The 268,507-nt window shown below is 52.9% G+C and overlaps 3 protein-coding genes and 1 non-coding gene across 9 annotated transcripts; 1 reads left to right on the top strand and 3 right to left on the bottom strand.

The window, feature by feature from the left end:
* Positions 1 to 41,775: 41,775 nt before the first annotated feature.
* Positions 41,776 to 156,526, bottom strand: RXRA (retinoid X receptor alpha). Of its 2 annotated transcripts, none has more exons than XM_075054680.1 (10): positions 156,359 to 156,526; positions 79,007 to 79,272; positions 73,766 to 73,916; positions 72,637 to 72,816; positions 59,930 to 60,099; positions 54,145 to 54,274; positions 49,195 to 49,327; positions 47,986 to 48,077; positions 46,186 to 46,291; positions 41,776 to 42,476 (listed from the first exon to the last, which is right to left on the bottom strand). In XM_075054680.1, exons 1-10 carry the CDS (start codon positions 156,384 to 156,386, stop codon positions 42,329 to 42,331), a joined length of 1,404 nt encoding a protein of 467 aa, XP_074910781.1. In that variant the 5' UTR covers positions 156,387 to 156,526; the 3' UTR covers positions 41,776 to 42,328. The 2 variants fall into 2 exon arrangements, with proteins under 2 accessions (XP_074910781.1, XP_074910782.1); XM_075054681.1 differs by lacking the exon at positions 156,359 to 156,526 and adding an exon at positions 79,449 to 79,466.
* Positions 156,527 to 242,519: 85,993 nt separating this feature from the next.
* Positions 242,520 to 248,329, bottom strand: LOC142043578 (ly6/PLAUR domain-containing protein 1-like). Of its 5 annotated transcripts, none has more exons than XM_075054908.1 (4): positions 248,257 to 248,329; positions 244,410 to 244,595; positions 243,048 to 243,188; positions 242,520 to 242,859 (listed from the first exon to the last, which is right to left on the bottom strand). In XM_075054908.1, the coding sequence occupies exons 2-4, from the start codon at positions 244,483 to 244,485 to the stop codon at positions 242,663 to 242,665; spliced, it is 414 nt and encodes a 137-aa protein (XP_074911009.1). In that variant the 5' UTR covers positions 244,486 to 244,595; positions 248,257 to 248,329; the 3' UTR covers positions 242,520 to 242,662. The 5 variants fall into 5 exon arrangements, with proteins under 5 accessions (XP_074911009.1, XP_074911006.1, XP_074911005.1 ...); XM_075054905.1 differs by lacking the exon at positions 248,257 to 248,329 and adding an exon at positions 246,773 to 246,863 and having other exon boundaries at positions 244,410 to 245,031; XM_075054904.1 differs by lacking the exon at positions 248,257 to 248,329 and adding an exon at positions 246,773 to 246,842 and having other exon boundaries at positions 244,410 to 245,153.
* LOC142044104 (U6atac minor spliceosomal RNA) lies at positions 247,217 to 247,344 on the top strand. The gene has a single exon (XR_012654206.1). It is a non-coding gene; the product is annotated as a U6atac minor spliceosomal RNA (small nuclear RNA).
* A 496-nt stretch (positions 248,330 to 248,825) lies between the features above and the next one.
* WDR5 (WD repeat domain 5) lies at positions 248,826 to 263,672 on the bottom strand. Its single transcript, XM_075055138.1, has 14 exons — positions 263,534 to 263,672; positions 261,680 to 261,869; positions 260,673 to 260,781; positions 259,236 to 259,309; positions 258,203 to 258,292; positions 257,430 to 257,519; positions 256,119 to 256,202; positions 254,951 to 255,006; positions 254,756 to 254,802; positions 253,865 to 253,940; positions 252,488 to 252,521; positions 251,640 to 251,714; positions 250,936 to 251,023; positions 248,826 to 249,916 (listed from the first exon to the last, which is right to left on the bottom strand). Exons 2-14 carry the CDS (start codon positions 261,758 to 261,760, stop codon positions 249,816 to 249,818), a joined length of 1,005 nt encoding a protein of 334 aa, XP_074911239.1. The 5' UTR covers positions 261,761 to 261,869; positions 263,534 to 263,672; the 3' UTR covers positions 248,826 to 249,815.
* Positions 263,673 to 268,507: the final 4,835 nt, after the last annotated feature.

The following is a 268,507-nucleotide window of genomic DNA, read 5'->3' as shown; positions in this document are numbered from 1 at the left end:
ATTCACTTGGCAATTTCCCTGCTGGTTTATGGGGCAGTTCCTCCCAGATCTGGGAGCTGGTACTCAGCTTACAGCAGCAATATCACAGCCCAACCTCATCGCAGCTTGTATCCACACAGGACCCGTTTCTATCCTGGCCAGCAAGCAGCCAGGACCACAGAAGGATGTCTAGAAGGGAAGGATTTGCTTGGGCAGAGGGTAAGGGGCAGGAAAGGCTCATCCCAGAAGTGAGAACCCATGCAGATCCTCACTCCAGGGGATGTTTGCAGAGCAAAGAGCTGGATGCTGGATGGTCCTGGCTCCCAGCCCAGCAGCGTGCCCCTGCCCACGGGGGGGACAAGCCGATGAGACATCTGCAGCTTGGCTAAGATGTCTTAGCTCTTCCACTGTTAGTTTTGTAAGCATCCTCCTGATGGTGTGTGGCATGATCACAAAAGGAACTTTGCTCTCTCTTAGCTCACAATTTTCCTAAGAAAATAAGTTTGGGTCTTTGCCGAAAAGCCAAAAGTGAAAAAACTTATCTTTTGAAGTTAAAATCTTCACTATTTTTGGTGTTTGGAAACTTTATAGAGGAAAAACTCAAATTGAGAATAACTCTACAAAAATTCTAAAGTAGTATTTTGACAGAAAACTTGGTGTTACTGAAATTTCTCATGGATAAAAAAAAAAAAAGAAGAATGATTTCAGCAGCGATGCTGATCCTGGAGCGTGTGGCAGTCTCAACTGATACTCGTGGGGCTTGATCAGATGCTCAGCATTTATTTGGAGAGAGGGACTATCCACTTACAAGAAGAAGGACTAAAACAAATACAAGAAGAAGGTATGGTACTCCTGTTTTAGCATACTAGCCTCTAATGGATGGGAACTTCTCATAGGCAATGGAAGGTCACTGCTGGGGTAGGATATTGGGTAGTGTGGACCATTGGTTTGATGTCTGATCTGCTCAGCAATTGTACTGGTCCTAAATTCCTAAAATTTCACGGTGGAAGTAGTTTTAGGTTAACATTCAAATGGAGAGCGACTGGCTCCATATTCTGGTAATCTGTGGGATAAGGAGTGTGGAGCACCGTCTCATCCCACCGGGTTAGTGGAGCCAACGCCGGGCTCTCCACTGCTCTTTGGGAGCTATTTAGAAATCATGGAAGTCAATAAATCTTTGAAGTTATTTTGGGCTGGAACCCAATGATGTTTAATAGGAAGCAGATGCTGATGGCGGTCTTGCATGGAAGGCTGGTGTGGGGGTAGGCACATGGGCTCTAAAATATAGAGAATTTTTATTATTGTTATTATATGTTAATGTCCGTGCTTTAAAAAATACTTCATATGTGCCTGGATGTGTCATTGGGTGCCTTGCACCAGCAGCAAGCAACAGCTACATATTTCAGAGCAGTTCAAAGCCAAATGAGAACTCAGCTCTGATGAAAACTCCCAAATCATTTAATTTACTTAGGCTAAATGTTCCTGCAAAGCCTGCTACATTGGATGGACTTTGTGGATGGACACCTGGGTGACAGGCAGTGGGCTTCTCCATCCCTAGTGCCCTTGGGCTGTTTTGCCTTGGGAGAAAACCACCATGCTTTTTGGGATGCCTCCAAATCTGCAAAACTGACTTAGATATTTCTAAAACCGCTGCTTTCTGGTGGGGAACAGCCTGCCAAGGCCAGGAGCTGGGATGCTGCCTTAGAGATGAGGTCTGCTGCCAGCATCCCGGCCCATCCAGCGAGGCGTCCCCGGCCGCAGCCCTGCCCAAGGCTCAGATGATGCCCTGGGCTTCCCTCGCCGGCGTGAGCCAAACACCACCTTTTATCTACAGCCCTTAAAATCACCTTGAAACGAAGAGGTGGGATACACAAGGCTATTATCTTTCCTACCCCATAACAACCAGGTGAGACAAGTCTGCTACCACTCTGCAGCCAAACACTTTGCTGTAAGGAGCCACAAGAGGGCATTAGCTTTATATTTTTCCCTACCCAAAGAAATCCAAAACAATTTCTGGCTAATGTTCCATTTTCCTATGCCCAAGTAGAACTGTGGGAATATTAGCTTGTGAATCCCAAAGCCATAAGAAGATGGGTTGGCTAATAATGGTGAGCCTGACTTTCTTTTCATCTTGCAATTTGGATTTTTAGTCGCCTCCATGGAATAAAAGGAAGGCGGAGATTATTCCCTCTATGAGGGAAAAGAAGAACATTTTGAAAATTAAAAAAAAATAAAACAACAAACAAACCCAAGCCAAAACATTGCCAGTGCCTGAAGAAACTGAGTAAGAATTAAAAGCAACATTTTTTAGAAAGTTGCAAAACACCGTACTGATTACACCTCATGTGTCAACACTTCTTTAGGTAACGAAAGTAGGTTCAGCATGCCTGCTGGCATCCAGCGCTTCCTTCTGAGTTTGATTTTGAAGGAGATATTTCCTACCCCGACAGCATCTGTGCTCATGCGTGTCTGGTGTCACTCCAAGGCGTCCCACTGTCCTTAGCTGAGTTCACTGCCTTGAGTATACTTACGCTTGCTGGATTAGGGCTGTATGCTGTAAGTACCCTGCAAGCGTGCAGAGATATTTTTCAACCGTAAAGTGCCATTAGGCCTAGCCCTCTTAATGAAAACATCATGCAAACCAAATGAATGTCATCAGGCTGAAGCAGAAAACAAATCGGCAGCAGAGTGCCCCTTCGCCTTCAAAGTAGTTTAAGTTTTTCAGCAATATCAGCACTGAAACAGAAACAGGTAAAGAAGTCAACAGAGACCAACGCCTTGTAGAGTGGTGTTTAGAAGAGGAAGGTGCTATTAAAGATGTTACAGCTGCTATGTCCATCCAGAAGTGAAAGATAACACTTGGTCTGCAAGGACTGGTGCAGCAGAACCTGAAAAAAAAAGTAAAACCTTGAAGCAATTTTACGAAGATTTATTTCCTTTTTGTTTTGTCCTCTCCTGGGCTGCCTGACACATTTGGAAGAAAGTCCAGAGAGACGCATGGTCCAGAGAGAAGCTTTCCAGGACACGAGGCCAGGTAACTGCAGACAGAGTCAGCCCAAACTTTGCTTTCCCGGCGCGGGGCAGCCGGCAGCGGCTCAGGCAGCACCGTGTCCTTGGCGAGAGGCAGTGTCAGGGCTGGAGTACGAGTGCGAGCCTTGAAGCCCACTGCCATTTCTGGTGTCCCCACGTAAGAGGCAACACAACGGAGTCGCTCAAAAAACATTCCTCGAACAGCTTTCTTGAGTTCAAACAATGCACCTTTAGCTGAAACCATGGCTTGGGGGAAAATGCATCCACTCTGTGTAGGAGGCATCATCCTGGAGGTAAGAACAGCCAGCAAACATATGGGAATGAGTGGTGAAGGGACACAACGGTGGACAGGGAATGCAAGAAAAGGAATAACAAGGGGAGCGGCACATCCTCAGTCAGTTCCCACGGGGATGGGGCTGCTCGCCGCTGGTCTGGTTCTCAAGAAGTGTTTGCTCCAGACATCTTCCCCAACTCAGATCCGGAATGGACTTTGTAATTCCCTGTGCTCTCTCTCTTCCCTCTGCCTGCCTTTCCAGGGGTCTCCTGGCCTCCTACGATTCCCTGCCTTCCTTCTTTTCCTCTCACCACATGCCAAATTTGATTAAAACGTCGCTGGTCTCTGCCAGCTCATGAGACAGAAGGAGAAGAGAGGAGAGGAGGGAAAACAAAAAACAACCTTTCTCCCCTGCCTGCCCAGACTTTGCACAGGCTGCATGAGGTCTTGTCTAGGATGCTGCCATTCGTGTTTCTGGGGCGGTCAGGGCCCGTGCCAGGGAGCAGCAGACACTCGTCCCTCCTGACGGCAACACTTGGCTCGAGCACGATGCTCATGAGCTGGCTGGTGGTTTCCTTCCCTTTGCTTCTCCTCTCCAGCCTCGGCAGCAAACACGCAGCATCCCAGGATGGTGCAGGGGTCCTGTATCCACCTGCATCACTGAGTGCCTCTCAGTGACATCCCCGAGGGGAAAAAAAAGCCATTGAGCAAAAAATGGAGGAGACAGCATAATCCCGTCCAGCTCCATGGGGTGCTATGGCCCTGCAATGCCAGAGCTCTGCCAGCGTTCAGCAGCAGATCCCCACCTCCTGTGCAAGGGAAAAAAAAAAAAAAGATACAACCGGAAGGCTCTCATTCTCTCTACTGACCCCATGAAATGAGGGGATGAAAATATTGGCAAATCTGTCCTTAAAGTAATTAAAGATTGATGAATGAGGCAGCATGGACACAGGCCCATGACAGTCATGAGTGATTTTCCCCACATTTCCACTCTGCAATTTAATATTCATGAAAGGCCAAAAAAAGCCTATCTCGCCTCTTATTTGAAGGCTAACTATGAAATAAAAGCCACAGAAGAGGCTTAGAGGATCAAGCCAGCCACAATGAGCCCCAGCTCAGCCGGGGGGACTGCATCCATTCGGCTATGCATCCGCATGAGACCCCGGGACCGACGTCTGTGCCATCAGCTGAACTTTCAGATCTCTCTACAAGGACTTCTCTAGAGGAGGTGTACAGGGAAAAGGGGTCTCTGGACAGGGCATTCCCCTGCCACATCTTCCCCTGCTGTCACGAATGGCCAAGTTGAACTGTGAGCAGCTGAGGATAGTCAGAGCCATCCTACAACTGCTCAGACTTCATCGAAACTGAGCAAATCTCTTAATCCTCAGACCCAGAGAGGCAGAAAGGTGGAACATGCAGCCTGTCGGCCACAAGGAATTCGGCTGCCAGCACCGCACCTATGTGCACATGCCTGAGTGTGTCTGCAGGTGTCTGGGAGATGAACTGCTCTGAATCCTCTCCACGAAGAGCCCTGAAGTCGTGGGGGGAGGGCTGGAAACTCTGTCTCTCTTCCTTGGGGGATTTGATGTACTTCCAAACCATTTGGAGGCTGCCAGGTTCTCCAGCTCAAGGGGAAACAACAACAACGCGCATTAATCAAATGAATTTCAGGTTCCCGCTGCCAGCACGTGGCTGCAGCACATTCACTTCCCGAGCTGACATCTGCCATCATGCAAAGACGTGTGGATGCCAGCCCTCGTGTAGCAGCAAAAATACCTACTGCAACTAACCCACCCCAGGCGAAGCCAGGATGGAGCTGATTGCACATACCGAAGATGAAAAATAAACCTCACCTCTGCGGGAAGCAAATCCCAGAAGGGAGGGCACATCTCCGGTCTGCCCGGGCACCTCTCCTGGTCCAGGGTCCTTTCCCACCGCTGCCCTCCATCCCTTGGTGACCAAGCCAATACTGAGCTAAAACATATTAAACATCCCAACAGCCTTGCAGTCATATCGTCCAGGGCAGTGGCATCCCCGGTGTCTTCTGTATTCTTCAGAGCTACCTTCTCCTCTTTAATATGATCTATTTTGAAGGCCAGATAATAAGGCCATTAATTTTTTGCCTCATGCTGTGAACTAGTTAATGGAACATGACAAGAAAACAGTGTTTCTTTCCTGGGAGTAATTATTGTTTGACTTTAAGTCTTTACCTACGGCAATAGCTGTAAGGAGAATAGTCCCATTAAAGGCAGGTGGGGACTCTAAATCCTTAGAAATGATGACCGTTTTTTAACCTGAAAGACATCATAAATGACCACAGCCAGGCCAGTTAATTTATACCTAAGTTCAGAACATTTAATGGTGCTTCTTTTCATCGCTGAACCAGGCACTCGGAGACACTAATAGCCAGTGTTTTCCCACATTGCACCTCTTCCCGCGCCTGGAGGCAGCCCGGCCACGGGGCTGAACGAGCAGGAGGCAACAAACTATTCCTCTGTACAGGGACCTTCCGGAGAGCTGCCCTCTTTCTCTTTCCAAGAATCAGTCTTTTCCAACAGCAAAGACAACGTGTTTCAAGATGAAATATTTTCCCCAGGTGAGAGTCACTGCCCCTTTCCTCGGCCGTGGCAGAGGGATGCATCCTGAGCTGAAGGTGGTGTTCAAGCATGTGTTTATATTTCAAGGAGGAGCTTAGTTAAAGCCAACCACATGTGAAAGCACCATCCAGACAAGATGCACGGAGCAGTCAAGGCCTGATTCAGAGCCTGCTGCAGTCCCTGGAGAAGATCACGCTGCCGTTTGGCAACACGTGGACCTGGCGTCTGGCCGTGGCCAGCAGCTCTGACTGATATCAGCTGGGCTCTGGGGGCATTGCACAGCCGGGGGGGGGCTGGGGGGGTTCCACGTGGCAGTTTGCAACGGCTGCCGGCAGTGTAAGGCCAGCAAGCAACACCCCAGTGACAGGGATTTGGAAAAAAAAGCTTTAATAGAGAGAGATGGATGGGGGAAAATGGGGAAGAAGAAAAAGGATGGAGGAGGCGTGAGAGCAGCAGGCAGACACAGAGCCCTGACCTCGAAGCTGCATCTGACAAATACTTTGCCTTGACTTTCCCTCCTCGCGATCACAGCTGCCTGCTGGAAAATCCTCATCAAACAGAATTAATTTATATGGGTTTGCTGTATAGGGTTATGAGCGCTTCTCCCTCTGGTTTATTATTGTAGGGTTGCTCCCGATTGCTAGGCTACGCCGTGTTGCTGTTGGCGCTGAGGGAAGTTGGCTGCGCCGGAGCCCACATGTGCGGTGGTAGGTGACTCATGAGATCTGGACCGAGCTTTTCAGGCTGCCTTTAAAATTTCTCAAGAAGAACATTCCCTTCTGCTGAGGCACGGCCCCGGCCGCTGCGGCTCTCCGACAGCCCGCACCGGCAGCCCGGGCAGGAGGGATTCTCGGGCAGCCCCACTCGGGATCCGAGCACCCACACGACTCGCAGATCTGTGGGTGAAAAGCCCTGGAAGGACTGCCCTGCTCCCACGCATCCCATGCCAGGGGATGCTGCCGGACAGGGTGCGGGGGGGGGCAAGACCCTGCAGCACTGGGGCAGCCCCGCTCCTCACCCAAAGCCCCTGGGGTTTTTTCTCATCACAACCCCTTTCCCAAGGAATGCTCAAAAAACGGTTGCAGCACCGGCAGATTTCCCTTTTCAGAGCAAGCCCCTGGGGGATCTCTCACTAAATATTGCTTTCTGGACAGACCATGCTCCTCCATGAATCAGCTGCTCTTTGTGTGCACAACCCAAACGCATGCTTTTACCATTTTTGTTGATTATTTGGATGTCGCTTCCTCTGGCTCTTAGCACCCGAAATGGTGTGGTCCGAGCGCCTGCTTTGAACTAGCAAGTGCCAAGAGTGATGGAGTCTCCACGGGTGAAAAAGCCACCCCTGGGGACCCATGTGCCCCAATGTCCCGGGGGGCCGTGGGGAAGATGGTTTTCCCTGGATCCAGGGCCAACCCTGGGGCTGGGCTGCAGCTCTGGGAAGTGTGTAGGAGTTCAGGAGTTCAGCCACGGCTGATGTGAAACGTCTCCAATCTGCAAAATTGGCCCAGAGAAAGCCATGTCCCAGCCATTGGCTTCTCTTTAAAGTCAAAATCCCAAGAGTGGATAACAAACTCGGAGTCGACCAGCCCCTCTCTGGACAGGGTTTACACTGAACTGAGCTTGCAGTCGAGAACCAGCTCAGCACACCTCCCATCTCCTCTGTTTTAACAACGTTTTGCTCCAGAAATCGAGGAGATACAGGGAACCACAGCTCACTGACAGCTTTGCATATTTACTGGCAAACACTGACCTAAAGCCCAGACCTCTGCATCTTGCTTCCCTGCTTTGCTCCCCAATTTTCTGCAGCTCCCCAGCCTGCAGCTCCCAGCAGCCTTCAGAGACACCGAGTGGCCACAAACTACATTACAGGCAGACGAAAGCCTTGTAACTCCAAGTGTCGTGCTGGAAGATGGTCTTACCTCTTGTCCCTGACCTTAGAAGTCCTGGCATGTCTTTAATCAGCCCCTCATGTGCCTGCTGGATCCCTGGATAGTAATAAATCTGGGATTCCAGCTTGCACAGATTTAATAAAAGGAGAAAGGAAAAGCTGTTCCTTGGAAGTCACCCTTTAATAGTGACTGTTTCTGGGACAGAAACCCCGTTTTGTCCCAGTTTGTGTGGCGCCTTACACAGGGTGCTCTGCTCTGCACCTGGGTGCTGCACAGCAAACAAGGCTCATGAGAACGGCTGGATAGCATCTGGCAGGGGCTGCATTTTGGGGTGCATTGCCCTCTGCTCTGGGGATGCGAGGTCCTGCTCCGATCCCACGTGTGTGGCTCTTTCCAGCTTATGTTGAGGAGCTCAGAAGTGTCTGGGGTTGCAGTGGTGAGCAGAGGCAGCACCTGCGTGAAGGGGCACAGAGGTTACAGAGCAAGACTGAAATGATCTAGGTTTCTAGTTTTCAGCCTAGCTTTCTGCAAATACAGTGTTCAGACCATCCCCTTGCCTGTATACCTGTCAACCCTCCTCTCAAACCTCCTTGCCAACTTCTGCCAAATTTGGATGAGGCCCAGAGGGCCAAGGGGAAGAGTTTTGAAGAAGTTTCACGAAAACGTGCAGCTGGATAAAGCCAGAAGGATCCTGCACCCACCCCATCTTGGAGAGCCAGCCGGCAGGGCCAGCACAACCCTACGAGCCATCAGCGATCCCACACCGCCCTGTTCTGGGGCTGGGCTGGCAGCCAGGTGCTCAGACATGGCCTCAACCTGCCATCTAGTGTTTTCCTCCCGGCTCCGGCTGCCAGAGCCTGCAGCAAGCAGAGAGGCACAGCCCACGGTTCGGTTCGGTTGGAGGCAGGAGGAGCTGTAGCAACACCTCCAGTGGGACCCCCTGAGACCAGCAGGACAGGAGGGTGCTGCCCAGCTCCCATCATCAAAACCAGATGCAACACCCTGGGCTAGACCCTATAAACCCACCGGTGTAGCACCTGCAGGCAGTGGTCCCCTCCTGGTTGCTACCGAGGCTGCCCTGTGCCTTTCCCAGGTGTGCAGGCAGCTGCTGGGGATGCTATCTACGTCCACCTCCTCCCAGTTGCTCTCTGGCCAGGACTGGGTGCTCGCTACGTGTCTCGCACAGTTGCAGCTGCTGGAGCTCAGCCTGGGAATGTCTCACACCCATGTCCGGAGAGAGCGGACAGCCTGCCAGCACCCCGATTTGCTTTGCAACCTGCAGCACTTTAGGACTGGGTTTGCAAACTGGGCTAGGGCCAAGCCTGAAGGTAAGCCTGGCTTTGCCCTGGCACTTGCAAAATGCAGGCAAGGCACTGTCCCGCCAGTCAGCCCCCCCCCGTCCGGGCAGCCCCCGTCGCGGAGGGCCGAGTCCCCGGCTGACCTCATTCCAGCATCTGGAGCTGCTCGAGGCCGCCCAGTGCTGCAGCTCTGACAGCAGGACCCACATCGACACGCTCCTCCTTGCTGGGCTTCTGCTCTGGTTCGTCAGCAGCAGAACGAGCGGACAGTGGGGTCAGCAGGGAGATTAAGGACATTTCAAGGCTGCGAGGAGGTTTTGCTGTTCTTTTTTTCCTTCTTTTTTCCAAAACTGTTTTTTTTCCCACAGCATAGCTCATCTTTATCAGCAACAAGAGCTTGACCGTCACTGCTGGTTACCCCCCCCACACCTCACAGCTCTCCATTGCCTTCTGCTGTCTATGTCCCCAAAAGCCAGCAGCGAGACGGGAACCCTGATGTGATGCATATGTGATGGGGACATCTCTGAGAGACATCCCCTGCCACAGACAAGGCTGTCACCCATCCCGGGTTGCTCTGGTTCCACCAAGCACGTATGAAGACATCACACTAATGCAAAGTGCTGATGGGATAAACCAGGAAATGGCAAAAATTGGAGCTGATCTGTGAAGTTTGGTGGGTCTGGGCATCAGATGTTAGAAAACCAGAACTTGCTGCTGCTCCCGTTTCAGGCTTGACCCAATGTTTCTACCACATGCACAGCAGGAAAGCTCCTAGGAAAGCCTCTGGCAAAGCCACAGCATGTTTTCCCCTGCTGCCAGGGAATAAATCCTGGCTCCCAAGTCATTCTGATGGCTTATGAGCTTGTCAGTGTGTGTATCAGATACTTGTCCTTTTCCTTAAACTTTGTTCCCAGGAATCTCGGACACAAATTGCTTATGGTTACGAAATTGTCCAGATAGGATTTTCACATAGCACTGCTGGGCAAGTGCCATACTCCAAGAAAACAGAGCATCCAGCTCAGCCTCTGGCTTAAAACTGTTTATAAAAATCAGCAATTTTGAAAATGGAAAGATTAAATTAGTCCAAACAAAAAGGCCCGCTCTAACCACTGCAGGCTGAGCTGGAATGATGCCATGCAAACAGGGAAGGGGTGGCCACAGCTATTGTCAAGAGTCAGATGGAGCTACCAAAGAAAATAACCAGGTTATTTCACCCTTTGAGGATTTCAGGGTTTGACCCCCAAGCAGATCCAGGTGGACATCATGGGATGCAGCCCTCGTGCCCTCGCACCGGGGTTCCTGCCAGGGCCGGCAGAAAGGTGACCCGGAGGCATTGGGGCGAGTGGTGCTGCGGCATCCCCAGCCCATGGGATGGGGTGGGCAAGGTCAGGACGGTGGCACCCCCAGCCCTTCTGCAGACCTGCTGCTTGGTCTTGGGGACAAGCTGTGGCCACATTCACTCCTGTCCCCAGAGGCAGGGTAAAGCGTTGGGCTTAAACAGCTTGGGTTAAGGGAGTTAAAAAACAAAGCAGCTTTGGGAAAACAGCCTTTCCTCCTCTCTGTCTCAGCTTCCAGTTGTTAACTTCGCTTTCAAAATGTAGAGGAGTTTGACATCAGGTGGTAAATTATCCCTGGACTCTTTAGAATAACAGATTACTCGTGCTTATAAGCCACAGTGGTTTATTTGTTTTGTAAACCAGGGCCTCTCCTGCTGCTCCAGCACACACTCTCTCCCCGAGCTGAAATCCAAGCCCTTTGCACCGAACAGAAGCACTATTCATTCCCCTGCTCCATCAGCTCAACCCCCTTTGAGAATCCCCCTCTAGTCCCCTCGTGACCACCGCTCACACAGACACCGAGGTTGGCTGTTGGGCAGCCCCAGGGCATGCAGAGAGGACAATTTCGGAGGCTCACAGATGAGGCTTGGCACAGGTCTTTTTGGATGTGATGCTTTTCCCCTGCCCTCCATCCTAGAATGACGTTTTGTCCGTGGAATGCCTGTGGGCTTCCCACTGCTGCCTGGGACCGGAGCCATGCAACCCTCCGTGGGCTTGGGTGCTGCACCCTGAGCTTGGTGCCAGCGGCTGGTGGCTGGTTGGGGACAGAAATGACACGGCAGACACTTGTATGTCTCCAAATTCTCTACAAAATGAACAGGCACAAGGACGCATCTCTCTGGCTGATAACCATGATACAGAGAGGAGAGCTTAGGTGACAAAGCCATGGGCATGGGCAAGGACATGGACTCTTGGTGTGTCCCAGGGCCAAAGGGCTTTGGGACAGCAAGGACAAGATCTTGGGGGGACAGGGAAGCTGAACATCTACAGCACACAGGCAGAGGGAACGCAGCCCGGCCAGCCACACTCGTGCTCCAGTGCTCTTAAAATGCAGAAGGGGTGTTTCATGCCAAGTCCACAAGGCCAAGGGTTTTGAATACCCCATTTTAAGCACGACAGCTAGCACTGCCTTGGTCCTCCGTGGAAAAGGCAGCTGGACAAAGCCCCCTTGTCACCATGCTCTCCCTTGAGAAACAGATGGCAGGACATAAAGGAGGAATAGCAGCTTGGCAGGAGATAGAAATCAAAACCAAATGGAAAGCAGCCTTGAGAGGTGTTGCCCTCCTCAAATTCCAATAGGAAAACGTGCAGGCAGGCTCTGAGGTGGGCTGTGGGACACAACACAGACTGAGGCAGGGAGGACATCCCTGTCCTAGAGGCAATGCCCAGGGCAACAGCCTGGTGACCTCAGTTCAGCAAGCGCTGCCGTTGTTTCCCTTCTCCTCCTTTGCCTGCACTCAGGACCTGACGTAACCCGCCCAAAGAGCATAAATATATAAAAATCATGATCTTATTTGCCTATTATCTCCAGTTCACTCTTCAACTTTCCATTGCCTCCATAAAAGTTTCCTCCAGAGGCCAGCAGGTTTGATGGAATACTTTGCCTGGCCCTTCCCACCCATTGCATCAACGCCTTGGGGCTGCACAGCATCACGACATGGCACAGAGTTTCTGTGCGATTAACTGAGAGCCCGGCTGGGCTCAAGATGCACGGCTGAGCCACACGCTATCCCAAATGCGTTCCAGATGATAGCAGAGCGGCGTGCGGCAGGGTCCAGCTTTGCAAGGCTGCTAGAGCAACACCTCGTAATAACTCTTCACTGGCCAGAAAAGTTTGAATTTGGGGGACATTTCTATTTGGGGGCCAGACGCTTACTCATTGTGGGGCCTGCTGGAGACCTCTCTACCAATTTTTTGGTTTATTCTGCTGCTTGGGAAGGGGCAACGCCGCTTCCCAAAGGGTTAGACAGTCTTGATTATATCACATGGATTACAGGAATGACAAGAAGCCCCGATCATGGACAAGGCTGCAAATTCAGGAGATGTCAAGCTGAACAGAAAATACCAGTAAAGGTGGTGCCTGCACCCGCGGGGCTCTCCAGGGTTTCCTGATGCTCTGCCAGCTCAGGGCAGGGATTTCTTTTCCCCACCTGCCAGCCGGTAGAAATGAACTCAGAGCTGACAAGGTGCCAGGACCGGGCCTGCAGCTAAGCAGAATTCAGCTTGGCAGTGTCAGCTGAGACAGCAGCTGAACCAGCCCTGAGAGTCCACATTAGCACGGTCTTGGAGACCCCCAAAGACCCAGCCCCCAGACCCAAAAGAGATCTTCTCCCTTGGACTTCTGTGTCCCGGTAGGGCTGTACAAGGCACCCATTCACCCAAAACCTCCTTATTTCTGTGTTCAACAACACCCACATTTCCCCACTTCTTTGCAGGCACGTATTTGAGGGCCATAACTGTGTTTTATGGTCTCCCCTGAGATCCCATTCACACTAACGAAGTCCTGCCATCAAGAATGGATCAGGCCTCATACTCACCCACGTACTTTCTTTCTCCCCAGTGATACTGGGGAGGGGGGGTGTAAAAGGGTGCGCAGCCCCTGGCAGAGCTGCCGTCCTGCCTCTTCCTCCCCACCATGAGCTGATGGCTATGCTGGCCCCACACAACGACTCTCCATCCCTTTCAGCTGCTCGGCTGGAAGGAGTAATCCATACTTCAGCAGAGAAAGCGGGTTTCAAAGCCACGAGGCAGACGTCCTAGCAGCAAGGTGTTTGGCGATAAATGAGCTGATCTCGCTGGAACAGCAATGAGTGAAGAAATGGGTGAAAGAGGATTAACATTAATGCCACATAAATGTCAGCCCCAGTAACCCTGCTTTGTCAAGGATATACTGAGAAACTTCTGCTGCCTGGTCAGATAATCACTTTCTCTACTAACAAAAATAATAGGTCAATGTCCACCTTCCTTCTCACTTTCTAGTGCACTCAGTGCTGCAGGTCTATGGAGGTTTTACTCTCCCAGCACCCCACAATCTTCCTCTAAATGCCGTCTGTCGCTTCCCACTCAGCCTGCCACAACAGGGCTTGATAGCTTCCCACGATGGAGTGCCACGTATCCACACTGCTTCCAGGGAAGGGGATCACCGGGAAGCAGCAAGAGATGAGGCACGACCTGTGAGGAGCCTTTTCTCCTGGAGGAGGGGAACGCTTGGCATTGAAGTTCCCCAGAGGCGTTTCAATCTCTCGACAAGGAAGGTCAGCAGGAGTGGGTGCAGAAGATGGGGCTGTATCTTTGCCCCACTGCAGATTTCCTGAAGACTCTGACAAGTCCCCTGAATTTCCCGTGCCTTTAGTCCCCTCTAGCAAATGATGCTCTTTAGGGAACATATGAACTATCGTTCCTGTGCGGCAGAGATTTCCTTGCCCAATGTTTGCAAAGAGCAAGTCCCATTCCCAGACTGTCTGACTGGCCCTAACGATGCCCATGAATTAGCCCTGCCTTGGCTGTGTAATCTTCCAGCAAGTGCTCCTTTAGGCCCAGCAGTGCATGACTAAACCCCAAACTGCATCTGCAAGGCTGAGGCGAGGCATCCTGCAGAGCCTACCTTCCCGAAGGCACCCTCTTCCCTGCAAACCCAAACCATCCCAGAAACGGCGTTTCCTCCCCGCTTTGCAGCTCCGGTTACAGCCCAGGATCCGCAGTCATGATGCACCGTCGTGGTCTCCAGGGCCACAAGCCACAGCTGAATTTGCAATCTGAGCAGGAGAAAGTGGGGAAGAAAGGAGGATTTTGTTCCCTGTGCAGCTTGAATGAAACCTGTACCGTTGAGGAAAACCACACAAAAATGCGATGATTGCGCTGAACGCAAAGCCATGTGAAAAGCTCATTCCATTTCTACAGCTCATCAGCCAAGCAGCCGAGACATTTCGAACGCTTGTGCCTCCTCGGAGGTTTTGATCTATGTCGCATTATCATGCAGTCAAAACCAAAACTCTTGGGTAGGCTCTTTGCAAAAAAAAGGAAGGAACTGGCTTAAATTAAATGGCCCATCTCGCTCTGTGAAACTCAACTGCAAGAAACCATGTGAGTTCAGCAAAAAATCTGCTATCCACACGAAGCAAATACAAATAACCCACAGAGCAGATGGGAGCAGCTGTCTAGGAAAATTTGTGCTAATTGTTACTTTGCTGGAGAATTCACAGCCTCAGCTGTGCAGTCTGAACCGCTACTAAAGCATGGGCGCTGTGCAAGCGCTGAGAAACACGGTGATCAGCTCTGGTTTGCTTTTGGGAAAGGAAGAGGGGCAGGAATGCTGGGGGTAAAGCTGGGTAAAGTTCTAAACCCTAAAATTAGCCATGCCAAAGTACAAGGGAGCAGAATGAGCCTTAAGACACCCAGGCATGGAGAACAGCGTGCACGCCATCCTGACAGTGCCATCACCACCATACCCAGATGCCACTTGTTGGTAAGATTTGACGTGATTTATTCCAGTGACACTTGGAACCATGTATTTGCTGGCAGATATCGGACATCTTCAAACATTTCCTCTCCTGCTTTACCCCAGATGGAGAATGGAGACAACCTCTTTTCATTTAGCTTAGAGGAGTGTTCAGTACAGGGTTTGGTGGTTCGGGTCATCTTTAAACAGGATTAAAGGGTAATTACAAAGTTTGTCTCTGCTTCACAGAGACTATCAACCGTATCGGGCTGTAAGTGCTGCAGCATGGATGTGACTGAGCTCAGGCTCGGACTGAAGACTGCCGATGCGGAGGCCAGCAACCCCCTGCGTTTGCAGGGAGGCTCTGCACAAAGCTGCCCTTTCAAAACCAGTCTTCACTTTTTAACACCTCGAAATCTCTGCCCAATTTGCTATATTATCCTCCATCACATTTACTGTCACTGCGGAGGCAGGAACTTCAGCACAGCCGTGGTGGGAATCCCATGTGAAAGAGGCAATGAAATTGCCCTGGCTTCTTTCATTCTCCAGGCTGAGCCAAGAGCTGAAAGCCGGCAAACCTGGGGAGCTTCAACCTCTCCACCAGCATTTTCATGCTTAAGTGGAGTCACTGACTCTGTTGGGGTTCACTGGAGCTCAGGAGAGGGAGATATTATGGCCTAACGCAAACAGCACAAAGAAGACTGAACATAATTAAGGCCCTAATGACAAATGTTGGACTTGGGTTTAATCTGCCAAAAAAATCTCCTTCATAACATCCCCGCAGAGGTATAAAATGCTGAGCAAACCTGGAAAAAAGAGGATAGTGCTTTTCATTTCCTAGACTGATTTATGCTCTACAAACAGTATCACATGCTGTCGCTGACAATTTCATGCTGAGTTACTTACGCCGCCTTCCCGACATAACGATACCTACAGATGGGAAGGAGATTTGGTATGCCTCGAAAAGAAGCAAGGGAATATTTCTATTTGACAGCTTGTTTTCTTTGGTCAACGCATTGAAAGATTTTAGTTCATTATTTCATGTCTAGGCTCAGTTTCCAGCCACCAAAGGGACAGCTGAAGTCGTGAGGTTAGATAGAAACTGAAATACTTTTCCTGATTTCGCCTGAGCAAGTGAGCAAGATGTGCCTGGGGACATGGAAATGAATTAATTGCTGTAATCTGAGTCCTGAAGTCCTTGAATGAACATTTTAATTGGGTTAAAAAGGGGGGAATTCAGTGCTTTACAGCACTTTTTGAGCCAAATGCCCTAAGCTACAAGGCACCCGTGGGTGCTCTGCTGGGGCTGCAGCCCCGAGGGACCATCTGGGGAGGAGATGCTGGTGGGAGTGGGTGGAGGAGGAGGAGGAGGAGGAGGAAGAGGCAGTAGCAGCACAGAGGTAGCAGTGGGGATGTGGCTGACAGGGACCAGTGGCTCTGGCTCCCAGCCCTGCCAGGGCTCCTCCATGTACTCAGGGAGTTTAGCCAGGCATGTTGTGCAGTGCCCTCGCCTTCACCCTACCTGCCTAATATCCATTCATGATTTAGGATTAGTCTTGGCTTCAAACAGTGAGGCTAGAGCTGTAACATGAGCTGAAATAGCACAGGGTAATAGCCTGTGTGAAGAATAGCAGTAAAGTAATAATATTTTCTTCATATGGCGATTAGGACAGCAAAGGCGGGTGTTGGGAGAGGGTTTGAGGGGGTCGGGTATCTCCGGTTCAACACCCAACTGATGGAAACTAGTGTGACTCAGGTCCCTAAATATCTTTTCAGGGCCGTGTCTGTGTGTCTGTGACACAAAGGACATTTGGACAGCAGAATCCCTTGCAAATAGGGGCTGGAGGAGGCTGGCTGTGAGGCCCCATAAGCTGTAAACACTTGAATTCTCATTTGCACTCCTGGCTCCCCCTAAGGATTTGCAAAAAGCCAGCAAACCCTTTCAGGATGCCGAGAGCATCATGTGCCGGGTGTTTACGGTGTATTATTGAAAAGCCTAACCTGCAGCTCTGCAAACATTTCAGGACATGCTATTTACTGCCACCGCCGAAAAATCTTGTAAAGGGTTCAAGACGTCATCCCATGGACAGTGTTAACAGCTTGAAAAGGTCAGGCTAGTAAAAACATATATACACAGGACAGCTGAGGTGTAAATTGGCTGTGCGGATTGCATGTATAAATGGGGCGTTCAACGAGCACGGCCACCTTGAAAGCACAAAGCAGACACAAGAGCCACGTTGTGCTGCAAGGCGAGGTCACGTCCCGGGACCTGCAGACCTGATTTCTTCTCCTTCTGCTGAGGGCTCTGCAGAATGAGTCTTGGCAGAGTTAAAATTGGCCAGTCCCAGCTGCTGCGCTCATCCTGCCCTTCTGTAGATGTTATTGCTCCTGGAGCAGGAGGGACCCAGAGCTTGAACAGGGCTTGGTTCAGCATCCCAAGGATGCCCCTCGCCCCCCTCCCTCTGAGAGGCTTTTGCGTGTGCCTTTGCTTAAATCCAACTACAACTGTTAATGCGTCTATATTTGCAGTCCTGATGGATTTGCTTTCCAGGAACATTTGTGTTTCGTTGTTTCCAGTGTGCGTGGAAATTAGCTTTTGGCTTTGATAACCCATAAAAGCAGCAAAAATCCCATTCCCTCGGAACAAGCCTCACCAAAGCTGCTGGAGCGAGTGGAAGATTTGCATTGGCTTGAGTGAGCTTTTAATGCAGGCCTGGCTCTCGTCTGCAATCATGGCACACTTCAGGGCTTAGGGAAAGCAGCTCCAGCCAGGCTGGCTGGACTTGGGCTGCTTTGCTTCACTGTGGGCTGTGTGTGCCACGACACAGAGCGGCCGGCGGCAGCCTGAGAGCGGTGCCAGGGAAGAGCTGGGCTCTGTAGAAGTTCATGCTCCATTTCGAGTGATTGCATTGAGAAGGATGTGTTAAAGCCTTGCACAACTCACTAGATAAATGATGAAATGTGAGGCGAATTGCTCAGGCCCAGAGTCAGGACAGAGAAAAAGGAAAATCAGGTCTTTAGCATTCCCCAGAAAAGTTGCTTCTTCTTCCCATGCCTCCCCTTTACTTTCTGCTTCTCTTGAAAAAGTGGCAAGAACTTTGAGGTCAGCGATTCCAGAAACTCAGTGTCCATCCTAAAGGGACTTTGACCTTTTCTTAGTGTAATAGCAGAAAACTGAGCAAATAATATTCATTGCTGCAATCACCATTCTAATTAAGATTTAGCTAGGTGTAAGACGAAGATGCAGTGTGGAGGTTTCCACAGGACCCTGGCTGAGGCTTAACTCCAGCGGGCTCCCCTTGGTCTTTTGATCTGCATCTTGATGGGAGGGGAACTCAAAGCAAGAGTTCAGCCCAAGAGCTACATTTTGCCAAGTTAAAAAAAGAAAAATGTCTCAGGAAGCAGCTGAACCTGAAGTTGTTACTGTGGAAAAGCCCAAGGCAGGGTTTGGGGCTGCCCCACACAATAAATGCATCTTTCAGCTCCTCGAGCAGGACGACAGCCACGCGAGCCGAACGGCTGGGGGCTGCAATGCCCAGGACTCAAAAGGAACAGCTTCCAAAATGAGGTGAGAGGCTTCCAACTCACCTGCTCGAGCGAAGTTTTTCCCTTCAGCTCTTCCCAAAGCAGCTGCGCAACTGCAGCAGAGCTGACCCCCTGGTCCCCCTCGACTCCAGTCACGTACAGACCCATTCCCAGGGGACAACCAGCCATGCCTGGACCCGTGTCTGCTTGCCCACGGGCCCGTGCTTAATGCAGGAGGATTGCCTGGGACCTGGGCAGGGAGCATTCAGCCTCTCTGAGTTTTGTTCAGGTTCCAATGAGAGGAAAGGCTGCATAGTTTAAATGCCTGCAGATTAAAGGCTGCTATTTGATTACCTGCAGAAAAGCTGTGTTGTTGGGATGTCTTTCACAGCAGTGGAGAACAGGGGGATGTCGGGGACGGGGCAGGCACTGCTGGCTCCCCTCGCACATCCTTCCCCTGCTTCCCTGCGCTCAGCTGGCTGCCTGTGAGCTGCAGGTGGGCCCTGAGCCGAAAGCCAAGTCCAAGGTTTGCAGCGGACTCCAGTCTCCATAAGGGGCTGAAGCAAAGTCCCAGTTCTCCAAACACAGCTTGTGATGGGAACGTGGGGATGCATTTTGGTGTCTGGCCATTTGCCAGGCAAGAGGGACATCCAAGGGTGGAAAACAGTCTTTCACTTGTGTGATCCAGCCCTCCAGCTGTTCCAGCTGCCTGGAGATTGCCCACAGCCTCCTTTCCTGCCGGCCACCAGCATGCACACACAGGTACTGGGGTATCTCAGGTGCTGCTGTGGGTACACTGGCTCCCTCCCCTTATGGAAAGGTTGAGGACAGGATGAGCTTTCCTCCTCCCTTCACCTCCAAGGCAGTGGTTCCCCAGTTTGTGACTGTGAAATAAAATCCCCATTGCTGCAAGAAAACCAGGAAGGTTTCCCAGCAACACCCAGAGGGACGTCCCCTCCTACAACCTTCCTACAATTCTCCCACCATCTTGTACACTTGCGCTGTTTGTTCATGCAGACCTGGGGAAGCTTTAATCTGCAAAGATCTTTCCCTAGTAAACAGGGAGCTGTAAAAAGTCTCCCGCAGGACAAATCCCTGAAGGATGGTGCTTTGGGAAGCTGGGGAAGCAGCATCTTTAAGCTCTGGGGAAATCAGGCTAGAGCTGATCCTTGCACAGAGCACCACGGTTGGGTTCGCTTTGCATTGATCTCCCCCATCTTTGGCTACTCCAGGTTTTACTGGGAAATGACTCTCAGAGAGAAACCCAAGAGCTCGGTGTGCATCTGCTCAGGAAGCTCTTAATCAAGCTGGGAGCTTTCCCAGGCGCTGAGCCACCCCCACGAGCCGGGAGAAAACTCTCGCAGCCCGGCGTGGGCGCTGGCCGCAGGCAGCCGAGGCCAGAGGCTGGATCACGGTGGTACCAACCCCCCTGCAAGCACAGACGGCAGAAACCAGAGGGTCGAGTCCCACCTTGGGATGGTCCCCATCACTGCCTCCTTTCTTTGCACCCAGAGGCATCCTGCAGCCCGCACAGCCCCGGCACCCAGCAAGACACGGCTGTGAGAGCTGCGGGAGCTGGGCAGAACTGGGCAGGGGTAAGGGCTCTGATCTCATGGGAAGCTGGAGGGAACGGGGAGCACTGGGTACTGCTTCACCTCCTGCAGTCGAACAGGGCCAGGGGATGGGCTGAAATACTTCTGCACAGCCCCTGGCGCAGGGCATGCTCCCCCCGACAGCGCCGGGTACCAGGCTGCGTGGAGGCTGCACCCTGCGGCGGGGCAGGGAGAGATCTGCTCGCCGGGCACAAGTCATGCTGTGCCACTTGCCCACAGGGCCAGAGAGCAAACTTCAGCCCAGTTTACAGCACGGTCATCGTCACGGGGTCCTCAGGGTGTCCCTTCCCCGAGGAGGCAAGAGGAGCCCAGCCTCGCCGCTCCCAGTGCCCGGGACGTGCCTCGGGCACATCTCGAGCACTTGAGAAGCTCAGAAAATCTGGCCCCTTTCCCAGAATCACTGACAGTTTCCCTGACTGACCTTGGGCGAGTCATTTAATTCTTCCACTCTCGTTCTCTGTCCAAAAAAACTAAGGTAATAACACTTCCTTCTTCCTGTCTATTTGCACCATAAGCTCTTTATGGGATCGCTCTGGCGGCGTGCAATTGAGAGGTGTGTGCCTGTGGCTTTGCTGGTAAGGAAGGGCAAGGTGATGTCTGCCACGAGCCCTCCTGGCCTCAATGAAAACCCACCCACAGCCTCCCAGTGTCCCTGGGGATGCTCATGACCCACAGGATGGAGCAGACTCTGCAGGACCTGGTCCCTCAGGGGGGGCTGGCATCCCCCCACGTGCTCGGGGCTACATCAAGGCAGGAAAGAACTGGCCTCTGGGTTGGGTGGCCAGGAATTTTGGGGATGGAGCTGGGGAAGAGGGCTGCCTCTCCGTGGCCCCCATGACTCCCTCTGATCCCTGGGTTTTAGGAACTCCCTGGATTTATCACCAATTCCCTCCCTACAGCCAAAGCTCTGCCAGGATCTCTCTGTTGTTTTAAACTGCAAAGCAAAAAAAGGTTGCAAGCTGATGGAGAGATGCCAGGAAAACCCCAGGAGGGCTAATCTGCAGCAAAACCTTCCTGTACGTGAGCTGATGGGCTGTTTCTGACTCCAGCCTGGGGGGAGACACAGAGGGGGAAGCGCTGGACAGGCAAGGAGCCCCCAGGCACTGCAGGCTGGGGGTCTCCAGGCAGGACAGGCAGGCACCAGGCAGGTTGCAGACAAGGCAGACCTATGAGGAGGTTTTACTCAAGTTGGATGATTTTTTCCATCCCTCCAGCATCAGGAAGGAGAAGGGAAGGGAGCACAGATGGGGGTGTTTCACCACCATGCACCATGCAGCACTTCAGCATGGGAGATCTGCGATAAAGAGAGGCTGTAGAGCATCCCCCATCAGTCCTGCCCTGCTCAGGGCTCCTCCTAAAAAACCCCAGCCACACAGACCAGCAGCCTGGGCCAGGCCTGACTGGGACGTGGGGATGCTGGGGACCATCTCTGGAGCCACCACAGCCACCCACTGCCCTGTTCGGTGCCCGCAAGGCCACGCTCTGTCCCACTGGTGTGATCAGGAGTTCACTCACGTCGGTGTTCCCACCCAGGCAGGGCAGGGCTTCCTCCGCATTTGATTTTAGGGGTTTATTACTTCTCCTGACAAACTGGTGAAACTCAATTTTTTTCATTGGATATTTTCCTTCAAACAGTCCTGCGTTTGTACTGAAATAATCAGGGTGTCTGTCTTCAGCAATGGTGAGATAGGAAATTCCAGCTGAGCACCGTTTGCTGAGGTTCAGCAGCCAAAAGATTAGGAAATAATCCTTTTCTTCAGCCAAAACTCCTGGAGAATCTCCTCTGCCCTCATTTCTGATGAGCAAACACACACACACTCCCCATCTTTAAAAAGAGATTTTTACGTGGAAGCTCCAGCAGTGCCAGTTTCCTCCTCGGTGTTAAATGCAGAGATGTCTACCTAAGTCGTGCCATTTCCCTGCCACTGTCCCCTGCCCTGTGGGGAGAAGGGACACCCACACCACCCCGGAGGCTGACGGGCACCTTGCACGGGGGTAACCACCCCGGTCCTGCCCTGCGAACGATGCCTGGGGTTGGCTTTCTCCAAAACTACTGCTCCAGGAAACCCCGAATCACTCAAACTTTCATTAACAAAAGCAAGTCACTGACAAGTCCTCACATCAGCTGCTTAATCGGACATGCTGGGATCAGGAGCTGTTCATTAAAAGAAAAAAAAAGGAAAACCCAAATTGCTTCTTTATTCACAGCCAAGGAGCAACCTGCATATTTTTCTAATACCTCCGCTCAGTTGCTGGCTTCCCCAGCATCAGCAATGGTGGCTCTGGGCAACTTATTTTGGCACAGGATTTCCCCTCCCCATTCACACACCTGATTTCTTCCCATGGGAACTGGGACAGGGGGAAATTTTTTCACTATTCCCATGCCTATTTTATGACAGTTTAACCCCTGTCAGCTGAAAGCCCAGCTCTCCTGCAGCCTCCTGCTTTTTCAAATGGAAAGCCCATTAAATCTGACAGCAACATCTTTATCCTTTCAAGTGGCTCTGTCCCAGTGCCGAGCTCCAGGCTCCACACAGAGACACCACATCCAAACCTCCCAAAACTGGCCCAGGAACCAGGGTCAAATAGGCAAGGTTAGCTGGAAGTTGCTTGAAAACAGGAGTCCTCGTGGTTGCTAAACTGGGATCAACAGCTCCTGCTTACCCCATTCACCAGCTGGGCTTCCAAAAAGTAAATAGTCCCTTGTCAGTGTGAGCAAGAAGAGCCCAGCCTGGGACATGTCTCGGCTGGGAGCAATCCAGCCCCAGCTCTGTCCATGGGGATTTCGGGGCTCATGGCAGAAGCAGACTGCTCAGGACGGAGGAGGTTCATTTGGATAGATACAGGAGGCATTTCCCCCTCTCCCAAGGGACCAGCAAGGCACAACCAAGGCTAGGAAAGCAATAAAGAAAAAGCCCATCTGGACGGCGCCCTTCTTCTGATTCATAATGTTAAATAAAATGCCAGAAACTGATCTCTTTTTTTTTTTTTTTTTTAAGCAGCCAGTAGGTCCTTCATATTTTCCCACTTACATCATCCAACATGGTTTGAATCTACAGTGACTGGTAAAGCCTCAAAGGCATAATTGCAGTTGTCTTAGGAAAGTGAAATCATATGGTGTTCCCAAGATCCCCTCCCCCTTGCTTTTTTTCTTTTCTTTTCTTTTTTTTTTCTTTTTTCCCCCCCTTTTAATGTTTCTCACTCGGCTTCCAGATGTTTCCTGAGGAAAAAAGAAAAAAAGCAAGAAGCAAAGCGAGGCGGAGCCGAGGGTGCTGTAGTGGAAAAGGCCACGTGGCAACGAGAGCTCCCCGGCCAAAGGAGGGGAGCGGTGAAAGCCGCAGCCTTCGTTCAGAGCAGCCCGGCAGCTCCTCAGCTGCTGGGGCACAGCGACCTTGTGGCTGTGAGCCTGGCACTGGACCACGCTCTCCCATCCCATCCCAGTCCCGCTGGGAGCTGGCTCAGCCCCTCCATCACCAGGCTGGGAACTCCATAAAGGTCCTGAGCTGAGCAAGGGGTGCTGAGCATCAACATAGACCCCGGGCACAGTCTGCCTCTGGATTTGGGACATCCCAGAGCCACATAGGACTTCTTGCAGCCCTACAACTCAGACCAGGCTCCTCACCTACCTGTCGCCCTGTATCGAAGTGGTGACTCCCAGCTGGCCTTTGCCAGCCCCTTCCTGAGCTCTGAGCACTTTCAGGACTTTGATAAACCACAATTTCTATGGGTTTCCAATGCCTTTGTGGTGGTACTTCCCCCCACCCATAGACCTTCAGCTTAAGGGGTGAGTTTGCACCTAGAGACCCTCACATGAGGCACTTGGATCAGTTTTTTAAAGATGCCAAGAGCTGCAGGCATCCAGACCCCACTGACCCTCACGTATGATGGAGTGTAAAAATTTATGATTGTGCTGGAGTGCCAAATGGACTTTTAGAGACAGTGCCCTGCACGCTGACAAAGGAGGAGCAGCTCTGTCGCTGCAAACAGCCTCACTACAAGCAGAAACGCTCACGCCACGATTTAGGCAAGCACAGCCTAGGCATGGTTTCAATTAGGGCTGTAATTTACTGAGCTGGCTTGGAGGAGGGTAACACAAACTCCAAAGGAGGTGCCTGAAACCCTGCCTTCTCTCCGCCGAGCTCCCTTTCCTTGGGGAAAGGGAAGAAGGAGTCACACCCTGCTGAAAATGCCTCTTTCTTCCTGCACAACCCCTGCCGCGCTGGGACCAGAAAAGCTGTGGTCCCAGAGGATCAGGGATAAAGCCCACCAGCGGGTCGGGCTGTGCTAACCCCACCTCATGCCTCTCCCTGCCCCGTGATGGGAGGAGAAGCCACAGTGCCCACAGAAGGAGGTGGCGAGGGGGGAGCTCAGACCCCGAGGAGGGGAGGGCAGGGAGCACCGTCTGCGGTAGCCAGACCAGCCTTGCCTCCCTCCCCAGCCAGCAGAGAAATCGCGTCTGCAAGTGCTTTCCTGCAGCTTTGTAGTGGCTGTAAGAAAGCGGCGGTGGCCCTGTGCTGCAGGAATGACCTTTCCTTTGAGCTGACAGAGCAAAGGATGCAGCAGCATTCTTGGCAGTATTCTCCTGCAGCACGCAGGGGGCTGCAGCCCCAGGAGACCACCAAAATGACACCACTTGACCAGCGGGCCTGGCACAGTTGTTAGGGGACAAGGCAGGTACAGTTTACCAGAAAAGAATCAAGCACTTCCTAGGGACTAGAGAGCTCACCAAACTAGTAGCATGAGGGGGTGGGAAGGGATGCAACCCAGCCAAGAATTGTTGAGAGTCTGGGTCAAACACATCTCTGAATCAACTTAAAGACCTCAAAATTAAGTCATATCCAGTGTCTTCAGAGTATCAGACTCCTAATAGTGAGGGGGTGGTTTCCAGCCTCCTGTTGGAAGTGCAAATACAGCTCATCCAAACCCGTTCCAGATGTTCTGCCCTTGCTGGAGAGGAGGAAGGTACCACAGCCGCAGCCCTCTGAGTCTATTGGTGAGTTGTTTTAGAAACAACAGTGAGGGCAACGCATCCCGCCTCCCTGCTCAGAACAGGTAGTAGGCTGTAGGGGTGTTTAGTTGTGCAAGATTGTTGGTTTGTGCTTCCCCAGTGCAGGCCCAAAAAGGGTTAAATGTAATCTGCATGGGAACACATCTCATTAGTACAGAGCCAAGGTCTGGGAGGGCTGGTGCTTCGTCCCACAGGCAGCGTTTGAAGGGCCTTCTCTACCCTCAGCACACAGTTTACCATTCCCGGCGGAATAGAAATCTAGCTCCACCCAGGGCAAGAATGAGACCCGGCTGGAGGAGCTGGAGTAAGAAGAGGAAATTTGGCCTCTAAAAGATTGTCTTGAGTTTCTAGATAGTCTGTACTTCGGCTTCTTAGCCTAGGCCAACCAGATGTTACTCTCGCGGGCCGCTGCCCAGCTCCACGCCGAGACCTGCCTGCGCCACTCTCCACCTTCTCCCGCAGAGAATTCCGCGCCACTGACCCTCGGAACGGGCAACACCCACCAGCTCGGGGGTTCGGACGGTGGAAAAAGGAAAGAAAAAGGGGCAGAGGGAGAAGGAGAGGAGGGAACACGTCTGGTATTCAGGCCTGGGAGCGGCGGAGTGACAGAGGCGGCATCAGCGAAGGGGTCAGCCCTGCACAACCCGCCCTCTGCTGCAGCCGGACTTGGGTTTGGCCCCAGTCTCACCCCCTTTTCCCCCCCTGCTGTCCTCCTGCTCGGGTCCCGCCTTCACACAGACACGCGTGGGTGCCTCCCCGCCGCTGCTGACCCCCCCCCCCCCGCCCCCGGGGGAGCAGAGACCGGGGAGAACCGAGAAGGGGAACGGGAGAGTTCGGGGGGGGAGATGGCGGGAGGGGCGGAGGGATGGAGGGGGAGGGACTTGTTGCCAGCGCGTTGCCAGGGCGACGCGCGGGCGCAGCCAATGGGAGGGCGCGGCGGCGGTGGATGCGCGGTGCTATGGCGCCACCTGGTGGGCGCGAAGGGACGCGGCAGCGCCGGAGCCCGCCCGAGGGACGGACCCGGACACCCCCGGCCGGGTCGGACCCCCCCGGGCCCGGTAAAAGAGCCGAAACCCCCGGGGGATTACCCACAGGCCCACGCTGAGGCCTCCCCACCTAATCCTGGGCCCCCTCCGGTTTGCGAGCTAAAGTTCCATCGCGGCTGGTTTGCATCTGTGCGATGCAGGAGCGGAGAATGAGAGTTATGGGAGCACTTTCGTCTTTTTGGTCTTGATGATCCCAGTGGGAACCTGAGGTCCCAAGCTGAAAAGTTTTGCTTCCTCGCGTAAACTTGCCGTCACATTAGCAAGCCATGGGCTTCCTCCGGTCCTCCCCAAAACTGCTTTGCAATGGGTGCAAGCTCTGACTTGTTCACACCAGGAAACAAAGCTGGTCAGTGACAACTTCCCGAGAAACCTGTCCGTAGCTCTGACTTCTTATTCTGGTTCCTAACACTGGTTTCCATAATCTTATCCTCTTCAGATCATGCAAATCATGTAAACACAACAGGTCCAGGGAGGTTCCCTTCCCTTATGACACCAAGTTGATGTGATGGATTTTCCTTTCAGGTTGAATTTTTCCCATGGGAAAAAGAAAAACGCTGTTTATTCAGCATTGTCAGGAGTGGAAATAGCTTCCCCCACACCCCATCCCCTGTCCCCAGCTTTACAGGTGCTAGAACCAAAGCTCTGTGGGAGAGGATTTAAACTCTGCAGCACCAGGCATCAAAAAGTTTGGCCTTTCAGCAGAGAACATTAGTGTAGTTCAGAGCTGTTGCAGGCAAAGAAAACACACCTTAAATTGTGAAATCTTACAGGTGGGAGATAATTGGATGTGTATCTATGGGGAGGTGAATGGCAAACGAGAACTTTTGAGCTCTCAACCAGAAACCTCCTATGCACAATCTGCAACCAGTGCAGGCTGGTTGTAAATTTTGATAGAAGAAAGTGGAATATCCTGCATGTTCCAACCAATAAAGAGACAAGAGACAGAACCACTGATTAGGAGGCTAATCACACATTGTGCTCCTGCACATAGACTATTTCGATCAGGAAAAAACAGGGACTTACATTTCTGGAGAGAAGACGAGGCCAGAAAGGATTCTGAACTGAAAAGGTGGTTTTGTAGAGAAGTAGGGGGCCTGGAAAGAAAGGAATTTCCTCATAGCTGGAGGAAACATCCCGGGATTGGTAAAACCCTGGAGATCAGGGTGAGGCGTGGATGCAAAGGCAGGGGATGCTCAGGGAACTTGCCCGCCAGGCCAAGCCGGGGAACAGAGCACTGGGGGGAGCAAGTGTGTCTGTGTGAGGGAACCGAGGCAGGGAAAAGCTCAGGTCTGGCTGATAGATGAACCCCACAGCATCCAGAGCCACTCTGGACTGTCCTTTACTCTGGCTTGCCCGTGACAAGGGCATTTGGCGTTGCCATCCCCCCCCTGGTTTTCTCCCTCTGTGCTCAGGATCAGTGCTCCAAAGACCTTGTGCTGTTTCCTACTCAGGTGGGGAGGCAAAAGGCTCCTCTCTTTGCTCTAGTTTCTCCTCAGACCCTTTGTCCTGGCTCTCTGTCCAGCTCTTCCACCAAGTCCTCATCCTTCAGGTCACTGCCCAAGTACCCTGTCTGTCCCCAGGGTCTCTCTGCCTTCCAGGCCAAGCGCTATGATGGAGCGATGCTCCGGTGGGACAGATGTAGCAGGTACCACCACCAAAATCCTTTCAGCAGGGTCTGCCCCTGAGCCCCACACACCTCCCTGTGCTGTGACAGAGGACATGTGTTTATGGGCCAGCTCTCTGAACCAGGGCTTATTATGGAGATACACAGGCTGAGGCTGCAGAATTAGTCTTCAGCCTTTTTAGCTCCTTAGGACCCGGATTTTGACTTTTAAAACACTTCTATAACACTCTATAAATAAATCACATTCTGTGCGCTTGAGTCAACATTAGCCTAAAAACCACCCTCCTTATAGCTCATGTCAGGCAAATAAGACAGGCTTGATAACTGGAGAGAGTGATTTATAAAGGCACCATATGGGAGCTTGTCTAAGGATTATAATTGATTAGTGAGCGGCAGAAATATTGCCGTGGTATGGAGCATGAATGTCTCAAAGGTTTAGCTCCTTCAAGGGGCCTGGTGCTACAGTGATTCTGGCGTTCGTTCCATCCTGAACCCTGTAAAAATCACTCTCCATCCACACCCTAGTGGCAGGCAATTACCTAAGGGTTTTCTCACCCAGGAGCAGTGGTGCTGTATCTGGAAACATGCTGATAACTCGAGCACACGATTCATCCAAGGATAGCAGAGGTGGGCATGTAAGTGCATCTACCATACCCTTTTTATTTTCTTAGTGCTCCAGGAAAAAACTTCTGGCCTGGGATCTGTCTAGACATTGCAGGCAGGTATCAGGCAGCGGTTATTTTCGTGGCGATACCTCCAAGTGCCGACAGACAGTCCCAGGTAAGCAGGGAAGGGAGCAAGTACCGTGGCTTCCCTCTTAATCAGGGATTTGGGGCTCAGGGAAAGCGAGCAAGACCCCACGGCACATTGAGCACTTAGTACGTGTCAGATTTGTTCCCTACTGTATTGCAGCTCACGCAGCTTGCCCAGGGCCATCCTGAGTCTCAGCGTGAAGCTGGAGGTCTCTCGGTGCTGTCTATGCATAAAAAGTGCTCCTTACAGACCTGTGGCCTGAACCGCCTCGGTAGGCAAGAAGAGAGAAATAAAAGACTCCATTTAGAGTGCGTGACAAAAATGCGTATTTCTAGCAGTAGGTAGCATCCAGTGCGCATTAGACAAGAGTTGTTGAGTTAATTAGAAATGTATATTTGATACCCAGTCTGAACAGGGCCCTGTGCGCTGCTAAGGTTTAATAATTGATTTGTAATTTATTTGCCCATTAATTCTTCCTCTTTCAGAGCGAAGCCAAGAGCTCGTGCACACTCGTCCATCATCCTGGCCAGCAGCGCCACAGCCCCTTCTCCCACAGAGCTGTCGGGGGTGACAGACTGGAGCCTCGTGCAGGCTGTAATTAGTTACTTACTTCAGAAGCTTTTTATAGGAGACTGCGTGCCTCTCGAGAAAGATTAACAAAGGGTTTATTTCCTGCAGGCTCGGGCCGCATGTCAGCAAAACCCAGGCTCCAGAAATTATTGATTCGCTTTCCATAAGGTTTGCATTTTCAAGGTAAGTGATTTGGCTGTTACAGGCATCACGTCCCAGGGCTCCATTCATCACGGCGCAGAAACGGGGCTGACTGAACCACTGGGAGCAGGTTCACGTTTAAACAGAGGCTGCAACACTTTCTCTCACTGTCACCATGTGTTACAACAGGAAAAAGGGTTTCCAGGGTGCCCATTCCCAGCTAATCAGAGAGAAAACATAATAGCGATCCCCAGGTGAACTGCAAGACCCCTGCTCCTTTCGGCTGTCACAGGATCAGGGGGTTTACAGGCTCATTCCTAAATGTTCTTTTATTTGCCACATGTTTTCTGAACCTCCAGGACTGTATTTGAGTTGTAGTTTTCAAGCCTTCTGCTGCAAAGTGGATTCATTACCTTCCAGAGAAAAACCAAGTTTCCCAGATGACTGGGAGATCCTGGGGTCCTGGAAACCAGCAGCAGCCCACATGGACCAGCGAACACTGAGACGTCCCAGAGCAGCAGGACAAACAAGCAAAAATACCAGCAGGATGGAAAAGGGCCCAAACAACAACAGTTGGCAAGCAAGAATAGTCAAGATGGATGTTTCGCAGAGGTGAAGATCGCATTTTTAGTAAAGAAACATGCAGCTCATGTTCTTGCCAGGAAGGAGAGCCCTCTGTTTCTGCCAGTGCTGTAGGGCAGAAGCGACCGTCTCCCCTCCTATCTCAGCATTCCTCATCCTTTTTCCACTGGCCTGAAAAACTCTGGCTGTGACAAAGTGCTCTAATGATAGAGGCAATAAGGAGGAAAAAAGCGGGTAGGAATGGGGTAGGAACAGCACCCCCCCAACAAGGGCATGGCAGGGGCACAGCAAAGCCCCCCAGGAAGGTCGGGAGGCCCAGAGACAATTTTGGCAGGAGCAAGGCCATAGAACAAGCCAATCTTCATGTGTGAAATCTCACATAGGGCTGCTGCTATAAATAAGGATGATGGATTGATTGCCATAAATCATAACCCTGCTGACATCCCAGAGCTCTCGCAAGCAGCAGGGATGCTCGTGTGGCTGGTTGTTCTCCCTTGGCAGAGGCAGGAGAGAGATTAGTCATTCGTTGTGTTTCCTGAAACCACCTCCGCCCTCCCCCACAAGACGGTGGCTTGAAGAGAAGGAAGGATTTGAAGCTCCTTGTGAAAAAGGCTACAACAGGTCTTAATCACTGTGTTCCCCAGATTCATAGGATCAAGCCCTCATACTCCTGAGGGAAGCGTTGCTGTCAGCAAGGTTACTGCTTATTTTGAGCGGAAGAAAACGAGAATCCAAATCCTTTTCCTTTGAGGTTAAAAACCTCATTTCTGCTGTGTTTACTGGGATGGCACAGAGACCGTACAGTTGCCCTGCCCTCTGGACCAGATCAAAGGGGACGCGTTTGCTCCCACCGCGGCCGGGTTCGTCCTCGGCCGCGGGCTGACCTGGTCCAGCAAACGCTACAGAGCGGCGGCAGGCGCGAGCTGCGGAGCAGGATTAGCTGTGTGCTCTGCTCACACACAGCAATGGTACCTGCCTGGAGGATGATCCTCCTCATCAGCACAGAAACCCAACCCAGGGCTCTCTGAAGAGGCACAGCCGGGTGTAGCGGTTACAACCCGGGGCTGCACAAAAGCGCCCGGTTCCTTTGTTTGAGCTGTCCATAACTCCCCTGACTTCACCGGTGTCATTCCTGATTTACATCCTCGTGATGACGCGACAGGCTCACGCTGGACAAGGTCCCTCAGCAAAGCACCAGCGGTCCAAACCCAACAGCCCCAGCGACACCCCCGGCCAGCAGCAGCCCGGGGACTGCTCCCCTCCTGTGACCCCTTTAAAACCTTTTCTACAAACGTACTTTTCTTAAAGTTCAAAATGTTCTGGGCATAAATCCTTCTCCTTCCTTCCATGCTGCTGGAAGTTTGCTACTGGCTGTATATTTTTAGATTTTAAAAATGTCACCCTCAATTGCTCTGAGCACACGTAAGTACTGTAAGAAACAAACCATATAGACTTCCTGTCAATAACACCAGTCTCAGATAGACTCCCTGCAGCCCTGGCAGAGTAAATTATAGCCTTTCCCCCCCAAATGATGGCTGGGTGCTTATTATTGGCTTTCATCTTTATTGCCTCTTAAGGTAAAATGGTTGGAGTGACAACAGCAAATAGCTAGCCACAAATTGTCTCTCCTGCCGGCCTTCCTCCCACTTGTCAGCAGGCTGAAATGGGCTGCGTGCCCCCCCAGCAAGCCATCCAGGGGCCTTTTCTAAATCCCAGCCAGCCCTTCTGCCACAGTCCCTGCAGGGACCAAGCGACACGGGAGGGACACACACCAGAGAAAGCATTGGGCAGTGGGCCTTATTTCACCCTCTCACTTACACCACTGCAAATTTTTTATTGTGTGGGAGCATCCTGTATTAGACACCAGTGAATCCACAGCTAGCTGGATGGTGCAAACGGCTCTACACATGGGGAATGTTTCATGCGGCTCATCCCTTGCTCGCTACCACAAATTGGCCCCTGAGATCCACCCCGCTCTGTCTGCTGTCGCCAGAACACTCTGGTTTGTGCTTGGGGACACGGTGCTGGGTAAGGTCAGAGCTAAAAACTGGCTGAACTGAGCTGTACTGGCTTTGTAAGGCAGAGCCTGAAACTCGTGGTGAGCACTTTTGATGTGCTTGAAGGAATCTCCTGTCAATGAGCCTCTTCCAAGGGGCAAGGCAGAGAGCCTGGGGCAGGAGAGGTGGGAATTCCCAGCAGAGAAAGATGGCAGAGACAGTGGGCCCCTAAAAAGAAACAACAAGATTTATCAGCACATGAGGAGCAGATCCTTCCAGGCAGGGGTTAATCCATGGGGTCTTTGGGGACCCACCTCCACCCTCCAGATAGCAGGAAATTGTGCACAGCAGGTTCTTTGCCATAAGGAGGGAAACATTTTTTGGAGCAGGAACAGACAGGCCAGAGCAAGCTTTTCTCATCCAACTGGAGTCTGACGGGAGGATCCGGTTTCAGAGGATTAGGTAATGTCTTCGGATCGCCCAGGAACCCACGTCCTGATGTGTCTGCTCAGGCAGCAAGCTGGGAGGGGAGGCAGATGTTGATGGCTAAGGACACACAGGAGCAGCCCTCCCAACCTGTCCCCGCTCAGCCTCCTCGCTCACCAGCAGTGGGTGGGCAGGGATGGAGCAAGGATGAGGCAGGGATGGAGCAGGGATAGAGCAGGGGGATGGAGCAGGGATGAGGCAAGGATGGGGCAGGGATGGAGCAGGGGTATGGGGCGGGGATGACGGGTCTTGGGTAGTAACTGATGGGGAGAAGAGACCCAGTGGGGGGCAGTGCCATCCCTCTCTGCTCATCCTGTGACGCATCGTGGTCAGAGTCCATTTGATTGCCAGTCCAGGGATGACGAAGGATTTTTCCCTCATGCTGGGCTGGTGGGACACTGCAGTGGCAAAGGCTTTCTCTGTCTGCAGCGTACAGCATAACCCCCTCCGAGGTTCTACCAGGGCATTGGAGACCACCTTCTCTGCCATCAAGATGAAGCCCTCCATCTCCTCCAGCCCCTCCTGGTGGCACAGTGTCCTGAGGGTCCCACCACCCTCCTATGACGGTGGCAGTGCCATACCCCTACTCCTTTCCCACCACCACAAGTAGAAAGCAACCCCTTGAGCGGGGCAGAAAGGGGCAGGGAGCCCCCAGAACAGGCTCCAGCCTGCAAAGTTCACAAGCAGCAAAGCAGGAGGATGGTGGGAGGCTGCGGTGGGTGGGAGCACCCTTCCCGCTCTGCTCCTGGCTCGCTGACCTACCTTGACCCAGGCGATTCCCCTTCCCTCCCCTCGTCTCCCTCCCCGGCTCGCTCCAGCGCTGTGGTGAACTCACACAAGGCAGCCCCTGCCACGGTGAAGGATGTGGCTGCACTTATTACAAGGTAGGATGCTTTTATGTTATAAATTAAAAGGTCCAGACAAAATGCACACCAAGAGCTGAGTCCTCAGGAATCACAATGACTCAAACACAAGGTTTTTATAAGAAAATAAATTAAATGACTTGGCTGGTTTACTCATCAGGCTGTTCTACCTTTAACAGTACCCTAGCAAACACTTGTGTCTTCATTCAATTTTCTTCAGCCTAATACCCACCATAAAAGAAATACAGCAGAGAGCCCGTCTGATAACTTTAGCGAATTTCCATTTGACCCTCCCCCTGGGTTTTGGGTTGAGTGTTGAGTGAATGAGCTTTAAAAGCATCTTTTCATTTAGTCTTCCACAGCAGAAAATCACTGAGCCAAGAATCATACCTCACTTTGTCAGTAGAAAAACAAGATGTGGGCTTAGTGGAATTGAGTTGCGTTGGAGCACGGTATGGAAAATCTTGCATATAAAGCCAAACAAGGTTTCACTGCCAGTGTTGTAAGGGAGAGAGATGCAAAATTTTTGTGGCTAGTATTTCTCGCCTGTGCCTTGGGATCTCAGGCTCTTTGGAAATGAAAGATACTCATTTTAGGCAATGCTTTGCTTTAAGCATTTTGTTAACCCTTTGTCATACTGCAAGGAAAAAGCGAGCGCTTGTATTCTTTGAAGGAAAAATGAGTTAAAATACTTAAGAGACAGTGTTTTAGGCAGTGGGCTGTTGATCTGCACAACTTGCCGCAGCCAGAGATTTCAGAGTCAGAACAGAAATTTCAGAGTCAGGGCAAGGAGGAGGGAAGGAAATGAAAGCAACTGACAGCGAAGCATCTTTCGGGGACAGAAAGCGGCTGAGCGGATGGGCTCAGAAAGTCCTGAGGTCCACGCACAGCACCAGGGGAGCATGAGAGGGAGGCAGAGCTTCTCTTCACAAACTTCACAGCTTTCCAGGAGGCTGTCAAAAGCGAGCGATAAACCAAAACACCTTTTTTTTTTTTTTTTTTTCTTTTTTTTTTTCTTTTTTTTTTTTTTTTTTTTTTTTTTTTTCCCCGAGGGTTGTTTCATTCCAGTCCCGGGGCCTCTCCGGACAGGGGGAATGGGATCGGGGCAGGGGGAGTGAAAACACCGGGCAGGGGGAGCGGGCATCCCGGGCAGGGGGAGCGGGCATCCCGGGCATCCCGCTCCGCTCCTCCCGCCCGGACAGGGCTCGCTGCGGTCGGGAGGTGGCAGCAGCACTTTGCTCTTTTTTTTTTCTTCGGACGGGCCAGGCCGGACCCCAGGGGCTGCCCGAGGCACTGTCCCCCTCCTCACCCACCCCGGGGCAGGGATTTAGCCCCGTTCCTGGGAGCTGCTGGCCCACAGACTTCTTTAAATCCAGCCCCCCTGCCCTGTCATCCAGAAGAGCCACCCCGGGGGGGTCTCCATCCCAAAGTCCCACCAGGGAAAAAAACCACCTTGGAGCAGAACTCCCACACACCGCCCTGGGGAGCTGGGGATGGAGAAGGGAGCGCTGGGGCAAGGGAGGGCGATCAGCTGGGTCCTCACTGCTTGGAGCCCCAAATTTTGTTTGGACCCCCCAAATTTTGTTCGGACCAGGGACTGACCCTGAAAACCCCGTTCTCCGAGCTGGTTGTGGGCTGATGTCCCATCTGGTCCCGTTTTCACCCACACGCGGGTGAGGCGGCGGAGGCACGCCTGGGGGTGGGCGTCTCTACGGTTTTTTTGATGCCATGGGGAGACCCGTGGAAACGTCACTCGGAAAATGGGATGCAGAAAGCCAAGGTGCCCTTCGCGGCCCCGGCGCGGGGGGAAGGCTGCCCCGTGGGGGCACGGTGGGACCCCGACCCCGGCCCCGGGGCCAGCTGGGGTGAAAAGGCTACTTGAGAGAGGTCAGGAGGAGAAAACTAACCTGCCTTTCTTTGGCAATTATGAAGTGACAAATTACCAGTGAAAGAGCTCATCTGTCTGTATTTATTTGTAGAGCCCCTCCTTGCTGCAAAACTAAGGCCCGGCGAGGTCCCGGATCACAGGCCTTCTCTTAAGGATTTCAAAACAGTCTGCTGACACCTCACTCCATCTCTGTCAACACTGGGGATGCACAGAAATTAAGTGGCCAGCCTGGTGCCACCAAGCGAGATGCATTTCCAGGAGCGAGCACCCCGAGCGTGCTCCGCACCCCCCCCCAGAGCATCTTCCACTCTTCATCCCCTCAAGCACCCGGAGGACCAGGAATGGCATTTTGCAGGGAAAGCTGAAGTGCCCTCCTGATCCCATGCCTCCAAGAGCTCAGGGTTTAAGGAAATTCGGTATTAGGAGGCTCCTGATAAATCGTTTGTGTGTGCGCCATCCCTGAGCTCCACGTCTCCATGCTGCTCACAGGGCAAGGGTGAATCCTGCGCACACCCAGCCCCGAGACACAACAAAAGCCCCAAGCCATTGCATGTGTGAGGTATTTAATTGCATTACAACCATCTTCTGTTATCAAGGAATCAGGAGGGGAGTCAAAACAGGCTCTTTGATCCCTGCAGAAGCTGGAGAAACAGCAACGACTTGGCCAGGGTGCAAACCTCCTCCTCCTCCCTTCCCGGCAGCAGAGGAGGGGAAGCAGAACCCTTCCCCAGAGCCGGGTTTGGGGGCCTGGGAAAGCCCCCCACCTTCCCAGGGGAGCAGCAGCAAACACAGCAGCAATCACCCACAAAAAAAAAAAAAAAAAAAAAAATCAGTGGCCAGCTTGGCTTTGCTTTTCTTTCTGTTATTAGCATTTTTAAATAGAGAAGTAAACCTGATTTTCAAAGCAAAGTGTGGTTTTTGAGCCAGTGGGCAGCAGAAATTCGGCCGGCCCATGGCGTGAGGGCGAGCATCCCAGCGAGCGCTGCCCCACGGATCCCGGCTCCCTCCACCCTGGGAGATGGGGAAAAAAAAAAAAAAACCTCAGGAAAGGAGGTAAATATTTACTCTCTAAACACAAACTGCTTCTTGGAGGTTAACAAGACACATAACCGCCCTCTGCAAAAGGAACCGTCAGATGCGCGAGTGCTCCCGCGTCCCTGGGGTCTCCCAAAGAGGTGATAAGGGGGGGGGGTGGCAGTGGGCATCAGCCCCCGCTGGGGAGCAGCAGGTTGCTGCCGAGGCGGATAATCCCCCGCACCCCTTCCCCTGCCCTCCGCAAGCCACCTCCCAGGGCTTCCCAAATGAAAAAATATTGCGGCCAAGTTAGAAACACACGGATCGTCACTAACCAAATTGAAACTCTTATTTTCCTTCTCTATTTGACCGGCTTTGCAGCCGTCGGGGGAGGATTTATCTCCGCTGTAAACCCAAGAGCAAGTTCAATCTTGTTTGTACCTGGCAACAAATCCAGGTTAAGCTAAGGCCAGTGCTAACGGCTCCCGTTCACGCACCGGGGCTCCCGCTCCGCAGGCACCGGTGTCACTCCAGGAGGGATGGGGACTGGAAAAAAAAGCCCACCGTCCCCGCGCACCCATCCGCTGGAGCTCGTCAATCCACCCTCACCACCAGGCTGGGGGTGCTGCCCAAATTCCGTGGTCCCACGCTCTCGGGATGTGCCCCTGGGTCAGGGGCAGAGCCGGCAGAGATTTGCCGGGCGCTGCGGTGGCACGGTGGTCCCCTGCCTCGATCACCCCACTGCCACCCGCACGGGGAAACACCAGCACGTCCCTCCGGGGGGTCTGGCCACGCTGGGCATCCCGGTGGCCACGGTGGCCACGGTGGCCACTTGTTCTGTGTTTGCTGCAAGGCAAGGAGGAGGGGGATGCGCCGGGGCGGTGGTGTCCCCAGCAGGGTGCAGCTGGAGATGTCAAAGGGATCTGAAATTCATTCAAGGAAAATTCCTGAGGGGAAGGAAAAAACATCTTCGCCGAGCCTTGGGGGTCCCCCTACGGTTCTGCCGTTGCTCCTTACTTACTGCCAGGTTGGATTTACTCTGACTCGGCCTCGCCGTGAGCAGGAGGGATGGTCCGCTGGGAACGGGGACCCTCTGGGGCGATGGGGACCTCCCCAGTGGGGACAGCCCCCCCGTGGGGGGACCTGATGGAATAACTCAGGACACACCGGTGAAGAACAAAATAGGACTTGGACTGGGTTATATTTTAAAATGCTCATATATTTTCTTTTTTTTTTTCTCCTTTTTTCTTTTTCTTTTTTTCTTTTTTCTTTTTTTTTTTTTCACAATTCTAATACAATTGTTCATCAAAATACTGGCGTTTCCAGCAGCAATTCTTTTTTTTTTTCTTTTTTTCCTTTTTTTTTTTTTAAGTGAATAATAATATACGGTAGTGATTTCACAGTAAAACAGACCTGCGGGAACGCCGGATATATGTGACAAAAGACACCCCCAGACCAGCCTGCCCCCTCCCCCCACCCCCCCCGAAAAAGATTTTGGAAGTGGGGGAAAAAATAAAAAGTTCATTCAAAAAAATTATTTCAAAAGAGATTTCATATAAAGCCTTTAAAACACGGTCAAAAGTTTCTCCCTCTTCTCCAGATCCCTGTCCCTGTGGCTGAATGCTTACAGAGAGAAAGAGAGAGAGAGAAAGAGAGAAAAAATAGAGACAGTTTATAACAATCTCTGTAGAAGAAACAAAACAATCCAGAAAGAAAATATCCAAGAATACGTAAGGGATAAAATTACATTTGTACAAAAATAGATTTTAACTTTATTGATGCTTTAGATATTTTTCCTTATCTTTTCTCTTTTTTTTTGTCATTCTAAATTTTAATGTATTTTATTTTTTATCTATGCATCCCATAGCCAAGGCATCCATCACTAAGTATTGGGAATTGCTAAAGCTATTTTTACTCAAAACCACCTGCTGCTCAAAAGAAAAACAAACAAACAAAACAAAACAAAACAAAAAAAGCATCTTAAAATAGATGCAGTTCCTTTGTCTCGAGGAATAAAGATCCAGATTTGGCATCTGCCAATTCGGAAAGGGCTTCAGATACAATGTACTCGCTTACATGAAGCAGAAAAAAAAAAAAAAAAGCAAGAAAAAAAATAGGAAAAAAGAATCGACTTAAAACAAAAAACCCACAAAAAGTCTGTAATTGCTACGGTTATAATATATGTATATGTGAGTGAGGATATTTATACAGTGTATATATCTACAGTACATACATGTATACACACGCACATATGTATCAACTTAAACCAGATCATGCACGCTCGTCACTGATGGGGACAGCATCAGCTCTTGAGCCACGGTCCCACCATCTTCAACCCTTTTTACGACCAGGACCCGAGCCCAGCCAGCCGCACGAGGACGGGGCGGGTGGGGGGACCGCCGGCTCCCAAGTGCGGAGAAGCTGCCGGTGAGCTCGGGGGGGTCGGTGTGGGCTTCCTACACCCATGGGTGCTGGGGAGATGAAGGTGTTTTGCCCCTAATTCCACTCCTTGGGTCCCACCCGGCAGCGATGCTCAGCCCTTCGGTGCTGGGTGGATGCTCGGGAAGCTTCAGCATCCTCCCGGGGTGGTCCACGGGCAGGCTGGATTCGGCTCGGGTTTGGGTTAGGGCTCGGTTGAAAGGCGCACACGCAAGAAAGCAGTGAGGAACATCCAGGGTGGCAGGCGGGTGGCTGAAAAGCTGATGTTTGTGCTATCTTTAGAAAATTAAAGATTGTCCCACCAACAAAAAGGAATTAAAAAAAAAAATTAAAAAATAGATCACCCTAATCAAACCAGATTTTTGCAAGAGTATTAAGATCTGGTTAAATGAAATTTCTACCTCTCTAGTGAATAATGTGCCTTTTTTTTTTTCTTTTACCCATGTATCACCTCTTCAAACAAGCATGTAGTATATTTATAATTATTATGATGAGGACAAAAAAAAAAAAAAAAAGCCAAAAGTGAAAAAGAATACAAATGAAAGACTCAAACTCATGCAAAAGCACATTGCTTTAAGGCTGCTGTGGCAGATGTTACCGGACGCATAAAAGCTTTTCCTTCTGCTAGGGAGGGCTGGGCTGGTGATGTTGGAGGGGGATGTGCCGGGGTGGGCTGGGGTCCAGGCTCTGGGGGTTGATCACACACGTTCAGGACCCGCTGGCAACCCAAAATGCCCGGTGTGGCTGCCGGGGGAAATCAGAAGAGCTTCACCGAAAGCAACAGAGCCATGCTGAGTTACAGCAACGTGGGGGCTCCCTTGACACCTGCCCAAAACAGAAAGCCCAGGACAATGCTCAGCCTTTCCCCAAAACCCTCCTCAGCCAGGGGCACAAACCGAGGCTGTGCGCTGCTCCAGCAGGGAAACTGAGGCACGGAGACACGCGTCCTGACCGAGAGCCCCTAGCCCGCAGAGCCTTCCCCTTTGCACCACGCTACTTGCTGAGAACACCCCCTCGGTTGTGGCATTTTATTTTTTTAGTGGGTTAAATGCTAACTGGGATGGGATGGGATGGGATGGGATGGGATGGGATGGGAGGGGAGGGCATGGCATGGTAGGGTGTGGCATGAGATGGGATGGGATGGGATGGGATGGGATGGGATGGGATCTCCCGCTCCGCAGCCCAGCAGTGCCCAGGGCTGCAGCCGGCCAGACCGCAGCCTTGCAAACCACCACAGCTCAGCACCCAGCACCAAGCAGCCCCTTCCAAGCCATCCATCAGGAAAGACGCGATTCCACCCAACGGAGGAGGACAGCGGGTTTATTCTAGTGCAACGTCCAACGACTCTTTCACAAAGCACCCTCATCCTCTCCGGCAAGCAAGCTCCAGGCTTCTTTCCACCGGCAAGAGCCGGGCTGGGGGCTGCCGGCTGCCCTGGGACTGGTTTGGCTCCCGGCTGAGCTCCGTGCCGAGCTCCGTGCCGGCTGGCTGGGAGCAAACACCTCCCTGCAAGCCCCCCGTGGGGCTGCGCCAGCCTTACGCTGGCAAGGAACAGCCTGCTCGTGTTTACTGGCACCCTTTACATATTTCATTTCTCTTGCCTAGTTTTCTTGGCAAATTCTTGCAGGGTGAAGCTGTTTAATAATATTTTCGGCGGCATGCAGGCTGCTGGAGAAACGCAGCCAAAACACTTTCCCTGCCTCTGTGGATTTGCCACTTCAGGCCAGCCTAAGGGAAAGTTATGACCTGAAATCCTGAGTATTTATTTAGCAATGAGATGGCCTGGTTAACTGCAGGGGATGGAGCCGGGGACTCGAGCTGCCAGGCGGGATGACGACAGGCGGGTGACAACTGTGTCCCCTCAAAAATAGAGGTGGGAGCTGGTGGGCACTGCTCCATGCCCCTCCAGGGACAAAGGAGATGTTTGAAGAGCCAGCTACAACCCACGGGGAGCAAGAGAAATACCTCTGGGACCTAATACTTTGCCGTTTTAAAGCACAGAAGACATGAAAGCGGTGGGGAAGCCCTTGGCCCCAGGGCAACCGCAGGCACCTCGTTCTTGGCTCCGAGCACCCGCCCCATGGTGTGTTCAGGACAGTCCGTCCTGCCAAAGGGGAAAAAAACCCTCCCCGACATCCCTCACCGCTTGCTCTGCTTTTTTTTTTCTCTTAACTCATTTTTTTCAGCAGGGCTCTGGAGACACCTGATGAGGGTGAAATGGGGAGGCGAAGGGGAAACGCTCCCTGGCTGACCTCCTCTCCCCACGCGCTCCCCGGGGAATCCCATCCCGTGGGGTGTGGGCCGGTTCCTGGGACAGGGTCCCTATTCCCCAAAAACCTGTCCGTCCCCCTCCTGTCACACCAAGACCCAAGGAAAGGACCGTGCAAAAGCCGAGGTGCTTTTGATGCTCTCAGCATCCCCGATGGGCACGCTGCCACGTCCCCCACCCAGCCGGGACCTCTCAGCCCCCGCATCCCTCCCCCATGGCAGAGATTGAGGGGAGGGGGAGCCCTGTTCTTGCTTCACCACTAATTAACAGCCACAATTACCAACCTGGCCAAGCACTCCCACTAATTGTTGCCTCGCAGTGTTTTTGCATGGCAGCTGCTGAATCAACAGGAGAAGGCTCCTGGGCGAGCCGAAACCCCCGGTGCGAGGCGAGGGCTTGTGCCAGGCGAAGCCCAGGGGAAATGCCTGCTGGTACCTGGGGTGCTACGGACCCGGAATGCGGGCACGGAGATATGTTTTTGTCAAGCCCACCCCATCAGCTGGAAATGCCCCTTCAACCTCACTAAACCAGGTCAGGACCAAAAAAAAAAATCAAGGAGCCATTGCGGACACGCCAGCTCCTGCTGCTCCAACGCAACAGCCCTTGAAATAAAGCGTGGGTCTGGCAGGACGGGCTGGACCGAGCCTCGAGAGTGGGGCTGTGCCGGGATGCTGGGCAGAGTGGTGAGGGCAGGGGGTCCCAGCAAGACCCTGGGAGCTGGGGAAGGGCGATGTTGAGTCCCTGGCAGCCTTAAAGCAAGTGCTCCAGCCGGCTCGTGTCTGCGTGGGCAGCTCCAGAGTGAGCGCAGAGGCACCTTTGGGAAGAGCAGCGATGCCCGGCTGCCCTCTGGGACGGCAAAAGGGGATTTTTTCAGGTGCTGCCGCCCGCGGGACCCCCCTCAAAGGGGTGAGAGGGTGCCCCGGCTGCCTGTGCCAACAGTCACCTCGTTATTTGGGGGGTGGGATTCAGCTCAATCCCAAATCCTCTGCTTTTAATTGAAAGGAGAAGGCTCTGTGCAGCCACGGGTGACTCATTCACGGGGCACGGGCTGGGCCGCCTCTCCAGCCCGCCTCTCCCTCCGTGAAGTAACTACCGAGACTACTAATAATAGTTAGAAACCAAAAATAGAATTCTTTTTTTTTTTTTCTTTTTTTTCTTCTCTTTTTCAAAAACTCCATCCTCTGAAAACAGCCAGCTGCAATCCGGCGAGTTCAACCACTCCCCTCGACTTGTCCAAACCCCACTGCCCCAAGGGCTGGGACCGTCCCTGTCCCCGCTCCTGCCCCACGGGAAACACCGTCGGCCGCGGCATACACGCGGGGTGATGCCAAGCCCAGCCAGCGGCTCACCCCGAAACTCATGGCACAGCGGGGGCCGGGGCAGAGGTGCGAGCCAGGGCAGTGGGTGGCAAGCTCTCTCCGCTCCCACTTCTCTACATCTAGCGCAGGGAACCAGCGAGGCAGGTCTTGAGATGCAGCAGTGACAGCAAACGGACAAGGGTGAAGGCGACGAGGAGGCGAGGACGGCAGGGGGTCGCCCCGGATCAGACGGTGCCTCCAGCGCTGGGGAGAGGAGGGAGGGACGGGCTGGGGCAGCGGCGGAGGAAAAGCAGAGGAAGGGGTCCCGCGAGACCCCGGCCGGGCGAGGGACTGACCCAGCAGCAGTTCTCTAAGTCATTTGATGGGGCGCTTCCAGCATTTCCATCAAGAAGGTGTCGATTGGCGTGTCGCCTATTAGCTTGAAGAAGAAGAGGTGCTCCAGGCATTTCAGGCCAATGGACCGGAGGGCTGGGAGACGGAGCAAGAGCTTTGCGAACCTGGGGGGGCAGGAGACATGACATGGTCAGACATCCCACCGGCAGCCCCGCTTCTGCCCTGACCCCCAAAACTTCCGCGGCCAGTCCTGCTCGGAAGGGCTGGGAGTCAGACGCAACTTCTTTTGCTACCAAAGCCATGGGGCTACACCCAGAGCTGCGCCGAGAAATCATTCATTATGTCCCCAGCCTTGAAGATCAGGCAGCCACGGTGGATTTTCACAACAAACATGTGCTGAGCTAGTAAAATAAGAAACGAAAGGCCATCCCTGGACTGGGGTGCACCACTGGCTTCATGCACGCGTCACGCATGTGCAGTACCGTTCAGTGAGCACCCTGCGATGCTCGCGGGGTCCCTCCACCGCAGATGTAGAGGAGGCACCACGGGGCCAGCCCTGTCGCAGGCAGTGGTGCAAGCAGCTGCAGCAGCTTGATCTTCGGTCAGGGAAAAGGGCAAGGAGCCGGGGAGGGGATGGAGGAGATGCTGAGCGGGGTTAGCTTGTACCTGGCTCCGCGATGCCCCTTTTCTGCAGGCACCGGGCACCTTCCAGGCAGCTCCACCAGCCATCACTCCGGGCTGGAGGCACCTCGGGGCTGAAGCCAATGGAAGGAGACAAGAGCTTTGATGCAAAAGCTGGAAGAAGCGCTGCAAATCAGCCGAGACACGGGGTGCTCCCCTTCTCCCTGCCCAGGGCGGGGGTCCGACAAGCCCCAGCCAAACAAAAGCCCTTTCTCCCCAGCCTGCCCTGCCCGGCGGAGACGCTTGTCGGGTCGCACCCGAGATGCCGGCAAGAGCCGACAGGCAGAAAAGGGCTGCGCAGCCGGGCAGGGGAGAGCCAGGGGGGCTGGGGAGAGCCGACAGTGCTGCGGGAACCAGCCGGGATGAAGGAGACGAGCCCCAGGGCTGGCCAGCCATGCTGGGGAAAGGCTGCTATGCGTTGGGCTCGGAGGGTAGCAGGAGGCTGCGGAGCCGGGAGAAAGCCGCCGGCTCCTGCAAGGGTGCTTCGGAGCACCCCAAGGTGCCACCCGGGGTGCCCCCAGCCTGCCCGCCCACGTCCCAGGGGTGCAGGCAGCAACCCCGGGTGCTGCGGGATGTTGCCTCCCCGCTCTCAGAACGGGGAAAAGGCCCTTTAACGGTCGGGAGTGCATTTATTTGTTTTTACTGCTGCACAATCAGGGCTTGAACATAAGCAAAGGCCGAAACCAGCTCCGGGAGAAGGGGACTCTCTAGAAAACACACACATAGAGAGAGACATGCACAAACATACAGATATTATACATGCATGCACACTTCTCTCTCCCTGGTTTTTTTTTTTGCTGAGCTGGCGAGAACGGTGGGAGCAGAGCCAGGAAAAACAAATCAGTCCTACCATCCCATTCAGGAAGTTTCACTTTAAACCGAACCAGATGATGGCTCCAGCCCTCGGATATGTTTAACTGTGAGATAACCAGCCCACAGCACAACGTGCCAGGGCTGCGGCCGGGAGGGAAGAAAATAGCCCTGATTCCCTGCGGCTGCCGGGTGTCACGTAGGCACTGTGCCCTCCCTGCAGAGGAGCAGGGGCTGGCACGGAGGCGAGCACAGCTGGGTTTTTCCTAGGAATGCCTCCCTCCATCTCGCTGCTGCAGAGAAGTTCCCTTTTGGTGTTTACATGGTGCTCGCGAGCTCTTGATGGCCGGGGACTAGGCTGAAGACACGCACCGAAGGGCGCCTGAAGAGGTGGGGAAGCCAAGCGCTCACTGCGGCGTGGAGCCGGCGAGGGAACCCGCCACGGGCTCGACCAGCCGTTTGCTCAACCACAGGAAGAACTTGTTTCCAGCCCCAGATGGGGATCACGCTGTGCCACGAGACCAGGAGGATGCAGAGAGCTCCTGAGAGCTCAGTTTAGCTCTTGTGCAACTCTGGACTCCCAGCCCACACGTTAACCCCTCCCGAGCCACCTGGGCTCGTTCCACTGTTGCCCTGCACCACAGAAAAGATGGAGTAAGGTCAGCAATGCCCAGTCACGGCTCTCAGGACAGCCCTAAGCGTGCAAAAACCTTTAAGGTCACCAAAGAAATGTGCGAGGATCACACGAGGAGGTCCCCAGCCCAAGGTCAGTGAGAGATCAAACTCCAGAGCCCTTGGTGCAGGCTGCCGAACCTAAAATGCTCCCTTACACATCGCTGATCATTGAGGTAGAGCCCTGGGGAACTGATTTTTGACTGGTGGCTCAGCGACTTTGCTCAGTCATGCACAGTGGCTTCGCGGTTGTTTGGTCGATGCAGAGCGGTGCTGTCCCCGTGCCAGCCCCCTGCCCAGCCCCACCGCCGCGAGCAGCGGCGTGCGAGGGCTGCACGACTCGGCCGCGGACACTGGACGCCTATGCAAAGCCAAGAGTTCATCCCACGGGGGGGATAATCCGGGAGAGCTGCCGGCCACGATTCCCAAGGCAGCTCTCCTTGTGCCAGGTATGGCTGGCTGCTCGTTGTGAGCCCCAAGGGGAGCAGAGCTCTTCTGAAACACCCGAACAGCCAAAGTCCAGGGTCTGGGTCTGGATTTGCTTAGGAACTGCAATTTAATAATGCTTTTTGGAAGAGGAGTTGGCTTGAGAGTTGGCCCGAGGTCCACACAAACCACCCAGGAGAGGAGAGGTAATCACCCCTGCTCTGTGCTCCGTGCTCGTCCCCCACCTCTCCTCCTCACCACAAAGTCAAACACACCCAACGGTACCTCCATCCTAACTCTCCCTGCCACAAGCCAACCATGACATCCAAGAAGCCCCTTAACAATGCATCTTTTTTCATCTGCCAGCACATTGGTACCCAAAGGGGGGAAAAAATAAGTCTAATATTACTTCTGAGGGTGTGATCTGCCCACCGCATTCATTGCTGTAAAAGCATCCTTTTTTTAATTTAACCATCCAGACACGCAAAACCGGGAATGCAGGTGAGTTGCAAATCCCAGTTGTTTGGGCTGTTTTTCCCAATATTCACGCCTCAGCAATGATACGCACCAGCAGCAGTTTCCAGCGCTTTGCTTGGTTTCTCAAATGACTGTCAGTAACTTAACTGGCAGTTGCCAGCTTCAGGCTGTAACTGGGAAAATGCGCCCACTCAGCTCCTGAGCGGTCCAGGAAAGCATTCCTAATTCCCCCTCCCATTCCCAGCTGGATTGGGGGAGGCGGGGAGGGGAGAAAAGAGCATCAATTGAGGCTTTCACTTCCCAGCAATGATGCTCATCTGCCACTGAAAATTAACTCCGTGTGCGTCTTATTTTCGCTGTGGTTTGCTCTCCGTGGTTGCCAAAAGGGAAATGATACCCCTTCCCCCATGTGCTCATCCCACTGCTGCGGCCGCAGGAGCCGGGGCTCCTCAGGTCTCGGCACCGCCGTTACTGCCTGACCTTGTCCTGGCTGCGCTGCGTTTAGTAGCACGGGAATAAAGACCTCTCTGCGCTTCACAGAGCGGATTTTCTAAGGACGTTCACGGCTGAACCAGGTAGAAATGAGCGGTTTTCTCTGCAGCGAGCCGTTCGCTCCCAGGAGACGTGGGAACACAGACCCCTAAACGGAATGGACCCAGCACCCGCATGCAGGTGCAGCGACCCCGAGGACGGCACTCGGACCCCGTCCCGGGCTGCAGCACCCTTTGCCCAGGCTGCAGCACCCACTGCATGGGGCTTTGCATCGGCGTGAGGCTGCAGGAGGTCAGGGCACAGCCAGCAACTCACCTCCCGGGCTGGTCGGGGTATTTGTGTTTGCAGTATGCCTCTAGCGATGCGTACACCTTCTCCCGTAACGCCTCCACTTCAGCCGGGTTGGAGAGACCTTTCGAGTCTGAAAGGCAACGAAAGGACCATCAGCCAAAAACCTCCAGGCTTTCCAGGCAGGCAAGGATCCTCCTGTGCATCCCCCAGCCCCCTTCATCCCTCCCGGCACCACCAGACCAGGGCACAGTGTGGACGCGGGGTCTGAACCCCAGGAATTTGGGGCAGTACCTAACACCTCCCAGGAAGCGTTCAAGCCTCGAAAGGTTCACCCTGTGCCTACAGGTCTGTTTTACCCCACCTCACACCCCAACCCCAACCGTTCTGGCTCATTCCAGGGGTCACAGGACCCTCATTTAAAGGCTTTAAGTCACCCTCAAGTCCTGGGCTTGTGGGATTTCTCCCTCCAGCAAGAAGCACTGCAACAGGGCTAAACAAAAAGCCCCTGCTCTGGCAGGTCCCCCGCAACACGGCGAGGATCTGTTTTTAGTAGGGTGAAAGGGACAGTCAAGCAATCGATATCCCCAAGCCCATGCGCCACGGGAACCTCTCCAGATTCCCCTTCTTTTACCATATACGGCTAATCCCAAATTACAGACAATAAATTACTGGTGATTACAAGGAGTGGGGGGGGGGGGGGAAGTCAAGCAGAAAAACAAACCCAAGAAACAGCAATAAACCCTGCTGAAATGCCCTGGCCCGGGTTCGGTGGGAAAGGCCAGAGAAAGAGCCATGCCTGGGCACAAACCACGCTCCTGCGAGGACAGGGAAGGGAAGGGGCTGCTGCAGATGTGGAGGTCTGTCCTCAGCTGCCATCTGCTTTTGCTCTGGACTGACTCGCTCTAAAATATAGAGAACCCCCCAACAGAGCTGTACAGCTATCTGCAGGCTGGCCGTTTATCTCCTGCTGCAGCAGGGCTTTGCTCTCTGAAATGCCGGAGAAAACCCCCGGCACTGAACCTTCTTCTTCCCTCGGGCAGCTGGGGCCAAGGGGGAAAAACGAGCAGCGCGAAGCCTCCTGGAGTCTGTAAAATTAAGCAAGCTGCAGACAAAAAAGAAAGTTTTTGTGTATTTTATAAGCACGTTTCATGCCTTTCACCCTCTGCAGGCTCTGCACAGGGCTTTTGCAGAAATGCAGTTAATAAAAGCCCTTGGATGTTGAGATCAGGAAACAGAGGACAAGGTCCATGCTCTAACTTTGCTCTAACCCATACTTTTGTCTTAAAGGATACCTAGATTCATTTTTGCTCCTATTCAGGGACAACTGCCTTAAGCACCAGAACTTTCTTTATACAGAGTCGGCTGAAACACTGAAAATAGGAAGACTGTGTATGTGGATCAAACCAAAGCCCCTCAAGCTCAGCAAGAACTCAGCCCATCAGTAGGAGTCAGCTCCAAAATCAGCATTCGCCATCTCCTCAGACGATCGCAGCCAAGTCCCCGCCAAGGCCGGGCCCTGTACGGAGAATATTTCGGACCGTGAAACCGTGCTGCCCTCTCCGAAGGTGAAAACACCCCTTGGAAAGGGAGGCCTGGAGAGCAACCCTGGGCATGGATCTGACCGGCAAAGGACATGCTTGTAAGGTGGCGGATGCACGTGCAGCACTTAATTTGACTTTCATTCTTGCCTCTCTTCCTTCTTGCCCTGTCCTCGGGAGTTGGGTGCCCTCAGTTACTTGCAATGGAGCTTTATAGGTAAGAAAAGGAGCCAAAAGGACACAGCATCAGCCAAGAGAGGACTGGAGAGAAGGTAACGGCATGTACCAGGGTTGAAGAGGACAATGGCTCGCAGGCAGCCTAGCTCTGTCTTGTCCATCTGCATGTCTCGCATTTTTGACACGAGTTCTGTCAGTACTCTGCAAAGGACACAGAAATCACAGGCGTCAGCGTTAAAAAGAAATGAAAAAACACCCAGGTGTCAGACCCAGAGTGAGGTCCTCCAGTGCATAGTTAATGAAGTCATGGGATAGTGCTTGCTTATACCAGCTGAGGATATGCCCTCATTTTCCTCCTGTATCAAAAATAGCTCATTAGGAACATCAATAGTTCCTGTGAGATACAACAGAGACCATAAAAACTGGCTTCATATATTCACTGAGAGGCTTTGGCACCTGAGAAAGCTGCCTAAAAATAAAAAATAATAATATAAAAAAAAACCCCAACAGGTATCTAAAGGCAATTTCCTCTGCCGGTAATTTTTATTACTCCCTTTGCTCTTGCTGCAGGTGCCGGTCTTGAAATATTTTCCACTGATTGCCCGGTTTTCCCCATTAGCTCCTGCAGTGAAGTCATGATCTTGCACTTATGACCTCACAGGAAACAAATGATGTCACCCGGGTCCAAAGAACAATTTCCTTGCAAAGCAAAGAAGCAAACGTGATTTGGTTTCAGCTAAGCCGTATCAAGACGAGTCTCGGGCAGAGAGATCAGCCACCATTTAAGCAGCGTCTGGAGCCACACTGTGGGTCAAACACCCTGGAAGTCTGGCTTTAAAACACTTTCCCAAAGCACGAGATTAAAGAGCCCTCGGGATACGCATGTGGAACCTGCTGGGTATTTTGGGTGTTTTTTCATTGTGAAAATAAAATCATGTCTTGGTCCAATTAAAGATGAAAAGAAATAAAGAAGTGGCCTCCTCGTAACATTAGAAGGCATCTGGACCTCATGAAAGAGGCTTTTGATTTGCACTGGGCAGCCCTCTCCCTGACTATTTCGGGCTGCTGGTTTCTGCAGGTTTAAGAGGAAGGATTTAATGTCATCGCCTGCAGCAAGGACCGTGACATTTCCATGCACGCCGTGGGATGGACACCCCTCAGCCCGGGCTCCTCCGACCACGAGCCCACGTGCCACCGCAGCTCCATCCGACCCCGCAAGCAGGTTGCAATGCAGGGAATGGAAGCGGACCGGCACGGGGACGTCTAGGCAAGGTGGTCCGAGACGCGTTCCCCACCGTCCATCCTTCCCCCTGCCCACCTGTCGAAGATGGCCCCGACACCGGCACTGTGCGCGCTGTTCCGGTGCACGTGGAGCCCGGTGGCTAAGAGGATCCCGTCTTTCACGGCTATGGACCGGTGGGAGAAGGAGGCGATGAGGAGCTCGTTCCACCCTGGGGAGAAGAAAACAACCAAGGCCACAGGTTAGAGCCATGGGATCCTTGGCGGGTTCGGGAATCGGCAACGTCACTTCCCCGGCGCTAAAAAGAGAGGAGGAAACCGCTCAAGAACCGCCTTTGCTAGAGTAACGAGGCTGGATGTGGGAAGGGAGGGGGAAGGCAACCCTTTCTTGGATGTCAGGGAAGGAAAAACCGTTAAGGAACAAATGCACTAAAAATATAATGCTATTAAGGGAAGCAGTTTCCTCTATAAACCTTGCAGGCACCAGAGCAAACAGCTCTCTGCCCTGCTCCTCTCGCTGTGAACCTACAAGTGGGTGTGGAGCACCCCTCTGACCTTACACTCTGTGCCTCCGAGCAGTTAAAAACCTATTAACGCTTTGTATCAGCTAATTGGGCTCATTTTCAGGCCATAATGGGGCACAAAAGTTCATTCACCATTATTCAGCTGTGCAAATTGGGACTACGAAAACTCTCGCTTGCAGGTTCGTTGCTTCTGCCATATAAATACTGGAAGGGGTTGCCTCTCCTCTCGCCTGCCGCTGTACAGGGATGTCCCATGTCCATGACTGCTCCACTAACAGCCTTCCAGAGCTGCCTGGTAATCAGCTTTTGTCTTTATTGGTTACTGGACGTGCTACTTCAGGAGACAAGAAAACACATCCTCTGAGCCGGGACACCGTGGGAGCAGTTTGAGCTAGTTAGAAATGGGAAAGGGAAGGGAGATGCGACCTCCCTCCCTGCCTTCCAGCTCCCCTTCCTAATTTAACACGTCTTCAAATTCTTAAATCTGCTACCAGCTGAGTTCAAGAATGCCTGAAACAAACCCCTAACAAGAAGAAATGCTGTAAAGTTTTGAAGGGTGGAAATTTTGGTGACTTTGAACCCAGGAGAGGCGTCTTCAATGAGACAAGATGGGTCTTCTGCCACCCTGGGGAGTTTCACACTCATCATGTGGCTGATGTAACCGGCCTGAAAATGTTCTGGTGTCCAGAACACAGGGCTGTTTGGCGGGATCCAGAAAAGTCAGGATATTGGGTTTTATTTTTTTTCCCAGACTGGAAAAGCAATGCAACAACATCCTTTACCTCCTCTCCTGCCACAGAAACACGTCTTTTCTCGCTGACTGGAATAAATACAAGGTCCACGTGTGCTGTATTTACCTACTGTTGCAGACATGGGTTGTGCCATTAGAAATGTTGACAGGGAATAAAGTTCACTCTTTCCTAAGTGGCCGCAGGATGTTTCCACCCCAATCACGGGAACATTTATTTGGCTATTTACTGGGCGAGGCCTGGCACTTGCAGAGGGATTGCAACACCGTGAAACCCAAGGAGGACGGAGGAGAAGATGTGGGACTGCACCAGGAGCCTGCAGGAACCCTGCTCCCTGGCTGGAGAGGACCTCGCAGAGCCAGACCCCCAGAAAGGTGCCGTGGGTGCTTCCCACCAGCCGCCCCATGCAGACCCACAGCAAGTCCACACGTAGCTCCGACCGACAGAAACCAGAGCTGGTTCACGACGTCCCTCCATGGCACCAGCTTTCACAAGTCTGTCCTAACTCTCGGCCATCACCCAAACCTCTCTGCCGTGGCTCCGCACAGCCCCAGCAGTGCCAAATTCAGCCTCCGGCTTGCCAAGAACATGTGAAAGTGGTGAGGCTGTGGGGTGCCGCCAACATCTGTGCTGGGCTTATTTCAGCTAAGGAGCGCCGGATTAATCAGCATCCTTCAGCTGAATTATTCCCATTTAGAGCTGGGATGTTTCGGCTGAAATGAGGATCCTATTTCTACCCGGTGCTTTCACCAGAGCATCCCCAAAGAGCTGACAAGATAAAGAGGCAAGCAGGAAAAACGCCGTATAACAACAGGCAGCAAATCTGAGTTAGAGATCAAACAAGTCTATCCAAAGAGTTTTGCGTTTCAGCCCAAGCTCTGGAGAAGCAGAGCAGATTTCTTTGACTCTTGTGACTCCTTTCTTATTAAACAAGGTGGCTGCAGCCTCCGGGGATGCTTGGGCTCCTCTGGGGTAGGGAACGCACCTGGCAACCATCATCTTAACCCATCTCACTACTCAGTTTCCCCACCAGCCCTATAAAATGAACTGCAGCTGCAGAGATGTAGTGCTCAGCATCCTTTGCCAGGCTGGCCTTGATGCAGAGAAAACATCGGGCTATTCCTGCCTCAGCCACAGCAAGCCTGGAAACAAGAAAACCCAGGGAAAACAGGCTTAAAAAGTTGGGTTTCCTTCTCTTCCAAAAAGCTCAGAGAAGGAAGATTTTTAAATGATTCAGGATTAGAGGAAAACTACTGCCGGCCCATCCAGCACCACTCCTCCAAAGATGCGTGCTCCACTTAATTTTGCCTCCAAGGATGCATGACTGAACCCGACTGACGCTCTTAGCTTAAATATTTCATGGGCAGCTGTTCTCAGCAGGCCGCTCTCCCCACTCAATAATAGATAGAGCCACTGGTTAAAAGACTTGGGGGAGGTTATCTGAGGCCCCGACAGAGACGCTTGGGGCAGGGAGCCCATCGGAGCCGCTCCAGGTGCTAAGCCCACCCCATGGCCATGGGGCTAGAGCCCCCATGAGATCTGGGATGCGATGGGGTCTGCAGCCCCCTCTCCTGCCCTACGGAGTGGCCCCTCCAGGATGCCAGCTCAGAGCTGGTCCTAACGAGCGCCAGCACAAAGGAGAGAACATCAGAGCAGAAAGTCTCCAGCTTTCATTAGCCTTCTTCTAAAGAGAAAGGAAAACCTTGAACTGCCGTGGGTTTTGTTTCCATTTCACAAAAGAAGGCGGCAGCTTTTTGTCCGAATCCAGTTCTTCCCTGCAATATTTGCAGAAAGCCCTCAAAGATTTCTGTAGAGATGCTTCCCCTTGCTCATCCACTCTCACAAGAGGCTCTAGAGACCCTCTTCAAAAATACACTTTTTGTATTTTCCAGAGAGGGCTGTGAGCCCGCTCTGGCAATACTCACACCCACAGAAAAATCAGAGGAGCACCTTCACCAAAGAGCTAGCAGGAGCCGTCCAGGGAGGGCATGGGACTTGGCCAAGTCTGCAGCAAGAATAAAACCCCCAAATTCTCCATTCCCAGCCTACTGCTGTAACCATTAGATGAAATGCGACTATAAAAATCTCCTTTCAGTAATATAAGAAGCGTGGAAAACCTACACCAGTAAACGGTGTGACTTAATCGCCCAGAAACCATTGAGGTCAAGGATTTCAGAGAGGTTGCAAGAGGGACTGGGTATTTGTATGTAGGGCCAAGGTACGCAGTTATACTGGTTGATAGTCAATAAAAAATTGCAGAAAGTATTAAGATTTATGCATTTGGGCTACAGTCAGCCTTATTAAACAGAATGACAGCTAGTGTTTGTGTGGTGGGAAAAGGGAAACACTGGTCCCATCACCTTTGTACTCTGGAGCCCTTATACCTTCTCCTGAAGCGACCTGGACAGACCTTGGACCGCAAGAGTTCTGGCAGTTCCTACGTTTTGCGTTGACATGAATACCTTGCACTTGGTTCTTAAAGCACTTCCCTGCCCAATTTTATGGGCATTTATGTTGGGGCACACATTTTCCACAGTAAGAAGCCAGGAACGCTGCCATCGAAGTGAATCAGCAGTGTCTGTCTACAGCGGCCATTAACCCGAGGCCAGAAGAAGGCAGAGAGAGGAGCACACACCCTGCAGGGTTTCCCCCTCTTGAATTCCCTACAAAAGTGCATTTTGGGGAAACAACAGGAACTTTTAAAACTACCGGGGACTTCAGAATTCCCGGCTTACTTAGGTTTGGCTGCCAGACTGGTTCACTCCAGGTAGCTCACCGGCTCACCCTGCTCTGAGGCTGCACCTCTGCTCTGCACCAGACTCCTCCATCATCGCCTTTTGAAGTCCCTTGACTACTTTGAGTAGCCAAGGTCGGTGTCTCTCATTGCCAAGCGGAGGGTCCCTGCCAGCCGTCAAGGTCTCCTCATTTCCTCTCCCAGTCTCACCCTTCACGTGGAGTTTGTCATTTGCTGGAAGCCACTTCATCTGTCCCACTGACAACTTGCCTTCTTTGTTTAAGGGAGCAAAACTCTTCGTTGTGTCAAGCCAAAGCCTTTTTAACACCTTATCTGATGATTGGAGCTATGCAAAGAGCTTCATGCCTAAAATGCATTCTCTTTGAGCTCTGCTCTTGGTTTCTTGCCCTCCCCGGTCTTTGTGCATAACCTGCCAGTAGTAGGGGCTTGAATTTACTCGATGGAAGACGACTCTTTTCACAGCTAACTGCTTTTCACCTCCCAAAGCCTCCATTCCTGCAGACCCCCTGCCGCACAAGGAAATTTAAAATAAGCCCAGAGAATTTTATTTTCATCTTGATGGGTGGGAGAAGGAGGGCGATATATTTTTCTCCCCTTTCTGGTTTTAATTATGATCAAACATTTTAGTCTGATGAAATTTCATGGAGTCTCAAGCCCACTTGGTCTTTCAAGTCTCAGCTTGGGAGGACGGCAGCGGGTGGCTCCCTTGGTTTAAATCACCCACCGCACATCTCTGAGCACCTCGGTCATCAGAGACGAAGCCGGGCCATTTTTCAGCTGATCGGCAGCTGGTGCAACATTTTGGATCACATTCAGCAACACATCCCTTGGGGCTTTTTAAATCCTATTTAGCGATTGAATTATCAGAGGCTATTACTCAGAATCAGTTAGTGGCTTTCACGTTGCTGGGACCTGAATCTAAGAGTAATACCTGTCACTGGCGAGAGGTAGCACTCCTACGGCCCCGTGCCGGAGCCCACGCGGGGACGGTTCCCACTCACCTGCTCTGAGCAAGATGACCTGGTCGTCCAGGGGCAGCTCGGAGAAGTGGGGGATCCTCTTGGCCCACTCCACCAGGGTGAAGAGCTGTTTGTCTGCTGCCTGGCATATGTTCGTCACTGGGTCGTTGGGCTGCCAAGAAAAGGAGATCGAAAGGCTCGGAGAAGGCAGAGCAAGGAGAAGAGGAGAGGCTGGAGGAGCAGCTGAGGGGCTTGCTGCCTCCCTGCTGCAGGGAAGGACCCCAAAGTCGGGAGCACCCCAGAAGTGGACATTATCGGCCACAGGGAAAGGAGGTGACTTGGCTTCTCCACCACATGGTTTTTAAGTGGTTTTTAGCAAGCTCCAAAACAGGAACCAGCAGTGTCGAGACCCAATATCCATCGCACTGACTGGTGAACTAAACTAGCTCCAGCCCAGGGATGGGCAGGCTTCTGCACCCATGCCAGCATCTCCGAGCTCGATAAACCAGCACCAGAGGGGGCATTACAAAAAACCCAGAAAAAGCTTTCCTTTGAAATATTATCCAGTAACAAAAACCATCTGCTCTCAAGGAGGACAGTCAGCCTAAACACACCAAATCCCTGTTTAAAGGAACTGCTAACAGCTCAAGTGGGCTTGTGATTAGGAACTGGAAGAGCCTGTCTAACCCTGGCGAAGACAGTCCTCACTAGTACAAGTGTGTATATAGGGTTTACCTCTCTGGACAGGGATGTATGAGCCCGTCCACATAGCCCACTGTAATCCCTGCTGATATCTAGCAGCTTTGATTGTACGATTATTTTTCTTCCATGTCCTTAAAAGAGCAGTTTCCAAATCGCAGGAGGAGTGTTTACTTCAGCCCTGGATCGCAGGGGGAAGGGGTGTGAATTCAGAGGCAGAGCAGACACGAACGCCGGCGTAACCTCTCCCTCCTGCAAGTCTCAGTTTCAGCAGGACAAGGCCATTCCTCACCACGAGCTGACTGTGCTGTGGCAAACCCTTCTCCCAGGCTGGGCAGACGAGGACCACGCTGCTAAGTCTCACTCCACCACCCCAGAGCCGTGTCCCGGACCCCTGCCCAGTCCCCTCCGCCGTCCCCTGGCAGCAAACACCAACTCTGTGCCTCAGTGGCCAATGTCTCCCATTCTCCAGGCTTAAAATAACCAGCATCTGGCAAGCTCAGGGGCACCCGCCTTCGAAGTATTTTCACCTGTTGCCTGCGGAGATGGATGGGAATGGGCTCGCGTTCAGCAGCGCAGCTGAGGAGCGGGGAGCATCGTTACGGAGATTTTCCCTCCGTGCTCTGCCCATCTCCAGCAGCTCCCCGAAGGGGCACAAGGGCAGGGGAGTCTCGCTCCGAGGGCGCTGGGGCTCTTTCCTCAGGAAGGAGACGGGAGCAGGGACTGGGCTTTTTGCCGGGAGAGGGAGATAAGACGGGATTTCCTTTGGACAACAGGAAAACCCTAAACTGGGTGTGAGGAGGAGCTTTGCAAGGTTAAGTGTTACACTGGAAACACAGGGAACATCAGCATTCAGAGGTGTCTGCAGGAAGGGTAAGAAGGGACACCTGTGGCCCAGGTTATAGGAACATCACCAGCCTCAAATCGGCTGAGTTTGGTCAGCAAGCTGGAGCAGCCGAGTGGAAAACTCAGGCATCCCGGCTCCCGCGGGGTGGGATGGGGATGGAGCCCTGCATGCCCCAGAGGGGGACACGACCTACGGGAGACCCCACGCTCCAGCAGAACCTGACCCACGAAGCGACAAGTGCCTGCACAGCCCCATGAAAGGGGTATTGTAGGAAAGTTAGACGGTTTTGCCAAAGCTTTTTATCAGGGATCACTTCTGGGAAGGTTGTCACCATCTCTAGGACTCGCTCTGATGCAGCGAGCCAGGCTCTGGGTCTCCCAGCCCAGGCTGTATCACCGCTGCTCTGCGGGCAGCACAAGCTGTACCCGGCCTTCAGTGCCTCGTACAAAGCCTCAGCGAGGGGCCCAGCCTTTAATTACACCTCAGATGGCAGTTCCTGGAACCACCACAGTGCTTCCCGGCAGAATTTAATCACCACAGCTTGAGAGGCAGCTAAAAGTATCATCCCTGGAGGCCGAAAGGACCCTGCCTGTATCCAGGAGGGGATCTGCAAAGCGGTGCTAGAAACCCTCCCCGTGCACGGTAAGCAAATCCCCTCCTGCAGTAAATAGCAAGGGCACGGTGCCGGGGTGTGACAGAATGAAAGGACACGCAGGCACCTGATCCTTCTGGAAAACCGGAGCTTGGAGGCATCTTCCAGAAAATGGTGACTTGAAACCAGCGGCTCAAAGGCCAATTAAGAGCTAATGGGGATAACACCTCTCAGTTACAGGCTTTGCCTTTCAGTGGCCAGGAGCCCATCCGAGGTGGTGCTTACACTGCCGGAGCCCAGCTTCACAGCTGCCGGGGACACGGGGCAGAAGCAAACCCATCCTTGCGCCCCGTCGTACTGCCTGGGGACGGGTACCTGCCGAGGGCGTACAGCCGGTCCCCAGCTCCCGAGGGATGGGGATTACATGGGGTCTGGGGGCTGCCTGGGACACACGGCGTGGAGGAATCCTGCAGCCATGCTCCTTTACGGCTTGGGGGAACCTCCCAAAGGGTTTATCCCCTTTGCCATGGTCAGCAGCCAGACAACCGTTGCAATTAGCAGCTATTTGCAGCGTCTGAAGAGCTGTTATCAGGGGCTCTACGGGTGCAGTTACTTCAAGTGAGTGTTTTGGTGATGGTTATCAAAACGCTGGCCTTGGCGCTCTCCTACCACCCAAGGCAGGAGAGCAGATCTGCAGGGGCACATCCCTCTCTCTTAGCTCCTTTCTGCCTGGCTCAGCATCCTTCCCCATCCTGTCCGTGCCACCCACAAGGATCACACCCCACTGTACTCCCCTTTCCCCATCATGGGCTTCAAACCATGAATCTACCCCATCCTCTCTGGTGTCAATCAAGGTGTCAAGACAGAGCCATGGGTCCCCTCCCCGGTCATGTACTCGGAGCAGCACACTTCCACCAGCAACAAGGTGTTTAGATACCAGGGCTGCTGCAACAGCTCACAGGCTGCAGCCCCCGCTGCCCTCCCCTTGTACCAGCTCCGAGGACCATGCTGAAGCCCCATCGTTGTGTCCCACACTGTCCTAGCTGGAAAAAATCGGTGCCAGAGCCAGCCTGGCAAAGCAGAGGGACCTCCCTCAACCCGAGTTGGGATCTCTGCTCTCAGAGCAGCCCGGGCACCATGGCACAAGGTGACGGTCACAGACATGAGAGCATCTGGGAGAGAAGGGTGTTAACTCCCACCACCCTGCCACCTCCATCCCAGCCTGGCACCGACCAGTGGAAACACCCTGGCAAGCGCCGGAGCTCTCCAGCGCACTGGCAGCATTCAATGCAGATGGACTAAGGTGCAGGGGTGCAAATAAAAGGACCCAACGCACCAGGCTAATAGGAAACAGCTTGGTTTTTTTACCTCGTGTCTATTAGGGATGGAATTTGTCTGCCTTTCCATCACATGGGCTCTCTGGGGAGGGCTGGGTGGGAGGAGGGCAGCTCCTCCGTCTTCCCTCGCCTCATCCGGTGGCCTCGTCACTGCGAGCTGCTGATCTCATACATCTGCTAAACCTGCTACAAATGTCACCTCATCGACAGAAGCCGCTTGACAATAATAGGGCATTTCAACAAGCCTCCTGCTTCTATTTAGATGCAACACACATCCTTGTTCACAGTAATGCGTGTTGAATTATGCAGGAACCAGCTTTCAATTTGCTACAAGAGGCTTGAGGAGATGCAGTGCCAGACGAAGCCATTTATTTCAGCTCGCTCTCTGGGGTTTGTTTTCAAGTCAGCACAACGCTGGCTACAACTCCCCTGAAGTATTTTTAATTCTGATAGCCGTCAGAGCCTCTCCAAGCCCCTCACTAACCACGGCTGAGCCGTCTCCTCCAAAAAAGCCCCTTGCAAGCTTCACGGCTGCTCTGGTCGGAGGGCATCGCTGTCTGCAGGCTGCAACTGGGCTCTCACATGCAGGCGAGCACCATGGTCCTGTATCTCCTTCACTGAGGGATCTGCTCTGTCCATAGCAGAAGCCTTACGCACTGAAAAGCCTCACCTAGCAAGCCAGCCGTAAAGGGTTCTTGTGGGTAAAGGCCAAAAAGAGCATCCCATAGAAGCAGTCAAGACTTAGATGCCTAAAAGGAGCAGCCTGACTCTGAGATCTCCTGTCAAGCCCTGCCAGATAAGGTATTCCTGGCTCAATCCTCCAAGCCTCATAGAAAGAGATAAAGTATTATTGTAGCAGAAAATAAATACTGCAGAGTCCTTCCACTTGCTAGAAATAGCTGCATTTCATCATCTCAACCTCAGAGACACCTAGCACAGAGCAATAGGAAATGCAGAGGGATATTTCAGCGGATGATCCTGCTCTCCCAGAGCCCCAGCTTTACCTCTGTGCCCCCCCCGAAGGACTGCTAGGTAGCCAGGAGATGCCCCCCTACTCCAGCCTCTCCCCTTCCCAGCAGCAAGTGATAACTAGCAGGGTTTTGGGGCAATTTATACCTTCCGCAGCCCTGATGACCCCTTGCAGCGGCAGTGCCCCCTCCTGCTAACAGAGCAATGCCGTGGGATGGTGTGTGCCTGCAGAAAGCATCGCCGTAAGGCAAATGAGAAATTAAACACGTGCAGCTGACCCCAGCACCAAAAGCGCACACGCAATGGCGCTTGGCAATTTTTTTTTCCTCTCCACCTCTTTGCTTTGAGTCTTCCCAGTCCCTCAGTATCCCAGGGCTCTGCCGGTGCGCCCGGGGTGGGAGTAATTAGCCCCACTCCTGCCCCTACTGCTATATTAGTTGCCTGAATTGCAGTCCTACCTTTTAGAGGCATTTCCCTATTCCCACTACTTTCACGGGAATGAGGAATGAGGACTGCATCCTAAATGCTGCCTAGGCTGGGCAGCAAGTACTTTCTCTGCAATAGGGCTCTTTATGTGGGCTTTGCATAGGGTCTATCCTAGAAACAGAATTTCAGAGGATAGGTTGGGTCTCATATCTGGAGGTAGCTGCTTTGCAGGGAGGCTTCCTCTAAGCAAGGCTATAACATGCTGGTAAGGGAATCTGCTAGGAAAGGGACCAAGACAGGTTCCCTCATCACAGCTTCTCTATTCCTATTTCCCTGTCAGCTGTCTCATGTTTACACAAGGCCCTGTTAGAGTACGGATGCTTCAAGCAGGCCCAGTTATAATACAAGCTTCTAAATGGGAAAGGAACTTGAAAGTAAACTTCTCCAGACTTTCTCTTCTTGGAGCCAAGCAGCTGTATAATTCTGCATCTGAAAAGTCACACCCTAATTTTACAGCTCTTATTTCTTTGCACTTCAGCCACACAGCTCTGTTTATGGGCTTGATTGGACTCTGAGCTCTTCAGAGCATGAAGGGTCTTCCTGCCTTTTAGCACTAAGGGCCACTAACTAAAATAAAATCTTCTCTGTGAGCCGTTCTAATTGCACCTTACAGTATCTGTTCCTTCCCTATGGCTGTGAGACAGAAAAGTACCAATGCTGGTGGTTGCGCAGGGGCAGAGGGGTTTGCTTTCCTCACGCTTTCATCTAAGCTCACACATGGTGTCTGCAGCAGAGCTAAGAAGTTGCATTTCTGAGCTCTATCTCTTTTCCCGTAAGCTAACCCCCTCTCTGTCCTAGGCTCACTGCTGTATTCGTGCTAGGTCAATCCCGATGCCCCACAAACCATCCCTTCTGCCCCGTGTGCCGGGGATGGAGCCACGGGGAGAGGTGCCTTACCGAGCTCGGCGTCAAGCCCATATTCGCTTCAATGTACGTCTCTGTCTTTGGCTCCACTGCGAGTTCAGCTTCCAAGATCTTTTCCACGGGCATGTCCTCGTTAGCGCTACTTGTCGACTCCACCTCGTTCTCGTTGCGGTCCTTTCCCCGCTGCCTTTCCTCCTGGACGGCTGGAATTGGACAGAGAAGGGACAGGGTCAGCCCAGGGCTCCCGGCCACGGTGTCACGGGCTGAGCTGGGACCGTGAAGCTCCACGGAGCTACAGGCGTTACTTAACCATGAAAACCTAAAGCATCCTCAGACCGGTAGGATCACACAGACATCTGATGTCTTGTTCTCCACCACTGTGGTCAGTGGGGTCTCGGGCTTGGATAGTCCAAAGGGGGGGTGAGGTTTGGGGAAGCTGCCGAGCAGCCCTGGTCTGGGAGAGCTGCTCCGTGCGTGCTCCCCTGGGAGAACCGCGAGGGACGTTCCCACTCGGACCTGGCCTCTGCTGGGAAACTCCCTTTTCTGCAAAGGGAGAAGTCCTGGAAGCAAAAAGGTTAAAGACGCGTGATGAAAAGCAAAGGAAGCTACACAGCGAGTCACTGAGGGAGGGAAATGGATGGGTACCACCGCAGGGGAAGAAAACAAGGTGGTGAAGTGACAGCATAAGGGAATCCTAAATAAAAGAGAAATCGGTCTGTTTAAAGCATTAAGTCCAGAGTTCAAGCATCTTCTGAGCCTGTTAGTGCTGAATGTCCAAAGAGGTCATGTCATGCATCTCGTTCCCTGGTCCGGCAGTGATGCTGACGGCTGCCGCGAGGCTCTGCGGCAGGACGGTGCTACCGTGGGACCGGGGATCTGCCGGCGGGCGTTCTATGCAAACCACCACCCTGTCTTTACCTCCGGGCAATTTCTAAACAGACAGGAGAGACCTGTCCCAAATCCTGTGTGGCAGGAGTAATCTAGCCAGAAGCATGTCACATGCTGATGAGTTAATGTCTGAGCAGTACATAGATGAAAAACACTTATTAGATGCTAATAACATTATTATTAATGATCTCTTTGAAACCGGCACACACGCTTTCCCTAAACCTAGAAAGTAGTTTTATGCAGACAGTTACATCAGTAACTATCTCTTTCTCAATCATCATGTTACATACCCTAGATCACACACTTTTCCGGACACTTGTTTCCCACAGTACGTTTTAGCCCAGTCTAGTTGAGAACAGCCCAAGCAACAGCAGTTTCCATCACTGGTCGTGAGAGTCAACTCCCTGAACTTATCCAGCTCTTTGTTGAGGACTGAATGAGGCATTCGGTAATGTAAAAGTCCTGCTATTTATTGACAATTATCCTAACACTTTACCTCTCTGCTGAATTTGAAGCTGGTTATGTGATGTTAAGAGAAAGCAGCAGGGGCCCAGGTATTGTTCTAGGGAAATCAGAGCTGTCTGTAACACAGTAAGGCTTTTTAGGCAATCAGTGGGACCAGCTCTATGCCAAGTGCAAAAAATAAAAACCTAGAATATAAAACTTATTTCTTGAAACCCAGGAAATTAAGACACATGCTAAAAGAGTCCTATATGGATGCTGATCCCATTAACCCAGCTCCACCCCAGCGTGCAAAGGCCTGGGTCTGATTTCCACTGCTCGCCCTCCCCTCCTGCAGCAGCCGCCAGTGCAGCGTTGCTGTTTGCTGCACGTCAACACTGTTCAGACTCCTTCCATGTGAAAGCTGTTATGCAAAAAGCAAGAGGTTATTTTTTTGCAAACTGCTCTCAAGTTTATGGGCTGCAGAGGCTCCCAAGGCCCACGCAACGTTTTTCTCCTTGCTCTGCCAGAGCCAGGTAAGCTGCTGCTGTCAGAGCTCAGATTTGTGTTGTGGCTTTTGTCCATCCGGCTCTTGTCTGGCAGGGATTCTTCTGTTCACTTTTTCAGGCCAACATAAAATCCTGCTTAAATTTCTCCCCCCACCCCTACTCCTGCTTTCTCAATCATCAAAAGGCTAGAAATTTTTGCTTAATGCCAACCGTTCTTCAACAGCACAGATGCACCAAAACTCCTCTGGGCACATTAGAAGAGATAAACCACCTACTAAATAACAGAAAAGCCTAAGAGGAAGGCAAACCCACAACAAATGGGATTTTATAAAATGACTTAAATGCCAAAGGCCTGATGCACAGTCGCAGCAGGTCTCAAGGATAAAGGTACAAAGCGTGGTTCCTTGCTCTGAGATCAACCACCTCCACCTCTGGGGCCACTCCGCCAGGAAGGGGTGTTAGTCCAAAAAACAGATCCTCTTGCTCAGCCACCAGTGACTCGGGATTTGTGGGAAAGCACTGCAGAGGTCTGGGGAGACGGTGGCCACTTAAAGCCTTAAATCTGCAAATCTCAACCTCATCAAAACCAACAGTCACGTTCTTGGGGGTGAAGAATCAGATACACTTGAATGGTTATAGCAGACTGAATCTTACGGGTCATCACAACAGCATTTGCTAGTGATTAGGCTGAGTCTAGCTGATATAAACAATAGATGGAAGAGACAGACGGAAAGAGATTATACATACAAGTAGTTCCTTCTATTGATCTGTGCTTTGAGCTGCTACATCAGAAAGTTGGTGCCGCTGCTCGCTGCGGAGCTGGTCAGTGGAAAGCTGACTCATCCCAGCCTGCGTAGCCCCACGAAAAACCCTTGACGCTCGCCCCTGCCCAGCTGGCTGCCGGCAGCAATGACACACCAGACAGAGCAGATGGCGTATTCTCACTGAGGATGTCAGGTCCAAAGATAAACCAAGCCCTTGCCAGGGAGAGTGTTACCTGCTTTGCTACCCCCCGTGTTTCCAAGACCAGACAGCCCTCTCCAAAGCCAGGACAAGCCAAGCATCACTTTGCGATCCCCCCATTGCAGCTCGGATGACCTCCATCCATCCATCCCCTATCCCGGGCTCTCTGGGCTGCAGGAAAGCAGGGACTGTTTCCCCGTGCTGAGCTCAGAGATGCCGTTATCCTCCCTTCCCCCTGACAAGCTGGATCACGCACAGGTCTTCACCGAGGCTGCAGGATGAGGTGACTGTCCTACGTGAAGTTCAGCTGCTGCTTGCTCCCAGGACCCCCGTTACCAGGTGTTTATGAACCCGACCTGTTCCTCACTTGGAAACGATGCAGGACGCCTGCCCAGCCCTGGTTGTTGGATGTAGCTTTCGGGGATGCCTGCGAGGCAGCGACTCCTCTAGGTGTTGACTCAGGGGTGGATGCTATTTTCTCACCCTACGGGCAGCTCGAGGAATGAAGTGGGAACAGCTTCGTTCTTCATGTGAACAACAGGTTTGCTCCTGCAACAGCTCTGTGCCTGGCCTTGGGGTACAGCTGCCAGTGCACACATGAAGTCCCCCCCGATGGTCACCTTACTGTCACCTTGTTCTTCAGGTGTGGCACTCCCAAAGTCCCTCTTCAGGATCCAGAGGTCGAACGCATTTCAAATCTAGTGTCTCCCCTTTCCTAGTTTCGGATTCACCCTGAAGCATCATACAGCTCCAGGGGTGGCAAGCCCATCACGTTGTCCTGAAAGGCACAGGGATCTGCATTTGGGATTCAAGGCTCTTGTACTCTGTGGGTTCCAAGACTTGGACTTCCCTGCGGATGCAGCCATCCTTGCAGCCTGTGCTTCAGAAGCTCAGCAGAACTGAGAGGACATCCAAGGTATATAATTTTGCGAGCAGGCAAAAGTGTCTAAGAGCTGCCAGTCATGCAGCTTCATAGCAGTCCTCCGTGGCTCTGATCTCCACTGGCATAACCCTGGTGGTAGATGTCTGCAATTTACTGCAATCAGTATGTCCCCAGACCTGCTGAGGACCTGACAGGCTGGTGCTCCTTCTTAGTAGAGATGCTGAAGGACGCATCTCCATTTCAGAAAAGAATGGGGGCTGTGTTTCTTGAGATGCAGGAAAAAAGAGCAGGTGGGGTAGGGGAAAGGAAAGAAGGAGCAAGTATTCAAGCCTATCAGCTTTTTTTAAAAATCATGCAATATGGGATGTTTGTGTGAAGGAAAATCTTCAGTAGTGAGGAGACCCCTCACTAAAAAAACCTGGGACCTTATCTCTGGAGTCCACTCCCCACTCCCACTGGGGCTTAGTCAAAGAAACCATGGTGAAGATGACAAAAATACATTTTTCAAATGGATTTGGTTTGGGAGCTAGGTTTCTTTGTGGCTTTGTTTTTTTATTTATCTTTTAAAAAAGAGAAATACAAACGTGGCAGCTGCATGGCAGCTTGTCTGGTAATATTGAAATGGGAATACCTTGTTCTTCTTGGCTTCCCAGAAGTCTTGTGCGCCGGGATGGATGGTGCTCCATCCCTGTAACACAGTAAAATTTAGAAACAAAGATCATATCATTTGGTTCTTGTTGCTTCTGCTGGATTTTTCTCTTCATTTAAGCTGTAAACTCACAGGCTAAAGACAAAAAAACAGAGAGGTTCTGTGACTGGCTTCTCCAACCCAAATTCTCCCTTGTGGCACAATCAATGTATATTTAAGAAAAAACAAATATTCTCAACTCTAGAGAGGCCACAAGATTCTCCTCCCTCCTGTCTCACACGTGATGCTTCGCAGTATTAGCAAGGACAGTACGCAGCAATTCAGGGGAGCCGGTTCTACCGCTAGCTCCCTTCTCTCGCTCGGCATCGATGCCCTCCTCTGCACTGTGCCCGTCTGCTGAGCCGGGTGGGTCCGGAGACGTCCAGCTTCGGTTTAAGAGGACCTTGGGAAGACGATTAAAGTACAGAGTGCCTGTGATAACAAGGCACTTGACAGCGTGACCTGCGAGGACCTTTCCAAACCTCAGCTGGGCTCTCTTACTGCAATAAGACGGTGATAATGAGGTGAAGGGCTGGAGAACACATCCCCGCGGCTGCGGGGGTGCTCACCGGGAGGAGGGAAGAACCGGCCAGGGCTCTGCAAGACCAGCGTGACCTTCCCACCTCCCATCGCACGCAATTACTGCCTCAGCAGACGGGCTCGTCTGGACAAACTACGAGGCTTGTCTCAGACGGATGCGGGGAAGCCATCGTCCTTCCACCTCACCGCTCAGGCTGCAGGTGTTAGCCAAGATCCACTCTTAGGACCATGCTGTTCCCAGCGACGCCGATCTTTCTGGTCATGAGGGTAGCGCAGCATTTGATCAACGGTATGGGTCTATTCATCTTAAATGCAGGAGGCAAGCCAGGCGTATTGCTTGCTGCAACCCAAGAAAGCACCCTCCTGCGAAGCAAAGCAGCTCCAAGCTGTCGTTACACCAGCCCTGTCTGCCGCGCTGTGTTTTCGGAGAGGAGCTTCCCCGCACTCCCCTCGGTGTTGATGGCTGTGCCAGTGCTTTTATTTTTCCTCAAGGAGACTCGTATGGTTGAGAGGTTTTCTAGTCTGATTTTCTGAACATAAGGGAAGCATTTAAACCTTGCAGTCCACTTGAGGAGAAAAAAAGATGTTGTAGTCAAAGAGCTCTGAGAGGCAGCCCCACCTCCTCCAGCTATGTCTCAGCCGAGCCAAGGACAGAAGCCTGTGTTTGCCATGGCACCTGATGAAGAGGTTCTCATGTTATTCTGCTTGATTTGGCCTGTACTTGCCCAAGGCCGGTTGCTGTCATTTTTCATATCAAGCTTCTCAAGCCCATCTGCACTTCCCCAGGCCATGGTACAGCAAGATACGGAGGCCCATGTGTCAAGACTACTTCTCAGTGACCTCCCTCTAAGAACCAAACTGTCTCGTCCCGTGGATTGCAGAGGAGCCTCGGCTGCCGGGGTCCAAGGGCTGACAGGCAAAGTGCCAGATCCATCCTCTGCTGGTGTGCACATCAACACTGGGCGCCTTGCCTTTGCTCGTGGTGGGGCATCTGATGGCTAAATAAGCAGGTTTAAGTCCATTGCAAAGTGAGCAACCAACCTAGCTCAGGTGCCCAAACCAACCAGTGCGGGTGGCTGCAGTTGAGTAATGAACTCTCCAGCTGCTGGAGAAGACCGAGCTGCTCGCTGAGGCTCTGGGGAACACTTGGACGCTGCTGAGAAACCGCTGCAGCATCCCCAGCTCCTGCCACTTCATCGCAAGCCTCGTGACGAACATCGCTAAGTCCCTGCTCTTTGAGCCGTGCGAACACCCCAGAATCCCAATCCTCCAGCAAAAGTTCTTTCCTTTTTAAGCCTTGGGCTCGCGGGGAGAAACCTGATGCTGTGATCTGCAGACTAATTAGGTTTAAGAAAAAGAAAGATGTCAAGTGCATGCTCTGTTTTTAAAGCCTGGTCATAGATGCAACGTGGGCGCTCGCGGCCGGGTCCCCCACGCTGCGGCACGGCCACCCGCTACGGGCACTGCCACGCTCAGCGGGCACCGCGCTTTTGTGCCGGGGGGAACGTTAACGAGGGGAGGAAGAGGCACAAAGGGGACAGGATTTTCCAGCGAGGCAGAGGCGTTTCTGAGAGCCCCCGTGGGTAGGAGCATCGCAGGCTTGTTTGTTTGCTGGGAGAGCCGTGGAGGCTACGGCAGCTCATTACTACTTACCCAGCGTTAATACAGATGAGAGCTTGTTTCTGAGATGAAAATCCATCCTGCTGGGAACAATAGCGTGGATGACTGGCTGGGGTTTGTTTCTTTTCATGGGGGAGGAAGGGGAAGGATAATTCACTCCCACCAAAAATGGACCAAATGGGGTTTTCTCTGGGGAACAGATCCAGCGTCTGGAGTCCCTGGGCAACGGGAACCCGGCACCATGGGGAACAGGCACCGATGTTCAGCCCAGCTCTCGGGCAGTGCGAAAGCCGTGTGCCAACAGAAGATGTACTTCTTGGCCTTGGCTCTCCCGTCCTTCTTGGCACGCTCTGATCCTCTTGCACCTTTGTCCCTTTTGTTCCTTGCCATTCCCTGGCAGATGCAGGGATCCACAAAGCAAACAGGGATGATGATGCTTTCCAGGCTGCTCCAACCTGGATGCATTTTGGGAACATGCCCTTGCATCACCAGGACTCACCACCCACCTCCTGGAGAGCCCAGAGGCTCTGGTGGCTTCCAAGACCCAAACCTGCTCAGTCTTCTCCGAGCCTACAAGTGGGTGGCTGCTTTATTTATGAAGTGCTGGGTGGAGGGTTATTGGGGATTTCGGTTTCACTAGCAGTGGAATTTATTAGGCTCTGCTGCCTTTTTATGAAGCTATGTCTTAGCTGTGTATCATAGGCATCTTGAAGCGCTTATACCTGTTTATATCAAAAACGCCATAATAGCTGAGGAAACTAATTCAGACAGCATTTCTTCTGCTTTGCTTTTGCGTGCTTCCTTTTTTTTCAAAGATGCAGCTTGCTACTACTGTAAACAACCTCAAAAACCGAGATACAAGAAATAAATGGTAGTGTTTTCTCCAACGTTTTCACCTGAATACTGCATTTTTTTACGATAGGCAAAATACCACTGTGATGATAAAAACCCGTAACTTCAGAGTGTTAAAAAGTGGATTGAAAACTTTGCATGCAGTCAGTCCACACGGGAACGGCTCCGGAAAACAATGGCAAAAATCGCTAGCTCACTTCACTCTCAAAAGCCGGACACTGTGAAGTATAAGCAAACAGCAACATTGCTAAAGCAATGAGAGAAAATCATACACCAAACCCTTTTTCTCAACCTAAGAGTATCCTTAAAAACAAACAACAAACCCAGCATCTTTTAACCAGCTGGTTTAAAGAGCAGCACTTTAAAAGGATATAAGAAACTAGCTCATTAAGCTGAAAGACATTTTCCATTCCAAAATTATTACTAAAAATAACTGTGCTCTTGAACTCTGCCCCTTCACTAGGGTATGGCCACTCGCCTGCTTTTTACATTCGCTTGGACGGCAGGTTGGAGACCTGAGTTCCTGCTCTTTCTCTCCAGACTCCTCTTGCTCCTGTTGGTCCCGAGAGATGCTCTGGGAGCCAGGATGGCTCCAGCTCCCGGGGGTGCCAGGAGGATGCACAGCCATGGCAGGGGGATCGGGCACAGCTCAATGATGGCTGTCTTAGTGCAGGGGCTGAGCTCCAAGCCACTCTGGGTTAAAACAGGGGGAAACTTCGGTCCCTCTGGATTAAGTGATGTATCTGAGCAGCTCCTCGGAGACGTGCAGACGTCTCCGAGCTGCAGACTAGAGTCGCTCCCTGCGATGCTGCAAGTCAAACCCCTCCCAGGTTAAATCCCTCAGCTCGACCGCAGTGCAAGCAAGCGGGGGAAAACCAACCCACAAACACAGGGGAAGAGGAAGAATTATCTCAGGCCGTGAAGTTTAATGAAATCTTGAAGTTAGAGATCAGGCGCGCAGCCAGACAGAAGATGTCCTGGATCCTCAGAGCATGACTCTGGATCATGTCACGGCAGCTGACGGAGGCAAGCTGCAGCAACGCCATACCCAGGTCACCGCCGTTACGGTATCTGCGCCTGGATTTAGGAATGATCTGGGGGTCGGTTATGCAGCCCGAGCCGCAACCACTGGGAGAGGACAGCTTTCTGGTCTCCAGATGGGCTACGAGCTTCCTGACAGAGCATCAACACCTCTTTTACCTAGTCGGCATCCAACACCGCCGTTAAGTGTTCCACAGCGCGCTCAGGCTGCCGGCTTCAGGTCGGCGAGTGGCAGCCCCGTTAACAAACTGGGCAGCCCAGCAGGTCCTACGGAGACAGCCTGGCTCGTGCGAGGAGCCGCTCGTGTCCGGAGGCAGCGCTGGGGGAAGGAGAGGCAGGAGACGGAGCGGGGCCAGGCTGCGCCGGTTCCCAACGTCTGCTCCCTGTGAGCCGTCCAAGGGCGGCCGGCGGGAGCATGAGAAAGGGCTCCTCGCTGGTATTTCCTGCTCGCTGTGCGATCCGGCGGCGTTGCCAGCGATGGTGGGGCCGGGACTCGGTCGCAGGAGATAGCGACGGGCTGCGATGCGAGGCCACGGAGTCTGTAGTCTCCGATGACCCCCTTCACCTCTGAAGCTAACCCCAACTAATGGCAGTGCACGCAAGACGCCTTTATCCCAAGACCCTCAGTGTTTACTCCCACCTCTTCGCAAGACCTCTACCTCCCTAACTCAAAGGCAGTTTCCGCTTTTTCCCTTTAAAACATAAGGCTGCTGATACACGGACACCTTGGACCCTAATGAGTAACAGATCAAGCGGAGAGAGTTATGCTTCTGGATGCAAACAGCCACCCCCACAATAATAATCCCTGCATTAGTCAAGATCCCTGATGGTAATCTTAATTTTGTTGACTATCCGGTATTTAGTGGGAGACACAGTACAAAAACCAAAGCCTCACACAGCTGGCAGTAATTCATAGGGGAAAAATGTTCCCAGTTGCTTATTTATCGTGGCTGCAATACCTCAGAGCCCATGAGGCTCGTTCACCGTGAACACGGCGTCAGGATCTATCCTAAATGTTTTTAACAGGGAGCAGCAAGAAGAGATGCACGCACCAGAAGGAATCTTCCGCTTCTGCAGGCTTTCCCCCCTTCAGGCCAAGCCGTGTAGCCCTGAAGCGATCCCCCCTCCTTCCAGCAGCCCCCCGCGGCCACCCCCCGCCTCTCGCCTCTGCTTCGTCTGCCCTGACACACGGTCCAGGTCCATCCCTCCGGCTCTGCTCTTGGCACGCTCAACTGGAGACCTGCCATGTGTCGGGATCCAACCCTTCCAGAGCTCCGCCAGCTGCCCAAGAGGTCCCGTTGATTTTACTCCTTTAAGCCAACTTCTTAGCTATGGAAGAGACCTTTCCCTTTTACCCTTCTGGCACAGGTTTTGGGGTACAAACGTGGCCTTCAGCCCTCTTCTTCCCAGCATCACTCTGCACTGCTCACCACCACACAGGATGCCTTTAACAGTTATTCACTCGCCAGAGCTATAGTACTTAGTTTAGAGGGTTTTACTGTACTTCCATGACATACAAATACCTTTGGGCTACAGGAGAGATACTTCCCCAGCAGGAATCTGCTGTGCCTTTATGTAGCTATAAATTAGGTCTCCAGAGCAAGATATTTTTTAGGGAAATGAGGCCCATTACCCTGGCTCTGTTACTTAAAAGATGCAACAGTTTACACTAGAGGATAAAAAGCCAGCTATGTTGTAAGTGAGTATTTAGGCAAAAGGAATTAGCAATGCAGGATTTAGCCCAAAACAGAGGTGATGGGGAGGCAGCGGGACTGGTGTAAGGACAAGGACAAGGCTCCTGGCTGGCAAAGTGGATGGGCAGCAGCAGTGAGCTGGGATGGATGCAATGGGAAGGAGACCTTTTTTTGACAAATCAGGTGGACATCACATGTGAAACTCAAGAGCTGCTCAAAAGCAAAGCTCAGCGAGATCCAACTTCTCACTTTCAGGTCTAGGACAACACTAGGACATCTCCAAACCTGCTATAAGACACTGTGAATTTTTAGGTTTATAACACGAGGGAGCTTTATTTGGGGACCAGGGGAGTATTCCAGCTTTCCCTACATGGGGATTATACTCCAAACATCTACTGACTGCCAATGCACCGGACTTCTGCCCTTCTCCAAAGCTGTCCTCATGCAGTGCCGGCATCAGAAGATCAGCTAGCACTGCCTGAGTGCACTTCTAGAGTTACGAAGATCCCATCTGTCACACTTTTAAATAATTGGCTGATCGTTATGAATTCATTTGGTATTCATTGTGATAATGTTAATCAAGATGAATTAATAGAGTCCTCATACTGTACGTGCTCCCTGGGGAATTCCAGCACCATTTAGAAATTAATTAATGGACCTATAATTTTAGTGGCGCTGCCCATGCAATCACCGTTAACGGTAGGCATGAAGCAGGTACCTGATCACAGGATGTCAGTGCAGGCTACGGAGCTAAAGCATTACTGCTGATGTTCCCTTCCCTGCAGACGTTGGCTGAGATGTTCTAGGGTCTGAAGGGAAAGCGGGTTTCCAGCTGCCGGTGCAAGGCTCTGGAGGCAATGCCAGGGTAATGGGATGCTCCACATTTACCTACACCTGCATTTCTCCCCTGGGAAGCAAGCGCTGCTGCTGAACACACAGGAGACTTCCTGGCTTCTTTTTAGTCACCTGAGTCTCCCGCGGCTGGAGATCAGACTCTCCTCCTCCTGCCGCACATCTCCCGTGGGATCCAGCGCGCTCCACGGCTCTGCCCATCTGCAAAGCAGCCAGGGCAACGCCAGCCCCCCCGCACACGAAGCACCGTGCCTGCCTCGTACCACTTGTCTTTAGAGCCATTTTCTGAACGTCTCAATCTCTCCATTTAAGACTAGAGGACTGGTGGGCCAGAAAGCTTCATTTCCGAGCACCCAAGGGTTAAGTTCTGCAGGGCCAAGGAGGTCCCCTGGGTGCCTTTGCCTCCCAGCCCACTGCAATCCCCCCCACCCCGCTGCAATCCCCCCACACCTCCAGCAGAGACGGCTTTGACATTTGAAGACTCTGCGCGTCGTGGGTCCTTAGGTAACCCCGTAAATCGAGCATGGCAGGGTCTGCTCAACACTCGGCGCAGCTCCGGCGCTGCCCTATTTAATCAAAGCTCCAGACAAGACTAAGTGCTCTTCAAAGAGACCCGGGCTGGAGCGCTGCTCGCTGCAACCAGAGCGACTCGGCAGAGGGATGGGTTTATCGGCCGGTCAGGAGGCAAGTGTGGCTCTGAAGATGTAAGGGGAGAAGGCAGCGGAGAACTGAGCAGCACCATGGGGTCATTTTCACATCGTGTCTGATAAAAGCCTGTTCTGCCAGCAGTTTAAAACAGATGCAGTCAGCATTTAAAAAGAGCATTTAAAAGAGGCACTGCCAGGGAGTTTTAGGTCCTAAATTTAAATTCCAGTAAGGGGAGAGATGCCTTTTACGAGACTGAATTTCTTTCTTCTTCCCAATGAGAAAAAAATCCAGTATTGCTACTGCTAGGGAACGCTACCGAGTCAGAGCAGCCGGTGCTCGGCGCTGGTGCCCGAGCAACGGACTCTGACGAGAAGGACAATAATTCACCGAGTTTCCCTGCCCCTCCTGCACGAGGTTTGCACTACAAACATTGCGCAGCTGGGACACACGCAGGAGCCTCTCACCTCCCCGGCAGCACGGTGATTAGCAACCAGCAGATCAAACATGATCTCTATCTTGCCAACGTCCCCTAATCAGCTCCACTTCTCCAGGATGCGACGTCCCGTGTTGCAGGGAGAAAGAAGGGCCAAGCCGGGTGGCAGCATTTGTCACCCGAAACGCGCTCAGCCCCGACAGCTTTCGCACCTCTGTTTTGACGGGGCCCTGCAGGGAAAGGGAAGAGGTCGGTGTATTTGCCATCGCTGCTCCCAACACACGGCAGCCGGCGCGAAACGGGGGGTGCAAGTTCCAGGGCAGCAAATGACCCCACGAGCGCTGTCTGCTTTCGTTGCCCCCCCTGCTCCCCGGTCCTGTGCTCGATGCCTCTGGGCACTGGCTCATTTACTGATGTGCAACCATCCATCATCTGGGTACCACTCTGGAACTTAGCGCTGTTCTGGAGCCCATAAGAGTCCCTGGCTGTGGCGCAAAAGCAAAATACAAATGAGACACGCACGTTTTTGGCACCCCGGCGCAGGCAGCCCTTGGCAAGGCTCGTGCTGGCTCTGGTGCACATGGTGCTGCCGCGTTGCCAACAGGCAGGAGCCCGCTGGAGCCTCCTAACGAAGGAAAGATGTCTGGCAGCACCCATGGGTGCTCGAGCCAGGCTCTCTCTGCCTTACCTTCTCGCTTCATCCCCATCGCAAGACACTTCTGATAGCGGCAGTACTGGCAGCGGTTGCGCTGGCGCTTGTCGATCAAGCAGTCCTTGTTGTCGCGGCACGTGTAGGTGAGGTCTTTCCGCACCGTGCGCTTGAAGAAGCCTTTGCAGCCCTCGCAGCTGTAAACCCCATAATGTTTACCTGCGGGGGGGGAGATGCGACTCGGGTTAAAAAGACTCACTGAGCGTCCTGGGTGCCCCCAGCTCCCCGCTTTGGTCTCCTTCACCACAAAGACCATCAGCTCTTCCCAGGCCCTCTCCTAGCTGTGTCTGGGGGAAGCAGAGGTTTCTCGGAGCCACGAGCAGGAGCTAAAGAGCAGTGGCTTCGCCTTGACTTGACTTCCATAAAATCAGAATACTCTCCCTGGGCTACAACCTGCCTTATACCCAGGAAACGCCCTCACTGTTTCTTAGCCATACATCGGGGGTGAGACAGCCCAGCAGTGAAATGCGGGGGACCCCCCACGCCCCCCACGACCCATCCGGACTCCCCACGCCAGACACGCGACCCAGCCTGCTCTGCACCACGCACCCACCCTCCTCTTCCAGCCCCGGAGCCCGAAAGGCACAGGAGGTGTCCCTAAGGACCTCACAAACTAGGCGACCAGAGCACTTCTGGAGCAGAAAGCTTTTAAAACAGCATAAGAATAAAAGGAATTAGCACATCTTTATCTCCCACGAGTGGAAAGATTCCATGTGAAGCGCATCTTTTTATCTGGCGCTATGTGACAATACCGCCACGGATCAAAGGATGGGTAGAGAGAGGGATGCTCCCTAATGCCTTGTCTTCAGGCGGGCTGTGCTGCTCGGGGCTGAGGATATAACACCACTGCTAAGCAGAGACCTGGGGTCTCCTGGCTCAGCTCAGACCAGATGGGCTGGGGGATGCTGGTCGATACCGGACTTTTCATCCCCTCCTCGGAGGGCACGGGCAGCTCCTCTCCCGATGGAGAGTCCCCGCCGGCACTGGCTGTGCCGCAGGGTGCCGGGGAGCCACGCAGACCCTCGCCACGCTCTCCCAGGGCACCCACACGCCAGCGTGGCCCGAGCACGCTGCTGGGAGCCCCTCCTGGGGCAGGCATCAGCCTTACCTGAAGATCTGTCCCCGCAGATGGCACATATGTGCTTGGTGAAGGAGGCCATCGTTCCTGAGGGATGTGCTGGCACTTTGAGGACTCCGTTGAGCCCCAGGGGTGGCTTAATGTCTTCTGAGCTGCTGACGGGGTTCATGGGTGAGTTGAGCTGTCAAGACAGAAGCACAGTGCTCAGCGGGGACCCGTGGATGTGGGGCCGAGCCAGCTCCACAGCAGGGCTTGCCCGTGTACTCAGATGTGGGGCAGGAGGGCCAAGCAGGGGACAAGGTTCCAACGGGGACAAGTACCGCTTAAAACACCAACCCACAAAGCTAAACCAAGAGGAGGATTTGGGCACATGAGTCCAGAGACCAAAGGCACAAGCGCTCATCTGCTGCCCCGGCATAAAAGCCAGCGTGGCTCTGAGCTGGCAGAAGGATGCTACCGGGTCTTGCTGCCGGCACCGGGGCAGAAGGAGCAGGACACGGCCGGTCCCCTGTTCCCTGCCAGGAGCCAGGCAGGGCTGACACAGCCCGCCCCACGAAGGATGCTCCCGCACGATTTAAGGGGAAGGCGAGTTCCTCCCGCACGATTTAAGGGGAAGGCGAGTTCCTCCCGCACGATTTAAGGGGAAGGCGAGTTCCTCCCGCACGATTTAAGGGGAAGGCGAGTTCCTCCTGCACTGCCAGACCCCCGCGCATGGCACAGCCACGGCACAGCCACGGCAAGACCCCCAGGGCCAGGCGCTCGCAAGCCAACCCCGGCTTCACGCCGCCTCGGGATGCAGAGCAGGGAAGATGATTTGCAGCGATGGTTCGTGGGAGAGCTGCTGGCTGGGAGCGAGCGCTTGCACGGATGATGAAGGCCAGGACACTCGCGCTTTAGCTCTACAATTTATAGACATCCTTTTAGCATTATCTCTCCAAAGGAAAGCTTCACAGCAAATAAATAGGTCCCAGATGCAATGAGGCCTGGCTTTCCAGAACTGCCCTGGGTGGGACACTTGTCTGCAACTTCCAGCCTTCCAGCAGCCTGTCCACATACCTCGCCTTCCCCCCCCAGTGAGCTCAGTCCCCAACACTCACTGAAGAAAGTGGAGAATTGGGTGGAAGCTGGGTGCTGGCGTGGCCCTGAGGTGCTGGTATTAAGTGAAGGATTCCTGAGTCGATCCCCACATCGCTCCGTGCAGCAAGGCAGGGCTGTTATTCCCCCATGTACAGAGAGAAACCGAGGCATGGAGATGTAGGACCGACCCGCCGTGATAAGGAAGACAAACTCACAGCAACCCAGCCCAGGGCACGTTCAGGGAGGTCCAGGGGTGGACAAGGGAGCCAGGCTCGGTCAGCTCCAGATGCAGGACCGGCCAGGACCGCTGCGGCCGTCCTCCTGGGGACCAGACGGCCAGGGACTGTCGCAGAGCCTCCGTCCCTGCCAACATCTAAATCCAGGTTGAATACACAGGATTTGTGCTTCGGTTTGTTGTGTTTCTCTTCCCTAACAGAGATACTCAGCAATTGCACTTGTCACAGATTAATTCAGGGAAGTCCCAGGGCTTGTGATCTGTCAATTAGAGGAGCGCAGCCGTTCTTCTGGCTTTAAAGTCTCCAGGCTGGTGGGGAATATTTGGCAGGCAGATGACTAATAACCGCAGAACAGAGCAAGGTAAACCCACCCTGGAGAAATGTGATGGATCTGCCTCCCTCTCCGGCCCTGCCTGTGCCAGCTGATGAATCAAAGGCAGCCAGGACCCGGTGCCGCTGAGGGATACGCTCCTGGGCTTTAGCTGCTGTTCAGTTATTTTGCGACAGGGCAGAGAGAGGAGGGACGAGCAGGTCCCCGGCAGGAGCATCTCTCTTTGGGATCGGTGGGTCCCCAGGCACAGAGCCTCTCGCTGCGAGCAGGGGCTGCCAGCGCTGCTGCGGCACATCCCTCCGCGGCTTCGGGGTCACCAGCTCCAGCCATTCCTCCCAGTGCACTTTCTGGGAAACGGAGCCGGTGCCGCATGGGAGCGAAGGCAGAGGCCGTGGGCTGCCTGCTGAAGATAAGCTTCTCGCCACCACTTCCCCCAGCCCCAGCAGCCCACAGGGTCTGCCCAAGCAGCCCCCCCAGAGCATCTGGTGGGGGGGACGATGGGCAGAGCAAGATGGGACAAAGCGCTGCACCTTGCCCCTGCACCAGCCCGGGAGGGTGCTGGGTCCCACCACCCTCTGCAGCCCCGTCCATCGGCAGGACATCCCGGTCGGAGCTGAGTCAGCCCCGGGTTGGGGTGGGGGAAGTCATCGGTTCCTCTCGCAGCGCTGGCCCAAAACCCCAGCGGAGGCACCGTGAGCACCCAAAGGTTCCCACACTGCCCCGGCGCCTGCCCCGTTGCTTTCCCCTCCGCGCCGGCAGCCGCCGAGCGAAACCGGCAGCACGTGCAGGCAGGGACGAGGCAGAAGGGGAGGCAGCGGCCCCCCACCTTGGCACGGCACTTCTGCTCCGGGGCAGGACAACTCTGGCTCAGCAAGCGAGCGGGAACGAGGGAGGAACCAGTGCTCTGCTTCCCCAGTGATACTGGGACTCCTTGGCTCCTCTCCCTTCCCTGTTCAGTTCATCGCACCGGGGACCAAATCCTGTCCCTTCTGGCAAGCAGAGCTTTATTTCTCCTCCCATCCAAAAAAAAAAAACCAGCAACCCCTTCTCCGGTCCCCCAGGCACCCTTACAAAGAGCACTGTGCAAAGGCAGAGAGCGGCTCTGGAAAAGCCTAATCCGGCGTCTGATCTCTCCCCGCTAGCCCCCGGGCGCCCCGAGCTGCTGCCAGCAACGCCTGGGGCGGCTGCGCCGGCGCAGCCCTGCGAACTGCGGGGAAAGTCCCTCCCTTTCAGCTGTTACTGCAAATCCTGCTTTTTTCCCCCTGTTTTCCCAGAATTTGTAGGTAAGAGGGTTTAAATATGTGTTAAATCCCAGTAAGCGGCAGAGCTGCTGGGTCTAGCCTCCCGGTCTGGCTGGGATCTTGCTCACCGCTGCAAACTACCCCTGCTTTCAGCCGGCTCCTGCCCCACACACCTCACCCCCGGCCCAGCATCCCTTCCCCGAGGGGGCCTGGGAGCTCCCTGGATGCTGGAACCCTACAGAAGGACACCCTGCTTCGCACCCAGACTTTGGGGCTGCATTTGGAAACCAGGCGAGGTCCCAGAAAGCGCACGGTGTCAGAGCGAGGGTGCTGGCAACGCTCCGAGCATCCCTCAGCGCTGGCACCAAGGGCTGCTGACTCCCGACATCCGCCGGACCAAACGGGAGAGGGAAAGCATCCCGGCTTTTGGGAGCCTGCCAGCTCCTTCCCACCCCGGTGCCGGCAGGAGCTGGGATGGAGAGGACCCACCCCGCGGGACCCACCACACCTCGCACACCCCGTGCCCTTCTGCTCTGCTGGTTTTCCAGAGGTGACGAGGCATGTCCTGATGGCAAGTGGCATCTGCCATCTGATTCAAACCATCTTCCATCAGTGCCATCCCCACCCAGCGACGGGGGCCACACGCCTCATTACCCTCGGCGCTTTGCCGACCGGTGCAGCGGCACGGTGAGGGGGGCTGTGCTCCCCTCCAAGCATCGGCCTCGCTGCCCACCCGCACCCTCCTCCTCCTCCTCCTCCCGCACTCCTCCACGGGTCCAGGTAGGCACCTCTGCCCGCTGCAGGGACAGGGGACGGGGACAGGGACCTAATGCGCCCAGACAGGGAACAGATGGCAGAAGCCATTAGGCTGAAGACCTCCTAACTGTCACCTCTAGGAAAACCACTTAAGACAAGTCCCTGAACAAAGGACGGGCGCTCAGCACCGCGCCGAGAGGGCTGGAGCTGCCGCGCTGCTAGCTCGCTCCCTGGCACCATCTGACCACGCTCTCGATTCCCCTTTCTGCCCTGTGGCTGCGTTTTATTTCAGTTCCCCCGGCTCGCCGGTCCCTAAAGCAAAGCGTGCCTTATCATTGACGCTGGGGGTGCATCGCCCCTGCCCCGTTTCCTCCCCGGCTTGCGGCTCACCCCTGTGTTGCTTCACATCCCCCCCCCCTTCCCACTCCTTCCCCACCGTTTTGGCGCTCTCGCTGCTAATTTCGCCCTGGCAGCCCGTTCCCAGGCGCCATTTCAGTTCCCCTTCCCTCGCCCACGGGACGGCAGGCAGCCTGTCCACCCCACTTATCTCCCGCACCAGTTAGCCGGACCCAGCCGCACTGGGCTGCGGGCTGCAGGTCCCCGCGCATCTACGGGGGCCACCGGCCGGATCCTGCGTGGGAGAAGCCCATCAAAAGGCAAATAAAGCTGCCGCCTCTCCGGTCGGCACAGGGATGCTGGGGTCCTGGGGAAGCTGCCTGGGGGTCCCCAGGGATGGGAACTCAGCACTGCACAGCCCTTCCCAGCCCTGGGCAGAAAGACCTGTTATCTCTGGAAATAAATGAGGCCAATATTTAAAAATAAAGGTGCTGGCAGGTGCTTGACTCCCAGAGAGGGCCTGGAATAAATAAACCCGCAGCAAGTGGCAGGTGGTGGCCAATTCCTTAATCTGCCCTTTTACTAAACATATACCATGCGAGCAGCCAGCAACAGGTGGCAGGGGCTGGTCAGCGCGCCCCGATCTTGCTATTTTTAAGAAGAGCTTATCTCTCTGTAGTTGGAGGTTTTTTACATAATCTTCAGCCAGCCAACGCCAGTCCTTCCCCTGCGAGGAGGAAGGGGCAGCAGGCAGGGGACCCCTCGGTGCGTGCCGTGGGGACCACGGGTCGGCCCCGGAGGGGACGTGCCGCTTCGCAGGGAAGGGACCGGGACGGCACGGGCGAGAAGCGTGGGATGCAGAGAATCCCAGGGGGGCTCCGGCCCCTGCCAAAGCTACACCAGCCCCCAGGTGACCCAGGGGTAGGCGCTGCTCCCCTTTCACCCCCAGCCTGGGGACAAACAGGGCAGGACCGGAGGGGACAAGTGATGGGAGGTGATGGATGGCCGCATTCCAGCTGTGCCGGTCCCTCGTAGCCCACCCAGGGCAGCCCCAAAGGCGGCTGCAGCCGCCCAGCTCTGGCCAGAGGAGCAGGATGCCTCCGGCTTAGTTTCCCCCTTGGGCTTCTGCTTTTTGCCTCCCTTCGGTGCCTGCCTGCGATGGCGTTTATCTCCCTGTGCTTCCCTGGCCAGCGCAGCGGGGAGACCGCAGCCGGTTCTGGATCAGGAAACCCACGGAGGTGGCTTCTCCCCAGCTAAACAGGCAGCAGGGATGTCCCCACCACCGTCCCCTTACCTGTGGGCTGCTGGTGCCGAATCCCAGGCTGGGGGTGGAGGGGACGGACATTGAGTGCGGGCCCATGGGCGAGCTGATGACGGAGAACGGAGGTCCCATGCCATTGATGGGCGAGCTCAGGGTGCTGATGGGCGAGTGGAGCTGGCCCGGGGAGCCCAGCGAGGAGCCGATGCCCGGCCCGATGGACGGGTGGAGGGATGGGGTGGCCATGGGCCCCCGGCTCGTGGGAGAGTTCAGGGACGTGGAATTGACTTGGTTGGAGAAATCTGTAAGAGAGGAAAGAGAGAAACGGGGCTGAGTGGCCGGTCTAGGACAGGCTCTGACACATCGCCGCAGCCGCCCCCCCGCTCCTCGCCCTGCAGAGCGGCTGCTTTTCAACCTAGCCCCGAAATTCCCGATGCACCCTCCACCTTTCAAAACCACCTTCTGCTGGAGCACCTACACAGGCGTTAAGACAGAGAGCATCTCCACCTCGAGCGCCAGTCGTCACTGGCTACTACATCTCGCCCACCCGCTGCATCCCGGCTCTAAACTCTGCCTCGGAGGCAGCATCGCTGATGCACGGGTAACAACCCCACCGCGGGAGCGGACCGATGCCCTCCACGCTACGGGATAATTCAGATTTATCACAGCATCAGAGGGCCAAGCCAGGCACGGGGAGCACGGGGGGAGCTGCGCGCCCAGCAGCACCCACACGCTGTGACGGCGGGGAGGGCGTTTCGGCGGCAGGAGCGCGTCTGTGCGTCGCACGCGGGATTTGTGCGTCCACCCAGGGCGCGAGCGTGCGGCGGGGAAGCCTGCGTGTGTCAGCAAGGAGGAAGACGCCGGCCTGCTGCGCGGGCAGCGGCCGACGGGCTGCGTCTGCCTGCGCCCCAGCGGCTCCGTCGTCCCGGGGGAGCGGGAGGAGGGGGAGCGGGAAGGGGGGGGGGTGTTAAAAATAGACTCCGATTCTCCCGAGAGGGGACATGGAGCCATTCCTGGCACATTTCCTCTTCATCCTGTCACGCTGCTTTGCAAAACAATCCTGAGTGAGGAAGGGGCTGGCTCGTGGTCCCCGGGCGGGCTGCGAGGAGGAGCTGCTGGAAGGCGGCGGGGGCAGACGGGCAGGGGCCCCACGGCATTGCCACCGCTCGCCCCGACACCCGCTGGGACCCCCCCAGTTCACACCAGCAAACACGGGCCCAGAGAGGGAGAGGCACCGGCACGGCCGCTCAGCCAGGGGCTGTTCGTGGCGGGTTCTGGGAGCCACTGCTTTTGGCTACAGACCCCAAAGTTAACTAAATTCTGGGAAATATTGTCTTCAGTCACCTGCGTGGGTCAGCTGCCTCGCCAGGAGTTTGGAGCAAGTAGCACACAAACGTTACACAGTGGGAAACATGCTTGCTGAACCCATAGCAAGCCCAGCCCCGGCAATCTTCCCTGGAGATCACTGATCCCGGTGGGAAAACCCCAGTAAGAGGAAGCGAAGGCCCAGCAAGGCAGCGATGCTCCTCTCACAAAGCTGTGCACCCAGCATCCCACCACTGCCCCCAGCATCCCATCGCTGCCCCCAGCATCCCATCGCTGCACCCAAAGTCCCGTCACTGCATCCAGAGTCCCATCACTGCACCCAGCATCCCACCACTGCACCCAGTATCCCACCACTGTACCCAGTATCCCACCACTGCACCCAGTATCCCACCACTGCACCCAGGATCACGCTGCTGCACCCCACGTGCTCACACCTCCTGCCCTGGCACCTTCCTTCCAGCCTGGATGCATTCAGCCCCATCCTTGCCTCACAAGGGTGCCGCCGGGGTACAAAGACCCCCAAAGGGTTTCCCCCCCTGCAGAGCCATTGCCATGGGCAGCCGTGCCGTCCTGGCACCCAGAGCCCCTGCAGAGCATCCCCCCCGTGCAGCCCAGCCATCCTTGATGTAGGCATAACAGGATTACACACGCCACGGGAGAGGCTCGCTCCGTGCATGGATAATTCCTTAAAGTCCCAGACAAGAGCCAGAAGCGGGATCCCCGGGGCGGGGGACAGAGGAGGGGAGGGGGCTTGGCTGCAAAAACGGGGATTAGGCTCCAGGGCTGGGATGTTGCCAGCTCCCTCCGCACGGGTGTCCTGTCCCATCTAGGACAGGCAGAGGGCACATGTGCCCAGACCCTGTGCTCCAGCCAGGTGCCACCGTCCACGCCAAAACCGATCACCGCCGATCCCGGCAAGGCGTCTCTGTGGCCGTGGCGAAGGCGAGCATCCCTGTCCCTGCGGGGCTGGCCTCGCATCGGCTCTCGCAGGATGTTGATATAAAACAACCGCCGGCCACCACGTCACCCGTGGCCGAGTGACGTGCGGGCGGCACAACAGGAACCCCGGGAAATTCCTCGAGGCTTCGGGGTCTAGCCCGGCAGGACGGTGCTTCCCAGCTCTCTGCTTTTTGGCGTCTTTAAACAGCCGGGAGGAGGAGCGGGGCTGCTGCGGCGTGTTCTGGTGAGCCACGATGTGGGTTGTGCCCCCCACCAGCATCCCGGGTCCGGGGGGAAAGGCAGGAGCTCATTCTGCAGCAGTCATGTGTCTGGGTACGGGGTCCCAGCCAGCCCTTCTCTGAAGGACCCCCAGAAACACCCGTTTCATCCCCCAAGGTGATGAACGGAGACCTTCCAAGGATGCGCTGGATCCTCCGGCCAGGGGAAACAGGCACTTGACCTGCCGGCAAAGGGAAGGCAGCGAAGCACAGTCCTTCCTTTTAAAAGATCCTGAATATTTAAGGCAGGAGAGGTCACAGGCAGGTTACTGGCGACCGGCCCGTGCCTACTCAAGCACATCAGAAAGCAAAGCACGTGCGGGGCCGGCACCTCTCCTAAAATACCCATTCCGTGGGTACCACGGGAGCTCCCCATCCCCGGGCACCCCGCGCCTCCCAGCCGGCTCCCCTCACCCATCCTGTTTACACGCTTTGCGTTCCCAGCAGACACGATCCCCGGCACCCAGCGAGGAACTGGGTGTGTGTGGTGGGGCCGGTCTGGAGAAAATAATTCTGGCAACAACAACAAAAAGGAAAGGAGGCGAGAGGAGGACTAACCGCGCATTGAACGGGCCCGTCGGGGAGAAGTGTGTGCAGGCGTGGGCACATTTGGGTGTGTTTTTCACCCAAAACCCTTGGCCAAACGCTCTGAAATCTGAACCAGACCTGAACTCCTTCAGAGCATCGTGACTCGAAGTCCAGTTCAAAGCAACCCCTTGGACGCCGGGATGTTCCCACTCCTCATCCAAACGCTTCCTCCTCCTTCGCAGCCCCGAACCCCGCTGTAAGAGCAGCAGCAATGGGAAACGTTTACCTCCAACCAACAGACAAATATGGAAAAGGGTTTGGGTTTTTTTTTTCCTTAGCAAAATCCACCTGAGGCAACCAGCCCCCGGCTCAAGGAGGAATGCTTCCAGCGGGAAGATGCATTTGGGGAAAATAATGACTCAAGGTGGAGAGATGGGGATCCAGAGCAGGACATGAGAAGTCTGCCCTCCTCACTCATCACAAGCACACTATTGGACCTTGAATGCTCAAGGAGCACTAGAAAAAAATAAATTTAAAAAGGAAAAAAGCCTAGATTGAGGCAATATCCTTAACAGAAACAACTAAACCACCCAAACTGATGGATACCGCTTGGACTGCAGCAAACGGGGGAGGTATTTTCCCAAACGCATTTTCAGTTCAAGCAGTGTGAGACTATTCATTTTTCTTGCGCAGTTTTGCCATTTAAAGCTGTTGTGTGTGACTATCTCTTGACCAAAATAAACTCTGTGCCTGTTTCTAAATTAAAAAAAAAAAAAAAAAAAGTTCTCAAAGCATTTCCCCTCTTGCCGCACCCATAAATTGCAGCTATTTTCTCTGTGTGTCCTTTGTTTAAACACAACGACCTCTATATATCTTATAAGATGCCCCATGGCAGTTGGGAGATCGGAAACGAGAGCTCTTCAGCAGCTAAAGAATTTGCAATGAAGCTCTTTTTCTTTCTCTAAACTACGAACCCGCGAGCTACAAAATTTGGATGGGAATTTTTCCCGAAGAATAAGACATTTAGGGCCAGGGCCACATGATCCATCGCAAGCGATTGAGTGATGTGGCTGTATGGAGCCATGTGCGTGCTTTCAGCTCTCCTCCGCGGCAGAGGAACACGCCTCAGCTGAAACCATCGCACAGAGACTAGAGCCAGCGGGTTTTGATCTGGCCTCGAGATAAGGAGCCTGGGTCTTGTTTTTCTGGCATGGTGCTCATCGCTGCCCTTAGCAGATACCTGTCTTTGCAAGATGGCTTTTGGATGCCATCATCCCTGCTTCGTAGGTGGGGAAACTGAGGCACGGGGACAGCAATGTCCCCGACGAGGCAGCAGCCCCGCTAGCAGACACAGACGGCACAAGCAGGGCACGGGCTTACGTGACCTTCACCAAGGTCACGCGGGAAATTGGAGCCAAAGCTGGGAATAGATCCTGGCTATTGCAAGACCCAGGCTAGCATCTCAACTGCTGAATCAACCTTCCCCAGATTTTTCTTTTCCCCCCTCCTGGCTCCATGACAGACAGCAGTTTTTTACTATTATTAATTTTCAATAAAGGAAGAAAACATCTTTATAAAACACTTGTCCTCATTCTCATCCAGCTCCATTAGACACTCAGAGCAGTGCAGACAAATACCAAACGTCCCTGGGCAGCTTCACTGCTATTTTCCATCCCCTTGGCATTCTTAGGGCCAAGAGCAGAAATCTCCAGTTAGGACCAGCAAACATCCAGGTCTGGATGCAGCCCAGACGGGCAGGTTAGACCTCCCGGGAACAGCAGTTGCTGAAAAGCATCTGACCGTGCCACCAGCCCTTACAACACTTTCCGGTTGCATTTTATCATCCAGTGCATGGGACTCTTCAAGCGTTGCTGCTTGGCCAGGGTACGTCTGCAGCAGCCCGACAGCTAGTAACAGCTTTTGCTGGTATGGCAATATCTGTGATTTTAACATTTCTAGACCACAAAACGTCCCAGAGCAGACACAATTACAACAGCACAGAGGTGCTTTTTTCCCAGGATAGCTCATTTGTACCAGAATAAACTGTACCAGCATAAGCTTTCACCAGTATAATCTTCATTTATGCTTAAGAGGCTTTGCCAGTAAAACTACAGTGACCTAGCTCTGCTGGAAAACCTTTTCTCGCATATCCAGGGAGTTTACTCAGCAGCTCGGTGGCTCGGCAGTCTGTTTCTGAGAGAGGGGAAGTTAAAAAACCCCATATATCAAGGCACAAACAGACTCCCGGAGCTGTGCTTTTCTGCAGCCGAGGAGGGTTGCAGGCCCAGGACACAATCCCACAGCCTGTCCGAGTGGGATCGGAGGGGTCTGCAGGCACCCGAGGGCTCCGGGGAGCTGTCACGGTCCAAGCACCCCACGCACCCAGCCCTGACGCCAGCCGAGATTTGGAAAGCCACCCGCACACCCCCGCTTCCGCTTTTTTTTCTGCTTTTTTTTTTTTTCTCAGCACCTCTTCCTCCTTAATCAGTAAGCAGATCAATTCTGGGTATTAAACAGCAGGAAATTCTAAATTTGGGTTGCCACTCCCTTCCTTAAATCAGCCCTCCGCATTAGGGCTTTGCAGCTCTGTGGGGCCACGTTTGGAGGGATCGGGACCAGCAGCTGAGATCAGGCTTTTGGAAATATCCTCCTCCTCTGTTCTCGAGTGCCACTTTGGTGTTGACCAGGTTAAAAACTCTGACACCCAAATGCACGTGAATCTGCACATAAATGCAGCGCACCAAGAGGCGAGAGCACTGTTCCTTCTTTTGGTGCCTCTGTGGTCGGTGACTTTCCCTAAATAAACTTGGTAGGGAGAATCGCTGTCCATTTGTTCTCATTCCTCAAAAGTAGTACAGAAATCTCCTCGTGTGCTTTCCATCGAAGGAACCTCAAATGATGGAGGTTTCCACCTCCCCTCCTTTTGCCTTCCCCAGTGCACCCAGCACAGCAAACCAAGGCACCGGTGGCAAACAGCCTGCAACCACGTACAAAGAGGGATGCTGAGAGCAACGGGCAGGCAGCAAATCTGGGCAGAACACGAGGGTTTGACTGTAGTTTTCATGTGAAAATTGCCATGGGAATATAGTGACCACAAGAGGTCAGGTCCTCACTTTTGTCCCTGATCAAAAACTCAAATGAACAGAGAGTAGGTTTACAGCGGATGAATTTAAATAGCCCCTGGCCTACAATCTTGAGTAAGTTTGCTCTCAATTTACACCAGCACAGCTGAGAACTGAAGCGAGGATGGAGCAAGAACTGCCTCTTCCCCTTCCAATGCTGGCTGCTGCCAGCTGCTGCCATGGACCTGACAGTGCCAGACTTGGGCAAACCCAGGGAGACGACCTCCACAGCGCAGCGTGGCTGTTATCCCAGAAAATCACCCATGGGTCCAAGAAACAAGCATCATCTTGTGGCCCAAGCACATTAAACTGCATTTATAGCACTTTGCCCAGTGAGGAGAGGCAACCAACCCCCTTAAACCACCCAGGCACCAGGCGCATGGCAGAGGCATCCCTGGGAATAGACAACCCAAGACGTCAGAAGATGCAGCTGTATGTTATCCATACATCCCTTCTGAGGATTGCTGCCACAGCTATAGGCAAAAGGGTGTAGGAGCACTGGACCGCACTGCAATCAAGCGCGTTGGGCCTGAGTAGCTGTGATTTCACCAAAAAGTAACTTGAATTGTTTTTTCTTTTTACATTTCTGGACTTGAGTGCAAAACCAAACCTGAGAACATCCCTTCTCAGACCCACCCCCAAAGTCTGCCCAGGGGACAGCACACAGAAATGTGTCTTTTTGCAGGCATTTAAAAATCAGCACGTGCAGTTTCTCTTCGGGAACCTGCTCCGAGGTTTGCGAAAGTTCCTCCAGCCACGCTCGGCACTTTCCCCCAGGAAGTGCCGGGCGACGCCGCGGCAGTTCGAGCCGCTCAGGGACGGTGAGAAACTCAGTTTTGGCTACTATCTGCTCCGGGTGGGTTCCTCCTCCCACCGGGTTTCACTTTGACCAAACTAAAACCTCAAAGCCACACAGCTTCTCACCCCCAGCTCCCTTCCTCCCGCTCGAGCCAGCCAAAACCTGACAGCGAGACCGCTCGACACCCAGCGAGGAGCAGAGGCGCGTTTTGGGGCTTCGAGCCCATCGTCGGGGTCCCCTTCCAGGGGGTTTCCTTGGCCAGAGGAAATTTGGCAGCACCCCTCTGCGTGCTGCCAGCCCGGCCCCTTGCAGGCGATGGACAGGCATTTGCTGCTGCCTCCTGCCAACATTTCACCTTATGGGGTTGACGGGCTGTGGCATGAGATTACAGCGCCCACGAGCAGCTTTTCCACTCCACTCTGCAGGTCAGCCTCTCCTTCCCCCAGCCCGAGTCCCCACCACGGCAGCTCAGGGAAACCTCTGCTCTCCTCTCAGACAATGAAAGGGAAGAAGCAGTGCAAAAGCATCCCACCGCCGAGCCGTGGGACAGGGCAGATGCGGGCTCTCCAAAGTGGTACCCACCTCGAACCTCGTGGCAACGCTCCGCAGAGCGGGCAGCATCCCTACCCTGTGGGGCAGAGCCAGGACACCTCTGTCCCTGCAGCTCCCATTCTCCCTCTCTATCCAATTTTATTTTCCCTGTCCTCCAGACGCAACTTTGCAGCTAACATTAGACCTCCCCAGTGCCAAGAGGAAGGATGACCGTGTGGTCGCAGCCCTGGGCTCAGGCTGGGTGGCTTTTGGGGGTCTCTCCCCAGGCAACCCGCATGGGTGACACTGGTCTCACCAGCGTTCCCATTCTTCGGCAGCCCAGCTTAAAGCACCGTGGGGGTCGCCTTTGGGAGACACTCACCTCTAACCCACCCCATCACCGGCCAGAGCCTGGATGCCCAGAGGTCTGGTGACCCCCCACCGCAGGACCCACACCAAAAACCAAAATGCTTCTGCCTGATGCTTGAGAGCTGGTGTGAAGAGGGGGGAGCAGCCCTCCTGCAGACGTGTGTGTGCAGGAGAGGCACAGACCCCGCACCCGGGCTGACCAAGCATGCTCTGGCACGGGAGGCTCATTTTGTCTTTTTTTTTTTTTTTTTTACCTTAAAAACCCCATCCCACCCTCTCAGGAGCCCTGTAAAAGCACAGCCCGCTCTCGGAGCCACTGGCAGAGGCGGAAGCCTGCAGGGGCTATTCCTGTCTCTGAAGGGGGAAGGACTCAAAGAGGAATTTTCCAGAAGCCGCTCTCCCCGCGAACCGCTGTGTCACCGGAGGAAACGCTCGCGAACGCCTCTTCCTCCGGCCGCCGTGCCGGTGGCACGCCAGCGCTCCCGCCTCCCTGCCCCGCGCGGACCCCCATCGCCCACCATCTCCCCCACCCACGGAGGATCCCCCCCACCCATAGGGTGGTTTTGGGGGTTGTTTTTGGTTTTTTTTGCAGTTTGCACCTCCCAAGGATGCGGGGCAGCCTCCGAGCCCCCCCCTGGGCAGGAGGCGGGTGGGAAAAAGCAAAAGCAGGAAGAGTGAGCAAGCGGGAGAGCGTGACATATGGAAAGTGTGAGGAGCCCCTCGGAAAGAAGGGAAAGGGGAATGTATAGGCGAACCCAGGGGGAGGGGAGCGGGCAGCGCAGCTCGGCTCTCCCCCAGCCTGGCAGGAGTGGGTGGAGGGGGAGGGTGCACCCAGACAAACAAGGATTCTGCTGATAAAGCAAATGTGACTCAATCACACGCTTGTGCAAAGATGTCACAACAGTCCTGAGAAATTACAGGCTCCTATTTCATCCCTCAAGGGCCAGCGCTGTCCTTGCTCTTACAATGCGCTCTGTTCTGCTGTCAGCGGCTCAGCGAGTGCCCCTAATTTACTGGCTGGGAACCCGCTGCAGGGACAGGCAATAATAGGTGCAGTGTAGTGTCGCTGCCAGGGCTCCTGGGCTGGCAGCGGGGCCGGGGAGACGTCTGCCGAAGGACTCAACGCGGCAGCTCTTTCTGAGCTCCTGCCATCGCAGCAGAAGCAGCCCGAAGCGGGGGATCCTCATCCCCACCAAGCCCCGTATTTTTGGGGTGCAGGCGCTGCCTGTCCCCAGCCCGGCTCTCTGCCCCAAGGACCTGGGCAAGCCCTGCTTGGGTTTGCATCTCTCCATCCTCTGGGGTGTCCCCATGCACCCCTCCAAAAGGGAGGTTTGGGGGTCCCAGACCTCACTGCCAAAGCAGAAGGTCTGAGCCCCCATCACAATTGTCCCCTGCCACTAACCTTCCCCGAACACAGCCAGGAGCAAGCCAGGCCATGCCAAGAGGGGACTCGTACCCGCTGGCACCCTTCCGAACCTCCAAAGAACATCGGTGAAGCCAAGACAGCAGCAAAAGATGCCAACAGAGGGGAAGATGCTCCCCCTGTTCCGCAAAGACAGAGGGCTGCACCCGGGGGTCCCTTCAGCCTCCCCCGATGGGCATCACCAGCGTGGGCACATGCCGGTGGTGGCACCCGGGCGCTTCCCAATATCTGCCCGTCCCGTCCTGGGAACCGGGGATCTCTGCTCGGAGCTCCTCATCCTCCCTGCGAACGCTGACCTTCGCAGCCTCCCTGACTCCATCCCGTTCTCCAAAAGGAGCACGGTGAGAGCAAAAGCGCAGTGGTCCCGCAGGTTGCTGAAGCTCATTATGGCCTTTTAATTACATTCAATTGCAGTTTTATGGGCTTACAGGCGAATTGGAAGTGATCTAATTGCCCTTGAGGGGGTGCTACGCTCTGAGCTATGAAAAACCAAGCAGGATCCAGCGAGACACAAGGGGAGCTCAAAAGCATTAGGCTCGCTCTAGCAGAAAGAGGAGAAGTTTCGTCTCACGTCGAAGCTCCCCCAGGACCTCGCCGTAACGAGCCGCACACGTGGCACGTGCCGGGCCCGCCGGCAAACCTGGATCACGCGTTGCCCCAGCTCATCCCACCCGGGTCCTGTCCCCACGCTGGGCTCCGGGTGGGAGGATGGACGTGGAGAGGTGATGATGGGTCTCAGACCTGGAGCTAAGCAGGCTCCTCTCCGGGCCAAGGTGCTCCCTTGAGCCCGAAAATACTCCTCTCCGAAGCAGGCAGGGACAGAAGCGGACAAAAGAGCGCAACGAAGCGGGGCCGAGAGCTCTGGTTGATGAGGGCTCCCGAATCCGGCTCTGAAACAGGGCTGCTGACCCACGCTGTCTCCCAGCGGGTCGGGGCGACAGCTCTGCTCCTCGCAAGACGTGCCCGTGCGTGGGTTACAGCCCAACGCGGGGCTCACAGCCCAGGGGATTCAGTAATAAACGTCCCCGCTGCTTCTCGCAGTTTTAACCCTTCAGACGCGCAGCTGCCCTGCCCGCAGCTGGGGAGGGGACCCAGCAGCTCTCCGTATTCTCCCTCCAGGAGATCCGGGATGAGCCAAATCCTAAAGACCAGGAGCGGGAGCAGCCCAGCAGCTCTCCCTGCCAGAGATCTGTGGGCTAAAACATGCGCTGCCCGCCTCGCCGATGGGTCCTGGAGGCGCAGAGCCCAGGGATGCCGGCAGAAGTGCTCCATCCACCCTGGTTTTGCTAATTACAGGGATTGACCGGAGGCGCTGGCCGGAGCGATGCCACCTCCGCTCTTCCCAGTTAGCTCTTCTGCTCCCATCTGCGGTCAGTGTTGGGAGCACCCACCAGCCCACATCACTTTAAAAGGTCCTACGCTACGTGCGCAGGATCCGTCCGACGGGACGAGCTCCATCCTCGGGGTCTGAGACGGCAGCAGGAGGTGAGAGGGGGAGGATACGGCCGGGTATTGCAGATCCCCTTCTGCGTCTGGCTTCCAGGAACAACGGCCTACAAACCACCGGCCAGACGGATTATATTACGGTGCTGTGCGCACGCATTAATCCAGATTTGAGATAATTACAGTCATTCACTTGGCATAATGGGCTTTAATTGATCCAACGTGGCTGGTGCTGGTGCTCACCGCCAGCATGCAGCTGGCATCCCGACACCCCAAAGCTGCGCTGCCACTGGCCGCACCACGACCAGCAAAAGGCAATACCACTAACTGGTTTTCCAGAAAACCAGTTTTCTGGAAAACCAGTTATGGTAGTTTTCTTTAGGGGATGCTGGACCACAGCAGGTGACTGCAAGGCCACACGGGTCTTCCTATCTCTCAGTTGAGACCCAGCAAACCTGGCTTGGGCAGGACGTGTCATCTCGTCAGGAGGTATCATCTGGTCAGGAGACGTCTCATGAGCATCCAAGTGGGATGAGCCCCCAGAGGGCTTTGCTGCTGGGAGCTGTGCAAGGGCAGCCCACGGGAACACCATTTTCCAAGTCTCCATGGAGAAATGCCCACCTCCCAGCCCATGCTTGGTGGCAGGTTGGTCAACAGACCCCTGGAGGCCCCTTCCCACCAGCATTTTTGTGCTTTAATGGTCACAGAGCACACGCAGCTGGAAACCCAGACGGGCAAAGGAACCTGGGGTCCCAAAACAGCCATCCCTTCCCATCTCAGCTCCTTCTCCACATCTCCACCAATGACTGGAGCACGCTCCAGAGCGAGCTGGTTGCCTGAGGGGCAAACCACCCACTTTGTGCACCGCAGCTGGAGGTCCAGGAGAAGGAGCCTGAGAACCGGGTGCCTACCCAGAAAGCTGCCTGACGAGATAGGGAAGGCAGCTGCCAGAGCCAGGTCACCTTCAATAAAAGCAAGTTCCCTCTGGAAACTAGATGGCACGCATCGTTTTTCCAAGAGAAAAAAGCTGCCCCTGGTCTTACGTGACCTGTCCCGAGTTCAGTAACACACGTTGGGCAGGAGGGAAGGTTTTAGCCCCCTCGACACCAGCCACGTGGCCGGAGGGATGGGCAAGCAGGGTTGGTGGGTTGCTCCCCCTTCCCAGGACAGAGAAGAGGCTTAGGAAAGCCTTTCGTCCCCCAGGCGGGCTGCAGCAAAGGATGGTCTGCCTGCAAGCTGCCTCTGGGTTTGAGTTTCTGGTTCAAGTCCAAAGCTAATTAGGCTGCACCAAGTCCAATCAGATAGCCTCAGCTAATTGAGCTCAGCACGGATGGGTCAATGTCCAGCGGGTCTCCGCGTTCCGGGCGTTTTGTCAGCCCGCAGATAACTGCCAGGGCCTGGGAAGGGGAAGGACCCTTACAAAAATGTTCACTTCATGTACAGTCAGAGCTTTTCCCTGCCGGAGCTGCATATGGCCCCAGGTTAACCCCTCGGATGCCGCCAGCATCATCCTCGTGCCTGAGGAACCCCAACGGATGAAGATGCCCCAACAGCAACGCTGGGGCAGGGCTAAAAGTGAGCGAGTGGAGGATGAAACAGGGCGACCGTCCACCACGCTCTGGTGTGCGACTCTCCCAGCGTCTCCTCGAGAACAGGCGCTCGGCGAGCCATGCCACACTGCCACACATCACCCGGGCAGCAGACCCACCAAACCATACAGCGAGAGCAAACCAGCTGAAATCCCAGCCACGCGGCTGCTGAAAAACCAGTGAGACCAACGCGGCGTGCTGTGAGCTCCGTGCTCTCCGCGCAGCTCCCAAAACCTCCTCCAAAGCGGGCTGAGAAGTGTCTGCACCAGCCTGCAGCCTCCAGTCTATAAAATTAGGGTTTGTCCAAGCGACCACCACGGCTCCGTGAGCCGACAGAGCTGCCGGCACAGGCTCAGCACCGGTTCCCAGACATGCCCGGGCATCACGACCTGGCTGTAATCAGATGAGGAGCACAAGGGAAAACTGCACGGCAGCCAAACCCTGCTCTCAGGGAGGGCAGCGAGGAAGACATAGCAAGTGCCTGGGTGAGAATCGAGCTGGACAGGAGCGCTTTGCCCTCACGAGTAGGTCGGAGCCGTGGAAAAGCCCCGCGCAGACCCACGGCCAGATGCACAGTTGAACCCAGCAGCTGAGGCTGCTCCCGAGGCCACAGGCACATTGACTCCCAGCTGCTGAGTATCCCTCGTGTCTTCCCAGAGCAGACCCCGAGTGACTGCACCCGAGGGCAGATTGCTGGGCAGAAGAGCGGAGAGGAGGAACGGGGCTTTGAGGAAGGCTCCAACGAGCCCTTCCTCGGGCAGTTATCAGCCCCGCTGCAGAGCTCTGCCAGCTCCTGACTTCTACGGCAGATTACAGCGAGGAAAATGACAACATCCTGCTTCCGAAAAACCATGTACTTCCTTTTTTTCTTCTAACCCTGCCTTTGCTTACGGGCCCCGAGCATCATCCACCTGGGCAGGAAGATGGCAGCCTCGATCTCCGCCACGGCAGCGGGAACACCGACCGCGATTCCCGCGTCCGCCCCCTCCGCCGCCGGCTGCTGGGGAAAGGCTGTTCCTCTTCAGCTGACAAATAGATGAGACGTTTCATTAATAAACTTCAGCTTCTCCTAACACTTCTGATTACCATCTCTCTGTTTGGATCCATGCTCATATTACACGTTCGTCTCAATTATATATTCCCTTCTCTTTAAATCCCCACTTATCTCCTTTACCACGTAAATCAGAGTGGGCTCTGTTGGTTTTTTTTTTTTTCCTGCCTGCCTGCCTAACTTCGCCTGCTCCAACAGCAATTAGAAAATAAACAGCAATTTAAACTGCAGCGTGTCCAGGTTAGCCTCCGAGCTCATCTCCCAGCAATCCCATCCAAGGGGGCTGACATCAGTCCTGCCGAGCCCCCTGCCCCGCCGTGTTTGCAAAACACTTTTATTTACTTTTTGCTCAGCCTGGGCCAAATCCTTACTCGGGCTTCACTGGGGCTATCTGACCCCATGAGGTGCTCGGTCCAGCCCGAGCGGAGCATCGCGGTGCTGGGTCGTGAAACGCCGGCCGGAGCGGCAGCACGGGGAGAGCCCAGGCTGGCTCCCCTCCCCACTGCCCCACGTCCCTCTGGCAATTAAGGCAACTGCTTGCATGGAAACCTAATTATATTAGGGAAGTATTTAGTAATTTTTAACTGTTCTGCTGGTGGCTCGGCTCCCTCCCCCTCCTGCATACCAGCAGCACTGGGCAGAAGTTGCAGTGCTGGATTCCCCTGCCTTTCCGCCGCTGCTTTTGCGAGCGAGAGCGAGGAAGAGGAGCAAGCCGGTGTGACCGGGAGGCAGCTTGCTGGGACTGGGGTGGCTGCCCAGGTTGCCCTGAGTGAGCTGGGGAGTCTCTCACTGCCCTCCAGCCCTGCAGCAGTTTGGCTGCGAGGTTTGCATGGGATGGCCGTGCCTCACAAGCATCATAAGTGATGTCCATCTCGACTGTAAATTCAACACCCCAGTCACTGCAAGGTTTTGGCTTGCCCTGGATCCCCCCTCCATGTATCTCCATCCTCCCCCAGTAACCAACTGCTGTGCAAAAAGCCCAGGTGGGCGACCGTGCAGCAGAGGCAGCACTATACAGAGACCAGGAGCTCCCACCAGGCACCCACCCTGCACCCAGGGCACCCTGGAAAAAATAACATCCCCAGGAGCATCTTGTGTCCTGTTTGTCCAGGGACCACGGGCAGCAGAGCAGGAGCCCACCACGGAGAGCGCTGCACCACAGAGTGCTTTGTGCTGCGGCGAGCTTTGTAGTGTGGAAAACTTTACACCAGAGAGCTTTGCACGATGGAAAGCTTTACACCACAGAGAGCTTTGAACCATGGAGAGCCTGGCACCATGGCAAGCTTTGTACCACGGCTTGTTTTGCACCACGGCGAGCTTTGTACCACGGCTTGTGTTGCACCACGGCAAGCTTTGCACCACGGCGAGCTTTGTACGATGGCTTGTGTTGCACCATGGTGAGCTTTGCACCACAGCGAGCTTTGCACCACGGCGAGCTTTGTACCACAGCTTGTGCCGCACCATGGTGAGCTTTGCACCATGGCGAGCTTTGTACCACAGCTTGTGCCGCACCACGGCGAGCTTTACACCACGGCGAGCTTTGTACCACAGCTTGTGCTGCACCACGGCGAGCTTTGTACCACGGCTTGTGTTGCACCACGGAGAGCTTTGCACGACGGCGAGCTTTGTACCACGGCTTGTGCCGCACCACGGAGAGCTTTGCACCACGGAGAGCACTGCAGGAGCCCCTCGCACCGGCTCCCCTTCCACAGCACACCCGGCCCCAGCTTACCCGGGGGCCGGCAGCCACGCGAGGTTCCCCCAGCCCAGCCCTGACCCCCCGGTTCCCACACCTGGAGCTGGCCCCGCCGCCGGCTGCGCCTTTAAGAGGCGAGGAGGGGAGCGCGATGGCCGGCGTTTTCTGAAGGACCATTAATTTGCCAGCGTCACATGCTTCGCAGCTGCAGCCTGGCAGTGATTTATATGCTTCTGAAGTTCATCAGAGGGAAAAGTACTTTCCAGGCGCGGCGTATTCCCCCTTCCCCTCTCTCTTCCTCACCGGCGCAAGCTGCCCGCATCCAGAGCCCGGCCAAAAACCCGAGGTCCCATCCATCACCCCTGCGTGTCACCCCCTGCCCTCGCCACCCAGCCCAGGCACTCCCCTTCTCCCCGGCATCTGCGAGCAAAAGAAAACTTCCTCTGGCTTCCTCGCCTCCGTGACCCACTGACGAGAAAGCCATTAATTAATAAGGGGCAGCGCTGATCCGGCTCCTCGGCCGGCCAGGGGACTGGCAAGCCCCTTCCTCCCCATCCCTGGGCCCTATAGCCAAAATAAACGGCAGGCAGAAGGCGGGCGTCCCCTCCTCCTGCCGCCACCCCCCTGCACGCCGTCCTCTGGGGAGGTTCAAAAGTTCAAGATTTTCACATTTCCCTAACGTTATTTCAGGAAATTGCTGGAGAAAGGAAAGACGGCGCTGCCGAAAAAGCAATCCGCGTGTGGATATAATAATACACATAATCCAGAGGCAGGACTCGGTGTGCGCCAGGCGTGGTTCGAAAGGAGCCCCATCCCCACCCTGCACCGTACCTGCCTTTTATTTTTTTGGCTCGGGAGCTTTCTTGCACGCCGCTGACTTTCGCAGAATTATTCCTAAAGCAATGCCGAGAGCAAAGCCTGGGCTCACCCACTGCTGCTCCAAAGCAAAGCAGCCCCAGCAGCGGCGGACGCCGGGAGATGCTGCCGCGAGGACCACGGCTCGGCCCCGGGAGCCGCAACGCTCAAGCACCAGCGCTTCCCAAATCATAGCGGCTGGTTTGGTGGCAACGCTGCCAAGAGGGTTCAAATCATCACCGAGAGCATCTCCCGGCGCAGAGCCCGGGTACCAGGCGTGCCGGCCCGGCAACGTGGGTGCCTGAGTCCCGGGTGCTGGGTCCCCAAGGAATTACAGCTTGGCCCCAGATGTGCGCAGGGCTCCCTGCAAACACTGTCACCAGCTCTGACGTGCTTTTGGGTTCCTTTCTTCCTTCCTCTCGAAAGCCTTCGAATTTCTTGTTTGCGCAAACCTCAAAAGTTGCTCGAAAGCAACTCAGTCGCACCTGGGTTTTCATCAAAACCAGGTTAAACTACAGCCTTTTCTGAAGGTTTATGGGAAAGGTTCATAAAACTACTGAAACTCTTGGCAAACCTGAATTTGGGGTTATAATGAAATATGAAACTCGACTACTTTCATGTGGTTTGGGGTTTTTGTTGCAAAACATTTGGTGCAGCAGCTTTGGGCGAGAGCACGACAATGCAGTACACAACAGCGTGTCTATAGGAGCGAGGAATTCAGATACACCCCGGCAGCATTCAGCTGGCAAATGATTAACTCTTATTTGAAGCCATCTCATTAGTGGGGCGGGGGGGGGGGGGGCTGGATCCGTGCCACCGCATGCTCGGGGACATGGGGCAGAGCTCTCAGGGCTGGCAAGGACCCAAGGCAGGAAGATCGTCGCACCGGTGCAGCTCCGGCAGCGATGGAGCCGCGGTCATGGCAAGAGCCCGGCTCTGCTGGCATGTCCCGCGTGGATGTGCCGTACCACGCCGAGATGCTCCCCAGGCAGCCTGACAGCTACCTGTGGGAGAAGGGGGATCGCACCCATCGCCCTCCCGAGGTCCATCTCATTCAAACAGGGCACCGCGCGCCAAGGGCAACCTTGGTTGATGGCAAAAAGGGGCTGGGAAACCTTCATGCCCAAGTATTGCTTCATTCCTTCCGAGGATGCAGTGTGGAGGACTGGGGTTGGTTTGCTGCAGGGTTTTTTAAGTTTGCTGAGTTCTTGGGGCGTTTGGAGTCGGAGCTTCTGCTTTGGGTCCGCTTTGGATTGTGCTGTGGATTCACCATCTTTCAGGATTGTAAAGAGCTGGCCTGAAGAGTGGTAAGACCTTACGTACACGGTAAGGTCAACCGAGGGGCAAGGAGGAAGAACGAGCTTGCCCGTACTGGCCCCACTATTTCCAGTTGGAAAGTGGTGATGAAGACAACTTCTTGAAAATGAGCAGCATAAGCATCCCAGTTTATTGATTTCCTCACAGGAACGCGATTCTCCCTGACGAGCTCTTCCCAGGTATCCATCACCCTCAGCCTCCATTAACCCCTCGCACTTGCTCTCCGAAAGCTCATTCTCCTCAGGGTCTGGAGGGCTACTTGCCATGACAGAAAGTGGCTGATGCATCTAAGGAGGTTTCTGAAGATGAAGATGGCACCTGAAGTCCGCGTATGCGCGAAGATGGCACGCTGGCCGAGCAAACACTAGTGGTGGTGAAAAAACTGCCCGCATCCCTGGTCCCACTGAGATGCAGCATGAGTGGGTCCTCCTGCGCTCCCACGACCTGTGGGCATCACCCAGACCACTGCAGGCAGGGAAGAACCGCCACGGAGCGATATCTGCATTTTTACACCCGCTCTTCAGGCTCTGCACAGCGTCCATGGCCGGGAGGGAGCCGGGATGGTGCGGGGACGGGGCCAGGCTGCCGACGGAGCTCCAGGCACCAGGCATTGCCTCCGAGAGAAACCGCATCCCAAAGGAGAGAGCGGGACACCCAGCCCAGGTGCCTAGAGGTCAACCAGAATCCTGGATCTTTGGAAGGCCGATTAAGGAAGTTTATATTAATTATAGAAATGTGCGAATACCCGGGGAAAGCCACCAACGCTGAAGAGTTGTGCAAACACGACACTGCTCTTCCTAAGCCCTTGCCCCCTTCTTCACACCAGGACCCAGTTCCCCCAGCACGGCTCAGCCCCACTCCACCCCAGTGGGGTGAGCTCTTCCACCCCTGCCAAGTCTCACCCCCTCCTATTTACATCCCTGAGCCATTTTTTCCCCCTCCCTTATACATTTTAAAGCTGCCCATTGTAAAGTGCTGCTGAAAATCCCCGAGACATCCCAGGTAGGTTTGTGGTTGCACAGAAACCAAGTGACATCAGGGCTGAGAAGCCACACTGGGATGTTGGATCACCTTCTGAACACGGCCCAGGCTAGGAAGGGATTAAACTCATTCATATATAAACAATAAATAATAAGAATAATGTCCTTTTTGCAGTGCAGTTCTTTCAATATGGGCTGATTAATGTATTTGTAACGAGCGGCGGTAAAGATTTTCAAGCCATCTAATTAGAAGGCCGTTTCCTTTCCAGACGTGCCCAAGTCACTTTGGAAAAGGAAACACGGCCTCCAACACTATCTCGGTGCTGTGGCAACGCTGCCCTGTGTCCTGAAGATTAATCAGACACTCAACATCCCCAGGGCACCATTTCCAATCCCCGATCTCCGATATCCCGGAGCCGCCTCCTTGGTGCCTCACGCCGAACGAGCATCCAGCGGCAGCCAGCATCACGCAAGCTCTGCTCCAAAAGGCACCGAAAATCCACCGGGAATTGCCAGCGTACGGAGCAGTCCTGGCTTCCTGCAGCAGCAATCGGTGCCCAGTGAAAGTCAAACGTGATGGGGGGGAGAAAGGGACGGTGCCACCTCGCACGAGCCCGTGGAAGGGATGCGTGCGTGGGGCAGCTCATCCTATACATCACGGCACCCACCACCCGTGTTGATGTACTTTTCCGTTCGTGTCTGGCATTCCCAGAAAACACTAACTTCATTATTGATTTGTGCTCATTTGTCATTTTTATAACCTGGCCAGCACTTCTACTGAAGGCCGTGACTAATTCCACTTCCCCAGGCTGGAAGGGGCGAGAGCCTTTAACTCTTTAAGGACAGGTTCTGCTGACTTGCTCCCTGTTCGCAGAGAGAAACCCCCCGATGTGTTCGGCTGGGGAGCAGGTAGGACTGAGCTGAGAAGCTCAATGCGGGTTGATTGGGGCTGCGCTGGGTTGTGCAGCACTCTCCCGTTCCTTTCTCAATCCAAAGAGGCTGGAGCAGAAAGGCAGATGGTCCGGGAGCGGAGACGGAGCTGAGCGATGCTTGCTGCTGGCAGTAGATTGCTCAGGGAAAAAATGGACTTTCCACCCGTTAGTCTTATGCCAAAACAAACCGTCTCCTGTCCTGTTTTGGAGGTGACCTGCACCCGACGCAGCCTGCCAAGCGTGCAGATCTACGAGGAGGGCAGGTTGGCGTGCCAGCGCTGGTGAGCATCCAGCCTCCGACACGCACCTTCGGGGTCGGCAAACTGAACCAGCCGTGTGTCCATCCACCACCCTGGGGGGTCAGACAGACCCTCCCGGCTGAACCATCCCTCCTGGCCAGCACGCTCTGCCCTTCTTCAGGGCCAGCAAAGCCCTGGAGAAACCAGTGCCAAGGAGATGAAACACCCGATGGCTGCATCTCCAAGCAAGCCTCTGGTCCCTGACTCCACGGCAGGCAGCAAAGGCTGTTCAAGCCATGCCTGCACTTGCTGCCCACGCAGCCCCAGTCATGCCCACGGAGAGGTTATCCTCAACGGGGCATGAGGAGCACCTCCTGCTCACGTACCATGGGGTCCCCTCCAAGCCCTGAGCTGCTCATGCATCCTCAAGTGTCTCCTCCTCAAAAGAAAAACCAGCAGCAGGACTTAGTCCTGGCTTTGGCACACTCCGCTCCTTGGGGTCCAGCAAACGGAGGGAGCAACAGTAACTCCTAAGTGAGTCTCACAAATATCTACATACAAATTAAACTCCAAATATTTTAGGCAGGTTGGAATAAAGCCCGTCCATGGCAATGAGGAGAACGTGCCATGACGTGGAGGAACACTTGCCCTCCCCAGCTGAGCAGCCAGCGACCACCATGTACCAGGGGAAAACCCCCAAGTGCTGGGGAGGTTGATGGGACCAGGTCTCCTTCCCTCCTTCCAGGCATTTCCCAGAAAAGAGTCAGGGTCGAACTCCCAGAGGAGAAGGTCCATTGAGTTAAATGCAGCAGATGCTGTTTCTGAGGGGTGGGATACGGGGAGTACCAAACACGACATCTGCAATTACGGAAAGCCAGATAAAGAAAATCAAATCTCATGCTTCAGGGCATGGGCTGATGAGTACAAGGGTCAGGAAGGAATTTCTCTCCCCTTACACAGCAGTGCACAATTGGGTCACTGCATTACCGGGTGGCGCAAGTCCTTGATTGTTTTTCCCTTTCCTTTTTGAAGCCCTGCGATCTCGCCATTGTCAGGAGAGGTGTAGCTGAGGGAGCAATGGCTTAACCTGGTGTGGCAGAGCCGATGCCTCTCCTATCATCCACCTTGCTTAAGATGAGCATCCCTAGTCCCAGTCAAAAGATCGCACGAGGACCTCGCTCAAAGCCGGTACTTTTGCCTTGCTGCTCTGACACTGGTCTGCAGTGTTGCCTGCCCCCTCTCAGCCTTAATTACTTCTACTACAACCACCTAAATTATAATAAAACCTCCTCTGAGTAAGGACCTTTTCTTCCTCTGTGTTCGTAAAGCACTGTCTACACCTCTGGCACCATTTAAATACTAAGCAGTAGTAATAAAACTTGCAACGCTGGCTTAGAAAATAACTGCACTGGAAAAGGGGCTGAATGGAGAGAATTGAGCAAAGAGCGACGATGGCTTTGTTAACAGAGGTTGGGAAGCGTTTGCGGTAACAGCGGTTGCTCTCACTTCACACCGCGTCCAGCATCCTTTCTCTTCCTTAAGCAACTTCTCTCTGCTAAAACTTGCTTAGCTGGGAGGATCTAACCACAGGGAAGAGGCTTGAGTTTCAAATTAAAACAAAGCAAGCAAACAAATGCAAAGATGGTGCGTAACATGTGTCTATCTGCATTCGACCCTTCCTAAGCCAGGCTTTGCCAAACCACACGCTTCATAATCCGGACAAACAGTTATTGGTCTTTTCCCACTGCCAAGCAGCTATTTAGCAGCGATTCTACGTCACCAGGGATGGCATTTTTAAACGTGCTCTGTAGTGGTCTTATTCTATGCCTGCTGCAGCCAGCAGCTTTCCATCAACCCCGAGACCACGCTTTGCAAACCCCATCAAATAGGGCTGATATTGGGCTTTTTATCGAACAAGACCTATGATTAGTGCCACCTGAAGTAGATTCATTAACGCTGACCACTGCCTGACGACCTGAACGCACCCAACTCTACTCACTGCAACCGTCTACCCAGCGCTGAATTTGGGGGACCTATAGCTCCATAGGTCAGACAGCCAGGCTGGGGCATGGCATCCCTGCCCTCCTGCACCCAGGGACCCACGGGTGAGTCCAGCACCCGCGCTGGGAACCTAAGCCCCCCGGCCAGCATCACCCTCCTGACCCTGCTACCCTGCCGTCAAGCTGATTTGGGAGTTTAGTACGAGATAAGTTGTCCCAGAAAGGTGTCGATCAGCTGGAGGCAGACAGAGGGTGGGTGTCGAGCTCCGAAACCCACCGTTATCCGGCAAACCTCGCAGCCACGCACCGTGCCGGCACATCCACGGGGCAGTGAGTCACATCTGCATGGCCTCCGGGATCCGGCCCCGGGTTGTCAGGGGAAAGGTGGAACCAAAGGTATGAAAATGTATTGAATAGGAATTGGCGTGCCCAGACTTGGTCCCTGCAATCCAGAAGCTGAGCCAAGAAAAGAAAGCAGGCGCAGAAGGTTGGGATGGCGCAACGGGAGTTTCAGCATTGCAAACACGTTGCAGACAAGTGGGAGAATTATCTTTGGGGGAATGTTTGAAGGAGCCTGTGGTGGCTTGCTTGGGAAATGAAAAAAAAAAAAAGAGAAACAAACAAAAGGAAGAAAAGAAGAAGAAAAAAACCAGCTCTGGAAGCAGCTGGGTGCTGCGGTCAGGCGCTGCGAGGGCTGCGTGTGGCAGCATCTCTCGGCAGCACGAAGAGCGATTCCTCCCCGCGGTGCGCTGGCGGGGCTGGGCGCGGTGGCCAAAACTTGGAAAACAAAACCGAAGGAAGCGGTGGACGAGGCCAGGAGCCCAGCGGCGGCTGTCGGGCGCAGGGGAGCGCACGCCGCTGGGGATCAGCAGGGAAGGACAGCACGGGGCTGAGGATGGTCCCGCCGGGGGGCTGGCACGCCGCGATGGGGAGACGAGGGGGCTGCGCCGGGGCACCTGGGCTGTGCTTTGAGCTGGTTCTCGTCCTTAGCATCATTTTGTGCCCTGATATTTCAGTTGCCTGCGTGCCTCGGTTTCCCCTGCAGGTGATGGAGCCGATGCCACCGTGTCCCAGAGCTCACGCAAGAGTGGAGAGGAGGAAACTGCTCCTTCCCCTCCGGCCCCATCCAGGACAGTCTCGGGCTGGCGGAGAAGCTCAGAGCAAGCTGGGAACAACATCAACCGTGCTGGGAACAAAGCAGTGGTTGTATCATGGTCACTGGGAGAGTTGGGAAGGGAGTTTCTTTTTTAAGCAGAAAGGCTTGGGGGGGTTGTTTTTTCTTTTTTTTTGTGTGGGTTTGCTTTTTCCCTTGTTAACCAAAAATGTCAATGAAACCGAGACTGTTCCCAGAAAAAGGATTTAAACAGATGAATTAATTTCATGTTTGGGGGGAAGGGGGAAAATAACAATGGAAATTCTCAAAAGATCCCATGTTGACAGTTTTTTTAAAAAAACAAGTTTCATACTGAAACAAATTCTTGTTTCTGCTCCTTTGCAGTGACACAAAACTCTCCGCAAAGGCTGAAACCAAACCAAACTGTTCCAAGTGGTCCTTCCTGGGCCTCTGGTCCGTGCAGGAGCATGATGCTCCTGACTCAGAGACATTTTTCAAAGCCCCAGGTTCTCCCAGGAGAAAGCCATTCCCCCACGCAGCCCTAGTCCTCTTTATCCTTTGCTTTCCCCTTTTTGCACTGAGAAAAAGCCAGGTAAGAGCAAGGACGGTGACGGAGTGTCCCGGCCTCTCCATCAACCCAGCCAGCCGGCGGCTTGAACCCAGCGCGGGGCTGCAACCCCGCAGCCCTTGCAGCCACGACACCCGCAAGGACTGCGGTTCCCGTTACCAAACCTCTGTCCAACCTCGCCGTGCCAAGGAAGAGCTTGAGAGAACTTAATTCAACCTGTCAAATGCTTTCCCCAAACACCCTTGGGCCTGGGCTCTCAAGGGCTGCGGATTTGCCTGTGTAAGGAGGGGTTGGTTCATCATCCAAACTCTGCGGGTAGGGAAGAGGTGACACATCCCCGTGTCCCAGTAAGGCCACCTCAGGGGCAGGACCCGGCTCTAGGACCCCAGGTCCAAGTGAGCAGCTTCACCCAAAACATACTCTCACGGTCTTGGGGACACCAGAAGGTGACACTGGATCCCTGAGCTCCAGAAGATTAAAAAAATGCCCCAAAAGAGAAGGAAGAACCCTAGGCTGAGTCGTGAGTCAAGGCTGCACCATTGCGAAGAGGTGTCCAGGGTCAGCCTGGGAGGATTTGGCTCCGTAGCTCCAACGGGCATCACAGAACTGGTGTTTTCCTTCATTCCCCACCACCTCTCCTCCTCCGTCCCGGGGTTCCTGCTAGAGCCCTTAGATCTGCCATTTGCCACAAGCGTTGACTCAATCTGCTTCAAATTACCGTAACAATGCTGGGCCCCAAGTGGACATGTAAAGTGTCTCAAATTTATTGTAATTTTAAGCCATCCCTAAAACTGCACAGACATTGCTGGAATATTTCCTCCTCCTTGTAAGACCCTCCGACGACTCCGCAAGCCAGCGAGAGGGACGCGAGGACAGGCGGGAGAAGGAGATGACTGGAACCAGCTGCCTTTGCACGGGGCTTTGCTTGCTGTACTGGTCGGACTGGGGCATGGGAAGGGAGCAGCGGGGTTCCCGAGGTGATGCTGAGACAGGGGCAACGTCCCCGGGGACGCGCGGCGATGGACGGGGCCGAGCGGCTGCTGAACCCACGCTCCGTCTCCTGCTTCGGGGAGGGAAACGGCACGAGGCAGAAGCGTTTTTTGCTGGGGGGGGCAGGACCACCGTGCATGGCTGAAAGCCTGCGAACGCCAGCCCCTTGCTGCCCGGCAGCTCCTTGTACGGAGGCGGCTTTTCCCAGTGCAGCAACTGGGACAGCCTGGGATGTACTGGGGCAGCCGTGCTGGCAGGGCTGCATCCTTCCTGCCGGTACCCGCATCCCTGCCGGCATCCCTGCCAGCATCCGCGCTGCCAGGCGGGCGCTGAGCCCCTGCCTGGAGTCAGCGTAATGTTGTCACACAAATTGCACCTGTGAAACTGTTACAAGAATTAATTGATCATATAAGTACAGTAATTGGAACCTGCAAAGCATAGATAATTACCTTTTATTAGTTCCTGTAGATAATCCATTATGCACTGATTAGGCCTAAGTAAGGATCTTATAGTCCTAGTTTGATTAATGGCAGATTATGGATATTAAACTCAAGCAGGAATAGATAACTTACTACTTTTCTGTCTTGCTTTAGGAGTACGTCACCCTGTGAGTTATGGTCAGAAGTTTTCAAGGTGCCTCATTCGTCCCAGGGGAAAGTCAGGCACATCCGAAATTCCCACCTGACCTGACCGTGGTCCCTCTCCTATGGCGGGTACCAGCTCCCAACACTTCCCAGCAGCTCGAGAGCCACCAGCTCAAATCTCAGCAACGTGCTTGTCCGCTATCGGCCTTGCTTGACCAGCTCCCAAACCTGTTTTTAGCTCAGAACAACCTGACGCCATCCGTTTCAACCCAAAGCAGCGAAACGTCTCCTAAGCATCTCACCCCCCAGCTGGGATGCTCTCTTCTCCACGGATGCTCAGACCATATATTTCTTTTCCGTGATTCTCTGCCTGAGACAGAATATCAATAGGTATTTTGCGCCTGCAATTGCTCGACTGCTGGTCCTGCCTGCCCTTCTGCCAGGCTCGGAGAGACCGTCCCCGCATCGGAGCCGCCGTGTCCCCTGCGAGAGGGATGCTCAGGGGGATCTGCCTGTAGCACCGGGGTTCTGCTCCCATTACCATCACTCTCACGCCCTGTTTGCAGAGTAAGGAGAACAGGAGCAGGATGGGGGCAACCGGACAAAATCTGCCTGCAGGCTACAGGAGGCTTTATTTAAGAGGAATAAATAAAAAATAAGGCTGTGATTATCTCAGGCCACTCTCCAGCTGCCACCCAGAGACAGAATGGGGGGGGGAAGGCATTTTTCAAGTGAATAAACAAAACCGAGCGGATGTGACATGTCGAGACACAGGGACAGATTCCTCCTTTCTTCCTGGCCAGATAACCCCGTTATCGGCACGGCGGATGGGATTAGGAAGGAGAGGAGGAAGGGAGAAAAACAGCAAATGTGGGCAAGGGGGGAAGAAAATACCCAGCGGAGAAGCTGGCCGGAGGGAGCGCAGGAGCGAGGAGGCTGTGTTCGGCACCAGCCTATTCATCCCGCACGCTCTTGACTGCCAGGGCTGGGGATGAATGAGATTTACTGCCCATTAAAATAAAGCCCTTTCTGTAGTTTATAAACAACGTTGCTGCTCGGTGGGAGGTTGGACATCTTAGTTCATTAAGCAGCAAATAATCTCTGTCACTTTTTATTTTTAAGTTTATTTACACGTAGGGTTGGGGTTTTTTACCCCTTCCTCCTCCTCCTCTTGCTGCCCCCCCAGCCGGCAGCAAAAGAGCGTACGTGCACACAGCCCAAACTCTGCTCCGGACCCTGAGCTCGCTCCTCCTGTGGCCATTGGCCAAGCCACTAAAATAATCTTGTCTATGTACCAAAAACGGTCCTTACAGTAGAAAGAAATTTATTTCTGCCTAAAAACCAGGCGCGGGTGGATGGGGTGTCGGAGCAGCGCTGCTGGGGCACAGAGGGATGCTCAGCAGCCGTCCTGGGAAGAGAGGGCAGAATTGAATCCTGGGGGAAAAGCCAGTGACCTCCAGGTCCCAGCGTGGCCTGGGACACCAAGAGGGACAGGGACAGGGCTGCCAGCAGGATCAGAAACCCCAGTGCCGGGCAGCCCGGAGCGTGGCACATGGAGATGCCCAGTGGGAATGCAAACCGGACCACTTGCCCGAGGCTCCCGGTTGAGAGCGGAACACCTTTCCCTTGGCGTTACAATAACGCTCCGCCTCAGAAACGCCACCTCTGCGCGGGAGCCTTTGCGGGGAGATAGGGGGGCAAGACCTCGCAGGGGCGGAGGTGGCGTGCGAGGAATCGCGGGAGGGCGCGCGGGGGGTGACCCGGCTCCCGCGGAATCCTCGCGGGCACCCCCAGCTGCGCGCCGCTGCAAGCGCTGGCCCCCTTCCAGCGGCTGGCGGAGGCAGCGGGAGATGCTGCCGGCCAGCGCTCCCGGCCCCTTGGCTCCGCACCAACGCCTTGCCAGCAAAACCAGGCAGGAATGCCGCCGGCTGCTGACGCCGACCGTTCTGCGAGGCTACGGGATGCTCGAGTCCTCTCTTACCCTAAAAACACCCCAGGGGAGGGATGGCACCGCGGTACAGCCGGGAGCTTTGGCTGCGGGGCCGTGGTCCCCTCTCCACCTCCAGCATCGCGCCAGGCTGGGATGGAACAAGGACTTCTGGGAGGGTCGGCACCTGATTTAGTCTCCAGCAGCCTGTAAAGATGCTGGGACGGACTTTTGCAAGAGGATGCGAACTCCTTTCTCAGCTGAACTGTAGCCTGGGTCACGGATACCCTCCTGAACCGTGCTTCCCCCGCAGTGCTAAGGGGCTCCCGCATCCTTCCCCGCTTCCTCCGGCGGACACGGCCGCGCTCGGCTAAACCCCGCCGTGCCTCGGCCCCGGCACCGCTGGAGTTCCCCGGTGGGCAGAAGAAATCCCTCCTCGCATTATCTAGATCCTAAAGCACTTGAGCAGACGGCGAATGTGCAAGCCATTATATCATTCACTCACTATCAAAAGCTCACACAGTGGCACTTAATTACAGCCCCGGAAGCGCAGACTTCCTTAATAAATCAAAGAAATAAAGTCAGGGATGATGCACTGAACAGAGGGGGTGGGGTGGGGGGAATAAAGAGCTTACAGTTTCCCACTGTGTGTCCCCTTTAGATAACAGATGCTCTCTTCTTAACCTCTCACTTCATCAGATCAGCTCCAGCTGTGTTTGGATCAAGTGCGCAGCCTGGCCCGCGTCCAGCCTGCCTGCTTCCCCGCTCCGGTGCCAGCTCCATCCCTCCGGCTCGAGGGCTGGCTCTGCCGGGATGGCAGGGAGGAGGGGAGCCCCCGCCAAGCCAGGCCTGTTTCATTAAGCACATTTTACTCGCTTCCTTCTTCCAGCGACCCAAACTCCTTCAAAAGAGCAGCCCTGGGACTCTCAAAGAGGGCTGAACACCGGTCCCATCAGCACCCTGAGGCTGTCCCTGGCCAGGCTCCCGGGAAGGGCACCAGCATCCTGGGAGCGGGTCGTGTCACAGCAACGATGCACGAGTGATGTTTTTACCCTTGCAACCCTCGCGAGCAGCCCACGCCGGCGTTAACAGCCAGGAGACGACACTGCTAGCAAACGGCTTCCAAAGGCTGATAGCTCCACGTCGCCTCAGCCATAAATCACGGGGAGAAACCTCCCCCCCCCCCAAGCCCGGGACACCCTCCGCTCCCTGCCTCGGCACACGCCACCCACCTCCCTGTTTATTTGTAAGTGTCACCTCCTCCCTCCCGCTGGCGCGCAGCCCGCCGCGGGAGCGCGGTGATGGATGGGGCTGCAAGAGCGTTAAAAGGAGATCCCTCACGGCACAGCCCCCCTCCAGGCTCTGCTGCACCCAAACCCACCACCCCCAGCCTCTGGCACGTACCCCCACGGGGAAGGCAAGCGGTGCCAGGGGGGCCGGCAAGAGCCCAGGTCCTCTTACCCGCCTGCAAACGTGCTTCGCAGCCCAAGGACCTTAGCAGAGATAAAGCCTTTGAGAAATCCCACTGCTCCTAATCCCCCAATAGCACAAAAATAATGAAGCATTATCTCATCAGGCCTTAACCCAGTAATTACCCAGGGGATGGCTTAATAAGGAAGGGACACCCACCTGCCAAATACAGCCTAAGCCTGCCTCCTGTTCGGTTACACAACGCAAGGCTGGGCACGGCGCTGCGGGCATCCTTCGGCCCCCTCGGACAAAGCCAGGCAGGGAAAAGGGGGAGCGGGAGCAGCCCTGTCCCCAAACCGGGGCACCTGAAGGAGCCGAGATGCTCATGAGACCCAACTGGTTCCCCAGACCAGGGACCATCCCTGCTCCAAATGCCCTCCTGGACCCAACCGGGAGGAGGCAAGCCCTCACTACCAGGAAAAGCTGCCTGCTCCCAAACTCCCTGAAACGGCCCAAAATCTCAGCCGGCGCAGTGGCTCGGCTGAGGGCAGCCCCCATTTTCCGTACCGCCCTCCCCTCGCCAGCTCGGCTCACGCCGTGCCACCCCCTCCTTGCACCCCACATCCTTCCTCCCAGCCCCCCCCAGGGCGACAAACACCCTGATGCTCCAGCCGTGATGCTAGAACCGCTGGGAGGGGAGGGGGGACAGCAGCGGGGAAGGGTCCGAGTTGGGTTTAAACCCCATCCCGGCATCTTGACCCGCAGGCACCAGGGGATGCTTCTAGCCCATCCTGCAAGACAGACGTCTCCTCGCCGCGGCGGCCCAAATCACGAGCAGCTTCAGCAAATCTTAGCCAGGGCTCCAAGTCGGACCACGTGCCCTGCTTGGCGAACGGAGCTGGAGCGTGAAAAGTGAGCCGGTCAGAGGAGACTGCTTGGGTTACAGCTCGGAGCAGCCGCCGCGGGGACGGAGAGGGCTCTGACAGCTCCTGGCTGCTCCCTGGGCAGCGATATCTCCAGATCTTTTACAAATAAATATCATTGCTCATTATCTCGGCATTAAAGTTACATGCTGGGCGAGATGGGTACTGAGCTTTCTCTCGCTAATCTAAAACGGATGCCAGCGCTTCTATTATTAATCCCCCAGGTCGCGGGCTCCCTCCCGCTCCGTCGCTGCCGGCTCTGCCACCGCCACCCTCCGGTCCCCACGGGCGCAGAGGGGACAGCGGAGCAGCACCACAGCCCCTCTCTGCTTCGCTCCCCAGCTGAGCCACGTTGGTCCTGGGGGAGTAAAACCTCCTCCAACGCCGGGCGTTTCCTGAGGTTTGATTTTGCTGAGCCCATTTCCACGTGCAGCCGCTGCGAAGGATGAGCAAGCGGCAGTGGGGCAAAGCGGGGGTTCCTCCCTCCAGGGCAGCATGGGGTGTAAGGACCCACAGAGCCAGGAGCAGCCGGGAGGGCTCGTGTCAAGCCTTCATCTCAAAAAAGCCAGTGCCTGCAGAGTAGCTATCTGCTAAGCGAGGGCTACCAGCCCCAGGGGAAGGTCTCACAGTAAGAAAATCATCTCACAGCATCACCCTTCCGCCTGGATTTGAAGTCCGGAGAGAGAGACAACCGAGACACGATGGAGAGCCAAGCGACAGACCTCCCCGGGGGCACAGAAGGCGAGGACGGCCAGGAAAGCTGCCCTGGAAACAGCTCCCATCCCCGGCACAGCCCTGCCTTCCTCATCCTCTGCTAAAAATCCCCCCGCACGAGCAAAACCAAAAACTCCCGCTGCTTGTGTCCACCCCAAGCTCGAGCTGCTCAGGAGCAGCACGCCAGCCCCAGCATCCCGACGTGCCGCAGACCGGCTGCTGGAAAGATCCGAGCGGGTTTGATTCCCACACCCTACCGTATCCCGGGTTTCTGCTCCAGCACGGCGTGGGGCTGAGCCGCTGCAGGATGTGGCCTGGCAGGGCAGAGCCAAGCATCGCCCTGCTGCCCACGCACGTCAGCATCTCCAGCAGCTGCTTCCTCCAAAGCCAGAAGATACTGAGTCACCGGCGCAGAGCTGCTCGGCTCATCCCCTCGCTCTTTGCAGAGGTACCGCGGGCACATTTACTACACAGGGCTCAGCAGAAGCGGCAGCAGAAGCTTCAGGACAAGGATGGATGCCACGGCCACCAGCCCCCAGCCCACTCCGGGAGAAAAGCAGCGCTTCCCGCAGCCCGGCAGCGATCCACGCCGTGCCTCGTCTTTAGTGGGCTTTAATCACAGCGATGGGTATTGCAGTTAGATGCCGGCTTGCTGTGAGGAAGGAGAGAGCTGTGGAAGAGCCGGGCATTGGGGCTGACCAACCCACGGTGGAGCAGGGAGGGTTTAGCAGACTCGTCCCAGCTGCCTGCGGCACCAGCAGCCCCAATGCCCAGACAAACCCCGCTGGATGTCGATCTTCTATGAAGTCCCAGAAAGTCCCCAAAGTGCCAATACAGAAAGTTTCCCCTTCCCAGATCACACACACAGGGTCCAGGGAAAAACCAAAGCAGCTTTTCCCATTTTCCCAGGAGCGGGCCAGCTTTGCAGGGGGTTAGTGCCTGGGGCATCCACCCTGTCCCTGCCCCAAGCACCACGAAATCATCCACCAGCACCCCGAGACACGGTGAGGTGACAGCACCCATCACCCTCCCATCCCGGGCTGGCTCCCCTCCCCTCCCTTTGCTTCTTCTTTTTAAGAGAACAATTAAACTTTAGCCCTTTTTATCATCGTTTTTATCCCCGACCGCAGGGTTGCTGCATCCTCCCCGGCTCCTAACCCCTCCTGTCCCATCTTACCCATGGGAGGGGGCCGACCCCCGGCCCCCAGCCGAATTACCGCAGTCCCCGCAGGACAAGGGTACCTCGTGCCGGGCACTCGCTTGCCAAGGGGGGGACGTTTGCCTGCGTCCCCTGACGTCACATAGCCCGCGTCGGGAAATGAATGTGGATTTCAACATCCTTCAGTTCATCAGCTGCTTGTTTCAACATCCCCACGGTAAACCCTCAAAAAAAAGCACACCCTGTCACTCCCTCGCAATCTTCCTTCTGCTAACTCCGCTTTCTCCAGAGGAGTATTTGTCACTTCCAAATAAATATTTATTATGCAGGTGTCTAGGGCTTCCCACCTCCTCTGCTTTCAGCTGCGCTGACACCAGAGCTCTGCTGAGCGCCCAGATGTCAGCTGGTAACAGCTCCCAGAGCATTTCTGCCGCCTCCTTTGAGCCTGGTGTTCAAACAACTTCTCAAATCTTCCCACTAACCTCAGCAGGAACACCCTGGTTAAGAGACATCTCGGAGCAAGCAGACGCAGGGGGTGAAGCATGAAAAAGCGGTGCTGGGAGGGAGCCTTCCTCGGGCTTTTTCTCTCTGTAAAGTCATTGACAGATAGAGGGGAATGCGAAGTCCAAAGCCAAGGGCCAGTCCTGCAGGACAGACCCTCCCCAGCCCTGCTACCACAGGTGTGGAATAAAGATTTTCTGGGCAACGTCTGCTCCTTCGTGCCAAATCCAGAGATTCTTGGTGTCCTCTGCATCCCCTGAGCAAAACTCCTTGCAGGGAAAGACTCCCAGCACTGGAGCGTTTTCCTTCAGCTCACGGGCTTAAAGAAGTGTCGACGACCCACCAGCACGTTGGACTCCTTGGCTTTGGAAATGCAATCCCAGGTCCCGGACTCCAGAGCTGCACAGGAGATGAGGGGGACAGCCAGGGGACGCAGCCCCTCGTGTAAAGCCTGGGGGGGTCCATCTCCAAGAAAAACTCATCCAGGAGAGCCAGGCCACGGCAGCCCACTCGTGCACCTCGTGGAGGAAGGCATGGAGGAAGATGGGGCAGCAAGAGGCACCAGGGGAGGTGCAGCCCACTCCTTCCTAAAGTCCCGGGACTTGCAAGAACACCTCCGGTTTAAATACGGGGGTGAGCTCTGCGCCCCAACGCGGCCCCAAATTTGTAAGAACTGGGAAAGGAAAGCCAGAAATAGCTGCAAATGGTGCTGGTTCCCCCAGCAGCCACCTGTGCGAATCCAGGCTGCAGCCCTGGCGAGGGGGGGGGATCCGACGGCCTCATCCCATGCTGCCGCAGGAGAGGAGAGCCTCGCCGGAGCGGACGCAGAGGTTGGCACGGCTGACCGGTCTTTCCTCCCGACGAGCCCGGGCTGGCATCGGCCAGGGCAGTGCCAGAGCCAGCCTGGTGTGTGCAGGCTCTGTGCAATAGGAAAGCAGCCCAGAGTGGGGCTACAGGGTGATGCTGGTGCTGGATGAGGCCCCGGCGATGAGGAGAGAGCTGCATGGAGCAGGGCTGCAACCCCGCAACGAGCCGTTGCAGCTCTTTGCTCCCTTGGAGCATCGCGTTCACCCAACAACGCCAAAGCAAGAAAAAATTAAGCTGCAGAAAGCCAAAGGGAGAGGTGAGGGAGGGCGGGGTGCACACCGCAGATGGCTCCAGCCCAAAGAAAATGCCCTGGAATTCATATAAAAGCTGCAGGATTTAATTATCAACTTGCTTTATGGGGCAGGGATGTGCCGGGAGCCTGCCCCTCTCCCCTGGTTCTCCCTTTCACCAGGCTGGACGTTGCCTCCCAGTGCCGCCGGCTGGGGTTGGGGCTGCAAAAGGAGCCAGAGAGATACTAACAGGTTACAAAACCCTGAGGATTGCCCCGGCCAGACTCTGCCAGTCTGGGACAAGCAGGAGAAAAGTTAATTTTAGGGCATTCGATTTTCATCGAGTCTCTGGGCAGAGCCCAAGGTCCCCGGTTAAACCAATGGGGCTGTATTTGCCCATTAACTTGCTAAGTAGGTACCAGGACCCTCATTCAGCAGGAGGGCTGGATCTCCAGGGTTCCCCTGCTGCTCCTGACCCAGGTTTCCTGCCCAATTTCACGGGGATACGCTGGGAGCACAGAACCAGCCAGCCCCGTGTCCACGTGGGCCGGCAGCAGCTCGACCCGCTTTTCGGAGAGGACGGGGAAGGGGCCGTGTGCCTGCCGAGCAATGCGCTGCCCAATTCTGCAAGCAAACAAAAGTGAGAACCACCTGCTGTGATAGTTCATCCCAGAGTAATGGTGGGAGAGATTTTTAAAATACTCTTGAAAAGAGAGTTTCCTCGTCCTGCCTGCTCCGTGGTGGTACGGGACCAAGTGATGGATTCACCGGCCGTGCTCCCCATCCCATCTCACCCTCCCTGGCTACATAGAAATGGGGGGAAAAAGAGGGAAAAAGAAAAGAAAGTCCAAAACAGACCAGCTGCAGCACAGGGCGGTTTGACTGTGGGAATGGAAACCTTCCCAACCCGCATCCTTGGGCATCCCCGAGCCCCAGCCAAAGGACAGCGGGAGCCGCAAGAAAAGGGAAAGCAGGAACCTGAGATTTAGTGCTCTGCTGCAACGGGGCAGATGCTCACACCGAGGCCAGCGTGCAGAAAGGACATGGGGGTCCCTGTCCACCCTGGGGACAGCCCAAGGCCACCCTGAGGCACACAGCAAAGGGATTTAGGCATCTCGACTGCCCTCGGGGACATCGCCGGGCTCCTCTCCAGCACAGCCTCCCACCCAGGGTGACGATAAATCTGAGATTGGGAAACACTCAGACACTGCCGCCGACACGGGGACCGTTTTAACAGCCTCGCCTCTCCTCCATCCCTTGTCACCGCTGTCACCGCGTCCCCTTCCTCCCTCCCACCCCTTTCGAATTAGCAGCCATCGACCTCCTCCCCCTGCGGAGCTGACATTAATCCGGCAATGTTTGTTTAACAACAGCTCCCATTGATCTGTAGCCTGATCCCCCAAGTCAATACAGGCTTTTGCCAGGGTCTGGAGTGCAGGATCCGGCTCCGGAGTGGCCCGTCAAGCTAAAACGGCTGCATGGGCTGATAGGATCAGATGCTGTCAGTGCTGCTCTGGGACCCATTAGCTTTAATTAGCTGATGATGCTGTAGAGGCCACATAAAACAATGAAGGGGATTGATCCCTCGTGTAACACTATTGACAGTGGAGCTGCATCTGGGATCAGTTTGGTGCCGGATGCATCTGTAGGGTCTATAAAACCAAGGCCTGTTTTCTTTTTCTTTTTTTTTTTCTTTTTCTTTAATTTTAAAATCCCATAATGGTAGGACTGCCAGTTTAAAAGCAAGAGCAAAAAAAAAAAAAAAGAAAAAAAGCCAAAAGTCAACCGCAGGGAGCCCTCTCTGATTCCCGTTGATGGTAAGTTAGGGCACATTTAACCACTTCCACCATCCCTCCCTGCCAAAGACCCTCGTGTGTATTGCACACGCTGATCATTAAGGCATGCAAGCCTGCTTCCAGGTCACTGTCATTAGCCCCGTTTTAAAAACAAGACGCCAGCTTTCTCCATGTCCTTTGCTCTGAAGGGCACATCACTCCCCAAACCACCCGCTTTCTGCAAAGCTCCCTCCCTCTGCGCAGCGTCACCCATCACACCCGCAGCGAGGGACCAGGGTGCCACAAGGAACACGCTGCACCAAGAAGGGAAGCCAAAAATACCGGGATGCTGCAGGCTGCTCTTCCCTTTTCATCTCCCCTGCCGCAATCATCGGGCTGAGCATCTCCACGTGCCCCCCACACGCAGCGGGGATTTCCCCTGGGGGACTGAGATGCTGACAGCCAAATGCCTTTACATCCCAGGTACCCCCTTGCGTATGAAGAAATCCCAGGGAGATAAATGCACAGTCATTATGAGCAAGCACAGCCACAGCTCTCAGCACAGCGAGCACCTCCCCAGACACCTTCCAGCAGCACTGGAGGAATCACGCAGGTTTCATCGCCCCGAGCTCCCTTCTTTAACCCCCGGCATTTAGCAGACGCAGCGCCGCATCCCGCCGCGTCGCAAGCCCAGGGATGGCAGGTTTTCCCAGCCCAGAAACAGGGCCAGGAGCCAAAAACTCCCCTGAGGGAGTCCCCACAAAGGGTGTGAAGAGGAGGATTTACATCGCATCTCTCCCCCCTGCTTCCCGGGAGGCAGCAGAGCCGAGGACCACAGCAGAGCATCCCTGCCCGCAGCAGCTCCTGCCTGCAGACATCAACCCTTGGGGGTCCCTGGAACCGTCCCTCCCCGCCATCCTCACCGCAGCTACAAAAGCTCCCTCCAAACTCCCCGAAAAGGCGAGGCGGACAAAACTCAGCCCCGCAGCCCTCCGGGGAAGGCAGCTCAAAGCTCGAAGGCAGCGGCGGGCAGGGCGGCAGGAGCGAGCATGCTGGGGGGGGGAAAGCACATGCCAGCCGCCCGGCTCTGACGGCTGACACCCTGGCGTAACACTTTCCAGATGTGGCTGCAGGAAGACAGAAGCAGAGCTGTTCCCTGCTGAGGAAGCTGGAAACGGTCGGAGATAATGTGGAATTCCTGAACGGGAGCCAGGGCCGGCCGGGGCCGGGGCACAGGGACAGCCAGGGAGAGGCAGCGCGCCGGGGCTGATACAAAACTCCTCTCTCTTTTGTGTGTGTGTGTGTTTTATTTCGGGAACTCTGCATGTAAAAGCCCTTAATTTATACGCTGTGTGGGTTGACGGCTGTACCCAACAAATGGAACATTTTCTCCATACCCTTGTGTGTGTGATAAACAGCCGCTGCGGAGAGGCAGGGAACAGAGCCTTTTTCTTCACCGTGATAAATACGCTCCCAGCAGCTCCGAGTTTCTTGGCTTTGAGATTATTATTTTTTCCTCCTTCTCGAAGGGGGGAGGCCTCGGTCCCCTCGCCAGGTATTCTGCTCAGCACCCGGCAGGCGAGCGGGGCGGTGGGCAGCGCGGTCGCTGCCGCCGGTCCCTGCCTGCGCTGCCTGACTCGCCTTGACTCCTCTTCCTCCCCGAACGGCGCTGAAGCTGACGTAGTCCCGTTTGCAAACCCCGCTGCCGGCGGCTAACAGGGGAGCTGAGGCCAAAAGCAGCAGGGAGCAGCCCCTGCTTCACACCGGGCATAGACAGGCACCCATCTCATCTCGTCCTGCTGCAGCTCCCTCTCTAGAGTCCTATAGAGGAGGCACCCCATGCAGGGTGATGATATAGGACTCACGCCATGCAGGGTGATGATATAGGACTCATCCCGTGCGGGGTGATATAGGACTCATGCCATGCAGGGTGATGATATAGGACTCATCCCGTGCGGGGTGATATAGGACTCACCCCGAGCAAGGTGATATGGGAGGCACCCACTCGCATCCCCATCTCTCAGCTCCCGGGTTGCTCAGCGAGGAGCTGCAGGTACTACCGTAAGACAGGTTTTGGAAAGGGTGCTGCTTCAACAAGGGAGGGAGGGAGCAATGAGGGGATCGCTGCAGAAATCCCCATGCACCATCACTCAGAGGGGGAACCCAGAGAGGGTGGGTGAGGAGCAGAGGACAACGGGGTACGCAGCTTCAGCAAACCCCCAACTTCCAGACAGACATCCCGTAACTCCTGGGCAACCTGGGACAATGTACCCAGCCCCTTCCAGCAAGCCCACCCCATCCCACCGCTCCGGCTGCCCCATTTCCACCAGCGGTGCAGCGGCCATCCCAAACCTCACCGGGGCACAGCACCGGGCAGCTCACCAGCAGCAGCCCACCCAGCCACGCCAGCAAGTGGCTTTATGGTCCTCCACCACCCTGTCACCCAGCGAGCCAGGGTGCAGACCACCCAACAACACCCCTGGCGCCATCAAGTCTATCCCTGAGCATCTATTATGCAACGGATATAAATATCTATATTATACCTCTGCACGCACATTGCATAACATGACATACATTCGTCTACGGTGGAATAAAATGCGGAGCTATTTGGGGTGCCTTGTGCGAGGGGGGGGTAAGGCTCCCCAGCACGCCGAGCTGCCCCAGCCGCAGCGAGCCTGGGAAGCCGCTGGGCAGGAGCACGAAGCATCCGCAGAGCCGCTGCTCCCAGCAGGGATCTGCAGCACAGAGCCGCTTCCCCCGCCGCCAATATATTTGCACAGCCGGTCCTGACGGGAGTCCAGTTAAGCTGGCGATAATGGACTTGCAGCGGGATAAAACGGATGTTTGCTGTGAGCGAAAAAAAGGACCCCAAGTCAGAGACGAGGCCAAAGTCAGGAAATTTGCCTCCAAGTCAGCCATGGCCCACAATATCGGCACTCATGTGCAAAAAAAACAAGAATCGCAGTCGGTTTTGCAAAACGAAGCCCTGGCCTGGCTGCAGCGAACAAGTGTGGGGGACCCCGGTGTACCCCGAGCTGGCTGCCACGTTCACCAGGACAGCCACCGCGCACATTCCCCCCGGCACACCAGGGTGTAACTGGTCCCCAATAGCCAAAATCTGCTTCTCTGTGCCTCCCGGGGACCCAACGAGGTTGCTGCAGCCGGCGCACGGGTGCCCAAGCCAAGGTTTCAGCTGGCAGAATATCACCCCATTTTTTCCTCCTGTGCCCCAGGAGGGTGCTGGTGCCGGGGCGCAGGCACAGTGGCACCCACGGCCATGCCGAGCTGCTGCCTCGGGGCCGCTTGCACCCACTTAGTGCCCAAACTCTGGCTGGTTCCCGGGTGAAAGGAACTTCAGAGAGCTGAAGCCCAGGATGAGAAAATTGGCCTTTCATCCAAAATCAGGGCGGCGGGGGGGGGGGTCCCATTTCTGGTTAAGGCAGATATCTTGGAAAAACAGCATTTCCTGTGGTATTTCAACACTTTCTTTTCTCAGACAGAGCCATCTGAGAGTGGCTCCCAGGGCCGTTGACGGGCTTTGGAGCAGACCCAAGAGAAGAAGAACCACAAGGAACCGGGAGGGTTTCTTGGAGCATCACTCAGGGGTTCGGCTCAGCCGGCACACGGGGCATAAATGGGGCTGGTGCAGACATGGGCGACACGGGGCAGGGGCAGAGACCGCAGTGACAAAGCACCAACGAGTTCAACCGGGAGCCCTGCAAATGCCTCCATCTCGGCAGCCCATTGGAAATTGGGGTATCCCAAATGGGCTGACAGCTATTCCCGTTTGTAATCCAGCCGATGGGGAATTCAGGCATCCATCGGTCCAGCAGCTTGGTATATTAAGTATTTCCAAAAAAAGGCAGTGTCTCCAAAAAAAGGAGACCTCGGCGTTGCTGTTTTGCCACCCGTTTCCTTACGGCATGGCTAATATTCCCCAGGCATCTGCAGGAATGGGATGGCTCAAGGGACCATGAAGAGGCTGGGGCACACTTCAGCTCAAGGGGTCCAATGCTTTGGGGTCCTTCCAGAAGAGCCGCTGGTGGTTCTCCAGTCCAAAACCCCTCCGGTGATGCCTGGGTGACGGCTGAGGGGTCTCCTGCATGCTCTGAGAGGACGGGCATTTCTGCGGCGCTCCCCCCTCCAGGCGATGCCCAGCCTGTCCCCCGTCGTGGCAGAAAGTCAAGATGGAATAGGCTAAAGAAGGCAAATCCCCCCGTCATCTCCCAAAACGGCCCCTTGGTGACCATGCGGGGGCTGCAGCTTTCACCGCAGTCGGTAACACCAAAACATCTCCCCGGAGCCTTTTGGAGAGCTGGAGCCAAGCCGGCAGGGAGACCCTGGGAAGCAACTTGGGAACAGGGACCAGCTCCTGCCCTTCCCACCCCGTGCATCCAGGGATCTTCACCTTGGCACCTCCAACCTGCCCCACGCACGGATCCAGCGCCCTGCTCCCCATCGCCGCAAGGCGCAGCAACAGCCTCCCCCAGGGCGAGCAGCACCCACCTCCGCGACCTCCCCAGCTGCTCCAGGGATGCCCAACCCGTAGGTATTTTGTATTTTCCACAACAGTCACACCTTTATTTCCTTAAGGGACAGCCCACCGGGAACGGCTGCCCCGGCGATGTTCTCCCTCCGCTTGGGGCAGCGGGTGGGTGGGCGAGGGGGAGGCTAATGAGCAGTGCCACCGGCAGAGGTTACCATTAATGATTTTCCCAACAGATCACACCACTCCCCTTTTAACCTCTGTTAGCGAGCCGAAGTCCTTGAATTATACAGCCGAGTGCACCCAACCCCACCTCCCTCCAGCTCTGCCCATAAAACCCCTCACGCCGGCCGAGCCCCCCCCCCCCGTTTTCCCGCGGGAACACGGCAGCCCAGCCTCGCACCCCAGCCGCTGCCACCGCCGGCATCCCGAGATGTCGAAAGGCAGCGAAGCTGATGCTGATGGGCATGAAGGTCAGCGGAGAGGGAAGGTCGTCTCCGGCAGCGGAGCCGGCCGCCCCGCGGGCAGCAGCGACCGCCGTGTGCCCGCTCTGCCGGCCCTGCCTGCGCCAGGGCATCCCTTTCCCAAAGTCTGTCCTGGGGGGTTTGTTTGAGCAGAGCTCAGATAAACCTTGTAAATGCAGCGTTGGGGGAACACGAGAGAAAAGCAAACCCATGGCTGTGTTTACCCTGAGCAGCGCTGTCGGTACCTCCGGGTCCCAACGCTCCCCTTCCCTGCTGGCATTTCCACCGTGAAAGCCAAAGAGGTTGGTCATCTCCTGCTCTCCCACCTCTCTCCAGGGAAAGTGTGGGGCTCTGGCAAGCTCCCGGTGCAACGGGAGGAACAGGGATGCTTTTTGCTACAGCGGGGTGTGATTCGGGATGGTTCAGCGCACGGAGATGCACCAAGTGACCCTTCCAGCCAGTCCTCCCATCCCATTCCTGCTTCACTGCTGGGGGAAACTGAGGCACAGAGGGACCCTACCAGGGCCGAACAGTTGCCAAAGACCGACCCATGCTACAGCACTGCCCTTTCCTCCCCACTGCAAAACCCACCCCTGGAGGGCTGCAGCCACCCCCCTTAGCAGCATGAGCCGGCACTGCAGAACCCGGCGAGGAGAAGAGCCGTGCCCCTCCGTGCTGCTCCCTGACCCGCTGCAGACAGGCCAGCACCGTGCCCGCGTCTCTCCTCTGCTTTGCCCCTTGTTTCTGCCTGCAGTCCGTACCGAGAAGGTGCAACGCTCACGCGTGCCTTGCGGTCCGCAACCCTGCCAGCCTGGCTGCGTGCGTGCACACACGCGTGCAAAAAAGCCGCCCGTAATCTCCTTTACATCTGCTGTTCCTCGCTCGTCCTCACGTGAGCGACCCTGTTGTCCGCCAAAGACAAGAGGAGCAATGCAAAATCACTGCCTCGGTTCCTCACCGCTGACCCCGCACGGCGAAGGTTGGGGTGCACGCACGTTCCCGGGGGGGCACGGCTCCTTCCCAGCCCCGCTCCGCAACTCCAGGTTTGCACGGCAGCCGCGGGGTTTGCAGAGAAGGAGAAGCCGTGATCCAAGCAGGACCTGGCTGGATGAGGGAGAGGAAAACCACACGTCCAGGGACACGGGCGTGGGACACAAGGAGGGATGGGAAGGAGCCCGCATCCCGGAGCACCGTCAGCTCCAGCCTTGATGTTCTGCCCTTCCACTTCCCCATCTGTAAATGGTGGGGGGGTTCACCCTCTCCCCCCTGACCCGGGAGCAGAACGCAGCCCCTGAGGAGAAGCACGAACCCACCGCGTGTCCCATCCCTCCTCCGACACCTCCTCCCGGCCGGCGCGTGAGCGACGGGGGCTCCAGCCGAGCGGCTGTCGCTTGTGATTTGTGGCATTAATATTTCAGGGGAGGGGAGGGAAGGGGTGACAACGGCCGGGGAGAGCCAGCTCTTGGAAGTCAACTAGCAGGGTTATAGCTGAAGGCAAAGCAATAACACTGATGGATCTGAGGAGCTGGGGTGGCAGTGGCCGGAGGAGGAGGAAAGGAGAGAAGAAAGCAGACAAGGAAGGGTGACAAACGGCATAAATACATCCTGCCTTTACACGAGGTCGCCACCAGCTTGTTACGGCCGTTTCATTAACTAGCCCTATCCTGCACCAGGGAGGGAGCATCGCGCCATCCCCGAAGGGGACCAGGGCTGGCAGGAGAGCCAGGCAGCCACGGGACAAGGGGGACGAGGGGCCGCGCAGCCGCCGTGCTGGGCTGGATCCCCAGCGCCGGGAGCGTTTCCCTGCCAGCCGCTCCGCTGCCGGAGGGTGCCAGCATCCGCCAAAGCTGCATCCATCCATCCCACGCACCCACGGGCATCTTTTCCTGAGCCTCTTCTTGCTGCCAGCGGGGGAAGCCGCAGCTCAGCCAGCCCCACTGCCCCCAGCCCCGATAATATCACGACAGCCCCGATAACGCCCCGACAGCCCCAGCCCCCTCCAAGCCGGTGGTGGATGGACTCGACAGCCGGAGCCCTTTTTAAGACCTGCAACACTTGAGAAGCTTAACGACAAGAATATCTCGATTATCCGCACCCGGAGCCCTTGAGCAGCCCCTGCTGCTCTCAGGCAGCTTAAAGGATGGGAATTACCGGCGGGGGCACCCCAGACCCCTCGGCGGCATCCCCCGCCTCCGGCTCCCGCCGCCGGCTGTGCCTCTCCTTCCGAGGGACGACGAATATCCATCTAAACCCTCCTAATCACCACCCCGGTCTCCTCCCCAGCGCTTTTCACACCTTCCATCAGCAGCGAGGCATGTGCGACTGGCAATGGGCCACAGCCAGGCCCACCGCGGCGCGGAGACGGTAACATTTTGCTGGGAAAAGGGCAATTTAATTATCCTGTCTTCTGTTTCGTGACAACACGGGAACATGCTGCTCAGTCACAGAAAGCACCATGCAAGCAAACGGCAATCCTGCCTGGCGCTTCCCGGAGCTGGGTCCTTGCTTCCTGGCTTTCCGCCGGCGGGAAAGAGGGGCTGGGAAAGGCAAGCAGATGGAAACGACGGAGTTAAAGCAAAGCCCCAAACCTCCAGGTTTTTCAATTGTCCAAAGAAGCAGGAAAAATGTTTTTGTTGTCCAGCTGCAATGCTTCTTCCGAGCTCAAAGCAAGCGCTGTGTCTCATCTGGGGGTTGTTTGGCCAGCGCGGGTCTATTTTTACAAGGAAAATGGTATTTTGAAGGGGAAGGTCGATCAGAAAAGGAAGAAGTATTAAAAATACTGCAGTCCTCTTTTGGGAGATCAAACTATTCACTGAATCCAGCCAGCCTGCACAAACCGTGTCTGACCTTCCAAAGCACCACTTACCAGCAGATTTACTAGTAAAATATATTAAATAATATAAAATATATTAAATAACATAAAATATATTAAAATCCACCCCTTAACTCAGCTCTACCCATGGTCGAGGAGCGAAGGCAGGAGCGCGGTGTCTGTCCTGCTGGGTGGGTTGCAGTCGGGACCTGCTCCGTTCCCCTGGGGACATGGGGGACGGGGACAGAGGGTGCTGCCGGGAGCAGCTCCCGTACCCTGGGGCGGACAGGAGAGTGCTGGGGATACTGGTCCTGCCCGGCTGAAGCCCTGCGGTGGCCGGCCAGGCTCGGTGCACAGGCAATACATGTGGCGCGGCGTTTGTTGTGACAGCAGCTCCATTAGCACCGAGAAGCCAAAGCCGCCTTCCCAAGGACGTGGCGCAGACACCCTAATTAGTACGTTAATGAAACTCGTTGGCTGGGAGAGAGCAGGTGTGAGAGGATGGAGGGGGAGCTGGCGTGTGTCGGTGCAGGATAATAGCAGCCCCAGCACCAGGGTGGCTGCACCAAGGGACAGGACAGCCTGACCACCGGGCTCAGAGGCAGGGTAGGAGGATGGAGAGCAGCAGGAGAGCCCGGCTGCAGCGGGGCACGGCTCCTTCTTGCTCCTCTGGCCGAGCAAGGTCCTTCCAAGACCCCCAAGTGCCGCTGCCGCTTGCAGGGCGAGAGCTGCAGGAACAGTAAATAAGCATGAGAGGGAAGAAAGGGACTTTCCAGAGAGGAGAGTTGCCTTCGCGTCACAGGGGAGAGAAGGACATAACAGATCGGTGTGGGGCACACAAATGGGGCAGGCGGTGTGCCGGCTCAGTCGGGGAGCCTGGGTCCCTACAGCAATGCCGTAGCCCCCCGAAATCCCTGGCGCTAGGAAGTTCCCACGCCCCGATGCAAACCCAGTAACGATCTTGGCAATGAGCTGGTGCATCCCGCGATGTGGGAAATGACCTGGCAGCCTGGCTTAGCGACAGGCGACAAAGCAGCGAGTTTCGTGTCTACCCAGGAGGGCTGGTGGTGGCACCTCGGGGACACCAGTCCTGCTCCCTGGCCAAGGGGCTGTGTGCCGCAGAGCCCCAGCGATGCCGGAGAGCCCCGGGAGCTTTCCTCCGGGGTCCCCTTAAGAAGCAACTCGCGCTCTCGCAGGTCCCCCTGCTTTAATTTTCACTCCCTTCCCCACATCCAGGAGCAGAACGCTCAGCGGCTCCCGGCCCCAGAGCCGCACGCAGCCCCTCGCTGCAGGTCAGGAGCGATAACAGACTGCGAAGCCGCTTTGGAAGTCCCCGATGAGACAGAGGAGGCCCTACAGCGAATGCCTGATACCAGGCTGGGTGACAAAAGGCATTTCTCTCTCTCGGAGAAATCTGTTCCCCCGTGCCCTGTTGGGGAGCAGCCAGGGCTTTGCTTTTCGCAGCGCCGGCCAGCCTTGCATCAGCTCAGCTCCCCGAGGAGCAGCACGGCTATCCCCCCCCCCCATCCTCCTGCTTCGTCTTTTCTACAAGCGATGACTCACGAAGCGCTCGCAGGGCTGCGCCATCCCCAAATCACGCACACGGCAGCCCCGGTGCCCGGTTATCACCGCCCCGGCAAAGGACGGGTTAAGCCGGCCCCGCGTTGCCCCATCTCCAGGCAGGGTGCTCAGCCGGGCAGCGATGGGTGCCGCCGGGCAGGTGGGACCCCGGCACCCCGAGGACCGGGCTGGCTTTGTGCACAAACTTACATTAACCGGCTCTGATGGCTTCTTCGAAACGGCCGCCGCGGGGAAAGCCCCAGCTGGGTACACCTGCCCCTCGCCGCGGCGGTGGCAGCCGGGGGGGGCCGTGGGGGTACCGGTCCTGCGAGACCACGGTTGGGGCGACCGCTGCCTGACCCCCCCCTGCGCTGGCTCGGGGTCAAACTGACCGAACACCTGAGCAGGGCTGATGGTGGCCGGAGGGGCTGGCGATGCAGCCGGCCGCACGCTCCCACCTGCTCCCCGAGCTGTGCTGAACCCGGCTCAGCACCCAGCCGAGCCCTCCCCGGCCCCCCAACACAGTCCCGGGGCATCATTGGGGTCAACCCCACTCACAGGCTAAAGCAGAGACCCCCCCCCCCAAGACGGCATCATCCCACTGCTCCAACCTCCTCTCCCTCAGCAATTTGCACTTGGGCTTTAATCAGATGCGCGTCCCCCCCACCACCGCTGCTGCATCCCACGGGACGTGCGAGGTGGAGCGTGGAAACCAAACCTCCTGGCATTTAGGGTGATGCCAAGCCAACCCTTGGGCTCGAGGCATACAAGGACCAAGGAGAAGCTGGTTCCCCCCATGGTGCTCGGCAGTGTCTGCCAGGGGGACCCCACAAAAGGGGGGACCCCAACCTGCAGCCCTGCACGGCTCACAGACACGTCCCCGCACCGGGGTCCCTCTGTGCCGCTGCCCGCTCCGGCTGAGCGTGGAGATCACGGCGCGTTTGCACACAGGTGAGCAAGGAGGAACACGCTCATCTAACTCATCTCTCCCGTCCGTCTGCAAAAACACGGCCACGCACATCCCTAAGAGGTGTCTGAACTGGAAATGAGCAACAAGAGTCCAGACTTCAAGGATGTTGACATTAGATGCCATTTGGGATGTTTTTCTTAATCAGGTCCATTGTCAACGCTCAAAAATGTGCCTCTGACACTCTGGGGATGCTTATTCCTGACGCTCTCTCAGGAGCAGCAAAAATGCAGATGATTCAGCTCCAAAATTATCGACAGTGGGATGTAAGGCTCCAAGCAGATCTCTGGCTATTCCTGGGCAAAAGCTCAAAGCCGCCTTTGCTTCTCTCTCCTCTTCTTGAAATCATCAGAGAATATATTCCCTTTTTTTATTTTTTTTTTTGCTATGAATACATTCTTGTCCCTCCCAGCCCTGCAAGAAGGGAACGGAGCAGGAGCTCTCAGGACGGCTGCCCCGCTCCCCAGGGCTGTGGCCGCTGCCCGTGCTGGCCGGCAGCCCGGCGTGCCAGCGGTGCCGGGGCACACGTATGCCAGGAAGGGCAAACACGATCCCGGACAGCCTTTCCCATCTGTTGGGAGGATTTGCACCGACTCACGCCGGGGCTTGGACCACGGCGTGCTGCTGCCGCTGCTATTTTCTCTCTGTTTTCCTAGACATTTACACTTCCTCCCTTCACCCACAAGATGGTTTCCAGGCTTCAGTTCTCTTCCCTATGGCAACAAAAACCCAGCCAGGAAACCTCAACCCACTCGCCCGACTCTTTCACGGGCAAGGGAGATGGTGGGAAGCCCCAGCCCCTCCGGGCTGGTCACTTCAGCTGGCCACAAAACTATTTTAAAGCAAAACTTTCGACACTATCATAAAGCAAACTTCGCCATATGTGTGGCTCCTCTGGGTCCAAGGCTGGGCAGTCCCCGGGAGCATCACCGGACCCTCAGCGAGAAGAAGGACACCGGGAGAAGGAAGGGACTTGCAGAAATCCCCATTGCACCAGCACCCCAGCCCAGCCAGGGTTGAATCCGCTGGGCTGGAGCGTGGGACAGATGCTGCAGCCACCCCGCTCCAACGGCAGGTACACCAGGGATGCTGCACGATGCACTCGCTTCTCCTAAACCACCGAATTTGTTCGTCAGGGAAAGGACAGGGCCAAGAGTGGGTGTCAAAGAGGAAAGGGTGAGGAAGGATAAGAGAGCAAACAAATCATATCAATTCAAATCAAAACAGGCCACGGAAATGATTGCACTTAAGCTTTTCACGCCTGGCTAATTTTTTTATTATTCAAAGAAATTCCTGTTTTTGTTTTGCCTCCTCGAAGGAAGAACCAGAGGGGAGAGAGCTCCTCCAGCAATCACAGATAATAACCACCGCGGAAAAAAGGCTTCCTGCTCAAACAATGGGAGACAATTAGCACGCGCCCTGGTGCGGGAGCATCTTTTAATCTGCCCTGCCTTGTCAAAACAAAAAAAAAAAAAGAAACACTTTGCGGGAAAGAAGGCAGCAATTAGGTTATTTATTTGGGGTCGGAAAGCCACACCACATCGCACGCTTTGCTGCCGCAGCAAAACGGCAGCATTGCAGGATCTCCGGGGGAAACGGGGCCGGGGATGCTCCAAGGATGCCAGGCGAGTCCGAGCAGCAAGGACACGCTGCTCCAGGCAGGATGCAAGGTGGCCTCCGGGCTCAGGACCACGTTCGCATCCCTCGTTTCAGCTGCGTTTCTGCTCGGGACTGCCCAGCGGCGAGGGACGAGGAGCGAACTCTCATCAAGCTCAGGCTTCTGCAAGACTTTGGCGCGTGTCTTTGTTTTTTCACGGCGCTCCCACGCAGGTCACATAAAGCCACTCATCGGCCTTAGAAGGACCTTCTCCCTCTAGGATGGCTCTCAGACGCCAGCGGAGGGCCGAAGCCCTTCAATAACCCACCACGCAGCATCCGAGATGCTTCTCCGGCCGCTCAGCCCGGTGCCGAGGCCGCCCGAGGAAGAGCAGCCTTCCTCCCGCACCAGCCACTGCTCCTTTAACTCCGCTGTCGGAGGCTCTGGGAGAAAACACCCGCGCTGAAAATCCAACTGTGCGTCATTCAGCTCTCATTTTGATTGTTAAAAATTCATTAATGAGAGCAGATTGGTATTATATCGCTGCCTTAATTAAAGAGGGCTACGGAACAGCATTTTAAATAGCAATGTCATTTTCTAAATGACACAGCTACATTATAAAGAAAAATACTTAAACAGAACTTGAAACCAAGCCGGTTTCTTCTGATGGCAGGGCTCATTTTGGCTTAAATTTTTAATCTGCTCGTGAAATATTTACAGGCAAGGAAAGGGATAATGTTTCTCCAGGTGTACGGTTCCCCTCCTCCAGCCCAGTCCCCCGCGAGGGTGCTGCGGGAGGAAGGCTTCACCACCCAGCGAAGCTGCTTCTCCATCCTCCTCCACGCAGGACCCCACGGCTCCAACCCTTCCCAAGACCCGGGAGCTGCACCGAGCCCCAGGAGACTGGGAGATCCCAAGCCCCTGCTACATCTGCACCCTTTTGCCTAAACCCCACGGGACTTGAGTGGAAAATGGCCTTTTTTTGGTGCCTTTCTTGGGCCAAGCATTTCTTCTCCACTGAGGGCAGAGGGATGACCGGGGCTGAGCGCGTCCGTGCCTGCGGTGGGTGCCAGCGCCAGCTGGCTGGGTCCCTATAGGCTTGATGGGGATGCATAGGGATGGGGCATGGGGATGCAGCACGGCTTCAGGCACCGGCCAAAAGCATCCCGCGTCAGGCCACGTTCAGATGCCGGATCTCCCCCTCTCACACGCAGATGCCCAACACCTCCCTCCTGCTATTTAAGGTGTTTCATACACAAACCTCCTACAGCCTACAGCTAATTCCACGCATTTAAGAGCACAGATGCCTCCTCTTTTCCATTTAGGAAAAAAATCTGGTCACCGCTTCAAGTACTGGGGCGGCAAATGAGGGAAGAAAACAGCGTTATATGCCTGGATGCAAAATCCTCTGCAAGGCAGCGTGTCCCCCTCTCCCCCACCCCGCACGGCCGCTCGCCCCCTGCATGCAGCAGCCTGGGAAACCCGTCCCCGCTCACGCCAGCAAGATTTTCCACCAGCACTAGTGGAAATTAGTGGCATTAGTCCACGCCTGCATTTCACCAGCCAGACAGAGTGAACTCATACAAAAGTCGTCCGTACGCCAAGTCCATTGAAACCGGTAGCACCGTGCTTTGGCCACTGTGCTCAGTACAAGCGCGAGGGCAGGGTGAGCCAGAGGACAGGTTGCTCAGAGGCTTAAACTCTGGGATCTGCCTCTCACTAGCTTTTCAGATGACCTTTCAGATCTTAGAGACAGCCCACCACCCTGCCTCAGTTTCCCTTCTTGCCAAACGCCGCTGCCCGTCTCCTTTCTGCAGGCGCTTTTTACGGCTTTTACCAGGGCCAGGTGAGCTGGGAAGCAGGGGCTGCTGCTACACCCGGCCGTGGTGCCCCTCACACTCTGCATTTGCACCACAACTTCCAAAAACCCAATGTCACAAGCCTGCGAGGTGGCCTGGCATCGCTGTGTTAAGTTTTTGAAAGGCGAAAAGATTTGGAAAACCACCAAGAGAGGGGCAACGGCAACTCCTCCGCTCCTCCTTCTCCCTTGCTCTCCACAGGAGGGATGCTTACCTCCATACCCCACGGATCCCCACGGGAAAGTGAAGGGCAGGAGCTGGCACCACAGAGGACGTGCCCAGGGAGGTGACGGCGTGCCCGAGGGATGCACACCCCGCCGCAGGAGGGTTCGGTCCAAGCCCTTCGCCATCCAAGCATCCCTCTGCCACCCTCCGCCCCATGTCCCCAGCTCCCATCGCTTCCCCTCCTGTCGTGAGAGGGTGAGACTGTCCAGCTGGCTCGCAGAGGATCTGGACAGGCTGTTTAATCAGGGAGAGCGATTCGGCTGTAATTTCTTCTGATAAAGTATTACAGATGCTACATTTCTAGCCATCTGGCAGCAGGCTGCGTTTCCTGCCTCTGCTTCTCGCGCTCTCGGAAGAAGAGCGGAGAGAGGGATCAAAAATTAAAGGCAGGATGACAGGGAGGGCCGTGTTGGGATGGGAAAGGGAACAGGGCAGAAATTCCCGTCTCCCATCCCTCCCGATGCCACACTGCCCATCTCGCAGGCTGGCAGCCCCCAGGCACCGCTCGGCAGAGGATGGGACCAGCGAAGAGCACGTCAGTGTGCCCAGGAAAAGCAGAGCAAGTGGAGCTGGAGCTGTTCAAAGCCAGGCTGTCCCTGGGCAGGGCTGGGACAGAGCCCCCGGACCATCCTCCTCAGCTGGAAACCCATCCTGGTGGGATGAAGCCCCTTGTCCTCGGCTGCCCCATCCTTCAGCCCCAGCACAAGCACCAAACCCTCGATCCCAATCACAGCATCGGGGAAAGCATCCGCACCCATACTAATCAGACCGGGGAGAGCCCAAAACCAAACTCAGCAGAGTCCATCCAGCCACACCACCTAACGAGTAATTTACCCCGAGACGAGCAATCCGTCAGCGCGGGGGGAGGCTCTGCAAACAAAAGGCAGCTCGCTCAGATTTACCAGAGCCTGAGCAGAACCGTCGCAGGGTTCAGCGCATTAAAAATAACTGAAGGGAAGGGCTCGCACTTCATTACTTTCGACAGAACTGGGTCTTGGTCACGCCAAGTATCTGCTGGGGAGCAATCGTGGCACCGCACGCCACAGACCTCCCTCACGCCACTCAGGTGTGAAGCCGAAGCTAAACGGGGCCAGGGATGAAAGGGGGCTGCCGGGGACTTTATTTTCCCCTTCTCCCTGGCCTGCCGTTGCAAAATGTACAGATCCCTCACGCCCAGCACCCTTTGCATTCCTGGTCCCGCTCTCAGGACCGCATCTCTCCATCCCTGTTTTGGGGAGATGGGGATATAGGTACCCCCACGAGGGCTGGGCAGCACGGCGCGAGGCAGCAGCGATGGTTTCGTCGGCAGCACCGGGCTGCAAAACCGTGGGAGATGCCTTGGCAGAGGGTGCCGCTGATGCCGGTGGTGGTGCGTGGGATAACCAGCCCCGGTTGAAGTTTCTTCGCGAACCACAGAGAGTTAAAGGCTGGCTGCGGCCCTGAAGCATGAGGTTTATGCATATGTAGCTAATGTAATACAATTATACATTAATATATAACTAACAGTCATGGTAATACAACATTACAGTAGGTAGATTATCCCATCTCCTGTAATTTATTATTGTTATTTGTAATCCATTAGTGTCCAGAGCTGAACCTGGGTCAGAGTGCAGCGTCCTGCCAGGCTTTCGCTCGCCCCGGCAGGAGCGGGCAGATGGAAGCTCCTCCTGCTACGGGGGCCAAATCCTGCCCCAAGCTCCTGCGGCAGCAAGTCCTGTGCAGAGACCTGCCTCCCCGCTGGGACCCCACTGCCAGGGCTTGGGGTCCCCGGTGGGACACGTCCACCGACACTGGGTAAAGCCACAAGGCTTTGCCCACCCAACACTCCCCCATGCCCTGCCCCAAAATGCTGGGGCCAAATGGGCTAAGGGGCTCAGCAGGTTATCTGGCGGGGTATCTGGCAGGGGTATATCTGGCAGGGGTATCTGGCAGGGGTATCTGGCAGCCCCGGGGCCGGACCACCGCCTCGCCATCACTGCAGAGCCATTCCAGTTGCCTTTGAGGGGAAGGAACAAAGCCCAACTGGTTTCGCACAGCCACCAATTAATCTTGATCGACACCACCCTCCATAGTGAGTCATCCACCCGAAGTCAATTTACATTTTTATTAAATCACACAGGAAAATTAGAAGCGTTATTACTTCCCTCCAATTCAATACGTGTTCTGTGTTCCCCCACCATTCACCGTGTGGGAAAACATCCCGGCATCTCCGGTTTAACCGTTTCTTCCCAGCGCTCCCCACCCCAAAGCATCCCTTTTGCGTAGCCTGGAAATAAATCAGGCCGGCCTTTGCAGGAGGGGAGCAGGAGAGAAACCAGATATCTCAAGAGAAGGCACAACAGCCGGCGATGCCGCTACCCGGGGAAGGAGGACCACCAAAGCCAACGGCGGCAGCCCCCAGCACGGCGCATCCCTGGACACACCAACGCGTGCCATGGGCAGCCCCACTGATCCGGACCCTGGAGGGACCCCACCAGCTCCAACCTGCTGCTTTTCTCCGCAGGGACAGATCCTCCCGCTTGTGTAACCGTCGCAGCCCTTGGACAAAGCTGGATCTGCCCCGGGAAGTTCATTGGGAGGGAAAGGCAGATCCGTATGCACCGCAGCAGCCGGGCGATCAATACACATTTATATCCATCCTTAAACCCATCCCATTCTGCCATGTCTGCTGCGCGCAAGATTATATCATCCTCGCTGCTACAACACAAGCATCTAAATTTGACATCAATTTATTTATGGTCTCCACATGATACAAGTAGATCCGCGAAAGAGCAGGAAATGTATCTTTGGAGAAAGATAAAAACGTGCGTGTGCATGAGCGAGACCGGAGGGCTTCCCCAGGAGTAGCTGCGTGTGTGCGTGAATCCGGGTTTGTGGCACACGCCTCTACACTTATGTGGCTATTTAGCAGGGTAAAACAAGAGGAAGGTTCTCCTATCACTGCTAGAATTAATGTTTACTTGAAGGGAAAGCCCAAAAGCTCCCAGTGGGATCACATCTCCGTTCTGCTGGGGACTGGAATGGAGAGTCCTTGCTCTGAAGAGCACTTAATCTGACTGGGTCAGAAAATTATTTCTCAAGGATGAATGCTTCTATGATGGAAGTATTTCCCAAGGATGAACGCTGATTGTTTGCAAAGTTCGATCAATTTGGACCTTACTTCCTGTGGACGGAGCAAGAGGAAGGAGGGGAATTTCCATTTTGCGATTAAATTCCAAAAGTACTGTATTTTTCTCCTAAATAGGGACAAAAGCACGGTTTGAAACCTCTGCACTTCCTGCCAACGGGGGAAGACTCCAAATCTCAACCACACTCTTCGCAATTCAATTAGCTGTGTCATAGACAAGGACCAAAAACTGAGCGACTTGCCCGTGGCCACGCAGGAGGGCGAGCAGAACCCACGGCTCCCCACACCTCCACGCACCGTGTCCGAGCTCTGATCCCCACCGCTGTTCGCAAACCCGTCGCTGCGACTCTCCAAACTCTTCTGCTTGGAGACGTGCACGCTGCTGCATAAAAATGGGGGTTTCTGGGTGCATGCATGGCTGGTTAGCACAGGCAGGGTGCCTGCAAGCTGCCTGCCCCTTGGCATGGTCCAGTGAGCAAAGCGGGCACCGAGCCGGGCACGGCCACGGTCTCATTTCTGCCTGTCCACAAAACCCGGCTGCCTGCCCACGAGCCTTGCCAGGTGTTCAACACACCAGGAGCAGAAAGCTCCCAGGAGCACCAGCTCATGGCACGGGGATGCTCATAGCACAGGGATGCTCGTGGCACAGGGATGCTCATGGCACGAGGATGCTCATGGCACAGGGATGCTCATGGCATGAGGATGCTCACGGCATGAGGATGCTCACGGCACAGGGATGCTCATGGCACAAGGATGCTCGCGGCAAGCAGAGCCTTTTGGAAACACGCTGCTGTTGAGCCCCAGCTTTGCAAACGCCCAGCACAGCCCTGTCTGCTTCTCCGGGCTCTCCCCCCGGTCACCTCTGCGCAGATCTGCTGGCTCAGCATGGCAGCGCCTGCCCCCACCCCTACGTCTGGAAGAGAAGCCACGAGCAGAGACGGGAGAGGGAATCCCCTCGCAAGCGAGGTGCGGAGCCCCGCTAACGTCCCCACGAGGCACACTCCTCCTCGGGGGGCAGCCGCAATGCAACTTTGGATTTCCCAGCCTGCCTGAAAAGGGCCTTTCTCGAATTCCTCCAATGCCTGCAGCGCTTCTGAAGTCCTGTTTTTCCACTCCAGCAGCCCCCCCTCCTTGTTTTCCTTCTCCGGCTGCTGACCCAGATTTCATAATGAATGAATCCATGCAGCGCTCTTCAGACTTTAATTATTTTTTCACTTTTTCTCATCATACATTATGCATCAATAAAAAAAAAAAAACAACACACCACAGCACAATTAATTTAAGCTTGAATGGTTAACTCCTGCCTATCACTAATAGCAAAAGTGTCTGGAAATTGCAGCTCTTATTTTAGACCTTGCATTAATGTCAGGGATGAAAACAAACAGTTTTTAAGAGGCTGCAGTAGCTTGGCTAAGACAGCAGATGACAGCTAATGTATTTCTTCATAAAAGCTTCTTTTTTTAGGCTATTTACAGCGAAAACCTGCCACGCACCTGCCCCTTCTTCCCCCGCTCTCGCCCACGAGCGAGCTCTGCGCGCGGTCCGGGCAGGATGGCGATGGGATCCAGCACGACCCCGGGCAGGCTCAGCCCCACGACCGCCGCAGCCCCACGGGGTTCGGCCCCCCACGATTCGGTGGGTGCCATCCCCAGGGATCACGCTCCCCGAGTGGGTGACGGCTGGGTTCCCGGGGTGCAAGCCCACGCGCGCGGTGCCTGTCTCCGCGACGCGAAGGCGCTTTGCAAACATTCATGAATGAACGCTCCCGGCAGCCCGGAGGAAGGTTATTATTAGCCGGCCAGGAGGTCTGAGCAGCAGAGAGACTTTTTTCTCTCTGCTCTGTCGGCTCAGCCTCGATGTTTTCAAAGGGTTAGCAGCGACCTAGAGGAGTCGGTGGAACCCTGGCACATCCCGAGCATCCCTCCCGGGATGCAGGGAGGACCACGGCTATAGGGATGCTCCCATCCTGCAGAGATGGAGCGGAGCAGATTTAACGCCCCGGCACGGTGACCAGCTGATTTTTGGCACAAGTACAGCCATCTCCTCTCAGCGAAGAGGTCCCAACGGATGAGGCGCTTAACCACAAACCTAATTACTGTCCTCCTCCCTGCTCCTCAAGCCTGCCACTAGCGGAAGGCCGGATTTCCCTGTGCCTCCTCTCCGCTCGCGGCTGTTTCTGCCAGCGCGGTGCTGCCTCAAGCGCGGCGATGGAGCAGCTGCAGAGGGGACCAGAAGCCCACGCTGGCTGGAAATTACGTTAATGGCTGGTTCACTGGATCAGTGTAAAAGCAAGGGGGTGTCACGAAACAGGCCCTGCTGGGAGAGGCGCAGAGGAGAACGTGGCGGCTCGCTTTCAAATCAGACATCCATCTCTCCCCTCCGCTTCCCAGCCATCGCCTCCTGCTCCGGGAATAGGTGCCTTTGGGCTGGCACATCCATCCTGCAAAGGGCTCAGCACCCTCTGCAGAGCCCGGTGCCTCACCGAGCCCATTTCAACCCAAAGGGGAGGATGGCACAAGCAGGACCAGGGGAAGCTCCCATGGGATCCTACTTGGAGCATGGGTGATGCTGGGTGGGGGAGCACCCAGTGGATCTGGGGCAATGGAGGAGCAGGAACGAACTCCTCCCTCCCCCAGAACCGCAGGGATGTCAGTAGAAACCTCCCAGCTCACACCCAGCAGAATGCCGTCTTTTTTTCCCAAGGGATAAGATTTTAATCCCTCCAACCCCCAAGCCAGGGAAGCCTCTGAGCCAACCCCCCCCACCGGGGTGGACTCGCAGGGGATGCTGCGGGCTTGGGGGCTCTGCCGGCTGCGCCCACACCTCTCCCTTCCAGAAACGCGGGGCCAGAAACACATCCCTGGCTGAAGACCAACTCTGGACCAATTCTGACCTTTCCAGCTGAAATCCCAGCCCTGCCACAGGCAAAGGCAGCACTGTCCTGATTTAAGGATGATCAGGATCTGACCATCTATCTGCCAAGCTCTGCTTGCAGCCCTGCCTGTGCAAGTCCCTTTAAAAAAAAAAAAAAAAAAATCAAAACACAAGCAAACACAAAAAGCCCTAATTTGAGCGTATTCGTCTGAACTAAAATCACCTTTGACCTAAATTCCCACCCGGGCTGGAATTCAGCCTCTGCAGGAGAAGGATTACGGGAAAAAATAGCCGTGCACGCACGGAGAGACGCGGGCTCCTGCTCCCACCCAGCCCCGGGGTCTCTGCCTCCCACCCTGGGCAGAGGAGGAGGAGGACAGGAACCCCCAGCATGCCCTACCCAGGCCAAAAACCGCTTGGGTGTCTCAATTTATGTAAGTTGGAGTTAATTTCATATTATCATATGATATTAAAGCTGCCTACCTCTCTCTTCCATCCCATGTGCAAAACCTGCGAGCGGAGCTATGGGAAGCATATGGAAAAACATCTCCAAGCACAAACATCCACCTACTGCGTGAGCTGTTGAAAGTTAGAGAGCTATCCAAAAGAGGGGGATCACAAAAGAGGTTTTAACCAAAAGAAAACAGCCTTGTGTATATTTTTTTTTTCCTCCAAAAACACCCAGAGACTGAAGCTCTGCCTAAACGCATGCCTTGCATTTTTTTGCTACTTCTGGCGGTTTAAAAGGCAGCTCGTAGCGTTCACCGGTTTTGGTATTAAGGTAACAGCCAGAATTATTCCCGCTCTGTCATTAGGACCAGCTTTCCAGCCCCTCGGAGCCAGCCAGGCTCCCGCAGGTGAGGAGGGTTTGGTGGGTGCTCGGGGGGGGTCCCGAGCTGCTCCCGCACCACATCTCATCACCTCGCTCGCCGCCTCGGCCGCGGCACCCTCCGAATTTGTCAACACCTTTCCAAGAGTTTTCCTGGGGAGAAGGGAGAAAAGAGATTACAAAGTGCTGACAAGCTCGCAGGGATGTTCTCGAGATGCCCTGCAAGTTGTCAGCCTCCGCCGAGCTCCTTCCCGGGGCTGCGGGGAGAGCGGGGACCCCACGCCGAGCCACGGCACGGTCCCCCCTCGGCAGCGGGAGCGAGCGGCCAGCCCGCCCGGGATGAGACCGTCGGGTCACGCTGGGCTGAGTCACCTGAATCTTACCAGTTCTCATCAATCCTTCTGGCAAGAGGAACAAATAATCCTCGGGGAAAGCTGTTTTTGGAGGCTGCTGAATTGTTCTTGGCACTGCTCGGAGCGCTTCAATTCGCTTGAAAATCCCAAGCATTTTAATATAGCCAGAATACTTGCTCACAGGATGAGTAGCCCCACCGCGAAACGGGATCCAGCCCATCGCGGGGACGCTCCTCCGCTGCCTTTTTAACGTCGAGAGGGAAGGATGCCCTGCACCCAGCTGCAACCGGCCGCTTGCTCAGCACAGCCGTGGGGCCCCAGCACGCGTCCAGCCCCCGGCCCCACCGCGCTGCCGGGTGCCATTAACCGGGTGGTTAATCCTCGCCTCGTCCCCACGCCGCCGTGCCCCTTCCCGTATTGACTTTGGCCAGCGGTAGCCGCGTCTCTTCCTTGGGGCCACCTCGCAGGTGGTCAGCCGACGCCGGCAGCCTGTTTTCCCTTGGCCCAGGGGAAAACACCTAGTTTTGGGGTTTTTTTTTCTTTCTTCTATTTTAAGATCCGAGGCCTAAAATTAGCTCTGCTCGCACAATGGGCCTCTGAGATTTAATTCCTTTCCCTCCCCCAAAAGCTGACAAAATAAGTTGCCGTTTGCAGCGTTTCTACAAACTTCCCAGGCCGCGAAAAGAAGTAAAGAAACAAACAGTAAGCACGTGAGGGCCAAACGGTTTTGTCCAGAGGGATTTAAAATACAGCTGTACCTGCACCAACCCTGCCACCCACCTACTCGCACCCTGCCCCAGCCCGAGCCCCCCCCGAGGGCTCCTCTCCCTCTGCAAAACCTCCACCGCGCTGCGGGTACCGCAGACACTGCTCAGGTGCTGCTGCTGCTGCTTCTGGGGACCACAGTAAAAAGCCAACAGACGCAAGATCGCCTGCGTGGGCAGCGGTTACCGAGAGCATCACGGCTACGGCTGCCTCCCCCGAAAACGCACGCAGGGATGGAGCAGGCGGAGAGATGCTCAGACTCCAAAGTCCACGGGGTGTAGTTTGCTTTCCTGGAAAAGCAGATCGGAGCCTACGGTGGGATCTGATCCTGCCATGCCTGAAATCCCAGGTGACTGTTCACCATGTCAAGAGGAGCAGAATTAGCCCCCAGCTTTCATCACAGCCCTGACGCTAACGCACCTCGTCCGCGGATGCACGGCTCCACACCTCGGTGCCTCGGTCTATAAGGTGGGGCAACTGTACGGACCTTGCTCCCAGCAAAACAATTAGTTAATATTTGTTAAGTGCCCTGAAGTTAATTAATTGCCATTAACTCATTAGCTAGATTTTGACCTCCTAAGCCCAGCTTTAAGCCGTGCCCCGCTAGGCAGGGGCCGGTGTCCTCAACCGGCTCCCTGCGCGCAGAGCCCTCGCACAGCTCATCACACCGGTGTCCGAGCGGCGCTGCCCGTGCTCCGCAGGGCATTTCTGCACGGCTGCACAAGGCTGGCGAGCCGTGCCACCGGCACCCTGCCCGGTCCTCCTGCCCTGGGCTCCCAGGGGAGATTTTGGGGCTGTCCCCCGCGGGCGTCCAGCCACACCGCTGAGCGCTGCCCGGCTGCGCGCGCGTAGAGCCGCGTGGGCCCACTGGGGGCTGGCAAAATGGAAGCAAATACCCATCTGGCACTGGATTACCTGCCATATGCTTCCCATACGAACGTGTCTGCCTGCAGCTCGGCCCGAGGGGAGGAGCGCACCTTCCCCCCCTGCGCCCCGTGACGTCCCGCACCCAGCCACGCATCCCTCCCCGCGGCATCCTCAGCCGGGCTGGTGCCTGCAAGAAAGCAGCAGGGGGAAAACCTGCCAACAGAGTGAGCACGGACACCCAAGCCCTCTCCCTGTGTGCATACACCCGTGGCCATCTCCCCCTCCCCAGTAAGCGATGTCTCTCCCTGGGGGAGCATCCAGCATCACCTGAGACGGCACTAATTCTGCTCGGTGGATGCAGCACCCGACTGCTGCAGCTGCATCCCTGCAGCTAGTGCTGCGGCATGGGGCTGGGTCTCCCTTCTCCATCCTCAGGGCAATGTTTGCTCAAAGCGCTGGGTGGGAGCCAGGAGCCAGAGCTGCTTCCCCATCCCAAAACCACAACCTCTGCCCATCCTGCCAGGCGCTGCAGCGCTTCCAGGTCTCAAGCCCCGTGCAGGAGCGATGCTGCTGGACCACGGTGCGGCTCCTCAGGGATGGATGCTGCAGGCAACAACCAGCAAGGAAGCGATACCGGTCTCTACTGGAAAAATCGCCTGCCAGCCCTCTGCAGGAAACCCCGGCATTTTATTTCACCCCACGCAGACCCAGCGGCACGTCCTACGAGCGGCAGCATCTCTTCGCTTCGCAAAAGCGCCCCAAGTCCCGCGCAGCCGCCCTTCTCAACCGGCTTCCCAGGAACAAATCCACACGTGCCACGGGACCAAATCCCACGCTAGCGTGGCGGGCAGAGCCCAGCTCCGGCCACCCCACGCCGGCTCCCCAGGCAGCCCCGCCGCCGTCCGGCAGCAGCCCGGCACGCGAGACCGCGGCCTCGGGAGCAGCCAACATCAACAAACTCACGTGTGAGCGACAAAGGGAAAAAAAACTCCGCGAGGAAACGATATTCGGCTCAACTTTTCCCCGGCGCATATTGTCAATAACGCCCCGCGCGGGTTTGTTTTATTTGTTTTAATTATGAAAACATAGCCCGGATTGTCCTGCTGGCTTGGGCAAGCTCCGTTCCCGAGCAGGGGAAGCGAGCTAGCAGTCCCGCAGAGCCACGCTGCGTCCGGCAACCCTACAATAAACAAAGGACCCGCTGCACCTCGCCGGCCTCATCCCTGCCCTGCGGAGCTGGAAGCTCAGCGCAATCCTCAGCGGCCACGTTCTCGCTCCGGCGGGCTGAGCCGGGCTTAAGGGCAGGAGCGGTTTGGGATCCCCGGGGCTGCGGCGAGAGCCCAGCACCATGCCGGTGTCCTGTGCCGGCTCCACAGCTGGGAGGGAAAAAAAGCACCCGGAGACAGAAATATCGCACACTTCAGTGGCTGTTTCCAAGGCAATCGTGTATCTGGGTCCATCAGTCCTGCGTGTCAGGGGCTGCAAGCCTTTCTGAGATATTTATCCCCTTTCCTATCCCCTTTCCTTTTTTTTCCCCTAACTGTCTTAACACCAGATATTCTCGCCGATGTCTCCATCACCGCTGCTTTTGCCCTGACATACCGGTGCCATTGCTCCATGCTCCTACTGGGGATGTCGGGCAATGGGGCCAAGCAGGAGGCACCTTCTGAAATTATTTTTTTTGCGTCAGAACGAACCTTTCCTTCTCTCACTTCCTCCTCCTGGTCCGGTCCAGGACGGAGGATCTGGCCCTCCCCTCCCAGCGCCTGCACCTCGGCGCATGCTGGACCAGGAGAAAGCCAAGCAGCCCGAAGCCAAGACAAGCTTCAGACACAACCAAGTTAAAAATACATATTTTTCAGACAAAAGTTCAGTCCCCAAATGGTAAGAGAATCCCGGAAAAATGCGGCAGGCCCGGCTGGTGGCCAGCTTCCAGCGCGAGCACCTCCCTTCGGAGGAATCCGGCGAGGAGTCTCGACTAATCCACCCAGGACACACCAGCATTTCTTCCTCATATTATTGGGTTGGGTGGTTTTTTTTTTTTTTCTTCTTTCTTTTTTTCCATCTGCTCAGCAGATCTGACATTTGCTGGGAAGGCGCTCGCAGACGCGGGGACCGAGCCGGGGTGCTGGGCTGGGGGGACGGATGGAGGGACCCCCACCGCTCGCTGCATGCTCCTGGCACCAGCCCCAGGGATTGCAGGTAGGAGCGGCTGGAAAAAGAAGGAACCGGTGCAAGAGCCTGGAGCCACCGCGCGTGCGCTCAGCGCTCGTGCAAAACACATACACGACGTTATCCCTGTGCCTCAGTTTCCCTTCCGCTCAGAGGCGTGCTGGGGCGCAACGCAAGCGCTTCAGGGGAACGAGGCCACCGAGGTGACACAGAGACGGTGCTGCAAGCACCCCAGCAGGATGGGTCCCCAAGTGCCTCCTCCAACCCCAGCGAGGACCCGGGTCTCTCCCCGAGGCCATCCCCCCCCACCGCACCATCACGGACGCTGCCTCCACGTCCTGCTCCTGTCCTCGCTCACCGGGAATTCCCAAAGCACCGGGAATTCCCAAAGCAAGCACCCCAAAATCCCCCCTCGCCTTGCTCTCTACCCCAGCTCTGCGCCCAGGGACGCCTCGACTCCCCGACAAGCCCCACGTGCATCCCGGGAGCTTTTTTGCAGATCCACCGTCCCCGCTGGGCACCGAGCACGTTCCCGCAGCCGGTTCCTTCGTGCTGGCTAGAGCAGCAGGATGGGGACGGGACAGGGACAGGACACGCGTGGCCTTGCCATCCACATCAGCTCGTTACTGTTGGGAAGGATGGGAGCTGGGGGCTCATGCCTGGCCCTCGGGGACTTGGCGCCGACCCCTCCGCAGATCCTCTCCAGGGAGGAGCTGCCACTTTTGGGTCAGCCGGCAAGCGCTGCTTTCCCTCCCGGTGAGATGCCCACTGAGGAATTTGCACTTCATGCCTTGACACCCGCTTTAATTATAGGTATCAAGTTGGCTTCTCTCTTTCACAAGAGCCATGAGCTAATTTCCTGCTCCTCTTTCTCCGCGAGGGGTTCATGAGTCACTCCCTCCCTCCGTCTACAAGCGGAGGGCAGCGGGCTCTGCCAAAGCCCTTCCCAAGGGCCAGGGCATAAACTCCCGGCACCAAAGTTTGTCGCCCGTGACGTCCCAGGATGATCTTCAAAATTGCAGCCCCATTTTCCAAGCAGACAGGCAGTAGGTGACACTGAGACACGATACGCACCGCCTAATGCCCAGTGCCTCAAAGGCTCCCCGCGCACAGGGATGCTCCGTGCTCGCCCGCCGGCCAGCACGGCGTGCTTCTCCAACAGCAAAACGCTGACCGTCACCCCAAAAATCCTTACCCAGAAGCACAGCGAGCGCATCCCGAGGCGAGGCTGCTGGGGAAGCCCGGGATGCATCCCCGGGACGCAGATCGTGCCGCTGCCTCCCAGGCTGTGCAGTTAGCAGGTACACCCTGCTGTCACCTTTATTTTCCTCCCCAGCCACCGAAGTAGCAGCAGGACTGTGGAAGGGCTCCATCGCGCTGCTGCCCCATCAACCCCTTTCTTCCCAAAGGGGTTTCCTTCGCAGGGTCGTGGTTTGGGTTTTGTTGATTGTTGTTCTTGTTTAAACATAAACTCATTAATTTCAGCCCAGTGAGGACTTTACTTGCTGTGGATTACCATTACCGAGTTCAAGGAGACACAAATAATTGTTCACGAGCTCTACAGCCTATGAAAGGATCCTCAGCCCCACTGATGGGAGAGGCAGTGGGTCCCCAGGAGTGGGGCGGTCACCCCCAAACACCGCTTGGGTGTTTGCGACCCGGCATGCAGAGGAAGGGCTCCCACCCCAACGCCCACCTCTCCATCCCCAGAAGAGCTGCTTTCCCGGCCGGACAGGTCATTCCACTGCGACACTGCCATTTGCTTTTTACCCTACCATCCCCAGCATGTTTTCCTGCTAAATCCCTGTGGAGCAGCCTCTCCCTGGTCCGTACAGCTCGGGCACAGGCTGGGAACCCCATGGGGGCTCGGGGAAGGGACCCCCCCCCCCGAGCTCACAACAGCCACGCTGTGCCCCTCTGCTTTATTTTTTTTAATCAAGTCACGAGACAGGGCAGATGCTGCTCGAAATAAATCACCAACCGCAAACAGCAATAAAGACAACTGGGCGGCCTCAGCTCGGACTTTGCGAGCACAGGACCAGCGGCCGAGCCACCACCACCCCATTGCCGACAGGGTGACGGAGCAGCTCCTGTGCCAAGCCTGGACACTGCAGGTTGTCACCCACGAAATGGTGACGTGGTTGTACCAGGAAAGGAAAAACAGTTGCGGATACAGCCAGCCAGGCCAGCTGCACACCCCTGTACCACCGGGAAAAAGCGATCAAGGGTTGCGGTAGTCCCTCGGATAACCCACCCTGGGGACAAGCATCCCTCCTCGCTCGGGGCTGCATCTCCCCTTTCCAGCTTTCTCCAGCCCTGGGGGCCAAGGGTAAAAGGGAAGAAAAAAAATATAAATCTGTGCGTGCCTCTCCCTCGCCGAGTGTCAGAGCGGCTCTTCTGCAAAGATTGAGCAATGTGGGGATGGCAACAGAGCCAGCAGCATCTCCCCACCCGCCACGAGCCCCAAACCGCTGCCTGCACCCCGCATCGCAGCACAGCCAGCCCCCCCAACCCTGCAGGGCTGGCTCCCATGAGCTCTTCCAAGCCCGCTCGCCTGGATCCCATGCAATTAAAAAACCCCATCTCTGCTCCTGCACAGAGGACCTAGCTCTTCCTCTGCATCAGCCAGCACCAGGCAGGATCCGGCCGGGTAGGAGCATCGGGTCGCTGCGTCCACGCCGCGGTCCCTCCGGCCCCCGCGCAGCTTGCGGCAAAGGGATGTTCTCCCTTTCTTCTCCGGGAGGATTAGACACACTTCTTTTCTGTCATTGCTTTTCAAAAGAGAGGCTTTTTATCAGTGCTGATCCCTGGGGGAAATCTTTCTCTCTCTCTCATGCTTTTATAGCTTGGACAGGGGGGGAAAGGAAGTTTTCCTTCATCTCAATCTCTCCACTGACAGGCACCGTGAGCGTGACGGACGGAGCAGCCCCCCAGGTCCCTGCCAGCACCCAGGCAGCACCCGAGCATCGTCCCGACGACGCCGGGGCTCCCCACCAGCTCCCGGCGCCATGGGCTGCATCGCCAGCAACGCGCCCGGCGCCGAGCCCCGGAGAACGCCCAGGCAAAACCCTGTCTTAGTTATTTCGAAAGCCACGTCGCCCTTGCGAAATCCCAGCTTGTAAAAAAAAAACCCGACGGAACAAAAGCAGCAAACCCAGCTCAAGGCAGCTACAGGTGCTCTGCCCTTGCCTACCTGCTCCCCATTCTCTGGAGGTTGCAATTACATTTTCCAGTGTTTCTTAAATGGATTTTTTTTTTTCTCCCCCCCCCTCTTCCTGACTGCTGTAGAACAGATCAAGCCAAAGAGAGGAAACCAAAGCTTGGAGCTGGCAAAGCTTTAGACACGCACAGCTATTTTAATGGACCACTCGCATGCAGAAAGCTAAGAACATGCCTAAGTATGTGCAGGATCTCGGCACGATCAGCTCAACAGCGAAACAAGTAAAGCCAGTGATCCCTAAAGTGCTGTCAAAAGCTCTAAGTACCCAAAAGTGAAATCATGTTGTTTTTCCACCCTCTGAGCTCTCTCCATTACCAAAGTCAGGGCTGAGGTTTGTCACAGTGGCAGACTGGGTGTTTTTTTAATTGTCAACCATGCTGCAACATTTTCTCTTTATTTTTAGGCGTCCCTTTAAAACTATAGAGGAAATCATCCAAAAGAAGTTTGTTCAAACAGCCTGTCAGTTTGAGGAAGTGAAATTAAACCAGAAAAAAAACCCTGAATCCTAATAAATCACACATCCACACACACAAAATTGGAGAAATCTGGGCATGCCTCCAAAGCCAAGTAAATGGATGATAAACAAAACAAACCTAGCTCTGCCCGGTAATAAAGGCTTCCACAGTGGGAATTTCTCACCCGGGAATCACTTCCACCGAGGGCACAGCTCGTGGCACGCAGGGAGCTTTTCCGCTCCCCTGCAAAGCTGTGCCTCCGGGGACTGCCAGCGATGCCGTCCCACGCCGAGCTGGTCTCGACGGGCACAAATCCTGCATTGCCCCCGCTTGGACGAATTTCCCTCCTGCAAAGCCCTGGCCCTTTGGAGGAGCACGCCTCGTCCCCGTCATAGCCGGATCGATCGCCCCGTGACGCAAAGAGGGTGGCTGTTTGGTTTTGCTGGAGTCATGGGAAAACCCCGCTCTTCCCCCGCTCGAGCCCTGGGTAGGCAACGGGGACCCACTCAGCACCCGTAGACCCACCCAGAGCAAACAAGACTCACAACTTGCAGGAAAAAAAGAAAAAAAAAAAAAAAGTAAAACAAAAGCAAGGGAAAGGGCAAGAGGAATAAGGATGAAGATGCTGAAATAAAGCCCCCCAGGGACCCAGGTGCCTGAAGCAGGAGGCAAAACCAGCATACGGGACAGCAAAAAAAAAAAAAAAAAGCAGCAGCCAAGTCTCTTTTCAACCTTCAGATGCCGCTTCCCATTGATATGGATGCTGTAGAGCAATGCCCACCCCCTCCCCACCGCACAGGGTTCATCTTTTCAGGCCACGCAGCGGGAGGGAGAGCAAAGGGAGGAGGGCAGGGACCCACGCTGAGACGTGTCCGAAGGAGGACAGTCCGGTGACCCGGGCTGAAGCCTCTATATACCCACAGCTGGATTTTGGGGGGTCCATACTACATGGCACCGCTGGGCTGAGAGCCGAGGGTACAACAGCAAAGCCAGCGGAGGGGTGGATACGTGCAGCGACGACCCCAGCATCGCCCGCCACGGTCCCCATCGCCCCTCCGGCACGGCCACGAGCGAGCCCCCGCTGCTGGGACCTGACCCCCGGGGGCAGAAAGCCCACCCTCTTCCCAATTCTTTGTTTTCCAGCCGAGATCGCCACGAAACAGTTAAAAGGTTTCTAAGCTAGGCTCTCCTGAGGACTCCAGTTAAAAGTCCACCGGGCATTTTTCCCCATCGTGGACTTTATCCCCGGAGCGCGGCTGCGATAACGCAGGCGGAGGTGCCAGCTTCCCACCGGCTTCTCCACCGCTGCCGCAGCAGGACGGGCTGCCACCGAGGTGGGCAAGCCTTGGAAAAAACATGCAGGGCCCCACACGGGACAGAAAACCATAGGACAGGCTTCAGAGCAGCGTTTTGGGGTTTGGTAGCACGACGTTATACGGGGCGCTTGCAGAAGAGGGAGCAGCGGTGGGCTACAGGGCTCCTTCGGCCAGAGGAGCTAACCCACCGCCTGTGATAATAATTCGGCTGCCCTCGAGGAGCCCGTTTCACCCACCTCCAGCCCGAAACGGGCACCCAGGCACAAATTTCCCCCTGGGATTTTACGCGAGGGGCAGAGCCCAGAGGCTTCTCTCCCCGTTGGTCCCGAGGGAGATTCAAGGGCAGAAGCCGCGCTGCTCGCCCTGCTGGGAACAGACACGCGGCTCTCCTCTCCAAGGTTGTCTGCAAATCCTCTTTCATCAGGACTACACATACCATTTTTTAAAAGCCGGGTGATGTAACCAACCAGTATTTATAATGCTGAAAACATCCCAAAGGTCCATCTCTTCCAGCTCCCAAGCACACTGTGTACTCTTAATAAAATAATTGCAATGATGAATAGCTCCTTATAACATTCTTCTTCTGCAGCTACTGACAGGGCCGAGAGCTGGGATGGAAAGTCCTTCTAAACACTCCTTCAAGGTACATTCAGGATTTTACCTCTTCACAGCAAGAGATACAGCAAAAATCTGGAAAAGGCGTCGGTCCCGTACCAAGCCACCCCACCACACAGAGATGGGAAGGACAAGCTCCGTCTCCCCCAGCCCAGCCACATCACCATCTTCATAATAAAGTCAGCAAATCACCGCGGGTCAATCTCAGCCCTTAGTTAAGCTGACGCGATCTTGAACCCGTTCGATGAAATCAATGCCGAGCTGCCGATCCCGCCGGCGCTTGTGGGGTCTGCGCCAGCCGAGCCGCCCTGGCAAAGGCTCCTCTGCCGGGGGGTCACCCGCGACCCCCAGCCCCGGCGCAGGGCCGGGCACCATTGGGAGGCTCGTTTCCTCCGCTTTGGAAATAAGGCTGCGGATTCAATTATTCACTTGCAAGTCCTCATGCGCCCATGATTTCCACACTGACAGTTACAGGGGCAGGCCAATGCATTGGGTTTTGGGGTTTTTTTGGTAGAGTCACTTCTACCTTATTAATTTGTAAAGGTGCATGCAATTAGGCAGCACGCTGGCTTTGCCTTCCCTTCCCATGCAAAGCAAGCTTTTACTCTCAGCCGAGGCCAAGCTTCTCTGGGTGCTTTCCCAGAGACTTACACCTGAGCCATCAGGACCAGCCAAAGAAGAGCCCGGGGAACCGGCGGCAGAGCGGGACCCGGGATCAGCCCTTACCCCGGCCTCGACCGCAGCTCGGGGGAACTTCCCAGCACCCGGCACAGCACCGGGCAGAACTGGCAGGACCGGCCGCTCCTGCCCCACGGGCACCTCCCCGCACCCCGGCATGCACGGCCGGCCCCACGCTCGCCCCTTCCCACCCGGCGAGGACCCCAACCCATACCCCAACCCATACCCCAACCCAGAGCAGGTACTTTTCTGCCCTGAAACACGCTCTTCTCCCTCCAAAGGGCTGGTTTGGGGTCCCCACGTTTCAGGCAGGACTGGGAGCATCCCTCCGCTCTTGGGGATGAGGTGGGATGAGCTTCGCCCTCCACGCCACTGCTGCCCAGGCTGTATCCCGGGGCTCGCCTGCTCGTGCATCCCTGAAATGAGTTTTTGGGCATCCCTGATGCCAGCTACCGCTCCCGGGGTGCTGCTGAGCTACACCAGGCTGCGGCCCCAGGGTGGGCTGCACCTTACTGCACCCAGGGCAATGTCCAGGGGCAAATGCCACTGTTCCAAGAAAGAGACCTGGGAGGATGCCCAGATCAGTCCTGCATCCCCTGCAGGGTTTTGGGAAGGCGCAGGGAGAGGTGGAGCCTCCCCGTTTGCGTAGGTGGGGGTTTTCAGATGGGCACCGCGCTGTTATCTGCCACCCAGGGCTTGCTGCAAGAAATCCCTGCCCTGCAACATTTCATGCACACACCTAGAGGCCGTGAAACCTCGCTGGGGAACCCAGACGCGGTTTTCCGTGCCCGCCCAGCCTCGGCTCCCATGGCATAACACCCGGCCGACCAGAGCGCCCGGGTGCCTGCGGGGAGCGGCACCGAACACCCCTCGGCGATAGCAGCGCAGGCGGAAAAACAACAAAGATGAGAAAACCCAGCGCCCAAGCTAAACAAAGCCGGCGGTGACCGATGGCCTCTTGATTTCCACAGCCTAAACCTGCCCCACAGGTGAGGTGTGCGGAGGGAGCGACTTGCCATAAGGGAACTGCTGGTTTTTCCTTCCGAGAGGAGGGGGAAAGCCGGAGGCAGAGCTGTACTGGAGCTCCAAGGCAAAGCCCTGGATCTGCAGGGCGCAGCAGCACCGCTACCAAAATACAACCTGAAACACGGGCAAAAACCCTAATAAACTAAATCTGCATCTGCCAGCCCCATAAGCAGCAGAAAAACCTGCTGGCAGGGTGTAATTTGGGGCACTGCCTTGCTACATATCTCAGGAGCAAGCCCCTTGCACAGCATCAGCACCCCCCCCCCTCCCTCCCAGCACATCTGGGATTCCTGCTCCCAGCAAACTCTGGCTCTGAACCCACAGTTCAGATCAAGTCTCCCGACATTTGCAAACAATAGGTATCAGCTGGCCTAGGGCCAGCCTTATCTCCAGCAGGGATCACAGCTAAGCCTTCCTAAGTGTTTAAATGGGGGCCTGCAGGTAATTGTCCCAGGAGTCTTAACTCTTCCAGGAGCCACCTCTGATGTCCGGTCCCTGATGAGGAACACCAGGGCAGCCGGCCAGCACGGCTCACCTGTAGAAAACCAGCCCAGGGAGGAAGGCAGCGGAGAGGATGAGGATTTAGGGCCGCACCGTAGCAGCGCAGCTTCCAGCACGGGTCATCGCATCTGCCCTCCCCGAGCTCCGCTCCTGCTCCCCACCACGGGGTCGAAGGGCTGCGGTGCCCCCCCAGAGCTGCCTGGGCATCCTATAAATACCACCGCAGCGGCTCGGGGAGAGCATACTGTAAAGCAGAAAGTATTAACGCGGCGGCTGGCACAGCTTGCTCGCAACGTGCCCGTCCGGCAGACCACGATTTGCTTAGGGGTGCAGAAAGTTTCGGCTTTAGCAGGTTTACCCTGACAGGAAAGGAGCCTGGGTGGCCCGGGTAGGTACAGGAAACCCCTTTCTATCACGCACATCACTCCACTTCCTCTGGATTTCTTTAACCTTTCACTCTCAGCCTGATTTATGCCTTCACACTGATTTTTGCATGCGTGCATTTCCCGGCTCTCCGCTCCGGGGCTGTGGCTCCGCACCAGCAAAAAAAAACGCTGGCAGGGTCTCGGCATCCGTCTGCCCAGAGCCGGAGCAATCTCTGCAGGGAACCCTCCTCCTCTGCCTCTCTCCAGAGGAGCCAGGTTTTTCCAGGCAGCCAGGAGGGGAACACGCACGTGTCCCGCGCCGCTGGGCTCGGTGCCGTGCTGCGCTTCGGGGCTGCGCGGCCAACACGCAGCTCCCAGCCACCCGTGGGATCCGCGTGGGTCTGCGTGTGACGGGGAGGCAGCGGGAAAAGCACTGGAGCAGCTAATCTGGGACCCTGGGGACACATCCCAGCAAAGAAAAAAAATCAGAGGCGGAGGTTTCGCTGCAAAGGCGCTGAGCCCCAGGCTCCGGCACAGCAAGCCCAGCAGCAAAAAGGATGGACTCAATTTTCCTTGCAGAGAGAGAAAGGATCCACGACCAGCTCAGCCCCGAGCCCTCCGAACAGGGGAGCAGAGGACTGGGGAGGCTGGGGGACCCGCTCCTCATCCCTGGGACAAGCCAGCCGGGCGGGATGCAGCAGGCAGCATCCCACCAAGGAAGGGCATCCCCAGCACCACGAGCACATGGAGCAGCGCCCAGCAACGCCTTCGGAGGCAGGAGGGCACGAGGATGGCGGGGACACAGCCTTAATGTCACCTCAAGGGCCTCCTGGGTGGGAAGATTGACAGTTTGTTCCCAGCCTCGCAGGGATCCTGGCGCAAGGGGAGCGGAAAGTCAGACCGTGTCGGGGGACATATCGGCTTCCCAGGAGCGGATTGGGGGGAATGTGCCTCTGCTGAGGCCAAAGGCTCCAGGGCAGCGTTGGAGGAGGGACAGGGGAAGCACTGGGGCGGGTGTTTGGGGAGGAATCACAGTTAAGGTCAATTCTTCAGGCCCCCAGTTTGGGGCATTTCTAAGCTACGCAGCCAAATAAATACGGAGGGTGGGAGCGGGTGGCCCTGGTGCCACCAGCCATCCCCAGGGAGGAGGGATGCGGGGACACAGCCAATGTACCGACCCGTGTTTTCCATGCCCGCTCTCATGTCCTAAAGCTCCATGCAACAGCCCGCACGGTCCCATCCTTCCAGCTGCCACCATTTGGGGAGGAAAAAAAAAGAAGTGAGAGCAAGCCAGGAAAGCATCCCTTCATCCAATTTGCACGGGACGTGGCAGGTCAGACCCGAGAGCCACCCGCTCGCAGCGTTCCCCCCAGCCCGGCACAGCCAAAGGGAAATGAAGTCGCAAAGGTTATCGTTTTGGTGTTTGACTGAGCATAAAAATCCTGCTCTGAAAACAAAAAAAAAGGGAAAAGGGGGACAGGGAGAGCAGCAGGGGAGGAGAGGGGCGGCGATGCACGGCACGACGGCCCCAGAAACATGGGACAGGGGGTGCGGGGGCTCACGCCGCACTAACACACATCTCCATTTCAGAAGAGTTTCCTGGGAAAATAAATGCAAAGTCTGTTATAAAAGTTTATCTGCGTGTGCGAGAAAGAGCAAGCGCGCCTGACTACGGTATAGAGATGTCATTATTTTCATGCATCTGCCTTACCCAATTTTATTTAGTTGCTTTCTGCACCATTTCATGCTCATTCTGCTGCTGAGCTAGACAATTGCTTTATAACTCTAGGGTGCAATTTCACTGTCTGTGAGCCACACGCACATGCACGCACACAGGGTCTTCGCTGGGATGGAGCAGGGAGCTGCACCTCCCTCCCTCCCCACCCCACCGTTTGGGAGCTTGCACTGAAATGGGTTTTCTTAATAAATTAAAAAAAAAAAAGAGAGAGAGAAAATTAAATTAGAATTCTAAGCCACCATCTCTAATGTATTATAATTCAAGGAGTGCATGGGGGGAGCAGACCCAGAAAGCAACGGCTCCCCATTAAGAATGAGGAGGATGAACTGGAGGGCAATTTGCTCTCTCACGCTAAGTGAATGCGGAGAGACGGAGCCCGGCAGGCTGGAGGGCAGAAGCGCTGTGAATCATGCCGGATTTTTATGATCAATTGAAAGTCACACTTGAACAAGTGCAGGTCAAAAGGGAGGGCTGGCCGTGCAGGTGCAGAGCTCTGAGCTCAGCGGTTTTCAACTTGCTGAAGTTGCCTGGTCCCTCGCAGGGACCCCCTTTGCTTTTCACCCCACAGCCCTGACCCCCAGGCTGCAGCACCCCCAGGGGTGCAGGTCAGGGCGGCCGTAGGGCGCACGGGGGTCTCCAGAAGGAGCCCCAAGACCGATGCAAAGCAACACGGGGCCACGCATCTCCCCACCACGGCACGAGCGAGCACCTCCGGCACGACCTGCCGCCGATACGCCGTTATCTGCCGCCGGCCGGGTCCCGCTCGCTGGCGCGAGAGGCCACAGCTCCTCCATACGGGGCAGAGCCCACAGCTTCCCAGGGCTGATAAAAGTCGCTCGTCTTAGAAAAACGGGGCGGCAAAAAGAGGAGGTGGGGGCAGAAGGGGAGAACAGCATGGGTGGCTGGTTGGGAAAGGGGGTGTTCTCTTTTTTCCCCCCTTTTTGCAAGAGCCCCCACCTGCGCGCGGGTCCTCGGGGAGAGGCTGCCTCTGCCGTCGCTCACCATCTCTCACCCGCTCAGAACGAGCCTCCTCCATCGCATCCCATGCCAACCCCGTCTCCCCGCTTCGTCACCTTCGCATCGCCAGGCGGATCGCGGTTGGAAGCGCACCCCCTCTCCCGCGCTTCTCCTTCCGTTCTTGCTTCACCCCTGCCCTTGCCTCATTTCGCCTCCGTAATGGGCACGTAGGAGACGCGCTGCCCACAACAAAATTGTCTCGCAGCGGCCCACAGAGTTCACAGCAAAAAAAAAAAAAAAAAAAACAAGAAAACCACCCAAAAAAAAAAAAAAAACACCAACCCACCCCACCAACTTTCCAGCACTTACTTGTCGGCCAAAAATGGAAAAACAATAATCAAATGTTTCTGCCTTCGCGCCCAGCGCCGCACAGCCAGCTGAAACTAGACAGGGCATCCCTCCCTAATCCGCTCCTGGCAGCCCCAGCACAAAGGATTTGCTCCATGAGCTGAGGGGGCTGTAAACCTTGGGGGGTTCCAGGGCTGCTCTCAGCTTCCCCTCCCGTTTTGGTTTGGTTTTTTGTGTTTTTTTTTTTAAAGTCTGTAAAAGCTGAAGAAAGGCAAAACTTCACAAAAAAGGAGACCATGAAAAGTTAACAACCAGACGGGAATCCCATTACCATTTTATTGGTCACAAATACCAGTATTGCACCTTTTATCTCTTTGCTCCGCAGTGATCTCACAGCCGATGCAATCCAGGGAACAGGTTACGGCTCAGACAAGACCCAAACCCAAATAAACCATCAACCATCCACTCAGGGCCCACCAAAACCAAGAGATTAACCCCTATCCACAAAAAAAACCCCAATCCCCCGGGATCTGAAAGAAGGAGCAAAGCCCACGGCGAGAGGAACCATCTTCACTAGACGGGAGCCCTCCTCCTGATACTTAATAAAACAAATATTTAGGGTGTTTCTCCCTTGCCTTCTGGTTTGGAAGCACCTGGCTTACACACAAAGCCCCATCTGCGAAGCTTTTCTTTGCTCCCAGGCCAAAAAGCAGCTTGGGGTTGTTTTTTTTTTTTTTAGCTACCAAGAGCTGGGACCCTCCAAAGCCCACGGGAGCCCTACGGAGCTCAGATCCCAGACGGATCTGCTCCGCGGGGCTGGAAGCCGCCGTCCCAGCCGAGGTTTCACAACCTCCCCACGCCCTCGCTCCGGGCCCCGTTCCCAGCTTTGCCGGCGCTCAGACGCACCCGTGTGCCTCAGTTTCCCACCCTGTATCTGTCTCATCTGGGCAGACTATTGAGTTTCAAGGCAAGATCCATCCCCTCCTGATGTGCAGAGGCAGGAGCTGGCACAAACAGGGCTGCGATCAGAATTACAGCCCCAAGGTGCAACCTTGAAACTTTTATTGTCGATCACAATAAAGGAAAAGGAGGGGGGGGGGAAAAACCATCAACCATTTTATGCTTACGAGTGGTCTGTTTGAACAGGATTATTTTTTAACTCCATGTTAAACAAAATTTCAAAGGAGAGGAGCTGCATTTGGGCTTAATTTGAACCCTTTCTTCCCTTTCTTGCAAGGGAATTGTTCCCTGTTTATCTCAGAAAACACTCTCCATTTTGAAATGCTCTGTCTTCTCTAAATAAAAACTCAGGTTGTTTCCCTGACTTTGCTTTGCTTTTGCTAAGCAAAACGTTGTCAGAAAAGGCAAGTTCTCACAGCCACTTTCCATCTCAACAATAGAGCATTTTCCCAGGCTAAATTGCTTCTGTCTGAAAATCTTCTAGCAGTTTGAGCTGGCTGGCATGTGTGGGGATCCTTCTGTAGGGTTTTTTAAATCCTTATTTGCAATATTATTTCGTCTGCTTTGCGCTGCCTTGATGTTCGAGCAGCCTTTGGAGAGACACAACCACTCCTCCCTCCTCCTCTGTCCTCCCTCCAGGCACACGCTTCCCTTTGAGGAGGAGGAGAGGGGAGAAATAAAATAAAAGACAAGCAAAGAGGAAAATGTCAGAAAGCTGCTTTTTGTGTGCGTGTCAAACGTTCAAAGTTATTCCAGAGTCTAGTCTTTAAATGTAATAAAATACAGCAACTCCTGACAAAATCAATTAAAATAAAACCACCCAGGCTGCCTCCCCTATTGCTTTGTAGCTACACTGACTTCGAGAGCCCACCTGGGCCTTTTAGGAAGCAATTATGGAACTGCCAGGTTGGATCCCGCTGCCGAGCATCCCTTCGCACCGCCGGCCCGAGGGAGGAGAGACCCAGTCCCCCCACCTGCGAGCGGAGGTGATGATGGGGAGACGCGCCGGGGATCGGAGCCAGAGAACACCATTAATTAGAGCCCAATTAGGTTACCGAGCTCCCGGGGAAGGTCCCTGCAATACCCAGCACTTCGCCAGCAGTGATTTGAGGTGTCCCCGGCTTTGGTTATCACCCACAGCCCAGCCTGGCAGAGAAAAGCCCGGCTGGGGGGGGGCCAGGGACCCCCTTGGCATCCCCACTCCATCACCAGCACCCTGGGTTAAGCCCCTTGCCAAGGGCCACCGCCTCTTGCTGTCTCACCGCTTCCCGCAGCGGGGTTGCGGGATATTTATAGCAAGAATGATTCGGTGACTTCAGGCAGCCAAAAGCCTCGGGGGAATACCCTGCTCACACATGGTCCCCCCCCCGAAATAGGAATGAGCACCCTGTGCTAGAGGCAGGACCAAAGAACATCCCAAAGCCCAAGCCCCTGCCCCACGGCGCCCACAGCTCCGCTGTTTGTTTGTTTTCTTAACCATCCTGCAAAAAAAAAATACAAAAATAAAAAATTCAGCCGGGTGGCAGGGCTCTGGCATATGGGAATCCACCCCTGCTCCCAGAAAACAATACTCCAACAAAAAGGTTTTTAACCCATTTCTTAATAAATATTTATTTTCGCCTTCGAGATGTGGGTGGGACGAAGCCAGGGTGTATTTTCCAGTGAAATGTTTTGATTCCCCCCTTGATTTTTTTTTTTCCCAACAGGAGCAGAACGCCAATAATAATATTTGCAATGAATAACTAAAATTCTGTGGCTTTCTCCCCCACTCTCTTTTAAATAAATAAAATGCCCTAAATACGAGAAACACAAACGCTCTCTCCAACACAGCAGGACGGTGTGGAGTAAACTCAGGGACCCTCAGAGGATTTATTTAACTGTCACAGCCCAGATTCTGAAAAAGGCAAAAATTCCTTCCCAGCTTGTTTTGCATATGTCAACTGGGAGAGGTCGAGCCCTACGCTATGCTTCAGCAAGAGAGACCAGGACGTGACTATACTCTATCTCTCGCTCCTACGAGGCCCCTCTCCGGTACAGCACCGGCAGCCCCACGGAGCCATCCAGCATCTTCCAGATGTGGGGCAGAGGAGTCCTCCTTCCTCGCAGGGATGCTCAGACAAGCCGTGACACTTTCCGCATCTTTCAGAATTTTTCCTCCCTGTGGATTTTCCTATCGGCTGTAAATTTTTGAAGCTGTAAGAAGCAGAATTGAGGACGGCGCTGAGGTTTCAATCCAGCCACGGGCTCCCACGAATCTCCTTCGGGTTTTGCACAGCACCCGGGCTCATCCCAGCCACGTGCCCGATGGCAAGGCCAGCGGATGCGGGATGAAGATGCCTTGTGGATGCTCACGCTCCCACGCTCTCTTCCACCCAAAGCAACCTTCCAGGTTGCTCCCCCCTAACCGACCACGGCGGGGTTGTTTTGCTGTTTTCCTCGGAGGCGTTCCCGCTCCGGCCTCGCCAGGACCATGCACGGCCGCTTCCCACCCCACATCCTGAGCAGCCGCGGCCGTCCCTGGCACGGCCGCGCGGGTGGGAAGACACACTCGCAGAGGTTGCAACCCGGCGAACTGACCTCCGGGAGGGAAGCACCAACCTCGGACACCCGTTAACTGTTTCTTCCCTCCATGAGGCTGAGCCTCGAGGGACGGCTCCCTGAGCTCACCACCCCCCTTTGGCTCCCCAAGGAGTCGACGCCTTCTTAGGGGAATGGGCAAAGAAGAAAACGAAGCAATAAAAGGATCGCAGTGGTCAGAGCCTTGGGAACAAGCGGCTACCCAAAGCACCGAGTTCCTTGGTTTGCCTACCCAAAGCACCTACTGGTTTGCACATCAGTCCCCAACCCGGCCCCCGTGTAAAGCCTGACCTCGGTACGTCCACCCCACCAGGAGATGGGCATCCCCCCCCAGCCTCGCAATCACTTGCGCGACGGCTTTTTTTTCTTGATTTTCCTCCTCCTGGAGATGGTAAAGCACCACCACCCTGGAGGAGCGAAAGCAAGACACCCCCCCGATCATTCAAAACCCAGTAACGGCAGATCTGTACCCCCAGACGGCTTCTAAGGCAGCATCTGCCGGAGCCCGCGGTGTTTCTGAACCTCACGCCGAGCTGCGGTGGTACCTGCGCCACGCGGGAAAGCCGCACGCAGGCAGGCACGGGGCAGGGGCAGGCAGCCCCGCTGCCCACGGACCCTGCCATCAGGCTGCAGGTTGTCCTGGGAGTGGGATAGCAGATGGAGAGCCACAGCATCCAGCCTGGGAGATGCCCAGGGACGTGCCGTCCTTGCGGGGAGCCTCTGCCTGGCATCTGCCAGCAACCCCCGAGACGAGCAGGAAAATGAGATACTACTATTAAAAGTGCCCAGCGCTGGCCACGCTTCCACCCATGACATCAGCGGGGTTATCTGAGTCTAACCACAGGCAGGACTCGGCCAGGAACCTCCTCCAGGTTATCCTTTTTAGGCCAAACTGAGCTGAGATTTTGATGGGGCCACACAGCAACAGAACCTGCTTTTGGCCCCCAGTTGCTCCTGTTCTCCAGCTCAGGCCTGTACTGGTGTGCAGGGAAACAAACTCCACAAGCTTGGCTATTTTTTATTTCCCCCCCCCCCCCTCGGCTTGCAAATGCCAGCTCCCAACCACGACACGGGACAGGGTTGGCAAAACACCCTGGCACTCCGCAAAGTCGGGACCTGGCGGGTTTTGGACCAGCCCACCTCTAAAAAGCACCACGGCCCCACCAGCTCCGCTCTGGTTCCACTGGGAAGGTCTCTGCTGGCCCTCCTCGAGGCTCCCCTCGCCCTTACAAACTGCTCACACGCTTTCAGGCTCTCCCTGCCCTCCCATCCTCAGAGCAGGACCGAGATCTCCCCCTCCAAAACCTGCAGAACCCCCCCTGACCCTTACAACCCAAACTGATTTTTCCAGCAACCGGTGACGCAAGGCCAGCGGGTAAAGTTTAGGAGTCGCTTCTGCAGCAGCACAACACGCGGCAGACACAAACCCAGACCACGCACCCTAAACGGCTCCCGCAGGCGGCTGAATTTTATTCCTAAGCCGGCGATGCGAAGTTATAACCCCCGCCCAGCACCGCTGTCCTGGGGTGGCCGCCTTGGTTTTCCTCTGGATGTTCCCCGTGGGCTGCCCAGCGTGTCCCAAAGACCCACCCTCTCCCCACCGTACACACGCATTTATAAATGAGCAGATAAATCAGTTGTTTTTCATTTGCACCACTGTGAAAATCCTTCCCCGAGCCAGCAGCAAGGTGACACACGCTCCCCCTCTCCTCCCCCGTCAAAGTCAACATGACTAATAACACAACGTATTATTTAGCATCTACAGCGTAACAGCAGAGCTCTGGTCTGAAGGAAAATGCGAGCATACACATAGGGGCCTGATCCTGCCCGTAGCAAGAGAGGTTTGGACCGCCTTAAGAGCATCGAAGGAAACGTAGCTCTCGCAACAGCCGCCCCAAAGATTAAACCCCTTTTGCGTGGCGAGGCGCTTTCTGCTCCGACGGGTGCGTTCGCAAGGACCCCCGACACCTGCACGCGATGGACCCGAAAGGAATCGGTTTGGCTTTGGAAGCAGGACCCGCTCCCGAGGGGGGAACACTGCAGGTGAGATGCTTTTCCCCTGAGCAGCAACTCTGGGTAAGCCAACCCAGCAGCATTTCCCACCTCACAGCCGAATCAACGAGGGGCACTGTAAAACCGTGATTTGGGGGGGGAGGGGGGAAGTAGATGCCAGCTGAGGATCTGCCAGGCTCTCCCTACCAAAGCCCCCAGCCCCCAGCAGACCTGGAAACCCTCCCGGGGGGGCTGGGCTAGCTGCGGACCTTGTGATGGTGTTTATATTTACACCGCTCTTAGAAAGGAACAACTAAAATTGCAATTCTTAAACACACAAACAAACAAACAAAAAAACACCATTAAAAAAATAAAGAAACAAAACACAACTACCACGGGCTAGCAGAGGCTGAGCACTGATTTAAAGCCCAGGGAAGCCAGAGTAGATGATCTCACTGGCCACGGGCTTGCTCGGCCAGAGGCTGGTAGCCCACGCGCCACCGTGCTGAGCGGTGACAGAGATGGCAGGATTCGTCCCTCTTCCCCCTGGCCTGGACTTGGCGCCGGGGTTACTTCGCCAAAACTTTTCTTCCCCCCACCCTGAACACTGAGCTCTGCAATATCACTTCTCCTGAAACCGAGACGCGAGGAGGCATTCGCCCTTACAAGCTAGGACTTGACTCAGTCACCGAAAGGATGGCAAACTCCAGCTGGGAATAGGTTTTAAAATGTAACCAAAAAGAAGAAGGGGGAGGAAAAAAAAAAAAAAGAAAAAGAGGGTCCCAAGCTTCTGGGAGCTGCCAGACAGGGATGATGCGAGCGGAGGGGCCAGTGTGGGCGCAGCACGGGGGTCCCCACGGGCGCTCTGCCTCCCCCTGCCCGGCTGGGGAGGGAGAAAAGGGAGGAAAGAAATAAAATTTAAAAAAAAAAAAAAAAAAATTAAAAAAAGAAACGGAGAGAGGAAAGCAAGAGGGGGGAAGCTGAGGCTGCGAGCTGCCAAACCCTCCTGCAGAACTACCCCCGGGCGGGGAGGGGGCTCTCCCGGCCGAGCCCGGGTACCCGCTGCCCCGTTTGAAAATACCGTTTGCCCGGTTCGGTTCGGTTCGACTCGGCTGGGCTCAGCTCAGCTCCCCGCCCGGGGCCCGCCGCCCCCCCCCCCGGCTGCGCCTCAAAGGAAAAAAAAAAAAAAGGGGGAAAAAAAAAAAAAGACCCAAACAAAAAATAATAACTAAACCAAGGCGGCCGGAGCGGGGGGCCACGGGGTAAGGCCGTCCCGGCACTTTCCCCGGAGCTGACACCGAGTCTCCCCGCGGGGCTGCGGGCCCCCCCCGGGGAAGGGGCGCAGCGCATCCCCCGCCCGCTGCCTCCCCGGTGGAAGGGGAAGCGGCCGGGGGGGGGGTGGGCGGGCAGGTTAGGAGCTGATTTTATTTTATTTAACCAACCTCCCCCCCCCCCCCCCCGCCCCGCCGTAGGAATGGAGAATCTTTTTCGGAACAAAACTCACCCAGTGGCAGGAAGTGTTTGGTGTCCATAGCTGGTGCTTAACTCATGCCAAGGGGCTTGGGGACGATCGGCGGCGAAAAACACACACGCAGGGCGCGCAGAGGGGAGGAGAGCGAAATCAAAGCGAAAGGGGGGAGAGGGAGGAGGGGGGGAAGAGGGAGGAGGGGGGGAAGGGAGGGGAAAAAAAAAAAAGGGGGGGAAAAAAAAAAAAAAAGCCCAAGGGGCGGAGGAGGAGGAGGAGGAGGAGGCGGGGAAGGCTGCAGCCCCGCACCGGCGGCCCCGCGCAGCGCCGGGCGCGCAGACGAGGCCGCGGAGTTGTTGCAAACTCCAACAATGTAACTCCGCCGCTCGGCTCCGCTGGGCGCGATCGAGCTCCGCGCCGGGGCCCCGCGCAGGGGGGAGCGAGAGCCGCGACCGCCCCGCAGCGACCGAGCGAGCGCCCGCCCGCCCCGCCGCGCAGCGCCGCCCCGCGCCCGGCCCCGCCGGGGTCGGGGGAAAGAAGAACAATAATCTCTTCTTTTTTTTTTTTTTTTTTTTAAAGTGATGGGGAGAGGGGAGGAGGAGAAAATGTAAAATTGGGGGAAAAAGAGAATTGGAAGACAAGAAAATGGAAAACAAAATGAAAAAAGAAAAATAGAAAAGAAAAATGAAAAAAAGAAAAATAAAAATAGAAAAATGAAAAAAGAAAAATAAAAAAGAAAAATAAAAAAGAAAACTGAAACAAAAGAAAACTGAAAAAAATTTAAAAAAACTGAAAAAAGAAAACTGAAAAAAAAGAAAACTGAAAAAAAAGAAAACTGAAAAAAAAACCCTGAAAAAAACCTGAAAAAAACTGAAAAAAAACCTGAAAAAAAGAAAACTGAAAAAAAAGAAAACTGAAAAAAAACTGAAAAAAGAAAACTGAAAAAAACTGAAAAAAGAAAACTGAAAAAACTGAAAAAACAAAATTGAAAAAATTTTTAAAAAATTAAAAAAGAAAATGAAAAAAGAAAATTAAGAAAATTAAAAAAGACAATTAAGAAAATTAAAAAAAGAAAATTAAAAAAATGAAAATTAAAAAAAATGGGGTGCGGAGCGCTGCGGTGGGAGCCTCGGGAAAGGGGGTGGCTCTTCGAGTGATGCTGAGCAATCTCCGCTGTCCCCAGGCTTCGGGCAGCCAGCGAGACCCTCAGCCCCGTTCCCTGTCCCCGGGGCGTGTCGCGCGGCGGCCGGCCTTCAAAGCGCGATTTATTTCATTTCCCATAAACGAGGCCCAACAAATAACTCTCTGTGCGTGTGCGGTTCGTCTGCAAACTCTCACCTCCTCGGCACCGCGGGTACCACCCCGCCGGCATCGCTGGCTGCTTCCCAGAGCAGCGGGGGCCCTGGCCCCCACCCTCCCCGGCATGCCTCCAGGTTTAATAAACGATACTCAGCCCCGTAAGAATGCGTATTAGTGACTTGATGGACCAAAGCGACTCCGCTATGCGCGAAGCATATTAAACATCATATCGACCCTCGCTCTTGAGGGCCATAACGCGCATAACAAACAGGCTCGGTCCGCGGCAGCAGCTGCTGGCGCGCGGTGGGGAAGGAAACCCAAAATGACACCGGGGACGAGTGCCGGGGTTTTCTGCCGGCACAGGTAGCTCCCAGCTCTCCCGCAGCGAGTGGGGTTGGGGGAAACCGGGAGGGCACCCATCACCGTCCCGCTCCCCAACACGCACCCACGGGCGCGCTGCCACCACCAACCATCCTCTCGCCGTGTGGCAGATCCGGCCGTGAAGCGCTTCCCAGCCTCTTATCTGCCGTGATTTATTCTTTAATTGGCAAAGCGTCTCATGTCATAAATATTAGCAATCTAGCACCTCCTCCTATAAAAAATGAAGGCTCTTATCTTTCATTGCCACGTCCCTATCACCTGCGTGCACTTATCGGTCTATCTCATACCTGTCACCGTGGCGTCTGCAGCCACGCAGGAGAGGCCCTGGTACCTGATTTCTCCTACAACTCTTGCCCGCTCTTCTCCGCATCCCTGCCAGGGCAGAGACCCTGCCTCTCCTTCTGGGCAGACCCACACGCCAGCGGTTAAACGAGGGGTACGCAACCGGCAACCCCACAGGATCCTGATGCGGACCAGCTCAGGACCCCTGCCTCCTTCCCAGAGAGATGCGTTGCCATTTATCGGCTTTAATTACAACGAGAAGAAGAAAAACACCAAGAGGACCCATCTTGCGTCAGGCAAGCGGCTGCAAACTGACACTCGCGCGGAGCCGCAGAAGTTAAAACAAAATAAAACATCTTGGATCCTTTTTATCCTCTGCTCCTGTAATTTCAGCATGTCCAAACAGATTTTGGTGTGTGTTTATAACTGGTAACTTCATTTGCTCCCGGGCTGGGACCTTAAATGCCAAGTTTCATCTCCAAGTCAGTTTTTATGGCTGAGTTACATTAACTCCTGGGAGAAAAGGGAAAAAAGGAAATACATAAGGATATAAAAGAAAGTTGGGCATCGTTAGACAAAGCAGGTCCAAAGAGTGGGTTGGCGGGGCAAAAAAATCACAGATCTCATGGATACCTGCGTATAGCAAAAAGGTAGAAATCGGTTTCCTGACGCACAAACTAAAGCTCATCGTCGTGTCTGATAAGGGAAAACACATCTGGGGGCAACGCTCCTCTGTGCCTCGCCGGGGCAGATCCAGGCTCTCGCCTGCCTGTGCCACACAAATGCCATTTGAGTCATCGGTGCCGTAACGGCCTAAGATGAGTGTGGGCCTTTATGGCTTTGAGGATGTCCATGGTGATCAGAAAGCCTGCCAGGCGGTGTAAATGGCTTACCCCACCACTGAGCACAGGTGGGAATCTGGCCCCAAACCTCAGGATCCCAAAGCACGCTTAGCTTGATGGCTGCAGCAGATAGCAGGGTTATTAGACCCATGGCTGAAAATCCACCTTTGTAGACTCTTAACACATGAAATTACCATAACTAGGACATTTCACGCTCCTCTCCCATCAAGCTGTTTAGAGCAAATTAAATTTCTCCCTAACCAGCCTGTAACAGTTCGTGTTAGATGTGGATCTAAATGTTAATTGCAGTGACAATAACAGGTCTGATCCTGCAGTCCTTATTTGGGTAAAACCTCCCACAGAAGCCAAAGGAATTTTGCCCCAGAGAAGACAGCTGGATGCAGTCCCACATTTCCAGTCTCTTGAAGATGCCAGAAGGTAGCAAGGATATTTCTGTGATGTTACAAACCTTCTCTTTCCCTTCTCCCCCCCACTCCCCACCTCCCCCCAATTCTTTAATGCACTATTAATTTAATAAGCTCTACCAGGCTGCCTAATGCTGTGCTCAACTCCGGTTTTGCACTTCCTAGCTAAGGACTTAAATTATCATGGGGGGTGATGGGAGGATGTTAAGATAATTTTTGCAGGTCATTGGCTCGTACATCTGCTTGACGCAGGGACGCTTGAAGGTCCTACACTGTCTGGGAGAGCTCTCATGAAACTCCGAGCGGCTCTTGCTCTCCCTACCCTTGGGTAATGCAAATACCCTTTAGCCTGGGATCCTAAAGAAGGCAGGTTTATGCAACAAGATAATTTGGGGTCCGCCTGTCTTCACCCAAACAGCTTTCAGTCCCATCACTCGATTCTAGCTGAATTCGACAGAGGCAGATACTATGTTCATTCATGTGTAAGAGTCAATTAGGCAAAGGCTTCTCCCTCCATCCCCACGCTCCCACTTCGCTGCCGCCACGCGTGCTCAAGACGTTTGGGGCGAAGGGATTTAGGTGCACGTGGGCATCGGCAGGAGGTAGGCACTGAGTTGCTCTGGGGAGCTGAGACCTGAGACTGCATTCAGAACTGGGCGCTTGGGCCCAGTAAGGGGGTTTGAAAACCACAGCTTTTATTATTTTTTCTAAGTGATTCCAGCTTATCTTGTCCATAACCCAGAATTATCTGATGGGACAAAACCAAAACCTGCTGTGCTTCCCCTACTGTTTCATGCCCTCCTGCACAGTTAGAAAAACACATCTATTTCCCTCCCTGGCTGCCTTTTATTACAGATTAAAGAAAGAATAAATACAAAGTCTGAGTGAGAAAGAACAGGAGAAGCTCCCGGGCCGTGTCCGGGCTCTGTCTCCCGCAGCACAGCGAGGGGCAAAGCTGCGATGGGTGGTCAGGGCTACCCTGATGTAGGGGCAAGGGTGGTTGCAGCCACCAGCCTGGGGCTCGTGGCCACTGAAGTCCCTCCCTGAGAAAGTAATGCGCGATTCCAGCAATCTGGTTGAGTATATGAGCTGAAAACCCAACGCAGCCAAGGAAAGGCACCTTCCACCCGCGCACGCTTTGTGGGACTTTCCCAAGCTTGTCCTCAACTCCAGCAACCCGCTCCACCCAAAGTCACGGCAGGTTCCAAGACCTTGAACCCTTTGGATGCCATAGGACCAGGGTCTGTATTATCCGTCTCCCCCAGGAGACTTACAGGCTGCTGAAACATCCACGCGCTGTAGAACTTTCTGCCTGGGGTATCCGGACTGTAGGTCTTTGGGACAGGACCTACCTCTTGTCCTCAGGGGCAAGAGGAGCTCACATGTTGCTTTTCTTCCCGGTTTCAGCCAGGCTCCCTTGCAGCTAACAGAGACACAGCCAGGTTTTTGGGGGAACAGGTCAGAGGCCACGGCATCACACAGGGACCCTGGTGTCTGACAGCAGAGGTAGTCCCCGAGCACGTGCCCAGTTGGCAGACTCTTGCCGGGACCTCTCAGCATCCATCAGACACTTCAGAACCATCCTTGCAAACCCAAACAGCTGCAGGGGGTGGGTCCCACTCCTCAGGGAGGCACTACATGCACAAACCAGCAAAAACTCTAAAGGACAAGACATTTCTCTAAGCGCTGGAGATTCAAGCTGCTTTGTTTTTTCCCCAGCAGCATTTAAACAGGCTGATGATGTTTGTTTATGAAGTGAAATGCACATGATTTATTTGATCTGCTGGAGCTGGAGAGCCACATTCCCACGCCAAGAACAGGCAGAGACACTGCATTCTCCCCTCTTTTGGAGACTGCTCAGATAAAATAATGTATTGCACGCTCAGAAGTACTGTGCTGCACTTTCAGCTGCTTCAGAACTGGACATTAAATGCTTATTAGAGACCGCCTAACTTCCAAGCCATAAAGTTGCATTTGTTCTTGTCTGTCTGCGCATATGGAGTGAGTCTTAATATAAGTGTTCAAGCAGTTAAAACAGGTTTGGGGAAGAGGTCTCGGGGCACCTGAGTTCTTGTCTGGATCTAGCTTGAATAATCCTAGGGGAGGTTTCTTCCTCTCTTGTGCTTTGCTGGTGGATTGGGTTTAGCATGTCTCACCTGGTTTGCAGGGACAGTGGTTTAATTAACTGCTTTGCAAAAAGACTCTGTAAATGGAAAGTCTAGTTCTTCCTTTTTTAACACCTGGAGATCTCTTTTTTTCATCTCATCACCCAGACCAGGGCTTGACTTCCAAGGAAGCCAGCAAAGAAAGCATTAACAGATGGAAGATGAAATGCAGCGCATGAACTATGAGATTTACAGCTCTTTGGGGAAAGCACATGGAGCATCACCCATCCAACAAGTGGGACATGAGCCAAATCCTCACCTGGGGGATGAACCAGCAGCACAATGACCAAGTCAGTGCCCGGGCACCAGCTGAAGCTCATCCTACACTGCCGTAAGGGGCTTGTGCCTCAGCTGCTGCTGATCAGCCTCCTGATTTACACCAGGGCTTGAGGATGTGATCCAGTCACTTAACAGAGCCTTTGCTGCTAGCCTTCTCCTAGTCCCTGCATACAAAACACTTTGCAAATGAAGTGTGAAGATAATATGCTTTATCATAGGCATTTATTACTGATGATTGTTGTATAAATCTCCCTCCATTCACATACATATACATAAGGTGTATATAAATATGCAGTATCCAGCAGTACCCAGAGCCTTTTTGACGATGTCAATGTAGCCCCCATAAAGATAGTGGGAAATGATTCATAATATTTATATGACAGACATGATATGAACTGTAATAGCCTGTTGGGATCGAGAATATCCATAGGTCTCTGTCAGCCGCAAATGTGATTTAAATATTATATATGTGGCAACTGTAGCATTAGTAATATGATAGCTGTTATTGATAGTGGTCATAAAATGCAGTAGTTTTGCACTGAAGAATGTGAAAAATAATCTAGTGGTTTTCCTAATGGTCTTCCCAGCAATGCACTGAAAGGAAGTGTACTTTCAATGCCTCCTTTTTTCAATGCCTCCTCCTCTCCTCCCCCCACCCCAAATTACCATCAAGTTCTATCGGATTACTGCCAGAGCCATATTTTACTCTGCTGATGTCAGGTTGTGGCATCTCAACCTCCCGCGTCTGTCTGGGAGGCTGGGGAGGGCGAGGGGTCCCTGCAGAGCCCAGGGGCTGTCGGCGAGGCTGCTTGGAGGTTGTATGTGCTCGGAGGGTCGTGCTGTCGGTATTTTCTCCGACTATACAGAGCAGGAGGGCAAGGAACAGCGGGAAAAGGGCTCAAAGGAGAAGCTGGTGCCATGCTGGGTGTGAAGGTGAGGTGTTTATCCAGCAGACTGGGCAAGGTTGGTCCCTCCTCTGCAATGGCAAAGGGTCCTCAGCAGGCATAAATCAGCACAGCCCTATAAAAACAATACAGCTATGCTGATTTATACTCGTTAGGCTTCCCAAGTGGGGCTCTGGCACCCAGAAGCGGGAATTGGGGCACCTAGATCCTCTTCCATCCACTGGTCTTCTGTGCCCAAAGCCTGCCCCAGCCAGGGGTCTGCTGAAGGACTGCAGCATCACTCGCTTCCCTGTGCTACTTCACATCAGGGGAAGATGGCTGGAAAGAAATACATCTTTGACCTTCCATGTGCACCAGCAAGGGCCTACCAGGGCTAGAGCACGGAAAAGCTGGGAGAGCTGTGAGTGATACCACTGTTATTTGCTATTTGGCCATCACACACCCCCACAAAAGGCTCCCTATGGCACAGCACAGAGGCTGTTCAGAGCTGAGGGACCCTCATCTACAAAACCAGACCTGCATCTGGGCAAAGACAACATCCTTTCATCTCTACCAAAGCAGCAAAGGCCCCTTTCCCTCCCGGCTGCCTGCCTTCCCTCCTCCTATCTCTGTCCCAACTTTTTCCAAGAGCAAATGAGAGGGGAAAACCACTCCAATCCACGATAAATCAGTGGCTGCCACAGTCGTTAATTACAACAGCCCCTGTTCTTCCTCCATGAGTAGAACCAAGCGAGGATGAGATTTTCCTTGGTGGAGTGCCCAGCTCAGCAGGATCCCTTGGACACAGCAGTCCTGGTCTCCCTCAGCAGGGTCTGCGGGGCGATTCAGGAGCACAGATCACACCCAGCACCAATACCTGGTGTCAATCCAGCATCACTTCTAATGCATCATGCTTTTAATGGCAGCCGGCTAACAGGGATCAGGTGTTGCATAAAGAGCTCAGGAGTTCACTCCTGATGCTGTGCCTGCTTGTGTCAAGGGGAAGGGAGCAGCCTCAGAGGTGGGTATCAAGATGCTAGTTACATCCTTTCACATCACAGAGAATAAATCAAGGAAATGATATATGCTCCAAACAAACGAGACCGCAGGGCAAAGCATTGATCAGCTCCCTCGTGTGTAGCCTTAAAAAATAAATTAATTAGAGTTACGTTAGTGGGTCTTTGCAGAGGAGCCCAGTTGTGCTCTCATCTCTGGCTCTGATAAGGGCCCTCCTTGCTCTGTGTGCTAACGAGGGGGAAAGGCCGTGCTGCAGGCTGCCCTGTCACACCGCTGTCTTAAGGGATTTCATTCCCCAGGATTACATTTTAATATTTTAAAGCAAACAGGACACACACATTTCAATTTAATCCAAAGCACCAGGCTCTCGGTGGACAGATCTGGGCCTGAGGAAGCGAGAAGCAGTTTGTGCACAAATGGGCAAAAGAAACCGGAGCAAGGAGGGGGTGCAGACTGATTTTCCCCCAAAAAGTAGAGGGGAACAGGGCTACAGCCTGCCCTCTCTGCCAACACCAAAGCCACACGTCCTGGCCTCCTCTCCTGGCTGATCTCCTCCCGTGCATTTGTAACTCTGACAGTGCAGCACATTTTTTAAAAGAAAGCAAAAGTGTATTTGAAAGTCTAGGTGTAATTTAATGACAGTTTTCTACATCATTTGCATTGCAAGGGACCTGATCTTGCTCTTCCTCACCCCAGTCTGAGCCAGGCATTGCTCCAGGGAAAACCATGGGCCTGTTTCTGCTGTCGTTTACGGGAACATAAATCAGGAATTTACTCAGTTGAAATAAGTGGAACTGCACCAGTGTAAAACCAGTGTGAGATCAGAGTTACAGTGCTATAAAAGCAGTGTGAGATTAGAATCAGCCTCAGTATATTACGGAGATGGTTTGAGGAAAGCCTAGGGAAATTAGTAATATTGAAATTGGAAAAAAGGAAAAAAAAAAAGGCATGTGATTTCCTGATGATTTGGAAAATCAAATCCTCAAGGCCAGCACTCATATTCCTTCCTCCTGCTGAGATGCCTGTACTGGTGAGCACTTCTGCCAGAATGGCCTTTCTGTATTATTTCTCTTCTGGCTGAAGCAGCTGTGAGATGCTCTGTATGAAGATGCCGTATAAAAATAAATTGAATTGAATTAGGGAAACAACTGAAGTCATTTCTTCTCTGTCCTCACATTAATCCATTTAGGTTGATTCTTTGGGTGCTCCAAAGGGGATTTGCATTACTATCCTGTCAGCATCCACAGTCCCTTCCTCTCCTCTTAAACAAGCCTCGGCACCTCCTAATTTGATGTCTTTTTATTATTCTCCCCCCTCTGCCTGCCCCTGCATGGAGACTTCAAGGAGATTTTTATGGGGCAATTGGCTTCCCTGGCAGGTTGGATTAAGCTACGATTTGCTCCCAATTGCAATGAGCGACAACGTTTTAATGAGATTTTTTTGGGACGTGAATTAAGGGAAGGGAAAACAAATACCGTCTTGCAAATGAAATAATGATGCATAAGGCCTGAAATATAATGAGAAGCATATCAGTGGCAATTTGAGTTGTTAATGGAGCCTGTGCATTGATATGCGGTGGCAAGCACGCTCAGAGGCAGTCAAAGCAATTCTGGCGTCATGGACCCGGCGGAGGCTGGGACAACATCCCCATCCAGTGCAGATTTCTACTGCCCTAAAATTATACGTTGTGTTTCCAAGAGGATGAATTCCAGAAAGTCCCAGGGCCCGAGCTGTAAGTAGGTCAGGCTAGATGCTCATCGCCACGGTCTCATATGGCCTTGCAGTCTCTGTGCCCTGCGGTGAGGATGCAGAGCAAGCAGTAAATAGCACACGGCCGGGGGACAAAGGCTCCATCCCCCTGCCAGGCTCAGCGGAGGGGACCTGACGTGGAAACGGCTGCAGAGACGCGGTGCAGAGATGCCCCAGGGCTCCTTCCCGTGGTGTCCCAGATACTGATGGACTCCTCATCCCAGTGAGGGACGTTTTGGGGGCTGCTCTGGTCCATCCCTGCTTCTATTCCCGCTGAGTCTGTCGAAGTACACTCACGTATTCCCACAAGCAAGCAAGGGAGCTGCCTTTGAAAATCTTCCCTGCATTATCCCAGGGAAATCAGCGTCACTGCCACAAGGCATAAGTAATTCACCCCTTGATGATGGCAATGAGCCCTGCTCGTCTCAGCTCGGGGACAGCACCGCAGCACCAGCTGCACTTCACATCAGCCGAAGGGAGAGGCTGAAGGCACTGCTGAGGTTTTTCCTCTTCTGTGTTGGTGAAAAAACAGAATTTATCATGAAAAGGTGGGAAACCCCAGAGTCTGGGATAGTCTCTGAGGCAGGAGGTCCTGTCCTGCCTGGCTCAGCATAAGGGATTGACCTTGGCTCTCTCCCGCTGCCCTGACCACTGCGCTGGGCAATTCCCCTTCTCCTCCTCCTCCGGAGCCCAGGAAGGTTTCTCTGCTAAAGCTTCGATTTCAGCTGACTGGAATTTCCCTGCAGAAAAGAAACTCCACCAGAAAAATTCCCGCTTGGCTCCGTTGCACACGGAAAAGGTGCAGACACAGGGGGTTGCGGTGAGATGGCCGGGAATGCTGTGAGCAGGTCCAGCAGCACGAGCCCCGGCTACCACAGCTGGCTCTCATCCTGCCTGCACAGCCCTGGTCCTGTAACGCTCCCTGAAGGTGCTGCATTTTGCTTTGGAAAAGCGATGCCCGGCCCCTTCGCAGCACTCGTGCCTCCCTCTCTCAGCACCGGGGTTTCCAGGATGCGGCCCGGGTTTCGGATCACCAGCTGCTGACACTGCACGTTTCAACAAGAGAAACACATTGCACGGATTTCCAGTGTAAATCATGAGACAATCCAACATAAACATTTCGAAAGAGATGGCAAAAGGGGGATGAAGAGAAGCATTTGGGGGGGGGGGGGGCGGGGGGGGGGAGCAGATCCTGCTGCCATTTACGCGATGGGAAATCGGACGTCACTTCCCAGCCTGAAGTGACCTTGGCTGATTCCCCCAGATTTACTCGGCTTTCGCAGCAGCGTCACCGAGAGCAGGATCCGACCCCTGAGGTCTTGCTTAGTGAGCAAGGTTGGAATTTCAAGAGAGTCTTTTCCTGAAATGTCTTGAAATCTCTTGGTTTCCTCCCCCAGCCCCCTGTGCTGACCCCAAGTCCCAGGGGACCCGCGGGGGCTCGTACCCCCCCCCGGCACAGCTCTGCTCCGCAAACACTATAGATTCAAGCTCAGGCTCAGTCTCCGAGCATTTGGCACTGAAATGTCACAGCCACGGGCCGATGAGCGAGGCAGGTAACATCTTCCCTTCGTTCCTTGGGAACATCTGGTTTTGATGCCGCTCGAAGCAGTTTTCGATCCCGCTGTTGTGCGCGCCACAGAAATGCAGTTTCTGGTTCACCATGCTTTAGGAAATATTACCATCCTAAAGAAATTACAAAAAAAAAAAAAAACCAGAGGTAACACCACACGTAGAGGGTCCTGCCTGCCTGGCGATACAGGAGTCCGCTACGTAGAGGACCCAAATCAGCAACCACCGAGGGAGATCTGCTCAAGGCAGGAGCAATTGGCCTGTCCTTGCTTCTGCTGCTGAAGTTTTGCAGTTGTGACAGAGAACATGGTAAGGCAATGACCAGGATAGTTTTATTTCCCTTGACCGCTTTTTCTCAAGGATCAATAGTTCCAGGGGTTTTTGCCAGACGAACCCTGGTCAAGTGTATCTTGGCTTTAAATGGATCGCTCAAGGTTGAGGACTGGCTCGTGCTCAGCGTCTCAGCAGGCAGTGAGTTTGAAGCTGGTTTAGATGTGGTTCTAGGCTTTGTACAGCTCCCAAGTGGTTTTGATTTAAAAACTTAGTTTTGGCCTTGACAGTACGTGATCATTCCCCAATGCAGCCTAAATACCTTCACTGCCCGGAAAGCGAGACTCAACGGGGTACCAGTCCCAGGGGTACCAGTCCCAGGGGTACCAGTCCTGGGGGTGCTGGTCCCCGGCTGCCGTGTGTGCCCCGCTCCGGGCAGGGATCCATCCTCCACCGCTGGCAGACCTGCTGCCTTCGACCGGAGGCAAGCGCAATCCTGCTGCACCAGGCTGCTGGCCACATTGCCCTCTCGAATAATACCTGGGTCTGCACCTACTGCTCCGTTTTATCCGGCATTTTGGTGGTATTCCAAGTTTCTCCATCAAGTGCCGCAACTTCAGCAGGGAGATGGCAGGAACCATCAAAGCCTGGGAAGAAAAAAGGGGGAGAAAGGTGGGAAAACTCCCCTGAGTGCAGAACAAGCCCCACGTGGACCATGGGCTGTCCTGGCCCCTGCCCCTGCCCCGCTGCCCGCTCGGCTGCCCGCGCAGGCAGCCCTGCCAGACCTCCCACCGGGGGTAATTGGCAGAGCTCAGTAGCACCTAATTACACCAGCTGGGTACCTGGCCCGTTAACGCCGCGGTCACAAAGCGAACGGCTGTTCGTTTAACCCTGGTTAGTTTTCAGGCCTGATGAGGCTTTTTAATAACCTGCCGAGGAGCGTGCGGCCGCCCGTTATACGTGGCTGAGCCGGGGTAATCGGAGATGCTGGGTTTGCTGCGGAAGCGAAATGCAAAATAAAATATTATTACAAATAATAGTAGTGTTTGTGAGCTGCACTACGTAAGAGATCGGCGTTGAGATTGTTGCTTCATTACAGAGCTCTCTCCTGCTAAATCTTTCCTGATATTAAAGCTGGCTCGATAGGGTCCTGATCCCTGGTTGAAACATCAATATTACTAATAAATAGAAATAACAAGTGAGGTAAAGGGCCAGACCAGCATGGCCTGCTTTATGAATTAATGTAGTGAAAACTGGCCATTTTCCTACAGCCTTTATATACTACAGGCACACATACAAACTTCATACACATTTATTGGACATCGGTGCGCTGAAATAAAGCTGGAGCGATGCTGTAACCTAATTACCGACTTGCTACGGTGTGCCAGGGAACAAGTAGGGAAGGCCCATTGCATACACCCCTGTGGCTTTCAGAAACGCTCGCTATTTCTCTCACCGGGCAGATGAAATCATCTCTTCCAGCCAGGCTTTTTCTCGGCACGGATCCCCTCCCAGCCCCAGAGCCAAGAGCGGAGCAGGCGGCTGCAAGGTGTTTCTGCGGGAGCCGGAGCTCCTCGTTTGCAGGGATTTTAGCTGGAGTTTGCAGTGCCCTGCGCGATGCCTGGGTGTTACGGCGGGGACGTGTTTGGTCGGGAGCTGGGGCATGGGGGGGATGACTGTCAACAGGAGACAGGCAATCTGACCCCTCTTGTCCCGAGCGTGAGCATATTCTCCCCGCATACAAGTGCATGTGCTTGTGGCTATATATATCTATGTATCTACATCTATATATACACATACATATGTGGAGAGGGAGATGATGTGCATTTCTCCGTTCATCTGTAACTCTGCCCTGTGATTTTTGCATCCTGGGTGATTATTATCGGGAGGTGTGAAGCAGACGTGACTGTGCTTTGCTATGCGATATGATACTATCGGCACAGTAATGTTATATCCCGGCACGGCGGGCCGGATCCGGCTCCCGGGAACACCGACCTGCCAGACTCGCTGCCAACGATGCCGCACCAGCTTTACACCACCATATCTGCAAGCCGGGTCCGGCCCTTCCTCCCAGACAGAGACACCGCGTTGTGTCCATAATTTATAAGCTATTCAAAATTTATCGCTGAGAACAAACTCTGACTACAGAAGGGTTTTAAATCCTTGTTAAGTATTACAGTGGAAATAACCGTGCTAACACAGGGCTGGCGGGCGGCGGGGATGGGGCAGCATCTTCCCTGCCCACCCGCTGGCTGAGCCTGCCCCCGTGCCCCCCGGCACCGGATCCAATAGGGCTCATATTATTTTTTTTCTCCTCTTTTTTTTCCTTTTTTGTCCCTTTTTTTCTTTGTGTTCCCCCTCCTTTGCTGCCGTTTCTCCAGCCACAGGAGCCCCCGGGTCAGGGGTAGGTCGGGGGCTGGTTTTGCCTCCCCCTTCCCTGGGGGGGGGACCCTTGGCTTTGCCACGGGGGGCCCAGCCCGCGCCAGCGATGGGCTGACAGAGCCATACAACAGCTTGTCACCCCGCCGGTGACGAATCGGCCTCGGCTGACAAGAACGGATGGAAGTGCTTCCCAGGCTGATACGGGGGGCAAGAGTGGGACTGGATCGGGACCCCAGGGGGGGGCTCGGGAGAGGTGCCGGCGGTGGCATCGGGGGACAACAGCAAGGTGGGACTCAGGTGGCCGAGCCGGGGCAGCCCTCTGCCGGGGCCGGCATTTGGGGTCTGGGCTGGGGCAAATTTAATAAGTCTTACGGCGGCCTCCTCCCAGAGCTTGGCTTAATGGGATGCCAGAGACGACAGGGTTGCCTCGATCTGCTCATTCCCTGGGCCTGGGGAACCATCCATCTTGCTCTAACCCTATTTTAAAAAAATATAAAAGGAAAGAAAAGGAGGGGGTGGGGGAGAAAGAAAAATGATAAATCTGTTCAGGGCTTTTGTTTGCCTGCGATTCCTGTAAAGGACAAAAAAATGAAATAAAAGCCAGGCCCATTTTTTCCCTGCTTGGTGTTGCCATGGGATAGAAAGCCCCCCATTCTCAAGAGTGCAGTGCCTTTGGGGAGGGGGAAGAAAAAAAAAAACCACACCCTCATTAACGTTATGAGTTGCATCTGTTCCCTAGGTCTGGGACACTTCCAGCCTGCCAGCTCTCCGTTGCCTGCCTCCCCCACCCCCGCACATTCCCATTGCTAATTTATTTGGATATCCATGCTCTCAGAAATCAAAGGGGAGATCCGCTTTCCCCGCTCGGGCTCCAAGACAATGACTACCATGCTGAGAGCATCCCGGCTCAGAGAGCATCCCAGCTCTCGGCTGGGTGCGGGAGGCAGAGGGCAGCGGCCGGAGCAGGGTCTGGGAGCGGGACGCCTGCGCATCCCTCTGGAAAACAGAAATAATATTCCTGGGTCACCGCTGCAAGAGGCAGGAGAGGGAATTCCCACTTGGACAACACCGTGGGCAGAAGAGGTTTGGAGCAGCATCGCATTATGATCTTCCATTCCTTCTTCTGCCAGGACCTCTGACCTGCCAGGCTCAAGCCCTTAAGAAACCAAATGAACAAACCTCCGTTTTCTGCTCCTGCTCAGCTCCCTGGCTCTTTCTGTGCTCAGGGAATGCATGTGATACGGACCCAGTGCTATTTACCACATCCAGGAGGGTGGGGAGGCTTAAAAAAAGATCTTTGTTGTAACACACTGTATGTACAGTAGAGCAGAGGCTTTCTAGGACTTTGCAGAATGAGGGAATTTGCTTGATATTTCCAATTGCATGTGATAGGGAACATGCATGCAATTACCCTTATCGGACCTGCAAAGTAAAATACAGCAGACGGCGCAGGGCTGGGAGCCATAAAGCAAAGAGCTTTACAGTGAGAGACAATACAGCCAGAACCAGTGCACGGAGAGGAGGATTTTCTTACCCGGCTGTGGCTCCTATCTACCCGGCTCTCATTTCCAGGCTATTTATAAGTGAAGTGCTGGGTGAAGGCTGGTTGTTGTGTGCACCAAGCCCCCCCAGCACTGTGTGCCTGTCTTCCCACACCCCACTGCTAAAATGCACCCGGTTCTCCGGAGATTCGGCTCCGAGAGCAGAGCGGAGCAGCAGCCCTGACCATCCAGGTCCGCATCTGCGGGAGGGATAAGTCCAAAGTGAGTTTCGGTGGGTGCACGGAGTGACACCGGGCTGCGGCAAGAGAGGAAGGAGGAAAAGTGGTGATTTCAGCTGCCGTAAAACAGAGGTTTGGTGCCTGCAGTGCTAACGGCATACGTGAGCCGGGCACTAAAATATGGCTGTCCTGGCGCAGGAGGCTCCAAGCTGGCGCATGTCCCGAATGGGATGAGTGGCAGGGCTGTGCCAAAACATGCCATGTTGAGTCATGCCATGCCATGCCTTGCCAAGCCGTGCCATGCCGTCCCACCCCGGCTGGGGACATGCTCGTGAGTCCCGGGCCGGCGGCACGGCTCGGCACAGGCTCACAACCAGGCGGAGGCATCCGTGAGGTGCTCGTGGTGCTGGGCGAAGCCTGGCATCGTCAGAAGGAAACGTGGCAGAGGAAGCCGAGGAGAGAGGCATGCACAAAAGCCGGCTCTGCACACTCTGGGTATCATTGGATAACACTGTGGCTTGCAGGTATCGGTTTGCTGGATTATGTGTAAAAGGCTTCACAGTCTTTATTATAAACACTATAAATAGGTTTGTGGTTCTTCTTTGAGTTTCAGAACAAAAGGCTGTTTCATTATCATTAAACTTGCGTTTGAGTTTCTCTGTGATGGGGTGTCTGGCTTTTTATTGCAAGCCAGGGCTTTCAAAAGCTCCTTAAATGTTAATGTCACCTTTAAAACAACAGTGGCGAGGCCTTTGATCAACAGAGCCGGTCACTTCTTGTAGCTGAAGTAAGAACCAGCAACTGACTGATCTTGAGATTTTAATATTTCCCCCTTCCCCCTGCTGACCCCTGGCACGAGGAAAGAAGCTGGGCTTTGATCAGACCTGATTTTTTAGCCATTTCAAGGACCTGCTGCTTAAAGGAGATGTTCAGCACTGAGTTTCCATGGCTCGATGTGACGGAGGAGAGCAGTGCACGGCCAGCACGGCTGGCCGGTCTTGCAAGAGTCACCCGGCCACGCTGTCCCTGCCAGGTTTGGGGACAGGAGAGGGGCCCTTCTCCAGCCCTGCTGCCACGGACCTGCGGGATTCCCCGGGAGATGTGGTTTGGGGCCACCAGCAGCACCCGCTTTTCTTCGCTGCAGACGCATCCCTGCAATTTAGAGGCTTGGGGGGCAATAGGGCCATCTCAAATTCTTTCCCTTCTCATGGCACCAGCATTGCCCTTCACCAAAAACTCACAGCGAGACCACACGCCCGCTGTCCCTCATCCATCCGCTGCCCCTGTCCCCGTCTCCTCCACGCTCAGACGCCGGCCACCCCACACACATGCCCACGCACACGGCCACCGCGTTTGCTGCCGCTGAGCTTGCCGGGCTGGGGACAGGGTCACACACATCTCTCCGTGAGCAGGCAGGAGCGTAACGCCGGAGGAAAGCACATTTCAGGTTCAATTAATGCCATCCACGGCGGAGGCGGCTGTGCTGGTGCTGGTCTGGGTACAAGGATATGTTTGCAGAGATAAGTGTGAGTGTAACCTGATGACACAAGTTGCCTGCTTCCAAATGTCAGGCAAAGTTCACGCAACCCATGTGAAACGAGTTAAAATTTAACAGAAATCTGCAAAGTGTTGTGTGGTAATTGAATCCATGATGTGGACGGGAAGCATGTTCAGACACATCCCAAATTTGCCTAAACAATAGTATTCTTCTTGAAAAAAAGGTCGATTTAAAGGAGGCTGCTGCTGCTAAATATGTGTGCGCCCCCTCCTTCCCCTTCTGCAAGGAGAAAGCTCTGTCTGAAAACTTCTGAGTCATTCTGCATCGGTTTTGATGTGTCAAAATTGGTTTAAAAAATCACAGCTGAAGCAGCAGTAAGGAGAGCTCAGCTCAGGCACACACAGATGAATGCAAAGTGCTGCAGAGCTGAACTGCATTGGGCTCCGCATCGAGAACAAGAGTCGTTTAAGCTATACCCGTGCATTAAGAACGAAAAAGGCTTTTTGGCTTCTTGACACTGTGATGTGGCTTTGTGTTGTTTTTCTCTTTGCTGGCTGCTAATTCTCCCTTTGTCCTGGCATGGTGGGGTGCAAACTCCTTCAAGCTTTAGAAATGGAAAGTTGTTTTGTTGGTTTTGTGCTCCATTTCTATAGCTCCAGCAGCGAGTTCAGCCCCGAAGCCCTCCCTACGTGGTCTTTGGGCTGAGCAGGCAGCAGTGGCCAGATGTGAGCAGAACACCCCATCGCAGCCTCACGTGGGCTGGGACAATCTCTACACGCCTGCGATTGCAAAGCAGCCATCCTGGCACCCTTTTTTTTCCTCCCTTTCCACATACGCCCGGCCAAATCCTGCTCAGGTCCTGCATCCCAAGCCTGAGCGCCGGCCACCGAAACTGCTGTGGCACACTCAGGAGGAGGAAGCAGGAGAAATGAGCTCTGTGCTCTGGCTCGCTTGGAGGTTTTTGTCTCTATCTTTTCCATTTAGGGAGTTTATTATACTAAGTGATTGATGGAATGGATTAAAAAAAAAGAAGTGGATGCCCATCTTGGTTTGGACTAACTGAAGACAGCCCCCTGCCCGGGCTGGCTCCACGCACCGCGTCCCCATGGGTGGATCTGGGGCTTGGCTCTGGTTTATCGCCTGCTCCTTGCCAGCAGATTAAACCTCAGTGGTTCCTTGTGATACTAATGATCGGTGCTTCTGGCTGTCCCCCTGGGGCAGCTGCACAGCCAGGCTCTCCGCTGGACACAGCAGGCTCGGAGGAAAGCTGCAAGGGATGACTGAGACCCTTGTGTGCTTTTACTTTGCAAGGGCTTTTCATAAGGGAGCTAAAAACAAATTTAGCACTTAATGCTCTGAAGAGTAAACACTTAAATGCCCTATCATCTGCCCAAGTGCTTTGTTTATTATTCAGAGAAGCCAAACTGAAGCAGTTTTCCATGGAGATGTAGTACGTCCTTCAGATTAGCCCGCTTAATTAGATCCTGGTTGCACAGAGCTCTGCTCTGGAAGAGGTGCTGATGAGGGAAAGTCGAACAATTGCTTCCAGAGGCCAAACCTTGGCTCTAGCTGCCTCCAGGCGCACTAGTGCACAGGGCAGTATTTTGGGAGGATACTGGTGAAGTTGGACGTCTCGAGCTCTGATTCAAGGCTGCCGATCAGCGAGGGGGACGGGGACAAACCCAACACGGGCACTGGGAGCAGAGAGGAGCCACCATTTGGTCCCGGCCACGCCAGGGTCTGTCCCAGCTACCAGCTCACTCACACCAGCTCCAAATCCCAGCAGGGACAAACCCGACCTCCAGTAAGGGCCAACAGCTTTATACAAGCTATTTGTCCCTGGGCTTAAAAGAAATTTGGGATAGAAGATGCAAGTTTAGGTACTAAGTACTGGCAAATGCCACTCTTGAATGGTGGCTGCCGTGAGCGGTACTCCCCAACGCATAAAAACTCCAGTCTCCCATTTATAAGCTATTAAAGCTGTTACATCCCATAATGGACATCCTCAGGTGAAGAAGACAAACAACGGAAAATGCTGAAACACAACCGCAACGCTAGACACAATAACAGACACGGCACAAGAAGGATATGACACGGGGAGACAAACAGGAGCAAAATTTATGTCACTGGAGATTACAAGGGCATCATATATCAGCGATGGAGATGGGCTCTGAACACTAGCGCAAGGGCTGGCCTAACCTTTCAGAGAAAAATCTCAGAGCAACAATAACGGCCAAGAAAAAAAGCAGATCTATGTCCCTCTGGCAGCCACCCGTGCTTGGGGAGAGCCGGGGAGCGTGGTAGCAAAGAGAGGGAGATGCCAAAAATCACGCGGTGGCCACGCGCCTGGTGCCTAATGCAATAACAAAAGGTGTTGCTCAGCGGCTATCAAAGATACAAGGCTAGAAACCATTTACGTGAAGAACTAGCAGACACCTGTGCCGTGACACGAAGGCTGTTCGGGTTTGCACCTCCTGGTCGAAACGGCATCGCTTTGGGCATCAGTGGCTCATCCTGCTGTTTGAGTTGATGGGGCTCGTCTTTGCCCCTGCTCAGCCCCTGCCCATCACACGCTGCCGCCCCACCGCCCCCCATAGCAACCCCCAGAGTCCAGGGCTCTGGCTGAAGGGTTAAGGAAGGAGAAACCAAAAGGCCGAACACAACCCAAAAACCAAACCGCCACAGCACGGAGAAGCAAAAGATCACAAGTAAGCGAGAAGGGGTCCATCCTGCGGGAAGCCCCGTTGTGAATGGCTTTAACAACACCATGTGCCCCAGCTGAACTAGTCTGCAGAGGAAGGTTTTACCAACAGCTTATGGGATTTGGCCGTTCCTATATCAACTTTCTCATGTTTATCCAAAAACCTGTAAATAGTCATGAAAACTCAGGAACAGTAGAAGGGTGTTGCCCTTCAGTTGGATTTTGTGTAATCTGAGTACTTTGGACTTTGTTTAACACTAAGATGAATTATGGGCTTCTTGTCTTCCAGCACAAAACCTTATTTTCTTGTTTTAAATAACTATTTGCAAACATGCAATATCTGCCATGCTGCAGCGTACTCCCCATTCAGCACCTTGCAACTGCTCTTGCAAGAATTGAAAATCATTAAGAGAGGCTGGATGCGGCCACTGCCATTTCATATGCTGGCAAGGGGAGAAATCATAAGCAATTTTTGCCCACGGTCACAAAATAAGCCTATGGCCACGCTGGGACCTGAACTTGGGAATATCTATTTGGTTTCCAACCATTTTTGGTGTCGGAAGCACCGCTGCCAGCCTGCCCCAGGTGCCAGGCTGTGAAGCAGAGGTGAAGAGCTGCCTCTTGCTGCGCTGTGCCTGCCAGGCAGGATGAGTCCTAGCAGCAGATCAAGATGGAAAAGGATTTAAGCATCAACCTAAAGAACAGTGACTGCTACAGAAACGGAGGGGTCCTGCAGGACCTGGCTGCTCAGCTGTAAGTTGCTTGCAACTCCCAGCTCTCATTATTTCACTCCAAGTCAGTACGCTAGTGTCACACTTCAGAGTAAAAACTGTCCTACTTGCGAATAACTAAATGCAATACGTGCTTCAGATTCCTGTTGTTGTGTACGCATGTTTTCAGTTGAACAGGCCTCCCTGGTTTGGATGGTTCCCCTCCGTTCTTGGGTTACATGAGCTGAAATCAGTGTTGATCTGCCTAGCCCCAGAGCAGTAAATTGCCCTGCTGCCTCAGCTGGCAGTAACGCAGGGGCAGGATTACTTCATCGCTGAATGAACTCATCACAGGAGCATTTCAGCCGTTCCTTAAGCGCTCCCGTTCTTGGACCGTATCTGTCACAGGCTCCGCGAGGATCGGACACCCTCAACCTCCGCATCACAAACAAAAAATGCTTTTTCTTCTCCAGCCGCACAAAGCGGCAGCTCTGTCTTCTAGCCTAGAGGCCGGTGGCAGCGGCAAAACCCCCTTCCCTTCCTTCCCCCTCGTACGCAGAGATATTGCATTCATTCATCTCGGGGGCCGCAGTGTGCTTGCAGGCTGACAATACATTATGGTGATGTAGGTCTTCATTTCGCGCTGTCAGGGACTATAACAACTGTATCTATTACCCAGGAGGCCAAACGGGGCAGCTTTCCCCCAGCTCGTCTACCTGTGCCCAGGCTAACCCAACCGGGGGGGTCCCTGCCCCATCTCCTGCCCCTGCCCGCAAGGCGCTGGGAGAAGAGGGCAGCGGCCGGTGCTCTGGGTGCCGGGATGGGGGGACAGAGGAGCCGGGAGATCGATGGCCCCGAACGCAGCAAACACAATGAGGTAATTCCACCCAGCAGAGGCTCATCAATCCCCCGGCTCCGGCGCGGCGTCCCCACGGCTCGGCCATGGCTATGGTTTGCCTGGGCGATAGCCCAGGTGTGTGGCTGTCATGGAGATAAAAGAGGCTTAATTAAGACCCAATAAGCTAAGTGATTTGTTATCTTGGTGCAATATATTACTCCAGCCTATCGATCCCAGAAATGCACGTGTCCGAGAGCCACCGACAAGGCTCGATCCCTCCTTGGCAAATAACTGCTGCCGCATTCCCACCGGCACGCCAGCCCCAAGTGCCTGCAGGCTGGGGACAGGGACCAGCCCCTAATATCTCCCCATTGCTGGGTATATGCATAAAAATATTGGGATTTGCTTTTCGCAAGGGAAGAACTCGCTGAAATCCGGTGATGCTCGGCTCTGCCTAAAGCCCGGAGCCAGACCGTCCCAGTCTGCAGCGGTGGGCAGAACACAGAGGTTTGGCGTGCTGGGTCACCCATCCGAGTACATGGTGGCCTCACTCTGCAGCCAGAGCTGCCTGGACCCATCCTGCGGCCATGCACGGCTGCAAGGTCTGCCAGAGCACACCAGGTTATCATTTGCAGGACCATGGTATCTGCAAGCTGCAGTTCCAAAAAGCGATCGTCTCCCTGTTAGTGTTAACCTGGCAGATGCTCGGGAAGGTCCCCAACCCAGACAGGTAGGACAGAGGCTGGAGCAGGAGCAGGTCTGGAAGGTGACAGTGAGGGAAAAACCAGTTTCCATAAACCAGCAGGAGCTCAGCTGGCGAATGGGAAGCCCTGAGGCTGTGGCATGTCCCCGTCCTGAGCAGGGCTGATGTCCACCGAGCCGGCAGCCGGGTCCTGCCCACCCGAGCGCACACGTGCCCATGACCTTCGTGCTCCGGACCAGCCAGCGCCACGCTTCCCCGGAGCTGCCAAAATGCTCCCTTCCGAGCTAAAATCAAACCATTTATTTTTCAAAACTTGAAGGCAAGGGTGAAGGGGAGAGGGAGGGGAACCCGATTCATTTAACATTCGAAATGTTAAACCGCTCAAGAAGTTCTTTGATCTTTTGAGGTTTTGCTGCAAAGGGAACACCCTTTCCCCATTGGTTTACTGAGTCACGCTTATTACTTCAATGCAGAAATATCCTTTATGTCAAGTGTATAAATATCCAGCTCTAAGCTTCAGAAGCCTTCTCCTTTTTTCTTTTTTTCTGTCTGACTTTCTTTTTCGGAGGAGCGTGTTTCACGCTCTTCCAGAGCCGTCTGCACTCTCCCTTGCAGTCGCAGTGGCTTCCCAGCAGCAAAGCTGGGTGCTGTGCATGGGTCCCTCTGAAGGGGACGCTCCCCAGGGACCACCCCACCCAGGGTCATCCCCCGTTGCGTCCCCCCCAAATTTCTTGCAGGTCATCAGCCTGGGAAACCAGAGAGAAAGCAGGAGGGAGGAAGATGGTAGAAGAACTGGGCTGGCTGTGTTTCACTTGGTGGACCGCAGGATGCCCCTATTGCAAGGACGTGCGTCTCTGCTGGGATGGGCAACCTGCCCCAAAAGCAAGGACCGAGGAGCGGTCGTACAAAAAGGCATACGCCTGCCGAGCCCCAGCTCTCCCACGTTTTCTGCCCGCACCGCTGGCATCTTTCGGCCGTGGCTCGGGTTCAAAGTGGCCACAGGTGCGGAGGAAAGCCCTCGGGCAGAGCCACGGCTGGCACGCGATGCCGTTGGCACCCACGCGCCCGCCACCCGGACCTCCCGCAGGAGGGTCTGGAGCCAGGCTGCGGCTGCTCCTTCCCGGCTGCCCCACAACTTGGCCTAGAGCTACGTCTGCGAATGTGCTTGTTTAAACAGTATTGATGGCGGGCAAGTCGGAGCTTGAGGAGCAGCGCTGGGGCTGCGGGAGCCCCGGCGTTTGCTTTCATGGGGAAAAGAGTCGGCGTTCCCCGTACTCTCCAGCTCAGCCGCGGGGAGCAGGGTCCAGCACCCACCTGCCTTGTTTGGCTTCCAAGCAAGATGTCAGACCCCAACGGGGAGTGGGTCAGGCTATATCGGTGCCGTGGGTCACACCAGCTAATGCGAAGCATGTTTAAAACCATGCCACAGCTTAACAGCCCTGACTTTCCTTCGTCTTCAAGGAAAGCCCCCAGTATTCAGCAAACCATGAACCTCGCTCAGAGCTGAACACGCTTAGCCAGGCGAAGTAGAGGCATTCCCGACAGCATCCCCAAAACAGGACAGCTTTCCCCCTCTGGGCAGCCTTGGCCTAGAGGTGTCAAAGCTTTTAGGACACCCGTCCCCCTCCCAGCTCTTGCTGTGAGCTGAGGCCGATGCTCCCTCTCATCAGCCCAGGAGCTCGGAGCTACCTCAGACATCACTTCGGAGGACCACCAAGCAGACCCCTGCCCAGCAATCAGTCCTGCTTCCCCAAATTAGGAATTACATCAGGTATGATGACGTGGCGAGCAGGAGCAACAGCAAGAGACCTCGTCGGGTAGAGGGATAAGGGCTGGCACATGCTAACATCAGTCCCTCGTGCTGCTTGGGGTCTCGGTTGCTTTTGCTGGCAGTGGCATTTCCAGTGACCCTGCCCTGGTACCCGCTGCTCTGGGTAGACCCTGATCCATCCATGGCCAAGGGCTGAGCAGGGAGAACAGCTCCGGACTCCCCCAGTTCAGTGGGGTGGGCGGTCGAGAAGGGCTGTGCCCAGCCGATGCTGCCAGGGCTGCCGGGGCTCCCGGCTAACACCTACCCCTGTGCTCCCGCTTATTCACATCCCGGTGTGGAAGCGGGCGCGTGCTTTCCTTTTTCTTCCCTTTTTTCCCCCGCAAAGGAGGTCACACCCTCCGGTTACATAACCAGCAGCCAGCTTTCGGCAAAGCAAACAAACTTGACATTCACATAACCTGCCGCGCTCTCTCCGGCAGGGATTATTAAGTCATTAGAGTCTGTTAGCAAATTTTCCCAAATACCTCTTGCTTCTTCCCAGAGGCACCTTGATGGTTAATGATCCTAAACTACCGGCTGGGCTTAAATTCACCCACTCCGGTCCAGCAACCCGCTCCAGTGATCCTCAGGGTGTGAGAGCGCTGCCGAGGGGGGGGTTAAGGAGGGATCCTTAAGAAAATCCCCCCATAAGGATGCTCATCTCAAATGGCAGAGATTCACCAGGGTGAGGGTCGGGTTGGCAGACGCAGCCCGGGGAGGGGAAGGGGAGAGATGCCCACCCCCGGGAGGGAGGTGATGCCCCATCCTCCCTCGGTAACACACACCCGCTTTTCTCCTTCGCTGAGCTGGCAGCCCAGGGCAATATTTCTAAAAGGCAAGTGTATTGCCTAACTGGAGACAGAATAAAAAATAATCATAAAAAAACCAGTCAGGCAGGCCAGTTAAGTAGAGAGGAGATAGGTTTCACCCACCTGCAGCTGACTTGCCCTCTCATTCTCAGGCTGAACAGTGTGTACATCAACAGCCCGACGATCTGTGGGTTGGTAACAGAGGACAGCAGGCTGGCCGTGCCCTTCCCTGGCCCCACAGCCCCTGCGCCTGAGCAGCATCGATTCAAAATCCACCAGTGGGTTTTTATCGGGGTCCCCCTCGCAGGTTTATGTTTGTTGTAGAAGCAAGGTCTGAAGGAAGGGCTACAGCTACGACCAAAGGCACAGGCAAGGGGGAAACCCCGCAGACTTCTCATATTTTAGCCCCATGGCTTTTAAAAATAGTCTTGGACATTTAAAAGGATTTGGGATCCATTCGGTAATTAGAAAACCTTTGTCATTTTTATGAATATCAGTAAAACCGGCAATAACAATAAACCGATGGCTACCAAAGAGTGCCTCCAGATAGCTCTGTACGTAAACACGCTTTCCATTCAGACGAGCAGTACGACACTTCGGTCCCCATGGCCCCACAGCCTCGAAAGCCTTTTAATAGTCCAGGGGAGGCTGTGATTTCTACCCCGAAGCATCTTTCTTTTTGCTGCCCCGGAGAACCGCGTGTGCAGGGTATTATATGGGAGGGAGTCACCTGGGTACATCCAACGTGAGGTACAGGTAGGTCAATCTGTGTATTCCTGGAGCCATGGGCGAAACACCCGAGCTGGCTACTCTCCCCACCGCCGGCCAAGTAGGGGCTGGACCACCGGGCAGGAGCTCACCAGATACTGCTGGATGGGCAAGCCCCATCTGTCACTGCACAGAGCCCCGTCCCCAGCTGCTGGCGGTATTTTTAGAACAATCTTTGCCATAAAATCGATTTCCCCAAGGCTATGTTACATGTGAGAGAGATGCTTGTAGTTGTTGGAATTAAGGCAGGGGAGGAGGATGAGGGAACCGGGCAGCATCGAGATGGGGCTGCTGGAAGGCGGTGGCAGCACTAATCTTAGCTGTGGAAAACTCCCATATTCCCCAGGCAAGTGCAAGCACCTCAGTGATGTCGGCAAGACACTGGACCTGCCTTTCCTTAAAAACATCTCCCTTGATGTGATGCCCTGCAGGTCTAGAGCCCAGGCGGGGGGCCTTCACGGGAACGCCTTCACTCTGGGACCTGCACTGCGTCCCCCCGGGATGGGCTGCAAGGTAGGGAAAGTGAGCCCGAATCAGGCTCTGATCTTCCCACCCCAGCCTGCAGCTACTCGGATCCATGGCTGGGGTGTCATGGAGCTGGGTTTGCAGGTGGGACCCAAGCCTACCTGGGCTGGGTCTGTCCCACAGCTCCCAGGACACACGATGGAGGTCCCTGGCAGGGACCACGGCGGCCAGGCACAGACCGAGGAACCAGCGAGTCGCAAACGCTCTGCACCTCCTCGACGAAGTTGCTCGTGGAAGGAGATTTGTCACGTGAGCCTGTTTACTTCCAAAATAAATCTCCCTTTAAGGCAGGTAAATCTCAGGCAGAATCTGTAAGATACCCTAATGTGGCATTAAGCTGAAGTTAAGGTTATATTCCTCCAGGGATGCCAGATGGGATTTGCTTCCCTTGAAGACAGGACACGTATTTCAGCTTTAATGGGTTGATAGAGCCCCTTTTATCTTGTAAATATGAATGAGGAAGGGGGAACTGTTAAATAAATGAAGGGGGTTTACCTGAACCTTTTTCCCTGTCATTGGCTTGGACTGTGTTAAAGACCTTTGTTTTCTCAGCGGAAAACTCACTCAATCATTCAGAAAGGGAACTAAATGTCTTTTGAGAACATAACCTTTATTTTCCAGATAAATGGTTCACTCAGAGCAATTTGCATGTGGGAAGCTAGTATATAGCACAGTAAAAAAAATATATTTAAGACCCAATAGGAATGGAGGTCATGATACAAACATCTACTGCTGAGATGACTTCTCTGGGGTTGGAAAGTTAGGGAGCTCAAGGCAATTTAAAAGCATGGGGAGGTTTTGTGCAGCAGGTCTACTTAGGGCTGAGCGGGTAGATGGATGAGTGAACTAATCCATACCGGTCCAGATAAAAGGGTTTGGGTGCTGTGAAGATACAGTCAACCAGATGATAAACTCTACAAATAGTTCCCACCCCAAAGCCTGCTCTGCAGCCTTCCTCCCGAAGGCTGGATTTGCAAACCTACCCCAGCCCCTGTCTCTTTCTCTCTCCCAATCTCTTTCCAGCGTTGATACCACCAGAAGTGTCTCGGTCCCTGGGGGCTGCCACGCGGACCCCAGTGGCGCTTGGCCACTTCTGCCCAAGGAAGGGACCCTGCACAAGTGCAATTTCCACAGCAAAGGCAACCAAGGGGGCTGCTGCAGCTGCATCTCCAGGGAGGGACAAACCACCACTCAACCACTGAGTCCTGATGACTCATTTTCCTCCAGGAGTGGGTTTCCCTAAACCTCTCCAAACCCGTGCACCCCAAAACTTCTCAGAGTGGCTCCTCATCCCCCTGTATAAGCATTTGCCTGCTGAGAACAAACCCACTCATCCAAGTCACCTAATACAGATCAGAAATAGCCCCCAGACTTCCAGGGCTCTGCAGACCACGGGCTGGCAACCACAACCATCCCCTCTGAAGTGAGAAAGGACCCTGCAAGGCATCAACCCCCCCCCGCCCCACTCCAGCTTCTCCCCCTGCTATCGCGTGGAGGAGGCAGAGCCACAGCCCTGGGAAAGGCGCTGGAAGCTGCCGGGAGCAGCTGCAGCAGAGACTGGTGCCAACTCCAGCTGCTTGTTAATTACGGTAACATGTTGTCTCATGTACGCACCTCTGCGAAGACGCTGTATTAGCTTGGTAAGTATTTAACACTTGGCACAGGGGGAAATTTCCACTTAGCATCCAGCCGGGCTGAGCAGCAGGGGAGAAAGGTGGCACAGGCAGGGCATTCGGAGAGGGCACAGGCAGGGCAAGAGGCAGCACGGTCCCGGGGACGGCTGGGGATTCAGCCTTGCACAGCCTCGGTCAACACCGCCGGGAACGGCACCTTGCAGGAGCCGAGGCTTTTGTAGCTTCTGCCATCACACTGGGAGCTTACAGCCCAGGGCTGCCCCTGGTACAAAGCCCAGGCGCTGCTCTGGGTTTAATCTACCCCACTAATGGGGATTGTAGTCACTGTGCCTTTCTTCGGCAAGCTTTTCTTGTTTGCTCTGCGTGACCGGCCCGCTGTGCAGCACCTATTGTGCTGGAGCAGAGGAACCGTGCAAACATGCTTTCAGGTCCAATGTGCTGCTCACAAGACATCTTCATCCCCAGAGCTGCCTTTCCTGCGTGGAGACTGCAGGAGAAGGGGCCAGGCGCACCCCTGGGGACGGCGGGGTGTCCCCAGAGCCGAAGGAAACAGAAAGAGCTGGCACCCAGCCCTGCGGAAAAATGGCTATTGTTGTAAAAGTCACCTTTTGCAAGCAAATTTCCCTCCAGCGTGGCCAGTTCTGCATGGGGATGAGGGTGACCAGACCTTCCCTGGCCTCGGGGCTCATCCCAGCCACACATGCAACGTGCAAGTTGAGATGAAGAAGCTGGTTCCAGACCATCACGCGCTCCCCAAGACTTGCACAGGGCCACGGACAGCTTAGCAACACTGCCTCCTTTTTTCGCTGCCAGGTTACAGTAGCATTTTCCATATGTTTGAATGCAGATAAATCTTCTGTCTGAATCGAAATCAGTAATTATGAGTCAGTGTTAGCACAGAGCGGGTGAGTCAGGCGCAAAAGCATTTTTGCCTCGTACCCTCAAGGTCTAAGATACATCGCTCACCTGAGCCTCCTGTGTGTGGTCTTAGTTCAGGGTTTTCACAAACATCATTAGCAATCCACCAGCGAGTTCGGCAGCAACCCACAGCCAAAGCTGCCACCTCCTCTTCAGTTCCCCGGGGTGGGAAAGCACCCTCGGCACCTGGGAAACGCATAGATGGTCTCCGCTCGCTCCGTGCTGGAGATGCAGCGGTCGGGGATGCCGAGGAGGGGTTTCTCCCCCACCTGCAGCACTCGGCTCACTCTCAGCAGGTTGGCTGAGCACAAAACCGTCCCCTTGGGTGGCCGGGTAGCAGCTCCTCGCCAAGCCCATTGCCTTCCCGGCAGTTTACTGGGAAGCTGAGATGGCTGCAGGAGAAGGGGTGCTCTGCAGTGCCAAGGGCTGGGCATCTTCTCCCCTCGGCTGGACCTGGAAGCCCCCAGCACAAGGACCTGGCTTCAGAACCCGCTGCTGGCATCTCCCCGGGCACTTCAGAGCTATGGGAGGGCTCTGCGTGGTCCGAGGCTGCTGAGCAGAGTTCGGCTCACCCAGGGGCCGGCCAGGCATCACACACCAGCAGCTCAGGCCCCCCCAAAATCTGTGTGCAGCCAGGCAGCCTGACCCTCCCTTCGGGCTGTCCTCCCCAGAGCTCCCCCACAAAGGAGCCCTGGGCTTGCGTTCACTTGCCTTTCGGCTCTGGTGGGATGCGGGTTATTAGAGGGGATGTTTTATTGACGGGTGGGGCTGGTTATAGTTGGAGGTTCATCTGCTCACTCCCTTTGATCGCCCGACTCGCCTCCTTACCCCATCTCCTCTCCTTACACCCCCACGGAATTTAACTCCATTCTTCCCTCCAACACGGCATTTCATCCTCCTCTACACCAGGCTTGTGCTAGGGAAAATGTTTACACGCTTAGAGGTGATGTGGGCTGTAGGTTAATTTATTCACCCAGCTGCACCAACCCAGCACCAACCCTCACGAGCCAATCCCAATATGGATCCCACTGCTGAGGCAAGTTTTAAAGATATATAGGCAGACCAGTACACGGGCAGCAGAGGCAGGAGAGCTCCTTGTGCATCTCCTGCCCAAATCCTGCATCTCTGCAAGGGCCACGCTGCCACTGCCGTCCCAGTGAGGTACTCGCCACGACTCTCTTTCTCCTGGCTGCCTACAGCCATGGAAAATGTCAGAATATAACTTCTTTAGGGGCTTTATCCTAACGAGGTTGGAACTGGCCCATGGCTCCAAAAGTTATTAGCAGGGAGAACACAGTCCGAGACATCCACACGCCCAGTGATCATCTAAACTTTGTTTAATGTGGAGGTGCCACAGAAGAGTAACAACACCCTGGCAAGTGCCACGAGCCAGGACTGTGCGTGCACAGGAGAACATCTCCGTGCTCATTGTTTGAGCCGTCTCAGAGATAAAAATCCCATTGGCATGACCTAGGAAGGAGCTGTCAGCCTCCAGCTCTGCACTGAGGAGATTAGCCCAGTGAGCGTGTGTTTGCTTTCTTTGCCTTAAAGCACGCAAAAGCCCAACAAAACAGACTTTGTTTACTGCTTGTCCTGTAAACCGCTTAGACAGTCGGAGATGAGCTGAAAGCTTAGACAAGCTGCAGAGTTACAGCCAGATGTGGTTTCGAATGGCCGAGTTAGGCACCTCTGAAACCTGAGGTTTATTAATGAAGGTGCCCGCTGAACCATAACGGGCTGTTGTAATTACCTCCGCCGCAGCATCCCCTGCTCCTGGCGGACGGCGGCTGGGTGCTGCTGCCACAGCCCCGCTGCGAGCGCCCGGCCGAGCGGACACGGCATCTTGTGGAGGTGAGTAAATAGGTTAAGGTCATTCCCCACGATGACAGGTCTACGGCTCCATTGGGTGGCTGGGGAGAGATAACAAACCAACAGGGGTCACCACTGATAAGAGATGAAAAGGCTCCAGAGGCGAGGAATAATTACGTGTGAAGGGCGATCTTTTCCTCCCAATGACAAGCTCTTCGTCAGAGCCCTCCAGCACCGAGGATGCTCCGCTGAGGGACCAGCCGCGGCCGAGCGACACCGAGCTGCATCTCTACAGGGTGAGCACTGGGCGGGAGGCTTCTTCCCTGCAGCCCAGAGAGTCCCTCCCCAGTTCAGACCAGTGCGAGGAGCAGAGGAGGGGTAATACTCCTCCCAGAGCACCCCGTTGCATCTCCGTAAGTTGATCCCAACGCCTACCCCACCGGTCAACCCCGGCTGCACTCCAGTGGTCTCGGGAAGCGATGCTGGGCTGTGCTCAGGTGTGAGCAGCTGAAGTTGCACGCAACCAAGAGCCCACGGCAAAGGGAGTGGAAAAACCACCACAGCTGAGGATGAGAGAGGAGTCTACACCAGGCCACCGGGCTGATGCCGACCTGGAAGACCAAGGAAGACAAAGCACGGCACCCAGGAGGGGGCCACGAAGCAGGGGGACCGCAGTGCCAATGCAGAGGACCGGGTGACCCTCCCCAGCGGGAGCAGGGACGCGTCCTCCGTCCTCCTCCCCTTTTCTTCGAAGCGCAGCCCTGATGGATAGAAGTCAGCACCCCACCAAGGAAACACTCGCTGGGAGCTTTTCACACCTGGTTTTGTCTCTTGAAGTTTCACACCAGTGAATAACTGTGACCTCAGGAGGGGAGTGTATCAGCTATATTTCCCAAATATCAGCAAATTGTGTGAGAGAAAGAGATATGCTAAGGGGGCAGACTGCTCAAACCATTACCATCCTTCTTAGTACCACTTAGCTGAACTGTTAAAAAGATCCAGGGCTCCCAAAGACAATTAAGCTCAAGGGAAGCCATAAATCTCAATAAACATCAGGCCAAGTTTTCTTCACTGCTTGAAACAACAGATATAATTTCATTGGTTACTGAGCTCATGCTCCCAAAGGGATTTCAGATAAAAAGCCACTTATTCAAAACACCAAACCCAGGCTTCTCCTGTCTCTCAGGCTACCGAGGGGTCAGATTTCCCAGCATGGGAACATGTGCCCCGCGGTCTGCAGAGGTGGAGCTCGACTGGAGAAAACCTTTGCAGATTTATGATGTCTGCGGCACGGCGCTGCGACCCGCCGCCAAGGTCAGGCGGCCGGCACCTGCGTGCGAAGGTGACCCTTCCCGATGGGAGGCAGGAGGGGACCCGGCTGCTGGAGACAGCTCTCCATCCTCTGCCGTTGTGGTGGGCAAACGGGGAGGCTTGGCAGGACACGGACCTGGTGGAGGTGGACCTCTGCTCTGCATCTGTGTACACGTTCCCAGGGGCCAAGGTCCTGCACGGCCAAGGCTGGAGGGAGCATGTCCTGTATCTCAAAGCTGGGTGCCACCCTTGCCTCGTTATCTCCGACGTACTCGAGGAGTCTAAATAGGCAACACAGAGTACATCAGCTCTCCTTGCTGTCCCAGGAGCAACCTGGCAGCTTGCCCTTGTGCCGTTTACCCAGCCCATGACCAGCCTACCCTGTCCACATATTTTCCGCTGCGGAGATCGGAGCATTTCCCAGTGCAAACCCCGTGCCAAGGAAGCGCACGCCAGCCTGAAGTCGGCACACCAGCCTTGCAGGTTGTTTTTTTTTTCTGGCAGGTTTTGCATTTGCAGGGCTGGGGCCCCGGTTTTGACAGCTCTCTGCAAGGTCGCTCCATTCGCCAAGTGCCGCTTCCTTGTGCTTTGATTTAAGTTCTTGCATGCTTCTTGTATTGATTTCTCTCAGATGTATTTTATGGGGAATAAGCACTCAAACCAGAAGGCCAAGACCTCCTGCCTTGTGCACAGCATAGTAATGGATGAGCTCCTTCTCACACTCACTCCCTCGCTCTCCCTCCCCTTCTCCCCACTTCTCTCACCTTTTATTTAATCCACTTTCAAATGCACCGGGGTGAAGGATGGCAAATGCACAAACACGTGAGGTTTCTCTGCTCTGGATACTTAACTCGGCGAGCCAAGCAGGGGATGGCTTCAGGAGGGCTGTGTTTAGATGCGAGTAGAAAGACTTCTCCCAGCTATTGTCAGGAGCTCCAGCTGCAGAAGTATTTCCCAGCTTGCAGAGATGATGGCAAGCACCCGCGGACTCTGGGCACCCCGAGCCCCAGGAGCCCCCCTTGGCCGCAGGGGGAAGGCAGCAGCCCGGAGCCGCGCACGCAGGGCTCTCCTCCCCGCTCAGCCTCTGCCTGCCCCTGAAGCCCTGAAGATCCATCCATCATCTGTCTCTGGGGTCTCCTTGACCACCGGGCAGTGCTTTGAGAGCCTCGGAAGGCATTAAGAAGTGCAGTCAGTTTTTACTCGTGATAAACACACCTTGTCATTATTTAGAGCCTAAAAGCTGAAGACCGTAGAACCAGCTCAAACCTAAACTTTTCTCCCCAAGCTATACCCGTCTTTACGATTCAGAAACGCTCCGGTAAGATGGTAGGGATTTTGTCCTCATGCTTGTTTTGCTGTCTGTGCAGTCTATCTGGGGCTAAACACATCCAAATATCCCAGGGAAGGCTCTTCTGCCAGCTGCAAATCTTCTGACCTCGGAAGAAGTGGAGACGCGCGGGGTCCCGGGGGACTGCCTGATCTATCGAGGTTTCCAGCCCAGTGGTTTATCAGCATCCAAGACGGGCGCTCTGGGTTTGCTGCATCCAGAGGTGACCTTGGCCCTGCATTGCTGACGTCCTCGTTAAACCCCAGACTTAGAAGAGACCTAAGGTAAGTCTTCCTCAGAAACAGGGAACGAAATCTCAACAGGCTCGAGGGACACTTTCTCCTGTATTAGTAAACAAGCTATCTGTGATCCCTATTGCTAGCATCAGGTTTCCCACAATCCTGAAGCCAGACTGCTGAAATAATGACACTGTCATAAAAACGAGGAATCCAAAACCCCCGTGCAACATATTTTCATCTGACGATGTGGGCCTAGCTAAGGAGTCAGAATTTGGAAAGCAGCCCTCCCTCTGTACACAGGAGGAATAAAAACATTATTATTGTTTTTCTCAGTGAACTGCAAAGCCTGTTTTTAAGTGAAACCTGAGCTCCCCATCTCATCACGTGCTTCCAGGAGCTAGAGCTTTCAGAAGACCAAATACTTTGAAACTCTGGATAAGACCATTAGAGTTGCTTAATTTCCTTTATGTCCATCTGTTTCAGTTCAGCTCAGTTGCTTCTGTCCCAGACAAGACATTTGGCTCTTCTAAATAAATCTTATAGCCCATTTGGATTAAAGACTTTCTGATGCAGCCTCTGAATATAATCCCTCTGATTTGCATCTCAAAGAAATTGAGTTAAAACCAAGTAAGAACCATACACGGAGTGCTTGGAATTGCTCGAGTATGTGAACCACTCACGAGGTCCCATATGGATAATGGTGCTTTTGTTTTTAATTTATCATGAACTCCTGTGTTCCTATGGCTGTGGTCGCACCAGGCACACTCCAGGGCTTTCAAAGCAGACAGGGTGAAAACATAATTGACTGGGTTTACTGTTGTCCAAGGCTTGAGTCTTGCACCTGAGAAACCGGGAACGCTACAGAGAAAGTGTGAGACATGCTTAGAAAGTCTAGGGCAACAGATGCCACTGCGGTGATAGCGGAGGATGAATGACAAATAACATCCCAGCTCAATCAGGTTCAGTGTTATTCTGCTCATTAGCTCTTAATAGGTATTTTTCACATCAAGGGAGATCTGAGAGTCTTTGCTCAGACAACAGTGCAGCGTGCTTGCGAGCGGCGACTGGAGCACGTTGATCATCCTAAGAGGCAGCACTCGCAGGGGTCTTCGTGGTGCTTTCCCAAGGCCGCTCAGCGCCTGTGACTGGAAACGTTATCTCATTTTTTGCAGGAGAGCCTGGGTCACAGGACGCCGTGGTGCTATTCCTGGCAGTGACGCGGCCACCTTCCTTCCCAGGCAAATGCTTTTACCCTTTCCATGTCCCAGGGTACCTGTCTATGGAACATGCCTTGCGAAACGGTTGAAACATGCTCTGAGATTCCCCAGATAAGAGGCTTCATTCGAGGGTTACTGCTGTCATAATTTTGGCAGCAGCCCAGGTGCTCCCTAACTGCCATACACGATGTGGCTCTCCCACCAGTTCTTCTTATGAGCATTTTTAAGAAGGTGGAGGTGCTTGTGCTGGTAAAGTGTGGGAACAGCCACTTCCCATTTTCTCACCTTCTGAGCAGTAAAATCCTGAAAAAAAAGAAAACTTAGATAATCATTAAAAAAAAAAAATTAAGAAAAACCTTCCTCCACCACCAGCGCTGCCTTTTGCATAGCTGTGCTCCAGCTGGCATGGGATTCGAGAGGGGGTTTCCAGCAGAGCCCATCGCAGCCTCCTTTGGTAACATAATCCTAAGAGGAATGGACACAGACCCATTGGCAAACCTCCAAACATCCTCCCAAATGCCCCAATATTATCACCTCCTCTGAACGATGGGAAACTGAGTCACAGAGCAGGTAGGTGGTTTGGCTATCAGCCCTACAGCTCACAGGGTTACATCAGTGGATGAGATCCACAGCACACAGTGGGGTGCAGACAGGAATCCCAGGTGCTAGGGCAAAGCAGACACCCACGCTCCTAATAATGATAATAATTAATTACAGGGGAGGAAGAGACAGAGCAGAACTGCCCCAGCCTGAACCCTTACCCAGAAAAACCTCATTTTCTCTGGGTGAGAAGGGCCTCAGTTGTTTACTATTGAAGAGCAAGGGATGGGGACAAGCTGGTCCCAGCACAGACCATCACTCTCTTCCTCTCTGCCATTGCCTCAGCTCCAGATGAAGCAGCTCCAGAGACATTACAGAGCCATTAAAAGCCAAATTCATTTCCACGGCTGAAACCAACTACCCGTAATACAGTATCTTTTGCAGCTGTGGTTCAGTGTGGCACCTGAGAGCTGTGAGGTTAATGACACAGGGCTGTCAGCAGCCTTAATTATATTCCCATTTTTCCATCCCCTGATTAGCTTTAGAGCTCATCTGGTGTCAGAAATTTGGTGCCTAAGCTTTGACAAAAGTGTTTCATTATTACTTAATAAACGGGCAAAAAGGGAGGGCACATCTTTAAGCTCTGGCTTGTAAAAGCTTCCTTTTTTTTAGCCATTTTTTATTTAACCTCACAAAATCTCCACTACCTCAGCCACTTTGGGCTGACCCTGTTCTCAGTGCCTAGCCGGGAGCCCCCACACAGGGGTGCCGGCTGGGATCACCCTCCTGGCACCTCCAAACCTGACTCCCATTCCCCCATAAACATGCTCTGTTCAGCTGGAGCCTGCTGCTCCCTGTCAGCTGACAGCCAATTAATAAGAATCATTTATTACCGTTATATCGCCTCTAAAGTGGGCCAGGTGTTTGCGGGGGGGGGGGGAAAGGAGATTTAAAAATAATAATAATAAAAGCACAAGCTTCGAATCAAAAGCTCCAAATGGCTTAAAGTCTAAAGCAGAGCTTAGGTTCTTCTTGAGATTCAATTTCCTCCAGCCTTCAGTGAAGTTAATTAGCTTGAATATTAATAAAAATGGTGAGAAGGAGCCTGGTATCTTTTAGCTCCTTTTCTAAAAGCACAGCTAACCCCGCTCTCCATCCTAAACCTCGCTGTGACCGAAGAACTGTCAGCAGCTCCCTGCCCTTGCTCAAACCCTCAAAGGCAGGTCAGTACCCAAGTCCCGGTGATTTCCCCCAAAACCTTTGCAGCTCTCGACCTTTGTCTTTCTTCCTTTTGCAGGAAATCCCTGGAGTGAAATTTGGGCAGATAATCACAAAATATTATACTTGCGCTTGGGACTTAAATAGCTGGCACTGCCTAGATGGCTGGATGAGATTTTTAAAACCAATGGGTGGCTCTTCAGCATCATGAGTTGGATGTTCCCTTCCACCTGACCTGACAGTCGATCCCCCAAATCCCTCCTGTATTTATAAGCATCAGTCGCAACATTTTCCCTGTTTCTGTGAAGTCAGGAGGGGGCCTGCCCAGAGGAGCAGTCACAACTGGTCAGGTTTATGGTGCAGGTTTGTTCCTAGTCGCTCTCTGGGCTTGGCCATGTTCATGGCGGTTGCTTGAGATGAAGGACGCTCTCAGTGACTTTATCCTTGACCTGTGATCAGTTGGAAACCACAGAAGTTTCCAGCAACTTCAACCACTTAATGTTTAACTTCTGTGGTAGCTTCTGGAGACTGATATGATATAATTTTGGCTTTGCAGAGACAACTTGGCTCTAAGGAGCTGACTGCAAATCATTAGCAGGACTGTTCTCACCCTGATTCTTTGCTTTTTAATTGCCAAGCAGAGCGGCATGAAACATTCATAGCAAAAAGCTGCAACCATATGAAATGTGCCTCATTGGAGGTTTCGTTCCAGCAGAGCAGCGGGTGATGGAAACCAGGTTGATATTAACAGAGCCATTTCCAGTGTTTCCAGTGGTGACAGGGCTGGATTTTGGTTCAGAAGTATTCCAGAGTCCGGAGATGGACAAGGAACGACAATTGCTTTTAATGAACGACCTCAGTTCAGCAGAAAGCATCCGAGCAGGCAGGATGGGATATTTTTGGCACAGTCCCTGCTGCTGGATCTAGTGCTCTGCCTGTATCTGTCATGTTTGGCCCCTGTCGCCGTAGGCTGAGTGCACCAAAACAGGCTCCATCAAAAGGACGCCACCGGGAAGGTTGCTGACTTCTGTGTGTCCAGCTTTTAAATGACTCCTGTGTCCAGGAATACCTGAAACTGTTGAAAACAATCCATCTCCTTCCCCTTCCCTCCCACCTGAAGAAAATATCATTTGCTTTGGGATGGAAACCAGCTGGAATAGAAATGATCTTCCTCAGCTTCGCAAGGAAAGCTGACGTGGTGTCTCGTGATGTCTCGCCCGAGGTGGCCGAGCCCACGGTGGGTCCCTCTGAATGGGGAAGGACTTTGGTCCAGCCACCTCCCAGCAAGGCACCGGTAACGGCAGCCCTGCCACGCTGAAGACAGCCCGTCCCCATCTCATTTCCAAGGCTGGGTAACGAAGGACAAGTATCAAGGTTGGCGGCAGTGCCACCGCGCCGCTCGTTGCATCGAACCCACCCAGACTAATAACAGTATTAATTACAGCACATGGCCCCTTCTTCCCACTGTAAATCTCTATTAGCAATAAACTGGAAGGGCCATAAAAGGGAGTTTACAATGAACCCACAAGGTGATACGTGTCTGAATCCTTGGCTTTGTTGCAGCTGGCAATAAAGCCGTCTTTTATTATAGCATATACCCTGCCCTCGAGATAACGTACAAGGCCCAGGACTCCTCGAAGAAATGATGCAAAGCCATTTGTTGCACTTTGATTTGCTGCAAAGCCATGTGGAGGTGGGAAAGCGGAGGGATCCGGCTAACAGGCTCTAGTTCCCTCGATCCCAGCCTGACACTGAATCACTGCGGTGTGCGGCACTGCGGAGTAATAGCCTCTGTAATTTTACATCGTAAATGTTACTCTGCCCTGCAGGGGGGAAAACTCGAGTAAACATTAAAAAAAAAAAAGTTTGAGGTTGATTAAGAAATGCAAGGAGATCTCTTGTACGAGAAGGCAGTTCTCAAGTAGCAAAATGTGGTGGTGTGATTCACAGGGGTTAATATTTAAGCTTCTGGTTTTGTTTATAATAGTCAGGAGCAGATAATACTGAATATCCTCGAAATAGGCATAGATCCATCCAGGGGCACGAGGTCCAGGCCTGGAAGAGATTTGTCAGCTTCAAAGTCCCAGGCAGGCTGGTTCAAAAAGAGAAAAAAAAAAAAAAGAAGAAAAAAAACCCCAACCAGACAAGCAAGCAAAAATTGACATTTGCAACTTGTGGAACACGAGAGAGCCAGCCAGCCCAGCGCACCGGTCCCAGTAAAGCTGTCCTGCTCTCTGCTCGCCTCCCCAGCAAGCAGCAAAGTATGCTTTGCTGAAGGGCAAACGTCACCGCTGCTTAACATCACCGGACAGCACAACGCTGACCTTCCACCCGGCTCCTGGTCCCAGGCTAGGGTGCCTTCAAGCCCTAAAAAAGGGACCTGAAGTCCTCAGGCTTGCAAGACCCTTTGAGAGGCAACAACACGCTCATTAATTCAAGCTCAGTCGAAGGCTGCTGTAGACACCGGTATGAAATCATCAGTTTTATTTAGTTCAGTGGTTAGGTATGATTGTTCTGAACTGCGATTCAACCCTGTTCTCTTATATATCTCGCAGTGTTAAAAGTAACAAGTCTATCACCTCTGGAGCCATTTCTCTGTCGTTCGTACCCTTGCTGGAGCTGCAGTGTTTAGCTGGAGGGCTTCATCTCTTTTAGACAGCCACCTGTCAATTATCTGTCTCCTCCATAAATAAAGTAAACGGCTGGTGACTTTTTTTATATCTATAAAAAGTAGCTCTCCCTCTGTGTTTGCAGTAAAGCTGGTGGCACCATGCTAGGAGAAGGCAAAGAGATTTTTCCAGGGAGCTTTGTACCTGGCTCCAACGCTGTGGTTTGGACTTTCTTTCAAGTTGAAATTCAACTACTCAGTGTCCCTTCACACTGCTGCCTTTGTGCTGGCTGGAGCTGCTGTGAGGCATATTTCCATTCTTGCTGTAAACACTCACAGATTTGGGGCTGTTGCTGGACCCGCTTCTGCTCCCCTGTACAATGGTGAAAACCCACCAGCATTGTCAGATGAAGGGGACGAGTCGTCCCCTCTGATCAGCGTGCTGTCCCCAACGTGGCATTTTTTAACTGCTGGCATCAGCGTGTCCCGGACACGGGCTCTTCTCCTTAATCCCAGCACAGCTTGGCCCCAAACCCAGGACCCAACACCTCCAAGCTCCCACAAGGAGCCCCAAAACCAGACCCACTCCTCTCTCCATACGGTGGTGCCAGGCACAGACAAGCGTGGGACCTGGCTCAGGTGGGCACTCGCACCCGCGGGCAGCATCGCCGTCCCCTCCCAAACACCGCCGGCCACGAGCACCGCTCGGACACGGACCACAGCTGGGGGGAGCAGCCAGGGATGACCTCCTAGGTTCTGGCACATCCCAAAACAACTGCCACCTGATTTCCCCAAGTGGTTTAAATAGATACCTGGAAAAGTGAGTTTAGGATTAAAAAAAGACACCATCCACTACCCAGGGTGTGACCGGTGGACCTGTGGTTCTCCCTTTGCTGCCTGTGTTTTCTCCATCGGAAACGATGCACGTTTGCAGTGGAAAATAACCCCTACCTCCAACGAGGGGATAAATCACCAGTGCAGGGTGATGAGGATGGGCAGAGGGGAGGGTCGAGCGCAGGGCAGAAGGGATGCTTAACCCCCCTTTATAAGGCGACAAAGGAGGTAACTAGAAAACTGCAGTTGCTCATTCAGTATGAAGGGGTTTGGATCCATAGCAAAGAGCAGCACTGCTGGCAGCCCCTGTCTTGGTGCCCCGCTGCCCACCGTGCATTAACCCGCCGGGTGCCAGGCTGTGGCCAGCCCCAGCGCCTTCGGGGAACCCGCTCATCCCAGCCCGGGACACCCTCTCCTGAGTTTTTCTCAGTTGGGTTTACGGGCCAGACATACTCTCAAAGTCAAGGGGAGAAAAATAATGTGCTGGAAGCGCTGAAGCACTGGGCCTGGCTTTTTAAAGATGAATATTCCGCAGAGAAATTACTCATTGTTTTTTGTGGCTCTTTTACAGAGACGGAGAAAGAAAAGAAACTGATGTAATAGGAGATATTAGCCAAGCCATCTGACTAATGCACCTCACTCCTGCTCTGTGACATCCAGCCCGCTCTCTCCCATTTCTCCAGCCAGCCCCAGCCCGGGCTCTGCTCTCGCTGCCTGACCCAGGTCTGCAAGAAACACGCCGAGATCAGCCTCCGCACCAGCCTCCGCACCCACCCCGGCTTTCCCCAGGGGAACCGGGGCTCCCAGGAAAGATGGGGAGCCCCACCAGCCTGCAGCCGGGCTTGGAAGGGTCCTTGGGTCTCTCCTGGGCCCTTTGCCCACCAGACGGTCCTTCCCACTGGGCTGCTCTTTCTCTCTACAGCTTCTGCTACAGGAGTGCCCGGTAGCCAGCAAGGCCATAACAAACATTACTCATCCACATCCAGCACTTACCAGCTCCAGCGTCTATCAATCTTGCATGACGCATATGTTTACCACCAGTGGGAGGGTTTTTTTTATATATATGTATTTTTTACTGCAGTGAGTGTCCCTGTTTCTGGGGACAGAGGAATTATTACCCACTGCTTTCATGGTATAATAAAGAGCATGTGTTGTACCCTGCATAAATTGAGCTTCTGATCTGATGAGCAAGGAAATTTTTCCCCTTCTCTGTCTCTAATTGTACAGATGAGTGGTTACATTCATCCATAACGGGAGCGAGAAAGGGACCGCTTGGTGAAAAGTGAGAATAAGGCACACATGCGCACGCACAGGGACACATGCACCCATGCATATTGAGCTAGAAAAACACTGAAGCTTTCTAAATCTACCCAGCAATCCTGCTCTAATCTGCTCAGACGCACTCACAAATATAACTTGGGGACAATAAATAAACTAACAGGAGTTAAATAAGTTCAGCTTCTTAACCTTTGGACAGATCAATCCCCATGTTATCTCATCCCTCCCTTGCCTCTTTCCATTCCCTATGCCTTGTTCCCTTCTTCTCCCTCCTGCACTGTTTGTTAGCACCGGGCAGACTGACAGCAGTGCAAATACAGCAATATGAAGCAGGTAGCTGAAAACACAGGCGGAAGAGGCAGATCGGTAAAAAAAAAAAATCACTAACCACTTCCTTTCTAAAACCTGAGTTTGTGTGTGCATGTGTAGAGACAGGTTTCGTTGCCTGCTGTGCATCCCAATTCTCACAAGGTCCTGTCCCTTCAGGAGGACAGACAACCCCCAGGGTGCATGTGTTTAAAAATCCCGGGTTAAAAAGCCCTGGCTGTGGATCCTGCCTGTCTCTGCCTGTATTTCCCCCTCTGCCAGCTGGGAGTGAAATAGCCGGGGCGGCTGGGAGTTGGGATCTGTAAGGTGCCCGGTCGTGTGTGTGTTAGAAGGGAGTTCATCATGTCTTCCTGCCCCTCACCATGACTCATTTGCTGCTATGAAACACACTCATCAGGAAAGTATGATGTGGCCAGGAGCATCTTAGCAAGTTGCTACCCAGCAGACGCCGTGCTGGAAGGGGATGGTCCCGCAAATCTGCACTTCTCGGTGCATCCTCCCGGCCTCTGCACCTTCCCCAAGTGGCAGTAAGTCTTCCCTCCCAGCTGGATTCTCAGTGCCTCAAGAATTATGCATCTCCAGCCTTGCTGCTGCTGCCATCTCAAGGCGCAGGCCAGGGTCTTTTTAGGTCTTTTTCAAGGTGGTCAATATATACAGCCACCATCTTCCTTTCCCCAAGTCCAGAGAGGGTTGTTTTCTCTGAGCTGGGAAAAAGAAGCTGCTTTCCAGACCCCTGCCCTCAGAAGATGAGTCGGAGGAAATTAGCAATGATGCACAACTGAAAAAATTGAATTGTTTGAGCAAGTTCAAAGCTAAGCCAGTCTGGAGACATCTGCACACCACATGCCAGGCTCAGTGAAACACTAATAAATCTTTCCAGGCTGGCACCGATGTAAGGAAGCTCAAGCACTGCTCAACCCAACTGGGAAAGCTCCCAGTGCTTCTGTTTCTGAGGTGGCTGAGGGGACTCGGTGGGAAGGAGAGAAACTTAAGGCACAAGTGAGGGAAGAAAAACAACTTTGGGGAAAATGCTGAGCCATCCAAGTTATCTTCATTTTGGACATGGTTATTGCTCTGGTTACCAGAATGTGGTATCCATCGAAAAGTGTGTTTTCTGATTGAAACCCAGATTTTCAAAATTGTTAGGACAAATATGATGAAAACCTTTATAAAATTGGAAGGCAACAATGAATTAAAATGGCAGAGAAAAATGGAGGTGCAAGTCCAATTTTATTTCTGGAGAAAAGGCCATTTTTCCAATAAAAGTAAAAGAACCTTCCCAGGTGAAAAATGTCAATCCCCTTTAACAGAGATCAATAATGCGATACAATCAGTCTGCTCATGCCAGCTGCCGCTGATCTATTGCTGTTTGCAAAAGGCTTTCATTCTGCCTGTCTTTACAATTTAGCTAATAGTAAAAAAACTTCATGGCATTAAAAAGAAAACTGAGTAAAAAACCCAGAATCAAAGGTCCAGGAGCTCTGCACTGGAACGGCCTCAGGATCCTGCATGCTGGGGGAAGAGATACCAACCCGAGTGATAAAATCCCATCTCACCTGAGCTCAGCGGGAGATTTGCCATCAACTCCAACAGAGGCAGGATTTTACCTGCTGTATTTTTCTGAATTTCCATGTCAGCCTCAACTCTGTCCTACTAAATTTTGTGGTTGAGAAAATGCCATGCGTGGAGCAAGGTAGTTCTAGGAACCTTTTAGGGCCCACATTTAATAAGCACAAATATCCCTTTGGGAAAATACAGCCACATGGCAATGGGGCAGCTGGAGTCCTCCACCTTCAAGACCTTCTGCAAGCTGAGATGATGGGTATGCTGTTGATGGGTTACCTCGCCAGGAAATCCCGTACACGCAGGGTGCTGTACTTCATCCCTGGTGCTCAATGAACCACGCTAAAGTCCCATCTCCCCCCCAGCTCCGGTTGTGCCACGGCCACTGCGCCTTTGGCATCACACCCTCGCAGCAGACATCACCTTCTCCTAGAAAAAACTGAGGTCAAGCACCGTCCGAATGCCATGACCAGCTCCATGCCTACCAGATGGCTGCTCTGCTGGTCTTTACATGTGAAAAGGGCTCCTGGCCATCAGGTATAGAAATTCTAAGAAATCAGAATCGCTTCCCGACGTCCGAAATTTCTGCCACTTTCTGGAGATGGGAGACAGAAGCAAGAAGCAGGGTTAGGGCTGGCCCACGAGCAGAGGAGCAGAGACGTGAGAATCGAGCCCCATGCCTCCAGGTGTGCTGCCTCTCCCCTCAGAGAGGAGCTTCACACAGACCTGAAACCGGATTGTCAGAGCAGGTAGTTTGCAGAAGTGCTCCGGTGCTGGGGGACTCCCATGGGGACGCTTGAGACCAGACTTTCCTAAAGTGCTTGGCACACATCTAATATGCTCTGCTTTTTGGAAACTCTGACACACACAGCAGAGAGCTCTAGACACTGCTGTCTCATATATGTATGGCTGACTCAGATATATATATGACTGGCTTAACATACTTCCCTTTTTTCCTCCTCCCCCCCCCCAAGTTTTGCATGTCTGAAGCTGTTTCAGATAAAAGATACCAAAAATGAAAATGCATTTGGGATGTCTGGGAACTGAAAAGTCAGACTGCAAGAAAACCAGACAGGGTTAGAGACCAAAAATCCCTGTCTCCTGCCAGAAATCTAAACCCACTGCCGACTTCAGGTTCTGAGGCTCTGTGTGCTCAGCAGCAGCGGCGGTCGTTGCTGGGGCTATTTTGAAAGTGTATTCCATCAGCGGTAATGGGCCTTTCCTCATAAGCTGTGTTTTCATAGTAAATCTTCAGTCTTACATTGCATTACAGAGTTCAGCTGCCGCTAATCCTTAAAAACAATTCATTTCCAACTGCAAAGTGCAATAAAGAAAGGATAATCACTATTAATATTAGTTATTGTTATTGATTTCAGCTTTAAAGAATTGATTTTCAGTCCTGGCTGCATTTATGAGTCTCTTTGCTGAAGATGCATATACAGGGCCCACCACTATTTTTAGATCCTTGTCCCAGCTCCTGCTGCAGACCCGGGAGGAAGAGGATGGGGGAGGCAGAGGAGGGACCTGGTGGGGAAGATCCTGCCGGGTGAGGGAGGACACTTCCACGTGCCTTCGCCTCGCTCCCTCGCCAGGGATGCTCGTCTTCCCAGGACGCTGGCTTAGCTCCAGCTGGTCACCCACTGGAGCAGCTTTGGGCAGCTGCCTGCAAGCCTGCCTGCTTCGGGTGCCTTCATCTCGGAGCAGCGCTGGGGTTTCAGCCCCAACCTGCCCGACCTCTTTGCCCCTGGGACATCCAGGGCAATGCCTGGTCCTGGTGTCTTGGTGACCACCGTTTGCACCCAAACCATCGCTGTTTGGCACCAAGCAGGGTTGCGTGCCGGTCCGGGGAGCAAGGACATCCTTGTCTTCACATCCTTGTCTTCAAACCCCGTTGCTCCTTCGCAGGCACGGCGGTGTCTCAGCACTTTGGTTGAGCCCGTCCTAACTCTGCACCGGGCAAAGCAACTGCTAAGTGGGAGTGACCTTCCTGCACAAGTCACCCTTCTCCCTAAAGCCACAACAGCATCCTGCATGCATGCACATGCGCATGCAGAGGAAAACATGGAGATTAAAAGGAAAAGTAGTATTGCTTTCTGCCAGCGAATCCCTATGATATCAGTGAGTCTTCCCAATCCTTCGTGAGCTGTAAATTCAGCTTTAGCCTCTGCTAACGAGGCTTGCTTTGCCTGGAGTTTTCCTGCCTGACATCTCCTCCCCACTCCACCATTAGTTTACTTGCTAAATACAACCCTAAAACACAAACAGAATGGTCTTGGCGCAGGTGACGTGCTCATCTCGGGGAGGCTCACCCCTCGGAGGATGCAGGGCATCCCTCCACCGAGCAAATCTGTGCGAATGCCCCAAACCAGCTTCCTGGTGTGGGAGCGGAGGTGGGGGGGTACCGCTGGGCAGCGTGTCCCCAGAGGGCGGCTCTGGGAGCGGGGGGCTCGGAGGAAGGATGCTAAGGGCAGGGGGGAAACGTTTTGCCGCTTGTGGTCAAAGCAGACGCCCGGGGGAGGGATGCTGAGAGGAAAAGAGAGAAAGGTTTCACTTGCCTGTTTTTAAGGCGAAAAGGGGGTTGGGTTTTTTTGAATCGACGTCTCGCTTCAAAAGTCACTAAGGTTTTGTTTCAAGGGCATAAATGTTAAGAACCTCAAAAGCAGAAGGAAGGGTGTTGGTTTTTTAAGCCAGCAAAATGTTTCAGTGGGCTTGAAATGAAAAGGTTTCCAACATATTGCTTGGGAAGAAATTTTGAAAATTTTTTTGATTCCAGTCAACCTGCAGCAAATGCTTCTTCTTTCCAGTTGTTTGGAAATGGCAGCACATAAAAAAAAACCCCACATATATAGCTCCATTTTCTCTGAGCCTTAAAAAGTCTCCCTCTAGATATTTTGAATATTATCTGTTGAGGATGGGGGAATGAAACTGGGATAAAAAACCTTAGCCAAGACTGAAAAATAATTAAATGAGCATTTAACCAAGATCATTATTTTCCACAATTTTTATTTATATGCTAGATTGGATACAATGGTCTTGAATATTGTTCCACACTATTACCGTGTTATAAATTATTTGAGCAAAGCATAGCAAGGCATCATAATGTAATATATTTTTATAGTGCCATAAAGTAATTACGCACCAGACAACAAAATCCTACAGAAGTGACATATTTTATGCTTAAATTATAATTACATTAAAAGTGTCTCTGCCATTCAACGTTTATAGAGCGCACACAACTGCTGTCAGTCGGCCTGTGAACAAAGAGGATCTCTCATTGAGAGCAGGGCTGGGCCAGGGAGATGCAGCTGGGAAATATTCCCTGAATTTTGGCATTTTCAGAATGTTTCTGACAATCTTTGCTACCTATCAGTAGCCAAGCTTGGAGTAATGTAACTATTTCTTGGGTTGTTTTTTCCTGCTGTCTGGTTAAGCCTGTAGATAAAGTCCCACCTAGGAAAAGTAATGCAATGTAATGGTGTCCCAAGAGCTAGAGCGGGTGTTTTTCCCTTCGGTTCACCTCTCCTGGACATAAGGAATGGGTGAATTAATTACCTAAGTTAAAATTTGCACCTCTGCAGCCTCAGCTACAAGGAAATAAATCCTCCCTCAATCGCAACCTCAAGCCATCTTCTCCCAAGACCATTTTTCTACTCATCTTGCAATGTTCTGGGGACTAATGCAGTCCAGAAGAGAGCATAACATCCTAAAATTTGCAATTGGAGCCAAGGGTGCATGTTCTTCGGTGGGAAGAGCCTGGAGCCATGGATTTTTTGCCTTGAAGCCAGAGGGGTTGCAACCCACAGGAAAGGTCTACACCTCTCCAAAAGCGGCGTAGTGATTTTTCTTAGTGGATGGCATCTGGTTTGCTTTAAAACTGACCAAGAAGCTTAGGGCAGCAATGCAGAGAGGGGTCGTTAATCCAGGGAAGCTGCAGAAGGAGTGAGACGAGCAATGAGGCAGCGATGGTCCCGTGGCTGTCCTCATGCCAGGACACCCTTCTGGGAGCAGCCCAGAGGATGGACAAGCGGCAGCTCTGCGGTGAGGCCGTGTGGGAGCAAATCTCAACCTCAGGAGGGCTCAGCATGTGCAAAGCAGTCGTTTCTCGGGGGGGATAATGGCTCGAGTCTGCAAGGAAATGGCTTCTGTGGTTTCAGCCCAGCTTTTCCTGGAAAGTGCCCAGCTCCCACCTCGCGACTCTTGGCTCTATCTGCATGAGTCATGCATGCACACAGACTCCCGAAGGTGGGTGTTCGCCATCCTTTAAAGGAGGTGACATCTTCTTAAAGGTGTGACAGGGATCGTAACAGGCAACACAGCGAGGGGCAATGGTTAGAAGAGAGGATGGAGGATGCCATGCCTGGCTTTCCTTCCCACGTCATGGGACCTTTAGAAGTTACTTTGCTGCTACATGCCTCAGTTTCCCCATCCGCGTGGGAGCTATGCATGAAGGGAAGGAGTACAGGATCAGGCCTGAGACATTAACACTGTGCAAATACTGCCACACTCAGGAACGGTGTGAAGATACATGAAGTCCCCTTCCAAAGGCATCAAAACCAACAAAACCTATGTTATAAATGAGGGCAGTTAAAATAAGGTTTTGTGAAGGCTGCATTTGTCTGTCTCTATTTCTGTCTCTACCCCACACTATCTGTCTATTTCTCTGTCTATCTATCTATCTATGGATGTCCTGCTTGTGAAATAGCTGCACTCTTCCAGAGCTGACAACCCTTTAGAACAAATCCATACTACGATAGTTGGTGTTTTGCTAGAGAAAGGTCACTTAAGCTATTTGTATGACAGAGCCGAAGCCAACTCAATATCCTTCCTGTCCTGACATCCTTTTTCATGTTGAAGCCCTTTCTGGAAGCGCACAGAGGAAAAGCACAGAACAATCACTAGAAATATCTGCCTTTACTTCCCCCTCCTGTGCCATATCCTTCAATGTCCCACCGCCCAGGGGTTATACTTGCTGGATTCCATACTGAAAGAAGAAATGGCTCTTAAATCATGTCTACACATCGCCGCTCTCTGGGTTTATTCAACAAACAGCAACGTCTCCCGGCGTGTGGGCGCGCTCCTTCAGAAGTCGGCCAACCCGGGTAGCTCGGAGCAGAGCAGCGATGGTTCGCAAGTCTTGCCTGGCTTGCTGGGGTTTCCTTGCTCTCGGGTCTTTGTCGTGACGTGCCTGGATGAGGTGACACGCACCTGCACAAACCGGGAGGCCCTCCGCTCCATCAGCCTCCTTGTGCTTCCTCCGGCATGGAGCTCTTCTTGGGAACAAGAGCAAGAGCGGTGATGCTGCGGGCTCTGCTGGAAGAGGCAGGAGGGAGGAGAGGGCAGGGGTTAAATTCAGGCCTTGGAGAGCTGAAATATTCCAAACATAAGGCGGATGTGGCACTTCCCAGACTGCATGTAAATCAGAGACACATGGCAGCACATGTGCACTGTGTATTTGGAGGACCCACATTGTCTTCTTTTTTCTATTTCAACCCACCAGGACCAAAAAGAGTTTGCTCCAGCTCTACGTTGCATTGTACCATGGAGTCTCTCTCCCCCAAGGACTGACGGCATGAAAGCTACCTTCAATTTTTTGACCAAAAAGGACTCGGCAGTGCCCTTTTGAAATGAGCTCCAGATCCCCCACCAGCCCTGGAGCTTTCCCTCCCTCTGAACCCTGCCAGGAGCAGCTCAACATCAGGAAACTATTCGAGGGACTGTTCCACATTAGCCGCAATCCAATTATTAGCCGCAGCCTGATGAGGTCTTCCCGCGTCCCTTCCCGGACCGTGACGATGCCGTCTGTGGCACCGGGCGGGTTGGAGGTGACCAGCCATTCCCCTGCCCTGGGGACAGCACGGTTAGTGGGCAGCACACGAAGGGGCACGTGCCGAGGTCCGTGCCTCCGGCTGTTTGCACAAGCCCAAGTTTGCATCGTCTCGCTGGCAGCAGCGTCCTCGGGGTGAAGTCCGGTGCTACGCTGTCAGCGGGCAAAGGGCACGGGCACCGTGGAGCGCTTTTAGCAGCCAGAGGATCAAAGGAGGACAGAAGTCCAGGGAGGACAGACATACATGGCCAGGGTGGTGAAAGGGCTTTCGTGCACTGGACGTGGGCAGCTCCCTGGAAAGCTCCACGGTGCACGGGGCTGGGTGCAAGACTGGTCTAGCTTCCCTCTTAGGTGTCTCCTCTGGGTATTTTGCAAAGCAGATACTCTTTACTGGCTTAAGCCAGCCTTGGCTTCTTGCCGGGACCTGTGGCTGTGGTCAATGCAGGGTTGAGCCACCACTAACAACCGCAGCCTGCTGACCATCTGCCCCCACGCAGCCACCAGCAGCTGAGTGTGACTTGCAAGGCACCTCACCCACCACACGGCTCTTACTCTCATCCTCCATGCCTCCCTGGGTCCTTTCTTGCTCGATTGCAATTTAGCTTTTGCTGAAATTCGCCCCTCTATTCAGCACCCAGCCCAGCAACAGGGCAGGCTCTCTGGCAGGGACCACGACACGGACGATAGCAATCTGTAAGTGGGATATGGGGTCCTGGGGAAGGTCCTCCCTGCCATTCTGCCTTGCTTCTTTACTCTGAGTTTTGCATTGGTAAAGCAGGAAAACAACACTGCAGGCAGCGCATTTCTGCAGGGTTATTAGTCTGCTCGGCTGGTTATAGTCACTTAGCCTCCAAACCTCCAGCATTACAGCAGCACTTGAGGCACGCAATAATCTGTCACGAGCGCAACATCTGCCGTATCACCCTGAAAGCATATATTTTTAACTAGCATCTACTCTATGACCAGAGCAGAGTGAGGATTGGGCCAGCTCTGCATTGAAGTGGCCTTATGTCACCCAGGAGAGGCTGGGCCATGTGGCTGTCCCCACTCACAGAGCCATCAGCCAGATGTGATTTGTACAGTGATGCTTAAGCACCTATGCTAAAGCTTTCTTAGTTTTCCTTCCTTTCCAGTGCCCCCAGCCTAACCAAGCTGATGGCAGGGATGAAGGAGGTGGCTGAGATGCTGAGGATGAAACCTGCTGTCTCCTGGCACGCGAGTCCTCTGTCCCCAGTGACTGATTCACCCTGACCCACCTCTGCCCCAGGGCAGCCCTGTGTCACTGCCGGCTGCCGGGTTGCTGGACTGCCCGGCAAGATTTGGTACCCAGCTGCACACAAGCATCCTCCTCCGGCAGAAGGAGAAGGGCATAAAGACAGAAAATGGACCTGGATCCATCAGCCAATTCTCCCCAGTCCCAGAGGGGCAAAGGGACTGGGCTAACTGGCCAGCTTAACAGGTGATGGGTGCTAGGAGGTTCACACTGGACAAGTACAGATAGCAAAAGCCACCCTAGAGAGGATGCAAAAAGGCTGTTTGCAGCCATATGCTGGCTTGCTTTTCCCTGCTAGATTCAGACTGAGGATTTTCCTCCCTGTTGAACCCAGGACTGATAGAAAAGGACCCACCCTGTGCAACCCCCACCGCATTTTTTGGCTCTGTGATGCCCATGCCCATCCCACAGCCGAAGCCCACAGACAAACCCAGGGAGTTTGAAGCCGCTGGGGCTTGCCCAGCTGGAGGGGGTGTTTCTGAACCCACTCACAGCATCGCGCTGCGGGAAAAACAGCCGAGGAGGGCTGGGATGGAGAGGGCTGGGGGAGGCAAGAAAACCAAAACAGAAACAGAGCTCGGAGGGAGGGAGGGCGTCCTTGTTTTTCATCCCCAGGTGAGGCAAGGCAGGGAGGAGGAATGCTTTCCCCTGAATCCACTGGGCCTCGAGCCACGAATGCATCCACAGCCTGAGCCCCCGGGGGGGCTGCCTTCGCCCCTGAAAGCACAGGCTTACATCGTCCCAGCCAGCTCAGCAGCTGTGGCACATCACATCGATCCCTGCTCGGCAGGCAGCTCGAAATGCAGCAGCTTTGGAGGGAGAGCAGCGGGGAGGAGGGGAGGAGGGAGCGGGGGGGGTCCCCATTCTGCAGCCTCCACCATCCCGGGGAGCTCTGCAAACTTGTCCGCGCAGCCCAGCAGCGGCAGCGAAAGCAGGCGACCACGTACCACGAAACCTGGCAGCAGCACAGCCGATGCTTTCCTCCCACTCAAGACAAATCAGCCTTTATCTCCCGGCTAAGTGGGCAAGAGGTGCCTCTTCAGACGATGACTGTGCTCGCTGCAGAGAGCCGGGAGCGCGAGGCATGTCACGGGCAGGACCCACAATGGCTCTTTGTAATGGGTTTTGAGGAAGCTGCAAGCCCAGGAAAGCAGAACAGGTTTGGCTTACAGGCTGAGCAAAGACCAAAATCCTCCCAGGAGCAATTATCAGGGGATCTGAGTGTAAGAAAATCCCCAGCTCCCCCTGAGCCCCTCAATTTGGATGTGAGGACAGGCTCACCTGCGAGGACACAGGTAAAAGAGCGAGAACCGTTCAGTGAGTGCTCCTGGGGACGCTGCCAGTGGCAGATCTGTTGATTGAAAGTCCTGCCAGCACGGCCATTCATCTTCCTATGGCAACACAAAAATATGTTGCAAGGAAAGACTAACTTCTGCTTAATTTGGAGCTGGAAAAGATCACACTCCTTTAGATGTCTTGGAAGCATATTGATTTGACTGTCATGGTCCTAGGCTGTCGTGCTGTGTCAAAGCAAGACGTTTTGATAAGACTGAAGCAAAGGAAATGTTGAATTTTCCCTTCAGGAAAAGAATTCCCAGGACTGTGATTTTCATCCTGGCTTGGGAGTGAAGGAGACTGCCCTGCCTCCCTTTCCCATGGGACAGGGATGTTTTCTTCTCTTTTCCAAGCCCTTGTCCTCAAGACCTTACTTCTGATATTCTGGATTTAGTCTTCCCAGAGGGGTCAGGTTTATTCATAACCAGGGATGGCAGAAGGCCTTTTTACTAGTATTGTATTTATAATTGAAATGTTTGTAGAATCAGGACTCCAGAGAGAGTAGAGACTGAAGAGCAGCCCCAAACGCCTCAGGACCCTTGAGGAAATGAGGAGATCTAGCACACAAATTTGGAGACCCATGGATAAGCCATAAAAGCCCTCCTTAGTTCTATTCTGCATCACGCTTATGACCATAATACCAAACCAGAGCTCCCACAGGGAGGCCGTATAGGAGCAGCAAAACAAATGGTGGTGAATGGAGAAACATCTCCCACCTGCTGCTGTCAAAGGCTTTTTCTCCTGTAAGTGCAGCAATACGGACTCAGAGACTGAGTCCAATCACTGCAGCTCGGCAGCTTTAGCTAACAGACACATCTTGAGTCACAGGATGGCTTTCTATTTCTATTTTCTATTTCCTTGCAGGCCAGTTTGTATTGGTACAAGATTTTGTCACGCACACTCTTTAACAGATGTCTGTGTTGAGGCACTTCACGGCCGTGCCGCCTACATCTCCTGCTGTGCAGGAGGTTTCTGTGTCCACCTGCGTGCATGAGTGATGAAGCAGGAGAACACGCACAGCCATGTCCAAGGCTCGCTTAGGTTGGTGCCAGGCTGTAAGAACAGGCTCCAAAGCGTGGCATCTCTTGATGGATATCCAAAGCAGACTATTTCCAGAACACGCCTACCTGTTTCGGCATCAGTTCCCAAATTTGGATCATTCAACCTCCCACATCAATACCTGTGAAACAAGAGCCTTAGCCCCCTTCCCACCCGCCTGTAATGTATCTGGTACTGGGATGACCTCAGGTATAAACTGGCGAATTGGGACATCTGTTTGCTGTTTGTAACGCACTCACAGCCCAGAAATGTAATTGAACTTTGCTCGTGGCATCAGATCCACCACTGCGTCCCAAGAGGTTTTGTGGCCTTTTCAATCCCATGTTCAGATCTACAACCCAATGTGCAATGGTTGACCTAAATGGTCTTGAAGGGCTTAGAGATATTTGGACACGAGCAACACTCCGGCAGTGCCAAGAACTAGCTTCACTCTGAAATGTGCAAAAGCTACTTCTGCCTGACTCCTGCCAAGAGAGCAATAATCCCATCTGTAAAGCCGGGGCCAAGCCAGCCCAAGCCAGGGAAGCTACGGCCCTGTTTCATTTCAGAGCAGCAAGAAGGTTTTGCATTAAAGAAGCAGATTTCAAAATGAATATATTTAGAAGAAAGAATATACCATCATGGGAACCCACTGCTCAGGGCAGGTGAAATTTGCCCCATGTGGCTGCCCAAAAGGGGCAAGGTGCCAAAACGAGGAAAGATTTAAGGTTACTTCTTTAGAAACTGAGGAACTGTAGGTGATCCTTGGTAAAAGCAACCTGGGCTTCTGTGTGTGCTGCTTCCATTCTCAGCAGAAAGAAAAGATGCAGCAAATCAGGGGTTTATTTTAAACCTTACCTCCTGGCTCTTCTGCTCCTCGTTCAATAGAGTCACGCTCCTGATTTACACCATTTCTGAGGGAGCCTTGCTCTTGGAAATGGATCTGGAGAAGCTTTTCCAGATACCCAGGTGGATCGGGTCCTCTGGCAGGGACAAAGCCCTCTGTTTCCAAAGGCAAAGTGCAAACATGGAGCTAGGGCTGGCAAGTGGGTCTGGGATTTGGTTGTGAAATATATGCATGACTTGTACATGGGGCTTATTCCCTGCTCCCTGCCTGGCTCCTGCCTGGAAATGAGCTGGATCCATGCACACAGAAACTGCTCAGTCCTCCTCTGGCAGCTTTCCCCATGCAAAGAAAAGGATAAAAAAGAAAAAAAATATTATTTTTAAAACAGTCTGAAAGGCAAGAGCTCTGCTGAGATCAGGTTAAAAACATATTTCAGGCTCAGTCCTCCTCCCTCCCCTAGAACCAGCAGAAGGGCTTCCATTTTGGTACTCAGTACGGAGGGAGAATTACCCTGACACGCAAACGCATTCATTTCAGAGACCTCCTTTTGCTGATCCTTCCTTCCACAGCTCCAAGGCTGCCTGCATGGAAACTGCTATTATACCAACGTCGCCTGGATCCAAAATCTACTCAGACAGTGCCAGTCTGCTGCCAGTCCCACCACGTGTACCCCAACCCCTCCAGAAGCGAGGTGAAGTGCCCTCAGGAGGCAGAGCCCTGGGCTAGGACATGGGGGTGGCCTTGCCCACCACCTCGCTGGACCATTCCAGGTGACCTTTCGCAACTCATTTTTCCCGCCTACAAGAAGTCAGCATCGATGCTTAGGTCTTTGCAAAGTGCTTTGAGTTCTACAAATTCACAAGTGCCAGTGCAAAGCAGATACTATTAAAAGCAGGGTTACTTCTGGCCCAAGAACTGCAGCTGAATGTTTGGATTTTGATTCAGCCACTCATGCAACCGTCAGTTAAACTTTAAGCAATGTACAGAAATCCTGTTGGCTTCCATGAGACCAAAGGACACATCTGAAGTGAAGCAGGGTTAAACCAGGCTTTCCAAAGGAGTCTGATTGAGTTAAACATTCAACTCCCGATGAAACAGGATGTGGGCACCTGCCCGAATCCCTAAACCTTTTCTGAAAACAGGATGTGAAGGTAACAATCCTTTACCTGGGTAAATAACTTGAAGAGTTTTATGCCCAGCTTGGCCCGTCTTTCCCAAAACGTCATGTTTTCCATTAAAGGGAGCCATTCAGGAAATGAATAACTCTGAGCCTTCGCAAATGTTGAAGCCATGTAAATAAGGACGGGTGCCCGACGGTGCCAGTAGTTTTGTGTTAGTGGCTCATCCCTGACAAGGGTGGAGTGGTTCCTGATCCCACGGGGACACCGGGAGTGCCTCGTGATTTTGCAGAGCATTTGAGAACTTGAGCTCTATTCTGTTCAAGCAATCCTCATCTTGAAAATGAGGTTATGGAGAATCCACTGAAAATCCCTTTGCATTTCCTTAGCACTGAGGAAATGAGTGAGATCAACTGCAAACTCTTGCAGCAAGCATGCCTTGCCAGAAATATTTGTGCTTGGACCAGCAAAGCCAACCTTCCCAGGCTGGCTTGGGAGACCAGACATTTTGCTATTTGACTCCAAGGGAAAATGTCGCCAGCTGCCAGCATTTAAACCAGCAATGTTACTTCTGAGCACAAAATCAGCCAGGCAAGGCACTGTGACGGGGAGACAGAAGGGGAGAAAGGAGGGCATGGACTCGGTACAGAAACCACCACGCCGAGAAACCCAGCTGTGGCACAGAGCTAGAACATGCCCGGGGGTGAAGCCAGATGATATCAAGCCATTGGGACTGTTTGCTTCATATTACTGCCATCCTTCACCCATTACTTGTCCTAGGAAAGGGGGCAGAACGTGCTAATGTTATTGCTTGTGATTGCCTGACCCTGCTCCTAGTCTGACAGCCTGATCCATGGTCTGACTGTACGTCCCACGCTCTGCTCTGGGTATCTGGACGTCGCACCAGCAGATTGACTCAATCTCACCCAGGTACTGAGGATGCACTTGGGTTGAATTACTCTGAAAGATGATTGCTTTTTTTCATGGGGTCCATCAGCGTGATTGCTCCCACATCACACGCTCGTCCTCTCTCTGCCTTTTCCCCGCTCCCCTTGGCACTTCCAGAAGCAGCAAGGTGAAAGCAGATGTTGGCCGCTTGCAAGACTTTTCTTTCTGAGCCAGGCAAAAGTGACTTCGATTTTCCATGCTGTTCTAGCAGACTTTTCAGACTGAATGCATAAGTGGATATGGCTAATGGTGAATTTACCAAATGAGTTGGGAGCTATAGAGGCGTACATATATATGGATATCAAATGTCTGATTCAAACAAATACCCCATGACTGTTCTTCATAAAAACAAGAATTTATACATGAAAAATTGTTAACATCAGTATGTTTCCTACAAAGAGAAAGTTTCATAGAGGTTGGGTTTCGTGGGCGTACGTTGCCTACATTTCAAAATCTGCCCACAAATGTTTTCTGTCTTAAACACATCAAAAACTTCCCAGCAAAAAGTGACAGAGTCTATCTCGCTGCAGTCAGAAATGTGATTGCATCATATGTAGACATATCCAGGCTAGCCTTAAGCTAATTATCTCCAATCTCAATAGCAGCATTGCTTGAACAAAGCTATAAGAGACCCAGGGCACGTATCCTGGTAGTTTCATGATGGGGACGTCCATGCCACAGAGGCTGGGGTTCCCTGGGAGGCCATGCTGATGCCACCAAAACATTTCCATGTACTTCAGGGAAAATTCTTCCAGTTCTCCAAACATTAAAATATCATTTGGGAAAATATTCCAAATTTACTTTCAAAACTGAAAACAAAAATTAAAAAAATGAAATCTTGAATGCCTTCCTAAATAAAAAATAAGAGCTTTAAATTTTATTTTACTTCAGGGGATGTCTTGATTTAATATTTTTTTACATAATTTGATGATATGAAAGAAATTTTAGTGCGCAATAGAAGCACCATTGCTAACGAACATGCCATAACATAATGTGGCATCAACGATCTGTGATGGAGCAGATGGAAGTTTAATACTCACAGCACTGCTGCCTGGCACTGGCTGAAGCCTTCTACCCCAGCTTCCTTGCAAAGCGTAGGTTAACGACAAGACAAGAACCTGCAGACGGGCTCCTGTGGCACTGCAAGTTGCAGCTGGAGGCTCGCGGTACCAACGGCCGATGAAGACGCTCCAAAGATGCTGCTACGTGCGGGGAGCGGTGCTGGACCTGACTCTGAAACCCAGTGCAGCAGCAGCCTCCAAGTGCTTTGTTACACAGTTAATATGAATGAAAAACTCCCACTGACTCCAGCCAATTGTAATTCAATTGTAAAAAATTTGCTCCGGGTGGCAATTTGGCATCTGCTTTCATTTCACCCCTGCACTGAGGGATTGCAGGCGATGATAACGAGTGGCTGATTTTGCACACAGTGGGCCAGGTCCTCTGCTCATACAAAGCAGAGGAAGCACCGTTAAATGTGAAGAAACTCTGTCAGAAACCAGCCGAGGAACTGAGCCTTGGGTGTCAGTCCTTCCAATCAACTTCTCTCGGTTGCAACAGCAGCTTAAAGCTCCAAATTTTGGGCTGCAGCCTGGACAGGTCACGGGGTTGCTGTTTGCCTCCACAGCCCCTTTAAACATCCGCTCTCGTGCCGTGTTATCGCTCTGGCATTCCAGAGTGCTGAGCCCTGGCCTCAAGCAGCCAGAGGAATATGCTCCCCAAGCACTAATTCCTTCTTTTTCCCCAGAAGAAGCCCACGCGATGGCTCCTGTTGTGCAACGAGGATGGACTGGTCTCCTGCCAGTCCCCAGATCCAAGCTCTGGGCTTGGTCCCCCCAGTGCATCCAGCTCCACAGCATGAACTGGGTGATGGGACCATCGTGCTTCAGCCGTGGTGGGACTGGGACAAGCCCAGGGTGAAGAAGGGCTACAGGACTTGGAGCTGCTGGAGGGCAGCAGCCTTCTCCACTCCATGGGTGCCCCGGTTTGCATCAGCTCATCCAGAGGCAGAATTGGGACCTGGTCTGGGGGAGATATGCCACATCTCGGGTCCTGGCTTCTGTTTTTCCCACTGATTTTGAGGATAAAAGGGAAGGTTTCTCCGCACGGAGGGTAGCTCAGCTGCGGGTCTCCTCACCGCAGGGCGAAGCTGCAGCAGAGTTTCAGTGTGGACTGAATTCACAAGGGATAATAAGAAATTGTACACACACGGGAGCAATAGTTAAAAAAAACAAAGATGTGGGGAAGAGATAGAAAAGCTTCAGGATGAAAACCAGGCTAATTGCTTGGGTTAGGAGGAGGCTCAACCACATCTGCTTACTGCAGGGTTTTTTGCCGCTTCTTCAGCTGCAGTCGCTGTTGGAGAAAGGCTTTGGGACTAACCAAGCTGGTGAATCATGCCAGGCGAGCTCCAAAGGAGCCAGCGAGCTTTTCCAGAGTCTTTTTTTTGTTGACAAGAACGTTGTGCTGACAAAACAGCCCATTTTCCCCAGTCTAACCTCCTCCTTATCCGCCATCCGTTACAGGAGTGTTGGCTGACACGGGATTGTGGCAGACGCAGATTATTAAGTTGTTGACAGAAAGCTCATCCACTTTGAACAGTTATCATCGCGGGGAGCATCCACCACACAGGCTGCTCCTGACAGACTCTCTCATCAGCCAGATGCCATGTGTAGGGAAGCCTCCTTGAGACGCATGCCCCCATTTTCCCTCTTAATGTATTTAAATGAATTTCCCAGCAGTGTCACGGCTGATTAGACCTGCAGAGCAATTTATGAGGGGACACAGCAACAAATAGGCCTGGAAAACCTTCTTACCTGTCCTCCAGATGAGTACCTCTCTGCAAGGGAATAGGTATGGAGGTAGGAGGGGGATTAATTTGGGTGAGTGCTGTTGTGACTGTTGTCCTAATGAACAGGGAGAGGAAGGAGGAGCGCGGGCGCATGCCTTTACGGATGGGGAAAATCATCAGGACAGACCTGCACCTTGCCAAAACCTCTGTTGTTTTACCGATTTTGGTACGAGGCTACTGATTGCACCAAGTGGCTGAAAGCCACGCCAAAGGCTGGGATTAGAAGCCAAAGCACTGTTTGGTGCTTTTTTCCCGAGTTTACTAAATTTGTGCCCTCCTGGAAACGGTGCTCAATGATAACAGGTTTAGTGGATGTGCTTGGCCATCTGGGCAACCTCTCGGAGCAGGGTTGGAAGGGGAAGGAAGGATAGAAAAGAGCAGGGCAAGAAGAGGAAGATTTTGGTGAAATGTCCTCATTCTTGCTCCTCTGCCTGCTGGGGCACAGCACTCCCTCCCCGCTGCTTTGCTATCCAGGCAGCTCATCTGCTAATCACAAGGAAGCAGCAAGAACACCCCAAGCCCACGATGAAGCAGTGGAAAACTCAAGGTTTCACTTTGAAGTCTGCCTGAAAGATGAAAAGTCTTAATCAAAGCCACAGGCATGTAAAGCAGCAGACTCTAAAACAATTGGGCACTCCAGCCTTCTTTGGTAATTGCAAGTGGGAGGATTACTGTGGCATGGGTAGTCAAATGTGTATAAGGTTTAATGTAACTGGAAGAGGACACAGGCAGTGAGAGCACAGACCATACAAGACTTGCCGGAAAGTCCAAGTCCTTTACTTCATTTCCCTATGTTAAGGGGTTTCAAAAGGCCTCTGCCTGCAAGGCTGAAGAAGATCTTTAAAAGGTTTTAAAGTGGTCATGGCTGGTGGGATGGGGACAGGACTGGACATAGGCTTCATAAGAGAATCGTCTTCCCAACGCCCTTAGGACAATGTGCCAGGGAACAAGGGACAACCACAATATCCAGATGGGTCAGACCAGTGCAAAAGGCTGCAGAAATCAGGAGGGATGGAGAGGAGAGGGCTTGCTACAGGCCGAGATCTCGCTGGGCTCCAGCAACACGCTTGCTTCTTGCACTCAGTGCTTGAAAAGAAAACGTCAGAGCTGGCAGAGGGTGGCCTGCACCACCAGCTCAGATGATGATGTGGGGAAGCTGAAGCAGAACCCAAATACGCCCGTTTCTCCTTGCAGCATTTGTGTCACGTTGTCTCCCAGCAATTCACAACCACGCTCCATGTGCAACGACACGCACACGTGAGCAAGAGCTTCTGGCGCGGGGAGGTTTCTGCCACTGAAAATGTGCTTTTTCCCTGATTGGAAAAGCTAATTAGTAATTAGAGAGGAAGGAGCATCACATCAAGTAGATTTGCAGGTTCTTTTCTAGCCCATTGGGTTTGCAGAGAGCAATGAGCAGCTTCTCCTGTGAGCCAGCGGAGGGGAGCAGGGGGATGGACGAAGAACAGGATCGTCTTTAAGAATGAAGAGGACATGAGACAAAATGTTCTTGCTCAATGTTGTAAACAACCCTAAAGTGTTTTGAAAGACTCTGTCAATATAAATTACTGACAAACAAGACGCTGGAATTGCAAAAGAGGAACCCAGCTGGAGAAAGGCTGCTTGCAGAGTGCCTCGCCGCCATCCACCTCAGACACTCAACAGCGCTGGCACCACTCTCCTCTGCCCTCACACATTCTTCTCTATTCTTCCCCCTCTCGCATGGAGGAGATGCATCAAATGGTCTGTGCGAGATGAGTGCATTAAAGCATCCTCCAGACCCATCTCCTGTGGCCTTGTGAGCAGGAGGAATTTACCAGCAGAGCTCTTTGCGCAGTGTTTTCCTGCTGCAAATATTTCAGGTTAATTCCCTGCACAAGCCCCCGCCATGGTGTAGGTTTGTAAGGTTTGCTCAGCGGTGTCTGTGTCCCTGCTCCTTCCCCGTGGGCAGCTTATCCCCATCCCCACAGGGCAGCAGATCCCGGAGCTCTTTGCATTCGCCATGGGGTAAACGTGCACTTTGGCCACGGCCGGGGAGCAGCTGCTGTGCCATAAATTCACACCCCAGGTTACCTCGTGTTAACTTTCTCATGTGGCCGTACCTGCTGCTGGGATGGCAGCCAGAGCTCTGTGAGAAATAGACATGGCAGTGCCTGCCTGACTCAGCTCGGGTAGCAGACAGCCCTGGCAGTAACGCTGGCAAAAAAAAAGCCCAAACTAGAGTAATGCTGTTCTCTTCACCACGGCCTGGAGTGATTTGAGCTTGCAGGAAAGGTGGTGTACACTCCCCCAAGTGCATTGGGGTTCAGTGATCACACCCATACAGTTCATGCTTTGGTACAGGTTGGGGCCAAAAGTCCCTTTTTGGGGGTGTGTTAACCCTCTCCCAAAGAGATCAATTGAAAAAACCCCTTCCAGGGGCTGTTGGTGTGGCAAGCTCCCAGTCCAGCCCCAGCACCAGCCCTCTTCCCATCAGGGCTCTGGTGGTAAATCTCAGGAGGATTTTAATGATACCAATGGGAGTTACATCTCCAAAACCTCTCTGGATCTGAGCCTAAATTACCAAAACAAAAGCTCCAAAGCCCACCGCAACCCCTCAAATTGTCTGTTTGCACCTCTGACATTTTAATCTGGTACCTAACGAGGAAGACAGATGAAAGAGATGAAAAACAGGAACTTCTGCACCCAAAGACTTTCTACCAGTTCCTGATACTACCCTGTGAATGGCATGAATTAATGCTCTGCACTTCTTCTTTGCTGTTTAAAGCACAGATGTCTAAGTAGAGCTCCAGGAAGAGAGCTGCGCCTGGTGCGGAGCCACGGCATGCACATGGTGATGGTTTAAAGCCATATGGGATTTCCACCGGGCCCTACTGTACTTGAGCCCCAAGTTCAGAGCAAGGGGAGTCCTGCCGCGTCCCCCGTCTGGAGGGGCGGCTTTACCAGCTACATAAATAAACTGGAGTGGCTTCATCCACCACTGAAATACTAACACGGCCGGGATGGCAGTAAGCCAAGCAGAGAGATAATATTTTTCTTAGATATTAGCCTAGTATGAAATCAGAGCAGAAGTATACTCAAAGAAAGTCTTGACAGGGAATAATGAGAATTTCAGGTGGGCTTTTAAAATTTAACTAGAAAGCTGAGAAAATAATGAATTCTAACAATCCTCCCTATGATTAAAGGGTCTCAGCACTACCCCCTGGTGCGGCACCGGTAGGAAGTGCTTTTCAGAAGGATTTAGTGGTTATCTCTGCTTCTGCTTACATTACGGGAGGCTCCAGGAAAGCCCGGAGCTCGCTGGTCCTTTAGCAGCGGTGGGCCCAGCTCTGCCAATGGCACCGGTGCCCACCGAGCCCTGCCCCAGTGCGGATGTCACCGTGGGGCTGGGGGAGCAGGCAGGGCTGCCCTTGGACCAGGGCTCCTGCAGTTTGCTGGAGCTGCAGGGCTTTGGAGAAGACCCTGAGCCTCTCCAAGGAGGAGACATCAAAGCCAGACCAGGATTCAAGCAAGGACCGGAGAGAAGGTCTTCTCCATGTGCACATCGCTGTTGTTCAGTCGGCTCTGCCTCCACTTGGGGCTAAAAATCCCTCGCCGAGACACTGACGGGGATCCCAGAGCAGAGCTGGGGTGACAGCCTGACCCAGGGATGGAGGGCTGGGGGAGGCAAAGGGAAAACAGGGAAACCACCCATTTTCACTGCCACCAAGATGCCAGCGATGATCCCGTGTAGTGGCATCGCTCCGCGGCTAGCCCGCGAGGAGCATTTTGGCTGCCGCCTCTCCCTGTCAGCCTGCAGAAACATGAGACGATGGACGGTTTGCAGGAGCAGAACTAACAAGCCAACAAATCAGGCCGCTGCCATCTCCTCCGCCCCTCTCTGTCTGGTTCAATAACAGCCGATGGGGGAGGCTCCCAGAACTGCTGAATGGCTCGATAACCAGGAGCCAAAAACATTCAAAACCACACGTCTAAATTAATTCATCCCAAAGCATCCGCAGACAGCAAAGGGGGGGGGGGGGGGGGAGGGAGGAGGTGGAGGAAAAGAAACAGAAGAAGGAGAAATGATTTGGCCTCTTTTCAAGCCCTTTCTAAAAATGCTGAAAGAGTTTGGCAATACTAATAAAAACCCTGTACAGCAGTTGCCCTAATTTCTCCGAGCTACATCACTGAGATGCAGGCGACAGGATGGCTGTGGCATGTAAAATAAGGGCTGAAAGGGAAGAGGAAAGGGTTTGGAGGTGCTGGATGTCAAAATGACGGTGACAGGCTGGAGTCTGGCAGGATGGAGAGAGAGACCCAGGGCGACCAAGCCTCTGGAGCCCCACTCGGATGACTCCCGGCTCTGTCTCTGATCCTCCACAGCTCACCCCAAACCCCCTCCCAGGTTTTCGTGCCATAAGCCACTCTCCACGCACGAGGCTCAGCCTGGCGCACTCAGCCGACCACCTCGAGAATGACAGAGGCGGATTATAACATCATATAAAGGAAGCGTGCGATGTAAGACTGTCTGCTGGAATGAAATTCAACAGAGCTTCAACGAGAGGCGAGCAAGCACAAAAGCAAGGAGTTAGGATTCAGAGCGAGGGAGACTGCTTGCCCGTAATGCGGCGCAGGGAACATTTTTTTCTTCAAACAGTGTGAAATCCGTACAGGAGAAAAGTTTGAGATCATGCCAACTCAGCCTTCGAACCCCCTCCTAGGGAGGCGAGGGCTGAGGAAGCACTGAGAGATTCCTGCAGGCATGGCTGGTGTGGCCAAGGTCTTCTGAAGTGCTACCAAAGCTGCATTTTGGGCTTAATTTCTATGAAGAACTGTTTGTGACTCCAGAGCAGCACCGGAGGCATGCTGTGTGGTCATACTCAGCTCACCATGGCCAAAGAGGGATGCTTTGGGGTGCCTTTGAAGCTGACTTCATCAATTAAAAGCCCTGGAAACAAGGTCCCTCAGGAATTTCAAGCTCAATACCTTATATTTTAGGTTTCCAACATTAAACATCATGTTAGTAATGGAGTTTAGATGACTCCATTCCTGGAGGAGTAATCTCAGACTGCTGGCTGGTTTTCCCAGCTATAGAACGATGGCATTTCTAGGGCAGTGGTAGACCCAGGTACCTGTTAGGGGTTGCTAATTTGAAAGGCTAGCACTGATGTTAGCAACACAACATTTAAGGACTGCAGCCCATCAAACCACCAGAACAAGCAAGGTCAAAACCATTTTTGAGTCATCTCATCGAGTCTTACAGGGATATATATAAATAATTGTACAGGCTAAAGCTAACGACTGAATGCAAACACTCCCACTGCTACAGAACTTGGTGACATTCATCCAAAAGGTCAGTTTTCTCACGATGGTATTTGCATTCTCCATCTACATACATTAGAAGGAAAGCAAAGGAACTGAAAGAGGCACATGAATGGCCTGGAAATGCTGACAGGTCTCTGGTTTGAATAGGGCCTTGCATTTATTGTCATCCCTTTAACTATTAAAGCTGAGCAACAAAGCACCTCCTGGGGTCTTGGGTCTTTTACTCCCTCTGACCAAGAACCCCTTAGGGTGAGGAAAACACACTTGTGTGGGTCTAGGAGCCCCAGCAGAGCAAGCTGGGACATTGAGGCTGCTATAGAAGACCATGCCCTGCTCCAGCTGGGGCTTGTTTTCTGGGAAGATGCTGGGAAGTCTTCTAGGGACCAGTAGAGAACGGGACTCCTCTATCGGGGCTACTTTAGCTCAAGAAAGGTGGGGTTGGAAGAAGAAAACTGTGAACTCAAGCTCTATTAGGGTATGTAGCATTTTTAGGGTGCCCCTCATCTCAGTAGTAGTTGAGGGCAACTGAAGATTGCAGAGGGAAACTCACAGCCTCCGGGCAGGGGACCACTGGATCCGCATCTGACTCCAGGCCGGCTGTCTCCAGTTGGGATGAGCGAGAAACAGAGCTTTTCTGTCTTTCAGAGCTGATGTTTGTTATCTGGGGAGTGCGGGGAGGGAAGAGGTGTTAGGAAATCTCTCTGACTCAGTCTTAAAACTTGCTCAATCAAAACGTCCACTGCAATGTAGTGTGCTACATCTGAGGGATTTCTTCCTCTGAGCCCTACCCCAGCTGAGAAGAAGATATGGCTCCAAAAGTTTAAACCTCCAGCTAATTGTAGATGGACTGTCTTATTAGTCTCCAAGCTTGCTTCAGTTAAACCTCGTTTCTCTGTGGTACGGAACACAGGAGACATCTCTACCAGTGAAGGCAGGCTTAGTCAGAGCATTTTTGAAGCCTGGGGCTTGCTGTACTAAATGACTGTTCTTAATGCAGTTTCTGCTGATGTCTGAGGCATCTTGGACAGCAGAACGCATCTTTTTAATCAAAAAGAAAAAGGCTGCAGCGTACACAAACCCGGTGAGCCATGTCCTAAAAGTCTTATGAAGAATCAAAGTCTGATAACCCTCCTCCTTGCTCACCAGAACAGGCTAGCACGCTGGCGTGTTGCACCAACTGTACATGAGTTTGAAGTCCCAGTTAGGATTTTAACCACAGTGGATGGCTAAGAAGAAAGGAAAAACCCTCCAGATCAGGCAAACCTGGAACATGGGCTGTGCTATAATAGAGGAGACCGATGGTGGGGTCTGGCTTGCTCCTCTCACAGGTACCGGAGGCTTTGAAGCATCTCCTAATGCATCTTTATGAGAGTGTGACCATGGGGAAGACATCCTGCCCTGGCTCTGGGAGGTTTCTGCTCTAAGCCCTCGGCTAGGGGAAACCGTCAATAAAGACTCAAAATAGGAAATGCCTTAAAAAAAATTTAGGGGGAAAACTAGTCTTTGCTGATCTTATCAGAGGGGAAATGGGAATCGGGCTTTTGGGAGGAGACATTTCCCACCCCGGAGGGCTGCCAAGCCACCCTGTGCTGCAGCAGAGCCCTGACAGCAGCAGTGTGCAGGATGCAGGAGAAGGCTTCTGTGACATTTCTTTCAAAAATAGAGCAGGGGTTACCCTTTCTTTCAAAACTCCTCCCAGGAAGGAGCCACCCTCTCCCCAGCGTCTCATCGTCCAGTTGCTCTGTGCACGTTAACCCCAGGCTCAGCCCGGCCGGAGGGTCCAGCCTGGCTCTTCCCTGTGCATCGGGGCTGTGTTCACCAGGCGCTCCTGGGGGAGCAGGTCCCACTTCTCCTGTTGGTGGCTTCCCGCATGGTCCCAAAAAGTTCAAGGTAATGCCGGGGAAAAGTGGGGATTCGACCATCTATCTTAATAAGGGGGTGCTCCCCCGCACTCCAGCCCTTAGCAGGGCTCTAAGGCACCAGACCGTCCAGAGCTTATGGTAGAAGAGGAGCTATAGCAGAAATTTTAGGAGAAACGCCAGATCCCTGCAAGTCGTCAGCGTGAGACAACCCCATGCTGCTCAGTTCTCTCGAGACAGATGTTTCCAGGTGTGGCCAGCCCAGACCATCAGGCAGCTGGGCTACCTCACGGTCAAAACGATGACACGTTCAGAAGTTTGGTGCCCAGAGGGTTACATACCAGTTCAGCAGGGAGGTGAAGGGTGGCCATTTGGCAGATTACAAGTGGCAAAGTCCCACAAGTCCCCTTTAACAGGCTGAAGATTGTTTTGTGGATCCAGGCCATCTCTGCTCCTGGGTTTGCGCCTGTTTAAAAATCAATAAAATAATACTGGGCTTCTGGAGGGTGTTGTGATACTCTGTAGATGTGGCTGGAGCGTTTTTAAGTTTCTCCTCTGGAAAGAGCTCTGCAAGTGCAAATTGAAATTGCTGTTAACCTTTTCCTGGGTTGTGTACAGACCAGTTTCACTCTAGCATCCAGGGGATTCAAGCTAAGATCAAGGGTGTCTTCTGCAAGATAATAAAACATGGTCTAAGGCCACGTTCAGCTGGATTTGTCACCCAAATGAAAAGGAAATGGGGAAAGAAGAAATCGTGAGAACCCCTATTGAATGAGAGAGGGGATGGGGGAACCAAAACTGCAGCCAGACAAGGAGCTGAGATTTTACCCCTGCTCTCCAGAGTCCCAGCCCAGAGCTCTGCTCTCCTGAGCATCCGTCCTGGTGCTGCTGATGCTCCTCGCTCTGTGGGAGGGATTGCATCTACTGCAGCTACATTACCTGCAGGGCATGCAGGCTAATTACCAGCCACAGACTCCCGCAAATGGCTCTACCGTGGAAAAGTGTTATTGACTGCATAAGAGTGCAGGAAAATGGCCCGATCTCTGCTAAGGTAACCTCCTTTTTCTAAATGGTTAATCGCCAACATTAGAGCTAGTGTGTTAAAGGAGGTTTAGGACAATTTAATAGCTCATAAAACTTTATGGTCCCAGTTGAAATTGGAGTGATAACTCTGGAGTGCAAAGCTATACTTTGCTAAATGTCTCCCTTAGATTTTTTTATTTTATTTTATTATTGGAAACTTAACATCTGCTACAGCAAAATAAAACGGAACAATTTTCACTGTTGAGAGACGTGAGCATTCTGCTTCTCTTCATTCTGTTTATATGTTTATTGCTTAAAACTTTGGCGACGATATTATCCTTGTTTATTAAGATTTCAATCACTTCAAGGAAGGGAGAGATAAAATAAGCCAAAATGGACCCATGATCAATTTAACCTGTGAGCAGAATAGAAACCAAGAGGATGCTAAATCACAGACATCAATATTGTCTGGAGTCTTTTTAAATTTCAATTAATTATATGGTTCCTTGGCCAAATTTTGTCTGTAACTGTGCGATATAAAGCAACATGCAAATCGTCATGAAAAGGGAAATGGGGAGGCTCTGGGAGGCGTTTGACCTCTAACAGTCCCTGTCTTGGTACAAGGTGCGGCAGTGCCTCAGTTTCCCCAGATGTCAAATGCTGGTGACTCCTCTTCTCCCGAGTAGAGACCTACAGCTGAAAGGCTCATCCCAAAGGTTAAGTATCATTGCTGCACTGGGCGGTAAAGCTGGCCCTGGTAAATGCCTACATCTTTGGCAGAACATGTCTCTCTTCATGAGTCTCAGCATTGGAGGATTCTTTGTAATGCCCAAAGTATTTTTTTCTTCCTCCAACAAGTACCTATTTGCTGTTCGTTCCCAATTCTTTCCAGCATAAATCTCAGTTCACACTTTCAGGCCACATATTTAAGGGGAAAAATATGTTTCTAAAAGAGCCGTATAAGAAATGAACCGGTGACTTATGAAGCCAGAACAGCCAGAGCGTGAGCAGCGATTCACATGGAAAATGAAATGAAAATGTTAGTGAACTCCAGCGAAGGGTGCTCCAGCGGGGAGAGGGCCAGCGCAGCCCAGCACAGGCTCCTGCACAGCCGATCTTTGCTCCCTGGGGCAAATTAAAGGAAGTTTGGGATTTATTCAAATGTCCTTGTGTAGAAGCCAGCTTAACTCGGTCCGGTCCTAGTACTGGAGCAGGGCTGCTGAGAGCCTGGAGGTCTGTTTGATTTTCTTATTTGGTGTCCCTTGCCCAGCACATTGCCCAGTGCTTCATTACCTGCACTCACTGGTAATGACTGGGTGCTCCTGGAGCACAGAGGCAAGCTTTCCCCCTATTGCCAGCGGTCCCCCAGAGAGGCTTCTCTATAATTTTGTGTACTTAATTGCCACTTGGAACATAAGGAAACTGTTTTGGCACGGACCTGACAAGAGCAGGACATCGTGTACAGGCTTGAAAGGGCTCGTTCCTCCCTGACAAGCCGCAGCTCTGGTATGTCCCCGTACGGGCTGGACGGTATGTCCACGTCGGGCTGCACGGCCGGGCTCGGCGTGGGAGGACACGAGTGGGCGAGCCACTCGTCTTGAAGAGTCGGTTCCTCCACTTTCCCCTGACGTGCTTTCCCAGGCAGATGGTGGCACGCACAGATGTCCCCATTCCTTTTAATTCCTCCCCAATTTCTCCTCGCACAGAAGCGCGCCGCTTCCCTGCCTGTCGGCTGCTGGCTGCGAGCAGGGCAGCTTTGCACGGGCGCTTTCCCAGAGAGTCCATGATTCAGCAAATACCAGGGCAGCGGGTGAAGAGTTAAAGAGCCTCTTGTTAAGTTGCCCCCAGGGATCCCTTCCCAAGCTTCAGTCTTGGCCTTTGCTGAAAGATTTCCTTCTTCCATGAGATGCCATTTAGGCCATTAGGGGATCTTTTGCAGGGAATAATGCCTACCCCTTACATGTGGTCCCCTTAATTAGTAATTAGGATAATGCAATATTGAAAAAGCAAGGCACAAATTTAATTAGTTGTGTTTTATTAGAGTAACTAAGGAGAAGGCCCCCGGACTCCACTGGAGGAAAGAGATCAATACCGAACATCTATTTTCACTAGAAAACAATCGCAGCTGACGGCTGTCTGCGGAGCCCGGCGTGGCGTGATGGAGCGGCTGCCCACCGCAGCGATCCCTGCCCACCAAAGGGGAAGGGGAAGCACAGGGCCTGGTAAATAAATGATTGATATCTCCAGAGAGTATCTGTGTATTCTCAGTTAATGTTACAGAGCAGCTAATAGGAGCTGACACATAGCTATAGGGAGATGGCTTCCATTGCTCAATTAACTAATTATCTTTTAAGCTATTCTGACTCAAATGGGAAATAATGGCAGAGGAGCTTGGCTTTTCCATCTGTTTTCCTTTTTGGCGAGTCGGTTGCTCTGTTTTGTAAGCAAGCCCCTTCCCACTGCTGCCCTCTCATCCCCCGGCACCGACCCGGCACGGCGGCACGTCTGCCGGGAGCAGCCACCGTGTTCCTTCCATCCCGGTCCTCCCCTCCGCAGAGGCTCGCCGCACACCTCGGTGGGGTGCTTGGCATGCCTCCATGCTACCGAGACGAAATAACAGGTTTGTTTGCTCTGCAAACCCTTCTCACAGAGATATTGAGAGACGCGTTTCCTCCTCGGCAGGGCTGGTGTGCACGCAAACTTGTCTTTATTTACGTGCTTTCTTCTTACTATGAAAACCTCCCATCTGGGCACACCTACATCATGTTATATCAGTGCCAGCGAGTCAATAAGTGCCATATCTTTGCATGACTTAATAAAGCCACCAGACAGTTTCCAGTCTACCTTTTCCAACCTCTGCCTCTGTTCCGTAATTGTTAGCTAGCCTTCCTGCACTTCATCAAGTACCGAGAGCAGGGCCCTGCTGTGCGAGGAACAGTACAAGTACGTGGTAAGATAAAAGGACTGCATGCAGGCACTTGTAGCTCAGATAGGAAGATAAAGGCTGGAAGAAAAGAGTTATTCTTGTCTAATTTAGTTGAGGGAGAAATAAAAGGGTTGCTGAGGGTTGCAGAGAGCAGCGATGGCCACCACTCTGAGGGTCCCAGGCCAACGCAGTGGCCACAAGGGCAGCCGAGAGCCGGCAGCACGATGACGAGCCGTGCAAAAAATTAGGCTCAAAACCATGTGGGCTTGAATGGAGGTCAGTCTTCAAAAAAAAAAAAAACCCAAACAAAAAACCAATGGGAAAGATAAAATGTGAACCCACACCCATTTCTCAACCTGGATGCTCAAACTACCCCAGCGGATGCTGCCTCGGTCCCTGCCGGAGAGGGGACGCGGCGACACAAAGGGACACAGGCTGTGAACCCAACCTCCCCGTTGGCTGGTAGAAGCAGAGCCTTTCACGATATTTAATGTTCTCCGGTGTGATTCCGTATATAGAGATCAGTCAGGCTTTGATAAGATCATAGCAGGAGGACAGGAGGAAATTGCAGTCTTGCCCAATGCTTGATCTTATGCTGCTGAACTTGCTGTATCTGGGACATTATAGTCCAGCCTTAATAGCATCATATTAAGCTGAGACAATGCAGCCCTGTGACCTTGCGATGCTTGATAGCCATATGTGCTATTTTAATGAAAAATTGGGACTTAAGTAAATGGCCGCCCATCGGCAGAGGGCTGTTAACGGGATCTCGCTCTGAGCGAAGCCCGGGCCGGGGGGAGGGCAGGGGAAGGGAATTGGGATGTAATAGCCATAATCATCCCTCACTGAATGACCTTCCGCCTCCTCTGATCATGGTGCATGATGCTCACGGAGAGGCAACCCCAACAGGACCACCACCCCGCCGGGCTGGACCTGGGGCTGTTGGGCTCTGCCGCTGGCTCTGCCTTCGACGTGCGCTCGAATTTGGTGATGGGTCTCGGTTTCCCACCCCGAGCTGCTGCCGTCACATCGCTTGGATGCGTTAAGGACAAAACACAAGCGGATTCCCAGGCGTTCCCCTTCGCTCCAGCCTCCCCCGTAGCAATACCCACCGCCGGCGAGCGGGGACTCGGGGCGGACACCCCTTCCAGGCACACGCACTGGTTTCCTCCCCCAACAAATTGAAGCTGTAAATATTGATAGCCTTCTCTTCCAGGGCTTTTTAATGCCCTCTGATACTTAGAAACTATTAAGCGCACCCATCATTACTAACCTGCGAAGTAAATGCGTCCTAATGGGCAGGCGAGCTACGCTGGCCCCAACAAATCATTTCTAATGAATAGCACCTGGCACATCCATCACCCTTAAATGCCAAAGCAAATCCATCTGCGTTAGCCACTGAAAAGAGCCAGGCAGATCTCGCCCTCCCTTTCTTCCCAAGGTAGGGGAGGGTTTGGCTTGTAACACGTAAGTGTGACTGTTTCCAATCTTTTCCCATTCCTGCAGTCAGGATCTTCAAGGCGCATTTCTCAATAGCCGGGCTGCTCCCGCACACAATGGCGAGAGGTCTCTGGCAGCGGCATGAAAGGTTTTAAATAGAAACCAGCGTTTCTCCCTCGCGCGCACACAATGCTTCCCTGACCCTTTCCCGACCTCACCCTCAAATCTGGGGTTCACAGCCCCAGCCTTGAACCCGGCTCTGTTTTTTCATGTTTGGCCTCTCTATTTCCTGAGGTCAGGCAGCCCACCGCTCCATTAGCATGAAGCAACTCAGGGCTCATTTGCCAAAACTGACATCCTGGGAAAGTCCTGATGAATTTATGAATTAGAGGCTACAGATGCCAGTAAAAGAATTAAGGACTTATTTATTTATATATATATATGTTGGGGGGTTTTTTTATTATTTGCAGGAAGTCAGCTGGGATGCTGCTGTTTTCTTTTTCTGAAAAGCACCATCAGCCTTGAATGCTGCAAAGGCTGTGTCAGCAGCAGTTTTCTTTTAAAGAGGAAAAAACACATTTTTAAAGGTCTGTTGGTTTTTTTTGTTGTTGGGGGTTTTTTTGTTTTTTTAAAGGAAGGGCCAGAGGAAGAAAGTTCGGTGAGCAGGAGGGCGAGGGAGCCAGCACGGCATCCTGGCCGGGTGAGGTGCTCTCACCTTGCAGAATGTAGTGATTGCAACACCGAAGCGAAGAGGTAAAATTTATATCCCATAAATCACATGTCAAGTGCCTGCAAGGAGAGGTCATTAAACAGATGTATGAGGCAAGAGGCAAAGTCCATCCATTTCAGAAGATGCTCCCAGTGTCAGCAGCTCTCCAGAAGCCTCGAGAGGCAGGGATCCAAGCAGCACAGCAGAAGCTTTCCTGATAGTCTTATTTATTTCCTCCTCCATTTATTTGATTGCATTTTCTTTATTGGAATAACTTCCTGGGCTTTCCCCTGTCAGAGCCGCCCGATGCGGGGGATGCGGGACGGGAGAGCAGAGAGTAGCACATCAAACAGCTTAGGAGGCACGGAGGGATGGAGTGATGGATGGAGGCTGCCCTGTGATTAATAATCAAACCAAGAGCTTTTACTGGGAGTCATGTGGAAAATGTGGCTTTGGAAACATTTGTCTTCATCCCACAAACAACAAGTGGTGTTTCTCTCCCTTTCTTTGTTTCTCACCCTCCTTTCCTCCCTCCCTCTCCCTCTTTTAGCTTTTCTTGCCCAGATTCACTGATTAAAATCTTTTCCATCCTTTACCTGCTCCAAGTGGCTCCTGTTCTGGTTTGATTTATGCTTTGCTTATCTCAGACTTCAGTGGAAAAATAATGACCAGATAATAAAGAGCACTAAGTAGCTTTTCAAGTGACATGGCATCCACTGCACGGGTTTTTCAGGAGCGGGGAGGGAAACGCTGCGATGGCCTTGGGCCGAAGCGGAGGGAGGATCATGGAGAGAAACTCCTCTCCCACTGTGGCCGTGGTCCAGCAGCTCCGCGTCGGGTGAAAGCCAGGGGCACCTTCCAGCGGGTGCCTCAGCCAGACCCCCCATGACATGCCGAGGGCCAGGCAATTTCGCTTAGCAAATTGATGTTGTGATCGATTTTTCCCAGGGCTTTTGGCTGGTATTGCAGTGGCTTTTGGTCCTCTCAGGTACACGTGGTCCAGGACAGCGGTTTCTCTCGAGCAGACTCACCAGGTTGCTCTTTCCCACCTCCTTACTCATCTCCTGGAGAAACCTTGCCAGCGAGAGAGGAGACCCCCAGCTCCATCCTCGGGCTGAGCCGTGCTGCCCAAACCCCGCTGCCTCCTGCAGCCTCTGGGTTTTGCTGCTCCCAAAGGACCTGCAAGGGCTCCAGATCCATGGGGCTTCACCCACAGCGGTAGGGATCAGACTTTCCTATAGGGTTGGGACCTATAGGCTTCCCTGCTTTATTCCTTGCTGTCTGCAGGGACACACAGCTTCACTGGTCCAGCTTTCCCCAGCCCCTGCACCAGTGTCATCTGGTTAAGGAATTGCCATTAATTTTAGGGTAGGAAGGACCCATTGTTTACTGCGCGATCAGGGAAAAGGGAATGTTTTTGTTGCCAATAAACTATTTTTAATTGTAATGTAGATCCAGCATGGCTGGCAAGGTAGCCGCTGCGTGGGAATAGCAGGTTGTTAGCAAGAAAAAAGTCGGATGGCAAACCGCAGGGAGAAGCGTTGCAGGGACAAACGCCGTTCATCGTCCCACAGCAAAACCTCGAGACGTCTGGCCCGGGCGAGCGCGTACCCAGCGCGCGGTGATACCCAGCAGCGCTCGCTCGGACCGGGAGGCAGCGGTAGCCAGCCCTGTCCCTTCCAGTACACGTTTCCAACAAATCCCAGTTCAGTTTAAAGGGGAGAAGAGATACAAGCCAGCGCAGGACTTGCAGCGTGAAATTATTGTAGAGGAGGGATAGCAGAGGTCCCTTCTGGCTTTAAATAATCCTAAAAAATAGATGTCTCTGGATCGCTTCCTGGCTTTTTCCAAGGAATGAGGGGTGCGTGTGTGAGTTTGTCGGGAAAAGGGAAGGGTGCCTGTTTATGTACCCCTCTCCTTTGGCCGGGAGCCAGCGGCTTACACCTATGGCAGCATCGGAGCCCTCTCTGCCGAGCATATATTCCCTGCACTGTGTGCTCTATAAATACGTGTGCATGACAGATTTGGCACCGCGTATTCCTGTAAGTGATGTAATCTTTGAGAAGTTACTTAGCAACCATGGAAAATGTTTTGGAGGCTCTAATTTTTCAGTATGGTAAAATCGTATATTTATGCAGTGCAGCTAATCAGCTTGCTGGCAAGTCAGCGACGATGATCTCATTTTCTTCATCATTATTTTATGTGAATTGGGCTTTTAGCACTAAAGAGACCACAAAGATTTAATTCAAAAATGTGATTGCTTTATGTTTCCAGGGTATCATTAACATGGCATCTACGCAAATAACCATGGTAACAAACTGGTAATTAGTACATATACGGCACTTATTATTAATACAGAAACAGGACAAGTTCCAAATCAGCGCAGATTACAGTACATTATTACCATAGTAATTACCTGCAGTAACACACACAAATTGAACTAAATGGCCAATTGAACTAGAGTGAATGGCTTTTTATTCCAGTCCCTAAATAATGTGCATTCTTGGCTGAGTAGTTCAAGGTAAATAAAACTGGTTTAAATTTATTGCCAACTTTTTTTTTTTTTCCCTTTGGTGGGGAAGGGCTGGGAATGGCAGGAGTCAAGAACTTTTTTTGCCATGCATACAGTATAATTATTGTACAGACTAAGCCATTCCTGACTCCCAAAGAAAGACAAAGAGGGTAAAAGTTATTAGTTTGTATTTTATTAGCGGGTTTATTTCTGTAATTTCAGCCATGAAGTAATGTTCAACATATCTAAAAGAGCCAATGCCAAATAACATAGGGTCCAAATTCAGTCTTTTGGTTTCTGGAGGGGGTGGTGAGAGAGAGAAAGAAGAGGCTAGAAAATTAAACTTTTTAAAAATGATCACATTTATTAAAATAATGGAAAAACAGGGGGTCGGCCTAACCCTTCCCCTATGGTTTGAGACCTCAGTATAAAAGTATTGAACCCACGAACCCCGAATCAAACCCAAGAAGTCAAATGCACTGGCTGGACCCGGTGGTGCTGAGATGAAGCCAATCGCTGAAGAAAGAGAAAAACTCCAAACTGCTTCATATTCTCCCCATTTTGCTAGGTTACATTGGTGCCCTGACACTTATTGCAGCCCAGGGAGAGCTAGAAAGCATCTCTTTTTGGGGTGCTAAAAGATGCTGAAGCCGCAGGTCTCGGAGGAGCAGAGGAAGAGCAGGGTGAGCCGGGGAGGAGCCCTTTAAAGGTGAAAGCCATCTAGCCATCCTAATTTTTTTCTTTCTAAATGGAAATAACATTAAGAGAGAAGCTTGCAAAAGAAATCTCTGCCTGGCCTCTAAGTCTGCAGTTTTTGCAGACCTGGAAGCGAGCGCTCTGGCTCTGCCGCCGGAGTGCACACGCGCGTGCAAGGCGTGCTCTGCACGCTCACGGGCAGCCGGTCCTGCAGGTGCACGGTTCAAGACCTCTTTTTTCTTTTTTTTTCCAGCTTTGCCTCTTGAAACGATTCTCCCGGGTTCTTTGTATGATGATGATATTACCATTCACTTCTTATTTGGAAGGGCTTTCTTCCAGCTGACATTTTTTTCTCTCCAGAGCCCCACTGAACAAGTTCTCGGAGCGCAGAAGTGGCCCCAGGCCCACCAGATGAGGTGCTTCCCATCTCCCCTCACCGGCAAGCAAGAGCAGAATTAAAATTGCAGTTATTCACAGATATTTTTCCCCCCCTTCCTTCTCTTTCCTCTAGACAAGCATTGGTATTTCCACTCGCGGCTGGTAATTCAGACAGCACCATTCCTTGAGCTGACTGTGTAGAGCAGCACGGGTTGTATGTTCATGTTTTGTGATGGAGATAGGCAGTACATGAGGGCTTTGGCATCCTACACACAGATCTGTATGAGGGAAAAAGTGGAGAACCTTCCCCACCAAAAAAACTGCTTTATTGTGTTCTTTACCTCTGCACTCCTGCCAGGCACACTGGAGAATCATTGTTCCTTTATCAGGTCCATCTCTCATTGTACTTTACCTTCCTCAATTGGTAAGAAAATTATTTTTTTAGCAGGCAAGCATTTAATTAAGTTTTACTGTATTTGCTTTGGCTCTCACAGCATGGAAAATCTCCTCCTTTTAACAACGATCCATTGAACGTGGGTTCTGATAAAGCCAAATTGCCTGTAACTCAGCTTTATGCAATCCCCTCTCCACTCTCCTTGCCGCTCCCCTTCTCCTTCCAAATCCCAAGCCCACCTAACACCGCTGCGGTGCTCTCGGCCTGGCTCGCCATGCCAGAAGCGTACGTAACCCCTTTCAGCACACAGCAGAAGCAGCAACACTTCCCATCCCTGCATCTTGCCGCCTGCCCACTCCTCCCCCCGCACCCCACCGCCTGACTCACAAACTTGCCACTTCAAATTAACACCCATTAGGGCTTATTTCCAATCGTGCTCTTCCTACGCACCCACAGCAGAGCATTACCTGGGTTCAAAACAGGGTTTAAGCCTTGTTTTGATGCTGAGTTTATCCCTTTTTTGTTTCTTGGGGTGGGGGGGTTGCCCTCATTGGAGGTGAAAGCATCGTTCTGGAGGGTGGGAGCACAGCAGGGCTGCCTCTGAGGAGCAGCTCCGCTCCTGGGCTCAGTTATTTAATCCAGCAAGTCCACGGCACATCAGTGCTAAGGAATAAAAGTCTCTTTTTCCTCTGCAGTGCCAACAGCCATGAGAAGCTCATCTTATGAAGTGATTGTGAGCTGCTATTGAGGACTGTTCCTCCCATGCTGGCCATTTTTTGTTTTAATTTTCTCAACAGCAATGAGAAAAAAGAAACAAAACACAACGGGTTTGGTGTCCTCAGCTCCCAGCCCTGCTCTGCGGGCGATCATCAGGAGCTGGGACCTTTCTCAGCCCGAGCACAGGTACCCCCAGAGAACCACCACAGCCAGACCTGTCCTAAGGACAAGCCTGGGAAATGCCGTCACCACCATCCCGACCCACGGCCACTGCCTTGCTGCAGCCCCTTCCCAGCTCCGGAGGCCAAACCAGGCACCCCGGGACCCTCCAGGACCCCAGCAGCCGAGCAGAGCCGCGCACAGGTCGATGCAGGACCACGCAGCCAGCCCCTCGCGTCAGCACCCAGCCCAGGTGCTGACTCCCACCGCCCTGGGATGCACGAGCCCACTTTACCTTAAAAACCCCTGAAGGACAGAGCAAGGCTTTATTTTCTCTCTCTCCTCCCCTCTTCTTGTTACTGTTTTGTTTTGCAGCAGTTGCTGCTGTTGCCATGCTATCTCTTTTTGTTGCTATGGATTAATAGTGTTTTTTACTTATTTTTATGTATGTCCTGGGAACATGATTGCTTAATTTGCCCTGCAGGTTTGTAGGCCTGACAGGCATTTCTACATCGTCCCAGCGCTCACCTTATCTTAATCCAGTTCAGGGCTGCTTGCAGGGTAAATACCTGCAGAAATGTTCACTCGGAGGCTCGGGACCGGTATTTACCCCAGCAAGCGGCCGGGGTGTGCGCAGAGGGGACATACTGTTCCTACAACCTGTGCCGTGCCCTCTCTGCTGTCATGCGGCTGTTTTTCATCCAACCCAGAATAACAACTCAGAAGCCACCAGCATGATGATCTACCAAGCCCGGGCAGAAGGATGGGCTCCAGCTGTCCTCCACGGACCCCCAGAGCCCAAAGATGACACATCTGAGGGCTTGCATAAAATATGTTCCTTTATGTTATTGTAACGGGCGGCAGGATTTTGCCTCCAGCTTTTTCTGTCCCTGGAAAATCCTGGTCACTAGAGAGGGGCCGGGAGTCCCCGGGGAGCATCTGAGCCGTGCCACGGGAGAACCTTTTGTCTCCAGCACGTAACATGGTGATGGGAGCGAGGGTGTCGGAAAGAGAATGGGAACAAAGTGTTTTCCAGCGGTTTTAGGAGGTTGGTTTGTACGCTGTGGAGCCTTCTGACTCAGCACAGGGAGGACTGAGTTTCTGAGGCCATTTGCTCAGACCCCAGCTCGTTCATGCCCCACAAACCCCAAGGGCTGCTCCATCATCGCCGGCTCCGGCCGCGTTCAGCATTGCTGCTCTAAGTACCCCTGGCCACCCCTGCAACATTACTTGCCACCAGCCGGTCCAAGAGGAGGACTTGCATAAGGAAACCACTGCGAAATTTGTGGTTTCGTCATGTTACACAAATGTGAAAGCACGGAGGGGGAACCAGGAGGGATCTGCTCTGGGTCTGACTCCGCTGCACACCCCTTGTGGGATAGTCTGCTTTATTATGTTAAGGCAAGCCTTTAATTGCTCTGCGTCTCCATCCTCCCCACATGAAATGGGGAAAACAATCCATCCTTTTGTCCCATTATTGAAATCTTCAGGGAAGTGACTTCGTCCTATTACTATTTTTGCATTTGGCTCATCACAGTGGCCACCAAGCCCTAATGCGCTAATGAATATGGATGCAGGGATCGGTCTCTTCCCTTCTGCAATTAATCTTGCCTCCATCCTACTGGGTCATCTAATGAGCAATACTCAGACGAATATCCCCCTGGAGTCGTGAGCCTCGGCGGTTCCTCGGTTGCACACATCAAAGGGGAGCTGATGACATCATGGAGATCACAGAAAACATCAAGTCTGTCTGTCTGGGGGGGGAAAAAATAGCTTCTCGCAGATCCACAGCTGGTGGGGCTTTTAATTACACAAGGGCCGAGGAACATTCCAACCATAACATCCTGCAGCCTCTCTGCCACCAGACAACGCGTCTTTTATTAGCGTAGGAATGTATCTTTAATAAACTGGAGATTTTTAACTTGTCAGAGGGTGCCGGGGACTGGATCTACCACGGTCTTTTTTTGGCCTGGCTGTTGCATCAGCAGCAGGGCAGGTCACCCCCCGGCTGCCCTGGTCCCCTGCCCATGCCGGCGCTGGGCCAGTGAGATGCTCGTCGGTCTCCGCGCACCCTCTGGTCCCGGGCACCCCGCGCTCTTACAAGGGGCTGACTCGCCGGACCCTCCATGGGCATCTCACAGCATCTTCCCTGCGGTCCCCCCGAAATCCACCCACGTGCCTGCGAGGAGAGGGGCTGGGTGGCACATAGGGGCTGTCAGTGAGGCTAAATCACGGCAAAGGAGCGAGTCCCTTCTGCAGCTTTAATTATCTCTGCCGTCATCAGTGCCTGTGTGTTTACACAAACTGGGCTTCGGGGGGGGGTGTTCCGTGCAAATAAATTTGTTTTCTCCAATTGCAAAACTGTTGTCGCCACCTTCCTCGCTGCTCTGTGTGTATATATATGTATAAATGTATGATCCCATGTAATTCAGCAGGGCTTGGGGCTTTATTTGAGGTTTTCCTTCACCATGCTTAAAGCAGCACCGGAGGGAAGGTGACGCTGAGCGGTTGCTCCACCAAGTAACAAATCTCCTATATTGTTCCCTCTCCTTAATTTATCCTGAGCGGGCGGCAGCAAGGCAGCCTGAAAAAGTGTGCTGTGTTCCGAGGCGTGCAGCCCTGCAAATGGCTGTTTGCTTTAATCAATCCTGGAGGAGCCCGTGGGGGCCGGGAGAGGTGCGACGCTGGAGATTTGTTCTATTGATTAACCCAGCGCCGGGATGGGAGGAATCAAACACTGGGAGTGAATAAAAGCCTGGGAGGTGAATAGGGCTATTGTTGGGTTTGGTTTGCAGGTTATTGGGTTTGGGGGATTTTATTTTTCTTTTCCTACCTGCAGGGCTGAGAGAAAGCAGAATAACTTTTCTAATATTCCTCCCCACTTCCCTGTTTCAACTTCCCCCGTTAACACCACACGCCAGAGACACCCCCCCCCTCTGCCTGCCAGCCAAAAGTAAGATTTCACATTATTGTGTCTGACAGGTCTCATTCCCCAGGCACTTTCTTTTTCCTTCCTCAAAGGAGGGGAAAAAAAAATAAATCGAAGGTTTCAAACCCTGAGCACCTTCTGAGACTGCAAAAATGCAGCCCCTTGTCGGGAGGGATGTTCTGAGCAGGCGAGCAGGAGGGAGGGTCGATGTGATCCTGTGCAGCTTGGAAAGAGTTACGTTTGTTTGACATTGCGTTTGCCTTGGGCCTTTGGAAGATGTTTGTAGTTTTCAATTAATCTCATTAGTTTGGAAGTAGACGGATGGGTGGGAAGGCAGGGAGGAGAGGCGGGAAATAAAAATAATTTCATGGGGAATTCTCTTTAATGACTTTTTAAAAACATGTAATTGAAATCAGTGCTGGTGGAGGAGACTTGAACAGTGCTGAAGCCAGCTGAGGGGAAGCAGCAAGGGATGCTCAGAAAAACCCTTGTACGAGGGATCTGCCAGGACAAGGCTGAGCCGTGGGGGCACAGGGCTGCCGGGTGGACTGGCATGGGGACGGCAGCAGGATCGGGACCCCCAGCCGGCTCCCCCCGGTCTGGGCTCGCAGGTGAGCCCCCCCGGTTGCTGCAAAGCCCCAGGAGAGCCCTACTTGCCATCATCGAGTGAGCATTTAATTTCCTTTTGCTGCTCTCCTGAGGTTGAATTTGCAAGTCTGGAAATAACGATTCCTGCAGCTTGCCTTTGCCTCGCTCGCCGACGAGGTGCCAGACCCCACGGGGGTGGTTGGCCGCTATTTACCCACTGTGGTGACACTGGGATGACTTGGGGGGTGGCCTGGGGTGAGGACAGGGCACGGTCTGGATGGGCTCCAGCCCCTCCACCCCTGGAGGGAGGGCCTGAGGAGGGATGGAACCTGCCCATGCACTCAGGGCATAAAAACCCTCTCTGCCTTGCGATAACCACCCCCAGCATCACGCCTGCCCACCGGAGAAGAGCCCAGCACACCTCGGGGGACAGAGAACACACTGAGCATCCATCCCACCGGCCAAATTCTCTGCATCCCGATTAACTACGCATTCACCGGAGAGGGAGAACTGTTCAGTGAGAGAGGCATCGCTTGCTTGGGTTTTGACGAGGATCCTGTGGCAGAGACCCCCGCCAGCCCCCTGTGCACCCAGGGCTGCCCTGAGCCCCACACCAACCCCGCACAGCCATCCCTTCCCGGGTCGGCAGAGGTGTGCCCTCCTCTCCAGCCTCCAGGCTGAGTATTTAATTGATCGGATTATCCCTTATTTACTAATTAGCAGCCTTGTGCTCAGACTGCAGGAGCAGGGGCCAGCAGCGTTTTCCCTTTATACCCAAGCAGTTGGTGTTTGACGGCGGCAGAGTCTCCGTCAGCAATTTGCTGTGATTCATTTCTGCCGTGTAAAACTGAAACTTGGCACGGCGCTTTCCCGGGAGCAAAGCGACGCCGCCGGCAAGAGGCAATGCCAGACTCTGCCCACCTTTTAACTTGCCTTATTTTTCCTTATTCTGCACCAGGGTTTGGTTTTCTGTGTTGAACGAGCTCTGTAATTACTGTCAGAGATAAAGTCTGCTGCTCCATGTAGGTAGCACTAATAGAGAAGATATAACCCAAGGGGAAGGACATGACGCCGACACCCAGAAGACCTGGCTTTTGTCCCAGAAGAGTTACCTGCTGCAAGGGCACATCCTCTTGTCCATCACCCACCTCTCTCCATCCTCCTCCCCGCTGCTGCCCACGCCGCGGGCTCTCGCTCTGGGTGTTCATCCATCCTCCCCTGGATCAACACTCACGGGCTAATGCCACCAGCAGTCAGGCAAGTGAATTTGGGTCCACGTGCCTGGGGAGAGGCAGACTACAGGATTAGGCCCACTGTGTCACCAGATGGTATTTTTATTCCCCTTAGCTCTTAACCAGTGAGAATTTGGGGACTTGGGGGGGGGGGGGGAAACCTGGTGCCATAGTGTCTTCCCTTTCCTTCCCTTGTTTGCCATTATATTCCTGCCATTGGGTTTGCTACCAACCACCTCTGCTGAAGGACAGAAAAGAGCAAACAGTGACAGAAATAGCCATCCATCCTTCACAGCAGAACCTGTGAGGTCAGCAAGAGTGGCCCAAGGGTGTAAGATGCTAAAACAACAAAGTCAAAGGAAAAGGCTTAAGGGTGTGTTGCCAGGCTGGATAAACCAGACAACTGGGAAGGAAGGACACTTGAATCCACTGATGATCCATTAGCAGGCTCTGTAAGGAGATGTGAATCTAGCTTCTGAGCCAAAGAGCACACCTTTTGACTTAAGAGCAGCCAAAACCTTGCGTGCATTACTTAGAGGTGGCCCAGGGGCACACACAAGCCAACGCCTTTCCCTACCAGAAGCCAATTACGCAAAAGGAAAAGTCCGCCGCAGGAGAACATCTCAAAATACAAGTCCACGGGTCCAGGTCGCTCTGTGCTGGGGCTGTCAAGCGTGGAGGGTACAGGGCAGGGATGCTGGAGCTGCGGGATGCACGTGGTGCCCAGGATGAAGGACAAGCTGCTGCCATGTGGCTTCATCCCGGCGGTTAGACACCGCGACACGGCCACGGTGCCGCCGGCTCCCGGCTGACCAGGGAGCGATGCCGGTTAGGGTACAGCGAGGCAGGTCCTCCCCCCTCACACTGCTTTTGCTCTCTTGCCAATGGATCGATTGTGGTCAGAGAGCTCTGGGCTGTATGTAGGTCAGGCACATCGCTGGCTCCGGCACTGCCATGAGGTTATTAAAATGAACAAGGATCCCCCCTTCTCCCTCCATTCAACTCGCCCGATGCCCAGCCCTTGGCAGAGGGCAGCCTTGGCTCTGGTCCTAGAGAAAAAGAGCATTTCTTTGAGGCTTTGGGCTCATTTGAGCAAAGCCAGCATGTGTGCAGCTCCTGGACCAGTACAGACGCTGTGCCCTGTACATCCCCCTGAGCAATGAGCTCCCTGTTTGTCTGTGCATAAGGAGAGCTCTGCGCTGGGAGGGGAACGGGCAACATGACCCAATTCATGGTTTTCTGTCAATAAAGCTGGCACTGCTCCCTCTCAGCTTTGTGAAATGGATGGGGCTGAACCAGCTCCCAGAGAAAGGGGATTTCTCTGCCAGAGCCCACTGCAGGCTGGGCAGCCCCAGGGAAGAGAGAGCTGGATGTTCCACGCGTGGTTGCTTCCCTGCTTGTCTCTCCATGGGAGGGGACCAGATAAGAGACATCCTAACCTTCAACCTTGGAAGCCCCTGGTTTTGGCCACCCAGCTCTGATTTCCCCCCAGAAGCCTTTATCACTCCAGGAGGAAACGCAAATCCTCTGGGAACTTGGGCTCCTCCTGGGCTCGCCAGAGGGAGGGAGGGGAAAGCATGGTAAAAGAGAGAGAGAGCAAGCACAGAAGAAACTTTCTCAAATAAAAAATTCAGTAGTTTAGAGCAAACTTTGCACTAGCTGAAGATTTGACCTTGTGTTCTCTCCTAAGAACAAACAAGCGAAGAACGAGGATCATATTATTTTGCCTGAAATTTGGAGTGGATCAAACCCCTGCTGTTCTGAGCTCCTGCAATGAATGGCTATAAACAACATGCATTTCCGGAGAATGAATTAAACAGCGAGCCTGAGTACTGACTGTATTTTAAGAGATGTTTATTTGTCCTCACTGCCTCTCTATAAAGAGTTGCACAAGGACTTACTAAATTTTAACCCCACATTGTTCTTGGGTAAACACTGCCCTTTATCCAACGTGATGAGTGCTCGCAGCCGAGATAAGCCCACGTTAGCTCGTGCTCTCCGGAGCAGGCAGCTTCTCGGCAGTGCTCCCGAGGCAGCCCTGGGCACCGGCACGGCACGCAGACCCTGCAGACCCCAGGGCAGCCAGATAGTTCCCGATTGCCTGCAGACCTCGGACAGTTTTCTGCACCTTTCTGCCAAAAAGTTGTTTGCGAGAAGGTGGGGATGACCTTGGCCTGCAGAAGTGTAGCTGAGCCAGTAACATATGTCTCGGCTCCTGTCCTCTTTATTTTACATTACGGAAAGGGAAAGCGTGAGAAAACATGCAGGCTGGCCAAAGAGCTGTTGCTGCAACTTCGCAGCGAGGCAAGTCCCAGGGACAGCCTTGTCCCAGGGTCCCACCCCGGCTCCCACCACCACACGGAGCAAGCGCTGCCGTGGGTGCACGTGCCATGGTCCATCCCTCGCATGCCCTTCTTGCAGGCAGCGATGGAGAGTGAAGCTTTGAGAGCTTCCCCCTCCCGAATTTGCATTCTGTCGCACCCAGGATCGCTGGTGAATGCACAAAAAAGGCTAAAAGGGGGGTTAATACCACTGCATACTTTCTGTTTTCTTTGATTTCCAGGGTCTGAGCAGCCTGCACTTTTGGACCATCTGCTGGCATCGAGCGGGGTGGGGAGTTAGGTCTGCACAGCCGTCGGCATTCAAGCAAGAAGAGCAGCCTGGAGTGCTGTATTTCTGGGGGAAAAAAATGGGTTTGCTGCTCGCAAGGGAAAGGCTGAGTAAAAGCATGAAAAGTAAACCCTGGCACCTCGGCATGAAAGCCGGGCCAGCTCTCCCTGCGTTACCAGGAGCCCGCGAGAAGTCCCCGCTTCCCTGCTTTTTTGGGGTGCTTTGGGGTGTTTCCCCCACTTTGGGGGGGGACGTTAGGCATAGGACGCAAGATGCTGAACATGGTTCTCCAAAAAGAAGAAGGATCTGTGCCTTGTAGAAACACTTCTGAACTCATGTTTGTTCCCTCTCCTGGGTCTGGGCAGAATGTCAAAGCCTGCTCTGAGCTGGAAATATTTTAAGACTAGCACTCACTGGAGACTGAAACAATGGCAATTCTTCAGCTACTGAGGCTTTTATAAAAGGGCTTTTGACACAGAGGCTGCTTAGGGTTGGGGTTTTTTTCTGTAGCTGTTTTTTCTCCAGAAAACACTGTGCTAGTGTCCGTGCATATGTTTGTGCGCACACTTTCGCTTGTGCAAAATATCCTCTTGGCTTTCAGCTGGGCCATTTGCGTGAATGCCCACGAGGATGCCCGCAGCCCTGCTAAAATGCAGCCAGCTCTGGCGAGGAGGGAGGCAGCGCCGCTCACACGGGATGCCATGCAGCAATGCAGGAAGAAGACATTTTAGAGTAAATGTCAGCTTTTGCGTTTCTGGGTTTGGGGCTTTTTTTAAACATGTGGGTGGGACTTTTAATGCCCACATGAAGCTGAGATGGTTTCAGTCTCCAGGGCTTATCCAGAAGATTCACACAAACACTATGGAAAGTGTCTCTTTGCTTAGGAGGATGAAATTTGACACTGCGGAGATTTTAACCCGGTATTCCAGCAAGGAGCCTCGGTGGTTAGTGTGTCATATCTGATAAAGGCTAATCAGCCCTCCTTCAGGCACCATTCAATTCTTATTTTCATCTGCCTCCCATGCATATTGCGTTATCTATGATATGTACTCACATGCAGGCAAACCAGCGCAAATTCTGCTTAGCTCTGGTCTTCCCTTGACACAAGACCAACAGGCAATGAAAAGTGTGAAGCAGCACACGACGGACCCCATCACCAGAACCCTTGCGAACAGCCCAGGCATCTCCCAACCAGGTCTTCGGCGTTGCCTGGAGATGTCCGCCAGCGTCCAACACCAGTTTGCACTGGTGTGGGGATGGGATCCCAGTGGGGAGCAGGTTTCCTGCTCGGCCCCAGTGTCGGCTGCCTGCCCCGAGCCCGGCATCCCCTGGCCCCAGAGCCTGCCCCGCTTGTGCCGTCCCACCGAGTCCTCTCTCCCTGCTAGGTGCCTGAAGCCTCCTCAACAATTATCCCAGTTGCTGTTTGTTCAGGCGATGTGGATTTAGCTCTCCAGCCTCACGTGTAGTGTGTGTATAGGGAAAGATAGATTGCCGCTACTTTCCAGTATAAATCACATTCCTTACAACACTCCAAAGTAGCATTTTCAACCTCAGGGTGCTAATAGGATCCAGCAGGAGAAAGAAATGTCAGCTAAGTAGCAGGCGCTGTTTGGAGAGTGCAATGGAGCTGATCCACAGCCCCGGGGCAAAAGGAGCAATCCCAGGGCAAAGGTTAAAGAGTTCAGGAGCACTTCAGCCTACTTAATTGCAACAGGCCTCTTACACAGCACAAGATGGATGGCTTAAGCCGGGCAAGGGGGGCAGAGCGGGGCCAGCAGCATCACCAGCTGGAGGCACGCAGGCGGCTGGGGGACCGGGATGGAGGGGACCGGGATGAAGGAGACTGGGATGGAGGGGACAACCTCCTCAACCCTCACTTCTCCCCAAGATGCTGCTGCGTGCCAAGGTGGCCTGTGCCACACCGGGACGCCCGGCTACTAGCTCTGTCCCCTCTGCTGGGAGCCCATCCCCAGCCTCGGCCGATAAATGGGAATTTATATCGGAGCGGGCTGATGCCGTGAAGGTTTTGTTGCAAGAGCTCAGTGCAGCACTCATCCAGGCAGAGAAATACCCGATAGCGGGAAAAAAAACCCCAGCTGCCAAGGAAATGTTTCTCGCTCCCCTGAAAATTGTAAGGAACATTTTAAGGGGAAAGAGGGGCAATTGGTTAGTGTTGCTGTTCTTGTCATTTTTACAGGGTTTGTTTTCTGATTTCCTTTTATTTTGAATCTTCGGAACCTGAACACGTTTTGTGTCAGTCCCTAAGTGCTTCTGCTAGGAAGGTGCCTCAGATAATATTTTTAGTAGAGTTTTGACTTGTTTCCTGACACACATCTGATAAATGTCATCAAAAGCTGATGTTTTGCATGGAAAAGGTCTTTTGCGTTATACTTTTTTATCTAAAGAAAAAAAAATAGAATAAAGATATTTCATTCATTTCTCACCAGTGAGGTTTATGCTGTTTCCCCGGTGATAAAAGCACAAGGCTGGCTCTTGAGACATATGCATTTAATTCCCAGCTCCACCACACACCCTCGCGATGACCTTGAACGAGCCACTTCGGCTCCGATCCGTATGGGATGAAATTTTTCTATTCAAGCTCCTGTTTGGCCTCTTGGGTTGGGAATAACATTTGGGAAAAAAAAAAAAACAACAAAACCACACCAAGCCCCAAAACCCCTTCATTTCACGCAGGTACCCTGTTTCCCACCCCATCTCCCACCCATCCTACAGTACCCCCACTGGAGGTTCTGCCCTGCGTGGGGTGCTCCTATCCCTGCACCCCAACGCCCACCCGGGGTTGGCCGGGGTTCCCGGGTGGCGGAGCAAGGGCCGACGATGCCCTCTCGTGGGAAGAGCCGGGCTCAGCCACCCTCCCGGTCCCACGGGTGGGATGGGGGATGCGTGGGTACCCCTGACCCTGCGCTCCCCTTGCTCTAGGTTGGTGCGGGTATCCCCAGCATCCCCCCCCCAAGTCTGGAGAAATGTCCCCCCCCCCATCCTTCCCTGGGATGCAGGAGAATCACGGAAAGTTGTCCAGGGCAAAGCATTCGGCACCTTTTATTGAGGAGAGGGGAGAGAAGGGTGTCCTGCTCCATCTTTAAGAGCAGGTATAGGGGTATCCCTGCTTCCAGCCCCCCCTCCCCGAGGGTCCCACACCTCCCCCCCCAACCCTTGGGGGGGTTCAGGAGAGGAGCAGGGCAGCAAGGATGGAGGGCAGGAGGATGCAGGCGCCAGCGAGGCCGAGGGGCGGCCGGGGGGCTCTGGGGGAACCGTTGCAGAGGTCCGTGTCGCAGCAGTGGATGCGGACCCCCGGCAGCTCCTGCTGCTGGCAGTGACGGGAGGTGGCACAGCCGCTGGTCAGCAGGATGCCCAGGACCACTGCAAAGCAAGAACAGCGCGGGACGTCAGGGGGGATGGCTGGGGCGGAGGGTGATGCTCTGCCAGCCTTTACACCAGGGCCAAGTCCCGTTCGAAGGCTGCAAGGTTTGCTTTGGGGGGGGGTACGAGCATCACTGGCTCGATCAGGCAGCCACTGCGACCCCGGGCCCCCCCCCGGGCAGACTCACCGCTCTCTGTCTTAATGCAGAATCGGTGTTTGAAGCCCTGGTGGGAGTGGGAGCAGGTGATCACTTCTGGGTTAGAGCACCCCATGTCCACGTTTTTGGTGCCAACGATGATGTTGCAGCCATAACACTGGAGTCCGGACACTAAACAAGAACCATATGAAACAAAATTGGATTTTTCCAGGGGGGGAAAATACTTCAACTCCTTCCTAGCTGCTCTCTAACGACGGCTTTGCAGCGCTCTCTGCCTTGCCAAGTTGCATTAAGCACTGAGTCAGAGCCCGAAGCTGTCTGCCACTTGTTTACCCAGTGGGCCCAAAAAATATAAAAGCATCTCCCGCTAGAGGTCAGTGCGAAATCAGAGATTAGCCGGAGATTTGCACTGGGATCAAATAGTGGGAACAAGGGAGCTTTGAAACAGGGCTTGTAAAGACTAGGTGAAACCTCCCAACCACAGACATCACCGAGCCAGAGCTCAGCTGCTCTCGCAAACAGCTTTTGCCTGTTTCACCAAATTCCTCCAGTTTCAGCGGCGCCTGCGTTGGAGGCATTCACACCGGAGAGACGGCTTCATCGGCGTGGTTTGGTTTTCTCCCTGAACGCGGTCCTGCTTTTATCGCAGGGTCTGTCAGGGAGGCAAAACAACTCAGAAGCAGAAGGGAAATCCTCATTCGGAGCAACTGCAAGCCAACGTGCCCGTGACCCTGGGACAGTGGCATTGGTGTGTGAGGCCAGAGCTTTGCACGCTTGTACTGGCGGCAGCTCAGTCCTTCCCTGCAGGGTCAGCAACTGTGTCTGAGAATGGCTTGCTCTCAACCAGAATGGGAATTAAGCCATTTCTCAGGTTTCTTTAAAAAAAAGAAAAAAAAAAAGCCTTCAAAGAATATTCATGTACATCATCCACAGAGTTAAGGCAAACACAGTACCTGAGCTCTGCGTTGATTAATCCAACAAAAATCAGGTTGCACTTAACTGTTGCCATCACCTTTCCCTGCCTCTGAATGCCGACCCGGAGCCATTCCCGAGTCTGGCCTTGTCTGCTCCCACGGGGTTTTTGGGAGGTGGGGGATCACCCTTGGCACAGCCCGGCACGGCAAGGGGAGCCCTGGCACCGGGGAAGGGGAGCCCAGGGGAACCCGGCTCCTGGCCCACATGCCCTCGTTTTGCACAAAACGCGACGACATTAGCTCCTTCCAAAAACCACCGACACACGGCAACACGCAGCTACGTCGCTTGGGGCAGAAATGCCCCCGAATTCATCCCGACACTAAATCACACCTTAACAAGCAGGGTTTGGGGAAGATGCGAACGACCGTAACTCCAAAGCACGGGCACCCTCCGCAGCCCGAGGACGGTGGCACTTACCCTCTGGGAGGACGAACACCACGGTTATCAGAGAGAGGATCCCATGGGCACCTCCAGGCATGTGTCCTGAGAGCATGGGGGTCAGCTCCCACTGCCCACCCGGGGCTCGGAGGACGAACACCGGTGTCTGGGGGAGCGGGCAGAGACCGTCTCTCCTCCCGGCTCTTTTCCCCGCTCGCGTTTCACCTGCAAAACCCTCCACCAGAATCAAGGGTGCAGCAGGGATCTGGCCGCTCCCCGCTTCGTCTGGCCAGCCCCGTGGAGCCCAGTCTTGTTATGCCGATGCTTAATTTCTCCCTTTGCCTCTTGAGAAATTCTCTGATTCTTTCAGTTCATGCACAGACGTGAGTGCGTATGTGCTACCCTCAGTTATTTCTGTCCTATTTCCTCTGTCCACGATCACTTCCCATTAATACTACCGTGCAGCAGCTCTTGGAGAGAAATTCTCCCTAATCAAGATTTAGTTTTAAATCCACTTCGAAATCCTCTAATTCAGTTGGATTACGCAGAAGGGGTTTGGGGAGATGTGTGGTTTTACTTTTTTTTTTTTTCCTCCTCTTTTTCCTCTCTGAGCTGCCTCATCTTCACGAATGGACCCACCGGCTTTCTGTGACATATTGTGCTATTTAAAGAGGGCAGGAATAATTTTATTAAAGAGAAGCAGTCAATTAACTGTAAATCCAAGGCTTGAGATGCTCTAGCAAAGTACCACCCTGGGGATGGCCACAGGGTTACAGGCAAAACCTGGTGGAGGGAGAGGTGGGTTTAAATGTAACATATGCATTTATGCACAAGAAAACAGTTGCCTTAATAAAGCAGCAAGAGGCCAAATGGGGCCAGCCCCAAGTTTGCATCTGCTCTGGAGGGAGCCCACTCGGAGCTGCTCGGGGCTTGGGAAGGGGGCCGGGAGTGCAGCGGTGGAAAGCACTGAGCTGTGACAGCTCCGATCCTGCGGGGCCAGGATCAGACCCACAGCCACATGGGGCATCACGGACATCACTGGCTGCAGGATCAGGCCCCCAGACCTTTGTTGGCTCCTCCATCGCTGTCCCCACAAGCAAAGCCCCAGGTCTCAGTGGAGCTAATGGGACTTAGAGAGCTAATGCTTACTAATAAGAGAACACGACCGAATGCATGGGATTAAAAAATTAAAATGACAAAATAATCTGCTTATGTAGCCCATCCAGCAGCACCTGAAATCCCCCACCCTGGGCACCCCGGCCCACCGGGCAGACCGCAGGCACCTGCTCTGCCAGACAGGGGCTTGGACCTCATCTCCGCGGAGCATCTTCATTAGCAAGTATGCCCATTAATATTTCACTGGGAGGCAGCACAATCTTGTCCAAGTACGGGCATCTACAGCTCAGGAGGGGCAATTAGCACCTGGGAGGAGTGCCTAAGTAATGCAGCTCATTTATTCAAATCACTTAAACCACCCACGGAGCCTCGCTTGCCTCAAAACAATGTGATTATAACAAACGTCTAACGCAGCAAAGCCTGAAAGCCTTGGGGAGAAGGGATAAAACGCAGGAAATGGGATTGATTTAAACGCATGCATAAATCAGAGCATTCAATAAGGAGGGGAAACTAACTTTTAATCCCTTAATAAACTCCTCGGTATCTGGAAGGGGCAGGCGGGAGCAGCCTGGGCTCTGCTGCAGCGCTGCAGCAGCGCTGCACAGCTGGCGGGTCCGGGGCCATGCAACACCTCTGGGCGCAGCATCTGGCTCCGCGGCCTCATCCAGCTCCACCGTGAGCGGCACGTGGCACCGGCTGGCCCTTCCCGCAGGGATCCGAGCGGGAAGCCGCAGGAATGCCAAGGGGACGGCACGGGGCACTAAACCCGCCGTCGGTGGGACCAGATGCTGGGGTGGGTCACCCCAGCGGGAACGTCGCCCCGAACCAGTTCCCCTGGCCGGTTTGAGGTGCTGCCGGTGCTGATTTAGCTAGACATTTGTTTTGGTTTTATTCCCTTGGGATGCAGGAGGCAAAAAGACCTTTAGAAAAGGAGGAAAAAAACAATAAAAACCAAACCCAACCTCTTTGACCGCTTCCACATCCGGAACCAGTATAGGTTTCTTTTAACTTGTCATTAGCTTTGAGGCAATTCTGAGAGATTTATCAGCTCAGGGGCACCGGGAACACGTTAGGAAAAGGCCTTCCTCCCCTGACTGAGAAAAATTTGATTAGCAAATCCCGCGATACACTCGTGTTCCCACTTAAACCTTCGGGATACCCAGAAAGACGGCTAAACCCTGCGCAGATTAGACGGGCTCGCCTGCAAATCCTGCTTTAGAGCTCATCCCTACGAGAGGCAGAGCTCAGCGGGCGGCACCCACCCCCGCCCCCGCCCCACCACCCACCGGCAGCGGCGGCGTCCGCAGCCCCGGGCTCCGCTCCGCGCCTCAGCCCGAGGCGGGACTCGAACTCGGGCCCTCAGGCCCTCCTGCCGCCATTAGCGAGGCGGAAGGAGAAGCGCCCTCCCCCGGGAAACGCGCCCGCTGATTGGGAGCGAGCCCGTTCGTCAGGGCGGGGCCTCAGCGGCAGGGGGCAGTCCAAGAGAATGCGGCTGCTGCGCTCTGATTGGTTGAGAGTGATGAATACATTAAGAAGGGGCAAAAAAACGCGTGTCGGTGCTATTTTCACGGGGGTTTCTACTCACAAGGGACTTGGAGTAAAAGTCTCCTATGAGAATCGGAAGGCGATGTCAAACTGAGAAAGAAGGAAACGAGAACTTTTTCTCACTCGATCTGTAATAGAACTGGATTGATGGAGGTTTAAATAGCAGAGGGGGGAAAGAGTACGGCGTGTTGTATGAAAGGAGAGAAGGTTAGCACTCCCCTTGATAAGGATGGAAGAGGCCCCAGTGGCCTATACAACACGCATACGGTTAAGGCACTGCCACCTACTTCGTGGCATCTAACCATGTTTTTTTTTTTTTTGTTTAGGTTTGTGGGTTTATTTTAGGTGGGATTCCCTAAACACACCATCTCCCTCCGGTTTCTTTCTTCTCCCAGATTCTCCTTTTCCCTCACCCTAAAAGCACCCAGCAGAGCCCCAGGGTGATAGCTCATTTCCCCTCAGCAGGTTGCAAACGTGCTCCTATAAGCCTGCACCTAATGTAAGCAAAGCTACGTCTCTCCTACCACACAAGGGCGAGCCAGCCCAGCCTTCGCACAAACCTTGTTTTCAGTACTGCGCTTTACAAGATTAGCTAATCCCGGCCGTCAAACCACCACTGACATGCCAGGCTGGATATAATTATAGCTAAATAGAGCTCATGGAGATAGGCCCCAGCATTATTCCCAGGTGGGATACCAGGGACTTAAACACAACCTTTACAATGGACAGCTTTCTAGTAGATCCTTTAGGCCAGGGCTCTTCAGCCTGGGGGAAAAGAATATCCCTGATCAAGAGATTTCCTCCCAATAGCAGGAAAACCATCTCCCTTCTCCATAGCTCTTTGGCTCAGAGGGCAGGGAAAGTCACAGCCCAGCCGGGCAAGCAAAGCCACTCACATACAGTTACCGGGAAGTACTATGCTACAAAACATTTTTGAATCTATGTAAAAATGCTTTGCTGGAGTAATATAGCAGCTTCTCCACACTGGTAAAGCAGCACAGCCACATCTTGCACTTGAAAAGTTTCATCGGCCTGTGAGAAAAACACTGAAAAAAAACCTCATGAAGAAATTGATTATTTCAGCAGTAACACTCACTAAGTCTAGAGACAGTGTCCTTTCCTGGGCGTAATGAAAAAACTCAAAAGACAGTGATATTATTAATAGCCATTTTAGCACAAGCTCAACATGAAATCTATTTTTATATTTTAAAAAGAAAAGCTATACCTCATGTCTTGCAGCTGTCTTCTTCACTAAGGGTAAAGCAAGGCAGTCTCTGAGCAGCCACTAGAGAAGAGGTTTGTACTAGAATTGATTTTCAGTTATTATCAAGCACATGAGGTTGATACCAAAAAAATGGATTTTTGCTTCACCGGGAACAAAACATCCCCTTACAGCAGAACCCTTTGGGTGCAATAAAACTTGTGCCTCAACGCAATTCTTAACCAGCACAAGCTTACTCCTGGATCATCACTCAGCCTGCCCTGCCCATTCTGCGAGGAGAGGGCAGCGGGATTCCTTTCCCCTTAGCTAAAGGTCTCTGTGAGGGTTTGTACTAATGTTACCTCTGCTGAGGACACCTTCAGTTCAATCCTCTGAGTTTCTTTAAACAAATTTTGACTTGAGTTATGCTCTTCTTTTCTCTCTCCACAACAGATGTAAAGTACCACACCGCTCCTCCTCCTCCCCTCCTCACTCAATGAAGCAGCTACAGAAATACTTCCTTCCAAAGGTGTTTTTAAGGGAGGCTTCTTTGGACACAGACACTTCACATTAGTACACTCTTACCACAAGCATAGACATAAAATCCCACCTTTTTATTTTATTATGGCATATGGTATCTTTTTGGATGTGTAAATACCACATGGGTATGACAAAAAGGGAAAGAAATACCAATGCTGAAATAGATACAGAGTCATGCCATTATCAATACAGTTTCATACAATGGATTTTCAAGATACAAAAGTCTGGGTTTTTCCTTTTTACATTGAAATAACTTTACAGTGTTCAGTGAGCTTGCTTTATAACCAGAAGAGAAAAAAATTAAAATATGCTGAGAACAACTACAAGCAGGATTCATTTTAATGGTTAACAGAAGAACTGTAACTTTGCTCTAGAACAGCATCTATTAAACACACGTAACAAGAGGTAAGCAACTATACAGAAGGTAAGAGGAGATTTCACCACAGGAGTCAAGTTGGGGCAGGAAGAGGGAAATCTGGAACTGTATGGTTTTATTTGGTCACGAAGTTTGAGCTGAGTGTTTAAAATGAAGCACCCTTAAAGATGCAGTACTCCTATTTAAAACAATACAGAAACTTCCCAAGAGACTAGAACCTACATTCTGGAAATAAAAAATAAAAAATTAGACATTTAAAAAAATTCCACACATCTCTAGGCTCGTGACTTAACTTACTGTTACAAAGTAGACTGGCAGCTCTTCCTTAAGCAGCAACTGTGCCCAGAAGTAATGCCACCATAAAGTACAGTATCTTTGGGGTGTCCAATACAAGGCTGACACTTCTAACGCGATGTCAGAATGATCCATTTGTCTGCCAAAAGATTAGGCAAGAAAAGGAGACACTGCATCTTTTTTTTTTTTTCACCACGTTGCCCGGTTCTAGCATAGAGCTAAGACGTTTTCTTTGGGCCAAGACTAACAGAAACCACTTTATCAAATATTCTTCAGGTTTCCTGCCAAACTGGATTTATTATTCTCATGTGGTTTTTTATTATTTTTTTTAAAAACTTTTTTCCTGACAGTCTCTAAAGTGATACTGGAACGTTTAACAGTCACTCTTCCACAGTTTAATTGTTTTGTCGTTTTCTAGTGCCGCTGATGCAATGATGTTTTCTGTTGGGTGACAAGCTGTTGAGATTACAACATCTAAGCAAAAAGAAAAGATATACAAATATCATTATTTACAGCAATGAAATCTGGTTCATAGAAGGCATTTCTGAAAATGAATGTGTATTGCTACTGCATTTTAAAACACCATAGCCAAGTTACTACTTCCTTGTAGCAGAATTACAAACACATTATTCATAAATATTTTCCAACTATTGCTTCTCTGTGAGAGGAAACACTAGCAAAAAAGAATTGCGAGTAGTAGTTGGAAAATGTTTGACAGGTTTCAAAATGTGAGAATGCTCTAGATTCTAGTTCTTGCTTACTTCACAGGCAAAACTCTTGGCATATTATGTCAGACACAGCTAATAAAAACCCAGCTCGGTTTTTTCTTTCCATGTAAGGCATTTCCAGCATCCTATTCAATGCTTAGATAGCACTTCATCTTCAGAGCCTTGCCCTAGCCTGAAAATGAAAACCTGCTGCCACTGCCCCCACTTAACAGTCCAAATCAATGGTCTTGCAAAAGAATAAACATGCTTAGATTTCACAGCACAGTTCCTTCTAGCCAGTACAGTGAAAGTGTTGCTTTCTTACGGGATTCAGACTGAAGTACCCATCAGGTGACATCTCAATACACGCTCAACTCTGCCTTCAAAAACAGGCATGCATACATACAGACATTTACAAACAGCAGGACCACACCAGTCCTTATCCTTTCAAGAGCTGCAGCTTTAGAAGGTGTTAACAGGCAATTCAAAGTCACTAATATTATGAGTCACTTAAATATCTTGACCAGTTCTGAACTCAAGGAAATCTCTTTTATAAGCTGATGTCCAAGTTCTCACAGTGAAAGAATAAACACTTGCAATGCCCATAAAAAAAACCCTTCATAAAAAGGAGCGAACTCCTACAGTTCAATTAAGCTTCAGCCAGTCAAGAATTTATGGGTCTGACAGTCAAAACTAAACATCAGAGAGAAAATGTTCAAGCTAAGCCCTCATTACAAGCTGACATGAGGGATATTCCATCAATAAAAACAAAATCCTCTTCCACACCTGTGTGTCCTTGTAATTTCTGTACAATCTCTTTTGTCTGAAGGTTCCAAATATAAACCAGGTTGTCTTCTGAACCGGACACAATCCACTGGAAGGGCAGAGAAAAAACACAGTTATTTTAACCTTTCTTCTCATCTATATATACCTGCTATTATTCAGTAAACATTTCATTGTCATCATATGGAAGGGAACTTCCAACATTATATGACTGCTTGATGTAGTTCATTCTCTCTCAGCCTCTATTCAGTGCATACAGGCAGCAGAAAGCTTTGCTCCACCCAGCACATGCTGGAGGACGAAAACTAACAGAGCAAAAAGTGCTAAGGTGGTTCTGTGTTAGGACTTAATCTCTGCTGATTTGTTGCGTCTTCTCAACCAGAACACACCAACCTACCACCTGATAGCCAACTGCTGCGTGGCTATGGCAAATGGATACACCAGCAGCCGCTCTCCTGCTGCAGGGAAGTCCCTTTCTACTGCTGCCCTGGCGGGAGCCTGCAGTGGGACAGCAGGCCCACCTCAAGACACAGACACGAGGTGCTCAGAGGGACTTTCCTAGGACACCGCCTTTCTCCCACTGCACCATGGCACCTGTGAACCAGGACCCACCAAAGAAGGTTTCCATCCCCAAACTATTGTTTCCTCTACAGAGAAAAGCAGTAAAAACTGCACAATGGTAAAAAGTATCTCAAATAAACACTAACCTTTCCACCAGTTACAGAGAAATTTGCAAATATGCAGTACTTCTCATTTTTGTGTCCTGTGTATGTCTTCAGGCACTGAAAGGGAAGAGCCACAAGACATTAATCCAGCTGGGAGGTAGTTTTCTCAGCTAAGAACAAACTCTCTTGGAAGAAAAGACTAAATGTCTGCCTGTGTTTCCCACCCTGCCAACTTATCTAGAGGATGCAGAGGGCATCTCTGCCCTAGAACACTAAACAATTTTGAAGGGGGGGGGGGCAGGGAAAGCCCTACATTTGTCACTTTACCACAGAGAAAGAGAGCAACAGCAATTTACTGTTCGTAAAGAGAAAAATGCAGAACTATGGCTTTACTTAATATCTCAGGGCTATGCAGGAGCCCAATCACTTTTTTTTTTTCCCCAAATGCATCTTTAGTCATAGAATCATATCAAATCAGAGAATGGTTTGGGTTGGAAGGGACCTTTGAAGGTCATCTAGTCCAACCCTCCTGCAGTGAGCAGGGACATCCTCAACTAGATCAGGTTGCTCAGAGCCCCATCCAACCTGACCTTGAATGTTTCCAATGTTAGAACCTCTCTGGGCAACCTGTTGCAGTGCTTCACCACCCACACTGTAAAAAATTTCTTCCTTATATCTAGTCTAAATCTACCTCCTTTTAGTTTAAAACCATTACCCCTTGTCCTATCACAACAGGCCATACTAAAAGTTTGTCCTCTCCAATAAAGGGCTACTAACACTTTTCTCTATAGTATTCATAAAATGTTAAGTAAGTTTAAAAAGCAGGTATGAAATCCAGATTTTCCTATAAGCTTAGTTAAGTCTACATAGCGAGACAGGATTGTTTTTACCTTTCCTTTACTGTAGTCCCAAAGTTTAAGAGTGCTAGAAAACAACAGAAAAACAAAGATTTTAGTTCTTGAGGTTCTTCCATCTGACAATTTCCTAGCAGCAGAAAAAGTTTCTCCATACCAGAGTTCTTAAAGTCTACATGGATCACTTTAGCCTGGCTTTGGAATGCAGCGTTAGTTAACCCCAAAGTATCAATTTTACTCCTCTATAAATAATGACCAGACAATTAGCAAAACGAAACGATGGGCAGGATAACAGAAAAATGACAGCAAGAAAGGATAAGGTGGTTTGGCAGACATCCCCCAATTCCCAATGCATCCAAAAGATTCATACACGTTTCATTAGACATCATCCTTCTCAGGGTGAGAAACCCACTAGAATCAGGGACGGCCCTACAAACTATCCCCCTTCCCCCACCTGTTTTAAAATCAAACACTGCTGAAAGTAGATACAGACCAAAATACACACACATTGCCCTAATTTTTCAACTTGCAGTCCCGCAGCAGGGTGTTTCAGGGGAGTAAACACTGGACTGAGGCATCCTCAACCCATTCAAGCCTAAGCCAGTGCAGAGCAAGTGAATAATCATGCTACTGAATACAATTTGGACATAAAGCAAGTCACCTGTTTCAGGCAAGCACTACGCTCTTCCACAGACTAAGCAAGCCCCATGCATGTCCAGATACAGGCCAGCTGTACTGATACCCACGCTACTGTCAGAGCTTGCAAGATAGTCCCCTTTCTCTTCCTCAGGGAGCCTAACCTGGGTTTTCTCTGCTTTTCATTGACTAGTTGAAAAAAAAGCAGGCAACAATCTGTGGCATCCTTTGTACAAAGACGCTCAGAAAAGGAGGGCATCAACCTCACAACCTAGGAAAGGAAGGTCTCACGAAAACAACAGCATCATTACCGTCTCTGAATGGAGATGATAGACCAGCTAATCCCTTCTTAGTAGCTGCATGGAAATTCCCCAGGTGAATCATTCACAGTACAATCGGCCCACCTGCCCTGCTTTTATACCTTACACACAAAGTTATTTATACATTGCAGCCTTTTATAGGCTAGGTTTTCTGTCTCTCGATGTTACAAAAGACTCATACAATTAATGCAAGGAAATGCTGAGGTTTTGAAAGGTACAAGAAGGAATGAATGGGTGTTGCAGTCACTAAGCAGTGCTAAGACTTTAAGAAGACTCAAGTCCTGCCTGTGCCATTAGCGAAGCACAACACCTTGCAGGCTTTTCAAGTTAGATAGTATATATGAACTTGTGTAGTATCATTAGTAAGATAGCTAAAGAGCAACAAAATAAAGTTTTATCTGATACTTAAACACTTCAAAGCCTGTGGGTTTTTCTTTTTTCTTTTTAAAATACTTACTTATCCAAAGTTGCAGCTAGTATGTATTTGCCATTTGGTGAGAATTTCACAAAAGACACAGGAGGGTTATCATCATCTACAGTGAAAATAAAAGCAATAGTAAACAGTGCACGGTTGTATTGTCTCATTGACAGAGAATTTCTTTTGACAATAATTTGTTGTTAATCTTTTCACTGAAAGAAGCTTTCAGTCTTCTTGTCCCTTGGTACTTCAAGAAAAAGAGAGGTGTAGGAAAGGTGCTTGTTTTCATTAATTTAAGAAAAGGATATTGAGCATTCTGCTCACAAATATTTTAAATAATTCTTTGTAACTGAACTTTCCTTCCGTGCATCAACACTTAGAGCAAGACCGTATCTCTACCTTTTAAAAAAATCATTATATTAAAATACATGCCACTGATTTGCAGTGCTATATAACTTGCCTATATAATGCTTTATAAGAATATGAAGGACTAGGGAACATATGCCCAACAGGTGGTTTCCTTTTATTAGCTATGTTCACAAGATACCTTCGTGCATCTTGCAATAAAAAGGCAGCTTGTGTAGTCACAGACTACCTGCTTCCATCACATCCAACAGCACAAACAACTTTGTTGCGGTTTTGAACTGCTGCACAACAAGCACTACACAGCTGAATGGTAGAAAACTTAAAAAAACTCTCATTTGTCCGTCTAGACTAAACAACACTCAAAGCTTAAGCAAGTTTCCATTCATGTGAAAGGATAATTCCTCTTATTGCAATAGGTAAGAGGACAACAGCGTACTAACAGAATGACAGGAAGACAGTAAAATAGAGGTTAAGGAAGCCACTGTTCACGGCAATGATGCAGAATATCTATGTCACAACTTAACAGTGAAAAATAGAGCATAAACAAGAAATATTCCTACTCACCAATCAGTGTTTTCAAGCACTGGCCTGATGCTGTATCCCAGATTCGACTATTAAAAACATGAGAATCATTACTATTGGTTTTGAAGTCTTTGTTGCAATTTTAACATTACAAATACAAGCCTTTTTTAAAAAAAAGTCCTTTTTCTTAAGTGCAAAAGGTCTGAACAGTGCCACAAACAAGAAATAACCACTTACCAGAGTCCATCATAGCTACTTGACACTATCAGGGATCCATCACGATTAAAATGCACCTGTAATATTACAGAAGGGGAAAAATAACTTTACTGATGTTCATATAGATCAGATTTTTAAGCTCCACTGAAAGCACTTATCTTCCATTACTGACACTGCAATTCACGTAGATAGAAGCAGATAGTCAACACAACATACAAACAATAGGCATGCGTTCAGATGGGTAACATGATTAAAACCAAGATTCTTCCCCCCCCACCCAGTTTGTCTGGCATAATTATAAAGAGGGTTGGATGTTAACTACAGCTGTTCATTCAAGCATCAGGAACTGGAATACATGTTTCTTCAGAAGCTAAGAACACATGAACACACAGATACTCTGTTCAGACAGCATTAGTTGCTTGAATAATAGTAGTATCGAGCCTGGGGATAGTACCTTATAATTTTAAGGGCATGGAATTTAACCTCATACATAGCCATGTATATGTTTTAAGGTCAATTTATTGCCTTGAACTACACCTCAAAATACTGCTATTTTAAAGAATAATTACTGCTAATGTACATTTGTAAGTGTGAAATATCTTCTACACAAGGGAGAACAATCATGTAACAACAGCCATGGTTTGGCACATCTGAGGCTCAAATTTTTTTCAGTTTCCTTCATTTCAAAAACATTAAGAGTTGAACACTTTCTGGTTTTCCTTTATTGGAATGGATATTGCTGTATTCCAAGCTCCTTTCACCTATTAAATGAATAAGATTTGAAACAGAGCGTACTATGGAACTACCCTGCTCTGGACTTTAGTAATAGCTTGGAACAACACGAAAGCAACAGACATACAGGTTGTTCTCTGAGCCTCAAGTGACCACAGATCCATGCCCCAGCATCAGAGTGCTAGACTCAGGCATGACCGGCACACTACTATTCACTGCTCCCCACATTAACACCCAAGACCACAATCCGTATCGATCTTACAGAAAACACTGTTCATTTCATTCTGTTTGAGCAATGACCACTGGCAAATCCACCACAGCCCATCCCCTACACTGTGTAAGGACTTGACAGTAAGAGTTAGAGCACAAACCCACTTCTCTACAAACAGAGGTAGAAAAGGAGCTCTGCTAAACAAAATAAGCATCTTAGTGTGCTCATTTATCAGAAGGGACTTACAGCTGAAACTGGGTCAGAATGAGCAGGCAACGTCTTGAGGCACTTCCCTGTTTTCACATCCCATATCCTCACGCTTTCGTCAAACTGAAGATTGAAGAAATGCACAAGGTGGTTTAATGATGCACCTATTCGAGGCATGCAAGGTGTTATAGCTTGACTAGACAGACGTGCCTTCCTCCAGCTGCACTGCAGCTGCATCAGAACGCCTAGGACACAAGCACCACTCAGGGCAAAAATAACAGACTGGGAACATAGCTCCCTAAACTCTTCCTCTCCGTGCAGAAAATCTGCATGTTGAAGATGGGTTAAGGGCTTGACTGTGTCCCCAAGCAAAGACAGCAGTGGCACTGTGCAGTTCACCTGACTACAAGCTGCGTTTGTGGAGGAAGACAGAGAATTGAAATGGTAAGGGGTTGTGTCCGGTACCCACTGCTCCCAACCCTTGGTAACGTGGCTAGCATAATTAACGCCATTTTATAAGGCAAGTAGCCATTCTCTGTGACTGAGCAGGTCAGGTATTTGTTCCCTTTCCCTCCTCATCAGGCCCTGAAGGTCCTATGAACCAAGCAGACAAACCAAACAGATTTCTTCTTCCCCTCCCTGCCAGCCTCAAGATTGCTGGGTGCCAGGCCAATTACCACCTTCCTCGCTGGCCTTGAAGGTCCCAGGCAGCCAGCCAACCTGGTGGCAGCGATCACCCTGTCCCAGAATGCGGAAGCATAAAAGCACACAGAGCACGGTCTAAAAAAAATCAAGCAGTTACAAGTCCTAAGGAGGGAACCTGGACCAGAACTGCTGCTGGATAGTGAGACCATGACTGCTCTGGTAGCCAGGGACACCCCCACCATCATCTGCTTCCTCCGAGGACTGAGTGACTCATATTCTTTTATTTTATATGATTTTCAAGTCTAGATTGTGATTGTTATATTGATACAGCAAGCCATATATTAAGATCTGACCCAATCTGTAGAGGGTCCAGGTGACTAGAAGTCATACTTTGAGTTAAGTTAGAAACTAGGCGATTACAAATTATAAATTATATTGTATTATAAATTCTGTATTACACTGCCTATAAATTGTACTACATTGATTCTGCTTGTAGAAATCCTGTGCCATTCTAATCATAAATTCTGTGCTACACTAATCATAATATCCTGTTAAGAAAATAAAGCTTTAATTGTAACTATGTTTTAGTGCCATCATCATTCTGCCAAGGATCCCTAAAAGAACCTGTCTGTCCCCTTAGTGTCAGGTGACAGGGGTGTGCAGTACTTGCTTTGCACAAAGAAAAAAAAAAAAAAAATCACTTACTGATCCAGAAACGATGAGGTTTGACTGAGGGTTGAAGTTGCAGCAGAAAACGTAGTTACTGTGCCCTTTCAACGTCTTTAAGCACTTACCCTGAAATAAGATTTAGCACAGTTAAATATACAGCATCCTTCAGTGTGATAAATGCATTCAGATAAGCTGCATTAAGGTTAATCACTGTGTAGCACACAAAGAAACCATCTTAACCCCAGATTTATATGGGCAGAGGACCAGCTACAACAGAACAACAGGAAATAAAAAAAACCCACATTTTTAATGACTGGAGCCAACTTGCAAACCATTTGGGCAACTCAGGAGAACCAAGCAGTTTAACATACTTAATCAAAATTCAACCAAATCATCCAGTGCTCATTGTAATTGCAGAAAAGGAAGGGGGAGAGAAGCAAAACCAAGTGAAGCTATGATAAGGAGTTACAAAAAGGTTTTGTCTGAGAGGCTGCTTTCAGAAACGAAGCCTGTGGTTGCATTGCCACCATAAGGCTTAAACGCTCTCAAAAGATAACCAGACTCCTCGTGGCACCCATAAGTATCCTCCTCTTTCTGAATGCAGACGGCATAACTCACTCATCCTCACAGCCCATTCAACTAGCAGCTCGTTATAAGCAGGAAGGAGTGAGTATTACCCAAAGAGGAGCCAGTGCTTAAAATTCTACCTTTTCTCTCATCATAGCACATCAAGGCTGTCTCTCAGAAGAACATGAGTTAAGGTGCCAATGCTGGGGAGAAGGAAGGTAAATAATAGTTTCTGCTCTTACCGAGCTTACATCCCATATTTTGAGAGTTTTATCATCGGAGGCAGAGACAAGAAGGTTGGAATCTGATGACCAAGCAACATCAGAGATACCCTAAAACAAAGGAAAACAATTCTCTTCTCAGCTCTGTTTGTTCACTGACACAGGAAAATGGAAAACACAGACTGCATATTATATTCACAGCTGAAGCCTGGAAGAAAATTCAGCATTGAGTTGAAAATCCATTGATTTGACTGGGTTAAGAGCTCCTTTGATACTTGTTCATTTTAAGCTGAGCCATATACTCCAAAAACATCAATGGCTTGTTCACATAGCTCTTACTGTGGCCACCAACACCCTTTCGTGGAATTCATAAACAGTATGCTATATAAACTAATCTGAATCAGTGGCTTCTCTTCATGACAAATGGCTTGCTCTTTATGGTTTGAGTCCCTAAGGGCCGGAGAAGAACAAGATTCTACTGTTTTTTCTTTTGGTGAATCTTCATTTTTACTTAGGAAACTTCAGCACGTAAGAAACTTTAGAAAACAAAACAAAAAGGTTTGGGAATTTGTGTTTTCTTTAGAACTTTGCAGAATGAGTAAGTGTTGTGTTTATGTAGGCAAACCCACAAGAAAAATTCAATCTCCTTAAAAGGCAAGCCATTCTGCTCCATATACGAAGGAAAGATGGAACACGGCACAGTGTCAGAGTTTACAGGGATTTTCACCCAAGAAGGCACTGCCCCATGTCTGAGGTTGGTGTTCCTGAAATGGAGGGACTCAAGAAAATGGCTAGGCAGTGTGCATGCAGGTACTTCATTATCAGCCTGCACTTCACCCATATTTCCAGCCTGACCTGGTATTACTTCAGCAATTCCAGTCCCAGGCTGTTGCACAGGACTGTATAAACAAAGAAGTACAAAAGGAGACTGAAGAACAAACCTTCTACACAAGTCAAACTAACCAAGAATGGAAATCTCTGGATGAGGAAAAGAAAGCAAAATTCTTTACAAATAAATACATATTCAAGTGCACAGTAATCTCCTCATACTTACCAGTTTATGACCAGATATTGTTTTTTCAAACTTGCCATCATACGCTCCCCAAATTTTAATGAGTTTGTCAGCAGCTGGAAAAGAACGTGCCAGTTAAGAGATTAACAGCACTAACAGATAGAGCTGTCCCTTCCAGGTGGAAAGAAACATGCTAACTACATCTCTGCAAACACTGCGTAGTTCTCCCTCCCCAGGCAGACCTAAGTGTATAAGGTAATATGTAATTGGTAAAGAACAGTTTCGTACAGGCCAGACTGCAGCAGCTGAGATTACCTAAACTGCCTGGAATGCACAGAGTCTCCAGCCGCTTTAGTTTCTCTGATGACAACTTGGGTTTCTACTTTTGTTTTAGATTGCCAGTGGTAAAAGTAGCACCGTTCCATAGAAATGCTGCAATGCTTTTCCCCAAAAAGAACAAAAATTACACCACAAGCTGGACTGAATTAATACCTGCAAAAACCCAAACATATTATCTGTGTTAACTTGCAAAACACACCAGAGAAAAAGGCTGATATTTGCTGGAGGTAGAGGGTGGAAAACCTGGGCAGGGGAGAGGGGGGGACTTTCATGAGGACACTTGGAACATAAAAATTATTTATATGTGGTACACTGCACTGGTCTTATTAAGGCTATGTGCAGTTAAGCCAAAGACCTAAGTCATTCCCATGTCCAGAATACGTTCAAGTGGCCCTCACCATCATATTCAACAATGTCCTTCTTTCCTATTGCCCTTCCGTTATATATGGATCCTTTCTGGATCGCTGAGGGTCATATAAACACATTTTCAAAGGAAAGCTGTCAAGCAATGTTGACTACCAAAAAAATTTCAGGAAATACCAAAGCTGACAGGAAGAGGACTTGATCTACCACTTAAGACAGCAAGTAGTGAAACACTATTTATAATAACCTTCTGCACATTTCACTGGGGTAATCAAAGGCTCTGACTTAAAACACCACAGGCACACAGGACAGAAGCACGTGGCCAGTCCTCCATACCACACTCTACAGTCCAGTCCAGTAGCACAAAGCTACCTGCCTTATTTCCCAGAGCTAAGCTTTTGCCTGCAGATACTCTACACAAAGTTTAATTTAAAAGCTTAAGCTATGTCTTTAGCAATACAGAACAGCACAAGGGTTTCCTTTGCACAGGAAAAGAATCCTGTGTTTGCTTTTGCCCGTTTGCTCAATAAAGGAAGCTGAACAGGTGAGGACTCTCCAACTTGGCAACGCATAGAAGATCCAGTGTTCAAAGTAACAGAACTTAAAAAGCTTAAAGCAGATTATCTCAAAGACTGACAGCTTTGGTATTGCTCCTTTTAAGAAAAACCATGACACTACATTCCTCCTCCATCTGATGGAGGTAACACTAAAGGCAGGCAGTACTCCAAGGCCCACAATTGCATGTTTTAGATGAGATAAAAAGAAAGCAATACTTACAGGAGCTGGCTAGCCACTCTCCATTAGGACTAAACTTTACTGATGAGACTGCCTTTGTATGTCCCGCTAACGTGAACTTTAGAGCATAGTTTGGTTTTACTGGCGCAGGCTGTAAAAAAAATATGTATGAATGAGTTGAATAAATTCCAAATTTAGTATCTCAGTGACAAGCTCTGTATCAGACTGGGTCAGCACACTGTAATGGACAGCATGGATGTTCACCATAACAGAGTGTCCAACATTTACATTCCCCCCCCCCCCCCCCCCCCCAAAATTCAAAAAACAACAAAACAAAAGACACACCCTTGCTGTCTGGGGCCAGCAGTGCCTTCCTGTTGCATGCACAACACCAAGTCATCTGTGACATGGATTTCATCCAAGCCAATAACAAACAGGTGAGAGTAATCCAACAGTCCAACCGTAAAGTGCTTGGTAGATCAAAATAATACTCCTGGTATTGATCTGTGTAGTGCTTTTAAGCGTTTGCAGTTTTCATCTTTATCACGAATTAAATCACAAGCCAATTCCTCCATACCCCTAAAATCCCTTTTTTTTTTCTTTTCCCCTTTTTACCCTCTGCGAAGGCTTCATGGTTAGTCAATAACATCTCCTTTGAGCATCTGCAGGCTTCAAAGAATCTGAATAATGACTGCTTCCCCACTTTGCAACTACAATCACAGATTCACCAATTCTCCAGTCACCTCTAGGCACTCCAAGGATACAACTAACCTGCCTTTTTAATGCTCAAACTGACAAGAAGTATTTTGTTAGCAAGAACTTCCACAAGACAAAAAAAAACCCTAGCACTACAGAAGAGGCTGTTCTTCATCCGCTTTTCCCATAAAATCCTCAGCACGCTTTTCAGCTCGAGACAACAGCAGAAGCAAGATCTGGAGAAGATCTTAATCTATATGAGAATTCAGTTCTCTAATTCTGGTTTGCCTGTTGAATATGCAGGTAGTTGCCATGTGTATTTACACGGATATTGTTCGGAGCCCCACACACACCTTGCTCTGATTGGTTGAGGAGGAAGGAGTAGATTGTGTTTTGGTGGATTCTGCATCTGGCTTCTTTTCTTCTGTTGCCATGGTTCTGAAGCTGGCAAATGAGACTTATGGTGCTTGAAGGGGAGAATGAATGTGCTGCTTCAAAAGGCAGCCCTTGCCACAGAGAGGAGAACCGCACTGAAATGAAAACCTGGAAGAAAAACAAAATATTCTCATTAGCTGTCAAAAAGATTCTCAGCGGCTAGAATAATGAGATTAGCCTAACTGCAGGTCACCAGAAACCAGTAAGAAAACCTATATTCTCTATCTGTTTAGCAACACAGCAGTATTTTAGGCCTTCAGACCTACTAATGTGCAAGACCAAGAACCCAAGCCATGGCCTTTTATCACTTCTTGGAAAGCTTTTTTCCACTCTGCTCCATTCCAAATAGAAATAAAGCAGAATAGTTTTTAGGCGTGGCAGGGTTTTCATATCATATTCCCCAAAATACTTCTAACAAGTATTTAGTACACAGTAAATACAATGGTCTGTACAAAAGATGGAAGGAAGAGTCCAAGGCCTTTTTTTCAGATTTATTAAGGTACAGAATACAAGATCATAACGAGCACAAAAAATAGAGGCATTTCCAAAGCTTAGGACGCTACTCGATTCCTTTCATCTCAGAATGCAAGTATTTCAGTCTCATATTTCCCTCCTAAATGGTTTGAGCATCAAATCATGCCCTCCTCTGCCTGAGACTTTCACCTGACTGAAAGCCAGCCTTGTATTAGTCTCACCAGACTTGCTTTCCGTAACAAAACCTGATAAAGAGCTGTGCCAGTATTCGGTAATCAGGGCTGATGCTGCAGAAGGAACAAATCTCCATTGCAGCTCAGCTACATTTCGGCTTAGTAACAGAATAACCTCCAGCTCACACGGTAAGGATTTGCCTTCAAAGTACGCTCGCAATATCCCACCACCGCTACCATTCTTTTCGCGGGTGGCAGCAGATTTGGGAGCAATAGCGTTCGCTCTCCCAGCGACTACTGGCATTTTAAGCATCTTCTTCTCGGGAGGGGAAGGGAGGGCGCAGAGCAAAGCGCTACCAGTTGCCCGTCTGCTTTAATAAGCCCTCTCCACAGCGTGGATAAATCACTGGTCGCAACAATGAGGAATTAAAAGTTTTCTAATGCAGATCAGACCCTTTTCATCTGGAACTAATCTGGGAACTTCGGCGAGCACGCAGCCCGCTGCCAGCCGCACCGCAGCATCCTCCCGAGCTCCAGCACCTCGCCGTTCCCCCCTCGGCTCCCACGCCCGTGGGGTTCGGGGTGGGGGGGGTGGGGTTCCCCGCAAATCCCCCCCAGCACCGACACAACCCCCGCCGCCGGCCATACGGTACCGACACACCCACCGGCTACCAAACGCCCCTTCCCCGCCCGCCCTCGCCACGCTTGGGGGGCAAAAAAATGGGGGGGGGGAGTTCCCTGCAGGGGGATCCCAAACTTTCGGGGGGGGGGGGGGACACGGGACGAGCAGCTCCGCCCGCTGCAGCCCCCCCCGCGGGGGGGGGATTTGCAGAGGCGCCCGCGTGCCCGCACCGCCGCGCGCCGGCCCGGGGGTCCTCGCGCGGGAGGAGGAGGAGGGGGGGGCGGGGGGGGGAGGAAAGGCGGGAGGGTGGCGCGCGCCCCGCCGCGAGGGCGGGCGGGGAGGGTTGAGGAGGGGGGAAAGAAGGGGGGGGGGGGAGGGGGGAAGCTCCGCGCGCTGCCTGAGGGAAGGAGGCGCCGCGCGCGGGGAAACGGCGGTGCGGAGAGCCCGGCGGTGAGGAGACGGGAAAGGAGCCGGCCCGCCCCCCGCGCCTCTCGGTGACTTACCGGGGGAAAAGGGGAGGGAGGGACCGGCGGCGGCGTTGCCGCCGCCTCCTCCTCCTCCTCCTCCTCCGCGGTGAGGAGAAGCGCGGCCGCGGAGGGAGGGGGGACGCGGCAGCGGCGGCGGCAGCTCCGGGGCCGCCAGGCGCGGGGGGGTGGGGGGGGGGAATGTGGGAGGGCGCATGCGCGGTCCGGGCCAAAGGCTGCACAATGCCGCTCTCTCTCGGGAGCGCTACGGCAAGGCCCGAGAGCCAAAAAAGCGGCGCTCCCGCGCCTTAAAGGGCCAGGCGCCGCCTTCGTTTCGGCCTTTCTCCCGCCCTCCCCTCCTTCACTTTCCCGGGCTGAGCGGGGACGAGGCTCTGAGCTCGCTGTCGTGCTCACCCTCCGCCACGGTGTCCGGCCCCTGAGCTGACGCCCTTGCTCTGGGCGGCTCTGCGGGGAGCGAGCATCCAGGGCGGCGGCAGCCAAGCGCCCTGCCTTGGCGTGTGACGTGCGGCGGGTCTCGTCAGGGCCCCGTCCGGCCCTGCGTGACGTTCCCGTGGAGCACACATCACCCTGGGCGCTGGCGGTCAGGTACACAGCCGCTTAGCCCACGGGGACGGCTCTGCTCCCGCGTGTTGCGGTTGCTCAAAAACCGTTGAACCTGGCTGCAGCGGCGTTAAGATGCGCAGGCCAGCCCCGTTGGAAGCGCACACCAGTACCACAGATAAAAAAAACGTTATGAAAAGAACAAGCTAATTCACAAGGCAGGAACGTATATAATGTATGAGGCTGATGTGTGAGACGTTTAACACCATAATACTTGCCTGGTTGAGCATATATGTGTGGCGGTTCTCAGTGTACCGGCGTACAAGGGCCCTGAGTCAGAAAAGCATTTAACTTTCATTCATTAAGGCCAAACAGCCAACTTAAAGTTAAGCATGTGTTTAAGCACTTTTCTGGACAGCAGTGGTTTTTTTCTGAACCACAACCCAACCCTGCACAGAACACATTACAGTCTGCTTTCAGTTAGGAGGGAAGAAAAGGAGACACGTGTCATTTACTGGCCCTTTAACACAGGAAGATCTTTGGGGTCCAAAAATTCTAGTGGCAGTTGAGAAAGGAAAAAAAAAAACTGAAAAAAATCTGTGGTACAGTGAAGCCAAGGCCCTTCTCCTCCAGCCTGGAAACCCGCAGCAGAAGTCTGGAGAATTAACTCTGCCGTCTAAACTCAGGGAAGTAAAACACAGACAGCTAGAAGAGCTGCACAGTCCCCAGAACAGTATTAGGAAACAAATCCAGTGAAGTTCTTGTTGCAGATTCTTCCAGATGGTTTTGGTAGAAGTTTTCACTCTTTTAAAAAATAAATATGAGGTAAAATGAGAGAACACAAATCAAATCAGCAGTATAATGCTATGTATTCATATAACTTTCCCATGGCAGGGATAGGGTCTTTTTGTTTCTTTCATGTTGGAGATAAAAGTTTGTATATTGCCTCTCTTCCCAGTGTCTGCTTTGGAAGTTTTTGCCTGATATTTATATATATATATATAAAAAATACATATATGTGTATGTATAAACCTTATCCATACTGAATAATACCTCTCCAGAACATGAAAACTGTAGCCTCCACTAGAAATTAATCATAATCCTAAACAACCCCTTAGCCTTTAAGTGTCTGGGATTTTTTTTAAACAAGTTTGAAGTATGATAAACTCCATTTGGCAAAGTACTCGGTCACATGCTAGATTGGGTTTTTGACAGCATGGCGGTTGCAGAAAAAGGCAGCTCTGCAAGGAAGGGCATTTTTGGGGGACTGCATAACGTGAGTACCTGGGGGTTTGCATGGACAGACCGTTGTCTTTGGATGAAATTTAAGTTGTTGGTTATGAGTCATCTGTGAGGGTCTTTCTTGCTTCCCCGGCCATGCTGCCACAGCTGGGATCAGCAGGATGTGGTATCTGTCCAAATTCCCTTTCTGGAAAAGAGTGGGGCTTGGCAGGCTTCTCTCTCACAAAATCTTTCATTCCATTTGGTTCAGAATAGCCTGAACTTGGTGACCTGCCAAGTACACTGGAAAAGACACCTGTCTGAGGTTTTCTGGGGGGAAAGCAGCTTCCCATAATGATGAAAGGGGAAAAAAAGTCCATGAGTGGCTCAGATTTTATGGAATTGACTGCTTTCAATGCTCTTGGGATCCCTTTGGATGGCTTTAGGGGTGTCAGGAACAGAGCTGAGGCCGTGGGTCCTGCTATGACTAACATATACAATTTTGTTACAGGTTCCACCGAGACCAGAACTAATCCAGTCCTGCAGATTTGATCCAAAGGACGTTAACGTTTGTGGAAAAGCTCCAACTAACTTCAGTACATGCTGGATCTGCTCTTTAGACCTGACTGCTGCAAACAAACTCGTGCTTACATTTGTAATGGTGAGTAATAAGGCACTAAGCTTACAAGCTGTGTAAGCCCATGTTTATGTTTTGGCACAGTTAGGCATCTCAGTTAGGACTTTTATTTGCTTGGGCCTCTCAGCAGACAGAGGAAGCGCAGAACAGACTTACTGTGTGTTACGCGCTGCTCAAGAAACAGAGGGAGTAAGAACTTATGAGAGACCTGCTGCATCTTTTCGGCTTTTAAAGCATAGCTGATCTCTGACATATAGCTGTTTCTGTGTGGTTGCTAATATGCTGCTCTGTTTTTTTCTAAATCCCAGATACAGGGCATTCATATGTTTCTTCTGGGATTTAAAAACAAACACTGAACCTTTTCCAGGCTGGTATTTCTACCTCCCCCATTACAGTATGAACCTTGCTTGCATCACTGCCAACATTTCTTCATTTAAAACTAGGAAATCTTACCCCAGTGGAGAACAGGTAGGATTTGATTCATTCTGCCCTGGCAGGGATGTGTACAAACACTTAGCCAGGGCACAAGGGGCCTGTGGAAGTTGAAGAACTTCTTTCAAAGTAAGATCATTGAACACCGCATGTATAGAGCTCCATGTTAGTAGAGACCTGTTAAGAAACAGTCCATGTTTTTGAAGAGAAGGTAGGACTTCACACAGGATTGGAGTCCAGCAATGTGCTATAGTGTATCATTCAAAGCAGATTCCCCCCAGTGCAAGTCACAGCCAAGTTAATGCATAAAGGCTGCTGATTTGAGAGCCCCAGACTGAATCACACACGCTCTGACTGCCAGACGTGATGACAGCCTGCCTCTCCCAGCCACTTCAACTGGAGCAGCAGGTTCTCAGCACTTCTGTGAATCAGGAGCTTCATTCTTGGCTGGTGCAAATGGTTGCAACTCCAATGAAGGGACTGTTCAATACAATTAACTCATACCCCTGAGATAGTGAAATCTGAATATATTTATTAGTCATTGTAATTTAGAAATCAAGATGCTTGAAAGTGTTACTATTTGGTTAGACCATCTCTTTACTATTCTCTCCAGTCTTTGTAAGAGGGCAGGAGGAAAATTAAGAAAACACACAGGAATCCATTAGGGCTTTAGACAGCTGAAATCTAGCATGTTCTAGTATCTGTTAGTTTAAACTGCCAACTCAGTAGCACAGACTATTCACAAGCTTGCTTACCTGTGCAAACCACTGTGTTAACAGCAGGTGCTAGGTCTCTACATCACACTGAATGTGTAACAAAACCATGTAGATGCAGCTAATTTCCAAAGAAACATATTTACTGTGGCCAAAGATATGTAGCCTTATTGGCTGGGCAGTTTCTCTTAACTTCTCAAATTCCATGGTCTTGTCCCTTTCTTCTCTCCCACAATGGTTTAGGCCTTTGCTCTGCTTCTTTCCATACATATAAAACTTAGTCCACTGTATCCCAGCCTCCAGCTTATCCAAGTAATGCTTCTTGCTACATCTTGATAAAAGACACCAAGGTCAGACAGAACATTTTGGGGGCTCTTCATTCCCTTCCTCTCCATTGCAGGGGAAGCCAGTCATCTCTGCTTCTCTGGTTTGAGAACTGCCAGTCTGAAAGAACATTATTTAAATCCACTCTGGACCCTCCATTGGATATTGGCTGTATCCAGACCAGGATTTAGATCATAATCAACACTTATATTTGCAGATGAACACTTACAAGATCCTTTGGGTCTTGGATAGCTCAATTCTTTCCTGCCTTCCCATCAATTACCATAATGCTGTGCCTTTTGGGGGCTTGTAGACATCCTGGCTTCTGGGTTCCCTGTTTGGGGGCTCTGCTTACCCTCTTCCAGATGAAGAGTGAACACTGAAGAGGCGAAGGTCCTACATGCACTGAATAGCCAGGGTGGCCTCACCAACTGGTGTGTCTGGGCTCTCAGAACTACAAAGTATGAGTCAGAAGAGCTAAGTCCCAGTTCTGGCTCTGCCCATGATTCTCTGCATCAACATATTCCCTCTCAGGTTCCTCAGCTGAAAAACAGGGCTCATAATATTTCCTTACCTACAAAAGCTGTTAGGAGGATTATTGCATTGTTGTGACTTCCACAGATGAAAGGTACTACAGAAGAACAAACTGCAATTATTGTTTCAAACCTCTGCCCTGATCCTGTCATCCCTAACTTACTGAGTAACACTTACTCAACCGAGGAATTCCTGCCACTCCATTGAAGAAAATAATTAGTAAAGGTGACTCTCTCTTGCAATAACAGCATTTATCCCCTTGTGTTCAACACCCTTCTCTCAGCCACTGGGATGATCAGAGTCATATAATCCCAGACATTTACTACACACTCTTAAGCAATCTTCTATTTGGGCACTATTATTTCTTTATCCCAAACATGACTGTTATTGAATAAATTCTCTTTTTGTAAATGTATAGTGACATCCACTCTAGAGATAGCAGCTACTGGTAATAGGCTTTGCTGTGAGTCTGCTGATATGTGAAGTCTCTTGGAGCCCATGGTGGCTGATGGCTGACAAAATGGTCAGAATGGCCAAATTTGCCTGCCTTGAGGCGTGTGGAGCTTGCATCAGCCTCTCATGTGCATGTAA

Source organism: Buteo buteo, chromosome 23, assembly GCF_964188355.1.
Source record: "Buteo buteo chromosome 23, bButBut1.hap1.1, whole genome shotgun sequence".
Lineage (NCBI taxonomy): Eukaryota > Metazoa > Chordata > Aves > Accipitriformes > Accipitridae > Buteo > Buteo buteo.
The sequence above is the reverse complement of the archived record's forward strand: the minus strand, read 5'-3'. Positions and strand labels throughout refer to the sequence as shown.

Excerpts from the sequence above, each read along its gene's own strand:
- RXRA (XM_075054680.1), bottom strand. The coding sequence starts at position 156,386 with ATGGACACCAAACACTTCCTGCCACTGG. Across the intron at positions 79,273-156,358 it reads CAAACACTTCCTGCCACTGG|ATTTCTCCAACCAAGTCAAT; the intron begins GTGAGTTTTGTT and ends CCTCTCTTACAG. Across the intron at positions 49,328-54,144 it reads GGTCATCTTGCTCAGAGCAG|GGTGGAACGAGCTCCTCATC; the intron begins GTGAGTGGGAAC and ends TCTTCTCCCCAG.
- WDR5 (XM_075055138.1), bottom strand. The coding sequence starts at position 261,760 with ATGGCAACAGAAGAAAAGAAGCCAGATGCAGAATCCACCAAAACACAA. Across the intron at positions 256,203-257,429 it reads ACCTCATCGTTTCTGGATCA|TTTGACGAAAGCGTGAGGAT; the intron begins GTAAGTGATTTT and ends TTCAATCTTCAG. Across the intron at positions 252,522-253,864 it reads CTAGCTGCAACTTTGGATAA|CACTCTTAAACTTTGGGACT; the intron begins GTAAGTATTTTA and ends GTTGTTTTCTAG.
- LOC142043578 (XM_075054908.1), bottom strand. The coding sequence starts at position 244,485 with ATGCTCTCAGGACACATGCCTGGAGGTGCCCATGGGATCCTCTCTCTG. Across the intron at positions 243,189-244,409 it reads GGTGTTCGTCCTCCCAGAGG|TGTCCGGACTCCAGTGTTAT; the intron begins GTAAGTGCCACC and ends GTTCTTGTTTAG. Across the intron at positions 242,860-243,047 it reads CTGCATTAAGACAGAGAGCG|TGGTCCTGGGCATCCTGCTG; the intron begins GTGAGTCTGCCC and ends CTTGCTTTGCAG.